Source organism: Rhinolophus sinicus, linkage group LG17, assembly GCF_036562045.2.
Source record: "Rhinolophus sinicus isolate RSC01 linkage group LG17, ASM3656204v1, whole genome shotgun sequence".
In the NCBI taxonomy this organism is placed as follows: domain Eukaryota; kingdom Metazoa; phylum Chordata; class Mammalia; order Chiroptera; family Rhinolophidae; genus Rhinolophus; species Rhinolophus sinicus.
In genome coordinates this window covers 15,026,088-15,314,445 of record NC_133766.1, presented here as the reverse complement: position 1 = coordinate 15,314,445, position 288,358 = coordinate 15,026,088, and the positions used below count along the sequence as shown (strand labels likewise).

General features: G+C 37.2%; 1 protein-coding gene and 1 pseudogene across 5 annotated transcripts; one reads left to right on the top strand and one right to left on the bottom strand.

Moving 5' to 3' along the window:
* Positions 1-97,858: 97,858 nt before the first annotated feature.
* On the top strand, positions 97,859-262,369 carry KCNK2 (potassium two pore domain channel subfamily K member 2). Of its 5 annotated transcripts, XM_019738110.2 has the most exons (8): positions 160,000-160,139; positions 163,082-163,392; positions 181,227-181,344; positions 212,462-212,622; positions 215,069-215,255; positions 226,507-226,646; positions 260,165-260,516; positions 261,028-262,369. In XM_019738110.2, the coding sequence occupies exons 1-7, from the start codon at positions 160,094-160,096 to the stop codon at positions 260,480-260,482; spliced, it is 1,281 nt and encodes a 426-aa protein (XP_019593669.1). In that variant the 5' UTR covers positions 160,000-160,093; the 3' UTR covers positions 260,483-260,516; positions 261,028-262,369. The 5 variants fall into 5 exon arrangements, with proteins under 5 accessions (XP_019593670.1, XP_019593671.1, XP_019593669.1 ...); XM_019738111.2 differs by lacking the exon at positions 160,000-160,139 and adding an exon at positions 97,859-98,820 and having other exon boundaries at positions 260,165-262,369; XM_019738112.2 differs by having other exon boundaries at positions 159,765-160,020; positions 260,165-262,369.
* On the bottom strand, positions 197,715-201,622 carry LOC109450561 (large ribosomal subunit protein uL4; annotated as a pseudogene).
* Positions 262,370-288,358: the final 25,989 nt, after the last annotated feature.

Genomic DNA, 288,358 nt, shown 5'->3' with positions numbered 1-288,358 from the left:
TGTATGTGTGCATTGCAGAAGGGGTCCCCTTTTCTGCTAGAGGCATGAAGGGTATTATTAGATATCGTGGTGATAAAGGATAAATGTATGAGTGATGTTTACAATTGTAGAGTCTGGGTTTGGTCTGAGAAGGAGAAGAATGGTGTTCCCAGACCTGGAAAGGTAATTATTTGGTGGTTGGAAGTTACTCAAGAGATAATTGGCAGGTAAGACATAATAATCTCAGGAGTCCACTAGCAATGACTTTCAGGTGACTGACACATAAAAGATGAAAAATAATGACCAAGGTAAAACAAATGACCACCTTTGGAGAGAAACTATAGGCAGAACGATTCAATGGCCCATCAGATCAAAATATATCAGTTGCTGAGGAAACCAGGAAATCTCAAGCCAGTTTTCAAGTCCTTACAAAAAAAGTAGGGAAAATAAGACAGTATGAAAAACTATAGCCCAAGGTAATTGTCAACAGGTGTCTACAACCGAAGTACTGTAGAACATCAAAGACTAAATGTAGGGAAGTAACATCAAGTAATGCATACCACGTGCCAAGAACATGCTAGCTATTTAAAAAAATATTGTAGAGGAGGATGACATACATCATGTCTGATTGGAGGATCAGAAAAGACTGTCATTAATGTCTTTAAAATAGATGGTTGGTCAGAGATGGTTGGTCAGAGCATCAAATCTGGAGTCAGATGATCTGAATTCTAATTTTGCCATTTAATCATCATGCAATTTTGAGCACATTACTTAAAAAGTTTAAACTTGGGGTTTCTAGTATGTAATATAAGGACAGCAATAGCTGTGTGAACTTACAGAGTGATAGTAAGCACTAAATAAGATGAACTTAAAAATTATTTGTTCTCCTTCCATCTCCATATATTTGATCCTGTTTACCCTTATCTGACACCCCTCCCCCATGGTGGTGAACACACAATGTGATATATAGATGATGTATTACAGAACTGTACACTTGAAACCAAGGTTACTTTACTAGCCATTGTCACGCCAATAAACTTTAATTTAAAAATAAAAATAAAATGACATTTATTCCCCCCAAAACATTATTTGAACATTGTAAAACCTTATACAAATGTAAGTTATTGTTTATAACAAAAGATTACCATTCTATACAAATAAGTTCTCAGTAAGTTTTAGATATTCCGAAAAATGGAAAATTTGAAATTTAACCCTGTTATATCACTGCTGCGGAGTGATAATGATGTGACATATTTCCTTCTAACAGCAGGAGATCCATTGTATATCACTTTATTCTTGGAAAATGAAGTCTAGTTATCAGAATAACCGAATCCATTATTTAGAGTAGGATATTTTCTAAGTAACTTCCTTGAAATACAATTTCTAAAATACTAATTGGTGTTTAACTGCTATTAATATTGGCGAATACGTCAAATTCAACTTCACTTAATATAAATACTAAAAAGATTTTTGGCTCCTCATCAGAAGTAGCAAAGAATCCTTAAGAATCAGGCATTGTTGGGATAATGGGAAACAAGTGTCCATGTCTTCTAATCCTATTTTTTCCTTTTGGCAGTTAGCAGCAGTTGCAGGTACGAGGCAGGTACTCACTAAACATTTTGTGATGGAGGCTCTACATGGGATATATACCTCTATCTATCTCCATCTATATCTCTCTATATCTGTATACCCTTCTTGTATCTTTTCCGGGAAGGTTATAGCCATAGGTGAAAGTTCTCCATTTTCTTCTCTCTTGTTCATTGTAACTAGGTGGTTGAATGGATTCAAGGGCCCTCTTGTGACCTGACCATCTCTTTTTCTTTGGAGACAGCTAATACTTGCTGAACCCTAAGTTAATATGAAGAATAGGGGTGGGAGTAAAAAACAAAATGTCACCCTTAGGTCTCAAGCTTAGGTCTGAGTCTAAAAGCATTTAACTTTTGTCTATAGAGCATTAAACAGTCGATACATTGATATTTTGACTTCTTATCTGTTACTGCTCCTTGGGAATAGGATTGCTAATCTGAAATCCTTTAGGGAGGGGACACAAGTGGCGTGGAATGATGGGGCATTCCAGTATCATTGGTTTTGCTTCCTTTGACAGCTATGATACTAGGCTCATAAATTATTATGACTCATTGTATTCATTCCATAAATGTTTGTTAAATGAATCAATTAACTCATATCCAGCTCATAACCTAATGTTTGTTTCCCTTCTAGAACATCTCTCCCAAATAGAGTGGCCTCTGGTTGAATTTTAATATATCAACCACATTAATAAGACTAAAATTTTAACTCAGAAAATGAAAGTTCTGTACTATATTTATTTTAGGAAAAAAATTTGATCATTGTAGAGACAGATGGTGGAGATCTCACCTTTAAAAAAAAACAACACAAATAGGAGCTTTTAGAAGCCTAGAGCTAAAATCACATAAGAATGGAAATTAAGGAAGGAAAGCGGGATTGGGGATTATTTTAATGCATTTTAGATATTTTCAATTCTACACAATGAGAACTGAACTTGTCAATCATCTTCAGTAGTAAGTATATAATTTTTGTACATGGAGAATCCGATAATCTCTAAGTTAGGAAGGAAAAGACAAAACTTTCAGCTACTGAAAACACAACACACATGGGGAAATGAAAGTAAACATAAGCAAATGAAATGCAAATCACCTGCATCTGAAGATGTGGTTCCCGGGAGGAAAATGTGAGAGTCTGACGCTTGAAAATGGCATCTATTGATATTGAAACAGGTTCTTTATAACTAAAGACAGGACTACAATGAAAATTGAGACATATTAAGAACAGTGCTTTTCAGATTTTGTTTTATCCCACAGTCCCATTTTTCTCCCCCTTTTGGCCTCCCAATTTGAATCCTAAAATTTGGGGACTCCTATAATTCTTATGATCCAATGAATCATTCTACTCAAAGAGATTTCCACTCATTTGGAATGAAGATACTGATGATGCAATGTCTATTGTTGGAGAAATGGGGAGAAAGGAAGAAAATGAGAAGTAACTGTGGAGGAGCCTGGGATAGGGTGTCATGTCTAGAAGAGAGGTGCTTATCAAAAATGGGTGACGACACAACCATGACAACAAGCAGGCACTTGTTTTCAGCCTCATTGCTCTGATCTCTGCTCAAAAGACTTTCCTTATAAGTAGGATGAATGTATAATTTATTGTCAAAATAGAGACACTTTCCTGAGTGAGATGGAGTGCTATTAATAATTCTGCCTGGATAATGGGTCAGTCCAACTTTCCTGGGAAAATGGGAATGAATGGCCACTCTACCCACTCGGTTGCCTGTGGCAGAAGATCCACCTCCCATGATTAACACCTTCATCCTCTCCTGTGAATGGCATTAGAGTTTGATCAGGATTCTCATCCACACAGGCTCCCAAAGAGGTGGGCACCCTGCCTGTGTTTCCTTTGTTCCTCTTAGAGCACACAGTCTAATGTGACTGGAATGTGGGACTGGCCAAGGCTGCTCCCTTTTCAGAGAAACCCAACAATGTAACTTTATTCTGGCTTCTTCTTTGGATCCTGTGGTTCTTCCAATGTTTTCTGTTAGTGTGTAAGCCAGTGAAGTGAGCAGCTTTTCCAGCCTTGGGCTGAGAGCTCTCTCTGTAAATTGTTCTCTTCCTGTTGGTGTGTGTGCTCTGGACTGCACTTTCCTCACCAGAAGTCCAAGAGGCAGTTGTGAGCTTAGGGGTATAAGGACAAAAACCCCTTTTCTCTCTGCCATTGTTTTAGGTCCCTTGGGCTGATGTAAGCCTCAGCAAAAATAATTCTTCCTTTGGGTCAGTATGGTTTATCAGAGTCCTGCACTAAAATTTGAGCTCAACTTTCCAACTGGCAATAAAGTATTCCTTTGCCCAGCTCATACATAAAATAGATAAATGTACACAGTATTTCAATTTTAGCTTTCTTACATTTTCCATTTTAGCCTTCCTGGTGCTCATAGTCTGATCTTCTAGAATATTCTGCCTTTTATCTCCCTAGAATCTTTAGGCAATATCAGAAGTTTTTGGAGTTGTTGAACTGCTCAGCATCACTTTATCAGAACCTGTAATTCTCCAGGTGGAGCTATTCAGAAATATTTCGAAGACAAGGATAATGTTTTTATTTCTTTCCAGGTATTAACTATTTCTGTTCAGCCAGATATCTTTGACTGTGTTTCTTTACTGGTATATTCAACATCATTTCCAGCCACTTGTGGATGATTTTTCTTTCCATTCTGTTTATTCCCTATGGCCTCTCCCCAATACATGGTATTGATTTTGCTCTTTGTTCTTTTTTATTTTATTATATTTTTCCTTTCATAAATGTAAAATACACTTCTATAAGGCATATAAACACATATGTACCTTTTAGAGGATAATAATAAAAATCTAAATAATATTTACTCACTACCCAAGTCAAAATAGAATATCGCAGATACTTTAGAAATTCTATGTATGCCCTTTCCCAATTCTATCCCCATCCTGGGCAATACTTTGACTTTTATATTAATCATGCTCTTGCTTTTCAAAATAATTTCTGTCAATTTTGTATTGTATATCTATAAACAATATATAATTTAATTTTACCTTTGTTTCTCTAAATGGTAATTGTATGAGTTAGTTTTCACTGCAAAACAAACTACTCCAAAACTTATTGGTTTAAAGTAATAATTATTTGCTCATACATTTTTAGGTCAACAATTTGGACTGAGTTCAGTTAAAATGCTTATCTCTGTTCCCAAGGGTGTCAACCAGGCTTATTCATGCATTAGTAGTCAGCTGCTCCGCAGGTGTTGTACAATGGCCATATAACTGGTCATTACATTGGTGGGCTGTCAGGAAGGGTGATGGTGATTACTGAGCCCACAAACATTCTTTATGCAGCAGGATAGCCCAGGTTCACTCATTTGGTGGTGGTTGCATGGTTCCCAAGACCATCAAGAGAGCAAGCCCCAATGTGTAAGTGCTAGTATCATGTTTGCTAATGACTCCTTGGCCAAAGTAAATTACATGCCCAACCCCTCATTCAAATGGTGCAGAAATCAAATTTGTATTTCATGGGAAAAGTGACAAAAATCACACTGGAAAGGGACATGCTTACTGTAATATATGACTATTTTTTGAAATCCACCATTGTTGATCCATCAGTTACAGAGAGAACTGTGTTAAACTCTCCCCTCATGACTAGATTTTTCTATTTCTTTTTATAATTCTAACAAATTTTGCTTTATGGGTTTTAAGGATATATTACTTTATGCATACAAGTTTAGAATTTGAATATTTTCCTGGAAAATTAAAACTTTTATAATTCTGAACAAACAAGTTTTCCCTTCTGTCCTTTATTCTTGGTTGTTTCTCAGACCTTCCTTTTTATATGAATGTCCATCTGCCCGAAGAACTCATAGAATTTTCTTGGTGAAAGTTTACTGAAGGTGAATTTATTTGTTTATTAGTCAGGAAATACTTTATTTAAAGACATTTTTGCTAGGTATAATAGCTTGACAATTATTTTTCTCTCAACACTGAAAATGCCATTGCACTATCTTATGACTTCTGTTGTTGTTGTTTTGTGTTTTTTTTTTTTAGGTTTAGCTGGCAGTACAATTTGTACTTTCTTAAAGGTCTTTTCTTCTTGGCTGCTTTTTATTCTTTTTCATTTGTTTTTGGTATTCTGTAGTTTTAATATAATGTGAGCAGTTATGGTTTTCTTTTTATTTTGCCTGTCTGGAATTTAGTGGATTATTGAATCTGTGAATTGGTAGCTTTCATCATTTTTCAGCAATGATTTTTTTTCAAATAGTTCCTGTGCCCTATTAGTTCTCTCCTTTTTTTCTAAAATTTTAGATGTACATATTATTTACCTCTTCCCATAGTGTCATCCATAATTTAAGTATGTATGTCAAAAAATTCCTAGCAAGTATAAATCAAATCAAATACTAGTTGCTTAATGGTCTATATTTGAAACATCTGTAATCTCTTTGAAGTCATTTGTGTGTCATTTGTTTTAGCATCACCCTCTTCCTTCCTGCTCACCTCTGTTCAGAGTTCTGAGAACCATGTATTTGGAAGTTGGTATATGCTGGCTAAGTTAATAAAATGGATACTCATTTGTTAATTTTTCAAATCAAGCTTCCACATCCTGACACATCAGTACTACTTATTGAGACTAAAGATAATAATGTGTGTGTGTGAATCATTTACCTCTCCAAATATTTTTATTAGAGAAAATCCACTCCATCATGCAGCTAAGGTAGTAGAAGAAGAAGGCAGGGTAGGAGGGAACAATTATGATTTCTCTCTTTATCTCTTCATAGTTCCTCCTCATAGGAGAAGTGACATATGTGTTTAGGAGAAGGGAAAAATTGACTTCTTTATCAACTGCATTAATCAGATGGTAGGGCCAAAGCAGGGTGACTTTGCCAGTTCTTTCTTAGCTCTCTGCCAATCTCTAGGAACTAACTGCATGCAAATATTTCCAGTATTTCTGGTTTTGCAAAATAAGCAAACCGTGTCTTTATTATCTCAGGTGTGGCTTCCTCACCTTTGATTTAATGTTTGAGTCAAGATAGTGTAGATACTGAATTCAAAGTTTTGAGCAGAATAAGCACCTCTACTATAAACTTCAATATAACTGTTTCCAAAGAACCCTAAACAAAGGCTGATAATTTGTTCCATTTATCTCAATTCTGTATTTTTTTCTCTATAGACTAGAAGCCAAGAAAGAAACAGGATGGTAGATTCAGACATTGTGTCTTACCCTGGAATCTTCATAGATTGTTGTTGTAAAAATAAATACTCATGAGTGATAAAGACTAGTGATTACTGTAATTGATTACAATCAGTACAGTGAACTGGAAATTATTAAAATAAATGTTAATGGTAAAATATGTGTCTTTACTATTATGTAAAAATTGGTGATTGAAAGAAAAGTAATGAAATGGGAAGACAATGAATTAGAATGGCTTTGGATATAATATATTTTAATGTTTTTGTTTGTTTTCCAGTTTGCTATTAACTGATTTTACAATTTAGGAAAAAAAACACAAATTAAAAAAAAGTGAGACTTCGAAAAAAGAAATCTCTTACAACACAATTGTAAGACACCTCAATTTTAAAATGGGCAAAAGATTTCAAAAATAAAAAGGATCAAATTTAGTAGAAGTTCTTGCATTCTTTATTTTTTTTTTTTTAAAGATTTTATTGGGGAAGGGGAACAGGACTTCATTGGGGAACAGTGAGTACTTCCAGGACTTTTTTCCAAGTCAAGTTGTTGTCCTTTCAATCTTAGTTGTGGAGGGTGCCGTTCAGCTTCAAGTTGTTTGTCCTTTCGGTTTCAGTCGTGGAGGGTGCAGCTCAGCTCCAGGTCCATTTGCTGTTGCTAGTTGCAGGGGGCACAGCCCACCATCCCTTGTGGGAGTCAAACCGGCAACCTTGTGGTTGAGAAGATGCGCTTCAACCAACTGAGCCATCCAGGAGCTCAGCAGCAGCTCAGGTCAAGGTGCTATGTTCAATCTTAGTTGCAGGGGGTGGAACCCACCATCCTTTGCGGGATTCGAGGCGTTGAACCGGCAACATTGTGTTTGAGAGCCCACTGGCCCACGTGGGAATCGAACCAGCAGCCTTCGGAGTTAGGAGCATGGAGCTCTAACAGCCTGAGCCACTAGGCTGGCCCTGAAGTTCGTGTGTTCTTGAAAGAACTCTGCAAGATTTATTGAAATGAACACCTTAACGTGCCATTCAATTTCTCAATTATTTTTATGAAGAAAGCTCTTACAAATTTTGTAGGTAGAAGAAAAATAATCACTAAACCCAGCAAACAACACTCAAAGGAAAGATTAAATGAATAAAGGAAGAGAGAGTACTCAGATAAAATAGCCTGACAATAAGTCTAGGATGAGAAAATACAAGTAAAAATTCCCCTTTTAAGAAGGATAAACAACAACAACATAGTCTTGAGGTTTTATTACTCTTCAATGAAATGCATAATTCTGATAACACGTATCAAGTACTCCCAAGGCCTGCCAGCCAACACACTCAGATACACACTTATGAAATGCACCTAGAATTTTGAATTAGTTTTCCCAATAAGTTTAAACTCTTTAATTAGTGAAATATGGAAGCTGTGCCTTGCAGAGGTTGAACAGTTTGTCAGAGTTAACATAGTTGAGAGGGAGGAGTCCAGACCCAAGTGCAGACTTCTTTGTTCCTGATCACAAATTCTTTCAATTAGGACATCCCCCCAATGGTCAATTGCTATTTTGTCAACAATTAAGTGGCTACATGATGAAATATGGCCTAAGATTCATATTGGTCAATTATCTGTTATATTAAAAAAAGTGAAGAAAGTGATCAGTATTTGAATGTGAGAAAGTACAGAAATAATTAGTTGTCTAGCTTCCAGAATTTTTTTAAACCATAGATTGAAAAGAGAAAATCCAACATATAGAGACATTATTCTGTAATGTTGAATCCATTTGTTCTTCTTGATCATATTTTAGGTACTTTATCAAACCAGATCTGTCTCTGAATTAAATAAGAAATGGTTTAATTTCTTTGGGAAATTAAGCTATGACTTTTCTGTGTCTAAAACAGTATACTTTGAGATTTCTTTGGCCATTATTCTCAACTGAATTTTTCTTATAACAATATACAATGCTATTAAAGTATGAAAGGAATTTTTTCACAAATGAAAAAATTGACATCATAATACTGTGGCCTTACAATAAAACAAAACCAAACATGCAATTAAAAACTATTATAGAGTGAATACAAATTGCTATTTGGGGGGCAGGCCTGGTGGCTCAGGCGGTTAGAGCTCCATGCTCCTAACTCCGAAGGCTGCTGGTTCGATTCCCACATGGGCCAGTGGGCTCTCAACCACAAGGTTGCCAGTTCAACTACTAGAGTCGTAGGCTCCGCCCCCTGCAACTAAGATTGAACACTGCACCTTGAGCTGAGCTGTCGCTGAGCTCCCAGGTTGCTCAGTTGGTTGGACCGCATCCTCTCAACCACAAGGTTGCCAGTTTGATTCCTCGATTCCTGTAAGGGATGGTGGGCAGCACCCCCTGCAACTAAAATTGAAGCTGAGCTGCCACTGGGCTTCCAGATGGCTCAGTTGGTTGGAGTGCGTCCTCTCAACCACAAGGTTGCTGGTTCGACTCCTGTAAGGGATGGTGGGCTGTGCCCCCTGCAACTAGCAATGGCAACTGCACCTGGAGCTGAGCTGCGCCCTCCACAACTAAGACTGAAAGAACAACAACTTGAAGCTGAACAGCACCCTCCACAACTAAGATTGAAAGGACAACAACTTGACTTGGAAAAACTTCTGGAAGTACACACTGTTTCCCAATAAAGTCCTGTTCCCCTTCCCCAATAAAATCTTTAAAAAAAAAAGTTCTGTTTGTTATGATATGTAATGCTATTTTTCTGCACATAAGTTTTTAAAGAGAACAGTATGTAATCTGATATGCTCTTAAGTCTAACAAAACAAAAACAATGTCATATACCATGAAATAATACTGTATAATATGTACATGCTATTGCCTGATTTTTTTCACCTTTCCAAACTTTCCTTGAACAAAGCTGTTAAAGTTTTTATCTAACAGTAGAAAAGTTGGAGTCATTAAAAACAAAACCAAATAAGATGAAACTTGCTTAAAGTTTTATTGTCTATTTCCCCAAATCATCTTTTTACCCATAGCCCAAAAGTGGTTGTTCCATTTCTCAAGTTTTCATAAGGTATATATTTTCTGTTTCCCTTTAGCCCTTACACACACACACACACAAACACATTGAAATTACCAATGGATTCCACATAGGTAAAATAATTTAACCTTTTTTAATAAAGAAAAAAATTAAGAAGATACAAAAGCAGTTTATGTTTTATATATATTAAGATCCCAAGAGAAATTTAATGGACCCAAAATGAGTTGTAAGCACGAATTGCTTTCTGCACATTCAAGGGATCATCTAGCTCTAGATTACAGCAATAGCTCTCTAGAGTTTTTGGAAATAATTATCTAATTTCAATAGAACAGTAAAACTATAATTTTAAGACTATGGTAACTGAAATGAATAAAGTATAAATTACATTTCTGTGTAGTCATATCAGTGTTGATTAAGAAAACATAGATTTGCTAAACAATTACATAAATTGTGAGTATTCACATTACAAAGAGTGTGACCTCATTTGCAACATGATTAATTACTTCCCTTGTTGCATTTAAATCTTGGCTAACAAGTCATTAACTGCGCTGTGAAAGCACAGGGGAGAAGAAGCAGAAATCCTGAAAGCTATACCTTTCGGAGCTACTGCTAGGCAAAATAATTCAGAAATGGAGCTAAAGTAAGTATGAAGTTATAAGGCAATAAAAATACGTTTTTTGTAATAAAATAGATTTCACACAACATCTTCAGAAATAATAATTTTTTTTCATCTTTTCTATTGAAGTCTATGTTTTAAGGAATCTCTCTCTCTCTCTTTCTCTCTTCTTTTCTCTTTCTCTCTTTTTGTTTTCATGTAGTTATAAAACACTCCTGAGAAAATCCCCTACTTGGGACCTAAAATCCATTTTCCTTCTCTTGAGAAGCCAATGAGTGAACGGTTGGTGACTGTAATGTATTTTTCTTAGAAGAGGAACACAAAGAAGGAAACTAAATAGCATCTGAGAATCCATTGTGGAATGTTCTCTTTGTTTGGACATAATCCTTATTTTCTTTTAATACTTTTATGAAAAATAAGATAAAAGTTGCCCATCAGGGCCCTAAACTAAGGTGCAACACAGTTGCATACCTGAAACAGAATAAAAGGGCCACAATTTCTTCTATGGGGAAAGGATAGTACATCTCTGTTCTGTGCGGTGGTCAGTGGGATCACTTGGGCTTCCTGCACGGCCCAGGTTGCTTCTGAAGCAGTTCCTTTCCGTCTGACCCTGCTATTCAGAGAGCTACCCTATGGATTCTAAAACTGCTCAAATAGTTACAGTGATCATTCTCCTAACAGAGAATGAGAGTGGGACTGCACTTAGTAGGGAATAAATGGCCACGTTTTGCCTCTTGGGGTCCTGAAATTTTTCTCTCACTGTAATTAAAAGACTCGAAGTAGTCTCCTGCTCAGTTTAGGGTGGCACCTTAAATATAGCAAGGCAAGTATACATTGAATTCTTATCTGGTAAATAAGAGCAAGAAGGTAGTATACCACAAAGAAATAAAAATATCTGAAAGTGATTTTATGTGCAGTTGTATTTTACATTTAATTCACAAGGATTTCCCCCCCACCACCCCATTTCTGTAAATGGCATTATAACACAAAAATTCTTGGATAGATATTCAAGGAGACAACTTCTCTAACCAGAATCATAGGCGTAGCCTCCTATGAGACCCTATTTCTTATGTGTAATGGTGATAGAGTAACAGTGAAGGTATGGGATGCACCTTTTCCCCCAAGAAGCTACTCTTTACGTTTTCATCAGTATTATTTTACATTTTCTAGCTTTAAATCTTCCAAATTTCAAAAAGGTAATTTAGTCCTAAGAACAGCTAATGGATGTCTTGGAGTACTTATTGAGAGGAGAAAAAGGAGAGAAGAAATATTCGCTTTGAAAGCTGCTTCATTCCTATGCTTTGTGCTCTTCACAGAGTTCCTTTCTTAGGCAGAAATTGTTATGATGATAAGACTGGACATATGCTGTGAGGTGAAAGCAAAATAAGAAAAATATCTGTATGAGAAAAGTGAAATTACTTTCTGTTTTTCTATAAGGCATCAATAGATGAGTATGCATAACACATAGGCTTATAAAATAAGCTGGCAATGAAAACACTTGCAATAGCAAAATCTGGAAATATGTATTTGTAATTCACTTAGGCATATAAAATATTCCAATATATGTCATGTTAATATCTTTTCTGCTTCTTGCGTGTTAAATGACTTGGTCTATTAACTATTGTCAGTGCAGAGGGACAGATTCTCATCCTCACATCCAGAATCTTTGTATCTTAGAAAAAATTTGTAAAATATATGAAGCGAGATCACTTGATTTGAGCAATCAGTTCTCTTATTTTCCAGACCGAGGATTAATTGTAGGTTCACCATAAAAGGCTGAGAGGCATATTTCCATTCCTGTCCCTCGTGAAGGGTCAGCCAAGGATTTGTATTGTAGGACCTAGGCCAAGGTATCTCCAAGTGCTGAAACCACCTATTTAGAATCTATCCAGGGCCCTTCCTGCAAATTTCTGGGATCCACTCAAAACTGACTGAACAAGATACACGTGTGAAAAGGCACTTCAAGGGATTCTCATGCATAGTGGGCTTTGAGAATCATGTATCAAGGGGCCCCTCTCTTCTTTTTTGTATCACCTTCACTTTCAGCCATGTAACCGTTGTTGGGAAATCAGGCTCAACAAGGGCTGGAGTAAAATTGCCCAGAGGAAAGGAGAATGAGGGGAGAGAGGCTGGTGGTTAGAAAGAAGAAGAGAGGAGAGATTCACTGAGCTGTCTGAGTAGATGGGGAGTAGATTCTGTGAATGACAGAGATTTGCATAGCTCCTCAGGAGGTACCTTGTTTCTGTTCATAGGGCTTATGGACCCTGGAGGACTGATTCCTGTAACTGAGCTGGCAGTCTGTGTAGACAGACTTTGGGAGGGGCACCACTCTAGCTTGTCCTGAGAAGCAATAGCCAACAGATACTTGATAGTGGCATCAAGTAGAGCAGAAAGAAAAGCAATAAATATGGAAACCACCACAGATCAAAGATCAGACTGACCTTCAATTTCCTGACATCACTAAAAACATCAGGGTTTTGCATAATCCAATGGATGAATGTAGGGGGTGTGAAAATGAGAGTGAATATTTAATACTGAAATACACTCTTGAATTAAAAATACTCCAAAGACATGCACGAGAAGACCAATTAGCAACTGTCCATAGATAAGACACCATTGTGGAAATCCCAGACCCAGGAGTGCAGTTGACCATAGAAACCATAAGACCTATGGTTTCCACTGAGGATCAGAGGAGAGGAAAGGGGCAGGGTTTGTAGCAAACTGGGCTCAAATCTTGATGGACTACATTTCTGCTTTCATCAGTACCCAAGCAAAGATCTCAGCCTGTGGGACGGCCATCCCATCCAGATGGGCAGAATTCACCAGTGTTGAACCATCCTGCTTTCCTAAGATGAATCTCACTTGATTATGGTTACAGTGTTTTTCATGATTGTGTAATTTGGTTTGCTAGTGTTTTGTTGAGAATTTTTGCATCTATATTCCTCACGGTTATTGGCCTGTAGTTTTCTTTTCTTGTACTGTCCTCACCTGGCTTTGGTATCAGGGTAATGCTGGCATTATAAAATGAGTTTTAGAATGTTTCTTCCTCTTCAGAATTTTTTGGAAAAGACAAGGTAGTTATGTGAAGTGACAAATGTGTTAACTAAACTTGTGGTGATCATTTCACTATATATGTATATTAGATCATCAGATTGTATACCTTAAACTTACAAAATATTGTATTCAATTATATCTCAATAAAGCTGGAGGAAAAAGAAGAAAAAATACTCTAAACATTTGACAATTCTTGGATTCAAGGTATATGGAGCCAATGAATATCTTTAAACATGTAGAATTTACATATTCACTGAATATTGAAATTACATCTTAGAGGGTAACTGAACATTTTTAGTCTGTTTTCTTATTTCAGTACTATAAATATAAAATATTTAAAATAAAATATTTACTTTGTGAACATTATTGAAAAATTCCTATTGCAGATGCAGAAAGGAAGTCATCTAATTTTATTTATTGAGATCATGTGAGAGATTGCTAACTTTAATATAAATTCAAGGGAAATTCTTTTTTCTTGGAATTTCAATAGTATTTAGTGTCTGGGAAAGCATCAACTTATCTATTAGGTATTTGCTTATCTCTTAAACTATTGATTTAAGTGTTTATATTTTGAGGAGTAAAAAGTACAATCATATAATTATATAATTAAAACATTCTTTAGATTTCATTTTTTCTCTCAGTTCTTGTATATGTATAATGGAATGGAAATTGAGTTATTTTGATTACACGTGGTCTGGAAATTAAGTTCACGAACTTGTTGCAACGATGTTGCTAATTTTTTTTTAAATATATTAGTGGGATTATCCATTATGAATTTGTACCAATTGGACAAACTGTTAACCAACTTTACTATTTGGAAGTGCAGAAAAGGCTGTGTGAAAAAGTTAGATGACCTGAACTTTTCACCAACAATTCATGGCTCTTGCATCACGACAATGCACCAGCTCACATGGCACTGCCTGTGAGGGAGTTTTTAGCCAGTAAACAAATAACTGTATTGAACACCCTCCCTACTCACCTGATCTGGCCCCCAGTGACTTCTTTCTTTACCCGAAGATAAAGGAAATATTGAAAGGAAGATATTTTGATGACATTCAGGACATCAATGGTAATACAATGACAGCTCTGATGGCCATTCCATAAAAAGAGTTCCAAAATTGCTTTGAAGGGTGGACTAGGTGCTGGCATCAGTGCATAGCTTCCCAAGGGGAGTACTTTGGAGGTGACCGTAGTGATAGTCAGCAATGAGGTATGTAGCACTTTTTCTAGGATGAGTTCGTGAACTTAATTGTCTGACCTCATACTAATAAAATCATTAAATCCTGACCCTATATTATCTGGATGGTTGGAAATAATTTTAAAAGGGTTTTTCTTGAACTCTGTGTTAACTGTTTAGGTTCTCTGGTTTGTGTCTGCAATATAGGTTAAGTGTTTTGACCCAGCTTCAGGCCTAATTTTTTTTAAGAGAAAGACTATCTGAATCATGACATTATAGGCTATTCTAAGCTTTTCCTTCTTCCTCTTCTTCTTTTTTTCTTTGAATGTTGTGCAAAACTTCAGTTAAATCCTGGCATATGAACGGAAGCCTTTGGTTTGAAAAAAAAAGTTTCTAACTCATTAGGATGTCATCCTAGAAAAAATAGTACATGATAAGTAAGGCAGGTAGGCTGTCTTGGCGCTGACACTCATTAACTGTGTGACTCTGAAGTAAGTCACTTCACGTCTCTGTCTTAGTTTTTCCATCTATAAAAGGGAGATGACATCTTTCTTATGCCTATTTTGCAGGGGTATCATGAGTGTAAGTTGAGCTTCCTTCTGAGGGTGGAGTGCTTCCTGGGTAAAGGCAACATGGACAGCAGCCATGAAGAGAAGGAAAGTTCATGAATGGATGTAGAACCCATGGGGACTCAATTAGACACCGAGAAGATGAAGAATCAGGATACACTGAAGGTGTAGGTTCAAATTACACAGAACTTGCTGGAGAAAAACACTGCAGGGTTGGCAGCAACAGGAGCTAGGACTGCAGACACACGGGCACTTTCCTTGGCTTTTGCAAAGGTGGTTGTCAGTGTCAGCTGTCAGCTCTAAGGGGGAGCTTTCAGGGATGGAATGACAGGAGGAAACTGAGACGTTGGAGATGGATAATAAGTAGAAAGAGGTGGAAAGTAAGGCACAAGGGAAGGAAACAGATACTTCTGATATTTTTATTTTGTCTTCGGTAAGAGCTGCAAAATGAGAGGGGGAGAAAAGGAAGAGAGGAAAAGAGACTTACATGGCAGAGAAGTATGGAGAGCTTTTCAGGACAAGATGTGACTCAAGAATCCGATGCACATTTCTGAGGTGCAGTGTAGGAAGAGAATATGTAGTAAAGCACTGATTATAGTTCAGTTTGAATGAGCACTTGAAGCATATTTGCTATAATCCAAATGCTGGAGTCAGGAACAAATGCGTTTGCAATCACCAGAGAAGCTAGATCTAATTTCTACATCAATTAAAGAGAGACAGCCCTAGAATCTATAGACCTTAGTTGAAGACTTCATCAGCTGTCACTTAGACTAGTATAACAGTCTATTTTTTTTCTCCCTACTGCTAGTCACTTACAATTTAGATTAGGCATTGCTGTCACAATGATCTTAAAAAACAAAAATAAAACCAAACCCCTGCCCCCAAATCTGATCATTGTTTAAAAGTATTAGTTACCTGTAAAATAAAGTCCAAATTCTTTTTTTTTTTAATTAAAGTTCACTGGGGTGACAATGGTTAGTGAAATTACGTAGGTTTCAGGTGTACAATTCTGTATCACATCATCTATATATCACATTGTGTGTTCACCACCCAGAATCAGTTCTCTTTCTATCACCATATATTTGTTCCCCCTTACCCTCATCTACCATGCCCCTCGTCCCTTACCCTCTGGTAACCACTAAACTATTGTCTGTGTCTATGAGTTTTTGTTTCTCATTTGTTTGTCTTGTTCCTTTGTTGTTTTTAGTTTTATATCTCACATATCAGTGAAATCATATGGTTCTTGTCTTTTCCTGTCTGAAAGTCCAAATCCTTTAATGTGATGTTGTTAATTTTAGTCACGTTCCAGTCTACCTCTCTACTTTTATCTCCCAATCCCATCGATGCAGAGAATTCAGTCTGTTACCAACTTTGTTGCCCCACAGAGGTATGGGAAACTTTGAGAACAAATCTGTCCTGGATGCCGCTTGCAGACCTCGTGTCACCCACCCCCTGGATTTCTGGTCTCCATGCTGCCTGTGGAGACCACTTTCAGTGATCTCCAAATTAGTTTTACTTGGATTGTAGCTGTTATTAGTCTGAAGCTGTGAAAAGTCTGAAATGTTAACAAGTTAACCTGCCATAATTTTCTGTCTCTATCTCTATCTCCATTTGTCTGTGTCCATACTCATTTCCATATCTACATCTATGTATCAATAGCATCTATATCTATAAACATGAGACCTTAGCATTGGGGAGCAGACTTTTCTCATAGACCAGCTTGTATCAGTTCCCCAAGCCCGAATTCTCCTTGAGGTGACACAGTGAATATCACAGTGAGGGAGGGATTCATTGTTGCTGCAGGGGTTTGCATTATAGGGCAGGAATCCCCAAATTATGAAACTTGGGATTTATACAGGTGTTGTTGGCACATCTGCCCATCTTTCCCTCTGGAGGTTTGGAAGGAAGTAGGAAAGGATGGAAAGGGGAGAAAGAGAATGTAAACCAATGCTCTCTGGGGAGAGGAAGGAAAGATTTCTACTTCACCACTCTGTGATCTAAACAAATAGTTCCAAGGAGAGAAATCTCTATATCTTTCCAGATGCCTCTATCTTCAGGGTTGCTCTTCAATTATCCTTTAACACAGGTACCAGTGCTCTTTTCTCAGAAAGTCCTGACTGCAGAAACCTGAATATATTTATGGAGCTTTGTCTCCGAACAGCTTCTCTTTCTTGTACTATTTCATCCCATTACTTCCTTGCATCTTCTCTTATTTCCCTGGGTGAGCGATGAGACAAGTGAGCACAATTGTAATGGAGGTATAGGGATACTAGGAAAAAAGCACAACACACAGAATAATGTATAATTGGTGTTAAATGCGGTCACTTTCAGAATTCACAAACCCTGAAAGAGACGCTTTCTCTGGGCATACGTTTCATATGATCTTCTGCCTACATTGCAGGAACCAAGTGCCTGAGCCTGTTTTATCTCCTCCAAATAAATAAACTGCCCTGCAACAGTTTACTGTGCTCAGAGGGCCTGGCATTAGCACATAGTCAGACAGTGCAGTGGGGCATAGCAGAGATCTGGGTCTCAATTTCAGCTAGATACATGATGAAGCTCATTGCAGAGCAGTGAGGGAGGGAGATGTGATTTCATGAATGGTTCTGGGACAATTTTTCATGTTGAAGAAATTCAAATATATCCTACTCTGCACCATCCGCAAAATTTAAAGTAGGTTAACTAGTTAAGTGTGAAAAGTAAAATACATTCTTACTTTTTTGGTAATTATTTATTAGCACATCTGTCCCAATACCAGATTGTGCTTTCTGTCGCATAGTATGTGCTCATTACATAATGTTTGAAAATACATTTTGAGATTCAGGGGAGATGTCTTTGTGTCTCTAGTGCTCTTTGCAAAAAAAAAAAAAAAAAAAAAAAAAAAAAGTAATATTGTTTAGTACTTCTGTACTGCCTTAATTTTTGAATTTGTGATATTTAAAATACAATTCCATAAGAATTTAAGATGAAAAAGCATCAGAGATATGAAAAAACTTGGAAAAGAAGATACATACAGAAAAATTCAGGCAGATAGTAGCATTATAAAAATCTGTTTTTTTCTAAAATAACTTTAAAAAATTCGAGCAGTTTTGGAATGTTTGATAACATATTAATGTAAGGCATTCTACATTACTTCCCAGTTCTCTTAACTAAATTATTACTAAATACTACAACTTAAGATTTGGCACTTAATAATAGATACTCATTGAATAGATTGAATTAATGAATTTAAAAGAATTTTTGATACCAGAAAATTTAATTCTGATTCATCAGGCCATCTCTTGGTTCTGGGGTCGAAAATGAAGGTGATGGTAGCAAGACTAATGAACATTTGATTGCATTATAAAACAACACCCTAAGACGATGTTAGACTGTGTAGTGCACACTTGTCATTGTTTTGTGTATTCAAACTCTTTCCCACGTTTGGGAATTCCCCGCCCTGGAGACGGATGGAGAAGAGGTGGCAAAGACCTCTTCTCTCTAATACAGCTGTAAGAGCTCCCCACTGGCTTGCTGAGTCTGCCTTGAAGTTAGGGTACAGGCTGGTTACCCAGCCTCTGCCACTCAGCAACCCTTATGTCAGATGATGTCTCAGGAGTCAGCGATGTGACAGGGAAGGGGTGGGCAGCTCTTCCTTTAGTCACAGCAGGGCTAGGTAGTGGCTTCTGTAAGGTTGGGGCCCTGAAGCTTAGAAGTACCTGTGGCTGAGGAAGTGCGTGCATGAAAAAAATGCTTAGTGAGTTGGTGCTGGTGGACATACCCTCTCCTGAGGGGAGCCTCCTCACAACCCATCCAGTTATGGTCTTTTCCTGGGGCCTTCAAAAGATAATCACACCCAAACATTGTCCCAAATCAGTATATTTTCCAAAGCCTGTGTCATTTCCGTTTGAATGAAACCCTGTGTTGAGCATTATATTTCCAGTTCCTTTTCATAGTTCCTTTTCTGCTCTCAGTAAATATCATATTTCTTCAGTTTTTAGAGTCTCTGCTCCCAAATTTCCTCTGAGAAAGTGCTTGAACTTGAGCACACACACACACACACACACACACACAAATAAAACAAAACAACAAGCTAGCATAATGTAAGGGCATAGAGCAATTTCTTTCCTTACAGAAAATAAGAAACACTGATCTCAGCAAGCCGACTGAATCCTCAGACATACCTCTACTAGAAACATCTGTACTCAGAATGGGTGCTGTATTGTTGAACAGAGGTGAGTTTCTCCCCCCCCCCCCCGAAAATGAAGGAACAATTTGCCTCAAAGGTTAATTCAATTCTCCAATTCTCCATCTGTCAGGAGACAAAAGTATGTGCAGTTTTAAAATGGCATTCCCCCACCACCACCACCACCACCAACATTTTCTAAGATATGTATGTCTCTTTTGGCCAGGCTGGCAGCCCAATACCCAACCAGTTGATTTTTAAATGATCTCATTAGGTGAGCCTCGCTGGGGAGCAGATCCATGCCTTTCACTGTGGAAATTGAAAAAAGCCAATTACTCCCTCACTTCCCCTCTGGCAGCCACAGCATGCACACATGATTTCTGCTCCACCATTAAGATACTCCTGCCTGGGAACTTGACCCTGGAGAAGGAACCATGGGGCTGTGAGGTTTTAGCTATGGTTGCAGGAATAGGTGGTCGGGGGCTTACACCCTGCTGTAGGTTTCCTGAGTCCCCTTGGTTCCTGTTTCCATTTCAAATCTGCATCTCTGCTTTGTGAATGCCTCTATTATTGTATTAGTCCCATCTACACAGAAAAGGGCCCGAGGTGCTTTCTATTGTTTACAAGTAAGAATACAGATGGGAGAAAATGATAACCTTTTCGAGTAATGGGATTAAAAATTCCAGCATTGGTAATATTGGACTGTGAGGGGGCCAACAAATGGCACTTCTGTATTCCTTGCCCAAGTTTCTAACCAATATAATTTTACTTATTTATCTTGTTTGTCTTTTCCAACCTTAATGTTAGCTCTACAGCTCCCTGAACACAGGATTTTTTTTTTACTGTTTTGTTCATGGCTCTACCTGTAGCATGTTAGATAGTACCTGGTTTATAACAGACTTTCAATAATTTGTTGAATGGATGAATGAATGTGAAAGGCATATGAAAATAAAAACTTTATTACAGATATAAGATTCTATCAGAGAATTGAGCAAATGTATACACTCTATTGTTCATTTTTAAATGTTTAATTTTATGGTACGTGAATCTCACCTCAATAAAAACAAAAATCCTATCCTTGGCAGAATACACAGAAACACATTAATCTCTTGGGAGCAATCAGCCACCAAAGAAGTCAAAACAAGTAACGGTGTGCTTAGGTTAAAAAGACAGCACCGCCAAGCCATTCATTTACAGGTATTTATTGAGCACCTACTATGTGCCAGGCTCTATCCTAGGTACTTGGGATATATCCATGAAAAAAGGAAGCAAAGTCCCTCCTTTTATGGAATTTGTGTTCCAATGAGGAGATATAATAAGAGACAATTTATATAGAATAGTCAAAGGTGATAAGTGCTATTAAAACAAACCTATAATAAGGTAGCAGAGTCAGGAGTACTGAGGGATTTTTAAAAATTTAAATAGTATGATCAGGGTAAGTCTCATAGAGCAGATGATATTTGAGCAAAGATTTGACAGAAGAGGTGATGGAGTTAGCTATATGGATATCTGGAGAAAGAGTGTTCCAAACAGAAAAAATATGCTTGGCATCTTCTAAGAACAGCAAAGAACCTGGAATAGAGTAAGCAAGGAATTAAACAGTAGGAAGGGTGGTCAGAAAGGTAACGGTGAGATCAAACCCTGTAGTGTCCTACAGACAACTATAGGATTTGGACTTTTACTACCTATTGAATGAGAAGTTGTAGTGTTTTGAGTATAGGAATAGATAATCTGATTTTATGTTTTATAAATATTACTCTGGCTGCTGAATTTCCAACAGACTAAAGAGAGTCAAAGATGAAAACAGGGAGATGACTTTGTTGTCTCTTGTAGTTGTCCTGGTGAGAGATGAGAGTGGGTGGGACCAGGATGGCAGCAGTACAGGTGGGGAAAAGTTGTCAGATTCTGGCTGCATGTTGACGACGGTGCTGACAGGATTTACATGCTGGGTTGGCTATTTGCGAGAGAAAGAGAAAAGTCAATGATGACTCTGAACTGTTGACCTAAAAACTGGAAAGATGGTGTGACTGTGAACTAATATGGAAAGACTATGGATGGAGTTGGTTTGGGAAGGACGGTCAAGGGTAGAATTTTGGACATGTTAGGTGGAAGATGTCCTTTAAAGATTCAATGGGAGACGTTGTACAGATTGTTGGGTATATGAGGAGGGAGCTTGGGAGAGAAATCTGAGCTTAAGGGTATATATTTGAGAGTTCTTAGAATAGAAATCGTATTTAATGTCATGAGACTGGGTGAGTTCATCAAAGGGGCTGAGAATAGACAGAAAAGTGAAGATGATTGAGACATAAAGAGGCACCAGCACAGGAGATGAGAAGGAGCAACCAGCGAGATACGAGGTAAATCGGGGGAGTATGGTGTTCCAGAAGTTCCAAAGGAAATCATGGATATGCAGTGTAATGAATAGCATAGTGACCCAATGTATCAAACATTGCTGTATGTTTGGTTAGGCATGGACCAAGAATTGGCCATGGGATTTGTCAATGTAATTATTATTGGGGATTTTTGTGAGAGCAGTTTCAGTGCAGTGGTGGGAGAAAATTCTACTTAGTTGGGTTTGGGAGAGAATAGTGGGAGAGGGATTGGAGACAAAAGGAATGTAAATTATATTTTGAAAGGATTTTGTTACAAAACAGGGTCGGTAGGGAGCAACTGGAAAAGAAAGTGGGTTCAAGGGGGCATTTGGGTGGCATATCACAGCACCTACGACGTCAGTTTTTACGAAATATTTCTTCTTAGGTAGGAGAATGCTTTTTGATGCTATTATTTTCTCCTAAAGAATAGTATTTGTTAACATTAGGGAGCCAGGCAGATTATATTGAAGGAGATCTTGTTATGGTTGTCTAAGAATAGTGTACAGAGGAAGAAAATAAAATTTAAAAATAATCAAATTACCACCGTATTACAGCCAATTCTTCTAATAGTTTCTGGACATTCAATAATTTGTATTTATTCTCTTATAGAATTTACTATAACATCTGACCCAGTGACCTGAAAGATTTAATTCAGCTACTGAATATGCCTCATTCTCACTAGACAATGGCTTACGCTTGATAATTGCTATGCTAATATTAGGCTGGTTTCCTTGGGACTCTCAGCTTTATTAGTTAAAACAGAGGTGATGTATGGCCCCTCAGGTACACCTATGATTATTATTATCATTAGTCCATAACTATGAAAATAAGAAAGTCATATTCTGGAACCTTTTGAATATATTTACCTGTTGGTGATAAGAAGAAGGTTAAAGACAAGCTGTTAGAACTAAAAATAAATGAAAACAACTGTTTAATTCCAAGTGTGCCACATCTCATACTGGTTTTCTTCCCTCAACCAAATAGGAGAAAATCCAGCGGAGGATTGTGGTCCTGTATCACTTGACTTCTGTACAGCGTTAGCCCTGTGACCCTTCTCTGTCCTTCTGGAGACTTTCCTCCCTTGGCTTTCAAAGCATTAGTTCCTTCCTGATTATTCCATCATGTTACTCCATTTTGGGAACTACGAGGGTTTCTTTTTCTTTCCCTACTACTTATGTGTAGGTGTCTCCCAGTTTTAGTGTCACCTCTCTCCTTCATTCACATCACACTGGTCCAAGGTAGTGCAATCTAGTGTATGGCTTCAAATCTACAGGCCTTCTGGTGGTGTTTAAGTACTTTTGTTCAGAGTTCTGGATCAGTAAATCCAATGGCTACAGGACATCTTTGTAGCATGTTCCACAGAGATCTCAACTCAATTGTTTCTGAACCCAAGGTGCCTGCATCCATAAGACAACTGGAAGCTATTTTCAGTATTTGCAAAAAGCCAGTAGAAATGACTCATTTATTAGGGCAAAGCTGCCCATGCTAATTAAAATGTCAACATTCTTTGCCTTAGCCTGGAATTATAATTATCACACTGTGGAAATATTATAATCCCAGGCTGATTAGAAGCTTTGATGGGCAGTTATGTCTTTGATGAATAAAAGTCAGCAATTGAATTAATTTACTTAATAAATAAAGTTTGGTAGATGGAAATCTTTTAAAACATGGGCCTCAGAGGAAATACAAGGAAAGACGTCCTTGGTGGTAGAAAAACTGTGAAAAGTCGTACTTAAAAATGTGTCGTGTACCTTGAAAACCAGAAAAAGAATGGCATTTGTTGATATGACAGTAATTTGCACATATCAGCCAGCCTTTTGGATTTGGTCCTTCTACATTTGGCTCATTCCTGAGCAGTGACACAAAGCTACACAAGCGAATTTCCCATTCGTCACTTAAATGTTAAATGCCCCAATCCTAACACACACAATAACCTTGTTTTTATCACACTGAGTGACAACTCAAGGGGGACCTGCCCTGTTAACATTTTGCAGTTGATTTACTTGACAGTATGGCCAGAGCTGCAAGAAAATGCAAAAGGAAGAGATTTATCTGCTTGGTTTAACACGTATAGTGCCACCGCTATTAAGATAGACAAAAGCTAAGCATCTCTTGGTCGGTGACCCTACCTTCTGCACCTGGGCCACTAGTAATGGTCACACCAACATTGCGATACATGTGAACACTCACTCATGCGCAGAACAGCACGCTTTTCTCACTCCAATCCCTCACTGCACTCAAACAGAGATTCCAGTGGTACATTTAGAAATGTAGAGAAGAAAGATTTGAAGACCATGAGTGTTTCGGGGCTAACATTGAAAAATCTGCTTCCACTACTACATATGTGACCTGGGCAATTTATCCCTCTCAGGCCTTGCTTTCTTCTTCTACATAGTGAGGATTCTAATGCCTATTTGGTTAGGTTGTTTTAAATCAATGTAGGTAAAGTTTTACATACACAGTTGGACCTTCCGAGGGACTGAATGGATGTGCCCCTGAAATTTTGTATGTTGAAATACTAACCCGCAAAGTAATTCTTCTAGGAGGCGGGGCCTTTGGGAGGGGACTAGGTCATGAGGGTGGATCCCTCACAAATGGAATAAGTGCCCTTAAAAAAGCAGCCAGAGAAGTCTCCCTTGATCCCTTCTGCTACGTGAAGTTATAGCTAGAAAACAGCAGTCGATAAGAAAGCAGGTTCTAAACAGACACTGGATGTGCTGGCTCTTTGATTTTGAACTCCCAGTCTCCAGAACCATGAAAAATAAATTGCTATTGTTTGTGTGCCACCCAGTCGATAGTATTTTATTACAGTAGCTTGAATCGGACTAAGACAGACCTTTTTTTTTTTAAACATTCTGTCATATGAGTCTGCTCTCATCATGCTCAGCTGCCATATAAATGCCCATTACTCCTTTCCTAGCCCCATCCTCTCACTAGACCTTTTTCTCATGCACAATTATCTGTCCGTTTCTCTGGGGACAATGCCTTCTTCTTAGACCACTATTTTAACTACTGTGATAAAGTATAACTTCAAACTGATACGTATCTATTTCCCTGTTCTCTGGTTTAAGCAAAACCTGTCTGTTTCATTATCCTCCCAGTAAGTTCCATTTGCCTCTGTGTAAAATGCAGGTGCAACTTTTATTCGTGACAATGGGAGTTCTTTCTGTGAAATCAATTCAAAGGAACCCCAGCTGGGGGAGAAAACAGTATCAGGCAAAAAATAAAAGCAGAGACATTTGCTCTTAAGGGTGTTCTAGGCCTTTCAATGCTTCTTTGGGCGTTCCTCCACAAAAATAAAGAGCTCACATCTTTTTATATATTTGAGTTCTCATTACGTTACTCAACTTTTGACTATGAATCTTTATTCCAGTGCAATCTTAGTTCAAACTAATACTGCCATTAACCCTTGAAAGGTTATTACATTTAGTTTGGATCCTTATCTGTCTCAAGAAATAGGAAAAATCAAATGCTGAATATATCAGTCATGTCAAATGTGTTATTGACTAGGCCGTTTAGAAATTCTCAAAGCCAGGCCTGGTGGTTAAGTACTTGGTCTTGGGAGTCAGATGTATGCGTTTCAAGCCCATCAGCTAAGTGATTCCAAATAACTAACTTTGTGTGGCTCTGTTTTCTTTTATCACAATAGTGATAGGACCAAATGTGGTAGGAAGGAGAGGTCTCAGTACAGGGTTTGGCACAACGTAAGCAATGGTCTCCAGCAGGCATGCTAAACACTAGACTGTAGCCTCCCTCCCCTCACCCCCCCACCCCAGCCCCCTTCCCACTGAATCCACCTTCAGTGGCTCCCATTGGTCTTGGAATTCCATCCAAACTCCTTACTGTGGCCTGCAAGTCCCTGTGTGATCTGGCCCTGGCCTACCTTTCTACTCTCATCTTTTTCTAGTGCTTCAATGGACGACTTTCTGTTGCTCCAACCGCCACATTCTTTCCTGTCTTAGGAATTTGCCTTTTTCTGTGCTTGGAAAGCCATTATCTCTGCTCTCAACATGATGGGCTCTTTCTTACCTTCAGATATAAGTTAACTATCTCCTATGGGAAGCCTTCCCTGAGTTCTCTGCTAAAGAAGGTTCCCCTGTTCTCCCTCCACCCCATCACCCATGTGACTTCCTCTCATGTCTCCCTGTTTGTTTCCGGCAAAGCATACATTACAATCTGTTATCCATATTAATTGTTTATTATTTTGTTTACTTCCTTCTTGTTTGTCTCGTTTCTAAGGAGGTGATTCATAAAGCCAGGAGTCTTGTCTGCCTCGTTCATTGCTCCATATTCAGCACCAAGAAGTTTCTGAAACATAAAAGGGGCCCAACAAATAATCTTAAATTAATATTCTAGAGTATTCTATATTAAATAAGTTATATCATTAATTACTAAATATTGCATTACAATTTCTTACATTAAAATGTCATCCTATATAATAATGTTATACGATGATCTAAATAATAACAGAAAAGTATTAAAATGCCTTTAAGATGTTGTAACAGTGAACAGTTAGACTTATTTCCAGGGCTGTTAAGGATGAAAGCCAAGAATACAAAAACTTGTCTGGGTAACTATTTGAGTTAAATTTAAGTAATTGCAATTCTCAAAGCCTATGAGGTCAGACAATTAAGTTCTTGAACTCATCCTAGAAAAACTGCTACCTACCTTACTGCTGAATGTCACTATGGTCACCTTCGAAGTACTCCCCTTGGGAAGTTATGCACTGACGCCAGTGCCTAGTCCACCCTTCAAAGCAATTTTGGAACTGTTTTTCTGGAATGGCCATCAGAGCTGTTGTAGTATTACCCTTGATGTCCTGAATATCATCAAAATATCTTCCTTTCAATATTTCCTTTATCTTCGGGTAAAGAAAGAAGTCACTGGGGACCAGATCAGGTGAGTAGGGAGGGTGTTCCAATACAGTTATTTGTTTACTGGCTAAAAACTCCCTCATAGACAGTGTCGTGTGAGCTGGTGCATTGTCATGATGCAGGAGGCATGAATTGTTGGCGAAAAGTTCAGGTCGTCTAACTCTTTCATGCAGCCTTTTCAGCACTTCCAAATAGTAAACTTGGTTAACTGTTTGTCCAGTTGGTACAAATTCGTAATGAATAATCCCTTGATATCAAAAAAAGGTTAGCAACTTTGTTGCAACAAGTTCGCGAACTTAATTGTCAAACCATATATGAGTAAATCTAATAAGATGAGATTCAAAATATTTCTAATAATATCTAGAACCAAGAAATGCCACAATATTTCTAATAACATCCAGAACTAGGTGACGCCAATAATTCAGTATGCACAGATTAGCTAAATATTTGATAGGCTGTTTTCATGCCTATTTTTAGCAAGTGTATTTAAATACAGAGGCAAGTGAATTTCTATGTTGTATTTAAGTTTTAATTATGATACCTAAATATTAGGTTATTTTTTAAGATACGATATAAAGGCAGGAGAAAGACAGATGGCCTTAGATTCAAAAGAGCAGTGATTTACTTCTGGTATTGTCACTCACATGCTGCATGAACAAAGGTAAGTCACTTCATCTCTTGAACCCTGAGTTTTCTCATATATAAAACAAAGTGTCATAGAATTATTACAAGAATTAAGTCAGACAATGGATAGGAATGTTCTTGGCACATAGTAGTTTTCTTCCAATGAGGTGACAGAGGAAAAATAGTGTGTTTGCCTCTTTAATATATACTCCTTATTAATAAGTTTCTTCTTTTATTGTAATATTTTACATGTTGTCTTTTTCCATTTGACCACAGACTATCTCTTGACCAACAAAACAAAAACAAAGCAAAGCTCAAACCTGATTGAAAACAAAAATAATTTAGTAGTTTTTATTACATCAATAACTGTTACCTGTGGAAACTCTATAAAGTCTATTTAACTTAAGAACTGATGTAATTCCACCGGAAACTGATAAATAAAAAGAACTGATATAATTCTTCAACAAACAAACAAACAAACCTATTAATAAATGTTAATGCTATAGAGATTTTCTTTTCTATAACAAAAGAGAATGAAGTAAACTCTGTACATAAGTAGGAACATTCTAGAATTCTCCACCAGGCTTTCATTCACCTCGAGATTTCAGTATTGTTTTAAAAGCCAGATGGTTTGAATGCCCTGGTATTCGCCTACAGATTTTTTTTTCCTTTCAGCTTAACTCAGTGATTCTTGATTTTACTGTGCATAAAATTGCTGTGCAGAATTCTGCATGTGAATCATGTATACTGTGCTTTAGGCAAATTTAAGGGTGCTTTCAAAGGTAGTTTTGATTATATACAAGTACGGTTTTATCTCCTGAGATGTGAGGATTAATTTGCCCAACAGTGATTCCCTGCAAGTTTGCCTCTCAGTAAGAGAATTTGTTTTCCTTGATGCAAATTAGTTTTGGGTAGCACTTAAGATGATCAATCCTCGTCAACTGCAAGTTTGGACACCAGCCTCCATTCCCAGAGCATCATGGAAGGGAGGGACTGGAATTAGCCTCAACAATGAATGCTTAAGATAGAGAGATAGGATGGGAGCCAAGATTCCGTCAACAAGTATTGCTATTGTATCTTGGCCCCTGATCAACCAGGGGAGAGACAATGCTTCCCTAATCATGCAAAGTAAGAGCTCTAGAGCACAAGGGTTGGGGTCCCTCTCTTAAACCATGTAATATATCCCTGCTAGATTGCTATGTACAACCCAGTCAGGTGTGGTATATGTGATGATGGCCTATTTGCACTGGTTTGAGTGATACCTATTGACTTAGGGGCCTCCACTCTTTATAAGACACAAGTCTATTGTATTAACTTCTCATCATCTGTCTACCCCATCCCACTAAAATCATAATAGATGGAATGGTAAGTATGAATGAATTTTACGCATTTATAAATTTTATGTGTTTTTGTATTTCGAAGATGAAAATTTCTCCGATCACTTTCTTTATCTTTTCCAACAGAGTTTGAAAGTTAAGGAAGATTTAAGACTAAAATCCTACACCTCAGTTTGTCAATCTCTAGCAAGCACTCTTCTGCCTATATTGCTTTATTATTGAAATCCAGAACTTTCTATGTCTGTCACGAGATTAGAGTCTATCAGATCAAAGCAACAGAAAAACAACAACAATAATTTTAATTTGAACATCACTTTCCAAGTACTTGTTCCAAGCACTTCAAAATATCATCTTATTTAATTCTCATAAGTACCTTCTGAAGAAGCTATTACTCTTTGTGTTTTGTAAGTAAGTTGATGCCGAGAGAGGCTAAGGGAGTTGTTTGTGGATATGTTGCAAAAAGATGATCAATTTTTGAATCAAACCCAAATAGGTCTGACTCCACATCCCAAGCTCTAAAAAATTATTTTATACCACCTTTCCACTTGTGGAGTGAGAGGGATACCCACACCTGCCACATCACCCCAATCTCTATTTGTATCTGTCTTCAATATTTCATGAGGTATTTCAAACTTCATATAAAGAAGCTTACATTTTATTCTTTTGAGTATTTGAAGCACTGACTATGCAGTTACTGACCAAATGTTTTTTCTTAGAAATGTTGTTTCTTATTAGTTCAGTCATAAAAAAACTCATTATGAGTAATACATTTATTTATAAGTTCATTTACAAAAAAAATTCCTAGTACATTAATTTAACATAATTAATGACTGGGTATCCAGTTTGTACATGCACTGTACTTTTGAAACATCAAACAAAGATGGCAGAGTACATTGATAGAGGCTGGAAGGGATAGATGACCCCCTTTTTTGTTTTTATCTTACTTAAAATATAATTTTATTTTAGTTTTTAGACTGTCCTGACAAATGAGGGAGGTGACAGAAAAATAACAAAAGCTGATATGAAAACTTAAAAAGATGTGGGTAAATAGTTCCAGTAACCTCAGAAAAACTTACTGTGTAACTTTAGTCTGTTAAGATGGCTGATGTATATGTTGATGATTTTGAGCCATTACATTCCATATAAACGTCTCTTAAGAATGGTAAGAGCACTTTAAGTATATTTTAAAATGCTTTAATGACAAGTTAGATTGAATAGTAAATATTTTTATGAACATGAAGGGAAACACTAAGTTACAACAAACCCATCATTCAGAAAGGTACATTTTCCAGAGAAACTCCACTTTTGGGGTAGAGTGTATCAAACCTCATGAACAACTGAGTCTACCATCTAATTCACTTCTTAAGTATTTTGGAGTTGTTTGGTGGATCTAATGTCAGTCTCCTCCCCTCCTCTCCTTAGTTTGACTGTAGCTACGTGTCCCCCCTTTATTCACAGGGGATATGTTCTGAGACCCCCAGTGAATGTGTGAAACCATGAGTAGTACTGAATCCTATATATAGTATGTTTTTACCTATACATACATACCTTTTCACTTAAAGGAAGCAGCTTATGGCTTCTCTTTGGCATATCCAAATTGCCAACATCATTACTCTTTACCTTTGGGGCCATTATTAAGTAAAATGGAGGTTATTTGAACACAAGCAGGGAGACAGTTGATCTGGTCACCTAGATGGTCACTAAGTGACTAACAGTTGGGGAGCATCTATGGTGTGGAGATGCTGGACAAAGGGATGAATCATGTCTGGGTGGGGAAGACCAGGACAGCTTCAGATTTCCTCTCCCTACTCAGAATGGCACACTATTTAAAACTTATGAATTGTTTATTTCTGGAATTTTCCATTTGATATTTTCAGACCATGGTTTGAAATGGTCCAAAACCCTGGAAACTGAAACCACAGATAAGGAGGGACCTCTGTATATTCTTCTCTTTCTTCTCCAGGGTGGGAGTGTCTGGGATTTGCAGTCAGTTCAGGTGAGAATGAGTCCCAAGCAGGATTTTTACCTTCTTTTATCAGAATGTGGTAGCCACATTTTTTTTTTCTGCCATGCAGGTTTTCCTTTTCCTACTGCTTGTGGTCACTGAATTCTTCAGTGGGACTTTCTGCATGTGGTTTGGTCGAGTCTGACCACACTTTCTCACCACAGAGGTGGGCACGTGACCCAGGCCTGATCAGCGCACCCTGTTCAAGTAAGGGGTTCAAGTATTAAAATACGATCTAAGCCAAAAAACCAGAGTCTTCTTCAGGACTTTTTTTTCTAGGATTGTCAGGAAAAAGGCACTCTTTCTCCCTGCTGGAATTGCTAGCTATAAGGCGATGTCTGCCTGGAACTTTCATGGTCATCTTTCATACACATGAAGAGAGCCTATCTGAGACTAAAGCCAACGGAGAGGGAAGCAGAGCTGAGAAATGAAGATGAAGTGTCAGAAATACGATGATAAACTTTAAACCTCTGGACTCAGCCAGACCTGAAGGCAGCACTGTAGACTTTCCAATTGTTTGAGCCAACTAAATTTTATTTTCCTTAAACTAGTCTGAGTTGCATTTCTGGCAATATCACCCCCCCCACCCCCCCCATTCTTATTTCATATACTCCCTAAGTCTTGTTTTTTTAATTCATAAAACGGTGATGATATTCACTACAATACCGAGTAAGATTTAAATTAAAATGATGTATGTCGACTACACAGCACATATTACATCTTCAATACATGAACTCTGAATTCAACAGCAGACAAGCTCTCAGATTTCCTCCACAACGGGACCTCTCACTGCGGTTCCTCTCTCTCTGGCTCCCAGCTGATAGCTCTTGTTCTCGCCTTCTGTCTTCACTTGATGGTGGGGCTGCCTGTTCCCCAGCTGCGTTGGTCAGGGAGTCCTGTCCTGCCCTTGGCCGGCAGATGGTCTGAAGAAGGAAAGGTCTCTGTCCTGCCGCGCACTGGAATTGTGAAAGCTCCCACCTAGAGAAGACAGTAACTCCCCCAAGAGTTCCCAAGAAGAGCGCGTTTAAGGCACAGATGAGCTGACTTTGGTCCTGGTTCAGGAACATCTGCAGGAACAGCTGTGCATGACAAGAATGTGTTTATCTCTTTTGTAAAAGAAAAGTAGTGAAAAGGCAGGGAGTGCAGCACGACAAAATAGAGATTTGTTCCCGTCGCCCAAACTTGGGATGGAAAATAATCGAATAAAAACACAGCTTGTTTTTAAATCAAATAGCTTCAAAGGGAGTGAGTTGAGCGGGTAGAAAGCGAACTGGAGTCTTAAGCCATTAGCCCTTGTGCTTCCCACCTGCTGCTAATATTAGTAGGAAGGACCTGGTAAGGTATATCCGTATCTGATCTTGAAATTTCCTGCTCCAGGAAAACCTAAACTTATTCCTTATTGGAAGATTAACACCCTTGGTGTTTTATGTGGGAGGTGGTATTATTGATGCCCAGAAAAAGTTCCTACAATTTTACTATAATTTCACAAGTTGGGTTTTTCTGTTTTTTGTTTTTTGTCCTTTCTTTCTTTTGGCAAGATTGAAAAGCCTGTATTATGATTGATTTTCTTTTTTTCACAAATGAATTCAATAGTTTGGGCTTCAATCTTACAAATTTATGATCATGGCTTTGCAAAAAATTTTGTTTTTTTTTAAAAAAGTATCTGCCTCATACTTCCCAAAACTGGAAAAATAAAACTTAAGCACTTATGATACTTGGAATAAAGGAGACTAGTTTAAATTTTATGATTGAAACTGACCATAATAGCCATGTATTTTTTTTCTTTCTTGTAGCTAAAGTAACTGAGGGTGTCTTTTTTCTCTTTCCTCAGATGAAGCTTCAAGAAAGTGAAAAAGAGTTAGAACCTGGTAATAAATTAGCTGTGAAGCCATGTTACAAAATTTCTAATCTTCCTTTGTTGGGAGACTTGATACAAAATCAATTCTACAATACTCATCAATGGTAGTAGAAAGGAAAAATTCAAATTTATTTTGAAGCCGGGGAAAAGCCTTGTAAAACATATGGGTTTAGCTTTATAAGAAACAGTTTCTAGACAAACATAGATGAATGATTCAACAGCAGCAGGGCACCCATTTATGTAAATACTGAACTGTGGGACTCGAAAAAACAAATTCAAAGAAAAACATTATTAATCAGCTTGAGTTATTTCCCCCCTCTCAACATTCTAAAAGAACAACTAGATCAACATTAAGGAATGCTTTCAACAAGAACAACAAGCAGAGCATGGGTTAGTGTTGACCTTGACAAAACTTTTCAGTTACCAGTATTGTCCCTTGTCTTATGTGCTCCCATGTATAATGTGCACCCACGTTTTTGGCCCAAACTTTCAGGGAAAAAAATCTTTCATTTTAATTTTTTAATTCAAATTTTTATTTTATTTTTTTTTTTAACATTTAGGCACTTGTTTTTTGTATCATAAAGGAATTTTAGCATTTATCTTTTAACATATTATGGTACAAGAAATTTTATGTAACAAATAATTACGAAACACAAGAACAGATACAGGGTACAAGAAATTTTATGTACCGGTAACAAATTTACAATATTTACACATCATAGAAAGCCAAGAACTCTTGGTTGTTGCAAGTTCGTTGTAAGTTCAACAAAATCGATTATCATATTCCAGGGTATTATTTTGCATACAGATATCGTTATTGATTTCTAGAGTTACACTTTTAACTCATAAGCATAAATAAAAGAATTAAGAACATTTATTTAGATACAGAATTAATATTACCCATATATAACATGCATCCTTATTTTTCCCTCACAAATTTGGGCAAAAACGTTTGCATTATATGCAGCAAAATATGGTATTTAGAGACTTTCTCTTAGTTATTCTTTATTTTGATGCATCATATATGTGAAAATAGTCAACCATCAAAATACAATAATGTCCTAATTGCTTTTCCTTTACAATATTGCTTGTTGAACTTCTGGTGGACCCAGTATATATGCTGCACCCCCTTATTAGGTGAAAGTGGGTACTAAATACTTGTATATACCTGGCTTAGAGAATACTTTCCATACGAACATTCAAAGTACCTTACTGAAAATGTCTTTTGTAGAAAGCCACAATACAGAGTCTTAGCTTGTAATCTTACATTAACTAAACATGCAAACTAAAGTGGAGATTTAAGACGCTCTTCTGAGTAATCTCAGTCTGAAAAACTTTCACCTAAAATAGTCAGGAAATGGACAGAGAATAATTTTTGTTCCTTTATTTATCACTGTAATTTTCTTCACTGAATGCTTAGTGTAGCCAAAATCTGTGCAAATGTAGCTATTCTGAGAATCACAGGACAGACTCCTGGTGGCTGTTAGATAAATGTTGAGCCACCCACATCTTACCAAGCAGTGGGCATGGCCATTGGCTTAGTTGCTTTGTGGTCAATCCTTTCACACTCTTCTTTAGGTACTTTAGCAAATACACAGAGAAGCTCATTGCAGGTTTGGAATGGGGGCAACTTTTAGACATAAAAACAGAACTATCTACATATTCCTAAAAAGTATTATTGACCATGAGGCTAATACATTTTGATTATTGGGTGGCAGATATTAATCTGAATTTGTATTTGAATGTCTTTTTATACATGTCTTCGTTAGAGCTAAATGTTGTTTGTAATTGTTACGCCCAAGATACTCTTAACTTTATTCTTATAAATAAATAGTTGTAAGTACACATAAAAATTCCAATGAACTGTAATAGTGAGGTAAATAATTTCTCAAACATATTTAATTGTTTGAGAAACATTATGAGTTAGGTATAAAGAAAAATATTTCTCATAATGAAAAATAACTCATAATGAAAAATATTTCTCAATAAAAATAGTTACATAAAAATGATTTTTCAATAAGACTATCACTTTTAGGGGCTATATTAAGGGTCTAATAGATAGATAGATCAATCTAATTTCTAGATTAAAGGCTTATATAACTTAATATTACTAAAAACTGATAGTGTGTAGTTTGTGTGTCTGTGTGTGTGTGTTGGTAGACCCAACTTTAGAAAAAATAAGCATTCTAATTGGCTTAGTCTTATATTACTTTAATAATTACCTTTATATTAAACCTATACCACATTTAATAAACACTTACCTGCCATTAAGAATCCTAGTAACAGGCATTTTCAGCTATTTGACAATTCATTACAAATTGAGGTTTTGTAAACTAAGAGTAATCTTTGACCAATGAGATTAGTTATTTATTTTTTAGTTGTATGACAAAAATAATTAGCAACTTTCCACAAAGAGCTAGTTTTTAGAAAGTTTTTCTAGTAGATATGGTTATATGTGTAGTTTAAAATATTATGTAAACATTATAACAGTGAAAAAAAATTTAAATCACTTTATTTACCTGAAATCTCTCTTCAACAAATCAAGCTATTTTCATATTATCTGAACTTTCTGCTAATCCTTTACTTACAACATTTTAAAAGTGCTTACAACATTTTAAATGGTTTTAATTTTATAACATACATTTGTAAGGTATGTGATCTGCTATACGTTATACTTAGAGTACTCATTGTTATCGAGACCATTGGCTGTTATGTTTCAGCTTTGGTTTTTATGAAGTGCTATAGTCTGTGCTTTTGGGATATTACATTCATAACCATGGAAAGTAAATGTGGGTCCTGGAATATTTAAAAATTGAAAAATACTGAAACCATATACCCCTTTTTGTTACTTAACTTTAAACACTACATTTTCTGATCATAAGGAGGAAACGTAGTATGACAAACAGAAAGTTGGATGATAGCAAGAATTCTAATTTCTGTTCTTAGGAAGTTCTGATAGGAATTGAGTTTATCCCAAACATAAAATTGTACTGATGCTACCCTTGTCCTGGCTGCTCTGATGCACAGTGAAGGATTTCATCACATCAGTTATCTGCTTCTTGACTTTCTGTTCCATAGGAAATCAAACAAAGAAGAGAACACTCAACAGAGACATGCTCTCCTCCTAACTTTAGCTATCCATGGAGCCCAAACAATTGTCAGCTCTTTCTTCATCTCTATTAATAACTTTTTTGAATGTAGTGAGCACTGTATCATATATTTCACTTATGTTTTTACCTTAAATTCTCCTAATGAGCCTACAAGTAGTTCCATTCTGCAGATGAAGAAACTAAGATTTCCAGAGGTTGAGAACTTGTGCAAATTCACCGCTTTATGAAACAATGTCATAGACCCAGCATTTGAGCCCCGGCGGTCCGATTCTATAGCAGGTACATGTAACCATTAAAATACCCTCGACCTAAGAATGAAAGGTTTGATAATTTCACAACTGTTGAAAAATATCTCATTGCTGTCATTGTCCAGGGATTTAAATGTCAATATCAAGACCATTAATCTGGTGAGAGCATCCCTGAGCCTGTCTTAGCAGCATCTCATTTCTCTTGTTATTATGGTTTTGTGGGTTTTAAATACAATATACTGTGGAGCCCCCTTGCATAGAGGGCCATAACATGGTCCTTCAGCATTTGCTCAGGGGATTGAGTTCCTCTTTCTTGGGGGCCTTGGTTTTTTTTTGTTTGTTTGTTTTTTTTTTTTGGAGAAAATAGATCCAAATATGGTTCACATTCCTCTACATAGATCATCTAAGGATTTATGAGACAAAAGAGAAGATAGTACAGATAGATGCTGCTTTCTTCATGTTACTGTCAAGCCACTACTGTGGCATACTTAGCCTTTGCTACAAATGATGGAGTTGGCTCAGTATCGTGGAGGTCCCAGAGCCTGCGTTTGATGAGATGTCTAGTACCAGGAGTTTGGAGTGGCAGGGATGGACATGTAGATCATTCCTCTCAGGGAGAATTGATAACAGTCAAATCATTACATGCAGCTACTCCAGAGTCTAGAGCCATTTTTAGCTCAGTCTCTTGTGGAGTCAGTGAAGAAGAACACAATTCATATCTAACCACTGAGAATGCTGGAATGTGATTATAACTATTCCTATGGAGAAGCATATTACAAAAAAGCTTACTCTCCATGGATAAAGTTCTCTTTAACTAAGGACTAGAATTGTCATGGCATGTTAGTATTGCCTTGAGCAAATTATGCTTCAAATTTTGTTGTCTATATTGTGTTCCTTCTTTGTGACATTATTCTGGTAAGTTCATCATTTGTGGCCACAAAACAGGTGCCATCCAATTCTGTTAAGGCTGTTGAACTCTCTGTAGACAACATGGTCAACTGGAAAAGCTATCAAAATTATGAGTCACCTGTCTTTTTCAAAGTGGAAGTCTTTCAAGAAATAACTAGTGAAAACATGTTCAGGATGTGTTCACTAGATAGAAATGGAATAAAGTCAGCTAGAAGTAAGAATACACATTTCTTCAAAATATCTTCATGATAGTCGGCATTGATGTATTGTTAATTTCCACTTTGATTAATCACTCTACTTGGTTCTGTTTACATAACTTTAAAATGTGTAATAATTACTCCAGAACCATCTGCCCCTTTGTGTCTCCAGCACAGAGAATGGCATGCCTTAGCATTTTAAGTTATAATTACTAACTAATGAGAAAACTTTAGAACTAATATAGCTTTTATAGTACAATTTAGGTCCAAATTACACTGTGCATTATTATGGAACATATTTGTCAATAACTTCTTAAGAATGTGAACATAATGGTTAAAAGGAAATCAGATAAAGACATTAACCTCTGGTGGAGAGACTCCATTAGGAAAAAATCTAAGAATTTATTATACAATTGATTAAGACTTATTCAATATTTACAATGAGTTGTCAATATGATTTACTGTCTAAAGGGAGCATGACAGTAGATTACATGATGGGGGGACTAGAAGCCAATAAAAATTAAGATTGTAATAAATATTGTACTTGCTTTTAAATAGCTTATTATTTTAGATTGGTGATTGAAATATCAATTGGTGATTGAAACAGTGATATGCTGTTTTGTATAAAGAGCTGATATCATAAACTGTAGGTGTCACATATGTTTCTTAATAATCTTGCCTTAACTTGTCAAAAATCTCTTCTTCATTATGTTTAATGACTGGTAGCAGGAATGTGTGAAACTACATGGAGGGTAAGATAAATTTTCTCACTAAAGTCTTCAGCTCTAGATGGTTCTTGAACTGGATTAGGTTGAGTAGGAAGCCAGAAAATAGGTAAATAAGTTGTTTAATTTATTAGATATTCTGTCTGAAACAAAGTCTCTCTCTCTCTCTCTCTTTCTCTCTCTCAATTTCCTCCATCACTGTCATTGACTAATCCACATTTTGTTATATGAAAAGAAATCTAGTTATATCTATATGGATTTAACACAGACATGTTTACTGTCAACATTTCATTTCTCTTTATAGTCCTTCTAATTTAGACCTCAAGCTTTGGCTTAACTGCAGGAAGTATTCTTTCATCTACAAGAAAGAAATAATTTTCTTCTCCCATCCATGTCCATATTTGAAAATTAAAATAAATCTATTGTATACTGCAGAAAAAATAGATTAGATTAGAAATTGATGGTATGGGTTTTAGTTTCAAGTCTCCTTGTAAGAGACCTGTAATTAACAGAATGACTATGGGCAAATAATTTAACCACTTTAGGTCTGGGTTTTCCTGTTTGTTAAATTGAGGAAATCAGACCAGGTAACCGGTGGCCCTTTCCCCTGCACTCATGGTTCCTCTCATCTTCTAGTTCTGTGGATAACCCAAGTTTTTTTCTGCCTCAGAGCCTTTGCATTTTTTCTTCCTTCATTTTTCCTTCCATCATTTCTAAGACTGATTCCTTCTCATCCTGTCCAATAAATTCTGTCACCTCTTTAAGAGGCATTCCTGGAACGTCCTATCTAATATAGTTCCATTCCATATTAGTATTTATAGCAGCATTCATTACTCTTTTTTTATTGCATTCATTGCACCTTATCATTATTTTATTGTTTTATTTTTTTGTAGACCGTCTTTCCGAGGCTGACACTCTTAGATGTGACCTAATATCCATTACTACTTTTTCCTTGTTAAGAAACTCTTGATATGCTTCAGAATACCACTGTGTCTAGATAAATACTCACTTCCCTAAGTTCTCTTGCCACTGGGAATGGCGATGTGATGCAGGTCTGGTCAATGAGTCATAAGCTGATGGTTTCTGGGGGAGCTCTTGCTTATCTGATACAAATATCCTCCTGCTTCTAGAACGCCTCTATAATTCCTACATAAAATGTAGATATTATGTTTGGAGATTCAACAGCAATTTTTTAATCACGAGTATGAAAGCCAGGAACTAAGTTTGAGGGGACAGAAAGAGAAAAGAGTGTGGGTGCTTGACAACAGCTCTAGAGCTATCAATCAGCTGTGCCAGGCCTGGATTAACTAACTTGGGATCATTTTTTAAACTTAAACCCCATATGCTTAAGCCATTGATTTCTAGCTTTCTGTTATCTGACTATCTAATGCATTCTTCTTCACAGTAACATTTCCCTCTTGAATGCAACTATAAGAGAACAGCAAACATGTCTGTGTTATAGCCTCAGCATCTTGTGAAAAGCTGGACATAGAGTAAGCTTCTAATTAATATTTATCAACTTAAGTCTAGAACTTGAAGCACAAAAACAACTATAAAAAAAGCCAGGAACCTTGGGGAAGAATATTTTCAGCGTGTATGCCTGAAATAATGTGAATACCTTTAAAATATGTAGATTGTGTAGTGATGGAAAAACCGTTATGACGCCAACATAAATGGGTAAGATATACAGAACACCATTTACTTGAGGTAATAAGATTAGTAAAGCATCTATTGTCTTTATCATAATAGTTTTGTGATCAGTTAGAAAGTAGCTAGTTTGTAATTAAGCATTTGAGCAAGTATTTTGGCATTGGTTTAGGTAGACATTGTAAGCAGGAAATCTGGATAATCCAGAATTCAGTCTTGGTTTTAAACCATCCTCTCAAAATCACTTACATTGCATCAGAAAATATTTCCTACAGTGTTGATTTGCTTTGATGTAAACATATGTATGAAGTTGGAAAATACAGGAAGGGATGGAAGAAAGGAAAGTACCTAAGTAGAATGGCTGAATTGGTAATTCTGTGATGTATGAATGAAACAAATAATTATCCAAATGACTCTCTGTGGGATTCAACTTGGAAAGTAATCAGCTCAACTCTCTATTTCCTTCCTCTGAATAGTCCTTTCCTGTTTTGTGTGAGATCTGGTTGAGCTGAGACTGAGGTTATTATATTTTGTTTTATTATATTGTATTGCATTGTATTGCCCTGTATTGTATTGTATTTTGTCATTTGAACTCTTGTTTTGTCTACACAAGTCAAATTAAATGGCCTTGGTAGAACTGATCAATTCTGTCAATGAAACGATTTAATAAAAATAACTTCCATTTATTTAATGTCTATTAGGTACTCATCTCCTATTGTGGATTATCTCAGTTAATTCTCACAATAGTTTTGGAAGCTGAATGTTATTATTTCACATTCATAGGTAGAGTCAGAGACTCAAAGAGTTAAGCAATGACTTGTGATGAGGGACGCTGGCCGATCTGGTTCCCCAGACCACAGTGTTTGCATCACACATGCAGCTCTTTTTTCTTTAATTTCTCCTTTTGTTACTTAGCTTGCCTTTGCAGATGTGATTTTAGATTTTTATTATAGACAAGAGCGAAGAAGAGTTATTACACATGTATGGCATTTGCAGATCTTAGTATCTCTGATTTAGGAAAGAATTATAATGATGCCACTCAATATTCCACCTACCTCTGGTAAAAGGAAGATTAGAAGATTGGAAAATTTGACAGGACTTTGATGTATTAAATGCTAAATAGTGCTGCACAGGATGAAAATTCTTTGGAAGAAGACTGTGACTATAACTACTTTTGCAGGTGTTTCAGAGCAAAAATCTGTTCACTTAGTGGTTCCACATTTTTGGGAAGGACATAACTAGGAAAATTTTTAGTATTGTTTTTCCAAGGAAGGAACATGAAAATGCCAGAAATATAGAGATTATTATTTTGATCAAGCATTTATGTTACTCATTATGATGGCAAAATGAATTTATACTTTATAGAATCATTTGTCAAAAATCTTGGAAATATGGCACATTGATAATTACAGCAAAAGCAATTACATTTGGTTTCTTGATTAAGAAGAAAGAAAATAAGTATTACCCATTAGTTAACAAAATTGCAAAGAGTCTCAATTCAAATATGCACTTATTTTCTTGATGAATACGAGGTGATTTGACATTTGTAAAAATCCCATTGTGGTTTGGGTAAGGAAGTCCAAACTTTCTCAGGGTCAAGGGGAGATCAATTTAACCTTTGTTGGAAACTCGTCCAATGAGATGCATAAGTAAAAAATTAATGTTTTCAAGAAGGAAAATGTTGATCTACCAGAAAACATGAAACTACTGGGGAGAAAGATCCACATTAGAAATCTGTAACATAGTCTTACAAGATAGCTTTCTTTTTGGCTATAATCCAAATTACAAACCTGTGTTTAACCAGTTGACAACGAAGGTCAGGATCTGAATCATCCAGCAGCTCGATCCAGACCTTTTGTGAGGTCATGCTAGCCTTTGAGACTTCCCTCAGCATCTGAGTTGACACAGAGAAGCATTAAATATCCCAGGACTGTGTGGGGGTGTTTGCTCCAAAATAAGGCTCATTTCTTTTAAAACCATGGATTGTTTTTCGTTAAGCAAGTGAGAGTTCCTTTAGAAAATTTTTGTGTGGGCTGTAGCTCATTTTCACTGCTGTGGGTTTTTTTCCCCCCACCACTTAGGACAATTCATTAGTGATAATCAATTAATCCTTTGAGATGCAGCAATTAATATGCAAATTGTCCACATTAAGAGTCTCAGGAGGAATGAATTAAATTGAACATATACAGACTTTGAGAAATTAAAACCTATAGTATTTTACTATCACAGATTTTCAAAATCCATGGGATTGTTTCTTCTGAACCATGTGATGGTTCATTTTTATCTTCTTGCCTAGAAGTACCAAAACAAATGGCCATGTCGGTCTTAAATGCATTACATCAGAGACTAATAGAAGGATATTAAACACGCTGGTCATATTGATGAAAGACCTGATGAGGCAAATAACAATATACATAAAAAATCTGAACTCAAAACAGAGTAATTACTTCAAAAAGTAAATAATTATCATTGCCATTTCCTTCTCAGAAATGCTTACAGGGACATAAAGGACTAAAAGGTCATTTTGAAAGCACTACCAAACAGGCAACATCTTTACTCATGCATGCAAACTCTGTGGTGCAATTAGTTTCGAATGGCTTTTCCTGATGACTGGATAGTGTTAGGGACATATGACTATTGTCAATAAAACACCTTTAAAATAGTACCCAAATGTCTGAGTGCTTTCTATATAAAATTTACTGTCCTCAGTGCTTAGCAGGTTATGTAAACCACACAGCAGCTTTATGAAATAGAAATCTTACAGGAGAGGCACCAAAGGAAAAAGGGACGGACCTGAGACTCCCCAGAGAGCAGGGCCAGGCTCTGAGCCCAAAGATTTAACACTGGAGACAACGTTTTTCATCACTGTGCCATCTCTGAGAAAGGGGACGGAAAATATCATTGGCCTTTTTCTGAGGTTAAGTATTAAGCTGTTAGAAAATCAGAGAGATAACTACTGCTGTTTAGAAATTGTCATCTTGTTTATATCTTGTTATTATTCAAAATATGCAATCAGAATTAATGCACTGGTGCCTTGTTTTTCCAATGAGTTCAGGAAGCTTTACATGTATAATATCATGTCATTATTTTAGCTAAAATTTTCTCAATAAGAGATTGGAAGAAGCCACATTTCTCCTCATAGTGTAAATGAAACATGTTGAGGTGGCTACATAGATTTCGGTAGTAGATATTGGCAAGAGAATTGAATTAATTATCAAAATTATTTTGGAAAGCACTTATTTTCTACAGAACTACCCAGTACTGGATTCTTTCTTCCTGTGTACCTACAATTATTATTGGTCATTATCATTATCAGCAGTAGCACCACCACCATCATCATCCTTAGCTTTTCCCAGAAGATTTGAGACAACCTCTTGGACTCTATACTTCAGGCAAAGTCAATTTTGACCTAAGGTATTCATTAATATGATTAACAAGTGACGATAAAGCATGTATTCCTTACAAAACACTGCATTAGATGCTTTATTTAATAATAATAATTTTTTATTTGATAATAATAATTTTAAAGTGCTCTAACTTTTAAGAACCTGCAATTTCATTAGGTTAATAAGTCATATACACAATTATAATCCAAAGACTTCTAAGTCTTCATAAAAGTACAGAATTATATAGGAGTTCATAGGTTATTTCCAAGTGGGAATTAAAGATAGGTAGGAAGAAAATCTGAGAGTGATCATTAAGAAGGGGACTTAATTCTTGAATTGAGTTTTGTGAGAAGAATAAGTTGTGTGTGGTCATATTAATCTACTATGTAATAACTTTGCCAAATTTTCCCTTAAGGATGAAATAGTTTTCTGTCAAAAATACTGTGCTAGACAGTCAGTCTATCAGAGCTTGAACCACAGCTCTGCTGCTTGCTCATGGTGTGATCTTGACCAAATGACGATGCTTCTGTTTCCTCACCTATAAAATGGGGATAATGGTACCATTTAGCTCATGGGGTTATTCTGACAATTAAGTGAATTAATATGGACAAAGCAATCACAACCATGCTTGGCACTAGGTAGAAGTTAGCTACCAGGATTATTTCAGTTTTATATCCCACATATGAATGAAAGCATATAGTTCTTGACTTATTTTGTTTAGCATGATAATCTCTAGATCCATCCATGTTGTTGCAAATGGCAGTATGTCATCTTTTCTTATGGCCGAGTAATATTCCATTATATATATATTCCACATCTTAGTAGTTTGGACTTTAAATAACTGTTATGTCTTATGTATCGTAAGACATATGATTTGCAGATCAGATAAAGAAAGATAACGTTTTTGAAGACTCATACATTAAATGTTGAATTCTCCACTTTGCCTTTAGATTAACTCTGATCACTTGGCCCATCCAGTGTTATTAACCCAGGTGAAAGAAAAAGTCCTTCCTTCATTTCCATTCTTGTATTCCAAAAGCTTGTTGATTTAATTTTATAAGGCTGCTCAGATTTTTATGGTAAAAAGCTGCTTGAAAATCTTGTGTAAATGCTTTCAGGTGCATGCTAATTGATTTCCCTCCTTCTATTGAAATTCGCACAACAAGAGAAACAATTGGAGGCAATTTATTAACTACCGTGTTTCCCTGAAAATAAGACCTAGCTGGAGAATCAGCTCTAATGCGTCTTTTGGAGCAAAAATTAATATAAGACACGGTATTTTTTACTATAATATAAGACCGGGTATAATATGATATGATATGATATGATATGATATGATATGACATAACATAACATAATACTGTGTCTTATATTAATTTTTGCTCCAAAAGATGCATTAGAGCTGATTCTCTGGCTAGGTCTTATTTTCGGGGAAACACGGTAATTAGAGATTTTTGGCTTGGGAGATTCTTGGAAAAGAATAGAAGGGGAGAGTAGCATAATGTGAAAGGAGACTAGTGTTTTTCCTGACAATTGACTACTTCCTCTACAAAGCTTGTAGCTCAGAAATACACTGGAAATTAAATAAATGTCTTCTGCATGATGCTCCAGAACAGTAAATACATGTATCTCTTTGTATTTGGTATTTGATGGCTGATACTGCTATGTTATATATTTCAGAACCCTTTGTTTCAAAGGACAGTAACTCACCTCAAAATAGTTTAAGCAAAGAAGGGAATTAATTGGCTCGTTTAACTGGAAATTCTAAGAGTGTTTCTGACTTCAGGCAGGAACTCAAGTAATATTTGGGTTCTATCTTGCTGTATCTCATAATGTTCCTTCCTTATGTAGTCTGGGTACAACTTTGGCTGGTTTTCTCTATGTGGCAGGAAAGATGGCCCCCACAACCCCAAGCTCCAAACATTATGGCTTAAGACCTAAAAACAAAAGGAAGCCCCTCTTCCTAAAACACATATATCACTTCTGACAGAGGCCCCTGATTGGGTTTGCTCATGTCAAAGGTCCTCTTACGTACCATAAAAATCTTCTCAAACTTTAACATATATACATAGCATACATATTAATTGATGAATTTGTTAAAATGCAGGTCCTAATTAAGCCCACTTTTATATTTGTTATATGGATAACTTAACTCCCAAGGCCAGGAATCAATAAAATGTGATTCATATTAAGAAAGAAGAGAAATAATAATCAATGAAATAAATGGAAATCAAGAAATGAAAGAGGTTGTCACTTAAAAAAAAGATACACAAAAAATTAGATAATCAAGATACCTGGGTAATAAATTTAAGGCTTGTGTTGTTTGGAATGAACCAAGAGAAAAACTGGGCATCTCAGATTCCGTAGTTGGTTTTATCCAAATGATAATTATAATAATTTACATTATGGGAGTACACACAATAACATTACATTTTTGTAACAATTCCAAGAGGGAACTTTTTCGTAATCCTCTCCTATCAAATGCATGTAGGTCCCCTCAGGCTCTGAGCAAAGATTCTCATCTTGCTGGACTTAGCTCTGAGCATCAGCAATATGGCAGGTCCTTACCTTGCTCCTGTCTAGTGAGACAAGCCCAGTAACTTCTGCTGGTTTGATACTGTATTAAAATGGCTCTTTACTTTTGTTTCCCCATGTCTGGCTCAGCTTCATCTTTTGACCTTTTTTACTGGCTTTCAATTTCAGGAACTAGATATCTTGGTTCTGGCACTGGCCATAAATCTGGGCCTCTGTCCTGAGCTATTGGGTTTATTCGATAAAGTTTCTATCTCCTGAGTTGGTATCTGACAGTATCTGGAAAATAACTACTTGAGTCAGCTTTGTCTCAGTTGCTTCTTCTGGTTACTTTTATTATTTTTAAAAAATTTTTAAGAGTTTAAATTTGTTAGTCCTGAGGTTGGTTACACTTTTTTGATTCCAGATGCATAATAATATTAATGATGATAATAATGATGATGAAAATAATAATGAAAACTGTTACTGAGTATTTATTGTAATTAAAGCACAATTATAAGTACTTTACATATATTAACGTAGTTAATTTTCCTAATAACCTTAAATGTGTACTATGATTCTCCTCATTTTACAGATGGGAAAATCAAGTCGCAAAGAAAAGAATTAATTTGCCCAAGTTCACAGTGGTAGAAAGTAATAGAGCCAGGACTTGAAGCCAGGTAGTTGGGTTCTAGAGTGTCCTAATATCAAGGAGAAAAATATGATAGATAATATTTTAATATTAATGACAATAATACTAATTATTTATTATGTAGCATACTGCCTTTCCATAATGATGATGATAAACATAATATAGAACTTTCTAGTTTATAAAATAACTGCTTTGTTTGCTGAATAGCAGCTCTCACTTGGAGTATGGATAAAATTGGAAGGTTGGCACGGTAGGCTCAGAATCAAAAGTCACGTGTAGTCTCAAGACCAAGTGACTAACAGGGGTAATTATTAATATTTAGAGGAGACATTGAATACCTTGTGGGAGAAGATTAGAAAAGAGAGTATAAGTTATGTCTCTAAACTGGCAGACCATGCTCAGCAAAAAAAGTCATTGGGTAAATCCACCATTTTTCACAACATTTGTTGCCATTCAAGTAATTTATCAACATTTTTCCTCTCAATCAAAACAATATCATCATGTACCGAAGGATAAGGCTGTGGACCTTTGGAGAGATACCAAGGGCAGAATGCCTTCTTCTGGGGGAGTGGGTTTGGCTGGGGACGGTGAAAGTATCAACTATACATTAGTTGTTTTTATCATTTTCTGTCGTCCATTTCCTTATTTTATATCATTATGACAATTTCAAACGTACAGAAAAGTTTTAAAGAAATTTACAGTTAATACCAAACACCACCTAGAATTTACCATTACCATTTTGCTATACTTGTTTATCACCTATCTATCCTCTATCTATGCATTTTAGTTTTGGTTTATTCCAAAGTAAATTTCAGACATCAGGATACTTTTTCAGAAATACTTAAGCATGAATATCATTAAGTAGAATTTAATAATGGTTTAGTTTTTGTGTGTAAAATTTACATATAATGAAGTGTACCAACATTAAATGTACATTCTCTGAGATTTAACAAGATTTATCCCTATGTAACCTAAATCCCTGTCAAGATATATAATGTCATCACCCCAAAAATTCCCCCTTCAGTCAGTCCTCTCTCCCATCCTACCCCTAGAGGAGCAACTCTTCTGATTTTTTTCTGTTTCAGATGATTTTTGCCTATTCTAGAATTTCATATAAATAGAATCGTACAGAACCAAAAAAACAAAAAAACAAAAACAAAACAATATCATCATGGAGAGAAGTTCTGATGTGTTCAATTTTCTAATTTTTTGCATGTCTGGGGAGTGTCCGTACTCGGTATTAACTAGCATCCAGGGCCACTGTTCTTCTGGATCACTTCTTCATGTAATTCTGTTTAGGCCCTTCCCCAGGACTATTTAATTAGCATTTCCAGAGGTGGTTCCAGGCATTGGGATATTTCAAAAGCTGCCCAAATAATTCTGACGAGCAGCCCTGGTTAAGGCCCACTACAGCAGAATCTTAGAAGCGGAAGGACTTGGCAAAGTAAATGAGCCAAAACTCAGAGAGATGAAGTGACCTGTCACACACAGTCACTGGAAGAGCTGGTGATGGAGCTCACTTCTTTTTTCACTCCTTCTGTCTCCCATTGATGCCATTGGTACTCCCAAGACCCACTCAGAGTAAATATCTCTCACTACTCCTTTCGTCCCCCTTTCCCTGTTAAGTCGCCTGAAAATAGCACAGCTGGCAATGTCCACGTGACCACAAGCAACATGCTCCTCTACTTCACATCAGAAAAGATTCTGGTTCCCGTCTCGAGTGAAGTTCAAGTGTTGCTCATCCTTCTGTGATTGTCCTGTTGCCCCCCTGCCAGTTCTTCCTCTATTCCAGTTTACCTTCTGCAGATGTGATTCCTTCATTTTCGTTAAGTATATTTCACTTTTTCAACATCAATTTAGACCCCAAGGTAGGAGGAAGTCTATCCAGAACTGTTCTTTCCAGTTCTGACAACCACATGGCCTACTCAGAATCTATCGTTTGTACCATGTTGCACACAGTATTTCTCATTATAGATGGATCTTTCCAGTGAGTTTTTTATTTTCTGCCTGAACATAAATTAAAAGGAAAGTGGAGACATGCCTTCTTAGATTTTTTTTTTACTTCCGCATACTAAATATTGATAGAACATATTTGATAAGGAAGATCTGCCATGCGCAAAGAAAGAGAGAACATGTGCCTTTGGGGTATATGATTTCTTTCTACTCTAAAATTATGTTACTCTGGTCTCTGCCTTTACCCAAGGGACATTAAAGCCAAAACCTTCCAAGACTCAGTTGTCCCCAGATCCGAAGGGAGAGGACACCCCTAGTATTTGTTAGTATCAGGTTTATGATGTTATATCCATCAGTTATGTTTACTCTGAGACATAGTAATTATCTATTAATCCTTAGAAGTAGTTTATTGGAACTCCTACATTTAAGCAACAAGTAAAAGACAACTTCCTTCCCTGATGCAATATAGCATTGGAAGAGAGTGAAGATGAGATGGGATTGGATAAAAATCTGATCATTTTACCTAAGATTTCATATTAAGACTTATAAGTTAGCATATGGGTTGCTGAAGATGTCTTTAAAGTAATACTATAAAAAAATTTTAAAAATTGACAAAATAATTGTCAGATTAGAACCCACTGAAACTACCTTTCAAGGATGAAAGCAAAATAAAGATAGTTTCAGTTAAGCAAAAGCTGGCAGAGTTTGCCTCTAGCAGACCCTCTTTAAAGGAAGTACTTTGGGCAAAAGACAAATGTTCCTAAAGATTTGAAATACAAGAAGGAATGGAGAGCAAAGCAATTGGTAAACCAATAGTTCACTTTAAAAGAATGTTGAAAGTATAAAACAATAACAATAATGTTTAATTTCTTGGATTAAAGAAAGGATAATATTGAACTTGGTGACAATGTGAAAATAATTCAAGGATTCTTAGAGCCAATATTTTGTTAAAATAAGTATGCATATTAAGTTGTGGGGATAATGTTAAAAGAAATGGAACATGCATAACTTCTAAGCTACAGAGGAAAGAAAAGGAATATAAAAATCTCATTCAATTGAAAAAAGGTCAAGAAAGGGGGAGAGAAAAAACCAAATAGTTCAAATGTAAGCACAAAATGATATTGTAGAAACAAATCTACATATGTCAGTCATCATTTTAAATATAAATGGACTAATTCTCCATTTAAGAGATAAAAATTGTCAGGCTCTGTATAAAAAAAATAAAACCCATCTATTTGTAAGAGATGCACTTAAACCTAAGAACACAGGAAATTTAAAAGACTAAGAAAAGATTCAAGGCAAGTATTAAGACTTCTTCCATAAAGTATTGCAATTAAAATAGTTTGGTAATGGTACAGGGACAGTCAAATAGGCATGTCACCCAGGCTCTGCCACTCAGTGTCACTCATGCCAGACTTGAACTTTGAAGCTGTGACAGAAGGCAGAAGGGCAGTGGTATTGGTGATGGAAGTGGTTGCAGTAACATCAAGAATAGCTAGTTACTGCTTGGTACTGGCAGCTGTAATTTCATCAGACTGGTTCTGCAGTGTAATCTTGGATGCTTTTCCTAGAAGATTACCTAGAGCTAGGAATTCTGTGAGCTACCCTACGTGCTTAAGCAAACCAACACCCTCCTGCTGTGCTTTTTCACTCAGAGTCAGCTTCTACTACATGCAACTCAGAATCCTGACTGATACAAAATGTGCTCCCTTTAGAGGAAGAAGAGAAAAACCTCTTCAAGGCACTTGACCCAGGATTGTTAACTGGGACCCTGTCATTTTGATCTTTTCTTCAAAATGGGGCCCCAGCCTCTGAATTCTCCCACTTTGCAATGATTTCAACTCCTCCATCTCCAGCAAAGGAGAAAAATCAGGATCTATGTTCAGAAATATATAAAATTTGGAAATAAACAGAGGCAAGAAATACTTGTTTAATCTACGGTGAACTTCCCCTTTCAGAAATTTGTGAAGATAATTTAAAAGGAAGCTTCAGCAAAGGAGGGTTAGTAAATGAGATGGACTACTTTTATATTTTAAAAGTGATATTTAGTTTGGAGATTTTTTTTTTTGGTCTTTCTACCTGATTTTTTTTATAAATTGAGTCCTATTTTGTACCTGAATCCAGGTACAATTATTTTAAAAATAATTATTCATTAATTATTCAAAGGTATTCAACTCTTTGTTTAATACCTGCCTTCCTGGGAGACTAAGTATCAGGAAAGTAATGAAAGTACTTCTCTTATTCACTCCCATATTTCTGGTGCTAGTACATCATAAGTAATTGAAATTCTCAGTTAAATGAAAATAAATGAATGAATGGAATATGGGAAATGCAAAAATTTTTTTTTACTATACTACTGACAACTTTTTCTCAAGTTTTCCTTTTTGCCATCAAATGGCAAAACTGAAGAACTGCTAGTTCCTTTGGCATACAGACATTTGTAGGACTAGTGCTGATCAACACAAAAAATACCTAAAAAATCAGTTCGTAAAATGATAATTTTAGTCTGAGTGATTTTAAATTTCACGCCATAAAAAACTTTTATATCTGACATGATTGATTAGGAGTGAAGAAGTACGTATTTTTTTATTACATATCTCCAAACCAACTAAATGGCTTTTGATTTATAGACAGTTTAAAGGTCTCACTTGAAATTAAATTATTTCCACAATTAAAAAACAAATTGAATGGCCTTAAAATGTCTAGAGATTTTACATCTCCAGTAGGCCCTCTCCCAGGGTTTTCTTTCAGAGAGTCCATTAAATCTTCCATATTTGAACAGCAGATTAATCTCCAGAGCTTTCTTCTAGACATCTATCTGGCAGTATCTGCTCTAATGAACTTGCCTTTCCTTAGGAATCATTCTCTTTCAGTCTTTAAATAAAATTTGCACTTCCTTCCAGGACCTTCTTAATTAAACAATTCATCTGCCTAGACAGTGCTTATTTCTTCTTCTAGATAAATAGTTATTTAGAATTTTTACTCAAAAACACTTCTTGATATTTATGATAAAAGTAAAAATTAAGCCAAATCTGCAGTGGACTTCCATGACTGACACTGTACTTTGCTGCCATTGAAAGGAATGTATACGATAGTGGGGGTGATGGTAAGAGTGAGTATCTCTGTAGAGGGGTTACCGTGTATGTGGTCCCTCTACATCGGGTCTCCTCATTCTGGGTTCCTTCTTCAAGGCTACAATCCACTTTTATCCTCCATACTTCCAGCCCCTGCCTGAATGAATGACCCTCAGCTCTTCTCCTGCAAGCCAGAGGCATTTGGGGCTTTCTCCATTCTTCTTGATTTGTTATTATGGCATTAACGCTATGTATTTGTTTGCTCTGGCTGCTATAACAAAGTACTGGGTGGCTTAATCAACAGAAATTAATTTGCTCACAATTTTGGAGGCTAGAAGTCTGAACTCAAGGTGTCGGCAGTGTTGATTTCTTCTGAGGCCTTTCTCCTTGGCTCAGATATAGCTGTAGTCTCCCTGTTTCTTCATGTAGTCTTTCCTCTGTGCTTGTCTGCGTCCTTATCTCTTCTTATGAGGACACCAGTCATATTGGATTACGGCTCACCTAATGACCTCATTTAACCCAATCACCTCTCTAAAGACCTATCTCCAAATACAGTCACATTCTGAGGTGTTGGGGGTTAGGACTTCAACACGTGACTTTTGGGGTGATAACAACTCAGCCCATAACGTGCTATCTCTTGCTTCATTGGACTTCAACAGCTTATTTGTGAGTTGTATAAAAAAAATCAGAGCATTTGTTGTTTCTCCTTTGTCTTCATCCTGGAACAATCCTAATTTTCCTCGAGGAAACTATTGAGCAGTAAGATTATGTGTAAAGAAAAGCACACGGATTACTATTTTAAGACAGTATTTCACTGCTTCTATGCTTTGCCAGGAACTGTGTGGAGCACTTTCTAAAATTACTGTCATAGGCACTGATGGTGTCAGTTTATGCAAGGGAAGCAGACCTGCAGAGAGTTTGCTGTCAGGTGCCTGCGGTAGCTCAGCTGGTAGCAGTAAGTAGCAACAGGACTGGAAGGCAGGAACGTCTGTCACTAAAACCCAAGCACTAATGGGAAAGATGACTGTTTCAGGTTAAATTCGGTAAAGCTATATATGCTATTAATAATTCACACAGCTTATAGTTCATGGAGGAAGATTATTGAAAGAGTAAAATGGTGGCTTGCTGTGGAATTGGCACAGTAATATTTACTGGAGTCCATGGGAGAGTTGTCTTATTGCTGTAGGGTACACAGTAAAGAATTAATGAACCCCATGTTTCTGTCCTGTGGTTCTAAGGCCTTCAACAGGGCAGGGTGGGAGACAAAGTCTCTCCCCTACACTGACTGGAGCAGAGCTCAGGCCATTCAGATCTCTAAGTTTTACCCCACTCTTGGGAAATGAGGACCAGTCACTTGGCGCCTCAGAGTCACTTCGTGCCACTTGTTTATAGCAGTCTTTGCAAAACAATACCAAGAAATGACAGAGCCAGAACATATTAAGCTCCTGAGGTAGGAAATAATTTCAATGGAAGTAGAATGATTTTTCATATTTAAAGAATATTTTCCTCTGCAGAAAGGAAAATAACCAATCTAATAATTTTGATGATTAGAATCATAATGATAATGAAATCGTGGAAATTATTACCCTGTGCTATGTTCTGGGCAGTGCATAAAATTCTATTAGTGAGCAAAAAAAATGATCATGACAAACCCATCAAAGTGGAATAAATTACAAAATAAATTAAATCTATTTGTCGTTATTCCTGACGTATTTTATTTTCAGGTTTTCTTTATAACAAAATTAAAAAGAAAAGGTTTATTTATAACCGAGTAAGTTAGTTATGTGAACTCCGAGTCATATAAATTACTTTGTCTTCAGGAGTAATGCAGAAAATATCTGTTGCCACTTTATTATTATCTTATTAATAATTAAATTTTAACTGAGAGGTTGGAATGAACCCATTAGTACAGTGATTATTTGCTAGACCAAAGGCTACAGAGAGAGGAATATAAAACGAGAGCACAGAGACTCATGAAGGGTGAAATGGGAAGAAGGTGGGAAAGCTCTGAGCTGGGGCATTCTGAACTGGGAGCTCAAGGTTCCAAGACTATTAAGGGGAGGTTGACGGTTCAGGCTTATGTAACAACAGACGAGGAGAGGGGTGTATAAAAAGAGAATTATGGAGGAATAAGACGTGTTCACCGTCTCCAATAAAGATGAGTTAGAGATGGGTTTAAATGGCAGGTTTTAATTAGTTTACAATTTTTTTTCCAACTTTCAAATTGCAAAATCCCAATAAAGATGAATAAAGAAAGATCATTCATTAATTCATTTAATCAATGATTGTTGAGTATCTCTTATGTATACAGTACTATGTAGGCCCTGGATATGCATCAGTAGATAAGAGAGATAGTTATTAGCTTTGTTTACCTTATAATCTTGTAGAACAGAGGTCTTCAATTCGATGATTACGTTTGAATTCTGAGACCTTACCTGGTAAAATCTAGAAGGGAGCCTGCCCTGTTTTCCAAGGTTTGCGGCTATTTTTTTTTTTTTTCCAAAGATTTTATTGGGGAAGGGGAACAGGGCTTTATTGGGAACAGTGTGTACTTCCAGGACATTTTTTTGTTCTTAGTTGTGGAGGGTGACGTTCAACTTCAAGTTGTTTCAGTCTTAGTTGCACAGGGTGCAGCCCACCATCCCTTGCAGGAGTCAAGGAATCCAACCAGCAACCTTGTGGTTGAAAGCCCACTGGGCCATGTGGGAATCGAACCGGCAGCCTTCGGAGTTAGGAGCATGGAGCTCCAACCGCCTGAGCCACTGGGTTGGCCCTGTTTGCAGCTATTTTTGAAGTGTAGAAGAGGAGAACCATTTTCTGTAATCTTACCAGGGACTGTGGGCAACTTTCCCATTCAGCCTGCTTCAACATTTCAGAAAGTTTTTAAAAAGAGCTCACTTGGGGCACCGAACGTCAGAGTTAGGATAAACACCTTGCTTTCTGTGGTGGTTTGATAGACCATCCATGTCTCATGCACCTGAGGCGCAGCGAGCAGAAAAGCAGGAGCCGAGGGCTGAGAAAGGGGTGAATAGAGAGGAAGAAGTGCCAAAGTCAAGAGAGAAGGAAAGAATCAATGAGAGAGGTTCTGTGCTTAGGCACATGGGCGGTGGGGGGTCAGGGGAGATGCATTTCACAAACAGATGGATATTTGTTCATAGTTTGCCTGTTTGACCCTTGGCAAGATGGTGAAGCGTATTTTTCAGCGGACTGTCCAAATTCTCAATTTGAAGGAGGTGTCTTTTGGCAAGGTGTCCATCTAGTATTTCTCCAATTAGAATACTTGGGAGGCTATGGCACCTTTCTCTGCCTGAGCACTAATGTCCACTGCTGGGCCTTCTTAATATTCACTTGCAAACTGAGTCTAACTAAAGTCCTAAAGGCTCTCTGCCTGGGGAGAATGGATCTGCTCTCACCTTGCTTTTTTCAATTCAACGAGCACCTTCTTTGTCTCTTGTGACCAAACCCCTGATTGTAATGGGGTCTGGTCCAAATACTCATCTAGTACCTCAATTCCTTGGATCCTGGCTTGCTCCTGGGATTCTGTTGATCTCTCCCCCTAGAACCACTCTTCCCATGACTGACCACTATTCCCTCCCACGGGGTCCCCCTGATGCTCTCTGCATCTTGGCTGTGGGTTTGTTGTCTGCTGGAACAGCCCCCTGAGCTCCTTCTCAGTCTCATAGTCTTGTAGACATTCCTGCCTGTATGTCTGTCCTTGCTTAGTAAAGAGGGATTTGGGGAATAACCCTTGACTCATCAGAGCTCTTCCCCCTTTTATTATATGTTCAGTTTGTAAAGATGCTAATTTTGGCTCAGTGGGGTTGTGGAGATATTAAATATGATTAATGATTTCTGTGTGGGCAAACCATAAAGTTGAAAGCTATTTGTATTGTGGTTGAATAATATGTTTGCTAAGTTTACCTCTCAGAACTGTATAAGACCCTGGGAGTGACGAATGCTTGTTGAAAATGTTGAGCATCAATTGGAAGATGACCAAGTATCTTTAATAGTAAGAACCACCTGTTCAAGGCAGGTAGACTGAAAAGATGGGCGCAATTGGGCACCTGATGCTCACCCTGGATTTGGGTCTGATTACTGGACCCAATGGCCAACTTGTGGCTCTTAGAATAATGCATAAATATTTTGAGAAAACCTCTTTCAGATAGAACAGCTCCCTGATCTGCTCCCACTCAGAATTCTGTGAGGAGCAAGTCTTCCCTTTCATGTCTCCGCAGAAACTCTGCTCTGCTGGGAAGTGTTCTGCCACCCTTGGAGGTCTCCAACCTTTCACAGTTATAAGTCTAAGATCTATTTTTTTGCTCTAGGTAATTAGAGGTGGAAGGGAGAAAGCAGTTTCAGCTTTTCCTTCTCTGCTCCCCCAAGTAGCCTTGGGACCAAACTCTTCTTTTTGAAAGAAAAAGGAACTTTAATTAGAGTTTTGAAATGTAAATTGACTCACTTTGCTTACTGAAATACCTCCTTAATTCCTAAGTTTCCTGTCCCAACAGTATACCAAGACCTCCTGATGGCAAATTCCCTACTTGCATTTTGGACTCTAATGTATCAGACTAGTTATATTTTATTCCTTGATTAATTAATGTTAAAAAGAAAAACACTGTTAAGCAATTATGTTTGTTACTGAGAATGAATGGTTCAATATAGTCCCTGAGTTTAAGGAGGGAAACTAACAGATGAAGCGCTAAGTGGCATAAAGTGACACAAAGGTCATGATAAAAAAAAATATGTATAGGATAAAATGGAAGTAAATGGAAGAAGGATCAGATGCCATCGTTGAGAAGACCTTTGGGTGACTTTGAAAGTCCCCTAAATCAACCGCAGTGCCCATTGGGTCCTGGTTCTAGGAAGTCCGGGCCAGACTTGCTTCCTACAACAGAGTCCCTTGGCTTCTTGGATGAATTGCTCTTGTCCACAAAATAGCAAAGAAACATCCCTCCCAAGTGTTTGGTTATCTTCAGCCTAAGGCTTTAATTAATCAGGTTTTTACTGACCTAGCATAATCTCAAGCGAGTCCCAGAAAAATATCATAGGAAGAATGGAAAAGCAAATTTTTGTTGTTGTTGCTGAGAATTCGCAGAAGAATGAAAGCTGTAAATAGGCCGCTTAGAACAGGCGTTGCTGCGTACTTAGGCTTCTTTAGTTTGGGAATGAAGCTGCTTCACTGCTGTTTAAAAGCGGAAACAAAAACCTCACCTGTTACTTACATTGTAAGAAACTAGTGTTCAATATGTTTTTGGGTATTGACATATGGCTTCATTTTTAGCATTTCAGCAGCTGTATCTCTAAAGGTTGTCTGGAGGTATGGACAGTCACGGTGGTTGTATGGCTATAGTTTTTCAAGTATTGATTACCAGTATGATAGGGTACATGATGGTATTGGTTATGGGAAAGAAAATCACATGCCCTGAGATTGGAAAGGAAGTCATATTTTCAAACATCTAATGTATTTGGCCTCACCATTGCCCTTGGGTTTGGCAAAGCTTTTAGAAAGATAAAACTGAGGTTGTCAGGAAGAGACAAATAGTTGTCAGGGACTTAACAATAAAATGTTCTAGGTGACGAATAAACTCATCTTGACAATTTTTCTCAGTGTTTCTCAATAGCTTAGTTTCCCAAAAAGAGACACTGTTGGATGACTTAGAGTAGTTTGGTAGCAAAATTTATTACTGTTATTCAAATATTATCATCCAATTTCACCCTCATGTGAAATATAAGGTATGGGTTGCATTATCTCTGTTTAGTGAATGATAAATTCAAATGCAAATGAAATCAGGTGGCTTGTACAGTCTCAGACAGGTGGCATGGGGCAGAACTGAGACCTGAATAAACCAAATCCACATGGTTTCCATTGTACCACTTTACAGTTGTACAACAAATATCATAAGCACCTTGAAAATGACTGGTTATTTTTAACACTTTTGTTCTTCATTGTACCAAATATCACTCTAGGAGTGGATGGTTTGATGTCCTCAATTTATGGCACTATTCTCTAGGGATGTGTAGGTAACTATACCGAACAAAAGCCAAAATATGAACCTAAAAGAAATCCATCTGACTAACATGGTTTAGGATAAAGTACTCTCAAGAACTGTGAAGGATTACCCACTTGCAAGCCCTGAAGTTAGCCTGCCACAAGGTTCACAGAGGCTGGTGGAAGACACAGATTTCTCATAGCCTGAGAGCGTCAGCATCGTTCTGTGCCATTTCTCCAAGCTTCAGTTTCTGCACGGCGATCCCAAGAGGGCCCGGTAACACCTGTGTCTGCCATGGGTCACATTATAGGAGGAAACCTTGAGCTTAGAAACAACCCAAATATTCTATAGTAAATACATCTGCCTTTCACTCCAGAGGGAGATACTTTATTTCTGTCTCCCCAAACTGTTCACTGTACAAACATCCTTAAAAAATCTCCAGAACTAAGGGCAGGTACGCAGCTTACAAAATGGTAGATAAACAAGAGGTCCATGGAGTATGTATCCAATGCATACTCAACTCCTTTATATGTTAGGAGGGTTCTGCACCCAATTCCAGTATGTGGGGAACAGGGTTTCCCCAAAACATCCAACAAGCAAGTCTTCCACACTGGCTGGGTGTCTTATAATTCAACTCAATTCTGACGTGATCTACCTGGAGGTAGCATCAGATTCCACAGATTAGAGGCTCAGTCCCATAAGACTGGCTTGGTCATTATGAATTCAGGCAGGTTACTACACCTCCCTTGTTTTCTCAATTCAAAAATAGAAATTGTTATATATGTTGTGGACCTTACATTTGTTATTTGTTTTGGAAACACATCTAGGACTCCTCCATTTTAACATTTGGGAATTCTTTACCTTTCGAGTTTCGGTGGGTGGCAAAGATCTCCTTCCTCTATAAAGTTGGAAATGACCTTTCTACTAGGGTGTAGGCATGTGACGAAGGATCTGCCAGTCACATTCACCTGGTCCAGTTTTTGGCTCTGTAGCTACTGTGTTTCCCCCCAAAAAAGAGCTAGCCGGACATTCAGCTCTAATGTGTCTTTTGGAGCAAAACTTAATATAAGACCCAGTATTATATTAATTGTATTATATTATATTATATTATATTATATTATATTATATTATATTATATTATATTATATTATACCTGGTCTTATATTATAGTAAAATAAGACCAGGTCTTATATTAACTTTTGCTCCGAAAGATGCGTTACAGCTGATCGTCCGGCTAGGTCTTATATTCAGAGGACACAGTAGTGACACAATAGAGGTGCTCACTCTCTGTCTCTCTTTCTGTCAACACGGGCAGTAGCCATGATTGTGGGCCTTAGTTCTTGGCACAGAAATGACAATGTGGTCCCCAGTGTCTGATGGTGGCAGCGACCTTTTCCTCATCACATCAATCCTGCGATACAATCTGGGCATTGTTCCTGGAAGCTTAGCCTCGAGCCTGGTCCCCTGGCCCTCCCAGTGATTCTGGGAACTACTTGATGTCTTTAATCTCATCTTCTGCCTACTGAATCAGAGTCAGCTTCTGTTGCCTGAATGTACAAACCTCAAGTTATACAGTACTCAGCAGACATTATGGCCCCAGCTGCTGAAAGTCCAATGGGTTTGACAAGTAAGAGTCAGGTTAATAAGTTCAGGCCAAGGCTGGGTTGAGAGGTTTCCAATAAGCCCGGCGTATGGGGCCGTAAATGCCTATTGCTATGAGCATTGCACACATTTAGCTTCAGAAAAGTGGAAAATGGGGCAATCTTCGATGATTCAGGCAAACATATGTTCTTTCCTCTGACATTGTTGCTTCAGGTGCTTGGTCTGACTTAACGCTCAGAATAACTCTTTCATTTACTTGCTAGGGGAGCGTGGGCCAAGGGTGTTCAGTGAGTCTGAAATGTTTTTCCTCTGAAAAGCAAGGGCAGCCAGTGTGGAGGACACAGCAGTCACTCTATTGAAATGGAAGTGTTTATAAAAGTCCTCAAATTTATAAAACTTTGGCACCAAACTGAGGCATCATAATGCATTTTTTGGTGAATGTGTTTAGGATCTCTGATCATAAGCATTAAAATTTTATGTGCAGTGTTAGCTTTTTAAGTTTGCTTTAAAAGACTTTCTAAATTCCCTAAAACTATAAAGAATAATAAACTATAAAAAAAAAAGTCCTCTACAACTTGGTTTTAGAGAAAAATGAGGGATCATGTGTCTTTTTAGAGCCCTGGGCTTAGAATCATGAGGCTCTGATTCCCCTAACTCGCCCACTCCTCAGCTGTATGATGGACAGCTGGATGAGTAGACCCTCCTTGCCTCAGTTTCCCTATTTGTGAGAGTGGCAATAAGGCTTACTTCACAAGGCTCCTTTGAGACAGAATCCCTGAGATCACGCTTACAAGACCCCCTCCCTGGAGACTGACACAGGAGGACCTCCAAGAGGGTGAATTGATTTTGATTCTAAAATTATTCTGAAAAAATTGAAGATGAGCTATCGACCAAAGATTTTATATGGTGAAAGGGAGAAATGTTAGATTCTTCTACGTTGCAATGAATGTAGATTTTCAGGAAATTGCTCTTTTTGTTGTTGGCATTTTTTTCATAATCTTAATGAACGCAAAACGGTTGTTCCAAAGACTTATTAGGGAGAAGAATCATTTTTATTTTATTTTACTTTCTGTCAGAATGGAAGGAATGGGGCTACACGGAGAGAAGATTCAGATTGTGCTGAATGGAGACTCTCTAGGCCTAAATTTGTTTCTTACGGGTGGGAGAGAGAGCATTGTGGGATGTGTGGGGCAGCCTGGAAGGAGGATCAGTCCTTGATTTATGTCTGTCTTTCCTGCTCCTGAGCAGCAGCACTGCAAACGCGGCGTGTATCAGCCCTCATTTGCCATCTTCTCTCCCACGCACACACAGAAACAATCCGTGGTTTTCCTAGGGCTTGCCAATACTCAGTCTAAACCTGCACACACACAAAGAAGTACGGTTACAAGTTGAAAGCTGACAGAATCTTTAAAAATCCACCTCCTTCGAGTCTGAAGGGTCAAGAGACCTGAGTGTTAACACAGAATGTCTTAGAGAAGGGGATTTGTTTGTGCTTTGATGTGTGGCCAGAGCCACTTGTAGGGTTTATTATTGTGTGATGTGGGCCTGAAACCTTTGCTGGACGAGGGCACTGCTGGAGGTGGGTAGTACTGTCCCCCAATGTCCTGAGATGGCTTTGTCACAGCAGTGCATCAGTCTTCCTTAAGTCATTCCTTTTGCCTGCCACATTTTTGCTCAGGCTGTTCAGTTTTCCTGACCATCTCTTGGTCTTGTCAGACCTGTACTGTTGGAGAATGAGGTTCTTTATCTCCTGCCTGGAATTCTAATTCTAATAAGGGCAAAAGTGGCTAAAGAACATCAAGGGAAATCTTGATCACAGAATCTGGCAACAACCTTCAGGTATGTAGTTGGTACCTTGCGTGGAACTCTTACAAAAGGGGGTTTACCATTTACTGCACCCCAGTTTGACTAGCTGTGGAGGAGATGGAATCTCTGGGGGTCCCTCACCGATGTCAGGTGCCCTCACTAGGGCTTCTGGTTTTCAAGCCCCTACTGGTTTGGTTCAGATACTTCTCTCTGGATGCTCAGTCAGGGCCAAGGCAGCTATTTGAAGAGCTCATTCAAGGAGGACAGATGCTCCCTATTTATGGCCCTTCCTGGACAGTTTGTATGTCCCCCTCTTCAACCAGATTTTCCTGCCTTATCAGCAGGTCTGCTTCCATACAGGATTACAAATTTTGACTGGGCACTTCAAACGTTTTTACAAGCTGATATTGATTCTAATTTATTTGCGAGTAAGTCCTTCCCTGTTTCTTCTCCATGTTATATTTATGCTCCCCTAAAAGAGACAACTTGGAGTAAGGGGAAAACTACAAGCTTTGGAATCTCACAGCCCTGGATCTGATTCCAAGCAATGCGGAGTCAGGCTTCATAAATTTTGCCAAGCCTCACTTTTCTCACCTCAAAAGTGGAGATGATGTTTTCTGCCTCACAGGATTGCTTTGAGGGTTAAAGAAAATCATGGTTGGAAATCACTGGACATGTCAAAGACATTCAGTTTCCTTCTCTTTGTGTTTATAATGATTGTCACAGTTTGTCATCCTTAGGGATGACCCTACCTGCTGTTTTTTGTATGTGTCATGCCAAAGAACATGGTGCCGAATTTATATGTAGAACAACTACAACTCAGCAGCCCTGTCTCGTTAAAAAGCGAATGAAATCTGTGAATGGGCTAGAATTTTTCCATCCCGTGCTTTTGCAGAACAAGGTAAGGGACAGAAATTAGGACATGATTGTCATATCAGCTGCAATGGAAAGGGAATTTCACAGCATATATTGAGGGCTTATGTGGAGAATAATCTCAGTCACATGTACATATTGTACTGGGAATGTTTTACATATTAACACTCAATATGCCTAGACTCTTAATTACAAAATAAATATTACACTTAATATTAGCTGTCATGTTTGAGCGGCTTGAACATTTCTGATGATCAGAAGATTCCAAATTCTTGAACTTCCAGTTGATCAAAGTTTTGTTAAAAAGACATCCAATCAGTGATAGTAACCCCTGCTTCATTTAGCACACAGAGATCAGTTGCCAGAGGTATATCCTGACTCTTTGATAATTAATTTCAAGATCACAATAGGAAACATTCAGAAGCTTCTAATCAGAGATGAATAGCTAATTACAGCCAATATCCCATAAGAAATTTCAGCCTCATTGTACCTCAAACTGTATATCTTTCTGATTTAAATAAGAATGTTAAAGATTTGCTTATAATTTATAGAGGAATTTATTGTTAAAATCTTAGGAACAGAAAGGAAACTGATGACAAAATTCATTGGTTCATTATCATTTCTGATTCAGACGAGAGTTAACTTATTCATAAGTTATAATGACAAGTCTTGTGTTTTCTTAGATGGCAGGATTTCCCGGGGATATGTGTGTGACGCCTTCCAATGGATTGGCAAATTCATTAAATAACCAAAGTTCTGCCTCAAGATTTAGCGTATTTGATAGTAATTAGCCTTTTATATGGAGCTTCACTGGAAAACATCCATTCCTATTATACTATGATTCTTTTGTTAGGTTTGTTCTAAAAGATGATACTTAATGATCTATTCTGCCATTTTTAGCTGTTTGATCTTGGTAAGGGCGATTCACTTATAGCTCATTCTTTTTTTTTTTTAAGATTTTATTGGGGAAGGGGAGCAGAACTTTATTGGGGAACAGTGTGCACTTCCAGGACTTTTTTCCAAGTCAAGTTGTTGTCCTTTCAGTCTTAGTTGTGGAGGGCGCAGCTCAGCTCCAGGTCCAGTTGCCGTTGCTAGTTGCAGGGGGCACAGCCCACCATCCTTTGAGGGAGTTGAACTGGCAACCTTGTGGTTGAGAGCCCACGTATGGCTCATTCTTGATTGTCCATAGCCAAGCACTGTAACTTTAGTAAATAAAATCTATAGGTGACATCAAACCATATTTTGGTTGGCTCTCACTTATGGAGTTTGTGTGTGTGTGTGTGTGTGTGTGTGTGTGTGTGTATTTGTGTGCTTTTTGAAGTGCCTTGTGCTACATCCAGGAACAGAGAAAGCTGGCTGTAATATTTGAAGACCAGAGCTGGCAAAAAGGAATAATAATCTGTTGGCATAGGATTCACTTGCTGACGAGTGATTTCATTTCTTGTTTTTCTACTATTCATGTCTCCCCTCCATCCTTTGTTAGAGATAATAATACCTAGGTATCAGGCCAAGAGAACAAGGAGAAGAAGGAGAAAATGGCAAGGATTGTACGTTCATTGAACAATCAATGTCAAAATGGTAGAGGATTAACCAGCAATTATGCATATCTTGGTTCCCCAAGCCAAATTTTGCCAGGAGATTCTACCAGTCTTTCACATAAAGACACTTCTGCCACTAACCCTCAAATACTCTACAAGCCATTTGGGAACAGGGTGTCTTGGAAATGATTAGAGGCAGAGAACATGACTACACAGATGCCTGAATTAAGGGAAACTGGGAACAATCTCGTGACTTGTCTATAAATTCATATAAAGACAGGAGTCTGGAAGTTGTAGACTCACTGCTCTTGGTATTGAAACGAGCTCTGATGAATTAGTTTCATCAAACGTTTCATACCGCTAGCCCTTTCCAGCTCTGAAACACCAATTCACATCTTATTTTTGTTAGGGTATCATTGCAAATTCAAGTAGGCAGTGAGTAACCAGAAACCAGAAAAAAATTCTTAATGAAGCCAAATCTGAAAAGCTGCCATCTTGAAAGGTAGCAAATTAAATCTGCCTTGAGCAGCAGAAAGCGAAACGTGTTTATGTCAAGTTAACTTTAATTACAGAATCACAATGTCATGATTTTGGAAATGAAGTATCCCTTTCTGTGGGATTTTTAACAATGGGAAATTTTGAGCATCTCAGATAAATTGGAAAGAACTTGAACATGAGTAATGAAAATGATGAAGGAGCTGGAAGAACTGACTTATGGGGAAGATGAAAAGAATTTAACATGGATAGCTTGGCTAAGTGACGGACAGATACTTTGATTAATAACTATGCATTCTTGAAGTGCATAAGCACTAAGAAAAAAATCAGTACATTTTGGGTGTAGAAAACATGAATAATGGAATCAATTAAGCACAGGAAAATAGGCTGAATATAAAATGTAGAATATCTATTTCGGGATTTTTCACATGTGCCTCTTGAGGTACTTTCAATGTTAAATATTTTCTAGTAAAATGAATAAGTTCTCAATATTTTGAATCTCTTTTTTGTTTTTTTTTAACAAAAGAAGCAAAATCTCCCAAGAGTTTTGAAAGGATTCATTTTGTTCATAGGGGCATAATGGTTAGATTTTTTAACCAGTGTTGGGAACCAAGCCAACTGTGATCTTTAGGACAAATTCTCTTAAATCTAGTGTAATTGGTCCTAACGTCCCAGAAGGGGTTCTAGTTTTCCTCTGGGAAGTTTGTCTCCGGCCTCTGAGGAAGGGAGAGGGAAATTGTTGCCAGAGCTTTGGCACCCATTGTTTCAGGACAGCCTCAGTGCAGGCACATAGTCACTTATTATAAGGTGTCTGGTTCCACTCAGAAGTTGGAAAAGTCTGGCGTTGAAAAATATTAGTGGAATGCTTCAGCATGGTTATGTTAGGAGTTTGATTGCTGAGACAGAAGCTCCAAATGCACTAGATGGGGGAAGAGTGAATTCGGGATCCTAGGCAGGCTGGCACAATTGGATATCAGTCAACCAAACGAATCTTGAAATCCTGGGTAGCCATTTACTAACTGTTTAATCTTGGACAAATGCCTAACCTTTCTAAGTCTCAGTTTCCATATCTGTGAAATAGGGCAGCTCCAAGGGTGGTTATGAGTATTGTAGCAAAAATTATATTTATAGAGCTCAGTGTGGTGCCTGATTCATAGTAAGTTTCAGTATGTCTTTGTACATATCTTGTTGTTATTAGCCCTGCCCACTACCCTGACTATATCTTAGGTCACCATGACCACACCTCTGCTTCCGAAGGTGAGCCCCAGTGATGGGCCATACTAGGGGGAGATGGGGGACAGAAGAGATTGCCATCGTTGTATGAGAAAACATGGGGTATTTCACATCTGTATATTTTACAGTAAATCCTCCATGGCTTAAACTGAAATCGGAATAGTCTGACATGTCTAAATTAGAACAGAATAGAAATTCAGTTTCATTGTATTTCATTATAAATGATAATCACTTTGCTTATTTTTCTTCTTTTCCCAAGTCTTACCTTGCTAGTTTGATTTGTATGTTTCTGTTACTAACTTTAAAAATTCCAATTGATATTTTAGGATGATACTGTGACTCTTGGTTTCATTGTAAGCCACCCCAAATCCTTTGTGTAAGAAGTAAGGATATAAACAAATAAACGAAATATATACAGTTGAAATACTTATAAAACAAAATTATGTATCTATGGTTTAGGACTGTGTGCTCATGGCACTAAAGAAGAGAGAACTTCATTCATGTCAATGAAAAAATAACAAATGAAAGATGCTCATTCACCCCGGGGGAAAAGAAGGGGAACTTGGGAAGGAGAGCCCAGAGGGCTTTAGCTACCCTGGGAATGTTTGGAATGGACGGGAGGCAATCACTATTCGGCATCTGTACTATGACACAATTTCCACTCTGAGTGATCTTGGGAAAGTTGACGTAAAGACTGACTACGAAGACGAATACGGTAGATCTAAGGGTGGTGAGAACTCTAAGGCACAGTTGGCTTCAACATGTGTTGCTGGTGTCTTGGTTTTCTGTGCTTAGGCTTGTAACCCTCTGACAGTGCTAATGTTCCTCATTGCTATGAATATTTCCTGTCCTCATTATTTTGTTTTCTGGGAACTCACTGCACATGCAAGTGTTCTATTAACAGCTTTGATATTTAACGTTTTAACACCAAATGCTTTACAAGCCCCATCTAATCCAATCACTAGTTACATTTTTTCATCCTCTCCTCCTAAGATCTTTGTGATTCTTCAGTCCGAATCAGAATAGAATCAAATCCATGGAAAGTCTATGCCCTCCAGGAAGGCTACTCCAACAATGACATCGGAAGCTGGGTTTGCGGGTACAGGACTTGGTTGAAATTTCCTGCCTGGGTTAGTTGTTGTGAGGGCATGACTCTGGGGTAAGAAGGCCTAGAAAAGGAGCAAGTGGAAATTAGAGCCTGAAATTGGAAATAAGGATCTTGGGTGAACCAGATATAGATCAAGAAAAGAGATCAGGAACAGAAGAGGGGGTCTGTTTGCCAGGCCCGGTAGGATCCATGGGCAAGGAATTAAGTTTGGTAAATAAATAAACATTACAAATCTGAGTCAGATGAAGATGTCTGATGAGAAAACTGAGGCTTAGAGAAAATAAGTTACATGTTCATAGTCACATAGATGGTAATTGGCAGAGCTGGCTTCAAATTTAGGTCTGTCTAGTCAGACCTTCTGTCCTTGATCTCTGGTTTATAAACTTATGTACAAATTTCAAAGCTACTTTTACTCATGTGAGCAAATGTAAATTCCTTCATTCCTCTATAACGTAATTTCTATCTCCAGTCCCCATTGTTTCTGATGCAAACATTTTAATTTATTCCTTACCGGGGAAACGCTGTCACGTTTAAATTTGTTGTCTGTCATTTCAGGTTTGAGTTTATTGAACTACACCCTTCTTTTCCCTGGAATTAATATTATGCTCAGAAGGCTATGCAAATGGTGGAGAGATGCTTATTTCATGACTTGGATTTGTCTTTGTGGCCAGCTGCAGTCCATTTATTTGACTCTCTGGCTTGTCTCCACCATCATGGTACCTCTCACATTTTAAGTTTTCTCAGCTGAACTCCTAATGGACAGGCCACTTTGTAATCTCTGCACCAGGGCCCCTGCTGGAATTTCTCTGCAACCCATAAGCACTTTGTCTCTCAGCCAACTACTACCCCCAGTCTGGGGGACCACAACAACCTTTGGGCTGAAGGACTCCTGGGTTATCTCTAGCTCTCTCCCTTTGTACTCTGGGGTGGCCATATCACAGTGGCAAAACCATCTTCTTTCTGAGGACTTCACCCAAACATTGAGGCTCATGTTCTCCCAACTTTAAATCCAACAACTCCAGTTGGAGGGCTCATGTATTTTTGGCTCCCCGTGGAGGATGAGCTTGAAGGAGCCAGGGGTTAGGACACAGCCTCCCCATCTGTGTTGCTAATGGTTAACTCTCAGGGTTTGTATCTAATCTGTCTCTAATAGCTTTTCTTCCCCAGCCCACAGACTTCTCTCTCTAGACTGATGTGAGGGTGGAGAACTGAGTTAGGTTGACGACATCTACTTCCTGATTTTTCAGTCTCAGTCGTGAATCTGAAATGTTTGAGCTAGCTTGTTTAGTTGTTTCTTTTGAAAAGTACCCTGACCGCAAACTGGCCACTGGGCTCCCAGCCTAAGTTGGGGAGGGTCACTTCTGTGGTTGGAACAACACTCCAATTCGTGCTTGAATATCACTTCCAACTTCAGTGAAATAATCACACCTTGTTAGAGGCATCTTTTTGGGAGGCGATTTCAAGGATTCATAATTTTATTTCGCAGAAGTTGCTGATGTTGAAAGGTTGCCTAAATACCCGGGACTTCATAAGTTCAGCACAGGTTACCTAATTTGCTATTCTGCTGTTACTTCAGGAAACTTGACATTTAAGACACACAAAAGGGAATAATTATGTAAGTTATAAAATTAACAAGTACTGTGGAAGTTCATGAAATACCCAGGCCAAGTCTATCTTAGTGAAGGTGTTGGGAATCCAAGGTTAAAAAAATTTAACATTGACAAGGGATGCTCATTACGTGGGCTTGTGAAACTTGCACTATCAATCATCCCTATGTGCACAAGAAAAAGTCACGTTACAATAATTTTTAAGGACTTGCCCAGACTTTTTTGTTCACTTCAAAGGGTTTTATCTTAGATTCTTCCTCCATCTCCACTCCAAGCAGAAACCAAAGTCTATCTCAAAAATATTTGTCCTGGCTTCTCTATCCCCCTTATTACTGCCTTAGTTCAGACCCTTATCATCTCTTGTTTAGAATATTATAACAGCTTCTAGACTTTTCCTGTTTCACTCCGTTCATATTCTGCTTACTCTTAGGTGTTCTTATGAAACACAAACCTAACCTTTACTCCCTCCTTTGGAAGCTGGAATGCCTAACTACTGCTTTCAGAATAAAAATACCAATCCTTGAGCAAGGTGTCCAAGGCACTTGACTGTCTGTGTCCATCCCATGTTAGCATGCATACATGCATTCATTCACTCATTCAATAGATTTTTATTAATGCTTTATGGAATTATACACAAATATAAATGGTACAGTTTCTGCCCAAGTAAGAGTGGGGGTATGAGTGAGGATTAGGTTGAAAGATGAAAAGCAAGGAGAGAAACGATTACATGGGCTGTAATGAGAATATGAAACGATACAGTGGATGTGTTGGCCGAATTCTAGGGAAGTTGAGGAAGGCTCATCTTCCACTACTACTCACTTTCCTTCTCCGCACACATTAATTTAGCTGTTCTATAAGCATGATCTTTCACCTCTGCTGGATTGTGAGTTTCTAGATAAGCATATGCTTCTTTCTCATCTTTGATTTCCCAGAATTGCCTAACACAATACTTGATATATTGTGGCCCCCAGTGACCCATGGTTGCAATAGGACATTGTACTAAATTTGCCTGAAACAAGCTGAGGTTTGGAACTATATTTGTTATTGAGGGCTATTCATTTCAATGACAATTATTTATGAAAAAGAACATATTTCTCCTTAGTATACCCTTAGAGTTTTGCCTTACCCTAGTTATCGTTTTCTTTCTGAACTATAACCATAGGTGAAAGCCATATATAATTTACTCGTTTACATTCAACACTTAGACTCTGTATTTAGCATTTTCAAAAGTGGGGTTCTATGTTTTGTAGAAGGAAAAACTTCTTGATTGTAAAAACATACAAGATAATAGAGCAAACTCCACGACAAAAGCACTGAGTACCTGCATGAAGAAGTCAGATTGGTCATAGAAAACTTCGTGGAGAAGATGAGCTTCTAGACTGAGTTTGAAAAAAGGGACAGGTGAAGATGGATAGAAACAAGGAGAAAGAACATGCTAGAGAATGCAGTCTGTATGAAAAGGTGAGAACTATGTACAGGGCATAACGTATGGGTTGGTTAGATTATAGTGAGGAGAACATTTAGCATTTAAAAAAATACTTGGTGTGCTTGCTTATTTATTTATATGTGAAATATTTTATTTTGTGCTTATAAAGCACTTAGTAGTTTCTTTATTGCCTGGATTGATAGCAGGAGGATTTTAAAAAAGCAAGAAAATGGAATTCCAGATAGAATCCGTTGTACAATATATTAAATTAATTTTAAATGCATAATATTCCTTTTTTGAATCAGAGTCTTAGAACACAATGGTAGAGTAGGTCATTATTAATATCTACCCAACCGCCCTCCCTACTTCTGGAATAGTATTCCCCTTCTTTTTGGAAATGTCTCCAAACTCCACTTGTATCATGTGTTCCTGGCGAAAGTTTTGCATCATAGTAACCCATCTGTCTGCACATGTGGGTGGACAAGTGACCGAAGTTGAGCCAGTCCATTCTAAGGTCTTTTCAAATTTGACTAAGAGAAGAGAGGTAATCCCTTTGGTGATGAGTGAAGCTGTGAGATATAAAGTGAGGAGCAGTAAACGGTCATGCTCTGACCCTCTAAACAAAGCCAGTCTGAAAGAAGGAAGTTGGAACTCAAAAGAGAAGCTGACTTGAGAGATTGGAGAGCATCCTGATAATGCCCTAGGCCCCACCCCGGTCTTCTCTAAGTCTAACTGTTGCCTAGAGCTGTTGGCAGCCTGGTTCCTTGGCCCCTAACTCCCCCCTTTGCCATGTATACAAGGTCTGCCAATTAAGTTCATGAACTTGCCACCATGCACTTACATTGGCAACGTTGTACAAACAGCTCAGTAAGGTTTCATAACCTTGATATCTCAGTGTCTCTCACAGCTGTGTTCGTGTTGACATGTAGTGGTGTCTTGCTGAGTGGCGTTCATTGTTGTTGCGTGTTTTTGTGTGCCACCAAGAGAATGTCTGAGTTTCAATTGGAGTAATGAACAAACATTATATTTCTTGTTAAACTTGACAAGAGTGGAAGTGAAATCATGGACATGCTAGTCCAAGTTTGTGGAGATAATGCCATGAAGAAAATGGCAGAGTACAAATGGAGTAAATGTTTTTCTGAGACAAGAGAATGCATCACTGATGAAGAGAGGTCAGGGCGGCCAGTAATGAGCAGAACTGATGAAAACATTGCAAACGTTCATTAAATTGTGTGTCAAAATCGTCGACTAACTGTAAGAAGCATAGCAGACCAAGTAAATATCGATAGAGAAACAGTTAGGAAAATCTTAACTGAAAATCTTGGCATGAGAAAGGTGTGTGCAAAAATGGTCCTGAAGGAGCCCAGTGATGAACAAAAGCAAAGGAGAGTCAAACTTTGCCAAGACCTTTTCGAGAGGCAAGACAATGTTTTGGGCTGTGTTATCACTGGTCATGAAATGGGGGTGTACCAATACGACCTTGACACAAACTGTCAAAGTGCACAACGGAAGTCAGCCAATTCTTCATGACCAAAAAAGTCATGAAGACTTTTCCGTCAGTCCAAATAAAGAGTCAAAATAATGTTGCTAGCCTTTTTTGGTATCAGGGGGATTATTCATTATGAATTTGTACCAACTGGACAAACAGTTAACCAAGTTTACTATTTGGAAGTGCTGAAAAGGCTGCATGAAAAATGAATAACTGCATTGGAACACCCTCCCTACTCACCTGATCTGGCCCCCAATGACTTCTTTCTTTACCTGAAGATAAAAGAAATATTGAAAGGAAGATATTTTGATGACATTCAGGACACCAGGGGTAATACAATGACAGCTCTGATGGCCATTCCAGAAAAAGAGTTCCAAAATTGCTTTGAAGGTTGGACTAAGCTCTAGCATCAGTGCCTAGCTTCCCAAGGGGAGTACTTGGAAGGTGACCGTAGTGATATTCAGCAATGAGGTATGTAGCACTTTTTCTAGGATGAGTTCATGAACTTAATTGTTGGACTTCATAGTTATGTTTCTATCATTTGCAGCAGAAGTTGATCTGGTGTTTTAATAACTTAAGATCTACAGAATCATAAAAGGAACTTTATGTTATTGTGAGGAGGCTCTCACAAGGGCTAACCAATTTTCACTTTCCACTATCATCAATACTCTGATTCAAAAGAACACCCAACTATTTTTAAGATAGTCTAGATTAGAACACCACTACCTCAACTTCTATGAAAGAAGGGTCATTATGATTCATATTCTCCCATCTGCATCTGAATATCGTGATTCCAGCTCTCTCAGTGTGGCAAAAAGGCATTAAAGTGTAGAAAAGAGAGTCCGTTTCCTGGCAACTCAGAGTCCAATGGACTCTTGTTGCTTTAAGTGCATCTGACATTCTACTGGGGGACACATGGACCCCTGCAATGACAAGATTGTTTTCATATTTTATCTGTTTTCTTTTGGAAAAGACTGAGCTCTCTGCTTTGTGCTGTGATGTCTGGGGGGACTGTGTTGATGTGGATTTTGGCAAGTTTGCTTGACCCTGGATTCCTCAAAGTGTCGTTCTCTGAGGCAACAGAATGTGCACTGAAGACTCTTATAAAAAATACAAAAGAGTGGTTTTTTTTGGGGGGTGTCTTTGATTGATTAAGGTATAATTATTTGTCATAATGAACATACTATTTTGGTGTGGAGGCAAAACATTTAAAAAATTTGGCAATAATAACTGCATGTAAGAAAACTAAGGTGTCTTTTGATGATCTTTTTAAGATTTATATCACCATTATTATCTTGTGTCAAGTGTTTATTTAGTAGGATCTCATGGAGAACATTCTGCCAAGAGGTGAGGATCCCAAGATGAACATAATTTACTTCCCAACTTGTAAGAGATTGCAATCTTGTAGAGCAGTCAGGGCACATACTGGTATAACCAGAGTGTGCTGAGTCAACACAGAAAAGAAAAGAAAAAAAGGTTCACAGTAATAGTAGAAAACAAATACTCAAACCAGCAGTATTTCTCGGGCTCATCTACTATGTTGGGCCTAACATTCCCCCCTGAAATTTCTCCCAACTAGTTTAGGAAGCTCTGAGGGAGTGCTTCCCTTGTGCTAAGCAACAGAGATTTCTTGTCTATTAGGTGGAATCCATGAGTTCTTTATCATGCTTTACTGGGGCAGGTCTCTTGGCCACCCTGAGAGGCTACCATGTTTTCTCTGTGACTTTTGGTTCTTCAGGGATGTCTTGATAGCACTGATCTGTAACGCTGTCCTATCATCTTTCCATGTGTAGGTCAGTCCCCTTTACTCATCAGGCTTCTGTGGTCTTCTCCCTTCTCACATCTCATGGATCTCTACCTCCTGGGTGACTGCCTTGCTCAAAAGAGGAAAACACCTCTGGTGCCCACTTGTTGCTTTGGTCTGTTGCTTGGGCTGGAAAACAGCACTTTGTGTGTTCTGTGCCTTATAGAGGTTTTAATGAAGCAGCACTATGATTTGTTTAGTTTGTAAACTCTAAGACCCAGGTATTTTAGCTAAGTTCTGCTAGAGTTATTGGGTAGGGTGGTGATTGATGGGGTAGGGGACAATGGGAACAGCATACTTCAGGTGGCACTTAAAACTACCCTTCCTACTCTACACTGATCCCAGGGCTGAGATTAATCTTTGCTAACAATAAATCCCTTTCACAAGATGCTTCTTTGCCTTTTAGGCATGTAGATCTCATGCTGTCTCAACTTCAATGTCCCTCTACATACGTATTTATTTGGAAAAACAACTGTATTGAGTGCCTACTATGTGTCAGTTACTCTGCTACGCTTGGGGATATAATGGTTGGTGAAACATTCCTGTTTCTGCCATCATGCATCTTGGCAGGAAGGATTGCAGCTTACAACTGATTGAATATTCAGTGGATACACAGCATATGTTAGCTTCTAACCTTTGGTGCAGAACCGATGGATAACAGAAGGTTGCATTTGTTAAATGCCAGGGAAAGAAGCTGCATAGGATTTCAGAGGAGTGACTGATTCCTGGAAAAGCTGGACAAAGTTCGGTGAAAGGGAGTGTCAGTTGCATTGAGACATGGAGGGCATGGGAGGAGTAAGTAGGTGAATGGAAATGAACAGGAATAGTATTCCAGAAAGAATGCATGTGGCCGGTCTAGGAAGAGAGAGTCAGCACAGATTTGCCTACATGCGTGCCTGGAGGAAGGCTCGGGACAGTATAGTCACCCTGACCTTGATTCAAACCACAGTTTGATCACTTAGTATGGATGTATGTGATCTTAATTAATTAATTAAATTCTCTGAACCTAATCTGTTAAATGAGGATATCAAGACCTACTTCATGGGTTTTCGTATGGATTCTAAGAGCACGAAGTATATACATGTAGGTAAAGCACTAAGAATCGTGTCTGGCAAATCGTAACTGCTCAAAAACTGATAGGTCTGGCCAGTTTGGTGGGAGTAGATAATGTATGTAGAGGGGAGGAAGTACTCATTAACATTGCTGTTTTGGAGTTTACCCACTGCTGCTGAGTGGGTGAAAATGACTGAGGAACACTCTCTGCTTTGTTACCCACGAGGGGAGAGAAAAAAATCAGATGGAAAAATAAAGGAGGGAAATGGACTGTTTTCTTGTACTTCTTCCAATCTCTTATCAGATGTGTTGAGCCCCTGAATTACTCAGCCCAATTCTGTCTGTGCACAGAACCTGTGCTGGGCCAGCTGGGGCTTGGGGATGGACACTTCCATTCTTCCATGGCTCTTTCCTTGCTGGACAAAGCTGATAGAAGACTCATACGAGATGATCTGACCGTGTTACTGTTATGTCAGAATATCAAGTTGGGTTATTTGAATTTAGAAAGCTATTAATAAACAGGGCTCATAGGTTTCTTCTTCCCTTATAAAACACCAGCTTCTAAATACTTTGCTCTAATTTTGTCTTGCCCTTTATCTGTGGCAAAATAAGCTTCACTCACTGATTCAGCTTGCTCTGTCCTACTCTTGGCTTTTAATCTGTTCCTTTTATAATCATTTTAAACTCAAAATCAATTGTAAACTGCAATATAACTGCATATAAACTGCAGCTTCAAAGTGAAGTTGCCATTTTACATTGAAAGGGCAAAACAGATCAACGCTGGTAGTTCTCTTTAATTTAGATTCCACATACACAGGGCTGTAATCAAATCCTTGTTGAAATCTCACCTGCGTTGCTGTTGCAGCCGCAGGTAAAATTAGCAGAATCAGAAATAATATGTCTGGCTCTGCTTAGTTCTCAGTGTCTCTTTGCTAAAAGACTGCAAACTCCTCCCAGGAAATCTGAGAAAAGCAGAGAAGTATCAGTGGGAGTGAGACATTTGATAGTATCAATAAAAACAACTAAAACCAGGAAGAAAGTGAGAGCATTTGGTAAACACAAAGGGATCAAAACAAGAACTAGGAAAAATAATTATTCGGATTAAGTTCACACTGTGCACATAAGACAAATTGCAAAGAATTGTGGGGAGAAGAATGGTACACAAATATTGGGTGGTGATTCGAACAGTTGTCTGGATTGAATCACATGAAGGCTAAAGGATTGATTATAAGGGGAAGAATCAAATGCAATGATAATTTTAGTCCAGTAGGTTTCTTTTATTCTGAATCACCAGCAGATTGAATAGCTTGTGTCATGATTTAATTAAGCAAGGCATCCTTAAATTTGTATTCCCTGTCCTTTTTGTTCCTAATATGGTTTCTTTGCCTTTCTTTTGGTAGTGAACACCTGAGCACCATTGTATTATAGTTAATTGATTCAACATCTCACTGCAGAGTGGCAGTGAGAACCATGAGGGCATGGAGTATCCTGTGTGTGTCACTGAGTGTCCCAAGACTAGCACACATTAGGGGTTCCATGAAAGTTGTGATGTGAATGAGTAAACAAATGCCCCTCCTGCCTGTCCAAACAGGCTTTCAAGCCCATTTCTTTGAGTATTGTTTAGACAGATTTTTTTATTCTTTTACTTCCTTTGAAGCAATGAATTACTCTGACATCGAAGAAATGTTCAAAGGAAAAAACTCCCAAGCCACAGGACTCTGATTCCCAAGAGGGTTTCCTTGCTGCCACAAAGTATTTCATGTGTGTGATGAAAGGACCCAAATCAGTCTGGCACAGTCACGACAGTAACTGACAAGCTGACAAGCAGTACTTAGCCTGATAAATCACAGAGGGCTGGGTGTATTTTTCATACCCTGCCAGTTTTAAGCTTTTCCTGACAGATGTCTGTCAGGTTGCAACAAGAAGAATGAGCCTGGGGGAGGCCAAATGCTTGCACGCGTGGCTGGATGTGAAAATTGGTCTCACTTTCACTACTATGTGATCACTTCTCTGGGCTCGGCACAGGAGATGTTTCCATTATCCCAATTCTGGGGATTTGAGTCCCTTTCAGTTATAGGAACTTGATTGTCCTTACATTCTAGTGCCTGGAGACAGACTGCTAAAACGGGGATAGATTTGAGAATCGGAGAGACACTTTGTAGGTGTATGAAAGTAAGCAAGTATCAATGAATCCGTGATTCTTAATCAATAAGAAGTGAGTACGATATTTGTTTCGTGAAATTGTTGTGAGAATGGAGATAATATACCTGGAGTTTTATGAAATGGGACCTGCTGTAGAGTGAATGTTTTTGTCCCCCCAAATTCCTATGTTGAAACCTAAGTTCCAAGGTGATGACGTTAGGAGGTGGGGCCTTTGGGAGGTGATTAGGCCATAAGGGTGGAGCCCTCATGGATGGTACTAGTGGCCTCATTAGACCTCGGAGAGCTCTCCCTTCCCTTTCTCCACGTGAAGACACAACAAAAAGATGGGCTATCTAGGAACCATGAAGTGGACCCTGCTCAGACACCAAATCTGCTGGTGTCCTGATCTTGGACTTCCAGCCTCTGAAACTCGGAAAACTAAATGTTTGTTTTTAAGCCACCCAGTCTATGGTCGTTTTGCCATTATCTGCCCACAAAAAACAATCTTAACTGGGATAATTTTGTATTCTTTTGTATTCCGCTCCTGTGGGGGTGGGGGCATTTAGCAATGTATAGAGAGATTTTTGGTTGTCACAACTTGGGGGGCAGGTGCTACTGGCATCTAGTGCTTAGAGGCCAGGGATGCTGGTCAGCATCTTACAATACACAGGACAGCACTGCCCCCCCCAACCACACACACACACACACACACACACACACACACACACACACAGCAAAGATTTATTGTGCTCAAAATATCACTAGTGCTGGGGCTGAGAAATGCTGCTGGAGAGTGTAAACGCTCTGAGCAGAAGCTTATGGGTTTAATTTCCAGAAGGCTTGTTGACTCATTCTACTTAAATGACTCTCCCACCCCCACTCGGAAACCCACCAGCTGACCCTTGGTCCCCATTTTAAAAGCATATGGGTTTTAACCTGTTAAAATCAAGATAAACTAATATGTTCTGCAAACAAATACATTTTGCTGACTCAAAGGTCCCCCATATCCTTCAGACCTGAAGCCTGTGTCACCCTCCTATAGTCTCACAAAGTCCTCCAGCATATTTCCCCGTGCCACCTCTCATCCTTGGACACACGCCATGTGCTGTTGTGGAGGGTGCCTGCTCGTGTGTGGGATCTGCTTTCTGGCTCCTGGCTTGCTGTGAGTTTGGTGTCACTGCGTTGGCAGAGTTTGTTCATCACTCTCAGTGTACTGGCTGTTATAGGCTGAATTGGGTCCCTTCCCAACACCCAAAACCATATGGTGAAGTCCTAACCCCCAGTACACAGAATGTGACTGTATTTTGAGCTAAGGTCTTTAAAGAGGTAATTTAGTTAAAATCAGGTCACTAGGATGAGCCCTAACTCAATATGACTGGTGTCCTTATAAGCGGAGATTAGAACACGCACAGACAGAAGACCACCAGCAGCAGAATCTCCTGGGAATTTTGTCACAAATGCAAATTTTCAGGCCCCACCCCAGATCCACTAAATCAGAAACTCTGGGGGTGGGGCACAATGATCTATATTTTTAACAAGCCCTCCAGGGGAATCTGACACCCTCTGTAGCTTGTGACTCTACCCTTAGAGTCTTCCATTTTCTGAAAATTTCCTTTTTTGTTCTCAGCACAGTTACTTCTGCCTACAAGGATGCTGGTATCTGAACCTTGGAATCCGTCCCCAGAGTGACATGTTATCCTTTTATTAAAACACTCTTCATCTGCTTTACTGTGAGGAAATCAACAGTAGGTTCACATATTTGGTGGCAATGGAAAATTCAATTCTCTAATCATCCTTCCATCGAAATGAGAGCACCGTCTCTTCCCTTGGAAATTATTTTTCCCTGATCAGGGTTGTGACATCTTTGTCCCCAGTTGCCATGTTAAATGGCCTTTTGTGTTCTCATCAGGCTGTGAGTCGCTAATCCATGGAGCTGAAGAGGGAAGAAGGAGGGAAAGAGATCTCAGTACTTTTAGATAAATACTAACAATAACTTAAATTTGTAAAGCACTTCTCATGTACAAGGCTCTTTTTTTCCATCCTGAAACTTTAGTTTCCTCATCTGTAGCATGGGGATAACCATGCTTAGTTAATAGGACTTTTAAAACAAGCATATAAGTTTGGTTCCCCACTTTCCAGGTGGGCAGAGAAGTCACATGACACAAGTGGTCAGCCTTGCAAAGAGACAAGTGGGGCATGCTTCTCTCTAACTGACACCATCCTTAAAAACTAAGACAAAACTCATTTGTTCTCACAGTGTAGTGGTTAGTCCTGAACAGGAATGTTCCAGCCATCCAGGTCTCAGCGCATCTACACTAATAGGTGTTTGAGAACCAAATGAAATTTCTTTCCTCTTCTGTCTGCTGATCTGTGGTCTCCCAATAAATAACTAAAAGGTAGAGCCCAGGGGGTTCTGCTATCAATTCTCTTCTGTACATGTGCAGAGGGGAGAAGACAGAATTCTTATTCTGGCTAATTAGGGCTCGAGCTGATAAAACAAAACAAAACAAATGAGTTGTGACAAAAGCAAACCATCAGTGACACGGTACTGTCAGCTGTGGGAGGACTTGGGAAAGCTGGTGAGATTCGGCTGCAAAATACCCTGAAGAAGGTGGCCCTTCCTGTGACTGCTGCATTCCAGCTGCCTGAGGACCACAGTTGGACAACTCCTTCTGTATTTTAATGTTGAACATTGTCTGATGTCAAAACTCTGAGTGATGCTACAAGTCACTGACAAATAATTATCCCAAAGCACCAAAAGACTTTGCAGGAATCAGGAAAACTCGGTTGAAACCATGATGGAGCAGCAGAATGAGAAAGAGTGTGCTTGTGTGTGTGTGTGTGTGTGTGTGTGTGTGTGTGTGTGTGCATGTAGACTAGGTGTTGTGTGTACATATGCGTGTGTATTTAATATTTCTTTTTTGTGCCCTTTAAAATCCCCACAAATGTTTGGGGAGAGAGGATTTTGAATGATGTGTAGGCATGTCAGGTTGTTTTTGAGAAAACATAAATTTCTGCAAGCCATGGAAATTGCGATGGAATTTTCCTAGGTTCTTTTAAGGAGAAATGAGTGCCAAGACTTAGGGTATAATTAGAATTTGTTAAAGTGTATTCTTGGCAACAACCTACTTAATTGGTATTGTATGTCCTCTTCTCCCCCCTCCCTGTCAAGATGAGAGTCAGTCGTTTGCCATCCCTTAGCGTGGGGACAGAGTCTTGTTCTGACCTCTTAAAACTGCCACCTGGCCCTGTTGATTTTGGTTCTGAATGCAGCAGTTATTGTTACCTTTTGCAGTATGATGACATAACGAAAACTCCAAATAATAATATTAGTGTTAACATTTATTATTCACTATATACTGGACATTGTTCTAAGGTAATACCAAATTTAAGTCTTAGAACTGGAGGCAGATTGAACATGTGTACTTGTTTCTCTTCTGTGAATTCATTATAATGAGAGCAGAGAAATACTTTTTCTTAGAAAAGATATAAATCAGAGATTGAACACTTGAAAACTAAGGTCTCGATCTTGCCAGTGGACATATTTTGATTGGCCTGCAGAGTGTTTAGAAAAGTATTATTTTCAAACATTTAAAAACTAGTTATTTTTCATAAAAGTTTCTATATCTGGCCATTTTTGAAAAATCAAAGATTTGTCAACACTTGTATTTCTTTCTCACCAGTCAACAATCATCTGGGGGTAGATAATGATTGCCATTTCAGATGAATAATACGTTTTCAACATTCTGCTACACAAAGTTATTTTGTCTTCCCTGCCCTGGTTATCATTCGATTTTATAATTCCTTATAAAAAAACCTATAACAGCAAAGGGAACAGGAGGGGGCATCAATGAATGTGAAATTTCCACATATTTCTAGATGATTAAAAGTGAATAGAAGGTTTTGATTTGGAAGTCACAGCCTAAAATACTCATAGACTGAATCAGTAGGACCCCCGGAGTCTGGGTTAGTAGGTAATTGGAAGGTGGAAGGGAGACGTAGGGCTGAAAGTGAAGGCTGTTTGACAATCTGTAGTGCAACAGTCAACCTCTCCCCATTACAACATGTAGATGTTTCCACTCAGGTGGGAAAAAAAATTTTCTTTTTCCTTTTCTTGGTATATTTTCCTGTTCTTTTCCCAGCTTTACTGAGGTATTAGTGACAAATAAAATTGTAATACTCGTATATGTAAAGTGATTTGATCTACGTAGACATTGTGAAAGGTTTCTGATGTAGTTATACGTTGTAAAAAGATTCCCACCATCTAGATAATTAACACCTACATCACCTCACATGTTTATTTATTTATGTATTTTGTGGTGAGAACATTTAAGTTTCATTCTTCTAGCGAATTTCAATTATGTAATACAGTGCTATCAACGACAGTTGCCGTGTTTTACATCAGCTCCTCAGAACTTATTCCTATTCTAACTGAAAGTTTGTGTCCTTTTATCCACCTCTCCCTATTTTCCCCACTTCCCCAACCCCTGGCAACCACTTTTCTAGTCTATGTTTCTATAAGTTTGACTTTCTTTCTTTTTTTTTTTCAAAGAGTCCATATATGAGTGAGGCCATGCAGTATTTGTCTTTCTCTGTCTGGCTTGTTTCACGTAGCATAATCCCTTCCCGATTCAACAATGTTGTCAACAAATGGCAGGAGTTTGTTCTTTCTCATGGCTGAAAAGTATTCCATTCCATATATATATATATATATGGTCACATCTTCTTTACCAAGTCATCCATTGATAGACCCTTAGGTTATTTCCATATCTTGGCTATTGTGACTAATGCTGCAGTGAGCATGGGGCTGCAGATATGTCTTCAATATTATGTTTTTATTTCCTTTGGATACATACCCAGAAGTGGGGTTGCTAGGTTACATGGTACTTCTGGTTTTAATTTTTTGAAGACCCTTACTACGGTATTCCATAGCGGCTACACCAGTTTACATTCCCACCAACAATGTACAAGGGTTCCCTCCCTTTTCTCTACATTCTTTCCAGCCCTTGTTATCTCTTATCATTTTAATGATAACCATTCTAACAGGTGTGAGGTCATATCTCACTGTGGTTTTGATTTGCATTTCCCTGATGATTAGTGAGGTTGAGCACCTTTTCATGTACCTTTTGGCTATTTCTATGTCTTCTTTGGAAAAACATCTAGTCAGTTCCTCTGCCCTTTTAATCAAATTGGTTTTTTTTGCTATTGAATTGTAAAAGTTTTTTATATATTTTGGATATTAACCCCTTATTAGAAATCTTATTTGTAAATATTTTCTATCATTCAATATGTTTCCTTTTCCACTTTGCTGTTGGTTTCCTTTGTTGTACAGAAGGCTTTTTGTTTAATGCAGTCTCTTGTTTATTTTTGCTTTTGTGGCCATTGGTGTCAAATCCAAGAAACCATCGTTAAGACCGACATCAAGGAGCTTACCCCTTATGTTGTCTCCTAGGAGATTTATGGTTATAGGTCTTTTTTTTTTCCTTAGGAAAAAGGAAATGAACTATTTTAAGGAGAATTGCAGTACTTACTGCGTGTACTAGTGCTCTGGAGCGAAGCTCTTCTCATTCTCGCAGATGGAGCCAGAACTGGTTCCTTTGCCTAAGAACCAGCTCTGCCATCCTCCTGCCCAGTCACAGAACTTCAAGTTAGCTATCGTGCTGTCCCATTCTTAAATATGAAACAACATCCAAAAATGACCACTCAGGGCCGACCCGGTGGCTCAGGCAGTTGGAGCTCTGTGCTCTTAATGCCGAAGGCTGCCTGTTCGATTCCCACACGGGCCAGTGGGCTCTCAATCACAAGGTTGCTGGTTCAATTCCTTGAGTCCCCCAAGGGATGGTGGGCTGCACCCCCTGCAACTAACAATGGCAACTAGACCTGGAGCTGAGCTGCACCTTCCACAACTAAGATTGAAAGGACAACAACTTGACTTGGAAAAAGGCCTAGAAGTACACACTGTTCCCCAATAACGTCCTGTTCCCCTTCCCCAATAAAATCTTAAAAAAACAAAAATGATCACTCATTTTTAACAAGCTTGTGAGATGAAAAGGAGATACCAAGATATACATATATAAAACCCAGTCTAACAGCAAATAGGTAATTCATGGCACAAGAAAGAAAGTAAAACAAAACAAAACAAGACAAAGCAAAACAAAACAAATATACGTCATTAAATAAATCCAAGAAGAATGAATCCATAAAATAAAAATAGGATGCTATGAAAAAGGAAAATCCCAAGGCAGGAAAGACAACTTAAAAATTCAACATGTGATTTACGCAAAATTCCAAAATCAGAGTTTGTAGATGGATTTTTAAAAATTCACCCAGAAAAGGATAGAGATGTAGAAAATATAGTAAAAAGAAAAAAGATACAAGGTACAGAGTTTCCATATTCAGCTTCAATATCCAATTCCAAGGAACTCCTGAAAACTGGAACAGAGAAAAGCAAAGGGACAACATTATCAAAGGAATAATAGAAGACCATTTCTCAGGGCTCAAGAATTATATGAGTTTTTAAATTGAGAGAAGATACCTAGACACATCAACAAGGATAAGAGAAGTGACAGAAAAGCTCTCAGAAAGAAAAACAAAACATTCATTAAAAAAAAAAGAAAATGTCGTATTTCTCACCAATAACAACAGGCCTCCAGGTTCTGAAGAACGATTTGAAATTTAGGATTTGATTACCTATAAAAATGAGAAATCAGATATGACAAATTAATAATCAAGTGTCCTTTTCCAATATGTGAGAAGGTGCTCAGAAAGTTTACCTGCTAGAAAATTCCCCAGAAAAGGCAAACAGATAAATTAGCCGAAAAAACTCAAAGTAGGAACATGATTTAGTGGCACTAACCCAGGGGTCCAATGAAAATAAAGTATAATCCCATGATAACGAGATTTGATTTAGGACCCTCACCCTAAATACAGGCAGCTTATATTTTTTTCTCTTTAATGTAGGGAAGAGGAGATTAAAAAGTGAGTGCCTCTTGATCTTTAGGGATTTCTTCAGTTCTGTGTTCACTTGATTTTATACCGTGTGAAGTGTACCATCTTAACTCTTCTTCAGTATGTAAAAGTACATACTAATTGTTATTGCTTATGTTTTTGTTTATCATGCAGTAATGTGGTCCTATGTGTCATGCGAGTCCATTTTTTTTTTAACTTTGTCCTTGTGTTATGGTGTGTTTTACTGTGTATCCCAGCTAAAAATATACATGCAATATACCTAGAAAGCAAATTTGTACAAGGAGCCTATTGGTCCCTCCTCCCTGAAGATTTTTCACTTTGCTTCAAAAGCACTAGGCTCTCATGGCCTCTCCTCAGTCTCTTTTGCTGGTTCCTTCTTGTCACTCCATACTCTAAAATGTTGGAGCACACAGGCTCCATCACGAGATGGCTTTTTTATCTGTACTCATCACTCTGTACTCACTCCCTGGGTGATTTCATCTAATCTCATGGCTTTGAATACCACCTTAATACGGATTCATCAAAAGTTAATATTTTCATCCCAGAATACTCCACTTTTCGGTAAATGGCAGCTCCATTCAGCAAGGCTTTAAGATTTACAGTCGTCTTTGACGCTTTCTTCCACACCTCACATCTAATCTTATTGGCTCTACTTTTAAAAGAGCTCCAGGATCTGTTGCTTAACATCTCATCGGCTCTCACCCTCCAACCCACTATGATCTCCTGCTTGAATTATCGCGAAGGCCTCCTCCTCAGGGTCACCTTGTTTCTGCCTTGGCTCCTTGTATCTATTCCCAAGACAATGTGCGGAGGGGTCCTTTTCAAATGCAAGCCAGATCATGTCTCTCCACTCCTTAAAACCTGTCACTGTCTTCTCAGTTCACAGAGAAAAACCTAAGCTATTTTAGTGGCTTAAAGACTTTTCATGATCCTTTGCCCCAACCCAACCTTTCTCATTGCCTCTCTGATCTCATCTACTCCTTAACTCCGCCCCATCCATGCATTTCAGTGGACTCCCTGTTTTTCTTTAAACGTGATAGGTATACTCCAATATTGGAGCCTTTTCATTTCCTGCCTGGAATACTCTGCCCCTGGGGATCTCACTTTCTTACCTCCTCATGTTCTTGCTAAATGTCACCTTCTTCCTTGACAGCCCAGCCTATTTTTCATTGCACCCCGATCCCCATTCCCCGTGTTTGTTTGACCTTCCTAAAAATGATCACCACTCGAATTACTATGTGTTTATTTATTCATTTGTTCATTATCTCTTTGTATTTGAACTGAAATGTAGCTTTCCAAAGGCTAGAGTGTCCTGTTCATTTCTTATCCCCAGTACTACAATGGTGCCTTATACTTCGTAGGTACTCAATAAATATTTGTTGAATAAATAAATGAACACATAAATAGGCCCCAAGGAAAATGTTTTCAAGATGAATGGAATAGGGTCAAAGGTATAGATAATACAAGTAAGGGGCTGAAAAATGCTAGAAAAATGAGTAAGAAGGCATAGATTTCTTCTCTCAACATATGACATATAATTATATTTACTCTATTTGAAATGAATTCTTTTATGTATTTATTTATTTACTTTTATTTTTCAATTATAGTTGACATTCAATATTATTTTATATTAGTTTCAGGAGTACAGTGTAGTGATTAGACATTTATATAATTTATGAAATGATTTCCACTGATTAGCCTGGTACCCACCTGGCACTATACATAGTTATTACAATATTTTGAACATGCTTATAAATAGTGTAATGGAGCATGGAAAATAGAATTGTGTTTAGTGATGAATTTTTATACAGAGGATGCCCCCAAAAATGTATACACACTTTAAGAAAGGAAAAAACTGTATTAAAATTGTCATAATATATACTGGAAACACAAGTCACGTTTGGCTTCTGCAATTACAAGAGGTGCGCAAAATGGCAATTTCAATATAGTTTTTTCCTTTCTTAAAATGTGGATACATTTTTTTGGCCCCCTCTGTATTTATACGTTGTTTTAAAAATCAGTGAAAATTGGAGTTAATATTACATAGACCAGACTTTAGTTGATTTCAAATTTTAAAAGCCTCTTTTAAGCTTTAGGAGTTCAAGAACCTATTTGTGAACACTGCTTTCAGTTTCTTGCACTAATTCTAGGATTGGGTCTCCCAGATTCAGCATCACCTGGAGAGAAATGCAAATTTTCAGACCCCACCCCCACCCCAATCTGCTGAATCACAAAGTCGCGTGATGGGGCTCAGAGCTTTGTATTTTAGCAAATCCTCCAGGTAATTCTGATGCATGCCAAGGTTTGAGAACCATGGCTCTAACCAAAATCTGGCTCTCCTGAGGAAAATGCTTTCCTGCAGCCCTCCAAAGTGGACGCTGTTTATCAATTTGCATTTCTTGGACTACTGGCGTGGGGTGAGCGTGAGGTATTATTTTCCTTATCCCTCCTTGCCTCTCATAGGCCAATTTCTTTTCCCTCCTTTCACAACACACACACACACACACACACACACACACACACACACACACCATCATCATCATCAGACCAGGCTTACTATACATTACACCTTATTTGTTATTATCCCTTGTCTTCTGCCTTATGTACAAACAAGGTAATATTTTCCCCATTTTAAAACACAAAATAAATCTTTTTTTGAACTTTAACCTTCTAGTCATTGCCCCCGGTACTCACCTTCCCTTTACAGCAGAAACCAAAATAATTCTCTAAAAATTCTTCTTTGTTTTTCTTTTGAACTCACTAAATTAGGCTTTTACTGACATTGCTCTGCTAACACTGCTCTTATCAAGGTCACTTCACTTTGCTAAATCCAATGAGCAATGATTAGTCCTGATCTTACTTGACCTTTCAGCAGCATCTGACAGTTTATCACACCTGCCATCTCAAAATTCTTTCTTCACTTGACTTCAAGTCACCACACTCTCTTGATTTTCTCCACCTCAGTTTCCTTTGCTAGTACCCTCTCATATGAGTACCGAATCTTCCCAATTCTATCGATGCCCGTCCCTTCGTGATTTTATCTAGTACCGTGGCTTTAAATATCATTTATATGCTGATGGCCCCCAAATTTCTGTCTCTAGACCTAACTGGGACCCTGAATGCTAGAGTTCAAACCTATATCCCAATGTCTACATCCATTTTGTTGATTTTCGGTATCTTAAAATGAACATGTCCAAAATTCAGCTCCTGTATGTACTCCCTCTGAGACCTACTTCTTTAGTCTTTACTATTTCACCTGATGGTAACCCCATTCTTCCAGTACTTAGGCCAAAAACCATGAGTCCTTGATTTCTCTTCCTCTCTCATGCCACATCCAAGCTAACAGCAAACCTTCTTGGCTCTACTTTCAAATTATCTCCAGATTTTGATGGGCTAACATCCCCTCCACTGTCACCACCATGGTTGAAGCCACCATCACACTTTGCCTAGAGTCAGCTCCTAACTGGTCCCCCTTCTTCTCTTGTTCCTGCCATCTTCAGCGCTGATTTTGCTAAACCTAAGTCAGATCTTATTGCTTCTCTACTCAAATCCTTACAGTGAATTTTCCTCTAACTCAGAACGCAAAATAAAGCTCTTATAATGACTTCAAAGGTCTTGCATGATCAACCTTCCATTACCATTTGGATCTAAATGCCTGCTCTCTCTCTTCTTCCCACAATCCCTCTTTGCAATTTTCTCAAACACTTCAAGGTCTCTGCCCTGCACTAGCTCCTCTCTTTGCCTGGACTGTTTTCCTCCAGATATTTGTATCCCTCCCTCCGTCTCTCACTTCCCCCAAATCATTACTCAAAGGTCACAGTTCCAATGGTCCTTATGTAACATTTTAATTTTCTCTCCGACAATTTCTCTCTCCCTTCCATTATTTTTTTCCCTTCATATTACTTAGCGCTATATAGCATACAGTCTATTTTATTTATCTATGTTTTCCCTTGTCTCTTTTCTACATGAGAAGTAAATGCTCAGAAAGTTGGAATTTGTGTCTGTTGCCCTGCCCTAGCAACCAGAGCAGTGCCTGGCACATGGCAGGCCTGTCATATGTAGTTATTGAAAAATGAATGAATGCAAACTAGAGCTCTTAATTAAAAAAAAGTATTCCTACTCATCCACAGGTCTGAGGGATAATATACAACTTACATTTTTAATGGGGAAGAATCTACCTATTTTTGTGAGAGCTTTGTGCAAGCCTATGCCGCCTACTTGATTGGGGACTGGAACTGGGTCTGTTTTGCTCACAGTTGCCCAGGGACAAGGACCAGGTGAGGCGAGTGAGGCACTTGCTTTGGGCAAAGAAAGTCTAATTGAGGGGTGTGCATGTCAAGTGATCAAGATCAATAATACTTTATCAGTAATCAAGATAAATAATATTTTCATGCAATATTTTAAAAACTCAACATTAATGCAAAGATCTGTGATGAATAGCCTATCAGGGTTTTAAAATAAAGATAGGATTAATATTCCTGACTTCCTTTAGCCTCAGTCTCCAATATGGCTGCCCTTGGTGCTGATTTTATCTTTTGGTACCTGATAACCATTTGCCGAGTGAGTGAATAAATGAAGGTCAGCAAAGGTGTCCTCGAGTAAGACAAAACTACCTCTTGGAGACCTTTCTCTGTGCTCTGGCTTTAATAACTACAGCAACCAACACTTTGTGTTAGGCACGGGCCACAGTGCTTTATATATACTACATAGTAACTTATTTAAGCCTTCCCTAAACCCTATAAATAGTTATTATCATTATCATCCCATTTTACAGATGTGGAAATTGAGGTCCAGAGAGTTGAATGGACTTATGTGAGTTTGTACCCTGCTAAGTGGCAGAGTTAAGCTTGATAGTGGCTGTGTCAGACCTTCTGTGGATAGAAAATCTGACGAATCTGCAAGGCACCAGGAGACATTCCAGGAAAAGGGAGTCTAAGCAAATTCCTTTTACTATTATAGAGCAAGTTCACACAGACACCAAAATAAATCATGAAAACATAGGAAAAAAACAGATGTCACGATCCAAACACTAGGCTGGGGAAACTAATGTGGAATTATTTTACAAAGCATGTCAAACATATGGAACAAGTTACAAAGCAGGGCCATTATAGATTTTTAAAAAAATACCATTGGCTCCAGGACCCAGGGTGTAGTATAAAAGAAAGGAAAATGAAAAAAAGAGAGAAATTATCCTATTCTCTGCAGCAGCAGAGAGAGATTGCTCTGACAGTTTTCGTATCATTATAAACCTTTCGTAAATGGTCTTTTCCAGTGAGAAATTATTTATGGCATCCTTTTGAGTATGCAAGCAATGCACTAAGCTCTCAATGGTGTTATATAGAAAGGATGGGATCACATGTGCTCACTTCGGCAGCCATATAATAGGAAGGATGGCATCACAGGTGGGAATCACTTGCTAGAGATTATTTGCAAGTCTATTCATAGCAAATGCCATTGACCTTAGCCATACTAATTTGGAATTTATGCTATAAGGGCTGTGCTGAGATTTATCGTTGGAAAGAAGATTTGCCATTTAAAATGTGTAAACAAGTTTTCAGGGAATAACATTAACACATTTAATTGAATATAATCTCTATGTTCTTTACAGAAGCACGATCTCCTCTTGCTTTGAGTGGAATGGTGAAGTTTTATTGCATTTCATGAATGTTGGCCATGACATATATAAAAGTCTTTGGGAAATACATTAAGGGTGAACAAATGTGAGAGGGATTTCCTATTTGCAGTCTCTATTTTGTTTTTTAATTGCACAACACTTGGGTAGTGACATAGGTTTGAATTCTAGGCCTCAGACAACAATTTAGGATTTCCCTCTCTCCTCCCCAAACATTGTCTACAGAAGCAGATTCCACATGGACACTGGAGCCCCAGGCTTTCCTTCCTGAATTCCTAAGCTAGCCACCCTGGCTACTCTACCTACTATGTATTTAAACTAGGAAAAAAAGAAAAAGGAAGTAAAAAAAAGAAGTGTATCCATCCTCAGGCTCCAAGGGGAGGTTTATATTCTAATCTGACTCCTTTAAGATACGTTGAAATGAAGTCAGATTTTCTTTCCCCACCTTTCACTTCTATGAAAATTTCTGGGGCTTTTTGAAGTCAGAGGGGACTGATAACTTTCTCAGTTGTTTTTACAAGATCTTGTGAATGATGGTCCATCTGCGCCATTTTTCCCTGTGTGTTCCTCAAAAGTGAAAAGAAAAAAAAGGAAAACAACTCTCATTGGTTTTTGGTGTATGCAAGGAATGACACCTGTGCTAAATCACTAAAGTACCAGTGGACGTAACAGAGGCATTTTAAAGTACTTATTTCAAGAAAGCTGTATAAGACCAAAGTGCCATTTTTTAATGTAAAGTGTAAACTAATTTGCTATCTCTCAACAAGAAAGTAAGAGTCAGAGAATGCTGAGACCAGACTTCTTTGATATTTCTTCAGTCCAGCAAATGGCTGTGAGAGAAAATACTGGATTTATAATCGTGCTTCTGTTAGACAATATCACAACGAATTAGTCTAAAGTTACAAGAGGACTGAGGGAATATACATGGAAAAATTGCTAAAATCACTCTGTTGTGAATTAGCTGTGTGACCTTGGGCAAGACTCTTCACTTTTCTGGGCATTGGGTTTTGTTTCTGTTTTTTTCTGTAATTCATTTCTTCCATACATGTAGGATGAAATTAATAATCATATACTTTTGTGCCAAGCTAGTTACCTGGTGTCAAACAAAACTAGACTTAATTGCTACACTCTTGGAGTTTACAGTCTAGTGGGAAGAAATACACATTAATCAAATATCGTAAGAATAAGAGGAAAAATATAAATTAATAACTTTAAAGAGGAGAGATGCTTTGAGCTATGCCAGCATTTAAAAGGGGGAATTGAACAAATCGACATGGGTATTATATTTTGTTCAAGTGACAGTTCAGGAAAATAAAATGTTTACACTTGATCTTAGCCAAAAGGCCAAGAAGCACTAAAATAAAATGTTTATAATCATGTTTTTTCACTCAAAAGTTGTTTTATTGAGTCTCATAGAAAAAATTCATAACCTTATTTCATGATATGGAAAAACATTTTAGTAGCTTACATGAGAACTTGTAGGTAGAAACCCAATTTTGTTAGGAAAAGCTAAGCTTCTAAGACCTAAGTGTAAATGGATGTCTTGTGTGTGAGAGAGAAAATAAGACACATTTGTGAACAAGCTTGAAGGCATACGATAAAGAGAGGGAGGGTGTGTAGTGGAGTAGGCAAGATGACACACTGAGGTGGTGTGAGATGTGCCCTTTTCGGGATCCCTTAAGCCTTACAGCTCCTCAACTCACACAGGGCTTCAATGGAAATCAATGTGAGGTTGGACTTTGCAACTCTAGGCCGTAGGCCAAGAAACAAAGGAGGTACTTAAAGATGTAAACTATTAGGAATCTGCAGAAAGCAAGGCTGGGGGACTTTGGGCTCTCACAAATGTATACCATTGAATTTAAGGTTAAGCTCAATAAGATTACTGCGGGGCAAGTGGTCCAGCAAACATCGGAGTTATAATACAATTTAAATGATGTGCTATATTAAAGAGAATAGTACCAAAGAGAAAAATTCGACCTGCTTTTTTAGCTAGTAAAATGGTATCTGATATCTCTGATGCCTATACTCGAATCCTCTCAGCCTCACCTGGATGTGGGCTTCAATTCATCTCATGACAATGGCATTTTATCTTATGTGCACATTTCTTTCTACAGCCACTGGTGGACACCTGCTCTCTTATCAAGCATTTGTTTGTACCTGCAAATGAGGTGATTAACGCCTCTGGAGGTATCCTTTATGAATTGTGGGAACAGATGAATAAATTCATCCCCAGTTGATCCTCAGGTAGACAGTTCTAAGATGCATTAATATACGTTTCATGAGTTCTCCTGCAAGGCCAACATCCAGTTACCCATAGAAATGACCTCGAATATTAGCTTTTTCCTCTTCTGGACTCTTTCCATTCCCTCTCTCCTGCTCATTGGGGTTATTCCTCAAATGGATGACTTGCATACAAGCCTTTGACTTGGGATCTGCTTTTTAGGGGAACCCAAAAGATGACAAATGGTAAAATATATACATATTTGAAAACAAGCAATATAGATGCAACTGCCTATGTTTCCACTCCTAAATTTGTTTAGTACTTTAGAAATCACTAAATCATATTACTATTACATTTCATCCTTGAAATCATTCTGAGAATAAGAATTGTTATATCCCCACTATACAGATGGAGAAACTGAGGCTCAAAGGGAAGATGTGAAAAGTAACTTGCCCAAAGCAACATGGAAGTTGCCCACGTGGAGCTAAAATTAGTTATTCCAGTCAATACAACCTTCATGAAATGCCTACTGTGTGTCAGGCCCTGGGCTAGCCATGGGAACATGCTGTTCCTCTTTCCCCTGGGTCCTCTCTCCATGTTGTAGGCTCTCTTCTCCACTTGGGCTGCTCTAGGCCTGATCTAGAAGAGAGGGGCGGGCACATTAGGCTGCCATGGCTCCAGCCTCTGGGAAGACCGGTGGTTAGGATACTCAGCCTGCTTTCTTCTTGGAGTTGTTCTTGCGCCAAGAGGGCTGAGATCCAATTCCTTCATCCTCCATTTCAGGGTGACTTTACCTCAGTCTTTGTTTCATTCTTCACACTTGTGGCTCTCTCAGCTGTATGGTCCAGGATCAACAATTCTAAAAAGACTCCTCTCAAAAAGATTGTCTCGAGCCTTTTGGTAATGATAGCACAGTAGGTAATTACTGTGCTTGCCTCCTCTCCCAATCACATCAAAATTACAACTAAACTATAAAACAACCATCACTGACGATCACCTGAATTCTAGCTGAAAAGAAGTCCTACAACTAAGGACCTACAGAAGAAGCCACATTAAGACTAGTAGGAGGGGCAGAGATGCAGAACAGGCTGGTCGCACCCTGCGTGTGGCAGGTAAGAATCAGTAGGGATATGAAGTGTGTTGGTGTGGGCCTCTTTGAGTTTATCTTGTTTGGGACTCTCTGTGCTTCCTGGGCTTATATGTCTATTTCCTTCACTATGTCAGGAACGTTTTCTGTCATTATTCAAATTCCTTGCTCTCTCTTCTCTTCTGGTACTCCTATGATGAGAATGTTGGTACGCTTAATGTTCTCCCACAGGTCTCTGAAACTATCCTCATTGTTTTGGATTCTTTTTTCTTATTGCTATTCTGATTGGGTGTTTTCTGCTACCTTATCTTCTAAATAATTGAGTTGATCCTCTGCTTCATCTGATCTACCGTTGATTCCCTGTAATGTATTCTTCATTTCAGTTATTGTATTCTTCATTTCTGACTGGTTCTGTTTTATGACTTCTATCTCCATTTTTATGTTTCCTATCTCTTTATTGAAGTTCTCCCTGATATCACTGAACATCCTTATAACCAGCGTTTGGAATTTTGCATCTGGTGTATTGCTTGTCTCCATTTTGTTTATTCTTTTTCTGGAGCATTGTTCTGTTCTTTCATTTGGGACATATGTCTTTGTCTCCCCATTTTGGCTGCCTCCCTGTGTTTGTTTCTATGTATTAGGTAGACCTGAAGATAAAAACAAAATAACTGAAAAGCCTACATTGTTTTGCTAGCTATGCTATGGAAGTATATTACAAATGCCATTAGAAGTTGACCTTGTCATCTACCCGATGTCACATAAAATAACACACATATAAAGAACTGTCAAGTGGACATGTATTTTAAAATATGCCTCTGCTATTAGCAGAGCCACTAAAACAAAGCTTTGGTTTCAGGCCCCACAAGATTTATTAGAAAAAATGTTAAGCTAAAAAATATTTTAAGGTAAAAATCTTCAAGGTATTCATCTCATTTCTATGTTTTTAAGAGTCTGAAACCCTACTTTCCTAAAGGAGTAATATTCTTACTAATCATTTTCCAAAGTTTATGGCTGATATTTTTACAGCCATTTGATATTTTACAAAGTTCATATTTATTACTTTTGGTAAAGCTTTTTTTTTCACCAACAAAGAACAAAACAAAATCATAAAAGAAAACAAAAACTCTGGGGTTATAAATTTTTTGTATTATAATATCTTATTTCATAATGTCACCATATAATGCTTAAGGCTTAAGGATTTTTATGTGGTATAGCATTTTGTATGGAATAGTTAGGGGAAATAAATTATTATACATGTATCATATCTATCTATACATAATTATGTATAACAATATTCATCACTATATAAAATTACATATGTATAAGTGTATATATACAGAGGGTGCCAAAAAATGTATACACATTTTAAGAAGGGAAAACGGTCTGTAATATTAAATATGTACTGATAACAAAAGATGAATACAAGTCACGTTTGATTTCTGCAATTACAAGAGGTGCTCAAAGTGGTTACCATCAGCGTCTTGAGCAACATTGACCAAAGTATCCACTTGTATACATTTTTTGGCACCCCCAGTATATATACGCATGTATATATTATGTATAAATAAAATTATACAAACACTTATACATAAACAGGCGTATCATTCCTGGGTTCCCTTGAAAATTGAGCTGACACAAGGCTTAAGTGCTAATGCTTTATTGGGAAGAGAATTCTGGAGTAACTAGAGTGAGGAAAAAGGGAAGTGTGGCAGAGAACAGTGGGAAGCAAACGCATGATAATGTGTGAACGTGCTGACCACGGCTTCACAAAGAGACAGCCACTCCATCAGCTGTGCACCTGCTTGGCCTTGTGTGGCATTGTTTGGACAGCCAACATGGCAAAATCCTGCATCTCAACAGTGCATTTGGGGAAAGAAGTGAGATGACATTTATTTGCTAGCTCTCTTCCATCTCTGCTTCCTGTTGGTCAAAGTTTGTCTTGTGGACGTTGGCTGCCCCCACACTGAAGAAGTTCTATCACCTGGTCCCTTTGGCAGCTCTGGGGAAGCCAGATCTCACTCCATGAGATGTGTGCTTCTGGAATCTAAGTCTGGAAATGGTGAGAGGAAACAGAGGCTCCAGATAGGTTAGTTGTTTGGCTTCAGATATAAAATCATGCACCAGACCCATGCGTAGGTCTCAGGGTCAACGGCTGAGATGGAGGAAGTTGCTGAGGGTCTGGTTAACAGATGAGGTCAAGAGAATATAGATAAAAACATAAAATGTATATGATGCAGTACAAATATATGCAGCAGAAGTACCAACATCGTATATAACACGTTCTAAAATCTCTGTTAAAGGAGGAAAAAGTGGTATGAATAAGCTTGTATAAAATAGACTATAAAAATATGCTGAGCTTCGGAATGAGTTGTCTGTATTTAGTGAAATATAAGTAAAAGTCTGAAAACAGAATAATGGAGATATATTTAGGAGACCTGGTTTAGGAAAGGAAAGAAAACCATTTTTACCCACCCTCCCCCCTTTTGTCCTTGGGTTGTCCTCCACCTGCAGTAAAACCATGTTTTTCTGGAAATAGACAAGATAGATTTCCAAATTTGGCAAGAATCAGACACTTTGGGAAAGATGTCTTCCCAGAGCAGAAGAAATCGTTAGGTCTTAGGATTTCAAAGGATTTCCCTCCAGGCTGCCTATTGAGTAAATAAGAAGAAATAAGGAGTCAACGACACAAGTAGAGAAGCTGAATCAATAAACTTGAAATCCAGCAAACTGCAGTGTGGATCATAGTCTGTCAGACAAACAAGCTGAGAATTACAAATGCTTAATTGTAAATATATTTTCTAGATGCTGTAGGAAGAGATCTATGTAGAAAAGCACATTCTAGAAACCAACAATGTGAGGGACCAAAATAAAATTGTTAGACCAATGTACATATAAACAATAAGTTATGTCATAAAATGTCAAGGGTAAGTTGATTTTAAATATCAGGGGCAACTAACTTTGGGGTGGAATTCTGGAACTACCCATCAGACCTCCATATAGAGAATGGAAAAATGCCAACTCTTAAAACTCACAAGATTTGGGGAGATAAAAATATTTTTAAGAGCCCTTTAACTGTGTGTTAACTGTAGTCTAGAATGGTCTAATCATTTATGTGTTAACTATATTTTAGCAGCAAATCATTTGTTCTAATTTGTTAATGGAAGCCCTAAATACATGAATTTGGAGAGCCTGTTTAAGATAGAAAGAGCCCCATGGAAATGAAACCTCTACATCTGGAGTTGAAGACTAGTGGCCTGTGGGGTAACTTATGCCTAGCGATGTTTCTCAAGGTGTTTTAAAAATCAGGAAATATCACACAACATTTTAATATCTGGCCATATTAGGTTGTCAGTCTTTCAAGGCAACTGTTGACTGGAGACAAGTAATAAGTGCACCCTTGATACTGGGGCCCTCTTGTTACCTCATTCTCACCGCTTAATTATATTTGTCATTTCTGTTTCAATCATTCTTGTCTCTTGTAGGGAACTGCATTTGTAAGTGTGCTCCTCGTCAAACAATCACCTTCACAAAATTTGCTCCAGAGAGATCTGCCAAGTGTTCATCTTTAAGTTGTTATTAGTACTTGCTCACTTTGATTTCACCATGTTTGGTGGTGCAATTTGGCTCTTATTGTGTGTTCCTTATTGCTGCCTATGGCCGTACTTTCAACTCTGTCTCTGACACAGGTACCATTTGGGAGACTTAATTGTGCTTTCTTGGGATACTTCCCACCTACTCCAACTTGGGTTTTGTCTTTCTTCTTCTGCTTTAGTACTGAAAGTTGACTCTCGTCTCACAGGTTGAGGTACCTACCTGAGATTGTCGTGGGTCTGTCCAAGGGACTGCCTATGACAGGCTTCTTACCTTCAATGTGCCTGTGGCAGATAGAATGTATGAATGACCCAAAGTTTCCATGCTTCTCTGTATCCATATCCTTTGATACTGGAAGCCCTCCTACACTGATGCCGGGCTTGCCTTGTATCTTGTTTTGGCCAAAATGACCTTAACTACTTGACATAAGCATAGGCTTTAAAGTGTACTCGAACATTTCCACTTCCTCTCTTGTTTCTGAGCGCCTTGAAAATGTACTCCAGGTGGCCTGAGATCACACCCAGCCTAGCCTGTTGTGGGGATCTGAAAGACACGTGTAGGTGAGGATACAAAGATAAGAGCTCAGTGGTCCCAGCTAAGCTAGCCTACACCAGCCTGCAGGCAGCTGACCCCAAGACATGTCAGCGATCCCTACCAAGATCAGCAGTCACCTCCCCAACATGCAACGGATGCATTAATGAGCCCAGAATTGTTATTTTAACCTATAAATAGTCACCAATAATAGATTCTTATGGTTTTAAGCCACTGAGTTTTGGAGTAGGTTTGTTACATAACAATGTAAGAGAGATTTTGGTTAAATTTATGATCTAGTCTCCTCATCAGAAGCCCATAGGAGAAGTGAACCTATAAAAAGAGTTTGGGTAGTTATACACTTAACAGCAAGCCAAGAAAATATTACATTTTGAAGTTGCTCAGAAGCAAAAGAATAGAAAATAATTGAAGGGTTGCTTTGGGGAAGGTTGTTTTTATTTGGGAGAATGTAAACATGCTTCATCTAAAAATTGAACATATTCTGGGGACATTCAAACCCAATGTTTGTTTTACAATGGCATTCCAAGCCTATTTCCACATAGGTAGGGAGATCTTGGGCTGGCATACAGAAAGTATTTCCCAACAAACCATTGCGTTCATTGTTACTTTGAGGTCTCTATGCAGAAATGGGAGTGGAAATAAGTGCATTGGGGACCTCAGAAGGTTTGGCAGTGCATTTTAGATGCTTATCTGAGCCACACAAGTTAGGAATCTGGGATGGAAATCTCCTAAGAATAACCATTCTCACGAAATTTCCAATCCCTCTTGTTTCTGGCAGAATTTAAAATTCTGTGGAAATGGCTCATGTCGCAAGAACTTCTGTGTGGTGTTGGCCAGCACCAGGAAGAAGACCGGCCCAGGAAAGAAAAACCAAACCAATGTGGCTGCATGTTTTCACGCCTTTCAAAAGATTTGGGTTTGGCTAAAACTAAGAAAGAGCACTTGGGTGTTTATTTTGTGCCAGCTCCTTCAAATACCATTCACCTGACTCATGAATCTTTAAACATTAGGAGGAAACAAACGAGTGAATAAAATTTCAATATTCCTGATGTTCAAACGTACTTTGAACAAGACTCCTTGCTGGGGGAAAGAGCATGATACAGAATACCATTGGAGAAAGACGTACTCACACAATTTTTGCCTGAGGTTGGAGTGGCGATACGATTTATTAGTCAGTTAATTCATTACGTGCCAGGAATATAGGAAATACAAGACTTAGTTTCTACCTTTAGATAGTTACATGGTTGAGTAATATGGACAGAACTGGCCAAATTATCTTGCCCTTTCCAAAATTTTAACTACAATTTTAAAATCCATTAATGCATATTATTTGTGTTTCTGAGAATAATTTTGCCATTTCACTCATCTCACTCTTGCATAGGCTGATTCCACTGTTTGGGATATCCCACCACCTATTGTTTGCTGGGAGAATTCCAATTTCTATCCCCAATCCAGCTCAGATATCAACTTTAATCTTGTCAAACATAATTAACTTTACTTCATCTTTGTTCCTTCTTTACTTTGTACATATTTATATTATTGCATTCAACGTACACAATTGTGTTTTTAGCATGGTGCCTGGGGCATAGTAGGTGTTCGATAAATGGAAATGGATTGCAGGACACACCACTATAAAAACTTGCTTTTCTGAAACACATGAGCACTCAATCAACATTAGCCTCACCCTTATCTCTCAACCCCATTCTAATGACCCATTTGTCATTCCCAGCATGACTTTCCTCTCAGCAGCTTCCACACACCTCCATTTCCCTGGTCACCCCGTCAGCCTTTTCAAATGCAAATACAAAAGGTCAGCAAACACTCCTGGGTTCATTCTTTTTTATCAACTGCTCTAATTCTATGGTGCTGATTTTAAGGGATCTTATCTTCTGGACTCTGGCATCATTCATAGCACTGAATTACTTGACAGCAAGTAATACGGTAATACTCGGATTGGAAATACAGAAACTCTTTCCCAAGAAGTTAAAACAGGATAGGGATAATCTGGTTTAGTTTATCTTTTAAGTTGTCAGTGGCTGGGTACTTCATCAGGTGACAGCATGAGAAGGTACTAGTGAAGCAAAGGTCAGGGACTCACATCTCTGTCTGGTCCAATTAGTTGTGCGTGTTTTTTTTTTTTTTTTTTGCTTTTTTTACATGTTCTCCTTCCATTTCCCTCGATCTCAGCCAAGTATCCTACGAAGTAGTGTAATTGTGCAAAGGGATGTCCAGAGAATAGAGCACAGGGAGGGTTCAATGAAAACCCACTTTCATTCCTTGGAAGACAACTGACCGTTTATGTGCTATCGCTGTGTAGGTGTACCTGTGGGTTTCTGCCCGGGAGGGTCATTTTAATATATGCACAAATATAAATGTCTGTCTATCTAGTCTCTCTCTCTCTCTCTCTCTCTCTCTCTCTCTCTCTCTCTCTCTCTCATATGATTTGAAAAGCATGCATTGTTTTAGTCAGATGGAAGGATTATGTTACTTGAATACTGGTATTTAATGTACATTATCACATTTACTATCATATCAAAACCAGATGCTTAAAATTTGGGCTAGAAATTCTATAACACGGATTATGTTACCTCAGGGTCACCCTACCACCTAATGCTCACTGCTCAGCTGTATTTTGTTATGGCTTTAATAGAGCAATAATGTGTTTCCATAAGTCTTAGTCTGGTATTAGATGACATGTGGGTTAATTTTGGTGAGTTGAGCAGACCGGTAGGGGGTTATACAAACCAGAGCAATTTGCTTTCCCAACAATAAGAAAATATGCAAAGAATTGTTGCTAATAGTCAGGGCCCCTCTCTCGCTCTCACCCTCTCTTCTTCTTACCTCCTCTCTTCTCTCTGTCACTCTCTTTCATCTTTGTCTCTCTTATTTAAAATTTGTTGTCATTTTTCCATCTCTAAATAACTCTCAAACTTCATCCAGAAACAGAAGCTATTTCTAATTGCTAACTCTCTTATCTCAGCAAAACCTAGTTGAAACCTGCCTCTGTTTTGCCTTTCTTACACTGCTTCTGTACTTACAAAATTAAAACAAGCAAGCTCAGAAAACTGATAGCGTTCTCGATTTAAGAAGTTATAATCAATGCAATTTAGATAAGCTTAAAAAAAAATAATAAAAGCCTATGTGGAACGAAGCCAACGATTCATCTGTTTGCATTAATAGGTTCCAGCAATGGTACTACAGGCACGGAAAGCCTGTTCGCCACTGCACTTAGCAAGCACATGAGCTTAAAAATAAACTTTGACAATGTAGATCTCTTTGTCCTTTCAGGAATGGAAAACATTATGTACTTCAAAGCCCGGATACTAAGCCCGATTTTAAAATATAGTTGGGATATTGTTACTGTGGCAATTGGGGGGAATCTTCAGGCTGCAAAGAGTACATGTACGCTTCGTGTGTAATCGTACTTGACCCACAAGCTAGTGAGAATAAACGACGCTGGCAATTTTGATCTACTCACTCATAGGGAAGAAACTTCTGTCTTTTAAGTTCTCTGGAACAACTGGGATTATAGTTCCTCATTTCAGTCAGGGAATGTCTTCCTGAACCAAACTGCAAAAACAGAGTATTTGGGTAGCATATTTCACTAGCACACAGCCACGTTTGTTCATTTTTGAGTGTTTTGGGACAGGAAATCGATCTACAGGGTAACATTCACACTAAAAAGGAAACAGTATGGGACGATGGCTTGTTAGTACAAGTGACTCTGTTTTGGAAATTACAGACAAGAAACCTTGGAGGAAGAACGGCATTAAAGATCAAAAGCATGGTGACTCCTGATGACAACATCCCCAAATGATGAACCCACGAGCAAAAAGGAACTTCTACTGTAAGTATCTTAGCCATAATGAAGTATCTGATTTGTTCCAAATTTACAGAGTATGCAGGGTAGATTTCCAAGCAAGTACTTGCTATAGGGAGTTTTCGTTATAGATAAGTCTGTAATTAAACTCATTGGGCAAGGTTCCAAGAGAGGGTTAGTTACCGGAATTTTTTCCATGACCTTGCAACCCTGAAATAAATTGCATGTAAATGTTGGCATACATTATACAACAGGCATGTTATATCAGGTTTTAATTGTGGGATGTGTTACTTCTGGCAATGGAAAATTGATCTACATAAGTATCTATAAATTCCATTACATTTGGATTTTGGTCATTTAAAGTATGTTTACTTTGGTTTCATGTTATGGTTAATCCTGTAATCATTTTTTTTTCATATATGTAATCCTGTAATCATTTTTTTTTCATTACACATAAATTTGTAATTTACTTAGAGAGGATATTAGCTATTTCCTCAGTGAACCTTGTTTGTACAGTAGGGAAGAGATGGCTTAGAATCTTGGAAATGGGGAAGAAAAGGAATGATAGTTTAAACTCAAACTTGGGAACTGAGATCTTTTTTATTTTTTCATTTCCATATTTATTTGGTAAATAGCTTTGTTTGAAAATTGTTCAGATGTCTCTATATCAGATTTCTCGGACCATGGGAATATTGTTGTGGTCTTGGAATGTGAATCAAGCTTGTTAACAGCATAACCCTATGTGAATATTAAGTATAGCGAAGTCCATCTGTAATGCCTGGCATGGAATACACACTTAATAGATAGTTTTTGAGTGTTGAATACGTGCTGGTGTTGGGTAATAGGACAAATATCCTGACTGTACAGTAATCATTTCATATCAGGATTTTGCTTTGTGAACTCACCCATGAATATGATGGAATTCTGTTTAAGAAAAAACTACATAATAACGGGGTTACATTGTATTGCTGTTTTCAATAAGTAATTTAAAAAAATCAAATTCTAATTAGTCTCTATTCTTGGTTGTTTTTCTTTTGAACTACAAAAGAGTTTATTCAACTTATTGCTTATTGAAGATATATCATAAAGTCTTTGGAGCAATTCAGCATATGAAATATTGGCTTACTTCCAATTAGCATGTAATTTCCAGGGGCTAGTTTGTGGCACTGTATTTGGGATTAGCAATTTTGGAGCCCCCTCTGCTGAGGGTTGATGGGTAAGATGAGACACTGGCCAAGCTCTCAAATGGGGGAGCTCATTGTTTTAGGTGAAAACAAACTAAGGAACAAGTGTACAAAGAGACTTTGGAATCAAACCAAGTATTTCTGGAGTGACAGGAGACAAGCAGAAAATATGGAGAAAGACGTTAAGCGGGAAAGAGCTGTAGAGGTAAAGTAAATTCATTAGAGATCCCATCTCCATCTCCTACAGCCTCGGATAACGCTGTTCTAATACTCTAATTTCTTTCCTTTTTTTTTTTTAGATCACTTGCTATAGATACTTGTTAAACTGAACACATGTACTTCTGATACTACAAGTAGGAAACAAGAATGCTGTACAAGTGTTTTATTGAATCTTATTAGAAGGCTGGTGGGATCTTTTGGGTAGGAACTGACAGAAGCTGCAACAATTATCAAGAAAAAATACTTTTGGATAATTGTATGTAACATTTGGATATGCTTAAATGATCTCAGTAAGAGTTCAGTTCTGTCTCTTATTTAGTGGTGTATTTTATAGGGGATTTATTTAGGTAGATCTAATTATAATAAGGTATTTTACAGGAATCACTTGCAAATTCTTTTCAGAATTAGAAGGTTAGGTGATATTGTCTGCGTGAACAGTTTTTCAGGCTAAAATCAGCTGGATTTATTATGTAGAATTCTGGGAACTCCATCAAGAAATGATGCAACATTTGAGAAGTCCTAAGGCTTTCTCTTAAGAAAAGACAAGACATTTGATTATAATATGAAAGCCAAGTAAGTAACAGATGATATGTAGCATGATTAAGATTTTGAGGGTTATCTTCAAAAGGAAAATGTAGGCTTAGATACTCCCACCGCAACAGGATCAGGATGCAGTTACTGATGACAAATGATAACATCAATTTTTATGACACATTATACATTTGTTTTAGTTAGTTGTTTGGCATCAGAAATCTGTCAGAACTGGCCAAAGATTTGCTGTAACAGAGGAATGAGCTTCTTATCACTAGTAAATGAGGAGGCTCATCACGGAGGGAAAAGCAAGTATTTTGAGTAAGATAAATGTGTGTTGGAATTCTAGATCTCCCACTGATAAACTGTGTGACCTTGAGCAAATTACCTAAACTCTAAATGTCTGGTTCCCCATATGTAATGTAAAACAGGGCTAATAATTCTTCCCTCTTAAAGATACAATGAGACTTACAGTAAGTGTGCAACAAGATGACTGAACTGCATTACCTCCTAACTTTGTGGTTCTAGTAATTCTAGCTGTTTAAAATAACCTCAATTCCTCGATTATGTTAAATGCTATCCAAAGATACAACTCAGTAGACATATCTACTCTTCACCTAGTGGGATCCTAATATAGGAAAATTGTAAAGCAAAGCTACTACAAGAGCAGTAAAAGAATGAGTAAGGCAATCAAAATGTGTGAATTGGAACTAATGAAGTTTTTGGTTTTTTTTTAAAGATGTTTTAGATGTGTTAGGTGATGATGTCAATTTGGTTCTACAGCCCTTAATGATTAAGACAGTGGAAACACTGATTGGCTATCAGTAATTAATTTCCCCTTTCATCCTGTGTTTAATCATCTTAGGAAACCCACTGTAATCAGCCAAGTCATTCACAGCAGAAATGGCTTTTGGAGAATTTAAGGACTGAGAATGTTCATCTTCAAAATATTTCCTATGACATCTTTCTGTGGTGCCTGCAAAAGCCAGTTTTATGTGGGTGGTGTATTTTGATGATTTAATTTATTGTGTCCATTTGTTACAACTACAAAGCACTTCGCAGAACCATCATTCTTAAACTACTGCTTCAACTGGCTAAAGCATTGTTTACACATCACAGATAGGAAATAATCTAGCTGCTGGATTTACTGTATGGAAAGTTACTATGTATTTGGGAGAATATCAGCAGTGGCTACTAAAGAAAATATTATCTTGTGTGTATCTATTGCCATTTTCTTTTCAAAACATTTCATATACATTATTTAATTTTTGCTCCTGCTTTAAGTAGAGAGGAATGATACCCTTACTTCGTTTGATGCATTATATGAATAACAAACCCAGAGATTAAGCAGAATTTTCTAAGGGGTAAGTTGAATATGAAGTACTGAGACTTTGCGTATAATTTGTCTAATGGTTTTATGACCATTTCTGATTTTTATCCAGAAAAACGATTCATCTGCTTCCCTCATGCTTTAATAGGAGACTTAAATTCTGACTTTGTATTTATTGTGTCATCCACAGAGTCCCAACCAATCAGGCACAAAAAAAGACATAGTGCAATTAGGTTCAACCTCAGTCAGATGTGCAGAAAAACCCAAGTATCTGGAATTCTCTGTCTTCTCTGCTGTCAGTATATCCCAGACACGTCAAGAAAGTAAAGGTGTTCATAGTCACTTATTTACATTTTTGTTCTACAAAGGAGTCAAGGCCACAGTTGCCCGCTTGGCAACCTTCCTTGGCTGAAACAACATGGAACTGAACAATTGTATTTTATATTATTTTATTTATATATTTTATGTCGGGGGTGCCAAAAAAATGTATACAAGTGGACACTTTGGTCAATGTTGCTCAAGCAGTAGTTCGCCGTAATCAAAAGCGTCTGGATGCTGATGGTAACCACTTTGAGCACCTCTTGTAATTGCAGAAGTCAAGCGGGACTTGTATTCGTCTTTTGTTATCGGTATATATTGAGTATGACAATTTGAATACAGTTTTCCTTTCTTAAATTGTGTATACATTTTTTTGGCATCTTCTGTATATATACATGATATATTATGCATTTATACTATGTTATGCTATATTGTATTATATGTAATATAACATAATATTATATTATATTAAATATTATATTATACTATCTTATATGATATTAGTATGACAAATTAACAAAGTGACACCATCAGGTAAAACTCTGCTCCATAGCTTTTTAAAGGCTGATAAACTAGGTCTCATTGGCATACATTTTGAGACTCGGGACATGTTTATATCTGTTGACGTCATTCTAGTATCAGAAGTGTCTCTTGGTATGACTGAAGATTTTAGCCATTGGTAACCACGTTTTACAGGAGTCAGAGAAAAACAGACAACAGCGTCCAAATATCTCACACAAGTTATACACTAGCTGACTCTGAAATAAAATATGTTGATATTTTCATATCAGTAGCTTTATCTGTGCAATATATTTTTAGTTCAGTTCCTAATTCTCTTTTCATTTAAAAGCTTAAGATTGCCACGTGTTCTGTACAATACTCTTGGTTGGTGGCATTTCATAAAATAGAGGAATAGAGAGCTTAGATGAATTTTGATTTGAATAGATTAATATTTAGAGCATTGCTCAGGCTGTATTAGCCTTGTTATTCCTTCCTCTTGTGAGAGAAACAGCCTCTAAGGTTAGACTAAGTGCAGCCAAGCTAACAGAGGTGTGATTACAGGTCATTAAATGGTAGGATGCCAAAGTGTTTTGTTTCCATCATACTGTTTTTGTTCTTTGGAAACCGGAAGTAAGAGTCAAGGTGAACTGAACAGTCACATGGAAAAGCAACCAGTAACTATTCACATCTTGAGATTTTAGAGTTCTGAGTAATGTGATCCTCAAAAAGTTTTTTTTTCTTTCATGTTTTTAAGATTTCTTTTATTTTTGAAAAAGCTATATGATTCCCACTCCTTCAGGGTGAGATAGTCTGCTCACAGGACACAGATTTTTGTTTTGTATATATATTTTAAATTATATATACATATTATGCATATATATATATATATATATATATATATATATATATAACTTCATATATACAGAAGGTGCCAAAAAATGTATACACATTTTTTTTTTAATTTATTGGGGTGACAATTGTTAGTAAAGTATACACATTTTAAGAAAGGAAAAAACTATTATGATTGTAATACTCAATATATACCTATAACAAAAGATGCATACAAGTCACATTTGACTTACGCAATTACAAAAGGTGCTCAAAGTGGTTGCCATCAGCATCCAGACACTTCTGATTATGGTGAACTACTGCTTGCGCAACGTTAACCAAAGTGTCCACTTGCATACATTTTTTTGGCACCCCTGGTATATATATGCAGTAAAATTCACTAATTTTTGTGCACTTAGTTCTGTGACTTTTGACAATGTGTAGAATCTTGCAACCATCACCGCTATCAACATACAGAGCAGCTCCTTCAGCCTCCAAATAATCACTCGTGCTTCCCCTTTGTAGTCAAAACCTCTCCCATTCCTAACCTCTGGGACCTCTTATCTCTTTTCTGTCTCTATAGTTTTGTCTTTTCCAAAATATCGTATAAGTAAAATCATACAGTTTGCAACATTTTAAATCTGGTTTCTTTCATGTAACAGAATGCCTTTGTGATCCATCCATATCTATCAGTAGTTTGTTTCTTTTTTGTTGCGGGGCAGTGTTTTATTGTACCAGAGTTTGTTGATTTAGTCACCAAAGAAGAACAGTCGGGCTGTTCTTCCAGTTTGGGGTAGTTATGAACAATGCTGCTCTAAACATAATATACTCTAAACACAAATTTTTTTGTGTGGATGTAAGTTTTCATTTTTCCAGGGTAAATGGATACCTACCAGTGGGATTGCAGATCATATGATAAATATGCATTTAACTTTATAAGAAACTGCCATATTATTTTCCAGTGTGATTTTACCATTTTGCATTCCTGCCAGCAATGCATGAGAGCTCTAGTTACTCTGCCTCCTTGTCAGCACTTGGTATTGTCAGTTTAAAAAAAAATTTCTGAGCCATTCTAATAAGTGTGTAATGACATCTCATTGTGATTTTAAATGGTGAGTATCTTTTCATGTGTGAATCTGCAATCTGAATATATTATTTGGTGAAATATCTGTTCAAATCATTGTCCATTTTTTTAAAAACTGGATATTTGTTTTCTAACTGGTTTTGAAAGTTCTTTCTAAATTATGGGTATGAGGTCTTGGTTGGATTTGTGATTTGAAGGTATTTTACTGTGACTTGCTTTTCATATTCTTAACTATCTTTTATAGAGAAACACGTTTTAGTTATTATGAGGTACAATTGATCTATTTTTTTTCTCATATGGATCAAGTTCTTAGTGTTGTATCTAAAAATTATTTTCTTAACACAAACTCATGAGCATTTTCTCTGGTATGTTTTTTTTTTCCCCCAGAATATTTATAATTTTATGTTTTGCATTTAGGTCCATGATTTACTTTGAAATGTTTTTCACAAAGTATGAGGTGTGTGTTGAAGTATATATTTTTTGCATATGAATGCCCAATTATTTCAGCACCATTTGTAGAAAAGACTGTCTTTTATCCATAGAATTGCCTTTGTACTTGTATTAAAAATCTGTTGACTATATTTTTAAGGTCTGTTTCTGAACTCTATATTTTATCTCATTAATTTAGGTGTGTGTGCTTTCACAAATACCATATTGTCTTCATTAGTATAGCTCTACAGTAAGTCACGAAATCAGGTAGTGTGAATCTTCTAAATTAGTTCTTTCTCAAGGTTGTTTTTTACATTCTCTCCCTTTTCATATAAATTTTTGAATCAACTTGACAGTATCTACAAAAATCCTGCTGGGATTTTTATTGGCATAAGTGTTAAATCTATAGAGCAATTTGAGGAGAGGTGACATCTTAATGATACTTGAGCCGTTCAATCCACTTATATAACTGTTGTTTGATGTTTTTCAACATCAAAGTAGTTTTCATCATACAGACTGAACATTCTTTTGTTAGATTCATACCTAGGTATTTCATTCTTTTGGAGCCATTGTCAATGATATGTTTAAAAAATTTCTGTCTCCAATTTTCATTGGTAATTTATAGATATATGTGAGATTGCTTCATATGTTGTCATGTATCTTGCAAATGTTTTTGTAAATTATTTAGGTTTTCTATGTAAATCATGTAGTCTATAAATAGATACAGTTTTATATCTTTCTTTTTAACATATGCACCTTTTATTTTTACTTTTACTTACCTTATTGTACTTGTTAGGGCTTTTAGTACTATGTTGAATAAGAGTGTTGAGAGCAATTATTTTTGATGTTCCTGATTTTAGGAGACAAGATTTAAATTTCAACATTAAGTATTATGTTAGCTATAGAGATTTTTTTTGTAGATATACTTTATCAGGTTAAGGAAATTTCCATCGATGGGTGAATTTTAATGTTTTCAAATTCTTTTACTGCATCTATTGATATAATTATGTGGTTCTTCTCCTATTGTATATTAATACAGTGGATCATATTTATTGACCAGTAACTATTCTAAATGTTGAACCAGCCTTGTATTTCAAAGATTAATCCCACTTTAATGTGAGGGATTCTTTTTTTTTCTTTTTCAGATATGTGCATGAAAGGTATTGGCTGTAATTTCCTTTACTTGTACTGAATTTCTATTGCTTTGGTGTCAGAATAATGCTGGCCTCATAAAATGTCAAAAATTCTCCTTTCTGACTCTCAGAATGTACAGATGTTAATAACGTGTTATTTTAACAGAGAGAAATTAGTGAGGCAGCTTTGCCATAATGTTGTTTCATCTAGAGGGTGGTAATGTCGAGAATGTATAATAAACAAAAGCACGTGGAACACATACTTCATAAAATTCAGTGAGTTAGTCTCAGAAAATTATTTAATGTGATAATCTATATATGATGTAAATTACAAAATCATATCTAGCCAGGATCACCTTTCATTCCCATCTTTCTGTCATGAGGTTATGTTTGTACAAGGAATCCATCTGGTGATTTTCTCATAAACTGATGAGAGTATGTTTAGTGTTTCCATATCCACCCTGAACAGAATAATAGGTATGTTTCACACACAGATGAATTTTCCAGAGTTAGTGGAAACCCAGATTTGTCTCCCTGTGTTCTTAATGATATACAATTGTAGGTTGTTTGAATAATATTGTGATGCCAAATATAAGAGTATCAGTTAAGGAAGAGAGTTCTAAACTTTGAAATTAGAGCAAGTTAGACTAGTATGGTAGATGTCAATCTTTTTACTTCAGGCACAATGTGAGAAGTCAGTATAGCATAAGATAGTGATTATGAAAGTGAATTCTGTAGTTAGATTATCTGGTTTGAACTTGACAGCGTGATGACCTTGGGTAAGTTACTAAACCTCTCACTGGTCATTTTAAACATAACTAGTTTAAAGTTCCTTTCCAATTTCTCTCTTATCTCTGGTTTCCCAGGTGTAAAGTCTCTGTTTTGTTGGGGTCTAAATCTCTGTATATTGGACTCACTAATGTTACATTCTCAAATTATTCACTTTGCCAGGATTAATTTCCTGCAGAAGTCCTTTGTGTGAACTGAGCTGTGGCTTACAGAATTCACTGGTCTTGAACCACTTTCCCCATCAGCTTTTTAGCTTGAGATTTCTGAGCCATATAAAATTCAGGCTTATACACAAACCATACAGTTTCTGGTCTCTGTGGCAGGTAATTCTGCATCCATTCATGAGCAAGTGTGGGTAGTTTATTTCTGGATGAGCCCATGGTTAGTAGATGGGAATTTTCTCCTCTCTCTTAAAAATTCCATTGACGGGTTTGTGCTCACAGCATCATTTTGCCCTTGGATCTTTGATTCTTTTTCAGCATCATGGGTTCTCTTTTAATTTATAGCACTTGGAGTTTTACCTTTGTTGGTTTGGAGGTGAATACAATGAAACAAAGATATTTAATGCTCTTTGGGAGTAACAAAAATTAGGTCATATCCAAAGGGCAAAAACTGTAAAATATCAAAGGCAAATAGAATATCTTAAAAGCAGCCAGAGGAAAAAGACAGATTACCTACAAAGGAATGATAATTAGATTGATGGATAATTTCTATGTAAATAAACTTGAGAACTCAGTGAAATGGATATCACATTTCTAAAACTACACAAAGCACAAAATCTAAATATTAAAACTGCCATCAAAGAATAGAAACTATTCAACTTTCGTTCTGTAGCTAGATGCCACCAAAACCTTAAGGAAGATAAACTATTCCAATAAAATTTAAAATCTTCCACTTAATAATCCAATGAAATGAGATTACATGGATACCATAGCCAACCACAGAAATTAAAAGCAAAAGCAAAAATCCTACAGGAAAATCTTACTTTCAAATACAGACTTAAGAATCCTAAATAAACCAACAAAGAGAATATAGCAAAGAAGGAGAGTAAGTAGATTATTACAGTAGTGCAAGGATTGTTCAGTATTAGGCAAGCTATTTCATATCATTTCCCATATCGACATATCAAAAGAAAAAAAATATAGTTTTATCAATAAGTTGAAAAGGTATTTGATAACAATTACATCCATTGGTAATTTACAAAACATAAACTTTAATTAAGAGATGAATACTTCCTGAGTATTTAAAAATGCATCTTGAAACAAATACCAACCTCACACCTAATGGGAAGCACCAGAAGCATTAGCATGAATTTAAGAACAAGACAAAGGGGTCACAGTCATCACTATAATATGACATTGATCTGCATGTACTAGTGAATTCAGTATTGGTCTGGTTGTACTAGACAATGTAACTAGCCAAAGAAAGAAAGTAAAGACATCAAAATAGGAAGCAAGAAGTAAAAAATTGTTCTTATTTGAGTATGATAGTACTAGGTACAGAGAAACTTTCAGAAAATAAATAACACATTAAAAACCCCACCAAAGTAACTGGATACAAAATTAATATACAATAATTGGTGGCCTTCAAATTATATTATGTAATCCTAATTATAAGATATAATGGAAGAAAAATCCCCTTTTAATAGAAACAAAAGGGATAAAAATCTTTAGAAAAAATGTGTAACAATATAGGTATGTGTAAAATCCATATAATGAAATATGTACAAAATAACCAAGGGACATAAAAGAACAGTTGAACAAATGGAAAAGCAAATCATTTTCTTGAATGAATATCAGGTCTTTCTAAGTCAATTTATAAACTCAACAGCCTCAATAAAAATTGTAACAAGGTTTTTAAAACTGGAAATACTGATTTTAAAGTTCTTAAAGGATAGCAAATAAGCACAAAAAATAACCAGGGTAATTTTTATCTTAATATGAAAGACAGACATATTAAAAATATTAGAAACCTATAATAATTAAAACAAAAAAGGACAAATGTCTAAATAGACAAATAAGTAGTACAAACCATAAGGTTCAGAAATAGATCTAAATATATGTGAGAATCTAGTATATGCTAAAAGTGTCATTCAAATCAGTAAGAAAGAAAGGAGAATTAAATAAATGTATTGTGTTGACTGATCAGCCACTTCAAAACAAAGAAAGGAAGTATATTTCTTACACCGTTCTTTCCACCACATCAATTAAATTGTTAATTACTAAAAATTTAAAACAAAACAATAAAACCCATGTTGGGAAGTTTTTCTAAGCATGAATTAAAAGCTACAAACCAAAACAAAGGATTGATAAATTTGATTACCTGAAAAAAGAAAATCAACAAGATAATGAACACCATAAAATGTCAAAAGATATTTTCAAATTACATCATGGACAAAGAGATTTTACATATACGTATATCTGTATATATACGAAGCCTGACAATTAAGTTTGTGAACCTGTTGCGACGATGTTGCTAACCCTTTTTTTTATATCAGAGGGATTATTCATTATGAATTTGTACCAACTGGACAAATAGTTCATCAAGTTTACTATTTGGAAGTGCTGGAAAGGCTGTGTGAAAGTTAGACGATCTGAACTTTTCGCCCACAATTCATGGCTCTTGCATCACGACAATGCACCAGCTCACACAGCACTGTCTGTGAGGGAGGTTTTAGCCAGTAAACAAATAACTGTATTGGTGCACCCTCCCTGATCACCTGATCTGGCTCCCAATGACTTCTTTCTTTACCTGAAGATAAAGGAAATATTGAAAGGAGGACATTTTGATGACATTCAGGACATCAAGGGTAATATGATAGCAACTCTGATGCCCATTCCAGAAAAAGAGTTCCAAAATTGCTTTGAAGGGTGGATTAGGCTCTGGCATCGGTGCATAGCTTCCCATGGGGAGTACTTCAAAGGTGACCATAGTGACTTTCAGCAATGAGGTATGTAGCAGTTTTTCTATGATGAGTTCGCTAACTTAATTGTCCGACCTCGTGTATGTAACTTGAAAGCCTACAAAAAACCAACATAAACGTGCCTAACAACCAAGTAGAAAAAAGTCAAACACACACACACACACACACACACACACACACACACAGTCCTTTTGATTGGCACTTAAGAGAGTAATTTCAGGTGGAGTGTTGGCAACAGAAGGCTGGTTGAGGTGTTGAGAAAAGTGGAGTGGTTGTAAGGAAATTGAGGTGGTGAAAGAAAGGAAAATGAAAGAATAAAAGTTATGTTAATGTTTAAGATGTTTGAAGGGAGAGAAGAAAGAGAGAGAGAGAGAGAGAGAGAGAGAGAGAGACCACTGCAAGAGAAATGGAGCTGGCTAGGTCTGGTAAGCACTTATGGAAAGCCATTCTCTTTGAACATGAAAAAAGCAGTCCAAGGAAGACCTATTGCTCTCTGGAGGGACTTTTTAATCTTCTATGTCCTAACAATCTGATGAAATGAGCCCATTTATCCTTATTCCACTATTCTCATTAACTGAATGTAGCATAGTTTTCTCTGATAGAAACTAGACACCATATAATTTTTATATTTATAATAAAAAATTGGGAGATCCCTTTATGTCTAGTAGAATGCCATCATGCTGCTTTGACAGTCTTCTGAACAAATAAAATTTCTTACTTTTATAGTTTGTTTTTCTGAAGAAAAGTATAGACCTTCCAAAAAAAAAAAAAAGGGTTGCAATGAGAGACTTTCTGTTTCTTACTTAGCTCATACAAGGAAAAAAAGAGAGAGAGAGAGAAAAAAAAAACCAAAACAATTTCTATGGAAAAAGGAGCTATTTCTCCCCTTGAGCAATACCCATGAGCAGGGCTAATCCTCAGCTGAGAGGCCCAGTATGACAGTGTCAGTTGCTAACAGTTAGTGCCCATTAGTTGCTGCCTCTATTTTGATTGGACAGTGCTGATGCGCCAATGTTTGTTAAGTATAAAAAACTCACTCCACTCATGAATATTAAAATGACATTTTTAATTGTCATTTGGAGCACATTTCAATTAAGTCACCTTCCTTATGTTTGGAATTAGAGGTTGAGGATAGGCGACATTCAGACATAGCACGTTATGATCCTCTGTGGGGGCAGGGAAGGAAGATTGTTCTAGAGATTTATTTTAGAGGTGTTATAGGTCGTCTTTTCTTGCACTCTCTTTTTTTTCCAGTACGCTGGTTATTCTCAATGGAGAACACTCCAACTCATTTGTCTTTTATGCTTTGGTTCCTTTCTTTGACACAGTATCATTGTTTTGTTTTTTTAAAGGAGACTACAATTTCTTATGATCTTCTAATTAGAAAAAAAAAAAAAAAGCCAGGAGGATTTTGTTCAATATGTTATCACAAATCTATTCTTCATAGTTTATAGTATTAACTGTCTTTTTCTTCCTTGTTGAATAAGTGTGCATTTTCTATCATTTCTGCTAATCCTTCAGAAAGAAGTGTGGTATTTTGGATATTTTCAACGAGGACAGTCTTTATGGGTAGTTTTATGCTGTGAACACCATTAATAATGTTTGGGGTCAAATGTACTGAATAAGTGTAGAAAGCTTTGAAGTATTATTAATAATCAAAGATAAAATCTGACTACAAAGACATTTAGACCTCTTTCTTGAATGGCTTGTAAATTAGTTAAAACTTAGTGACAACACTTATTTTCTTGCAGCCCTCATCTGCCATCTCAGAAGTCAACTTCAAAAGAGAGATTCCAAAAATATTTTCAGCATCAATACCTTTAGGTCTCGATGGTTTTCCTATGTGATTGCTGCAGGATGATACTCATTTGGATGTGTGAATGCCAGAAAGTTTGCTTGCTTTATACTTTATTCTTTGTTCCCACCACATACACTCAAACAAATAATTGGTATTAAAGAATCTCCAGTTAAAATGTCACATGTAGGATTTCACCTCTTAATTTAATTTTATAAGTCTCCTGGTCTGCCTATCTCTAATCTCCTAGAATAATCAAACATGTTTCGATAGTGATGAGAAGATTTGACTTAATCATTTCAAAAATTTGAAGTGATCCAATTTTTTTTTAAAATCACAGAATGTATATTTTCATTGATAGATGATAGTTGAATATTGGCTATTAAGAACATATTTTTTAATTTTATAGTAATTGTTGTCTATCTTTGGACAGTGGAAAAATTATGCTTCAGGTAGTCATAAGAAGTGCGTGGGATTCTCAGCCTATAAACCTGAATGTTTAAGAAATATCGTTTGTTTTTCCTATAAAGTGAACTGAGCTTTTATTTCAAGTTCCTTATTTTGTATGATAGAACTTTAATCATGATCAATTTGACATTTCTTCCATTGTTTCCAGGGCTTTTCAGTCAATTTAGAGTTTTCCCAAATCCCAGGTTGGTGTCTAGGTTCTGGGGCTTTCTGAGGTCCATGTCCTTGGCAGGGATATTTTGATATTTGCCTTGGTAGTTTTTGCTGTGTCATCTCTGGTCACTGAGTCCTCATAGGTTGCGGCTTATTTGTCCTAAACATCAGGCCTCTTCAAGTCTGATGCCCCTCTCAGGAGATACAAGAAATCCGTGTCTGTTCCCTTGTGCCATTTTGGGTCCACCAGGGGTTCTTGGATGCTGTCTCAGTCCCCTTTTGGCTGGACACCTTATGCAGTTACTCAAATGCTCCCATGCTGAGCAGGGCATAGTACATTTTTCAAGAAATGTGCTGCCTTACTGAGGTTTTCTGAAACACGTTTCCGGGTCACAAGCTCGTCTGGAATCTGCAAACCTACCTGGGGCTGTGCATCCTCCCGCTGTGAGATTTGGCCTTGGGATGGGGGAGGGTACATGGCCCCTTCACAAGGATTCAAGAGCATCTAATCTCTCTTTCTTTTTCTGATTTTTCTCTCCTTTTCCAGCCTAGATGATCTTTATGTTCTCTGAAATAGAAAAGAGAAACCTGTGGATTTCATCCATTGCTATTCCCTCACCCCACTCCCAACTTTAATGTTTATATGAGGACTTCGGCTTTTGAAACTCAAAAGTCCATGATTTAATTCTTTGTTCTTCTTCTTTCCTTCCTGGAGGCCGTAAGTCTGGAAGTGGCTTTATCAATGGGGATAGAGTCACATGAGTAGAAAAGAATTACTAGGAACGAAGAGAAAGAACTCAGTTATTCAATATGCAAGGATGAACAGGATGGTTGTTTACACATGGCTTTCCACAGCCTACAGATTTTGAACGGAAGGAAGTGACCCTAAAATGTGAATCTTCCATTTTAATGGCGCTATCGTCACTGTGAAACAGCTGTGCAAATCCCTTTTGAATTACCAATCTCGCATTATATGAACTTTCTCTAAGGTTTCGTTAGTTTTTTTGTTGTATTTTTTTTTTTTCTGTATTGTTACATTAGGAAAAAAATTATTCTTGGAAATCCACGGGCTCTTTAGGCTCTGGGCCAACCCTCTATCATAAAGACATCTTTCTGTGTACTGCTATTTGACAAAGAGAATTCCTGCTATATTATCCAGCTGTGCATAACTGAACATGTCAGTTCAGTGACCCTTTAATGAACATCTTTTACTATCTGCCCCTGGCCATAAGGATGTCACTTCAATATGATTTTATAGTTTGAATTCAGTTACAGTGAAGCGTATTGAGAATGGAAAGACATGACATTGTTTTACTTGAAATGCTCCCCAGTAATTATAGTCAATAATTGAGTGCCCTAGTCAGAGATCCTGGCCATGACATAAACAGATTTGGCATCTAAGGATATATAGTACAGCTAAAGTCCATCAACCAGCAAATATTTTTGAATAAGCACCAAATTCCTAGATTTTTTTTGATATCTATTTTTCACTAATGTAAGTGGTGCAAAACAATTCTAAATTAAAAAAAAATAATAATAATTTTTACTTCGTAAGGCACCCTGTTCTCCAGGTGAGAAAATCTGGATGAGAGAAGTTGCTCCAAGTTAGGTGGGTTGGTTGTAGTGATTATGCTTGGTGCCAGGTCACTGACCATAAATGTTATATTAGGCTCTGTTTTCTTTGTTTTGTTTTCTCTCCCATCCTCTATATCCAATCTTGCTTCCTTTGACGTTCATTTGTGTGCTTAGGACACAGAAGAGAAGGGTTACTGCATACCAGCTCTAGGGAGTTTTCTAGTCTGTGCCAGGAAAATCCCCCTGGGGGTAGAAGTAAAATTGCTGCCCAGAAGCAGGCAGAAGAAATGAAAAGTGGCACCTTTGTGGATGGAGGCATTTATTTGGCTTCTGGCAAAGGAGTGGTGGTATGAGCTTCCCGAGGCAGGTATAGGGATCTGACAGGGAGAGTGCTTCTGCCAGGCAGAGCCATGCCCTGACACCCCGTGGACTCATTCTTTGGACCACAGGTGACAAGCAACCCGGAGTAAAGCAGTCTCAGGACGGGGCCAGGATTTGGTCGAGGACTACCAAGCTGGAGCCAAGGCTAGGGCCATGTCAAGTGTCTACGCAGCTTTCATGTCAGCTTTTTGCAGTGTTAGTTCACAATTTTAAGAGGCCCAGTGTTGGCAGTTGCCGAGTGAACCTGAACAGAGGACAATATACTCCCAATCCTGGTTGTCAAGGCTATGCAATCTTCAGGTTTATTAACACTGCTTTCATGCAAAAACGCTTGTGCTAGCCCAAGATGCTGAAGCAATATATGTTTTGAAGATGACTTAACAGTTTTCTGCCTCAAGGTTTTTCTTATGGTATTCTTCTCTCTTCTCAAAATCTTATCTATGCATTAAATACCACCTTCTTCATAAAGCTTTTCATGCCTGAAATTCCCACTGAACAAATGTTACTTAAATATGAAAGAGCCCTAAATGAGGGGAAAAAAAAAAACCCTCAGTGATTCATTAATTTTTTTTTCTTTTTTACTATTTAAGAAACTGTCTTGCTGCTTTTAAGGTATGTTTCAGTGATATATAAAAGCAAGGCTAATTATACCATCATTGTCTTTATATCCATTATAAACTAGACTTCCACGTCTCCTTGCTCGAACAAATATGCATATCCATAGGAGGTTTTTGTTTTTTTTACTGAAATAAAATTATATGATACACATTATGTTGAAAGTGTGTGTTTAGCTTAATGGTATATCCTCAATATAAATTGATTAGGAGACAGTATGTCTAATGGTTTATTTAGAGTCAAGGCTTCAGGTTCATGCTGCCGGCGTTCAAATGCAAGCCCTGGAGCTAAACCATCCTGTAACTCGAGGAAGTGTATTTAACCTCTTAGTTTTCTCATCTGTTAAATGAGGATAATAATAGATTGAACCGCATGGGCTTATTGTGAACGTTATATAAGTTAGTACATAAAGTGCTTAGAAAAGCACACTCAATGCGTATAATTGTACATACATTGCCTTAATGGGTCAGAAAATATGTATATACATACAAACTTATACATTTATGGAAATAAGATGATTATAATGCTTTCATTTCAGTTTAATATTTACTTTTTGTTTCTTCTTTTGTTCCCTACTCTCTCCTTCCTCCTGTACTTGCCTCTCCTACTCCAACCACTTGAATATAAATATAAGCAAATATAAGCCTCCCTTAACTTGTATAGTTTTATATGTATTCTTCTGTGATGTCTCTGATGATTATCAAGCCAGATCTCACATATATACATACACATGTAATACACACATGTGTATACACACACACACGTGTGTATATTTTTGTCATTGATTGCTCTACAAAAGTGAAACTATATTACACACATTTTTTTGGAAGGGGGCATCTTGCTTTTTTCACTAATTGCTTTTGAAAATCCCTCCAGGTTAGCAGATATGAACAATAATATTGTGGTCTATAGAATACCTAAATTTTCTGAATTATCTGAATAATATTGTGTTCTATGGATTAGTTAATGTATCTCTTTGTGTACATATTTTTGCCACTACAAAGAGTGATGCAATAAACATCTGGGCTCACATATCTATACTTACTGATGGTTATTTTTCTATGGGATATATACCCAGGAGAGAGATTGCTAGGTCGAAAGGTTTATGTATTTTTAATTTTAATAAATGTTGCCAGATTGCTTTCTAAAGGAGCTGTATCCATTTACATTTTCACCAGCAATGTAGAAAATACTTTTTCCACATATCCCCACTGACAGTATTATCACTATTTAAAATTATTGCCAGTCTGATAGGTTTAAGATGGTTTATTGCTAAGAGTTTCCATTTCCCTATTAGTGAATTAAATAATTACGTATTTGTTGGTTGTTTGGATCTACTCATCTGTGAATTGCCTATTTATATCTGTTGCTCATTTTTCTTTCCTGTTTCTTGTCAATTTTTAAAGCTCTCTTCATATAATTATAGCTTTTAAACCCTTATCTGTCATTTGTATTACCAACATGTTTTCTAAATCTGTCATTTGTTTATTGTCTTTATAGTATCTTCTGTCACATAGCAGTTCTTATTAGTTTCTGTCTAGGTCTTCCCCAGAAGTTGTAATAAAACATTAAAATTATATATATGACATATATATTCCTGTTTGTTTATTTATTTATTTATTTATTACAGTTGACATGCAATATTATATTAGTTTTGGGTGTAAAACACAGTGATTTGACATTTATATACTTTATTAAGTGAGCACCCCAATATGTCTAATACATATCTGACAGCATATTTAGTTATTACAATATTATTAGCTATATTCCCTCTGCTGTAATTTATACATCCTCATTGGTATTTTATAACTGGCAATTTATACTTAATCCCTTTCACTTTTAAAATTATATTTAACACTTTAATCTAGTTGGATATTTTGTATATGACATGAAATAGGATTATTACCTTAATGTTTTTCAGGATAAATACCTCATTTGGGGAGAAATTGTTTTAAATAGATTTTTTTCTCCCCCAAATTGAATTAGTCCCCTGGTCAAATATTAATAAGATTAATAAGATTCATAGCTCTCATATGTTCTATGTCTTTCTTATTCAATTCAATTTATATTATTATTTTAAAGGGAATATTTTCTCCTTTTCCTTTTTCTAAGGGTATATATTACTAGAGAAGAGAATATCTGATGATTTTTGTCTGCTTACCTAGTATCCAGCCATTCCATAAATTCTCTTATCGATGCTCATAATTTTTCTCTTTTTAAGTCTCTAGGATTTTTAAGTACACAATCATTTCATCAGCAAAATAGAGACAGTTATATCTCTTCATTTGCAATATTTATACCAAATATTTAATTTTCTTATCTCATTGTTTTTACTAGACTTTCCAAACTAATATTGAATACATATGGTGATACCGAGATCTCTGCTTAATTCCTGAGTTTTATTGGATTCTTTCTATTATTTTGACAATGAAAATACTTTAGACTTTTGGTGTTAGTAAATACTTTAATGGTTACTTTTTCCTATCATAACTAAAGATTTTTATTGAGATTGGCTGTTAATATTATCAAATGTCGTTTCAACATCTATTAATGAGGTCATTAATGAGGTTTTCCTTCAATTTGCTAAATTGTGATGATAGATTTTCTAATTGGAAACCCTTTTTGCACACCTAGAATAAACCCTACTTAATCAGATTTGGGATTTTGTTGACATGTAGCTAGATTCTAGTTGTTAAAATTTCATTTAGAATATATGCATTCACTTCCCTAAGTGAGATTGATATATTTCAATCAAGATTTGATATTTGATTTATGCTAGCTTTATATAAAATTGAGAAGCTTTCCATATTTTCTGTGGTCTGGAATAGTATATATTATACTCTTTAAAGGTCTGAAATAATTGGATGGAGTTAACTTGCCTTCCATTCACTTGTATAGAAATTGGTCAATAAAAGTTTCTTTCTTCTTTGGTTAATGTTAATAACTTTTATATGTCATTAAAAATGACCCCTTTTCACTGGTTTTTCAAATTAATTGTCATAGATTTGAATGTAATATGTCCTTATAATTCTTTCAATTCCTTCTGCATTTGTGGTTTTCCATTTACTTAAGTTGTCTTTAATTCCTGTCAACAATATTTTGTAATATTTAGTGTTCAGACCTTAAGAATATTTCATTAAATTTATCCTTTAGTATTTATGTTGTTACTGTATATGGTATTGTTTGCTTAATTACATTTTCCAGTTGTTTGTGTTTGTTGCTAATGTATAAGAATTCAATTAATTTTGTGTATTGACTTTATATTTTGCAACCTTAATAAATTATCTTATTTGTTGTAATATTTACTTTGTAAATGCTGTAAGATTTACTAAGTGGATAATCATGTCATATGTAAATAGAGATTTTACTTCTTTCTTCCCATTCCTTACGCATTCTTTTTTTTTTGCCTCGCTGTATGTATAGAACTCCAGTTCAATATTCAACAGAAGTGGTGAGAATGGATATCATTACCTTCTTCCTGAGCTTAGCAGGTCAAAACATGTGATATTTCATCATTAAATACACTAATAGCTCTAGGGTTTTGGGTTTTGCAGCCAACTTTTATCAGGTTGAGAAAGTTACCTTTTATTCCCAAGTTGCTGAGAGCTTTTTCTTTTTATTATGAATGGGTACCAAGTTTTGTTAGATGAGTTTTCTACATTTACTGCAATGATCGTATTATTTTTATTTTATTACTTTAATGTGAATCATGCTGATTGAATTTCAAATGTTAAGCCATATCATATCCCTAAGATAAACTCCAGTTTCTTGTGAGGGCTGGCATTTTACACATTGACTTATTAGCTTTGTTAAGGATTTCTGGGTCTAAATTTTTGAGGGGTATTTGTTCGTAGGTTGTTTTTTTGTTGTTGTTTGTTTTAATGTCCATGTTAAGTTTTGATATGAGTTATATTGACACTGTAAAATGTATTATAAAGTGTTCCCTTCTCCACTCTATTTGAAAAGAGTTGTGTAAGGTTGTATTACTTCTTCTTTAAATGTTTGATAGAATTCACCAATGAAGTTAACCAAGCATAGACTTTTCTTTGTGGGAAGTTTTTAAATTATGAATTCAGTTACTTAACAGTTAACATTTAACATTTAGATATTAATATTATGTTAGTCTGTTTTTTCTAAGTCAGTTTTGATAACTTGTATCATTCAGGGTATTTGTCAATTTCATCTAAGTTATCGAGTTTACTGGCATCACCGGTTAAAAAATATGCTCTTACTATTTTTTAAGATTTGTAGAATCTGTATTTATCTCTTTCATTTCTGATGTTGGTCATTTGTGTTTTCTCTCCCTTTGTCTTGAGAGATACCAAAGGTGGTGGAAGGGAGCTGTGTGTTCAGTGCTATAGCAACTGGTAAATTACTGATCCTCTTCCAAGACCTGAGAGGGAAGCTTGTAGCTGCCCATTTTCTTTGTGTTCTCACTTCAGAGGTGGAGAGAATTGAATCCACTTGTTTATCTCTTTTTCAAATCTTAGAAATGAGAAAGACTCTGCATCTCACCAAGGATATCATAGATACACCCCCCTCTTCCAGCGGTCTAAGGCTATCTGAAGGCAAGCCTAGTCCAGGATCTGCTTCATTCCATTCCTGGCCCTAGGGCTCATCAATGTTGTCCTCTGAGCTACAGTCAGGCCCCAAGTGGAGCAGATTCACAACTCATTTATTCATATCCTCCCAGCATATTTTGCTTGCTGGTACCAACAGTTGCTGCTCTCTCAGGAGACAGTGGTTGCCTAAGAGCTGAAAGTAAATGGAGTTGGTACATGTCAACCCCTACGATTTCAGGGCCCAAACTTTATTTCTTAAATCTGTGAACATTGTCTAGAAAACTCTATCTATAGATTCACATTCTAGTAGTGTGATAAGCTTCAGAATCACTTCCTATTTTGTTTTTTATCTCTGTATATCTTATTTTGTCCCCAAAGAACTTGCAAAGGGACATAGAAACTGAATTGATTGATTGTACTCCCAAAATAGGGAGCTCTTTTCCTTTGTCCTCAGTAAATTTGAAAGAAATATTTATTTACAATATCTAATCTAAAGGCATCATTATCTGACATTTTCTCTCAATTTGGCCCTTCTTTAACATCACCAAAAATACTAAAAAATGTTTAATTCCAAGCACTTCTGCTGTTTGCAGCCACTTTGTTTCTGTTTCTCTTCTCTCTCTCTTCTAAGGTCATTTACATGAAAATGGTACCTTAAGATGGCTTATCAATACATTAAGATTATTTGCACCTGCAGCAGAGAATACTCACATCTTTTATTGTTGCCATGGCAACAATTATGCTATCAAAGAAGAGAATTAAGATTTCAGCTAGGGTAGAAATTAGGTTGAACAGATAATGTAGAAGAAATGAAAAGCTGTCTATTCTTTGTTCCTGAAGGAAAACAAGATATAAATTAAGGAGTAATTAGTCATTTGTTTTAAGACTATCTGTAAGAATGAAAAATCAAATGTAGTCATTTGTGTGAGTTTTGCCTAAACACTAAAGCTAAAGAGTGTCATACTGTGTCTTTAATCTTTGTAAATTGCATTGGGCCACACACAAAAAATTACTCGAACCTGAACATACTCCTGTCTTACTAACAAGCTAAACCATAACTTAGACTGCGATTCTTCTAGCAATGTGGAGACAATTTCATCTGTTCATAAAACTTGTCACTTAAAAACAAAATTAATCTTGAAAGATAAAGGCTAGCTTGGTCAGCCATTTGTCACAGAAGTCACTGAATTATATAGTCATTGTCTTGGAGTCTCCACTTGGGACACTTTTTTCCAGTTTTCCAATAAAACCCATCCATGGTTGTTATGTTTCCATTATCTTACAAACTAGAAATAAATAATTGTCAAATAAGTATTGTATACTAGAGAGAACTAACTTGAAGGTAAGCTATTTTGTAAATTCATAGAGGAACTCAATTTAAATGGAAAAGTAAATTGCAAAATTTAACCTGGAGTTAAGGCATAGTAGGGAAAACTTATGACTTCAAGGTACTTTAAAAATTATTGTCCGAAACCAAATGCAACTCGATTTCATGGACTATTTTGGAATTTTTCTCTTTAAGTTCTCTTTCTACAAGTAGTTTTCTTCTTTTAGGCTCTGGATACTTTAGTACTTGGATCATTGTCATCACATACAATTTGCTTTCTAATAATTTTTTATTTATCCTCTGGAGAGCTCATGTACTCTGAGCCTTCTGAGATTAGGGTGTTTTGGACAGACGAGGAATAAATGAAGGTTTTTTTCTATCATTGTTTATTGCCTCCCAGGAAAATTGATTTTCTGGAGCATGTTGCAATTAACTAGACCTGAGCAATCTGGCTGTCCTCTTTGCAGGACATCATGGAGGGTCATTCTTTGAATAAGCACAGTGTAATAGAAGGATCCCTGAGTTGAGTGTTTAATATGTTCCAGTTCCTGTGCTGAGTACTTTACATTGTATTACAGTAATGTAGTGGTCACAGGTTTTTGAACCAAATTATCTAGGGTTGAATCTGAACTCCTCATTTCTTGTTATGGGATGTTGGACAAGTTAATTAACCTACCTCTCTGCCTTTTGCTCTTATCTGATAGGAAAATAGCACTCTGTCCATCTCAAAGGCTTGTTGCAAGGCACATAATCAGTGCCCTGTAATATTTGCAATTAGCTTTATTTCTGAAAATAAACCTATAAAGAAAGTACTATTATTCCATCCATCTCACAGAAGACAAAGCACATGGTTTGGTTACATAGCTTGTCCAAGGTCACATGCCTAGTTCAATGGGAGGATTAGCATCTGAACTGAGGCCTGTTAGACTTTCAAGACATTATTCTTTATGATTATACCAGATGCAGCTCTGCTTCTAAGCAGAATGTGACACGGGGAAAGATAGTTAACCCTTCAGAGCCTCCATTTACACAACTCTATGACTCATGGGGATCCTGGGCTTAATATAAACAAAAGACTGACCCACTTGATGGAAATCTCTGCTTATAAAGTGGGAAGCCACTGTCACCAGAAGTGAACTGGCATGATGCAGTAGGAAGTTTTGGGGGCCTTAGCTATAGTGTGGCTACTTGCCAGCTGTGAGTTCTTGGGCAAACCAGTTTTCTCCTATCTAATAAGGATTCAACCAGCTACCAATTTTCAGGGCCTGGCAGCACTATACCAGAGAAGAATAATATTTACCAGACATGTTAATCCCCAAAGGCAGTTGGAGAATTAAATAAAACATTTGACACGAAATGGCTGATTGCACAGCATCTGTGCTACCCTGCAGACAAGAAAGGAAATGTCTTCTGTGTGGACTGCTCAGCCATCCATCCTGACTCAGAGCCAGCCGGGCAAAACAGGTCTGAACAAGGCTGAGACCTCTGACCCCTGGCTTGTCTTCCTTTTAAACTTTTACATTCTTATGTTTCACTCCTCCCCTCTTCATCTATCATCTCATTTCTATCTGGACTAAGAAAAGCCATGAGATGTTCACCGTCGGTGGTCAATGTTTGAGAAGCCAAATACTCAGAGGATTATGCCTTATTCCATTTTTCTAGTTTGCCGTATTTTTGGAGCTTAAGTAAGTGGCTCTGCTACTTCTTAGAGACTTACTCTAAGTCATTTTCCTCAGTAAGACCCAGTTTTCTTATCTGTAAACCGAGGGTAATAAAAACCACATCCAAAATTTAAATATGGTAGTAGAATTAAATATGATAGTACATGGAAAGTGTTTCACAGACTGCCTGGCTCCGACTGTGTGCTAACTGGTAGTTAGCTGTGAGAAGAGCTCACAGGACATGAAATGAGATGAAACTCAAGTGTATACATTTTGTTTCTTGTGAGTAACTCTGATCCAAGGTGATAGGACAGGTCAACTTTTTTTTGCCTTACCTAAAATTGGATTTGGAAATTTTCTGTGGTTCATGTTGTTTCTATCTACCATTAATATGTATGGATATTTAAGAAAATCACATGTAGTCACATTTTGATATCATTATTTTGCTAAAAATGTTGGATTTTAAACTCAGATATTTGTCCTCAAAACCATGTGCTGAATTCTTTCATTTATATGTGCCCAGGGAGATGCAGAGACTAGACATCATTCCCACCATTGATGATTTTCAGATGAATCTAGGAGTTTCCAAGTCTACTCTGAGTTATTTAACTTAATCAGGAAGGGGCACAGCTTGTTCAACATGGTTTTCTCTAGAGTATCATGTTTGGGCTTTTCAGAAGCATACTAAGAAAATGGTCCTTTTTATGTAGGAGTTCACAGTTTCATCAACAATATTTATGAAGAAAATCATAAAGAGGACATAAGGACGAAGGTACAAGTACTGAAGAAATAATTTAATTGCATTTATGGGCATGGTTTATCCAAAGAGGGTGTTTTATTGGAAGTGTTGGTTCAGGGAAACAATGGGTAGGGAAGGAAACTTGAGAAGATTCCTGTAGAAGCTAGAGTTTTATAAGATGGGTCCGTGATGGAGTCAAAAGGGCCTAATAATTTGTGAACACAAAGAAGAGAACATTCTTGTCCAAAATATAACCTTGGGAAAGGGCATCAGCCAAAGTAGAATGGATGGACCAAGGGAGTATTGAGCTAATTTGTCGAAGAATGATAAAAGGAGTGTAGAAAGTACCAACACATTGTCTTTACATTCAATTTTAAAATTTCTGTCAGTGGCCACATTGCTTGACAATTACCCAAGAAGCTAAACTTAGAGTCACCTTTTACTTCTCCTTCTCTTTTATCAAATCCTCTAGGGTTGATTTGACTCTATTCTGTCATGAACTCATGACTAGTCTTGCCATTTCCCATGTGGACTCACTTCCAGAAAACATTTCCTAAAACAAATACCTATGTTTTACCTCATTTGCTTCCTCTAAATTCACAATTGTTCCCACTTAACCAATAGACAAAATACAAACTAATCTTTCCATTCTAGGCTTTCTCCTTGAATCGCCTCCTATTTCTTACTACGTAATAAATGTTTGCTAAACATCCAGTAAGTATCACATATATATCATTCTCCTTGGTACCCATGTTCAGGTGGTAAACCAGTGTGAGTGCTCATGGGCTATCAGAATCAGTATTTGAATCACTCCTTAAAACATATGTGACTTCACACCCATTAAGGTGGCTATTATAAACAAACACACAAACAAGAAAATAAGTATTGGGGAGGATGTAGAGAAATTGGATTTCTTGTGTACTGTTGCTGAGAATGTAAAATGTTGCAGTCGCTGTGAGAAACAGCACAGCAATTCCTCCAAAAATTAAACATAGAATTACCACGTGATCCAGCATTTCCACTTCTGGGTATATATCCCAAAAATTAAAAGCAGAGACTTGAACAGATATTTGTACACCCATGTTCAGAGCAGCATTAGTCACAATAGCCAAAAAGAAAGCAACCCAAGTATCACAAAATATGGTATATAACACACACACACACTCACTCACTCACACACACACTGGAATATTATTCAGCCTTAAAAAGGAAGGGCATTCTAACACTTGCTACAACATGAATAAACCTTGAAAACATTATGCTAAGTAAAATAACCAGTCACTAAAGGACAAATATTATCTGATTATAGTTATATGAGGTATATAGAGCTAGTCAAATTCATAGAGACATAACGCGACATAGTGGTTTCCAGATGCTGGGCAGAGAAGAATGGGGGGGTTAAAGCAGGCACAGAGCTTCAGCTGAGAAGATGAAAAAGTTCTGGAGATAAATGGTGGTGATGCTGGTTGCACAATAATGTGAATATACTTCATGCCTTAAAAATGATTAAAATGGTAAATGTTATGTTATATATATTTTATCACATTAACAATAAAATAAAAAATATTGGGTATTAAAAAGCAAGTTAGATACTCCCTAATTACCTAATACCACCTATTGTCAAACCCATACAGTAAAAAGTAGTATCCTGAAAGAGTAGGACTACAAAAGGACACAATTTGATGGCAAAATATGAAAATTGAGCCATAATTGGGGATTCTGATTGGCCATACTGGTGTTCTATCACTAGATGCTGGGAGTTAGCCTGTGTGCCTGTGTGTGTGTGTGTGTGTGTGTGTGTGTGTGTGTGTGTGTGTGTATGTTGATGGTGAGTTGGAAAGAATTTATTAACAGATGAACATTGTTAAAGAAAAATTTGGGATTAGCCAAACTATGACGCAGTAACTACTACCAATAAAATAAACCTTTGTGGTCCTTATAAAACTCAATACAGGCCTGGGGAGTAATTTGTCAGTCTTTGTACCATTAATTATGTCTCTGTATAAGCTGCTGGAGGGATCTAATCACTTCTGAATGGTACAATTTTCCTTTGCAAACAAATTCAAAGAGAATTGTAATCTTGTTTATTGTTGTTCATCAAAAGATGACCTTGTGAGGAATACACGAGATAAGAATTTTTAAGGATTATGCATATTTTGGGTTTTTATTAAATGCATATAAAATAACTCAAAATGTACATATAACCTTTGCTTAATTTGATAGACAGCACCTGAAATCCTGTCCTTGAATTGTCCTCTGAAAGTCCTGTTCGTCAATCTTTAAGTAGTTTGGCCTTGAATAATTTTTTTGTTTGTTAAGAAATGCCCTTGAGTTGTTATCCAAGGTGGTCTATATGCTCCCAGTACATTTTCCTGGGCTGTCACCTATAAATAAACTTTCCATTCTGTTTTCTGAGTTTTGCCATGCTAACAAACGCATGAGTGCTGATGTGTGTTCTGTGAATACATGCCTTGATGCTATAATGGTACAGTCAAATTGTAGTAATTGCCTATTGAAGAACTCACCACTGGCAAAACACAAACATCCATTATATCATAAAAACAGCCCCAGAATATAAAAAGTAGAATTCTATAGCTTTCTATGTGATGGATTACACATAGTAATAGTTGAAGTAATCATGGAAAATTCTCATATAGCAAGAATTGGTTAAAATACAGGAGTGATTCACAAATATTTAGATCTTAAGCTATACTCAGACTTGTAAATTCTAGGTCATAGCCAAGAAAGTAGAGCCTAATGGAATTGTTCCCTGGAGTGAATAGAAATCTCTGTTAACTAATGGATTTGGAAAATATGGTTTGAGAAATATAACAGTAATACATTTTATAGAAATGGCCCTTGGCATAAAAAAGGAGATACTCGTATCTAAGAAAAATCCTTAAAGGAATATATATATATATATATATTCCTTTAATTCCTTTGACTATATATATATATAGTCAGTTTAATATTTTCCAGGTGTTGTGGATATGGTTGGGAACTATGTTTGACTAAGTCAAATTTGATCTTAGTGTATAAAAATATGGCACTTAGGGAGACTGCATTTTCTAATATAAAATGCTCATTCTGATGCTTGTGCTTTCAACTTTGAAAGATCACAGACAAGTAACTACATATAGCAAGCATAGTTAGAAGAAAGCTGTCCTTAGAATAAACAGATACAGATTTTGTTGAATTAGTACCATATTCATAGGCTCAGGTCAGTTTTCTCAGTCTTTTAAAACCTGTGCTCTTTCACATAAACAAAATATCATGTCCTTTTATATTATACAAAAATTTAAAATATGTAAATAACATGACAAAAATTAAGGTGACAGTAAATTTTACATCAAAAGATATATTTCTTGACTTTACCATGTGATATAAATTTAAGCCTTGACTTAGCTTGCTTGTCACAAGCTTTTCTATAGAAGTATTGAGGTTTGAGCAGAGTGTAGATCAATTTCAGTGTTAAGCTTATAGCAAAAGAGAAACTAATATCTAACTCTACAGTGGTTTTCTAGCAATTATATAAGATGATCAAATCAAACTTGATTTTAAAACTTCATAGATAGAGCCTGGAAAAGATGGAAAACGATTAAGAATATGGTTCCTTATAAGATTCAAAATGGGACATTTCAGCATCATGACAGGAAAATATTCTTTGGGTTCAATTTACAGAAAAATTACATACAATTTAATATTCTCTTTGAAAAGAATTTTTATAGAATATGGACAGATAGATTCACATAAATTCCTATAATAATCATTGGTTTGGACAATATTAATGAAAATAATACGTTATTGAACACTTACCATGTGGCCATTCTACTGATCACTTCGAATACATTTTAAAAGATACAGAATAGTTACTTCTTTGGATTTTTCAACTATTTCTGAAAACAACTGAATGAAGTAGTTCCGATTATTATCTTCATTTTTGGAGTTGAGGTCTGACAAGGTATAGGAACTGAGACTTAGAAAGATTAAGTAACTTGACCAAGATCACACAACTAGCAGATGATAGAATGTAGATTCGAACATTGATTCTAAGACCTTGCCTGATCTTGCTCATAACTTCACAATCTACATGGTCAACACTAATAAGCAATTATATGGTGTTGGCTCCCTCTGTTCATGCATTAAAACTTCAAATCGCTCTGTAAATTTTGTCAAACTCTTCTGAAAATTATGTTTCACATTTTGGAGTCATCAAACTTTCCGCATTGCTTTAATAATGCAGAAACTCTAGCTTTTATGTCACAGATCTGATCAAGCATCTTTCCCTCTCACAATCTCTACACAAAGTTAACTATCTCAGAATAGGTATATTCTTTATATCGACAGAAGAATTTTGGGAACGGGGTCAGATCTGTATTAAGGAAGGCAAATACGCTGGCGTTTCGCATTTTATACACCAATGCTGGCAGAAGAAAATGCAGAGAATTCCCCACAACACTAAATTTTCGTCATTGAATATCATCAACAATATTGATCACAAATCCAGAATTTCAGTGAACATTCCAATAATATTTGTTTCCAATTCAGTTTATTCACTTTAAATAATTTGTACAAACCTTCCAAGATACTGTTGTGCTTTCATAGTGATGTCCCTGGCTTGAGAAAATTGTTAATAGTACATACGCTCTGATACCAGGAATGAACAAATAGCTGAGCGCAATGATCGTTCAATAGTTACATCACTACTTGTTGCAAAAAGGGGTGATGGCTTTTTCTTTTGTAAATTGTGACTTTGGTGTCAACTCTAAACCATCAATTTAGCACTTCACCCAGACTTGAAGAAGACATACTCTGAAGTCTTTTGTGCTTCCTCTCCAAGTAAAGTGTGAGTGGCATGCACACGATAGCCTCCATGACACTCTCCAGTGGCATGAGGGTTGTTATGTGTTTTACGTGCTTAGAGATTAAAAGGGAAGTTTCATATAACATTTCCATAGCCTTTATGGTTTCCTGAATATTTTGGTAACACTGGCTGATCTGATGTGCTGCAGAATACTTTGCAACAAAACAAACAATAACAATAAATAAAACCACAAATCCCTTGCATTCTTGGTTTTTAAAAAGACTTGCATGATTTTGTATTCCAATTTTATTCCAGTGAAATGGGCCACTCTTGTTTTAGACAGATAATACCCAGAATCAATTGTATTCCCTTTTTTTGCTAGTGCTATGACTTACTGAGCACTCAGCCAAGGGAATATGGGAGACTGAAACCCCCACTTAATGGTTTACCCAACCCCATGTGTTGGTCAAGCTGTGTCGGTCTGAAAGAATTCCTCCAAGCCTGGAGATACATCCCAGTTTTGTGTGTGTGTGTGTCAATAGTGTGTATCTTTTTATTGCTGAGTCGTATTCCATGGCATAATGTACCTCAGTTTACCCATTCACCCATTCAGAGCACCTGGATTGTTTCCCCTATTATGAATAAAACTGCTATGGTATCGATTTTATATTAGGTATGGATTTTTGTATGCATATAAACTTTCATTTCTCTGTTGCTGAAGAGCACATTTGCTGGGTCATATGATAATTATATGTTTTGTTTCGTAAGAAACTGCCAAACTGTTTTCTGGAGTCGTGGCACCATTTTACATTCCCATCAGAAATACATGAGTGATTTAGTTTCAGTGCATCTTGGCCAGCATTTGATGTTGTCTCCAACTTTTCTTTGAGTTGTTTTGATAGGTATACAGTGATACCTCATTCTGTTACTGTGTTTTTAATTTGCGTTTTCCTAATGGCTAAAAAGGTTAATCATATTTGCTTATTTGCCATCGGTATATCCTCTTCTGTGAAATGTCTCTTCATGTCTTTTGCCCATTTTAGAATTGGAGTTTTTTAAAAAGAAAACTTGTTTTTAGAGATGCAAGTGTTAGGAAAACATGTTGAGAAGGTAGCAGAATCATGTGGGGTCTTGCAGGTAATGGGAAAGGCTTTTGCTTTAATTCTGGGTGAAATTGAAAAACAGACTTTGAATTGCTCTGAATACATTTAATGCTATCAAAATCATACATGTTTTAAAATGAAGAATGTGTTCACCTTCAAACAGAAATCACAGGCTTATTTGTGACATTTAGTTATTTATTCATCCCACAAATATTTAATAAGGACTTACTGTGTTCCTGGTGAGTGCTCCAGGCCATGGGAGATAATAGTAAGTAAAATGGACAAAGTGCCTCATGTTATGGAGCTGACATTACAGAAGGTGAGGCAAGTAAAAAATGAAAAATAACAACTTCAAATAGAGATGATGGATGTAAACGACAATGAAAATTAATGCAGGGTAAGGGTATGTAGTATTTGAGAGAGAGGGGTTATTTACATAGGATAGTTGGGGAAAAACTTGCTGAGAAATGATATTTGAACACACCTTGAATACGACAAAAGAGTCAGTATTCCAAGGAGAATATGTGTAAATGTCCTGATGTGGGAAAACCTGGCATATTTGAAAAATGGTATGGAAGCCAGTGACACCAGAGAACCGTGAATAAGGGACACGGCCAGGGGGTGATATCGTGAGCAGCTCCTTGGAAGGTTTGGAAAGGTATTAAGGAGAGAAGTGACATAATCTGATTAAGGTTGTTGTGACTAGGGAAGTGCTACTATTAGGTTGGTGCAAAAGTAATTGTGGTTTAAAAGGTTAAAAATAATTGTAAAACCGCAATAACTTCTGCACCCACCTAATAGCGTGCAGCGGCTAAGGACATTGCTAAACATCCTACGGGATGGCCCCTCTCTCTTCCCCAACAAGAATTCTCCAGCCCCAAATGTCAATGGTGCCAAAGCTGAGAAACCCTGCATTAGATGTTGTGGGAGAGGAATCAATGATAGTTCCTAGATTTGGGGCATCGGCAACGAATGGGTTCGTTAGCTACTAATTTTGTGATGAGAAGAAAGAGAGGAGGAAAGTTTTGCATCATGACTATGACATAGAATTAAGTTGCATGCTGTCGATGAGAATAGTTGGAGGTATTTCTCTGCGGTTTTGCTGTGGTGCTGGATTCCTCTCTCTCTTTTCTGTAAATGGTAGTTAGGTTAGAGTCAGCAGGGAAGATTCAGGAGAGAAGCAACAGGTTACTTGCTTCACCCAAATTCAGAAGGATGCGAGCTTCTCATGGTTTCACTTGCAGAGTGTTTTGGTGTTTAGATTTCTGGGTTCAGCCCTTTAATGATGAGTTTGGGCTCCCATCTAGAAAATGAGAGAACAAATTCGTGGAGAGATATGAAAAACTAAGCTCTTCTCAGGCAGGAGGATGCTACCTGTCTTCTGGAAATTCTCCTTGGATAATAGTGACAATGACATATCTTTCCTAGGTATTCTGGGTGATAGGTAGGGAGGTATCAGAAATCAATCAGCGGACAAATGTTTGAGGCCTGAGTGCGTACAAGGACCTGAGGTTAGACATTGGAAAATTTGTTGAGTGAGCAGTGAATAAATGAATGAACAAACAATGAAAAAAAATGAATGAAAAATGAACAAAACATAGGTGGAGAGAGAGAAAATGGACAAAACAAATTATAATAGTTTGTGGAAGATGTTAAATATGTTTTTTTAAATAGAAAACTCACCTGAAAAAATGATGTTTCTATGCTTGAACTCAAATGACAATTGTAATTTGGAAATTCTAGAAAATAGAAAATGAAAAAATAAATGAATACTTTCTCTCTTCTCTGTTGTAAGTTTCTAGCTTAGTGCAGCTCTGGCTTTTGGCTTTGATGTCATGTATCGTGATGTTTCAAAGGTGTCTTTACTCAGTAAATCAAAATGGCCCTCTACCTTAAGTAAATGATAGCATAAACACCATAAAGGCTGTACTTTTTGAGCTGCAACTATATTTTCTGAGCTTTGCTCTTTCCGTTAGCATTCATTCCATGATTAAATAAAATCTATGGTTGCTGAGATTTCCCTTAATTCGGAATTGTCAACGTCATATTCCTTGGTAGAGAGGAATTGGATAGTTCGGAGAGTGTAAAAGTGAGTTTTGAGTCTTTTTCCTCCAAGTCGAAAAGGCTTATACACAGCTCTTTTTAAATGTTAGCTCCGACTGCTGAAGCCCCCAGGCCAATTTGAAAAACTTCTGAGAGGTCTCAAAGGCTGCTTTGTTTCCAGCACTATCCCTCCTCCAGGAACACATACTTCATCACGAGTATAAAAGGTGCTATATTCTGTTCAGTGGAACTTAGCTTCCCCAGGCATGTACCAAATGCATGTTGGAAAGGGTTCATTCTCCCATGGGCTGCATTGCACACCCACCTGTGTTTTGAGATTAGCCAGGGACAGTAGGCACCAACTGGGACTTATTGTGCACAAGGAAAAGTGCAAGTTCTGTGTCAAGGTTGCTAGTGTATCTTTCTGTAAATAGAAAGTGATATGCAAAGTGATAATGCAAAACACAAAAATATGTGGAGAGAACGAAACTATTACCTGATTGGGGACATTTTTCGAGTTCTAAGTGAGGGCTTTGGGGTCTTTTTCCACACAAACTAATCAAGGCTTGTTCAGAAAGATTATTGCCAGTGCACATGCATTTGAAACAATTTTTCTTTTTTTCTGGTGTGTTCTTTTCACTAGGTTTGCTTTTACTTGTTTTTAATAAATACTGTGAATGTTCATGAAACCGTATGTTTAAATCACTAATTTGAATGTTGAGCACACAATTCAAGGGTTAGATCACTAATTTGAATAATAAACAAAGAATTAAAATTCCATGGTAATTGAATTGGGTGAACTGCTTATTTAAGCATATTACACAAATATCATAATTTATCATTAAATCTAAAATGTGTCATAATTCTGAAAGTTTGATTTTGAATGATTAGTTTCAGATTATGTTAAGAAATGTCTGTGACACTTCATCTTTTATTCGTGAGTAAACAGCAGAGCAAGACTTAAAATTTATCAGTGCCTGTGTGTCTTCACACTACCACCTTCAGACAAGTGTTTTGTATTTCCCCATCACTGTCTGTGATTAGAAATCCTCACTGCATGCTCAGAATGTCTTCTCATTTCGGAGAGAATAAGACATATAGCAGTTCCTGAAACCAAGAAAAAGGACTAGCAAATGAATGTTGCACTGCTCACTGGTTTTAAACAAGATACAATAAGGCATTCCCACAGAACTGCTTCCATAGTTACAGGTATATTCTCAGGAGCTTGACTGGTGTAGAAGAAGAAAGGGACATTCTCTTCCAGTACTGTTTGAAGGGCTCTGATTTATTATGAGGAACTAAAATATCCTCCCAGAATGTCCTTTGCAGTCTTTCCTATCTTCTTCTGGATCTTGCTTTTCCCTACTCAAATAAAGAGAGACAAAATTTCTAGCCTTTTTTTCTCTTTGAATTCTCCTCCCATTCGTTTCAGTTCAAACCCTTTTCCTTCTGGTGGGATTTCTGTATCTGGTAGGAATCGTCAAAGGGCCTACAGTGGGAACTCTTGTCACTTGCCATTGATTTTCTGATCTACCTTAGAAATGGTGACAACCAATTCGCATGGAAATCTAAACTCACTGATCGTACATTGCACCATCCTTGAAGGATTCCTGTTTGGTGGCATAGTTGGTTGGTGCAAATTTCTCTTTTATATACAATGGCTTATGGGTCCAATTCCTAAAGCATATATTTAAAGCCTAAGGCCACCTCAAAAATAAATTACTCTGTGTTTAATTTCTTAAAATGTATCATATTACCTGAAGGAATGGCTTATAAAAATACTAAAAATCATGGAAAACCAAGAGCATAAGGAAATCTAACAACTGTATTTCTTTCTAGTATTCATCAAAAGGACTGACTAAAGATGAAGTTCTGACATAATGACTTTCTGAAAGTTTGTTTAGAAAGACACAGTGCGTATCTTTAGAAAGACGTATAAAACACTTCAAAAAAAGCAGTATTCATACTATGTTTGCAAGGCAGGTGTGCCTTAAAACCTCACTCAGACTGTGAAGATAACAGAACCAACTTCAACTCCTGGAAACATTTTCACTATCCCAAAGACTCATCAGCAGAATAGGAATGGTATTAGCTATTATCTGAAATATTTGTTCTAGAGCTAAGTGTAAACGGCTTATCACTTGTCTAGCTCAGGGTGATTAATATATATGTTTATTACTTACATATATCACCCCTTTTTAGATTGATACACGGCTCATTTCCTTACCTGCCCTGAGCCATTCTCCAGCTACTTTCATTATGCAGTTGAATTACCCAATAGTCAAATTAAGCCTGTGCTTGGGGCAACAGCAAATCTGAGGTACACACAGTTTTTTGGAATGAGGTTGAGCTTTGTATACTGAAGCATAGAATAATTTTTTGAACAGTCTTGTTCCTACTTTTTGGCTTAGTGTTATTTTCATTTTCAATTATACGTGGGTGATATGGAGAGAGGAAAAATGATCTTTTAAGAGCTTATCACCCCAGTTGAGCATTTAACCAAGTTCCCCCAAGTGCAGAGGGACTGGATTGGAGGTCAGGGCAAAGGAAATAATCTCCACAAATAGCACAGCTTTGGGTGTGACAGCCCAGGCAGGACCCAGATACAATAAAAAATAAATAAATAAAATGACAAAAACAAAAACAAGTTTCTGCTTTGATTTGTATTTATACATTAGGAGCAATGATTTTGTGGAGTAGAAGCTACATTGACCTGCTTTTAAGTCTTGGTTCTGCCACGGAAGTTCTTTCAGCTCTAATAGTCTATAACTTCTATTTTCTATTTGTAATAATACAAAATTTTAGGTTTCAATAGCGAGGTAGGAGAGAGGGACCAGGCAAGGCAGTCTGACTAAAGTAGCAGGAGGAAGAGACAGACGAAAGGGAGAGAGAGACAGTCTAGGAGAAGGTTAGGGGATGACAACAGGAGAGAGAGGGAGAGAGAGAGAGAGAGAGAGAGAGAGGAGAGGAGGAGGAGGAGGAGGAGGAGGAGGAGGAGGAGGAGGAGGAGGAGGAGGAGGAGGAGGAGGAGGAGGAGGAGGAGGAGGAGGAGGAGGAGGAGGAGGAAGGGAAGGGTCGATGAGTGTGAATGAAGGAGAGAGGATCCAGAGAACAGGAGAGAACAGGCTGAGGACACAGTCTTCAGAATCAGACAAACCTGTTTTCCCACTTGGCTCGCCCACTTCTCAGCCTGGTAACCTTGGGCAAGCAACTTCATCTTGACAAGCCCAAGGGTACCTTTCAAGGGGTCTAATGATATCTCCCCCAGGGAGGTTGCAAGAAGTAATTCAGACCATAAATATGTGCTAGTGGCAATGATGATGGTGATAAAAGCAAAATTAAGAAATTTCAAAAGTGAAGAAACAGAGAAGAACCCTGGGGAATGAGAGAGGAGAGCATAAGGAATAAAAAGGGGAAAAGTGAACATGGAAGAGATTTACTTTCTTCAAATGCCAAGCAGACCTAATTGAAATTTTGCCCCCAACCCTCTTTAAGGCATGCCATCTCTTTCTCTTCCCTGTGGCCACGCCCCTCCATCAGATAAATACTTTTTATTTACCTGTTCCCTGGCTGGCAGAGGTACTCACTACTCACTTTTGTGATATTTGCCCCCTACTTTGTTCCCCTCTAGGAGAGACAGAATTGCACCGCATACTTGTACCTTTTAGTACCAGGAGCTGAAACTTAATTGAAAACAGAATCTGGGACCATTAATTATGCAGACTGGGAATGCATATAGGCTCATTTGAACTCTATATATCTTTTCAGAAAATGCCCACAGCAAAGAACTTATTCTTGATTCCTCTTTCCCTCACCCATCAATAAGTCCTGTTAATTTTATCTCCAAAATGTGCTAAAATCCACTTTCTTTACACTGTGATCTCACCAGCCCAAGCCACCATTCAATAACCAAGATTTCTATAATAACCTTTGCTTCTCCTTTTGCCTCCTTCAATCTTTCTCCAAAGATAAAATCATTCCCCCCTCCATTAAAACCATCCAATGACTACCCTTTGCCTTACTATCAAACCCAAACCTTTTTTTCCTTGTTTACAAAGCCATGCAGAATCACACCCATTGACCTTTCTGATTTCATTCTACTTTTCTCTTTGCCGTTTACCCTCAAGCCACACTAAAGATATATTTCTCTCTGTTTCTTGAAGTTGCCAACTTTTGTTTCCCCCCCTTAGGGTCTTTTGAATGGCTACCTTTTTCTTGCTTATCTTTATGTGCCAGATTCCTTCTTGTCATTCTGATTGTAGCTTCAAAGTCATTCTCTGAGCAGCTTTAGAAGCTTTAGATTGCCACTCCCTCTAAAAGCCCTCGGATCACGTTATTCTGTTTTATTTCTTCATACAGGCACATTTTCACTTTTGTTTTTCTGGTGTATGTATGTGGGTGTATATATGTATGTATAGACATACTTGTATGTTTCCTGTCCCCAGAATTTCAGCTACAAGAGAGCAGAGGCCTTGCTTGTCTAGTTCACAAAATCTTCCCAATGCCAAGAGTGCGCTCAGTATATCATAGGAACTCAAAAAGCAATCTGTTGAATATTCAGTCTCTGAATACAGAGTCCTTGCCAGTACTTAAAATTCTTTATAGGTAACCAGTATTTCATTCAAGCCATTAATTCAGAAAGACTTCCCATAGCTGTCCTAATTTAATAAGCTAATAATGAGTAAAATGTGCTGTCAGTAGTGACAAAAATAACAAAACACTATTTAGAAAAAAAATTACATATATATGTATGCATATGTGTGTGTGTGTGTGTATGTGTGTGTGTGTGTATATATATATATTTACTTTCAATGTGCAGCTCAGATATTATGACTTTTGAAACAGAATCTTGCCGCAAATCAGTAATGTTACAAGGCAGAGACTGTTGAAAGAGAAATAATTTTTTACATATCATGCCATGTGGCAGATAGGGATTTGAGGAAGATCAGAGTAGTTTTAGACAAGATTATCAATCTGTATTTTCTCTACATACCTGAGTGTAGTGCGAGTTACTTTCATAACCCAGTCCACGAGTTGAACTGATGCTCATTCCTCATTCTGCTGCCTTGGGTGTTCACTGAATACAAATTGCCTCCTCCGGGAAACATGACACTGACAATATTAGCATAGAGTCTGATCTCTTAATTTTATCACTATTGGCGTGGATATCAAAATATGAATGAATAGATTTTGGAAAGCATTTAGCTATTTAAGCTAAATATTCAGTTTAAGAATATATGATTATACAACTGGAAGATATTCAGAGGGTGCCAAAAAAATGTGTACACATTTTAAGAAAGGAAAACTGTATTAAAATAGTAATACTCAATATATACTGATAACAAAAGATGAACACAAGTCACGTTTGATTCCTGCAATTACAAGAGCTGCTCAGAGTGGTTGCCATCAGTGTCCAGTCACTTCTGATTATTGCGAACTACTGCTTGAGCAACATTGACCAGAGTGTACACTCGTATACATTTTTTGGCACCCCTGGTATATATATATATACACACACACACACACATATATATAATATGTAATATATGTATATATTATATATATTACAGAAGACATGGGTATGAGAAAAAGTTGGGTTATATAACCATATATTAATAGAAATAGATCTAATACAAAATTCTTAGCATGATGCATTTTCTTTCTTTACCTACTTTTTTCAATTGATATAGTGGCTAATTTGTATATCATGCTATTTACTGTGCTCAATTTCTAAGCACTTTAAATATTCATTTAATCATACTGAGATCATTTCCCCATGTCATTAAAATATCTTCAAAAACAATTTTTAAGGTGTATGTAATATTCAACAATACATGTCTTATGATTTATTTGACCACAGATCTAATGATGGACAATATACTTATTAGAACTTTTTTTCTATTTGAAATATTCTCTTTATACATAAAACTTTGTGTATATTACCCCATCAGCCAAAATATGGTGACTTGTTAACCAGCTTATATGAGACTTAAAGTTTAGTATTAATATATTCATGTTACCATCTATTATCATCTTCAAACAAGATGGCTTTTGTTTCTTCCCAAAATGTTCTGAAGCATCTGCTTTAAGCCTTCACATAAAAGAAATTAGATTTGACAGACTTTAAATTTTGTTTTCCTTTTCCAATTTTCAATTTTAATTTTAATTAATTTATTTTTTTAAGTTAAAGTTTATTGGGGTGACAATTGTTAGTAAAGTTACACAGGTTTCAGGTGGACTTTAAATTTTGAAAGTTGTTAGAAATGTGAGGCTCTCCAGTACTTATATAGTTTATTTTTCAAATTGTTTCAACGTTCTTGTTAAAAGTGCTTTTATGTTTTTGTTTTTTTGACTGAGAAATATATCACACGTTACTATGTTTAAAAGTTAAAAAAAAAAGTCTCCAAAGAATGAGTTTTTTTAGTGTTTTGTTGGTATGGGATTTTTGTGATTCAAAAATTATTCATGAAGCTTTAAAAAATTCTGATAGACTGTCAAATATGCAAATAATCGTATGGATTAAAAATTAATCAATTCACTAGCTCTAACTCTTGGGGCCTTCTGTAAAAATATTTTAAGATTTAATTTGGATAACTAAATGGGTTTTAAAAAGAAGTGAATTTAAAAAAAAAAAAATCCCAAAAGTACTATTTTTCTTTAGTAAAAAATGGTTGTTCTTTTCATTAGTTTTAACTATTGAAGTTAAACCTGAGACACTAGTTTAGTCTGCTTCCTTGAAAACAGATTATTTAGGAAATAATCGAGGGGTAGGTGGGACAAAAAAGGAATTATTAGTATTTGTTTTAGTTTTAGAAGGAAATAGTCTTGAAGTGTTAGAAGATTTAATTAAACACTGACTTTAACTCTAAAAATTACTAATAAATTATAAGACAGTTTGAAGTAATTTTACAATATAATAATAGATGCTAACAATTTTCAACATAATAGTATGCTTTTAATTGAAGCATTCTTTCTGTTCTAGCCAATACATGGCTTTCATTAAATACTACACAGGTCTCTGACAGAGTTAATTATCTAAGCCTGTTCAAAAGACCAGAAATTACTCTCAGGGAATCAAAACATTATGCTGGAAACCAAAGACACAGAGAAGAGTGTGGACTTTAATTTAAACAGAAGAAATGAGTTCTAGGCAATAAACAAAGAGAGTTGCTATTAATTTGAATAGCTACAATTTTTTTTTTTAAGTACCAGTTTAAATTAATTTAAGCTCCTTGAGATATAAACATGACATGTGATCAGCTCATGAATGAAACTCGTTGAACCACGTGAATGATACCTTAGACATTCTGCAACTTCGGATATTTACATATCGTTGGAACATACTGGGAAAATGAATATGGTATCAAATTTCAAAAAGGGCAATTCTAAGGAGAAAGGTAAGACAAACAGAATCTATAAGAGCCCTAAGCCAGAAATAGGTAATAAAATTGTTAAGCCAGTATTCATGATAATTAGATGTGGGATGGGCTAAAGTTTAATTTAGCACTATTAAGTAATAGTTGGTTAGGCAATTGTGCAAATAAGACCACAGAAGTCTTCTTTAAACCAAAGGCCTTCTTTTAAAATCTTTGGGTATTTTTGCAGCAAAGTTTGCCAACTCCAAACTCATTTATTCACTCTTCATACATTTATTACCACATTTTCTATGTGTTGGGCATTGGTCAGAAATTTTGGGATATAGGAAGTGAAATATATAGACCCTGATTTCAAAAGAGGATGAACACACCAGAAAACCAACAAATATAATACAGTCAGATAAGAATTTTAAAAGGTGCGCCAACAAATTGGGCAACCTATAAAAAAATGGATAAATTCCTAGAAACATACAACCCATCAAGACTGAATCAAAAAGAAAGTATGAACAGACTAATTAATAGTAGGAAGATTGTATTAGTAATCAAAAACCTGTCAAGAAACAAAAGGATGAACTTGGTAGTAGAAGGAAATGTCCAGCAAGCTTCCTGTGTGAGAGAGAAGGTGACACTAAAAGAAGAAAAGAGAGAAGGTAACACTAAATCTTGGAAGGAGTTCTGAGAGATGAGTGGAAATTAGCCAGATAGATTTGGGTCAGGGAGCAACATCACACGCAAATAGATTGAAGCATTGGAGACCTTGGCGTGTTTGGAAAAACACAGCAATAATAAGGCTGGGAACTAGGGTCATAACACGTGGCAACAAGGTAGAACATGCAACTAAAGAAACATGCAATTGAAAAGACTTCTAGTTCTTGACAGTAGCTTGAATTTTGTCCTGAAGGCTATGGGAAGCCACTGGAATGTTTTCAGCAGGATTATATTCTGACGACAGCAGGGAGAAAAGATTAGAAAGAGATATGGCAGAGGCCAGGGCACCAACTTGGAGACTACTACAGTAATTCAGGTGAAAAATGATGATGTAACATGCTCATCTTGCTTAACCAGTCTCTATCCACATGTCCATGCATGCTGGCATTTTGGATTTTCTATTCAATATGCCATGAGCATTTGAAAGTTACCTTTCCTATCTCTTCAGCGAGTAACCATGCAAATAATAATAACTAATATCTACTGAGCTCTCACCATATACCAGACACAATTTTAAACCCTTTACATGTCACAAATTATGTAATTCTCATAACAGCCCTGTGAGGCAAATACTATTATTGTCTCCATTTTAGAGAAAAAGAGAATGAAACAAAGTGGTCACAAAGCAGTTAAGTGACAGAAACTTAATTCAGTCTTTTTTTGACCCATTTGCCATACTCTCTCTTTGCTCTCATTACTATCTTCAGTAAAATAATTCTTTGGGTAATTTCTCTCTTGTGTCCCATTTACTCTCCCCAACTTCATTTTCATTTTGTTTTGGCTTAATGAGCTTTCAGTCACCCACACCCAATAGTGTTTTAGTTTTCACCCTTAAACTTGACCCTGGCAGCACCCTGGGTTGATCCATCAACTGGAGTCACTTGCCTCCAGCTAAAAGTGGGATGGAAAAGAAAGGGTGACTTTTAAAACTATGAGTGAGAATTTGTGGGGTTTGTTGTCTGAATGCATATACTGGGTTAGGGAGAGAACCCAGCACAAGTACAAGGATGTTATACGACAATTAAGTCAATAGTCAATGTTAACATTATTATGATTAAAAATATGATTCACTGTGACCCATATAGAGAAATGGAACTATATTTCCTTTCTAGTGCTACTTGCTTTTTTCCCTGGAATTAATAATTGCTTTTCTTTTATTTGCTTAGTTTCCTATGTATCTCTTGCTATGTCGTTCCTCAATTCTCTGACAGAATTATAAATCTTTTCTCAGAGCATCACCCATGAGGAAATCTGTCAAGTTCATTTTTTATTTTATTTCTCTGGCCTTTCTTACTTTGCATCAGACCATTTTGCACTCTAACCCTGTTTGATGTCTGAAGTCCTGCAGCTTTACCAGCTTTCTATGAATTGTTTTTGCCTCACTTCTATATCATGTACTCCATGTCTTCTAATTTCTTGTTCTATTTCTTAGCTTTCTTGGAGCATGTTATCCCACTGCTGCTGAGAAAAAGTTCATGGAAACTGGGTAGAGTCCATATTATGCACACATATTAATGATGGATTCTGATGTTGGTCTTTTGACTCGATGGGAAGTGCCATACCATGCCATGCTGGTTTTAAATGTTTTGAATGTCACCTCAACATAAGAGATAAATATTTTGAGAATTTGCATGTGTAAAAATATTCTGTACTGGCATATGATCAGTTTGGCTAGGAATCGAAATCTCATTTGGACATTATTTTCAGTCAGAAATTTGAAGTTATTGCTAAATTGTCTTCAAATTCTGGCATTAAGACTTTTAAGTCCAACACTATTCTGAATCCTGATTTGTTGTATGTGACCTATTTTTCTCTTTTGAAGTTTTGTGGGTCTTCTTTTTCATCTCCACTCTTCTGGCAGTTACTAGCTTTTTCATGTATTGAACTGTACACTCTGTGAGCTGTTTTAGTTTGGTGAATTTTGGTCTTCAGTTCTGGAAAGTTTTCTTGTATTGTTTCTTTGAAAAATTTCTGTTAAAATTGTATATGTTCTCTTTTTCTGGAACTAGTATTATTTTAACACTAGAACTCCTGAACTAATCATCTATCTTACGTTTTCTTTCCTATTTTCTATTCTTTGTGTATTTTTGTTATACTTTCTTGGGAATACACTCAAAAGTATCTGCTTAAACTTCTCTGCAATTTCTTATTGGTTAACAAAATTTTGATTTTCAAGAGTTCCTTTTTTCTCTGAATGTCCTTTTATTATAATCTCCTTTTCTTCTTTTGTAGAAATCTTCTTTCTTCGATTATTAATTTATTTTGTTAAATTTTCACTTAAAAAGAAAGATTTATTTCTTTTTTCCAACTTTATTGAAGTATAAATGACAAATAAAACTTGTATGTGTTTGAGGTATACAACATGATGATTTTAGATGTGTATGTGTTGTGACATGATTACCACTATCAAGCCCATTAACACATCAATCACCTCACCTAGGTACTTCTCTTAGCTCTCAGAATAATATTTATGGTTTCTCTGAAAATTTCTTTTGGTCTCTGGATTGTCCCTGTTTGTCTGAGATTTTTGGTTTATTATTGTTTCGATCATTTTTGTGTTAAAGGATTTCCTCTTATGTTTGATGATCCCTGGTGGTCCATTTATATTTACGAGAACTAATAGCAATGTGTGTGCATGGTGGGGAGAGCCTGTGGAGTGGTTTCTGAGTGGCAGCCTCACTATAGGGATAAGCTATACAGATTTTTCTTCTTTGTGCTGTCAGCGTCTCCACAGAGGAATGTCCTAATCCTCGCTTTAGGGAGGTGACTTAAGCTGGCTGTCAGCATTCTGGGAGCCAAGTAAGGGAATGGAGTATTTCTTTAAACTAACTTAAAAATAGACAGGCTCTTCTTTAATTTGAGGTGTATTTCCTTCAATTTATTGGGATTAGTGAAACTTCTCTTGATGAAAAATTTGGGCTAATCTTATCTACTATGATTGTCACCATGTGCTTTAAAATTTGAAAGACTCTAAAATTCATCCTTGCAGATGATTAAATTACTTTATCAACTTGCCATAATGATGAAAATTTTTATCCTTAAACTCTGTGACAAAAGCTTTAATGCACCTATGTTCCCTGAAAGAAGAACCCATCATGAATTAATGTACCATATTAGCTGGTCATCTCTTACTCGAGATCCACTGGAAGAATGTCATGCAGACCAGGTCACTTTTGATTGGGAGGGGAATGGAGGAAACATGTTGCATGATACACTAGCCTTCATCTTCCTGCTGGAGTTATCATATCTGAGAGTGCATTGGAATCCTGGGGGATAGGATGCCAAATGGAAATGGAGAAAGAACACAAAGAAACAGAGCCACTAGAAAAATTCTCCCTTCACAATATTTTCAAAGGAAAACCAAAATTAGCAGCTGGTGAGATCTGTAAAGGTGAGAGCTTAAAAGTGACCAGAGTGGCAAGAAGCCCATGGAATGTATCCAGGAAGGTCTTAGGAAGAAATCTGCTTGAGTAGAGTTCTGAGGTATGAAAAATAATGTGCAGTGGCGGTGACATGACTGAGAGAAAAAAATCATTGTTAGCCATTCATCCATCCATTCATCCATCCATCCATCAAGTGATTAATATTTCGTGTTGTAATCTAAGGAAGCTGTGAAGTTCCACATGTGTTCGTGCAAAGAGAATTATAGAAATGAGATTCTACACGAGCTGTTCAAGACAAAATACCACCTTTACCTGAAATATCTGAAATATCCTGATAAGTGAAATACAAGTGTGTCAATTTTGCATTTTAAAAGAGCTTTTGTGCTATGGATAATTCCCTCAGGGGTGTGTGTGTGTGTGTGTGTGTGTGTGTGTGTGTGTATGTGTATTTAATATAGATGCAAGCAAAGAAAATAAATAACTGGATTTCACACAGTTCAGAATTCAGAAACTGCCCAAGTCCTAGACCCGGGTTGTTTGGCTGCATCTCCTTGGAGATGAGGCTGCAGGATCCAATGTCTAGAGCACTGTGTGCTTCCCTGAGTGATTCCAACAGGCTTGGACTTGCTCACTATTGTCTAGGGAGCGCACTGCTCAGACACCAAGCTGCTCTATAAAAGGATGCAGGTTACTGGGAAAGCCAGAGCTTGCTACAGGTACAGCTGGAAACTGGATTAGGGAAGAAGAGAACGAAGATACTATTGAGTCTGGTCTTCCAGGAGCCAGGCAACCTCAAGACCAAGCTTCAGCTTCATTGAGGGCAGGGTTGTTTAATATTCAAGTGTCCAGGCTGAAGTCCATCTCTGGTAATAGTATTACTTATACTTAAATTTCTTTGCAATTGCAAATAGAAAAGGTCTAACTTCCTCTTCCTGCTATGCCTCTGTCCTCCCCATGTATCATTTTTCTTTTTTGTGTTGGTAGGTTGTGTAGTGGTGTAGTCATGTAGCTGTATTTTATCAAACAGATTGGGTTATTATTTGATTGGGGGGAACTTTGGAAATGAGAGGTGATAAGGCATTATAAATTTGCAGGTATTGCAATATACTACTTATTTAACATAGTTTCAAATTGGGGAAATAGACACTATATTATCGAGGCTATGCTTTCTTACCCATAGAGATTTAGCTAAATACTGTATTTTTAAAAATTTTGTATAAGCATAACTTTGAAAATGGAAAAAGTGGCTTAGAGTTACTCTTAATTTGAAGAATCCCTGAGATAAATCCTCTTACTAAGCCAGGGCCTGCCCTGTATTTCACCTGTTTACAAAGTGTGGATTTTGTGCCTGGGTAGCTTTAAGTACACATAACTGTGAACCAGAAGTTGCAGAGAAACATATATGTTCTTTAAAATTTTCCAAAAGACATTTTATTGGTCCTTAGCCTTAGCCAGATTTTCAGAAAAAAATAGAATAAGGAAAAGCAAGAAATGGACTTAAGCATTAAACTCATGAATTGAGATATAGGAACTATATTTATTGGAGCCTTTAGGACCTCAAAACCAAACTTCTTTCCTTAGTAGCAGTCATCTGGCTATCGACTAGAGGTGAATCATGACTTCTTAGTTTTTCAATTTCACATTAAATGGAAATTTAGATACCCAGGAGCCAAGTGATGAAAGGGACTTTGTCTAGGCAAATGCTTTTAGGAAATTTTACACGTAATAAACTAGCAAGTGTCTTCATCTATGTCACTGCTTTGTCTTTTTTTTTTTTTCAGGACTTTATTGAGGAACAGTGTGTACTTCCAGGACTTTTTTCCAAGTCAAGTTGTTGTCCTTTTGATCTTAGTTGTGGAGGGTGCTGTTCAGCTTCAAGTTGTTGTCCTTTCAGTCTTAGTTGTGGAGGGGACAGCTCAGCTCCAAGTCCAGTTGCCATTGCTAGTTGCAGGGTGTGCAGCCCACCATCCCTTGAAGGACAGATGTCTCTTCTGAAATTTCAGAGGAGAAATTCCCACCTTCTTTCCTTGCCAATGTTCTAACCTGAGTGAATTTGTTGACTGCTGGTTTGTTTTTGGCGTGGATCTTTGGGCCATTGCACACAGTTCATGCCTCGACTGTCATTTCTAAACCTTGATTCTGAAATCAGGATTTTTTTGCCTTGATCCAGTAGTCAGAAGAGAGGGCTGGCCAAGGTAATCTGACAGGGTAAAAAGGCATGACAGAGACTCTGTTCCTTTCTATTTACCTCATATTCACAGGACCTTCTTTCATTTTTATAACTTAAGGCCAACTATTACATTTTAGATAAATATTTTTTACACTAAATTTGATCAGGACAATGAATCATTCTGAAAAAGCTCTGTGTATCTCAACATGGATAAATCTCAACAACAATTGTTTTTTAAGCTAAGCTATGATGATTGGTAAGTTAGGTTTTAATTGCATTTTCAACTGAGGATATTTTCAATTTACAATGGATTTATTGGGATGTAACCCCATTATAAGTAGAGGAGCGTGTGTATTTCCTTTAGGGGAAACTCTACCTGGAACGTAAGGTGTGAGCTTTATAAGTCAGGTGAGGCAAACATAATAGCTAGTAGTACATTTAGTAAAGTTGGAGTTAAATCTTAAATGATACCATATGTAGGATATTAATAGTTCAGCTTAAATACATATTGGGGGAAGGAATTTATCTAGAATCTAGAATGTAATCTAGATTAGAATTTCTCTAATTTTTCAAGGGCATGATCCTATTAAGGATATACCCAATTTACATTTATAAACAGAACACTAAATATTGGCCACATAATTTTTTAATTAAAAAAAAAAACACAGTTGAAAAGACTTCATATAATATGATACCATTTGTGTAACTTTTAAAATGCTTTATATTTTTATGGCTACATACATACATTGGAAAGATATATTTACATTCATAAGAAGGAGGAACATCATCTCAAGAGAGTGGTTATTTGGGGGGAAGGGGAAAGAAAAAAGGAACAAGGTGGGCTGGGTGAATTAGGACTGTGGTTGTAATCTGTTTTTCCTCAGAAGTGGAAAAACATCTATCGAAGTAAATATGACAAAATGTTAGTACTTTTACATTTTTCTGTTTTCTGCTCTTTGGGAATATGCAACAATTAAAACATTTAAAAATTTCTATAAATTTAAAAATGCCTCTGAGGTTGCTGAAATACTTGAGTTCATTTCAACAAAGAACTTCTACTGTTGAGTTCATTAAGAATCTACTATGTATTAGGTGATGGGGACACAAATACGAGGGTGACATGGTCCTATCCTAAGGAACTCCAACAAGAGGGAAAGAGAACAAATATCCACAATAAAATGTGGTAGTCACAATCATGTTACACACAGTGGTTTCTAAATAGAACGATTGACTCCATGGATGAAGTTGTCTTTACTAGACAAATGTTGAGGAAATCTACACCAGATTAATGACCAAAAACTCATCATGAATTGAATTAAAAAACAATTTATTTTCACATGTCCTATCTCAAACAAATTGTTAAAGTATTCTCAAAGAGAAGGCCTCACCATATAACTGGCCAATGCTCCCATGTAATTTATTTAAATACATATTTATTATGTACCTTGGCAGATGTTTCCTTTGTGGTCCCTTCCAAGTCTGTTTTTATGATTCATATTTTTTTTTCATGGAAATGTTGTCATCCCAGATAGATAATCAAATCTTTACTGAAAGTGCTGTCTGGTTTTCATATTTTTATCACCCGATCTCTGGAGTTTTCAGTATAGTTCTATTTAAACGATAACGATGGTTCCATTTTTATTGAATATTTACTGTGTGTTATGGGATCCTAGTAAAGGGGTACTTAATCTCAAATTCAGTATTTGGGGCCAAGGGCAGCAGGGAAGACATCTAGACTGCTCAGAATGTGCATGCATAGTATATGAGGACTGTAATGCCATAGATGAAAATGATGCAAATTACATCTGTCATTTCAGGCAAAAGAAATAATACAATTAATGAGAAGGTTGGTAAGACATTTTGGAATCTGAACAGTACACTGTTGGTTCCCTTTCTTGAGAAAATATTAATGGACAACACTAAAGTTATTTTCCACCCAACTTTTATCCAAAGAAAAACTACCACAAAATGTAGCCCTCCACTGTTGGGGTAGACATAAAAACAAAACAAAACAAAACAAAAGGCAGTTTATTCTACTCATAGCTGTACTTAGTCAGCAATGCTGCAAACAGATTTTCATCAATAATTGTAAAAATAGTACCGTAAATATTTGACATCTCAGTTTTAATTAAAGTGAGCAGAATGTGATATTAGGGTGATGGCAATAAGAGAGATCTTTGATGAATTGGCAGAGGGAACGCATATAATATCTGAGTCACAGCAGTAAATACACATCACATCTGGTGGCTCAACGAACTTCGTTTGGGGGCCTTTATTGTGTTTATCTGTTATTTGCATACATTGGTCCCCTTAGCCTAACTACTTGGGGTTACAAAAGTTTTCCTTTAGCTAGAAATCTGTTTCTGGAAAAGAGAAGTTTTATGTTTGTCCAGAAAACAATATTGATAACAATGGAAAGAGGGGGCGGGGGAGTGGGGAATCAAGCAAACCCAGAAGCATTTAAAAGAATCGTGGTTGCTAAGGAGATAGGCAGTACAGTCAACACAATTTAAGGGACAGTTTTGGATAGCAGTAGTCCAGAATGTTGGGGCCACAGCCAGAGGGAGACCTAAACATGTGCAGGTAGAAAAAGTGGCAACATCCCACCTTTACTGGTGAGAAGTGACATCTGGGTCTATTTCTGGGCACCTACTGAGGCCTTGTAAACCTACCTACTACTGCCTTCGGTTTTCACCTCACCGGATTCCACTTATCCATCCTTTGTTGGCTGCATTCTGGTAAAGACTTCCCATACTTCAGGGACTGTGGAAAAGGCTCCCTACCTTAGAAAGAAGCTGCCTGAATTGCTGTTCTTTTCTTTCTAAAACGGAAAGGCTGGAATTTGACTCCTTGTTTTGCAGCCTCAATGACCTGATTCCTTCCTGAATCCCAATTGCTCCTTTGGGTCCCGAAAACCAGCTTCCATATTTGCTGGGCCAAAGCCCTACAAGATAATAGGCCTCTTTCTGTTTGTTTCACTTCTTGTGTCAGACCTGATTTCTCTCCCTTTCTTCATGATTCAGTGCTATCAGTGGGATAATAGTATTAATAGTGACTAATGTTTGTTGAATTCTTCCTACGTTCCAGGCACTATTATAAACAGATTTCAGGTATTAACTCTTTGAGGTCTTATTAACAAGTTGAAGTTAATATACTTTTCATCCCCATTTCACAGATGAGGAAACAAGGCACAGCTAGTAAGTGTCTGGGCCTGGACTTGAATCTAGGCAGCTTGCGATCTTCCCCATGGACTATGCTGATTTTCATGAGAATCTGTGTGATAATTGAATGATTTGGGATAATGAAGGGCCTGGAAGACTTACAATGTACCAAAACTACCTTGATGTGAATTAAATGTTTTTTGATGATAAATGTCACTGTTACCATGAAATCTTTTTTCATAAAGGTCATAGGATCTGGTGATTTTGTGTTTTGTGATAGTGGTGGTCCTTTATTCCCACTAATTAAAAAAATACACTAGAGTACCTACTATGTGTTCTAAGAAATAAAAAAGAATTCAGATGGAATACCTGCCCTTAGAGAACTTTTGATCTAGTAGAAGAAACTGGACGTATGGGAAACTACACACAAGTGGAAAAGGTGCTACGAATGTGTATCAGAACATACAGCAATTGTGATCAAATTTATCTTTATGTAAAGAACAGAGAAGGTTTCACAGAGGATTGCTGTCAGGATATATGATAAGGCAACTATCTGATCAAATTACATTAATTGTCTAATTATGTTATTTTCTAAAGTGTGAAGAAGCAGATTTCACAGGAACTGAGGGCCAAGATTAATTTTTCTTATCGTATCTTGCTCTTATTCAAATTACAGTTTCGGGGATTATGTAGTATTGAAGATTCTATGCTGGTTCCAATTGTTTTCCCAACGGGTGCTTTGGCAATTCATAGATATATTTGCATAACTGGCTGTGTTAGTCCTGGTATGATGTTGACAAGTCATTGACTGTCAAGATCTGAGAGAAGCTTGTAGAGATTGTGACAAACCTGAATTAACAACTTGCCTTCCGTTACTGTCTAATCATGTACATTAGTTATCTCACCGAGGGGGTGTGTGGTGATGATAGCTAAGGAGGTCTGTATTTTCAATGGCTGCTTAGACAAGGTTGAAAATGCCGTTGGTAATATGTAGTCTTAACACACCTCAGATGTGATTTCAGGCTGAAAACTGACCCAATACGAGAGCATTCCATGGTAACTGACCTGCACCTGTTGGGCTCCAGTAGCAAGCTATTGCAGGATTAGAGGCAGATCCGCCTCTGAAGTATCTAGTGGTGTGGCTGTGTGGGAGAAGTCAGCAGAGACCTAGCCAAAGGCTGGGGAAAAGTATAGTCAAGGCAACTCGGTCATAAGCGAGCATCAGCCTCTTAGAGGTCAGGAAGTGACAGTATTCAAGATTCATTCTTGCAAAGGGGGAAGATGAACTGGAGAATCCACAGGACGTACAAGTTAATTCATCAACTTTGCAGTGCACTGCATGCTTTGGGCACAGAATTTTGGGTGGGTGAGGGGTTGCTTCTTCGGGAAGGAAGCACAGGAAGTATCTGGCACTCAAGGAAAGGGGAGCAGATGCAGTAAATGAGAGGCTCCATCCATAGGTGATCTGGCAGGAAGGTAAGTATTCATGAGACAGGGCAACAGGGTTAGGGATGGGGTGAAGTGAGGGACGCTAGCTCATGCAAGTTCAGGTTTGCTTCCTGTCCTGATGTCAAATTTTGAACTTTTTCTCATTGTGGATTTTTTGCATTGATATCAATTTTTAAAACTGTGTGTTAAAATATTTATCTTGATTATTGTGTTTTTGACACTCCCTTACATCTTGCGCCCTCCAAAGGGAATGAATGTTTCACCCTCCTTGCCCTAGTGCTGGGGATGCAGGGTTGTAATTGAAGCGAGATGTTCCCACACTTATAAACTCAGTAAACAGAATCATTGCATTTTATTGTAGATGTCACCGCACAGAGTTTCTGATAGTTCCTTAACCCAGAGGCTGCAATTATGGTGCATTGGAACCATGTTCAGCCTGCAGACAAGTGTTATTGTCACCATCATTGTTTATTTTAGAAAATTCAGTTGCCCTCGTTTTGAAATGGAAAGATGTCTTCTAAAACAACCTGGATATCTGACTTCTCATGAAAAATTGGATCTGTGTTCTTTCATGGCAGTAATCAACTAAAGCTGAACAGAGTATCTCCTCAAGTTCACTGGGCGCATTGCATATGTGTGTGTTACTGCCTGGTGCTATAGGCATTGAGATTTTGAGCCTGGATTAAATGCAGGATGCTTTCAATAATACCTCTTAAAGATGGACTTTCATTCATTTAATAAATACTGGGTTTTGTGCCTACTATGTGTCAGATGTGGCTGAGGAACAAGATGCCATGGTATCTTCCCTCTTGGAACTCGTTTTAATCTCTTAGGCAACATTATGGGTTTTATTATGTCCCCAACCCCAAAAGGTAGGCTGAAGTCCTAAACCCAGTACCTCTTATGTTACCTTATTGGGTCTCCACAGAGGTAACCATGTTAAACTGAGGTCATTAGGATGGGCCCTAAGCCAATATGACTGGAGTCTTTAAGAGGAGGAGATTGGGACTCAGACAGTGTGAAGACACACAGGCAGAAGATGGCCATCGGACTGGAGTGATGTATCCACAAGCCAAGGAATGCCAAGGAATGCCAAGGATTGCTGGCAAATGCCAGAAGATAGAAGCCACAGGAAGGATTCTCCCCTAGAGCTGTCAGAGACAGCGGGGTCCTGCTGACACCTTGATTTCTGACTTCTAGCCTCCTGAACTGGGACTATAAATTTCTGGTGTTTTCAGCCATACAAGTGTTTGGTATTTTGTTATAGCAGCCCTAGGAAACTAAGACAGGCAGTTACCAAGTAACGATTTGAACAAGTCCTTTATAACAGTTGTGATCAGGATAATGAAGGGAGAGTATGGAGTGTGTTGAGAGTGGCAGGCTGGTCTTGTTAGGAAGTTAGGAGGTTATGGGGTCTGTTCTGAGGAAGGTCTGTTTTAGCTGAGGTCTGAAAGATGAGTAGAAGTGACTTTCTAGTAGTGAAGGAAACAAGCACAATTTAGACTGGAAAGACTGAAGGCTCCTAGGAAAGAACGGGTAGGGCATATTCTAGAAACAGGAAACCAGCTGGTAGCTGAACCACAGAGAGGAAATTGGGGAGCCTGGTGAGGTGGGCTCTATATACTAGAGTGTATTAACTTCCTAGCTATATTACTTTGGGGAAGTTACTTAATTTCTCTGAGGATAATAACAGTATTTACCTCATATGGTTATTACAAGGATTAAATGAGATAGTAAATGAAACAGTCTTAAAAGAATGGCTGGTGCCTATGACTCGATCGATGTTACCTATTGTTATGATTCCTGTTTTTCTTTCTTGTTGTTACCATTAGTATTGACAGGGCAAGGATATTCAGGGCCCTTAGCATGTTGGTCTCTATCCTGATGGCAATGCGAAGATAATGTATGCTTTTAATCAAGGCTTCAACTTAACCAGATTTTATTTAAAAATTTTTTAATTTATTTATATTAGTTTCAGGTGTACAAAGCAATGTACTAGTTAGACATTTAAACCCCTCATAAAGTGGTAACTCACCCCCCAAGCTACTACTCCTCTGCCATCTTATATAGCTTTTACAATCAGATTTTATTTTTAAAAGATCCATCTGGCTGCAGTGTGGAGAATAGATTGGACGTCAGTGGAGATGAGGCCACTGGCGAAAGTTCCTGGGGACAGGTATTGGTAGTGACAGTCCTGCCTTGATCACTTTGCAGAATTTGGACAGATCATACAACCATCTTAACAAAATTTGAAATTCCACAAAATTCTGCCTTCTTCTATGTTTTAGGATTTTCTTTTAGAACAAATGCACCCTGAGTGATATATGAAGTTTTATATAAATTATTCCCTAAACTAGCAGTTGGCCTTGGGCAAGACTTGTAGGTGCTCATTTAATTATAGACATACACACACAAAAGTATAAGGGAAAGCTAGATTCTCTATATATGATAAACTGAAGATTTTTGGTTATAGGACACATCAAAAAATATCTTTAGGAGATTCTAAATGAGGCAGGTATTTTTTTTAATTGCCTTTATGGCTTGTGGCCTCATTTTAGAAGAGAAATTGATTTAGTCTTCACAAACCACATGCACTACTATCAGAATTTGTGTTCTCAAGTGAAGGCAAAATGCAGGACTGGCAAGTGTTCACAAATGTAAGTATTAAATGAAGTACTAGATGTGCTGAAAATTCACTAGGTAATAACAGCCATCAAGAAAAATTGAAAATGCTCTGATTTTCTAGATGTATGGTTGATTTGAATACGAAACATCACATTTGATTTAATTAGTTTGCCTAATATTGGTAGACTTAAAAAATTATCAAATGAATTCATTGTCAGTGGAGGATTTACCTGTGATGCCAGAGGTGGAAAGGTGGAAAATGTTAAAGTCTAGATACATACAAGTAAAATGTTCATTTCCTAGTGACAGTTTATGATACTCAGTTTTGAAAAGGCAAACGAAATCTGGAGCAGAATTTCCTTCGTAAACTAAGTAAGTTCTAATGTTTTCTGAATTTATTATGACAATACCATTTTATAAGGAGTTCTTTACAATGCCCTATTCATTATCCTATTCCCTGGTGAACAAAATTGTATGTGAATATTAGCTTACTTTAAAAAAATAAGTGTGTACACTGATTAAAGCACCCACGTTTATATCTGAAAGACGGGGTTTTGACGTACATGAATTTTCAAAACTAAAAAGAAATCACACAGGGCCAAGAAATAACATTTAAAAAGAGACTCTCGTTTACGTTTAACAAATCTTATCTTTCTTCATATTTTTCTGTATATGCATTTATTTGAAAGTTAGCAATATATATGTATATATATATATATATATATATATATATATACACACACAAAGCCATTTAAAAAGATATTGCTAAGTGTTATATATTTTAGAGTGACTACTTTTATTTTTTACAAAGTGAACTGCTTGATTTTGATGCATTTTATGAAGTTTTTATGGCAAAGTGGCATTTTTACGTTTTTGAAAATGAAGTACTGTAATCAGGAACCTCAGCAACTCAGCGAAGTTTTACTGAATAGACATAGACATAGTTTTTCTACCATCATTCTTTCTTTATTTTAACTCCATCATTACAAAAATTTGGTGTATCTTTGTTACTACGATATATCCCCAAGAGCTAGAAAAGTACCTTACTGGTACACAGAAGGTGCCTAATAAATACTAGTTGAATGAGTGACGAAATATATTTCTTGTACCATAAATGACTTAACACATGTAGGTAGTAATGTTAGTGGAGAGAACTTTTGAACTGCACACCTCTGAGATTGGGATTGAATGGTGATGTGTGCCAGTGCCTGCCATGATTTGCCAACCTAGTTGGCAGAGAATCTGAGTTGCCCACTAGCCCAATTTCTCACCAGTGCAGAACCGGCCTCTGTAACTTTGAGCTCTCAGAACAGAGGGAACCCAGATCCTGTTTTTCATTCAAGATTTTTCATTCGGGATTCTCAAAGTATGTTCCTGCATCAGCATTCACCTGGAAACTTGTTGTTCATGCCAGTCCTCAGGCCCCACCCCAGACGTGATGCATCAGAAACTCTGGGGGTGGGCTCAGCAATCTGTTATACAAACCTTCAGGTGATTTTACGCACTCTCAAGTTTGAGACCCACTGCTCTCTAGACTATGCATGTATGGGTACTGCTAACATCTACCTCTTGTCTCCCTTTTCTATTTTTACAATGAGGTCCACCTTCCTTTCTGATTGACACATTTTAATTTTAGAGACATGAGTACTTCAAAATTAATGAATTTTGTCCTTCGAAGAATTACCTTTTTAAAGTAATTTGCATAGCTTGGTTCTAACTGACCCTTTATAAACTTGCTTGGAATTTAACTCTTGGAAGTTGTATTATTGTCGATTGCAACATAACAAATTACCCCAAAACTTAGCAGCTGAAACAAGAACCATTTATGATCTTGGTTTGTGAGTTTCAAGAATCCCAGAGGAGCTAACTTGGGTAGTCCTTGCTCAGGGTCTTTCAAGGGATTACACTCAATGTGTTGTGGAAGCTTACAATCATCGCATGTCTCAGATCTGCTTCCACTCTCTCTTACACACATGGCTGTGGAAGACCTCAGGAGATTCACTCCCAGGCTTACTTATTTGAGCCTCTCCTCAGGTCTGCCTGATGACATGGCAGCTGGCTTCCAGCAGAGGGAGAGGGAATGAGAGAGACCAAACAAGAGGGAAGCCACGGTCTTCTTATAACTGTATCATGGAGGGGGACCTCCCATCACTCGAGCTGTATTCTGTTCATTGGCAGCTCACATTCAAAGGGAGGGAGTAACACAAGGGCATTAATACTGGGAGGCAAGACTCATTGTGGGTCTCTAAGATAGAGACCTCCATATAGTTAAATTATTTCTCACTTTCTCCAATTCTTTGTATTGCAATGTTCAATTAAGACTCTTAATTTCTGGTGTCAGAAATCTCAACACAAACTAATTTATCCAGAAAAGGCAATGTGTGCAGCTTACGGTGTAGTTTCATATAAGGAATTGATTAAAGGTTGTTACCTGGACCTGGTCGTTTTGGTTCTGTTTGCTCTGTATTGGCTCCATTCTCAGGTAGTTTGTCCTCTGTTATTGGCATAAAAGCCTCCAAGGCTTTGGGGCTCAAGGTCAGTGGCGTAGCATGAAAGTCTTGTTTCCCAGAAACTTTGACGTAAATTCCATTGACTCAGTGGTTCACAAGCCCATGCCTGAACCAACTGAGAGACTGAGGAATCATGACTGTGTTGGCTAAGACCCAGGACACACTGCGCCCGCAATCAGGGATGAGTCCTGCAAGCTGTGACAGGGGGAGGTCAGTGCCCTCAGAGGGACCACAACAGGCAAGCATTTCACTGAAGTGACTGTCTATACTGTCGTCTCCCCACCCCCCAAGTTTGCAGCCAACTAGAACCTCTTGGAAAATGTCCACCCTCTCCCTCACCATTCACTCCCCAACCTGGTGGATCACAGGGCCCTATTGTTCTACTGCCACCTCTCATCCCCTCTCTTCCAAGTCACCATGACTCTCTCACCTGGGCTAAAGCCATGATGTCTAAATTCACTGTCTATATGCTTACATTTTTGTTTACCTTTTGTCTGTCCTCCACATAGAAACCAGAGTGATTTTTTTAAAATGCCATCTAATGAGGTTAGTCCTCTGCTTAAAATTCATCAGCGTCCGTCCCGTTATTAATTAAAATCAACGTGCTGCAATGACCTGGTTTTTGCCTGCCTCTCTAGCTTGATCACTGTTCACCACCAATCCTCACTCACTGAGCTCCCCAAATTCTCTAAGCTTCTTCCTGCCACAGGCTTTCCACATGTTTTCCCTCTGAAGAAGCCCTTTTTTTACATTCTGCCTCTCTGTCTCCATCCTTGCTTATCTTCAGGGTCACTTTTTTAGCCAGGCCTTCCCTGACCCTCCAACATTATATACCTTCATAGTACTTTGTCCCTTCTCTTTATTGCACTTATCTGAGTTTTCATTTTGTTTATCTAGCACCATTTCTGCTCTAGACCATAAGCTTAATGAATGCATCAATCTTGCTCTATCTACAGAGCTCCTGTTTGCTACCTAGTAGACATTCAAGAAATATTTCATGAATGTGATTCATTCTCCCTCATCTTAGACTTGATCGATTGTGTTTTTCAAAAGGTAAAATAAATGGCAAGATCATCATAGAGTTGGAATTTGTTGGTGGTCTTGCTTGGCCCCTGGTTCATGATGTTAGATGAAGCACAGGAGAGAATTTTATTATAAAATTCTTTGGAGGACCTACAATGTTAAACATATATATGCTGGTTCACTTTAATTCTTAGAACAATTTCTTGTGAGTTCAATGTATTATCTCTGTTGCGTAGATGAGGAAACTGATGGTCAGAGAGATAAAGGGACTCCCTCAAACTCACATTTACTGTGAGGTAATCCCCACTGCAGTAAGCACAGGTTCAAAAATGGTAGAGTTAGGACACCACAGAAGTCACTTTGATTCCAACATTCCAGGTCTGATTGGATTATGGGGAACACAGTGGCATGCTCATTTGTTTTTTAACTATGGCATTTTAAGTAAGCCAAAGTCAAAGGCAAAATAAACCTAAAAGTGAAGTCTTGTAGGTTTTGGTGTTGCTAGTTTGAGCAGAACAACAGCTATGAAAGCACGAGGAGGGCAGTATAGAATTTTGGGGAGCTAAAGCTTTTTATTTCAGGTTTTCCTATCCATTAAAATAAAGATCAGGGGTGTCTAGTAGTCCCGCAGCATGGAAGAAATTGCATCTACGTATTCTTTGTTATGCTTTGTTAGGATTTATATGTATTGAGTTATGTGGGCATAAAATTAAACAGGATAAACCATCCCATTTCCTTGTTTCTCCAGTTGCAATGATACACAACCTAGCGTACTTCCTTTTTTGACTCTTACTTCAAAGCCCGTGAGTAAGTATGTGTTTGGCACAAGAAGACTCTTAAAGGGGTAAGGTACTTCTTGAGGGGCCTGTGAAGGGGCTGCAGTGGAAAGCAGGGCTAGATCAGTGTGGGGACTGGTTTCTTGGTTCTTTCAAATTGCTTGTGAGGCTCAGGTTGGCTTGGTGGAGTGATTCCTGCTAATGTTACAGTTTACATTTGTTTTTAAAACCTTGTTTTAATGTCTCCATAAAGCAAATCCACCCACCCTCTCCCCTCAACACACTATATATGTGCACTTAATGTGAGAATAATGCAAAAGGGAACATGGAAGACAGCTACTTCACATCAATTGATAAAGAAAAGGAGGGAAAATGACATTTCAGCATTTGGGACTGGCGATGAGTACTACATCCCATGAGTCCTCTTAAAGGGAAGCACTATTGTGGGGACAGAGCCAGGAGACCCCGCATGACACCCTGCACAACAACCATACAAGTGTCTGACAACCATACAAGTGTCTTTAAACCGTGAGTTAATCCCCACTGCAGTTAAGCATCAGCCAGTTTGACAGAGGATCAGTGCTTGGCAAGGTATTTGCCAAAGGAAACAACTACAACAAAAATCACCGACTCGTTAAACAAAAGGGGGAAAATAAAACAAACAGACAAATGAAAAACCCAGAACACTCAAAGTGTTTTATTTAGGATCATTTCATCTGGAGAACAAAACCCTGTGACAGGGCAGAAAATGATTCTGAGGGTGGTGAATTCATCTCATTTCCTATAGACGTAGGATACCCTGGAAGGAGACCAGGTGGCGGATGTCAGCAATCACACTTTCATTTAGATGTTAATCACACACCTATTTAGTACCAGTCACTGGTTATTGTGGGTAATATGGGGAATAGCATGGCTAATGACCTCCCTGAGCTTACAGTCTAAAGAAGCACAATACAACGTGACAAGTGCAAAGTTCAACGTTACTAGTACAAAGTCAATGATAGAAGCATAAGTTGCTATCGGAAGCAAATAGCCAGGATTCAGGAGACATTTCCAGACAACTGGGAATCGGAAGAATAACATCTGTGGTGGTTAGTTCTGTGTGTCGATTTGGCTAGGCTCTAGTACGCAGTTATTAAATAAAATACTTATCTAGGTATTGCTGTAAAGGCACTTAACATCTACAATCAGTTGACTTTAAGGAAAGATTAGGTGATGTGGGTAGGCCTCACATAATCAGTTGAAGGTCTTCTGAGCAAACCTGCGGTTTCCCAGTAAAGAAGAAATTCAAGACTGAAGTATCAACTCTTGATTGAGTTTCCAGTCTGCCAGAGCTTCCCTAGGACTTGCCAGCCCCCACAATCCCATGAGCCAATTCCTTCAAATTAATCTTTTACACACACACACACACACACACACACACACACACACACACACTGTTGGTCTGTTTCTCTGGAGAACTCTACTGATACAGTGTCTTAGTCACCTAAAGTTGGACATAGGATTGGGGAAGGTGTGTGAGGGAAAGTGACAGTATCCAGGAAGGCCTGGAATTGAAAGAGAAGCAATCAGGAAGCACATTATATGTGACCTGGAGAGTTTGAAAGGGTTTTAAGTTTGAGAGTGAGAGGAACTGATTCACCTTTTTAGAAAGGACATCCGATTATATTATTATTGAGAGCAGAAGTCAGGAAAAACATATTCAATTCCAGCAGGAAGGAATTCCTAATAAGGAGGACGGTTTTAATAGGAGAAAGAGGTGCTGCTGAATCTATTCCAGAATTTTTTTTTAAATTGGTGTTTTTAATCATTAGTGGCCACAGTCTTGCAAAAGGGTTACAACGTTCTTTTTCCAATCAAGTCTTTCTGCTCTACCTTACATCTCCCTCACGGCTATAGCTGTCACTAAGAGGTTCTTGTAACTGGGGAAAGAATCCCATCTGGCCAAGCTGCCTTTCTGGAAGATAAACTCTCTAATACAGCGGTAGAGCTGGGAGGGTGGAGGTCAGCTGGGGATTCCCGCTGCGAAACTGGAAAGGAAGAGAGAGTTTACAAACGATCAGAGAAGTTCCGCTACAGCGTGTGTGGGGTGAGAGGACTCGCCTATTACAGCGGCAGCTTGCATTCTGTGCGCTTTCTATCCCTCCTCTGAGGGTTCGGTTCCTCTGCCCCCATCCCCATGAGTTCAGCTGCCCTCGCTCGGCGGTTTACGAGTCTGGGCGGGGTCTGGTACTTGCCAAGCCGGGATCTTGATGGGGAGGTGTGCCGGGGGAGCCCAGTCAGACAAGGTCCCAGGGCTTCCACCCCGCTGCTCTACCAAGAACATTCGCTACCTCTGTCCCCAGTAAAGGGGTCTTGCCCTGAGAGCCTAATCGATCTTTCTTCCATTCCCTCTGCATCCCGCGATGTCTTCACCCTGGCTCTTGGTGCGTTCCCCATCTTTTTGGTCCGGAACATTCATTCTGATCAGAGGTCTCTGCCAAGTTCAAGCACACTTGGGGATGGGGTGGGGGTTGTTAGTGACTCGATAACTCTTCCCCAGGCGTAGATTTGAAGAAGCCAGCACACTCATTACCGGCCCCACTCCAGGGGTCTCAGGGCGCCAAAGGGGGCACTTCTCCGTACAACCCTGGCGTGGGGGGGGGGTGCTAAAGGGAAGGGAGGATGCCTATGTGTAGGGGTCGGAGGACCCGCGCCCCAGGACTCGGCTCCATACCCCGCACGGGAAAGAGATGGGCTGGAGCCCAGTGTGCCAGAGTGACAGTGGGGATCTGGGGAAGGGGCTGGAATAGTGGAAGGGGCAGAGAGGAGGAGAGGCAGCAGGTGAGCCCAAGGGCTGTGCCCCCAAGCGGGCAGGCGCGTCGAGGGAGATTTTGGAAGGGAGCATCGGCAGGGGCGACACAGGCAAGGATTGGGATGGCAGAGGGTGTTGAGAGGCGAGCCCAAGGGGGGGGGGATGGGGGGGAGGGAGTCTAGGGGGACGGAGTTCCGAAAGGAGGGAAAGGAGCCGGCAAGGGGAGAGTGGAGCGAGCCTGGAAGAGAGAGCCGTGGAGGGCGGCCGAGCCCGTGCCAGACCCAGCGCGGGGCACGGAGGGCTTGGCCGGGGGAGACACACAAAGACATGCGAAGAGGGGCTGAGCGAGGCTCGCGCACAAAGACGCCCGGGCGCACTGCCGCTGGGGCTGCACCGACCGCCCCCGCGCCGCGCCGCGCCACGGCCGGGCCAGCGCCGAGCCCGGGGCGGAGCGCGCGGCAGCTGCGGCGGCGGCGGCGGCGGCGGCGGCGGGCGGGCGCGGGACCGGGCTCTCCCGGTGACCCGGGCCCGGCCGCAGGCGCGCGCGGGGGCGGCGGCGCCCGAGCCCAACTTGGCCTCGGCCTCGCCCTCTGCCCAGCCCGCCGGTGTCCCCTCCTTCCCGCGATTTCATTTCTTCTCACGCTCTCCCCCCCACCCCCTCCCGCGTCCAGCCCCGCTCTCCCCACCTTGTAAAACAAAGCCGGGGAAAATGCCTGCCCGTGCAGCTCGGAGCGCGCAGCCTGTCTCTGAATAAGAAGTGAGTACAATGGCGTGTTTGTAAAAGGTTCAAGTCCGTCTTTTTCAAAAACATTGTGAATGCTGCATGCCTCATGCTTCCCAGCGCCTCGCGGGAGAGACCCGGCTATAGAGCAGGAGGTGAGACCCCGGGTACCCCCCTCCACCTCGCGCCCCGCGCTTTCCCGCCCCTGCCTGTCCCGGGAGGGCGGCAAGTGCCCCGCTGGCAGCACTGGGAGGTTTTCCACCTTCGTTTCCCGTCCAAGGTGTTGGGTCATAATCTGGGGTTGGAAGCAAACCTATCCACGGATCCTCTCCTCGCTGCCTCTCCCTCCCCCCTCCCGCTGGTGCCTGGGGGTTTTGCATATGCCTTGGGTACGGATTTGAGACACCTTGGGGGAGTTTCCGAAGGAGGAGCAGGGTCAACCCTTGGGTGTAGCCGACAGGCAGGACGCATGGTGACCCTGGTCACACTTGTTGCCCTTTGCGTGGTGGGACAGGCAGTGGTGCTGAAAAAAGCTTGCTTCTCCTGGTATTGAGTCGTCCATGGAACCCAGGAGCGAAGAAGACAGACCTGGGTGAGGATGGGAGACCAGGATTAAAAGGAGACTGTGATGCGCTGGGGGCAGAGGAGGGAGGGAGTGATGGTGCAGAGTGTGTGGAAGGGGCGAATCTTTGGTTCCTTGTCCTAAGGACCTTCTCTTCCTGATCATACATCAAACGACTGGAGATGGAAACCTAGATGGTTCCCCATATTAGACCGAGAGGAAAGGCTGTTGTTTTGATTTTGGTATTTCACCAGTTTCTGCCCATTCGGCCTGCCAAATGTGCATTATAAATATTTCTGCTAATTAAAAAAAATCAATAGCTTAAAACAATTAAACTCCATTAGGAAATATATTAGCTTAATACACACACACACACACACACACACACACACACACACTATTATTTTTTTTATCCCCTTTCTCCAAAAGCGTGTAATGATAATGCCTTAGTTTGGTATGGGCTTTAGGATTGGGTTTTGGGAGCATCGAGGTAAACAATCTTGGTGTTTTCTAGTTCTAGCGAGTTGAAACCATGGATGTGAAAAATCAGAAATATGAGAACACAGAGAACTGGAGAGTACAGGCTTGGGAAGCTTCCTTCAGCGAGATCATTTAGAGCTTCTGTGTGATTTTCTGTCATTTTTATTCCCCCAAATGGCTTAATTTTAGATTATGATCTTTATTTTTTGCTCAGACTCACTGAGCAGCTTGAAGGTGGGGTGGCTAAACAGGAGATGACAGTGATTTTTCCTATTATCAGCATTTCTATTTTAAAAAGTTTTTTTTAATTAAAACACTAAACAGTGCTAATTTTGAGTTACGTTTATAAATATTGGATGTTGACGGTGTCTACTAGTGTGGGGCTTTATTCGGAGCAGGTGAGTGTATCAGAAGGGAAACTTGTACAGACCTGTATATAGCAGGTTGAACCATAGGAAATTGCTGTAATGTATGTATGTGGAATTTCCTCGTGGAGCCATGGGTACAGTTATCTCATCAGAGCTCTGACTTCATCTCTTTAAAGTCAGAATCATTTAGCGCTTTGCTGGTTGAGGAGCCCTGTGTTATCTGCCATCATTTTACAACACGACTTAGGTCTGGCGCTTCACATAGCTTTGCTTGCAAAGCTTTTTGATGGGCAACTGAAGATTTATTTTATGAACTCAAACTGTTGTAGTCCTACATCTTAATTCTCAATGGTAGTCAAGAGGGCAGGATATGTAGCCATGCGAAAATTGACAGGCTTTATTCCCTTCTTATCCTTAAGTAATTTGAGGTTCTTGTAAGGTATTTGGGTGTAATTCCATAGGGATTTCTTGTATGCTTACCTAAATGTCTTTTAGATTAGGTTATCATTTACTAGTGTATTACATACACTAGTTTTACTTACAATAATTGTGGACGTTAAATCTATTATTCTGGTTGAGTTAATGGCCTTTTCAAATCTCCTATTTTTCGGCCATTCTCTTACCCCTTTGGTTCAATGTTGCCTTTCCAATCAAATATATTGTAGTAGATGGCTTATTTTCCCCCTAGCAAGCGGAAGTATAGTATGTCTTGTGTATTTTCTAAAAAGGAATCCATTAATGATATTTTCGAATAGCTGAGATGAATAATAAATGGATTTAGAGTCACCTCAGAGTATATGGGAATTTGTTAGAGAACACATAAATCCACTCTAATGGAGCAATTATCTTTGTACAGAACAGTAGGGTCCAAAGTATGAGACAAGGTTTTAATTTTTGTGTATGCGATAACATTCACTGTTGAAACGGCAGGAACTTGTCATGTGTTGGCTGCACCTAGGATTGTGCCACAATGGGTAGCAATGCTTTTGTTTTTATAAACATGTCAGAGATTGAATAACAAAATGTAGAGAATGCTTAATCATAAGCCCACTTTAGAGGAGAAAAAAAAAATGATTGGGCTATTGAGTAGTTTATTTACTACTGTGTTTTACCAGAAAATTTCTAATGTTTTTGAGCAACAATGTTTGGGTCACAAATTTACTCATAATACAGTTCCTTTATTATAATGAATGCTTAAATAAAACTAGAGAATGTTATTAACATTGACTGCTTGTGTTATAGAGTGTTAAGTACTTGAGAAGAGAAATAAACCCATGAACCGTCTTCATGAGTACTCAAATATCTGGTTTAGTGTCATCAACTCTTAGGAGTTCAGTAAGTCTTCGCTGTTTAGCATGGTAGACAGATATAAATTTTGAATTTAATTAGGAAGAACGCAGGCATTCCTTATTATTATTATTTTTTTAACTTTTTTTGTCCACCTCCTGTTTTTTTCCTCCCATCTGGATCCCCAATGGCAGCAGAGAGCTAAGACCCAGCCCCCTTTCCTTGAACCCATATATATGGTCCTGGATGCAATCTAGCGGGAGCACTTCTGGTTTAGTTTCCAGACTCTCCACCGGGAGAACCAGCAGAGTTCAGTCAACCTTTGCTGACCCCTTAAAGGAGTCCGACCATTACCCCTTTAATCTCCTCCAACCTAATCCTTATTCTCTCTTGTCATCAGTGGCGGCACCTGACTTGCTGGATCCAAAATCTGCGGCTCAGAACTCCAAACCAAGGCTCTCGTTTTCCACAAAACCCACTGTGCTTGCTTCTCGGGTGGAGAGTGACACAGCCATTAATGTTATGAAATGGAAGACGGTCTCCACGATTTTCCTGGTGGTCGTCCTCTATCTGATCATTGGAGCCACCGTGTTCAAAGCATTGGAGCAGCCTCACGAGATTTCACAGAGGACCACCATCGTGATCCAGAAGCAAACATTCATTTCCGAACACTCCTGTGTCAATTCGACTGAGCTGGACGAACTCATCCAGGTAATGGCACACAGGAGTTGTTACTCCGTCCGGGGAAACAAAGAGTCAGAGTTTGAGGAGACAACTCATATCACAATGCTGACCTGATGTGCCTATAGGGGCCCTCGTCGACTTTTCTCCTTAGCGTCGACTTCTTTTCCTCAGTTTGTCTCCTTTCTGCACGTCTTACCTCTTTCCTTATTTCTGCCATCTTTTCTTCTCCTTTTCGTTTCTTCTCCCTCCCACTGTTCCTTCTCATCCTCTTCTGTTCCATATTTCTGTCCTGGTGTTTCCCTGCTTGCTTTCCTTTTGTCCATGGACACGGCTTATCTTGCTGGAGGCCCTCCTGATTAGATGCCCATTGCCTACCAAGAGAGTTTGCGTGGCAAATGGGAGGAAAACATAAGGCAGACAAAGTGTATTAATTGTGGCAGTGACAATCATAAGATAGAAAAGATGAGTTTGCGCTGTGACCCTCTTGAGATGGGCATCCCCCGTGGTTAACAGGCTGTCATTCACGTCTTTAATTTAGTCAAAGTATAACCCTGATAACTGCCTTGTTTAGGTGCCATGGGAAAGTAATTAGTCAGTGCTTCTCTAAACCCCAACTAAAAGCAATTTACTACTGCACAGACAAATGGAGTTTTCAAATAAAAACTAATTTAGTTTTAATTTACTCTATAATAGCAGGATAGTATCTTTATGGAAAAACATTTTGTTTTAAAACTTAATCCCAAAATGATTTCAAAGTTTCAGTTAGGCTCCGTGGAGATGGCTATATTTTTGTTGGAGATTTCTTTTGCATAAAACATAAGTCAAACCAAGAATCTTGGTCAAGAAGAAAGCCCTCGAATTTTTCTTTCAAAGAGCGATCTGACTGGTTGTTGAAAATATTTTAGTTGAAGACGTATTCCTTTTCCTATAGAACCGATTTTTCTTTCCTCATGTAAGTCAAATTGGACTGAAAATTATCCGTGAGTCATCATCTGAGCATGTTCTTCTTCTTAAATTTGGTTTTACATCATTTTAATGATTTGGAATAGCAGATCGAGGGAAGAAATTATTACCGGTTTTAATCTAGTTTCTTGTTCTAAGACCATTCCTCTTTGATTTCCTCTTGCCGTGGATTCCCAAAGGTTACCTCTGTCCTTCATACCCCTCTCTATTTATAGAATACACATCCAAGTGGTTATTCTAGTTTTTTTGGAAACTGTCAAAGCTATTAGGTTGGTGCAAAAATAATTGCGATTTTTGCAATTATTTTTAACCTTTTATACTGCGATTACTTTTGCACCAACCTAATAATATTCTCTGACCCTCATTTAGCTCCTACCACATTCAGACACTTCTGCATCTCACCTATTTGACTTAAATTTTGAAAAAGCTCCTCACATCCTTATATACTGAATTCTCTGCTATTGTTAGATGATAGGGGCGTTTTCCCAATTGACGCTAAACCTGACAATATCACTGTCCCACCCGCCCCACTGCCAGTTCCTACATGAGATCACTTGCACGTCACTCTCTTTGTGCCTCCTAATCCTAAGAGGTACCAAAAATCTTTGAAGAATCTCCTTAGGTTTTAGAAGAAGAGTTCTAGGTTGTCTTGGAGGTAGCGTGGAGTAGAGATAAAAGCCTAACCTTTGGGGTCAAATAGATGTAGTTTACACTCCTATTGAGTACTTTAACGAAAGTGTCATCTTGAATAAGTAATTTTCCTCTCCACACTTTCAGTGATCTCTCTGCAATGAGGCAGGAATACCTGTGAACGAGGGTTGCTGTGAAGAGTAAAGACATAATCCAAGTAAAGCATTTAGTCCTTAAAACGTGTTAGTTTTGTTTTCTGTTGTCTTCCCACCTCTACCCCATCACTTTATTTGATTGAAGCATCTGATTCATCTGAAGTGAGGCAGTTGATATTGGGCAAGAAACCAAACCAACTAAAACCCTGAAATTTCAGGACAATGATGGAGTTAATTTGAAAATAGTCCCACTGTTCAGTATTGCCCAGATTTATTCAGAATTGTGAAAATAACTTGAAGGTCATGGCAGGTGGGGACAACATGGAGGTGGAAACTGATCATTTTTGCTACATTGTTTTTGGAATAGCCTCACACAGAGCTCAATATATGACCTAATTTTTTTCTGCCCCACACAGGCAATCCACTTTAGCTTTATTAATAGTCACTGCTGATTGAGTATTTTTACTTCTTAAAAATCTTTTTTTTTTTTTTTTTTGCTTATTCAGTGTTTTTCAATGCAGAAGTTGCTTATTGTTTATTGTCATTTCACTCACCTTTATAACCTGATGGCTTTAATAAACTATTTTTTCCTCTTTGACTATAATTTTTTCTGATAAAAGAAATCTTTATGATGGCGTGGCTTCAAGGACCAAGATCAATGTTTAAATAGGGAGGTAGGCAAATCAGCCAGTGATCATATATTAAAATGACATTTCATTCATATGATTCTCATAAATTTCAAAGTGTTTTTCCGCATTTATTTTCCCATTTAATCATCCCTTAAAACCTCATGAGTAGAAGTAGATATCATATCTTTGTTTCTAGAGATTTATTTTGTTCCTTAGATTGAGCCATGCTTCCTTGTTTCTTTGTGTGCCTTGTAACTTTGTGTTGTGATCCATCCATTTTAAAAAACAACCACGTTTCTCAATCTTTGCAGACTATGTACAGGGAAAGACTTTCACCAATCAGCCCAGCTTGAAAAGCCTCTCAGACCTTTTTCTGTAGATTTGATTCCTCTGGATTTGTGACTTCCCAATTAGATGGATTTGCCAGTTTCTTTTTTCAGGCGCTTGTAATCTCTTGCTACCTCTGGTGTCTGTCTGCAGTACTGCACGTTTTGTGTATCTGCTAGAAGCCACTCAGGTCTCTCTTATTCTCAGTGGTCTCCAGGTTTCTAGAGTATACTGCATCCCCGTCAGCACTCTGAGTTGGGCAAGACAGACACCATTCCTCTGGGTAGTCCTCCAAAAAACCAGAATGTTGGATGCATACTCCACACTTCTTTTTCCCCCTGAGAGAGAGGTCACCAAATTCTGTCAGCCTCTGTCTGCTGTACCATGGGGCCTCTGGTGCAGAGGCAAACTGCCCCGCTCACTTTTGTTCTCAGTATTTCCCAGGCATCTAGAGTGTGCTGGGTCCCATCAGTGCTCTGAGACAGGCAAGACAGAAAGTAGTCCCTTGGGCAGCACCCCAAAAACTCAGAACATTAGATGCACGTTCCAACTCTTTCCCTTCCCAGGGAGAAGCCTGGGGCTGGGAGTTTTCTTCCAGTCATGCTGTGCTGAACGATGGGAAGGACTACAGTGATCTGAAAGATAATACAGGCATACCTCGGAGATAGTGCTGGCTGGGTTCCAGGCCACCACAATAAAGCGAATATTATAGTAAAGCAAGTCACACAAGTTTTTTGGTTTCCCAGTGCATATAAAAGTAATGTTTACACTATACTATAGTCTATTAAATGTGCAATAGCATTATGTCTCAAAAAATGTACATATTTTAATTAGAAAATACTTGATTGCTAAAAAAAAAAAGCTAAATATCCTCTGAACCTTCAGTGAGTTGTCATCTTTTTGCTGGTGAAAGGTTTTTGAATGTTTTTAATCAGTGTTGATGGCTGCTGACTGATCAGGGTGATGGTTGCTGACGGTTGGCGTCGCTGTGGCAATTTCTTAAAATAAGACAATGAAGTTGTCTTTTTTTCCATATTGATTGACTCTTCCTTTCATGAAAGCTTTCTCTATAGCTTGCGGTGCTGTTTGATAGCATTTTAGCCACAGTTGGACTTCTTTCAAAGTTGGAGTCAATCCTCTCAAATGCTGCTGATGCTGCTTTTTCAACTAAGTTTATGTAATATTCCAAATTCTTTGTTATCATTTTAACAATCTTCACAGTATCTTCACCAGGAGTAGGTTCTATCTCAAGAAACCACTTTATTTGCTCATCCATAAGAAGCAACTCCTAATCCATTCAAATTTTATCATGAGATTGCAGCAATTCAGTCACATCTTCAGGTTCCATTTCTAATTCTAGTTCTCTTGCTATTTCCACCACTTCTGCAGTTACTTCCTCCACTGAAGTCTTGAACCCTTCAAAGTCATCTATGAGGGTTGGAATCACCTTCTTCCGAATTCCTGTTAATGTTGATATTGTGACCTCTGCTCATGAACCGTGAATGTTTTTAATGACATCTACAACAGCGAATCCTTTTTGAAACATTTTGAATTTACTTTGCCCAGATCCATCACAGGAATCACTATCCATAGCTGCAATAGCGTTATGACATGTATTTCTTTCTCTCTTTTTAAAAATTAGTTTCAGGTATACAAAACAATGTAATATTTGAACATTTAAACCCCTCATAAAGTGATAACACACCTCTGACATCGTATATAACTGTTACAATTCCATTGATTCAATTCCCTATGCTTTATTCCATATCCCGTGAATATATATGTATATATTTGATTACATTTGACATTTAATGTTATTTAGCTTCAGCTTCAGGTGTACAGTGTGGTGGTCAGGCATCTACACAGTCCGTGAAATGGTCTCCCTAATAAGACAAGTGCCCATCAGACACCCAGCAAAATTTTTACATTATTGATTATATTCCCCGAACTGTCTTTCATTTCTTAAATAATAAGACTTGAATGTAAAAATTATTCCTTGATCCATGGGCTGCAGAATGGATGCTGTCTTAGCAGACATGAAAACAACATTAATCTCATTGTACATCTTCATCAGAGCTCTTGGGTGACCAGGTGCATTCTCAATGAGCAACGATATTTTGAAAGAAATCTTTTTTTCTGAACAGTAGATTGCAGCAGTGACTTAAAATATTCAGTAAACCATGTTGTAAACAGATGTGCTGTCATCTAGGCTTTTTTTATTCCACGTATAGAGCACAGGCAGAGGGTTTTCAGATGGTAAATGAGCATTGGCTTCAACTTAAAGTCACCAGCTGCATTAGCCTCTAACAAGAGAGTCAGCCTGTCCTTTGAGGCTTTGAAGCCAGGCATTGACTTCTCTCTAGCAATGAAAGTTCTAGATGACATCTTCTTCCAATAGAAGGCTGAAAGTCTGATGTTTAGTGCAGCTATCCTCATAAATTATCTTAGCTGAATCTTCTGGGTAACTGGCTGCTGCTTCTACATCAGCATTTGCTGCTTCACTTTGTACTTTCATGTTATGGAGACAGCTTCTTTCATAACTCTCCTGACCCAAACTCTGCCAGCTTCAAACGTTTCTTCTGCAGCTTGCTTACCTCTGTCAGGCTTCACAGAATTTAGAAGAGTTAGGGCCTTTCGCTTGATTAGGCTTTGGCTTACGGGAATGCTGTCACTGGTATGATCTTTTATACAGAGCACTGAAACTCTTCATATCAGCAATACGGCTGTTTTGCTTTCTTAATCATTTGTGTATTCACTGGGGTAGCACTTTCAATTTCCTTCAAGAATTTTTCCTTTGTATTCACAACTTGGCAGACTGTTTGACACGAAGAGCCTCGCTTTTGGCCTGTCTTGGCTGTTGACATGCCTTCTCAGTGAGCTTAATCATTTCTAGCTTTTGACTTAAAGTGAGAGATGCGTGAGTCTTTCTTTCACTTGAACACTTTGAGGCCATTGTGGGTTATTAATTGGACTAATTGCAATGTTGTTGTGTCTCAGGGAACAGGGAGGCCAGAGGAGAGGGGGAGAAAGGAGCACTACTGGCCGCTAGAGCAATCAGAACACACACAACATTTATCCATTGTTTTCTGGATGTGGTTCACAGTGCCCCAAAACAATTACAATAGTACCGTCCAAGATCACTGAACACAGATCGCCATCACCATAACAAATACAGTAATAATGAAAAAGTTTGAAATATTGTGAGGAATACCAATATGTGACACAGAGACACTAAATGAGCATGTTGAAAAAACGGCACCAAAAGACCTGCTTGACACAGGGTTGCCACAAACCTTCAATTTAAAAAAAATAAAATGCAGTATCTGTGAAGTGCAATAAAATAAAGTGCAATAAAGCAAGGCATGTCTGTAAATGGTCCGCTATGGATATACATGTGAATAACTGGGGGAAGGCATTCCAGGTAGAGGGGAGAGTGAGTGCAAAGGCCCGGAAGCAGGCATGTTCTTGGCAGAGAAGCCACATAGTTAGAAGGAATGAATGAAAGGTAAATTTATATGAAAAAAGACTAGAGAAGTAACGGGCTTAGATGCTGTAGGGCCTTGTAAATTAGTGTAAGGGATCTTGGATTTTCCTTGGAGTAGCTTATAGGACCATTGAAGGACTTTGCGTGGAGAAGGGGCATGATCTCACTTACAACTTAAAGGGATCTCTGTGATTATCCTGTGAGGAGTAGTGTACAGGTGGACAAAGTTGGGATCCACTGCAAGAACCCAGGGGGAGATGGTGGTGGTTTGGATGAGGACAGAAGTAGTGAATGTGATGAACTGTGATCAACTTGGGATATTTCAAAGGGAAAGCTAACAGTTTTGATGTGAGGTTTGAGAGAAAGAAGTCAATGATGATTCATAGGTTTTGGACCTGAAGAACTGGTAAAATTTCCAGTTAATGAGATAGGAAAAAAGTAAGATGGAGCAGGTCTCAGGGAGGAGCTCAGGAGTTCGATTTGGGATATGGTTGGTTTGAATTGCCTTTCAGACACCCAAGCACAGGAGTGGTCCAGGGTGAAGAATACATCTAGGAGTAATCAGTATATAGGTGATATTTAAAGCCTTGAGTCTAAATGAAATCACCCAAGAGTATGGATGGATGGAGAGGAACAGAACCAGGGGCTCAAAAGTGAGGGGCATGAGCCAGCAGTCAGGGAGATTGGAGGAAAACTAGAGAGCATGGTGTTCTATGAGGCAAGTGAAGACATGTTATAAGTGGGAGCGATTATCTATGTCAAATGTTACTGCAAAATCTTACTCTCTTTACTATGATCTGTACTATGCAGTTGGTAGTCTATTCTATATATTCATGATAGTGGTTTTATGTATACTTAGAAATCAGAAAGCACAAAACATGACACAAATAATTCTTGAGCAGTTAGCATTACTCTAAACACATAGGCCGTAAGTGATACAATCATAAAAGAGAAGGTCTGATGACCATTTGGGATGCATTATACACCTGTGGATAAAATAGACAGGATGTTCGTTCAACCAGCTTCAAACTTATGAATGGATTCTTTTAAAAAAAATTCACTTAGAAATGTATTTAATGCTTGAAACCTTTAATGTATTTTCCCATAGAAATATTATAAATGATAACTATGTCCAAAGCTAGGCAACCAAAGCTATAATACAACTATACACCAAGACCTGACGCTGAAACAATAAAAAAATTTTTAAATTATTTTTATTGTTTTTACTTATTGTCTTCATTTTGTTTTTATTATTTTTACTTATTGTGAACTAGTGATCCATTTAACCTCTCTATGCCTCAGCATTTGTGAAATATAAATGATATGCATCTGGTTTCTGTTACGTGATACCATATTGATAATGGTCACAGGGTTATTTTTATGAGCTGGTGAAACACCTCAGGTCTTACACTTCTGGTTCCAAATAGTTATTTAAAGAGAGGTAGCTATCTAGAGGACACCCAGTACATGCACAGTCAGTGATTAAAAAGAAAAAGTGAGTGAGATTCAAATGTATTCAGTCATCTCCTGATGCTAATACTCTTCCTTCTCCATCCTTCCTCTGGACCCTCAAGAGACTCCATATTGCTTTACTGTGACTTCTCATTCTTCTCTCTCCCTGCCCAGTTTAAACATATTCTGCGTGTTCCATCAGCATAAACACATTTCTTCGTTTGAGGGGACCTGAGGAAAGGAGCGGTGAAGATCACTAAGGACGTTTGGCCCAACCTGTTGCTTCTCCGGGCTTTAGACCTATCTCGATTAAAGTCTGCCCTGGCAATAGTGTCTTTGTATTCTGGGCCTCTGAGCAGAAAAGACCCTCAGGTCTCATGCTTCTCATGTAGATTTGGGGGCATCTTCCCTTTCAAAGGTTGCTGTGCTCTGAAATGCTCTTGGGACTGGTATCCTTGTGTGAATGAAGATGAACAATACAGCATATGTGAGTGACTAATGTAGAAAACATGAGGAAAGATGCCAGGCTCGTTTTCAGGGCTGATGGTTGTGGTGTGACACTCTGAAGTCAGCCCGAGAGGTGCCTGAGGGAAGGGTTTAATTACATTTTTGTGCAATAACTACTGGACAGTTGTCAAAGAGTAGCTCTGTCATTCCAGTTGGCTTGAAAAAGTCTTAAGAAATTCTGTCAGGTTCCTGTTTCTCAACGAAATGGATTTCAACCAATTTAGTATTTACTATAACTGGTGAGTGTATGGGTGTGTAATTGAGAAAGACGGGGGAAACTTGGAGAAAAGCTAAGACAGGAGGAGTGTGAATCACTACATTTCGGGAAGTTATTCACATACTATTTTTGCTGTCTTGATTTAGTGACATTGAACCAAGAAATATAAACATATTACACAGTTTGTAAGACTTCCTTTTCTCTGTGTAATGTTAGTAAGTCATTAGTAAATTTACTCTACAGTGTAGTAAGAAATTTTACCTGGAACCAGAAAGCACAGAAATTTATTGTAGGCTTATTTAATGGCAATGCGTCAATGCAGAGGAAGTGAGAAGCACATACATTTTATAGGGCCTGAGACAGAGAAACTGTCTATCAGAATATTTTTGGAATATTATAGTCTTGTGACATTTGGCCCTATTGATGACTAATTTGGGTTGTGGGAAGGTTGATGTATTCAAATACAAATTGGGTTAACTGGCCACTTTGTTGGTAGTGTGTGCATACAGAACCTGAGATTTTCAATCTTTGTTATGATCTGTTACATATTCAGGAAGAACGGGAAAAAAGTCATTTTTAGGACAGGAAAAAAAATCATTTGTTTTTAAAACCTATAAAATCTATTTAAACTTGTATCTGTTATGGAAGTATAGGCCTCAGTGTAGTGGGAAATCAAATGAGTAGAGATCAGTGACATTCTATTAAGAAAGTCAACAGAATCTCCAAATTTGGGAATTCTATGGATGCATGTAATTGACATAGTAAAACTCCCTTTGTTCCATTTTAGGCTATTTGTTTCCTCATCAGTTTAGAACTTCAGGCATTAAAAACAGTGCATGAATAAATGCTGGTTAATGTGGTAGGCTTTAGGCAAAATGGTATAAAAATTTTATCTTCGATGCTCTGTCTCCTTGATCTCAGTCTTCTGCCTACACAAATCCTATTTTAAGGACACCTTCTTTTCAAAGAACTTCCTAGAGAGAGTGACTGTACATTGTATTAAGTTCCTATTTTATTCTTCTAGAACTGTCTCTTCTTTGTTATCTAAGCAACCTTTATCTTTTTCCCTTGTGTCTGCCCTTTTGTTTCTTTCTGATTCTACCTCCTCTCACCATATTTTTCTTGTATTCATCTTTTCCCCTGACTTATGCTGAAGTGGAAGGGGTCCAGAAAGATAGACGGAGATTAATATTCTGACAGAATATTAATGCACCATACAATAATATGGAATCTAGGAAAACTCATGAAAACGTGTACAGCTGGGGAAATGCAGAATGCAGTGTGGGGCCTTCACATGCATTGGTCTGGCTCCTTCGGTGTTGCAGGGGCTCATGGGTCTTCACTACGTTTTATCCTTTCTGCACCAGTGTCATTTCATGCAGGGCTCAAAGAATAACAGAATTTCAGTGTTTCAAGTTCAGTCCTTGTCTGATACATAAATCATCTCTGTAACAACTTCGATGCTCACTGCACTTGGATGCTGTTATACAAGTCCATTCAATGATCAAGAAATGGTTATGTAAATTATGTTACATGTATCTATTTAGACAGATATTGATGACTGTGAAGTGAGATATTGATGACTTCGAAATGCCTTGTTATATGAAACATGCTTGTCCTATGAAAATAGTTGAAAGCAGATTTAATGATTATAACTATTAACAAAACAAAAAATGGAGTATACGTATGTTGCAGAAAACTATTTGATGGACTGTGAGTGATTTTTTTCATTCTTATTTTTCCAAATGTCCAATAATAAAATTTATATATCAGACAAGGACTGAACTTTTGTGATTAAAAAAAATCTTCCAAAGTGTTTATAACCAGGGGAGACAGCCCTAATGCCCAGCAGGACACTTGCTTCCGACCCTGTTGATGACATCCCCTCCAACCAGCTCTCAGTGGTTCCCTACTTTGGATTTTAAGCTTTTGTTTCTACTAATAGGAAATAAATTTACACTTTCAAAAGAACAAGAAAAGAGCTGTACACTTCATTAGCCTGTATAAAAATAGCTTTGACATGCAATGGGATAACTTCTAAATAGAAGGAAAGACACGAGCAGGTAATGGAGATACTGTATATACTTTTTGAGGTGCTTTCGAAGGTCTGGTGTGAATAAACTGCTAAAAAGGAAATGCTACCCTTTTTAAGGTATAAGAATTATTATTATTATTATTTTTAAGGATTCTTCTTTGTAAGATTTTCTAATTAATGTGTGGTTCAACTGAGGTCATACATTCCTTGGAAACACATTCAAGGACTCTGAAAGCCTTTTTAAGAAACCATGAAATAGTTTTTTGATTCAAATTGTTTCCAACAAAAACAATAGATTAAAAACATGATAGCATATTGCTTTGCTCACTTAAAAGATATACTCTGGGAAAACCTTGAAAACTTGCTTCTTTACCAGACTCTAAAGATAGAATGATTTAATCACCTGTGTTCTGTATAAAATATGCAAATGTACTACTCCATCTTTTTTTCTCTACATGAAAGCAGAAATATATTTTTTTTAAAGAAAAAGATTATTGATGTTAGATTTAGAAAATCTAACCTTTGCCAATACTTACAACAGTCCATTTAACTGTTAACAGTCCATTTAACGGTCCAATTATATGCAATATAATTGTGGGATTTCTCTTTTTTGGATTTATGTAGATGTCTCTGTTTTTCTTGACCAAAAGGAAAAAAAAATCAAAACCAAAAAAACAAGTGCCATCTTTATATAGCTATAGAATTACTGAAAAGCTAAGTTACATGTAATGCGTCTCAAGTTCATTTATCAAATTGGAGGCTCAAATGTATATTAGTATGGGATATTTGATATTTGTATATTCACCATTTGAAATGGTGAATATACAAATTTATTTCTGCAAAATGTAATCATATTAAATATTAGATAATATCCCTTGATTTATCAGATATACGCAAAATTGGACACAACTTGAATATTCAATAAGAATTCAACAATTAGTCCATGTTTTCTCAGAATAGCATTCTCAGATGTATAGGGTTTTTCTTAAACTAACAAGTATATATACTTCACAGTAGAACTATACAATTATAATAGATTGATTTGTTATTCACAGGCTCCTGCTTATGGGAATTAGCTTTAATGCTGCAGTAATATCACACGGCAATGAAATTTAGAATGTTTAACACACTAGTCATGAAAACATAAGTACATTCTTTTGCATGCTAATATAAAGTTGTCCTTTTGTAGGCTAAAAAGTGCTTGGATATTGGCAATTTTATATGGTTCAACCTAGTATTATCATTAGCTGAGAGCTGTACTGGAAGATTCTGGTGGAATTACATGCCAATATGGTGTGGCTTTCAAGAAGTTGTTCGCTCCCTTGCTGGATTGTCCATGGTCCCAAGTGGTACTCTCACAGAAATATTACCTCGTGCAAAGAAGCTAATGGCACTGCTTTAGTTTCCAGGATACCATGAAAGGACAAAAAGATGAAGACTATGAGTTTGGTTTCTGGGGATTTTCCCCAGTGGTACAAAGGTTATGCCGTGGGATGCCTTTGTATGTAAGGTTACAATAAAGCCTTAGAATGCTGCTTCTCGGCTAAACCTAATTTGATATGTGTAATGGTCCAAGAAGCAGACCGTGTGATGAAGACTACCTGTCACTGACATTAGAGGAGAAGCTTCTGGTGCAAATGATGTCTATAAATAACATTTCAGACTGATAGAGCCAATAAAGAGAGAAAAAAACCCGACACACTGAGAAATGGATAAGAAAATGTGACACCTGATTGGTTAAAATATGCCAATCAAGGTTGCTTAGGCTCCCCCAGTGCTGTGTGTGAATTCTTAGCCTTAAGAGTAAAGGCCATTTTGAGATACCCTGTGGTTTTATTGGCAGGACCTTTCAAAGCAGTTCTCATCATCTGGCATTAGGTAATCATGGTGTTGACACATAGACAGAACATTAAGGATGATGCTTAAGGATCCCTCCGCCTTTGGCAACAGTACTCGTACATTGCTGCATGTTATTGGTCGATGAAGATCGTTTTTGTGGTGTAACAGTAAAGAATAATGTTACCTACCATTGTATCTTCTCACAAAGCCTTTAGCAGTGAGGGCCCCATTTATTATTTTGCTTGTCTCGTTATGAATTCTTTAAGTCTTCCACAATGATCTTGCTTACCTGGTTGAAGAGGTCAGATGCAGCGTTCTGAATATGTGATTTGATTCCTTCCCTAAAACTACCCTCCTCTCAGGGTAAAATTAGTTTCCCCAAGGAAATAATGGCAAAAAAAGAAAAAAGAAAGATATATAATCGTGCCTTACAGAAATTTGGCAAGAGAATACTTTTGTTACTTATGTTACTCTTCTAGAAACTGTGTAATTATACAGATTTCAGGATAATTATAACTGGATTTGGCCATTATACCAATTTATTGGAAATGCTGTCCCTTTTCAAAGGAGGAATAAAGATCAATCAAATATCTAGTTAAAAACAGTGGTCATCGAACCAGTTGCATATACATCATTGTTATAACCCAATTAGGTGTTAACACCTTGTACCAGCAGTTTCGAATTTTTATATCACTGAAAATTTTCAAATTATTGTGACTCTACTTTTAGGATTATAGGTATGATAACATAATTTAATGAAATCCTGATTGTGAAATTAACAGAGGAGGAATTTGTGGAAGGCAGTCAGAACATTCTGTATTGTTTTGGTAAACGTGAGCATCTGAGCATCTGAGGAAAGGAAGAACAAGTGAAATCAGAACTTCTGGTGTCACTTACATTTTAAGATCCACAATATAACCTACTCTGAAAACTGTATTGTTCAGGCCTTCCCTGGGGTTGCTTTCCCTTCAATGAAAAAAATGGCTAGTCAAATACTTTACATGAACAAAAAAGTTGTTCCTGGGAATTGGACTCTCAGGGGCGTTTTTATGACTGTCAGTGATTGCCTTGAGTTCCAAGGCTGTGCTAATTTCATATGACTACAAATAAGTATCTTATCAGTGTTTGGTGTTCAGGCTGATTATAGTTTCAAAATGCCAGATGAACTGCCAGACAAACTTCTTACAATTCAAGAATGCGCAAATACACAGTAGAACGTGGTGAACTTTGATTTGTAAAGCCATCATTGTCATGGAAACTAAGATTTTTCATAATTTTATGAGTAATTACCTCTATCATCTCTGAGTATGAGCCTTTTCGAGCTCTATTTCTTAAGTTCAAGCTCATAGTCTTGACTAGAACCATGTATTTAATTTCGTTTCCTTAGTGCACACTGTACGATTGCCTATAAACCGAAGAGGAAAAATGAATGTGAATCCAATCAAGCTTATCTCATACTATTTCTATTGTAGAGTTTAAGTTTGCAAGCCCTTCCTTAGTCAATACTTCAGATAATCATGTTACAATTAAATGCATAGGACGCACATTCCCTTTACCTTAACCTAAACAATTCAACTTATTCATAAGTTGTCAGCATGACTGACTGTCTACAAAAGTTGTCTTTAATGGAAAAGTGAATTTTTATTATTGATGAAGTGTTTGTTACTTTAATTGCATAATATGACCCTTACAGAAACAGTTCTCATGAAGGCATCTGTTAATGGCCCTGATGGCCCAAATTAATGTTGAAATTACAGACTTTTAGATCTCTGTCAGTGCATTTGCCAAGGGCATTCAGTTTCCTGTGGATGTTGACCAAGAGCCCTTGTACAAAAATATAGAAAACATTTACAAGAATATTCCAAAAAAAAAGGACCTCATGGTAGACTCATTCTCATAATGATTTGACATGTTCCCAGTTCCATCTCAAGCCTCTGTTGCAATAATTACAGCTCTGTGATAACTATTTACAACCCACACATTGCCAGACATTACTGTTTCTAAGTCCACATTTGCTTCTTTTGCATTTAAATAATTTGTGGACCTTTTCCAAGTGTCTGGGTAATGTTGCATCTCATCATTGACAAGCAAAAGAATGGACTAAAATGAGTGTGCTGGCCATGAAAGATATATTAAGTCAATTGTTGGAGGAATTAACTTGCTTCTAGTCAATAAAATAATTAATTTTAGTTACTGGCGTGGAGTCTAAAGATGTGCCTTATCTTTTCTCCTCTGTGTCACCCATATTTTTATTTTTACTTCTCTTGCTTCCCCATTGCTTAACACCATAAAGAATTGATACATATTTTTGAATAAATGAATGTGTTGAAGAAATGTCTGTAATATACAAAAATATTCTTTGGAAGCAATTGTAATGTGTCTAAATCTCAATACTCCCATTCCTTGATTTTTACTGGAAGCATTAGTTTTTCCTGGGAGTTACAAAGCTAGCGATCACCGAGCCTGTGCTTACAATGTGTGTGTGCACATCCCATGTATGTTTATTCCTATTGTAAGATATTTCCAAAGACCATTTTTAGATTTTTAAGTTTTATTTATCTGTCTTTTTTATTTTCTTTCTCTCATAATCCATTTTCTCGCCAACAGTCAGTATGTTTAATGATAAAACACTGAAGCCATTGAGGATTTTATGTGACAGAAAACACAGAAGTCTGCTCTTATTGTTTTTATTTAACATTGCTTTGGAAATACTGGCTAGTGTAATGAGAGATGAAAAATAATCAAACGTAGCCATTGAAAGATGCAGAGATAAAATGTCATTATTTATAAACTATAAGCTTGCTTGTTTTGGGTTTCCAGGTAGAAAACAAAATCAAACAAAATAAAAGAAATAATATGAACTAAGTATAGAGAAGTGGCTGTTAAAATATGGTCCCAAGACCCTCTCAGAGGTTTGATGAGGTCAAAGCTATTTTCTTAGTAAAACTAAGATGTTTTTGCCTTTCTCACTCTCATTGTCCTGTGAGTGTACAGTGGTGTTTTCTAGAGGCTATGTGATGTGCTATCCCAGTAGATTGCAGAAACATATATTAGAATCTGACTGTTTTCTATTAAGCCAGACATTTAAGAGATTTATAAAATTGTAAAACAGTGTCTCTCTTCTCACTATTTAAATATATGTCTGTCTTGGAAAACATAATTCTTTTTCATAATATTAGATAACTTATGTTAATACATAATGGGCTTATTGTTATTTTTACATGAATTAATCAAAACATTTTGAAAAACAGAAATTCAAATATATAAATTTAATAGTTATAACTCACATATACAAAAGCTCCTTGATATTTTCAATAATTTTTGAGATTGTAAAGTTGTTTTGAAATAAAATATTTGAGAATAAGGGCTGCAGCGAATGGGCAATATATATTTGTGTATATAGTAGCAATAGCAGTTATAATTTAAAGTTGAAAATAAATATCTAAGAATAACCTTACAGACCTATCTGAACTATATAAAAATACTCTGTTTTAGGATATTAAACGGGACTCAATAAATGGAGATTCATACTATGTCCTTTGATGGGAAGTTTTACTATTACAGTAGTGTTTATTCTTATTAATTAATTTATAGATTTCATATATATCCAGAAATGGAAATATGTTAAACCCGTGGAAATAAAAATTTTGATAAATTTAACTAAATGATTCTAAAGTTTATGAAAGAATAATAGGTTAGTAACTTCAAAAAAAAAACATTTTTAAAAGATACCTAATCAGGGAAACCTGCCTTATATGATATTAAAGTTGCAATAGAGAGTCAGATAATGAGAATCAGTTATCTCAAAACTAAGTTCATTATGTGCTCTGCATATGTGTGCATATATGTATATTTGTGTGCATTTACTATATGATAAAAAACATTAGTATTCAGCTTAATTCACAATAAAGGATATGTAAATGTAAACAATTTTATCAATTCAGTAAAGATAAAATATTAATACTAGAGGCAATAGTATTGCTATGCATTCATAAATTGTTGGGAGGCAATTGTAAATTATAGTAACCTTCTTGGGTAACTATTTGCTCCTATATATCAATCAAGCACTTTAAAATATTCATAATCTTTAATGTGGCAAATTTATTTCTCTCAGTCTCTCCTGAGGAAATATTCAGAAATGAAAAATATTTATGCACAAATTTGTTCAGTGCCCCACTTTTTAAAAAATAAGACATTTTAGAATAGCATATATGTCTACATATTGGGCAGTGATTAAGTAAATATGGTAATGACAGGAAAAAACTGTATACAGAGAATGCTAAGTAAGAATAGAGAATGCATTTAATATTATAAATTTCATAAAAGTAACTATGTAAAAAGTATAACAAAATGCCAGGGGTAGATATCTTAATACATTTATAGTGATTATCTCTGGATTCTGGAATTGCAAATGATTTTATTATCCTCTTTATGCTTTTCTATGTTTTCCTTTTTTTTTTTTTTAAATAATGAACATATATCACTGTTAAAGTAAATAAAAGCATTACAATTCAATTAACTTTACACACAACTGTTGAAGTTTTCATGTGTAGATTAGCACAGATCAGATGCATGAGGTTTTATACTGCATTTCAGCCCTGGATTGCCTGCTCTTTTCCTATCTGACAGTAACTTCCTTGGGTGGTGCCTCCATTTTCACAGAGTAGTTTTTGGCCACTCACCAGTCAACTATATAACCTTAAACAAGTAACTTTACCTCTCGTGGTCTTTAATTTCCTTGCCTATCACATGAAGTTCCTTCCAATTTTAAAATCTGGACATTAAGTGATGAAGAGTTCTAAAACTATATTTCCAGCAGAAACATCTTTTGCTACAATCTGTATGTCCTTTTTTCACTGCACATTTTCACCTAACATATTCTCTTCTATGTTTTGTGCTTCTGGACCGCCCCCTGCCCTCTCCAACATCTGATGACTGAAGAAGGGATTTTAATGTCGTCTCTCTCTCAGTCCTACTCAAGGCAGCAGCTAGACCCTACTCTCTCTCTGTGAATATTGTTGACTGTCATCTACGGGTCTTTAGAGGCACTCATGGTCATAGAATTTGTAAACATCTGTAAAGAGTCTAAGAATATAGACATAAATGGACTGATTTAAGTTTGGTAGTGAATTGCTGTTGCCTTTTCCTTCTCATCTTAGCCTGCTTTGCTGGGTCTTATTGATATGTACTTTCCACCGTATGCGCCGCCCAGCTTGGCTGCACGTTTAACATTAGAAATGATTAGCACTTTGGAAATACCTCTGTTTTTGGTGAAGCTATTATATATCATTGAAGTTGTCGTTTGCCATCTGATATTTTAACTCTGTGGTGTTTACTAAAAAAAAAATTGCTATATTTAGTTGTTAATTACTAAGTATATGAATGGATAATGATATGAATGCATATTGATATACTAAGATCAGCAGATCCCTTCACTTGCTATCAAATATAATTTAACTTGTTACATTTTTTAGTATAAAGTTTTAATCTATATTGTATACTTTAAATGAAAAAGCAGTTGATTCTCTAATTAGTCATCTGGGGTGGAATATATGCTATTTGACGTCTTCGTGTGATTTATGTGTACTGATAATTTTTTTTTTTTTTTTTTTTTAACTTGCAGCAAATAGTGGCAGCAATAAATGCAGGGATTATACCGTTAGGAAACACCTCCAATCAAATCAGTCACTGGGACTTGGGAAGTTCCTTCTTCTTTGCTGGCACTGTTATTACAACCATAGGTAGGAGACAACTTATTTTCTTTTTAAATTTTGGTATAGCTTGTGAGCTAAAATTCGTTTGTTTGATTTTTGTTTTTTTAAACCGTTGGTCAAAATGGTCTACTTAAGGTAGAAAACTAGATTTTAGTGAATTGATTTGGAAAAGAGGGTTTAAAGGTTGGAACAAAGGAACAATGGAAATGAGTTAGTTATTGTTTCAGAATACTGAGTTAAATTTAAAATACATACGAAACTCGAGAACAGTGCAGTTGAGTCATTTGACTAATGGATAGGGACATCGAGAAATGGCTTGAAATGTTGATTTTGGGGTGGGGGGCAAAGAATTTAAAAATTTCCTGCATCTTTGATTCTTTGGCATAAAAAGAAAGGATTTGAGTACAATATTGATTTTTTTCCATGGCTTGGTATCACCGTTTTCAATTTGTAAATTGTAACTCTACATTTCAACAGAGTGTTTCTGTTCTTATATGTGTGTCTATTATAATTAGCTCAGGGATTTTCTTTTTATACATTATTTTGTTTCCAGCACAAATGTATACAAAATAAACACTGAAATAGGAGTACCACAAAAAGAAATAAAGTTTAAACCCTTGCTGCTTTGCCTTTTCATCATGTTTATTATAATATTAAAACAAGAGTCACATGGTGGAATGCTGTCTCTTTTTCAGGCTTGACCATCCACATATTCAGGACCATTTAGGCAGCAGAATGGATACATGCAGATGATTTCTTTTCTGTTAGTCATTAGTGCCCATTCTTGTAAATACAGACCCCACAGTGACAGCTATGCTGTGGGGACTGAGAAGGGTCACAACTGTCTTGCTTCATGGAAGGATGTGGGTTTGCAGCATCATTTTAAAGATAGGGAAGGAAATTGACTCATCACAGTTACAAAGGAATTTTAAGTGGAAGAAAATATCTGTGCAAACGGAAGTTCTTCCCTTCCACCTATGCTTGTGATGAGATTTCCTCTCAGGGGTTGATCTCTGATTTTGGGGTGTGAATTAAGATTTTTAAAGTTTTATTCTTTGATGTCACTGACAAATTATGAAGTGTATAAGGTTTTTCAAATCAGTACTTGATATCAAAGTCCTAAATAAGAGAACATGGACAATTTATGGAGTACCTCTGGCTTAAAATTTTCCTTTGGGAAGAATTTGTAGTGTCCTGTCATTAAGTGAATCCACTGTAATGCCTCCGTATGCTAGATCACTTGCCAGTGAAATAAATACCTTAGCATGTTGATTTTTGCCTTTGTTAAGAGGTCAAGTCACTATGTTTACTCTTTCATTTCCATTAGCTAGGTCAAAAGTTGTGTGGCTGTGAAAATCTGGAAGAATGGCAACCTTAATTTCTAACCATAATAATAGGCTAACGCTAAAGCTTAGACGTCTTGGTCATTTCTACTATGGAAATGACTGTTTATTGTGTAAACTACTTAGAGTCTGGGAGGAAAAACAGCTAACAGACTGAGTGAAAATGGTTTGTTTCTGCCCAAGGAAAACTCAAAAGGCCAAGTTATAACTCATCATGACTGCCACTAAATGATTCCACAAGAGACTTGGTCATTATGCAGACTTACTGTTGCACCGTGTGTTTATAAACTGTCTCATTTTTTGCATCCCAAATTCAGTAAGTTTTGCAGACATATACTTCAACACATGAAAAAAATAAACCATTATTACCAGCTTCACCCCAAATTACAGCCATTAAGTACAGTAGCTGATTATTTAGGTTGTTTAGGTAGCTGCCTGACAGCCCAGATCTTCTACTGTTCTATCTCAGGCTTTAGTCTTAGGTGGATCAAGTCATTCTAGGTCATCCAAATTTATTCCTTTGTCTTTCACGCCTACGTCAAGGCCACCTCCTCAGACCTTGGACTAGATTATGGTTTCGGGCAGGGTAAACTTTTTGGCCTCTTTCATAAGTGTGCATTTGACATCCAAATCATTACTCAATAAAATTCAAAGTAGAATATTATTAATACTACTAATGATAATCATTGTGTGAACTTTGAAGTGGTGCTCAGCAATCACAGAAATTGTAACCTCTAGCACTAGCTGCATTGTATTAATCATGTAAAAATAGAACTTGAGACACTTCTGGAGAATAAATTGCGGTGGCTGTTATAAGGTGCCTGGGACAGGCATTGCTTTATGGAGCTGCATTGGCTGCAGTTGTCCAGGAGTTTTCTATTGAATGTTATCAATTTGCCCAAGAAGCCAAAGGACCCCTTACTATTCATTGGAAATATGCCCAAGGGAAGTTCAATTATACAAAATGGAATATTAAAATTTAAGGCCTAATTTTAGAGAATCTCTTCATATGTCTATACACTCTTTCCAAAATCATAACCTTGCAAACCCTTCACAAATTCCATCCCCTAGTTGCACAGACTAAAATCCATTCTGGACTATTCCCTTTCTCTCCTACCTCTCATTCAGTCCATCAGTCAATTCTGTTGACTCTGCCTTTAAAGGAGATTCATAATTTACTCACCATTCAAACTCCCACCATGTTGGTCCAAGCCAGTATCATCTCAATGTCAGCGCCCTTGCAGAAAGAAACCTTCTGCTCAGAACTCTTCTGTGGTTTCCAACACAATCAGAGCGAAAACCATACTCCATTGCCTCTGTTACCTAGTAAGATGCAAGTTCTATGAGGTTAAGAGATTTTTATGTGTTTGCATCTTTCTGTATTCCCAATGCCTGACACAGAGTGGGTGCTTACTCTCTGTTTTTGGAATTAAAAACAAAGATGCATTCTGAATGGTATGAACTGTGGCTTATTGGAAATTACATAACACTCAATGGATGCCTATTATACTAAATTCTTAGCTCTTTCAACAGATTTCATGACTAACGTTTTTGTTTGTTCATTTATTGTTCCAACAAATAATAAAACACCATCACTCTGCTTCTATAAAAATAAACGATAAATTACTGGAGCCTAAGTTGCATACAGACCAGTCAGGGGGCCAATGGGCCAATGGTCATTCAGTATAGAGTGTGACAAGTACATTTAAGAGCATTTAATGGGACTGAATAGGAGTGACACTTCAGATCAGTACTGAGATTGGTGGGTGGGTAAGGGAGGGGCAAGGAATACCTCCCTTTCTGTAGTAAGTGTTGTCTTAGTTGAGAGTGGAAAGAGGATTAGGAGTTTCCCAGGTAAGTAAAGGTGCAGCTCCAATTTTTGAAGCATCTGGAGTTCATGTGGGAAAGATCAGGGGTCAGAGATAGTATGTTCTGTTTGATGTTGCAAGTTGCCTAGAACTGTTGATTGTAGTTGAAGGGATGCACCCTCAGGACCATGTAAATTAGTTAGTCAGTGTTGGATCAGTGGTACTTCTGCCACTCCTGGGTGTGTAAGGAACATGGTCCCTACTTGCAATCCAATTTGTGAGATAAAATTTACACACATGAAATTACTGAAGAATCACAGAGATAAGTCTTGTATAATCAAATGTTATATGGAACAATGCTATAAAACTTGAGGAAAGGGAAAGGACGTGTGGGCTGGAACTGGGAGGAAAGGCTTACTTTGAGAAATTGAATGTAAACTAGGCTTTGGAGAAAATGTTTTGGTTTCAATCAATGGAGGGGAAAAAGTCTCCAAGTCTGTGAAATGGTTAAGGAAAACTACAAAGACAGGAATGAACTTGATTTATTTTGAGGATAGAAAAGTGTTTTTTTCTTAATTTACTTACTTTTGTTTAAAAGTAAATTGTTTAAAGGAGTAGTGGAAAATATTATTGACTGATTCAGATGCAAAAAATTACAATTGAATACAATTTGATTTTTGTGAATTTTGGACCAACTACAAGACAGAACATGGATTTTTTTTTTTTTTTTTTGAAAATGAAGTGACAGGTTAAAAGTGACATTAGAAGATGCATCTGTCAGGCAGAGGGAATGGGGAGGCTAATAGCTGAGAGGGCAATTAGGAGGCCATTTCGGTGACCCAAGGAAGGGGAATGAGAGCATTGACTGGGATGATTAGAGTTGCTGTTGAGCATAAGACAAAATGCTGAAATAATTAAATGCAAGAATCAACAGGCCTGGGTGATTAATACAATAAGAGAGAGGAGTCAAAATGTTGAGTATTGAAATGTATATTTAAGCAGCACATTTGCAATTCATAGAGAGTGCTAGTCGATCCTGGGAAGAGAAAGAAGTAAAAAAAAAAAAAAAAAGGCCAAGATTTTGTATGTTGTGTTATATTAGGAAGCATCATTTTAGCAGTTTCCTTCTATTCTTCAATTTTTATTTCTTTATTCTTTACTTCAGACAGACTAGAAATACAGGTGGCAGCTCACATTGGGTTGAGGCGCTCACACGGGTTGAAGAACCAACCGTCAGTCAGCACATTAACAAAAAAAACAAGGCCATTATCGATGGCAGTAAATGCTCCACAGGAAGTTCATGTGCAGTGATAGAGAGTAGATAGTGGAGTAGGAAGTAGGAGGTCTTCTAAGGGAGACTGATTGAAGACCTCTGTGCAGGTGACATTTCAACTGACACTGAATGATGAAAAGAGAGCAGTTAGGTAAAGGAGAATGCAAAGACAAGTTCAGGCAGAGGGCAGAGCAATGGCAAAGATCCCGAGAGGGACAGAGTTTGGCATATTCGAGGAATAAGATGGGTCCACGTGGCAGAGCCTGGAGGAAGAAGCAAGATTAGCAAGATTAACAAGAGCCAGAGCGTGTAAGACCCAGAAGTTCAGGGTAACGCTCTAAATTCAGTGGGAAACTACTGAAAGATTTAAGCAGAAAGAGGCGTGATGTAACTCAGGCGGCCATTAGGAGGAAAAAAGGGAGAAAGCAGGAGGACCAGTGAGAAGGTCATTCCATTCATTCACACACACGAGAGAGGACTTGCACTAAGGAGGTAGCAGTGAGGGGGTGAAAAGTGGACAGGTGTGTGATTCAGAAAAGAAAGTTTACTGATGGAGATATACTTATCTCTGAGAATAGTGCCATAGGGCGATTAGTGTTTTAAATTTTATGTCATTTTAAAGCTAAGAAGAAATCACTTATACTCTAGGAAAGACTTGACAAAACAATGTAATGGACAACTGTATTCTATTGGAAGGTTAATTGAAAGAGTAGAATAAAATGTAAGGTGATTTTATTATCTGAAGGCATTAAGTATAATAAAATTTTCCCCAGCAGGAAGTAAATTGGAATGCCAGGGCTGAGATTTGCCTAAGCTTATCACTCAGGCATCATCATCTCTGAGTGTCAGATGCAAATAACAAGGGCACCACGATGGTCTACAGCCGCTTTAAGATCCCAAAGCATCATGTTAAGTCTCACGGAAAGCGTTTCCTTAGGTAGCAGTTCTCATAGTTACAAAGGACCCTTGTTTTCTATCATTTGAGTATAGAGATGGAATTTCTATGTTTAGTTTTTCTGTATTTTGAACCAACTGCTGGGACTCTTTATTTGCTTTTACATAGATTGAATTGCTAAGGCTTTTATGAGGATGGTCACTGATTTACTGCAAACCCGTATTTCATCTGTTTAGCATAATGATTAATTGATTAAAAAACAAACAAACAAAACCCACCAGGACCAAGTTTAATTTTAACAAACGGTTCCAGATTTTTATCTTGTTTTAAAAGAGGTCAATTTTGGAAAGGACAAAGGTATACTGAAAGCTGTAAAGCCTTCTGCGTGTCTTCAGCAGGGAGGCTAGGACCTTTCTTTTGCATGTGGTAGAAAACTATAACTTAAAGAGAGAGGGAAATTTGTAAGAGTATTTTTTGTTCAATGTTGTGATCTCATGGAGCCACTAGCTGAACTTGGAAATGAATAGGCTTGAAGCAGTGGTGTAGAATTTGATGGTCAGCATTTTCCCAGGGGGTGAAGTCATTGCAGCTTCGGTGGTTGGGTGTTATCTCGTTAATTTAGTCACACCCATAATTCTGTGCCATTTCACTCGTCTCTTGGCTGTTCTCAGAGGACTGCATATTGGATTTTGGAAACCCATTTGAAGGAAAGTTAAGTTTCTTTCAGGCAGCTTAAAAGGTCATGAATCTTGTAAGGTGACTTCCAGTTCTGACTCTACATAATCTCCTTGAATTTTCCTTTATGCCAGTATGTTAAAGTGCATGCTTATTTTTCCCAAAATATGTAATTTTTGTGTTGTGCCATTGAAATACAGAAGTTGCAATTAAGAAATTATTTTGGGTCTTTTCCCATCCACTTCAATTAATGACAATAAAACCTATCTCAGGATATTAACCTGTGATCTTGCCATTCAAAATCTTCACGAAGGTTTATTTATTTCCTAATGTAAAATGCATTTCTCAGACAAAATGTCTGATGGATGGTAGTTAAGTTTGCAGAGTGAAAGTTTATATTTGATAGGCAATAATGCTGAATTATTTCATAAATAGTGTGGTAGACTCCCAAGCAACAATGAAATAGATTAGTCATCTTCTCATTACGTATGTATGTGACATCAGTCACAAAGAGTTCAGAGCACCTAATAATCAGAATCTTGTACTAGTTGGAAGGGGTTTGGGGAGCATTGGAGATAAAATCTTCCCAGGAGTGAAAAAGCATTGTGTGTGTGTGTGTGTGTGTGTGTGTGTGTGTGTGTGTGTGTTTGTGTGTAATAGGAGAACACAGAGCAAGATAATGTAGATCTAACAGAAACTAGAACTCCCAGTGAGAGCAGGAGAGCTGGACATTGGGTATCAGCATAGTCGTCATTCATATCTTGGGTGTGTTCAAGTCAAGAATTGTGTGTATTCTGAAATAAAATACACTTTAATATATTTCTGCGTACTTTTGAAAAGTTTGCAGTAACATATTTTTAATCATCTTGAAAACGTTCACTGTCCAAAGTTGTGTTCAAGAAATTATCAAAAACCTGGAAGGAAAGAAGTGTCATTAATTCATGCCCAAAATAAATACAGAATCTATTTTTTTCTTGTCTTTTTGCCCTTCCTAACCCCTGAAATACAGCACTGTTTGTCATAGATTATAGATTTTATAGAGTACCTGACTGACCACCAGATATGCAGGAATGGCCCTGAGTCTGATTCAAACTAGGTGAGATGATTATCAGAAAAATACTTTTTGTAACTGTCTCAAGCATCTCATTTGATAAGGAAGGAATGTGATAACATTTGTGCGGGCCTGTCTATTTTCAGCTAGTGATTGTGCTACATATTTGTTTTCTTCCCAATCCTATTTTCTTTTGAATTCTTTTTTTTTTTAGACGTGTGCAGTCTTACTCTTGGAAAATTGGCATTGATATTTATGTGGTACTGTATCTATGACATGACATTTACAAAAGAGGTACCTGTACCAAATGAAGGTCATGTGGAAGCATTGTGGTTTGTGTGTGCATAAAGTACAACGCAGATATGACTAATTCTAAATGGAAAGGAATTCCATGCAGCCAACTCTTGGGTCTGACATACTGTTGGGGGAAATAGTGATAATATGAACAATTGAAAGTCACAGGTCATCAAAAAATGCACATTATGACTAATCTTAAACTTCTTCCCCTTCCGACTTTATTTTTAAAAGAAAAATAACAAACATGTGGGCCGGTTTAGTCGATGTGTTATACCTCGCCTTTCTAAGCTTAGGTTTTCTTTATTGAAAATGCTGACAAAGTGCAATTACCAAAGGCCAGCAGCAAGAGAAGAAAAAAGGAGTATGAAATAACTCGTAATCTGCCTAAGTAGTTTCTGTTCAAAGAATGCATGTTTTAATGGGCTATTTCGGTGGTATCTATAGATCACTTAACAGAAACTATGTTGTAACTTTATTTCATGCATAAAAAATAGATGTAGACATGACCTCCTAATAAATTATACTAGAACTAAATAATGTGCGATACGTATTCATGCAGACACTTAGCCTCGTTTTACTTCTTACATTGTACAGCTTAGGATAAAAATACTTCTCCCTATTTTTTTTTTTTAAAGGAGTAATACAGTTGAAGGAATGTCAGATTTCATTTCAGAACATTTAAGTTTAGATTTTTGTCTTTGCTACGAGCGAGGGTTGTATTCTTGAGCAACGTTTAAACAGTTCTTCTGTTATCCTTAATTTTCTTATTTTTCAAATGGGGCTAATGTTTCTCAAGATCAGAGTTTTTGTGAAGGTTAAATAAGATTATGTATGTGAAAAGAGTTTGTGCACTGAATGACAGCATGCTAATTTAGAGTAAGCTAGTTTTAATATTAGGATAATTTTTATTATTTTATTATTAAAATATAAGCCAATATTATCTTTTGCGCATTTATTTATATTACTAATGTTAGTAAAGAAAGAAAATGCATTCTTCCTTAAAGCTGTCATCCATGCGTTTTAATTCTATAGTGCATGTAATGTTTGCCTTCACATAATTTTATTACGGTTTGCTCAAATCAGTTAATCTCACAATGTGAAGTGTCAGATTTGACTATATTCTTCAACTTGTTAATTTGTATTGATTTTAATGAAATGAGTTGATTGGCGATTTTAATGCTCTGTAGGTAATCCAAAATGTGATAATCAAAATATATAACATAATCTTGAGGTGTTACTATTAGCTTACCAAGCATAATAAAAATTAATATTTGTATAAATCTGTTTTCCATGTGAATAAAAATGATGCCTCTATATTAGCTAGGACATGCTAAGTTAGTTTCTGTAATAAACAATCCCCACATTTTGGTGGCTGGACAAGATAGAAGTTTATTGCTTGTTCACCCTGCGTGTCCAGTGTAGACCCTCGGGAAGGCCCTGCCCATTGTTCTAGCTCAGAGACTTCTGACAGGGCTCCCTCTCTCCTGTCCTTCCCTTCACTGTGGGAGGAGAGCCTGGGAATGTCACACTGGCTAATCAAGCTTCATATAAGTGCACACATTATTTTCACTCACATGACATTGGCCAAACCAACTTCAAAAGCACAGGTTGGGAAATGTAATCCTACTGTGTCCTCAGAAGAGCCAAGATATTTTGGTGACCGCCCTAATAACGGCCAGAAGCAAATATACTAATTGAATACCTTCCTTTAAGGGTATATTATTTTCAAACTAACGAAATCATTGAAGAAAACATTTTTTAATTTGCTTTTCCAAATTGTGTCTCCTTAACTCCATCACCGTGACAGGATGTTTTACTTTTCACATGTAATATGGTCTCCTCTTGTGTTATTGAAGGAGACTGTGTTCTAGAACTACCTCCCGAGAGAGTGGTTTCATCAGTGAAACTATCTCCAAATAAAAATAAAAGTGAATTTGTAAAATTATAATCTTAGCTTTTTTTCAGAGATTTTTGATGTTATTGGTGATATTATTTAGGGATTGCATTAGCGTTTAAAATGTTTTAGTAATGATCACTTAATAAGGTCTAAATCATGATTATGAAAACATTCAAGCCATTTAGGGAAATAAATTAAAAAATGAGTTTAGTTTTGATGTAGAGGCAAAACTATGGCCCATGGGCAAAACTCCAGCCTGCCACCTGTTACGTATGTAATTATTAGAACACAGCCACGCCCTTTTATTTCAGTGGTTTTGGCTGTCTTCATGCTATAATGGCAGAGTTGAATAGTTATCGCAGAGGCCACATGGCCTGCAGAGCTGAAAATATTCACTTTCTGGTCCTTTACAAGAAAAGTTTTTCAACTATGAACTAAAGGAAAGAGTAAAGCAAGGAAAAAGAATATAATTTGTAAATAGAAGTCCTGGATTAGAGTCTTGATTCTAATGTTTATTCCTTGTGTGATTTTGACTACATCATTGAACTAGCGTTCTGAGTTGTTGCTTCCATGTGAATAGTCTAAATAACTTCCTAATGGGCGAATAATAAAAAACATGCTTGTAACTTCACAAGATTTTATGAAAACTCAAAGGATAACATATTTAATAATGCTTAATTGACTACTATGTGCATAACATTGATCATTTAAAAAATATGCTGTATTTTTTCATTTCTCTTTATTGTTCAATAAAGGTTGAAATAAGCTTTGTGACTTAATTTCCGTAACCCACTGGATGGTATGTGGATAAACTTCAAGGGATTATCCTCATGTTTTCTGAAAAGAAGGGTCAACAGTGTGTATCAGATTCTCAAAGGGGTCCATAATCCTCAAAGGGGTCTAGAACAATTGGCTTGAATAATTCTAATATTCAGAGTGATGAAAAATGTAATTTTTGTGGTGCTTCAAAAATTGAAATCGAAATATAATAACAATATGTTCATATAGATGCTAGCAGACTAAATAATTGCTTAGAGAACTGAGGATAGAGCTCATGTGAAACCATGTTTCTAAAAAAAAAAAAATCCTATTGCTGAACTCCTAGCAATATTATAGTGTCAAGTATTTTCAGTTCTCTCAAACTCCTGCAGATTCAGAATTGTTTTCTATAAATATGATGAGAAACATGCTATATTTTCAAACACTAAGGTGCTTGCCATCCATGACATGCGAGGCTTAAAAAATTCAGACTTTGGGAAAAATTTAAGTGCCAGAAAAAGGAATCAATATATTCTTTTGGGGATAAATTAGGGGTGGAAATTGTGGCTTTTTAATAAAGGAGGTTGTTATGATAATGACACTCTTAATATGGATAATGAGAGGAAGAAAAAATTAGCATAGACCTGATTGTAAATCACATTTAATAAATTCTTTGTCTTTCTACAATGGTTCCTGGTTAGATTATATAAATGTTTCCTGAAAGTCTGAAGATGTGCAGTACTAATTACCTTTCAAAATTCATGGAAACTCTAGGAAAGATACATAATCAAGGCAACGCTAGATAGATGCTTTGCCTATGTCAATATAGAAAATAAATCATATTCTTTCATATGGCAACATTGGGCATGCCAAAAGAAGGAATTAATGATATGCTTACTTAAAATCAAGTGCTGTATACTTTTACATAAAAATTGAATGAGTACATGTACATAATTAAATAAACAAATGAGAAACAAATAAGCAGTATAAAAAATATGCAGTGACAGATAAGTCTCCTGCAGCTTGGGACTCTGTAACTTGCTATCTCCACATAATAATGTATCTTGAAATTTTTTTCATACCATTTCCTGTAGGTTTACTTCATTGTTTCAGCAGCTGCATAGGTTTCCTATGTAAGAACATGTCATATCTTTACCCCGTCGATGATCAGTAGTTGTTTGTCACTACAAACAGTGCTGCCTTGGATATTTAAATGTTACATAACATACATAATAAATAAACATATATCAATATTTATTTTCCTTTATCCAGTACCATTTTTTAACAGTCCTTTTCACTATGCTTGTTTTTATAAAAATAATGATTGCAACTCTATTTTATTTATGAAATTGCATAGATTGACCTTTTTTCATGTATGGTAATATGTGATTAACATAAAAATAGAAAATGCAGAAATATATAAAAAAGGAAAATAACTAGATATGACCATGTTTCCTTATAGTAATTTTCGTATGTATCTCTAAAAAAGAGATATTTAACATGCTAATACCTGTGATCTTTATGGATGTTATAAATTTGAGCTTGTTGGCATAATAATGTCATTGAATTCTTCTTAGTCTTTCAAATTAAAAAATAACAAGCAAACAATGACTCAGACCTCTGAAATGAACTTCAAAGACACAACGTCATTACTTAATATACTAGTCATTTGTGACAGCTACTAGTTATACCATGCTGTGTTGTAAAGGAAAAAAAAAAGTTTTGTTCACTTATTCTCTAGGCAAGATGATCTAGTCATCTAAATTGCTGAATCATCCAATGTAAGATCCAAAACGTGACACTCAAACTGAGAAAAAGAAAACAGCATGCCATATAAATACCTTGGCATTATGAGGATTTGTCTCACAGTTAGCTTATAACATCCTTAGACAATTTTTTCCATGAAGGCACATAAGTGGAATAAGTATTTGCATATGGCTTTCTTTTGCTTGCACAGGTGAAAGATGATTTAATTTGGCCAGGCATAAAAAATTCTTGGATCACAACTTTTTTCCCATCAAAACTGTAGATATTTCTCTATTGTCTTTTGTCATTTGCTGTTAGGTAAGAAGGGTTTGATATGGGCCTGATTTTTCTTCTTTTATTGGTAACCTATTCTTCTTAATCGCCTTTTTTAAAATTAGAGATTTTCTTTTAATCTTTCACTGGTTTCATTTATTTTATTATTGTTATTATTTTTAGAAAAACTTTAGTTAATTATAGTTTTGATTACTTTAGTCTAGTGATTTTGTTTTTCCACTTTAAGGGCCACTGACAATTTTTATGTTGCTTCTCTTTTCTCAGTTTTCTTTATGTATCACTTGCCTCTTAAATTTCTTTCTACCTGTATTTTTTTTTTCTGTAATTCTGGAAACTTTTGTATTCTGTAAGCTGCAGCATTGATTAATTTTTCTGCTATTTCAATTCTGCTCCTTAGTTATCTTGAATGCAGATATTAATTTTGCAATTGCACATTTAGCTTCCTTTCAATATTATATTATCATACCCATCTCTTTTTCATTACTTAATTTTGCCTTTAGATCCCAGTGAATTCATTTCTGTGTGTGTGGTTTTAGGCTCTAAATTATAGAGATGATGTTTTATTCTCTCCTGGGTGGTTTCCAAACATATTTTGGGTCCTGTAGTATATAATTTTTAGAGACACGCTTTCCCTGATCATGCATTCATTTACTTGGCCAATATTTATTGACTGTTGAGTAGTTTCTAGATGGTTAGAGTGCATCAAATAAACAGACAAAAATTTAGTGAGAGACTTAATTGAAAAGTAAATTATATAGCATGTTATGTGTTAATTCTAATTCTATACCTTTAGGGAAAAACAGACCAGGAAGATAGGCTGGCAGTGGGACTTAGGAGTCTAAAAGATGATATTTCTTTTCCAGTTTTCTATATTACTCTTTTCACTGTGGATTTGTATTTCTAATCTGTGCTCATAGAGTGGGGGTGGGGGCCACAAAAGTTCTTTCTACTTAATTCGATGTGGACAGGCTTAGTGGTAGTGGGATAACATAAGTATAGTTAGCTACCAATGAGTACATTTCAGCCCACTTCCTTCTGTTCAGTACAAAATCCTCCCACAGTCTCTATCTATAGGCTCTAAATTGTTATGGAAACAAGGAAATAGTATTTTCCTAGCTATTGTTCTGAGCTATCTTTAGGAGTAGTCTATTGACTTCTTGCTAAAGTCCAGTGTTCCAGGATTACATTTTCTAATAGACTAAATTTAGGGTAAAGGACTATAGCTAACTATACTTAATCTGAGGTAAGCTTGATAGCTGTGAAGAAACGACAGACAGAGGAAAAATGTATTAAGTCTACCTTGAGAGCAAGATCACGTCGTCTCATAATTACTGTTTGTGTGGGTGTGTGTTTGTGCTTCACTTCAAGGTCAAATGAGAGTGTGTAAGACATTAAGAAGTAAGGATGCAATATAATGTGGAACAGTGGTTTTTATACTCCCTCCCTGTTCCCCACACCCCTGGAATCCTTTCTTTAAGTTAAACCTTATCAATTTCAAACATCTGTAAAGCAGACACATGGATCATTTGTGTTCCTGTGTGTGTGTCTGTCTTTGGTAGGGAAGAGGTGGTGGGTTGCATTCAACGGTGAGAAGCCTGTTTACACAGTAGGTCAGGACCGTGAAGTCAGACAGATCAACATTTAAACACTGGCTATACCACTTTCATTTTGCCCTTATGTGTTTTACTTAGCACATCTGAGCCTTGATATAAATAAATTATAAAACACCTTTCCAGAATGTTCTTTTGGGAATTAACTGAGAAAAATATACCCAAATATACCCAAAGTACATAGGATACCATAAGCTCTTGCTTATAGTAGATTCTCAGTCAATAAGTTACTTCTATACACCTTTCCAGTTCAAGTGTTCCCAGTTGGGGGTGGTAGGGGTCGGGTGGGTGGGCCTTTACACACCATCTTTTCCCAGTCCTAAGGCTTAAAGCACACATTCTACTATGTGTGCAGAATTGTGGTAAATCAATTCTAGACAGCAAAGGAAATTCCCCACATAAAGCAACAATCTCCATTAGGTAGGGCAGAACCAATAAAAAACTTAATAGTATATGATCATTAAGTCACCAATACTTGCTGGGTAGATTATTTGTGCTTTTTGATGGTTCTTTGCTTGACAGAAATATATAAGAGGTGCAAATTGGTGAGATTGAAATGTCTATGAAATTCAAGAGACATTGAAAAGTCAGGAAAATTATGGCATAAGACTGAAAGATTTGTCTTTTGTATGGTCTCTTGTGTAATATAATAATAGCAAACAAATATAGCACTTAGTATGTTCCTGGTACGTTTTAAGTACTTTGTGAATATCAAAAAGTTTCATCCATACAACAACCCCATAATGTAGTTGCTGTTACTACTCCCATTTTTGGATAAGTAAACAGAGGTATTAGGGGATTAAATAATATCCCTAAGTCATGTGGTGAGTACATGGCATTAGTAGGGTTTTAAACCCACAGATTCTGGTACTCTTAACCTCTGATCTTAATTGCACCATGTGTTGAGAAAAGTATGGTACATGTTTTTACCATAAAGTTTGAGTGAACTGATGATATCTATTCATCTCTCCCCCCAATGGTTAGGGACTTAGTGATTCCTAATCTAGAACTCCGCCTTTCTGAGTGAAGGGGCTATGCCATTGTTACCCTTGGAAAATTTACAAGTATAATAATGTGCAGAAAATCAACTTGAAAGGCACCAGACTCTGGTGTGTCCTCCAATGCTCTTTTTCCTTGTAAATACTGAATGAAGCAAAGTATGTCTGCCCCTACCCTGTGTGAGAAAATTTTGTATGATTTTGAGGCTACATGGCCTTACTCCTGTGATATGGAGGGTATAGTTTTTAAACATGTAAAAGTACATTTTTAATTTTCTTCTACAGTGTATCTTTTACAAAATAAGGTACATGAATAAATTAGTTTGAAGGTATTTAATTTGTCAAAATCAAAGAATTCTTGGGAATCTAATCTCCTACTAGAGATGAATGTTAAAGATGCTAATGGACATGGAATTTAAATTGAATTTAATTGATGGTCCTTAATGGTTTTGGTGACACAACTTCAGCTGTCATCACGTAAGTTCAATGTCTGGATAATTATGCATATTTCAGGTAGGCTGGCTGTCACACTTTCTCTCTTCTGTCTGACACTGATGGTAGTTGATGAGTTTTGAATTGCTGCCCCAAGGTAATAGCCACGCAAGCATAGTTCCTTTCACGCTAATTTCAAGTGAAATTGTGTTAAATATAGACACTCAACAATGGAAAACTTTGCATTTTATCTCCTCAACCTATGCGCCCTAATTGCCACCAATGCTTCAATTTTCTTGGCCTCAGTTTTCCATATGTGTGTAATGATTGGCTTAGAATTCTATTGGCCATTACACCTCTGACATTTTATGATTTTATTTAAAAAATCTAGACGCCCTTTCCCCCTCAATTCGTGGTCCTGTGTATTGTGAATATAGAAAAATCATAGGTCATCTCAGACAAGCTACTGTCTAGTCCTCCTGAGATGTCAAAGGAGCTCCTGCAAAATAACAGGCTTTGCTGTGACAGTTATTATGTTTACCACTGGCCAACGAAGGGTGAAATATTCTGATAGCAGCCAATGCCTGTTTGGCTGTGACAATGAGAGGTGAATTGCAGTAACTTAGAGCACTTCCATTGTGGATTATATGATTGGAATCAAGTAATAGTTGTTTTTGTTCCATTGCTTGCTCTGAAAAGTGAAGAGCACGGAAAAAGAAGGTTGGCTCAACTCCGTACGTTAAACGTGTTTCAGGGGAGAAAGTAGCAGCCGCAGCAGCATCACCGTCATTACCAGCAGTATGATTATCAACAGTGGATTCTTATTTAGAGCATCAGTGGCAGTACCTGGGCCATGCGTACGGCCAGGAAAGCGACGTGAGCTGGCGGATACTCATTGACTACTTAGCATGTGCCAAGCACCATGCTAATTCCTTTATGTGTTTTATTTCATATAACCCTCATTACTGTTTTACAAAGGGGGAAACTGAAGTACAGAGGTTTTTCTCTTTTTTTTTTTCTTTTCTTTTCTTTTTTTTTTTTGTTAGTAACTTTCTCAGTGACAGAGCAGGGAAAGCCAGAATTCAAACCCAGATGCTTAGGCTCTAGCGCCTACAGTCTTAACCACTATGTTGTATTGCCCTCAGTGTACTTGAAAATAAATTTGGATGAGTCTGTTTGCAATTGAGGAAAATTATTGTAAATCGAAAATAACATGGCTTTCTTTTTTCCCCCCCTTTTTGTTTTTTGCCTCTTTGTTCAGGCTTTTATTCAAAATTAGCTGGCCAAAGTGATTTGACCTTTACGGAATAAATTTAAGTTTATGCCACAGGCTTTTTTTCTTCTGTGGTGGGTTTCTTTTCTGCAGGCTTCTTCTTAGCTGCTGGTTTCTTGGTCGCTGCAGCCTTTTGTCCCACCAAAGGCTTTTTGTGCTTCGTAAAGCCAACAGCCTTCTTTCCTGGCTTCCCTACCCTGGCTTCTTGCTTGGAACCCCCTTCTCATCTGATTTGGCTTCTAGCGCTGCTGCTGCTTTGTCCCCCGGAGCTGGTGGTTCTTGGGCTGGCGAAGAATGATGTTCCGGCGCATGGTCTTTGCATGTGGGTTTAGCTTTAACATGATTTTCAGGTTTTTCAGTGAATTCTTCTTCAGGACTCTGCGATGAATCTTCTTGCGCGGTGCTCAGAGGGCTCTTTGGATCTCTGGGCTTTTCAAGATTGTGCTAAGGTCTGTATTGAGCATCTTGTGCATGGGAAGGTTGTAGTTACTCTGGAGGGAGGCAGCGTTACGCCAAGTGCCACACAGATTATCTAACTTGTGGAAAGCACTTTCAGTCCAAAAGCAGAAATGGCCGCCGTGCCCACAGGAGCAAGTTTCAAAGTGTTCAGTTTGTTTACATTAAGCAGAGTTTCCAAAGGCTCTGATGATGCCGTTGTCCTCATTATAGATGATGCAAGGTCCCTTGTGCTGGATGCGATGACGGTTTCTCATTTTGCCCTTGCCAGTTCTCATTCACTGAGAGGCATAGACCTTGTTGATATCATTCCAAGCCTTAAGCTTCTTAAGAAGCAAAACAGCCTCCTTGGCCTTCCTGTAGCCTTCACCTTTATCTTCAACCATCAAGGGAAGTTCAGGAACTTCTTCAATACAATCTTTATACACAACCAGCATTGGTAAGGCCGAGGCAGCCAAGGCAGAGCAGATGGTGTATCGCTTCTGTGTTGTGTTCACTCTGTGGTGCCAATGGTGCCAAGTTTTGGTTGGTGCAAACATGCAGCCCCCACAACACATGTTGCCAACGGCACCCTGGCCAGAATGATGAGTCCCACCACCTCGAAATCTGGGAATTCGAACCACAGCTCTGCCAGGACCCACGACCCAGCACTGGTTTGATGAACTGCTAATCCACTGACAACATGCAGCTGTCTATTGTTTTTGTATAAGTTGGTGTGAACAAACTTCACACTATCTGGTCGAATGGGAGTCTTGAACACAGCAGGCAAAGTGACATTTTTGCCAGATGTCTCCCCTTTTTAGAAGACACGAGCACACGCCATGGTGGGGAGAGGAGACCGCCACGCTCTGCCCAACCCCGTGGCTCCCACAGGAAAAGAACATGGCGTTCTTGACAATTCAGATTAATATTTACCAAGATCCAGCTTTCTAAAATGAAAAACAAAATAGTAACATTTTTGCATTTATTATATCTATTACTTTTATGGCAGTTTGATGGTAGATGAATTGTATAGTTTTATCATTTTACTGCTTATAGTGTTAAAGAAAAATGTTCAATGGCATGTTAAAGAACAGTAGGGCAGATTTTATTCAGGACTATCATGATAGGTGAAGGTAGCACTGCAGTTGAGCTTTGTCATGGCAGAGAAAGACTGGGCTTAACACTGAAAACAACAAGGCCAGCGGGAATTTATAGCCAAGGAGCAGGGAGGGCATCAGTGGACAGAAAATGACTAAGAGGAAACATTAAAAGTGGGAGGGGGCGATTTTGGCTAAAATGATTCATGATTTTTGCTTAAGACTCACCAGGGTGATCAGATGTCATCTGGGATATGGTGGAGGATGAAAAATCTGATCAGATATTGAGGATGGGGGATTCTGGCGAAACTGACTTAACAGGAGTCTTGTTGGAACTAGACTTTATAAGGAAGGCCATAGGAGCACAAGACTTCATCAAAAAGAAAGCTCAGAAGAGCCTGACCAAAGTTGGGTCAAGGAAAAGAATCTCTGCCAATAGATGGTGGAGTTTTATTTATTGCTATTATGGTTTCTTATTTGATGTCAAATATGGTCAGGGATATAGCATCAAATTATACTGGAGTTTCTATAGGAAAATTCTTTTCACAGTAACCTTTAAAGTGTGATTTCCAGGAGTTGCATTATCATCGAAGTTCAGATTCCTCACTTATAATCTTGCAATACGTGGGCAAAGCTTAAGTTCTACATATTTCTTTCTAAGAAATAGTTCCTCATTTTCTTAATGTTGGATCATTTTTCTCCCCTCTTGGGGTAAGAGGAGAATCAGATAATAAGAGGCAGTTAAATAGCACATGAATTCACAGCTATTTATAGAAATATTTAATTATGCCTTGAACAGATGTTTATTAGCTTGAGCTTCAGACTTAATAGTTGGTCAACATTTAGTGGTCACGTTTTATTTAAATTGCACCTCTTTAAGCGGTTAGAATAAAATCTAGAACAGTTAGATGCCCTCACTGTGAGTGACATATGGGGACTGAGAAGGACTTTGACATGAGCTGTTTCACTTCTCTCATACAGTTTACTGTAGGTTGTTCTGACCAGTGGAACGGTGGGTGACACTCTAGTACTATTTAAATGTGCTCCTTACTCCTGCTCCCTTCCAATGATCTCTCTCCCTTTTCCCACCCCTTTACCAAGCACATAGGTGAAAAAGGGATAGGATGCAAACCCAATGTATTAAAGAAAAAGCTGGGAAAGTTAGGAAACAATATGCAGATAGATTGCTGTTGTTCTTTGGCAAAATTCCTTTGCAAAGGAATTTCCCCTCCACATTTAGCTGCAGTTGTAGGTTATATAAATGTATCGTTAGCAAAAAATGTTTGGTAGAAGCTCATTCAACCACCAACTTAAGAAATGTGTAACTTCTTAATGAATTGCCAATTACAACTGTGATATAGGATTTTGTTATGAAAGTTGCAACTAAGGATAGCAAGGGAACTTTCTTGTGAAATACTGTTTCAACTGCAGGCACATGGCTTCTGGGCCAAGAGGGTTGTCAAAACAACCCTTTCTTTGATTTAGTTACTTTAATTGACACATTTGTTTCAATGCACCTAGCTATGCTTTCTCAATCTGACTAGGTAAAAGAGCAGATACTGGCAGAATGGCATGGCTAGTTATGGATCCATACTCTGTATTTATATAATGAAGAAAAATTCTAAGTTTGAGGAACAGCATCTATAACCTTGATCCCAAATACTTGCTCGAAGCAATTGATTTAATAATTTAAATCTCAACACTAACATTTAGTGTATTTAACCTTGAACACAATACTTAACTTCAAAACAATCTGTTTCCACTTTCAGAATGGGAATAATTCGTTGTACTTAAATCTCACAGGGTTGTGAAGGTTAAATTCAGTATGCATATGAAGGGGTTGGCACTATATCCGGCATGTAGTGAGAGAGAGTAAGTGTTCAATAAATAACGGTGTTGGCATTGTTTTTATGATTGGTAATGAAAAGTATTGTATTAGTAGTGATGAAAATATAGCAATGTAGTAGTAATACTATAGTCCGTCAAGAAGAGGTATTCTGATCAAGGTCATCCGACACACAAAGTTGGCAGAAGCAGATTTCCCTTGAGGATAACAAGGTTTAAGCTTCAGAACTCCTCCGTTGCTTGGGTTGGCTTCCTAATTTTGTATGTTAGAACAGGGGTGTCAAAACTGCGGCCCATGATCCATTGTTAATTGGCCCGCAGCAAATTCCAAAAATATATTTAGTTTACTTAAATAAACCAGGTGAGGCAATATGTACTTCACCTCGAGTGAGTGGCTCGGCTGTTTGTGTATTTTACTGCATATGGCCCTTGGTGAAAAACGTTGAAAAAAGTTTGGATACCCCTGTTCTAGAAGGAGCAAACAATATTTAAAAAAGCATAAGGAATCAGAAAAGTCCAGCTTACTTTTTTCAGTGAGTAACGTTGACTGTGGTGTTGCTAGAAGGTATACCATTGCGTAATGGGGAGTATTGGGAAATAAAGAGTTGTGATTTGTCTGTAATGATCTTGGAACATGTAAGGGTTTTAAAGCTACTGAATATCAAAACGAAGGCTGTGCTTTTATGAGATGGGTTTGGGTGAGAAAAGAGCACCATCCAGCTATTTTGGTGTTTTGAAGAGAGGGCAATAGAACAAGAATTGAAGGGTTGTGGTGGTGAGGAGGTCACCATCTCCTACAAAGCTGTACATAGTATACGGCTTTTGACTTTGGGCATGAGGGAGACGTCAGAACTCTGGCCCTATGGTGGTTGAAACCTAGCAAGATGGTGGTGGTGAGACCATGAGTGTTAGGTCAGGGTATTGTCCAGATGACAGAGTTCAGGGGCCTTCTCAGCCCTTCTGATGTGTGGGGATGTGGGGGCTGGGGAAAGGGCAGGCTTCTATGAGAAAAAGGCTCCGTGAAGGACATCTTTATAAGACAATCCATGAGGTATTAAAGACAAAGATGACTAAGAGAGACTGGCAAGACAAAGTGAGTTGCCAGTGGAGTTATCTGCTAGTCAGTCATTCACTAAGAACAAAACCCTGAATTACTGTAGAGAGAGAGAGAGATGAAACAAGCTAATCTGGATATTTTTTAAAGGAAAAGTACTGCTCAGAAGTCAACAAATAAAAACTACAACTACAACTTATGTGCAGAAGAGATTTCGAAGGACAACGAATCAGTCAAAGGACATCTTCATGTAGCCTCTTTCCATAACCCCACTGTGGGGACAGAGCCCCAGAAAGCAGTTTCCAGGCTCTCGGCCTCACATAGACAGGTGCTGGCTCAGGTAGTAAATGGCCATCAACTGTGATTGGATGGCCATCAGCTGTGGCTAGCTGGCCATCAGCTGTAACCAGTGAGCCATTGGCCATTAATATAACTGCTGTGGCTATGCTAGCAGGGAAAATGGGGGCTAGCAAGAAGATGGTGGCTGAGCTAGCAAGCGGTGGAGTGTGCATTGCAGATCGCAGAGAAGCGGATTGCTGGCAAGTGAGATTGTTTGCCAGAGACAAGTGGATGGAGGGTTGCGGATCATGTGGCTCCTGCCTCCTGTGTCTCCAACCCAGCTGCCAGTGAGACTATAGTGGTATGACTCCCCTATCTATGGCTCTGTGGGTGTTCCTTTTTGGCCTCACCATGTCCTGCGTTCTTATGTGGGGAGCGGGACCAGAGACCCCGCATGACACCCACTATTTCAGTGACAGCCACAGTGCACTGGCTGTTTGAGATATTTTAAGTCCAAGTTCTGAAACTTTATCAGGTACTCTTGAAAACCACCATACTTTGGATGAGGAACTACCAAGCTTCTTTGTCCCTACTTTCCTATGCTTTTGCTGGCTTGATAGTGGTTACCATTTATTCTTGAACACATTTTTGGCTAATACTTTATATTTCTAGCATTTTAGCCAAACAATACTTCACCTGCTTCTTGAACCTCCTCATTCTCCTCTCCATCTTGTTACTATTATATTATCCATTGTTTACTTAGGTGTTGTGTATGTTTGTGTAGTTGTTTTGCAAGTTAACAGTTGATTGAACTTTCTGACATTCTCTCCCCCCGCCCTGTTTCTGTGCCCACTTCTATTTCTCCTACGCTGTGTTTTCCTTCTGAGCTCTCTTTCCTTCTTTCTGAAGTGTATAATTTCTCAAGCACACCTGGATAGTTATTTTAGTGAGGGTTTCCTGAGTAGTAAGTTTTCTTGGACTTTGTACATCTGAAAATTGCTAAAACAGGACTCCCTCTTTTCTGATAGTTTAGCTAAATATAAAATTTCAGGACAATGGCTGTGTTTCATCAGCACTTTGAAGATATTACTACATTATTTTCCAGTGACAATTATTGCTTATGTGTTGTTCCCTTTTAAGTAATCTTTCCTGTCTTTCTGTCTGATAGCTTTTTAGATTTTATCTTTATTTCTTTGTCCTCTGATTTGTTTGTGACGTGTTTAGGTCTGAATTTATATTTATCGCATTCAACACTAAGAGTACACTTTCAATAGGAATGCATAGGTCTTTAATTCCTGAACATTCTCAGCTAATAATATGTTAAATAATTTCCCTGCTGGTAATTTTCTTCTTCTGGAACTCATGATTGTTGAGGTCTCTCAGTCTTCCATGTGTCTGTCTCTTAAGCACTCTTTTATGTTTTTATTTCTCTTTTCCTTTCTGCATTGGGTTCTATGTGAATTATTTAGCATCACCTTCAAGTTCACCAATTCGTTCTTCACCTACGAGTAGCTCAGCCAATTTCATGTTTCATTTCTTTAAAAAAATTGGTTGTTTCATTTCCAAGATTTTTTATTCGTTCATCTTCTTAACTACCTGTTCCTATTTTTTATACCTTTTTGTTGCATAATTTAAATAAAATTATTATTATTATTTTTTAAATCTCTGGATCTTCTGATACACCTCCTTCAAAATTTAATTCAGACTATGCCATGAAATTACTCTCACTTGGAGTAAATTCCTACTTTAGGTGCTGATTATGTTTATGTTTCTTAGCATTTGATTTATTTATGGAACTTCTGTTTAGAGGCTCAGGTTGAGTAGGATGGTTTATATTTCACTCCCTTTTTTATTCTCCTCTTACTCCTCTTCACTCTTCATTTATCCTTGGGTCCTTGCTGACTTTCCTGATATAGTACATTAACCTTTTTGTCCCAGTTTAGAATTATTTCAAGGCTCTTCTTGCATCTGTCCTACTGTGAGTACTTAAATGCTGCATACTGAGAGCCGTTCTGGCCTCTAAGTAGATTCAGCATTTGAATAGACCTAGATTAGTCACTTCCCAGGAGGCTAGCTATTTCAGAAATCAAAGTAAACATGGGACCAAAATTATGCTAACCCAATGTTTTAATGGGAATGTTTTTCATGTGCATGTTGCCTTAGTTTTTGGTGTGGCAAATCTTTGTCTATTTGTGTATTTACCTTCATTAATGTTCAAAGAAACATTGGTAGATATCATATTTAATTGAATTTATTAATACGAATAATTTGGAATTTTTTGAAGCAGTGTTTTTCTTCATCTTTGTGTTTTCAATATCTAGCACAGTTATTGGCATAGTATGTATTGAGTGATTTTCACTAAATGGAATTAAATCATACTTATTGCTGTGGTGACATTTGATCCCTTCTTTTCTATATATAGCTTAATACTTTTTGATATAGAATTGATCAGAGTAAAATAGTGGTATGCATTTTTTAAATCTAAATTTCCTCTCCGTGAGATTGGGGTGATAAGAGTTCTACCTACTATATTTTTGGTCAGAATTACTTAGTTTCTTCTTCTTTTTTTAAAAAATGTGTTAATTCTAGAAGGGTCTATGTAAATGCAATTTCAATTTATTGTTGCTTTAGTTATTGCTGTTGTCAATGAATGTAATCATAAACTCCTACCTCCACATTGAAAGCTGGCTAAGAGATTCAAGATTTCCATAAACTACCTATTAGTCAAATAGAACTCTTAAATCCAAAGTGGATATGCTGCAGCCAACAAGTCTCAACAGTTTAACTGTTACTTTATGTAAGTCTCACACAGAGGGTACTATTATCCAAAAGAATCGCTTATTACAAGTATAGCCTATTTTTCTATGGATGTGAACTTTTTTGTGAAATTTGGCATTTGACAGGCTTTCCATAAGTATCCCAAGGACACATGACCAATAATGTATTTGGGGTTTATCAATTTATCATTATGGATATTTTAAGTTTTCCAGTAATAGATATACTCTTAAGTAACAATCTAAGGTTTCAGTAACTGGTGAAGGACTAAATTAGGAGAACATTGTCTCAAATCACAAGTGCAAACATGATAGATTCAGGCCAACTTCAGTCCTGAAAATGAAATGAAAATTTTGCTCTTTGATCAAGTGGAACGCTGGAGGAACCAGTAACAGAGACATTTGGTCCTTCTTCACTGCCTCTCAGCAAAAGCACTTGGCCTTTACTTAGGGTTTTCACTCCTTTTTGAACATACAGCATCATTGTGTTTTTGTGTAGTCATGTTTATCCTTCATTTTCTTTATGGTTCTGCCCTAGGAGTTAGGCTTAGAGAATTGTTCTCCTGTCTTTTCTTTGTAGTATTTTATGATCATATTTAAATATATGAACATATATATTTGATGATTTAATCCATCTGAAAATATTTAATGTAGAATGTGAGGTAATGACCTGATTTATTTCCAAGTAGCTACTGTGTTTCCCCAAAAATAAGATCTAGCTGGACAATTAGATCTAATGCATCTTTTGGAGCAAAAAAAAAAATTAATATAAGACCTGGTCTTATTTTACTATAAGACCGGGTATAATATAATATAATATAATATAATATAATACCGGATATAATATAATACCAGATATAATATAATAATATAATATAATATAATATAATATAATATAATATAATATAATATAATATAATATAATATAATATCAGGTCTTATATAATAATAATATGATACCATATAATACAATACAATACCAGGTCTTATATTAATTTTTGTTCCAAAAGATGTATTAGAGGTGGTTGTCCGGCCAGGTCTTATTTTCGGGGAAACATGGTACTTACCCAATTACTACTTACAAAATAATCAACTCCTTCTAAATTGTTTTCAAATATAATATTTATCAAATATTAAATTCATTTACATGCCAGGGGCTTTTTCTATGTTTTCTATTGTTTCATTTATAAATTTACCACAAAGTTTCAATTAAAACTGCAGATAACATCTTTTTAATTTGGAAGTAAACTTTACATTAGTCTTTTTGAATATTTATTGACTATTATTATTCATTTTATTTCAGATGAATTTTAGAATCATTTCATTAAGTTGTAAATTTAAAAACTAGGTTATTTTTATTGCAAAGATAATAAATCTATTAACTAATGGAAGAGAAATTTTAATTTTTTATGAGTTCCTACACCGAAACATTGTATTGTTCTGTGTATTTTTCTTTATCTTTACCCTGTTTCTAAAGTACTATGAGGTTTTTAGGTTTATATGCCAGTTAACCAGTCAAGAAATATGTATTGATTGACAATTGTGCACTAATTAATAAGCTTTCGGTGTTATAGTTGATATATATGTGTATATATATATATATATATATATATATATATATACATATATGTATATATATATAGTTGATATATATGTAGTTGCTATAGATATATATCTATATATCTATATATCTATATAACAAATTAGTATATGTACTCATGTTGCTCATAGTCAAGTGGGGGAAGATAGACATTAAATGGATTGTTAATCTCAAATGTTAAAAGATGAACTGAGGCATGTTTAAAATGTTAAGAGTTTATTTGAACAAAAGTGGATTTGAAGCGGGTGGCACCACACTGAAAATGGATAGAAGGGCTCCACTGAGAGGAGCCAGAGAAAGACTTTTATAGAGAAGAAGTGGAAACAAAACAAGGAAATTATTTGATTGGCTATAGCTCAAGGGGCTGTTCTATTTAGGAAAGCCTAGTTAGCTATTTGTGATTGAATGTCCTTAGGTTTTGGTTTCTTAACCTTGGAGCCCTTACAAAATTAGGTTTGGGTTCACTTAAATAGGCTCCTGAGGTATTAGAACAACCTTAGTCTAATGGCCTCCTTGTTTAATTGACTTAACACAAATAATTACAAGGTGTCCATTGCTTGAAGGAGGGTATTATTTATCTGTAGTGTTGATAGATTCTGTCAGAAAAAAGACCTCTCCACTTGGGACTATTTCTATGGGTGGCATATCTGGGCCTCCTGTTAGATGATCCACTTACAATGGACCAACTGTCCATGGAAGGCTATTTTCTGAAAATGATGTGAAAAGGAAATGATTACTGTTCTGTATGATGTACTCATATAAATGTCAAGGGTTGGCTTACAGACATTGACTCGGCTTCCATCCAAATCTCTGGCACAAACTACTTACAATCTTTTAAATTTGATTCTATTTTATTCTGTGGTGTATTGGCAAATATTAGATGGCCACAGGGGGGAGAAAGCCCTAAATCGTAGTGCTTGCCAATTTCTGGGGTGCAAAATATTCCTACTGCAGCTGATTTCATGCTACCAATGTGAAGTCAACTGACTTGCAAAATTGCTGAAAATTTAACAATTGACCTCTCCAGCCAGCTCCCATATACCATTGAACCTCTTCCCTGGGACCCCCAGGTCTCATCCTCTGGTCTCTGCCCCACTCCACACCCTCCAAGGCCATGGCCCATCCATCATTCCTTCATCTTCTCTATTCCCGCAAGCTCTGTGGAAATTGGATTGACTCCCACGCCTTTCACTTTCTTTTTATGCATATGAGTACGTTATGCCATAAACCGACAGATGCTTTCCCTAGGGGAAGCATTCTGAGTGTGAACAACATTAATTTAGGAGTTAAAAGAATGCCAAACTTAATACAATTTCTTTTCCTTTTTCTTCTTGCTGTAACATTCTGTGACACCTTGAGGCAATGAAGATGCTGTTGACTGACCAGAGAAAAGGTCAGGAAGTGCAGACAGTCACAAAGATTAACATTTTAAAAGCTTAGTATACTGTATTGCTTAGAGCCAATGGATACCTTTCATCTGAACCCATTAATAGTAGCAAGACATTTAACCATGTGTATTCATTGGTTAGGACACACGGTTAAATCTGTGGAGGGAAGTCTACTCTTATTTTTCACAGGAAAGAGGGGAGAGAAAACATGGGGAACCATCCCCTGAATGGCCACTTGCTCCTCTCACCCAAGGAAATGTTTGGGGTGCTGTGGGCACACCCTTTATATCTGAAAACTGCTGGTCACTCTTCATATGTGTGCACTGGGGACTGGTGACTGGGTTCCAGATGCCACCCCTGAAGCACAGATTCCACCATACAGCTCAGCATAATGGTGACAAGAGACATGTTTGGAAGGTGAAGCAGGAAACACTCAGAGAAGAACCATATCAGGATGCCTCATTCCCACTCCCTTTATCTCCCTTCTGAGAACTTTGTTATGGAGATAATAAAAAGGCGGCACAAAACTGCCACATGGGGCTGGTCTCTGTTTTTTGACCAATACAAGGTAGATTTCCTTCCATCTAGAATTCTCTTTGAATTTTGGGGCCATTTCATTGGTGATGTAAACAAGCTTCTTGACGAAATCCTCTGTCAGCATTTCTAAAGATGCCCCAGTGGCCTCCAGGCCTCATCAGAGTCAGCGATGGACTCTGAAGCTCTTGTTTCTTACACCCTTTTGACTTACACCCTTTGACTTGAGCCCTCTGACAGCGAGGCTTTTATTTTTTAAACAGTAGCACCGATTTATGGCTATGCTACCTCCAGAATTAAAAACAAAAAACAAAACAACTTGTATCTTTTATTTTTGATCCCTGTTCCTTCCTGGAGGTAGGTTATGTCTCGTGGAAAAAACTGAATGTATTTGGCCTCCTACTTACGTAAAAAAGAGAAAATGGGGTGGAATGAGATAGATAACTCAGATGTCTGCCCTATCTCAGCCTACACAGTTATTCATCTGGAGAGGCAATAAAGAACAGTGTTGGATCTTAGCAGGACTCTTTGGAATAATCAGAGAACCCACGTGAAAACAGGCCACCCTGCTGGGTTGACAAGGCCTTCTTGTTCTTGGTGTTCTGCTAATTGATGTTAGAATCGAGTTCCGTTCTTGGATAGTGTACGGAAATGGTGTACTGTCCCAAATAGGTCAGAGTAAACATTCCCTGACTTTTTAAGCTTTCGGATGGCCTTTTTTCCTTCTTAAGAGTATGTTGATACAAAGTTGCTGTACCTGTTTCACACTTGGCTGATGGGTCCTTTGCACATATTGCTGTGCTATAGAGCATTCCAAGCCCTTAGCAGCTAAGAGCAGATGGGAGGTAAATGAGTTAAATGTGGGGACCCCTTACATCAGAGCCCATGGTCCTGTCCGTTTAACCTAGGTCTTGAGTGCCAACCATGGAAGGCTTTTCATCCCAACTGAAGGGCTCTCAGCCCCTCCTCATTCTCATGTAGGAATTTCTGGGTCTTTTATGACCCATGGAGGTTTCTGAAGACATGTCCGAACAAGATAGTGGGTGGACAGAACCTCATTTAGCACTTCTCTGATTCCTTCTTCCCCACCCTGGGATCTGCTAGTAATTCTGGGCTTTTTCTTCTATAAAATAGCAAAGCACATTAATATATATTTTTTTAAATAAAAGGTATTCTCGTTTATATGAAATACACTTTCAAGGTGTTTTAGGTAATAATAATCTCATTACTATCCTATTACTTCATCTCCCTTCATGTTTTCTTTTCTAGAACTGTTTACGTATTTGTTTATTTCCAGATACTGGAACTAAGCAGGGAAAGTTTGTGAAATGGGATATTTACAAACTCTTAAAGTGTTTCCTCCTAAATAACTTACTACTTTCAAAGGACAAAATAGTAAGTTTTCAGTGGAGAAATTTAGTGAACACACGTTTAACCAAGGACTCAAAAGCAACATCACCACGTCGGATGAACCATCATGTGCCTCTGGATGTGATGCCCTGAGAAGGACCCAGTATCACTGATGTGATATTCCTGACAAAAATGTATCACTTGAATCTATTTGGGAGGGAGTACCAGACACATTTAAATAACATTAACTGGCTTGTATTGTTTAAACAATGTCAGAGTCATGAAAAATAGAGGAAGGTAATTAAAGGAGTCTAAAGAAGTATTATAGTTAAATGCAATGTATAATCTTGGACTGGGTCCTAAAACAGGAAAAAAAAAATGTTACAAAGGACCTTAATAGAACCATGTCAGAATTTGCGTATAGACTGTAGCTTAGAGGATGGTACTGCTCAGTCCAAAATGTCAAGCACTGCAGGTTATTATCTGGCCTCTGCCTGCTTCTTATGGCCACTTACTCCATTTTGGCAGCAGTTACCTGAGCTTGAGGTCATCTTCTATGGCTTGTGCCTATTACTTTATTTCTTTGTCTTGAGCACCAGGATAGGTCTGTTTCCTTTCCATGCTTTAATCATTCCAATAGTTGAAAGCAATCTGCCTCTTTCCACTAGTCTTCTTTTCTTCAGCATAATCATTCTCACTCAATCCTTTCAACTGTTACAGTGAGAAGTGGCCTTCCTCTCTGCATGCTCTTTTGCCCTTGCTCCTAAAGAATGGCACCCCCATTTGACAGAACATTTCAGAACATAGTGGAGAGTATTGTGTAACTGTGACCCATTAATCTGGCTCTTAAATAGTTTGCATACTGATAAGGCTAAATACATTGATCAGCTAATCTTTGCTTCTACCAATACTTTTACAATAGTAATTATAATAACCATTATTAGTATAATAGAATTTCCTAAGCATCTTTCATGTAATACCTTACATAGTTCTTACAACTTCATGAAGCAGATGATAATAACAATATACCCTTTTACCAGATGAGGAAGTCATTTGCCCAAGGTCACATATCTAGTGAGTGATGGATCCAGGAATACCTATAATACATTGCCAAACTTCTACAGGGTGTTATCTTGATTTCTCTCTCAATCAGTTTATTTTAGACTTCAAAGTAAAATGCTCTAAAAAAACCATGATGTTTGCATATCTTACTATACACCTGTGGACTTTTTATTAGATGATCAGTGTTTAACATCTTAGAAGACATTGTGAAATTCACAGATCTAATTCCCGGTCTGATACAAACATGAATTACCTTACAAGATGTTTGATATAAGTGTACATTTACCTCACATCATCAAGAAGTTGCATTGAGATGACAGAAAATATATAAAACTAATGGGAAAAAAATTCCATAGTATGCTTGAAGGCAGGGAATGTGTTGTGAGGGAACCAAAACGGGAATGCATTTTGGGGATGGTATGAAGCCCTTTGATATATATACCCTTTTAGTAACCTACAAATAGAACATCCATATTATTTGCAAACAACAGTGAAACAAATACAAAAATTGGCTCTTGTAAAGCCACAAAGAAATCTCAAAAGATTCCAGAAAGTGAAAGTCACATAGGCCATACTCTTTGACTATAAAGTCAGAAAGTAACAACAAAAAGCCAACCCTAAAATATCTATCCACATTCTTGAGTAAAAGAGGAAATGAAAATGGAAATTCCAGATTAGTTTAATATGAAGGACAATGAGAGAATTACATATCAAAAGAGGGTACTCTATGTAATTGTAGGAAACATGCATTCTTTACCTCAAACCTGTACGTAGAATACAGATGTTGCTGAAAAAGGGGGCGAGGGGATAAAGTTGTACTGATTTAATCATAGCAAGTAGACATCCTTACACAAAATTGGAAAGCCTTCAAAAACCTCAGAACTTAAAAAAAAAGTTTAATAATTTTAAATTTTCAGTGGATACTTGAATAAAAACAAGATTTAAAAGTTGCTATTAAACTTTAATCTTTAAATAATTTAAAGATATTTGAATTGTCCTAAATTGAGGCAATACACTCTTCTAAGTAAATGGCAACAAAAGCCTTATAGTCAAGAAGAGTATCAAGAGAGATAGAAGTAAAATTAATTAAAATATTTGCTGTATTGTGTTGTTACCCACTCAGTTTTCATCACCTAGTTGAATTGGAACATTAGATATACTTTGTAGATTATTGAAATATTTGTCTATAAGAATATTGCATATTAAAACATTAAAAGTTTATATAATATAAAGAGATTCTTAGCTAGTTGAAATCTATGATTGATAATTTATATGTATTTGGGGATTTCTGAATTTCTTGAGGTCATATGTTTGAAACTATCATTTATAAACAACTGATTGATTAATTGATTGACTGATTTATTTTATTTAGGGTTTGGAAACATCTCACCACGCACAGAAGGGGGGAAAATATTCTGTATCATCTATGCCTTACTGGGAATTCCTCTCTTTGGTTTTTTGTTGGCTGGAGTTGGAGATCAACTAGGGACCATATTTGGAAAAGGAATTGCAAAAGTGGAAGATACGTTTATTGTAAGTATGATGGCCTTTTAACTACATATGTTTATTGTTTAATTTTTTAAACTATTGCAATTTTTCTATTATCTCAGTATAGTTAGACATCCATCCAGTTATTGGGTTTTCCATAACAATTTATAGGTGCCTCTATTAACATGTAACTCACTCTATAGTTATTTTTATATTATCTGAATGAATAAATGAGTGCATGTGAAACCCCCAAACATATTCAGGAAAAAAAAGTAGAAATCTGACAGCCCTAGGTTCAAATTCCAGGTATGTTTCCTAGCTATATTCTCTTAAGCTAGTCATTTTACCTTTAAGTCTCCATTTTGTCATATATGTCATGTGAATAATGGTACTGATGATGAAGCATTACTCTGAGAGTTAGAGATAATGTGCGTGAAAGGTTAACAAAGCTAGTAAATGACTGACAGTATGTTGTTATTTAAAAATCGCTGTGCTACCCTTGTTCATTGCTGATGGCAATGTAAATTTATATAGCCCTTTTCTGAAGACTATAGTAATATATAGAAAACACAATAAAGGTGATCAGACAACTTAATTCAGTAATGTCATTGATAGAAATTTATCTACGAGATATAACACAGTAGAACCAAAAATAATACACATGAAAATGTTCATGACTATATTATATTCAATAGAAAAAAAATAAAATGAAAATGCTTCTATTAGAATTTTAAGTGAAAAATAGTAATAATATCAGCATGATTACAAGCTTCTATCCTATTCTTGAAGAAAATTATGGCAAAAATGTGTTAAACGGTGGGATTATAAATAATTTGTTACTACTGTCACTACTATTGCAAATATATTTTACTTATTATTTAATAATGTTTTATATTTTCACAAAAATTTCAACCAGGTATTTTATGAAATAAAATTACTGTTTTTCGGTTTAAATTATAGCTCCAGTTTTTACCATTAGTTATGTTTCATATTTAAGCTAAAGTTCACTCTCAAATATTTTTACTATTATTCTAAAATAGAAGTTTTATCCTTTTTTTTTTTGGTACTATACTTTTCTTCTATTGATATTAAAATTATGTTGTATTTATAGTAATTGAGCAGGCAGATTAGTGGCATGAACTTGATAATGTTGAATGGTTCACTCATTCATTAAGCAAAGTTTTGGGTGCCTACTGGATGCTGGGTAGTGTTTTTCATGCTACGTCTACATCAGCACATAAAACAAATTACATACCCTGGTAGTGAATACATGCCAGTGTCATAATTCAGCGTTTGGTCCTAAACACTGTCCTGAGAATTTTACATGAATTCATTTCTTCACATCTGTGATAAGTAAGGATGGTGGACTAGAGGAACTTTTATTTTCACTTTCCATTCTAAGGCTTCATAGATATTTAGAAAATTTTTAAGCTCTAAAATCCAGTGATTCTTCTGTGGTGAGGATGGGACCCATAATTTTCACAGTAGATAAGACAGATTCGGTTTGAGATGAAAAATAGGTGGTGATTAATCTCAAATGGAGATCTGGAGATAAAGTGTTGTATGTAAAAACTTCACTTAATGTGTCATATGCGGAGATTCCTGATAGGAGGAGAAGGAGGTGAAAGAATATGGCTGGCAACCGTAGCTTAGGGGTGTTGAAGACTTATTCTTGCCTACAGTTCTTTTTGTTTGTTTGTTTCCAATATATATTTATTGTTTGAGTCAAGATTTTATTTTTGTTATTATTTTTGTAATTAAAATGTAATGGGGTAACAATGGTTAGTAAAATTGCATAGGTTTCAAGTATACAATTCTGTATTACATCATCTGTATATCACATTGTCTGTTTACCATCATGTATTTGCCTACATTTCATCTTTGATATGTTTAGTTTTATAGTTTAAGGCCATAGAACAGAGAAAATTTATCTGGTTCACAGGAGAATCAACTGTGGACTTTGAGTCTGTTCATATTACACTTTAATCAATTGAATAATCATTGGAAAATGTAATAGGCGTGAGAGGAAAATGACTTCATGGAATTAACAATTTTGTCAATTGTCAGTGGTAAATATTTTAATCATGGTTCAGTTTTCTCCATTTTTATGTATTCCTAGATTATGTTTAGCCTGCAATCAGTTGTATGCCTGTAGAATAGAAATATTTCAAAAGTAGTTCAGGTCAGCAAAGAATGATTGAAATCATATTTTCCGGGTAAAGATAGTTTACTTTTGAAGTTTTTTTTTTGCCTGTTGTAAAACTATGTAACAGTCAAGTGGTATAATTATTAGCATTGATTGTTTTGAGTTATTTATGTTATACCCAATTTTTTTAAGTAAAGACAAGTGAAAATTAATTGTAAAAGGGACTAAAGTAACATTCTCACTGCTAATTTGCTAACAGTATATACAGGCTAGGTTGGTGCATGTCAATGATCAATTACTCTCAGTCAATTTCTCTCTCACTATCTTTTTTTCTCTCTTTCTTAGAAGTGGAATGTGAGTCAGACCAAGATTCGCATCATCTCAACAATCATATTTATACTGTTTGGCTGTGTGCTCTTCGTTGCTCTGCCTGCAATCATATTCAAGCACATAGAGGGCTGGAGTGCTCTGGACGCCATTTATTTCGTGGTTATCACTTTAACAACCATTGGATTTGGTGACTACGTGGCAGGTATGTTTTTTTCTGGCACCAACACTGCCCTCCTAGTACTCGTGTCCCTTCCTACACTTTTCACCTGGGTTTGCAGCACAACCCAGTGACCGTATTAGTTTCCTACGGTTGCCATAACAAAGTACCACAATGGGAGGCTTTAAACAAAACAAATTCATTCTCTCACAGAAGTTCAAATTCAAGGTGTCAGCAGGAGCATCACTGCTGTGAGGCTCCAGGAGAATCCTTCCTTGCGTCCTTCCAGCTTCTGGTGAGAGCCATCTGTCTTTGATTGCAGCTGCATCACTCCCATCTCTGCTGCCATCATCACATGACGTTCCCCTGTTTCCCTGTCGCTGTGTCCAAATTTTCCTCTTCTTATAAGGACACCAGTCATGTTGGATTAAAAACCCACTCTACTCCAGTATGTGTTCATCTTAACTAACAATACCTGTAAGGACTTATTCCCAAATAAGGCCACTTTCAGTACTGGGGGTTAGGACTTCAACATAAATGTTTGGAAGACACAATTTAATCTGTAACAGTGACAAAGTCAGAAAAAAAAGTCATTTTGTGACCGTGGTGGTAAGCAGAAGGGTGCCATTAAACTTTTACTTTTTTATTTTATGAAATAAATTTAAATTTCTGGTTATTGAGAATTTTATTCTCACCCTAATTTCAGAAACAAATATCTACCTCTTATTTATTAATTTTTAGCAGTGCAAGAATTTGAGATTTTGAGATCTTTGCTCTCTTTTTCTTAGAACTTTTTCTGTCTTGGTTTTAAAAACATCTGCAAACTTCAGTAGATGTTCTTAGCTTCTTAAAATATTTTTTTCTAAAATATTTACCTTCTTTAATTTACATCTGTAAATCCTCAGGATAATATTTTTGACCTTAGCTAAAGTGTTCACATTTTTAAATTAATTTTTTAAATTTTACTTTTCTAGATATGTTATTTTAATTGCTGTTTGCTTTATTATTGTAGCTCTTAGGTCTTACATTCCTATCATTTCAACTCTTCTTTCTTAGTTATATTATTCAATTATTATTGTTCTAACTCCAATTTTAAATGAACTATAATAATAGTGATAAAAGTAAGGTAACAGTGCTCTATCATGTATCATTTTGGCCAGCTCCTGAAAATCTAAACCATTTAAAAAAATTTAGTTTGAAGTATTAGAAAAACATGCTGAACATTATAGTAAGAATGTGCCGTTAAATTTTCCAGAATTAAAGTCACCAGGATAATTTAGTTTTAGGAGAATGTTCTGATTTCTGGCTGTTTACTGTTCTTTCTTGATCCAAATTTCTTATTTAAATATTTTTAGAAAAGAAAATATGTTCTATAGTTCTATAAAATCTTAGAGAAGCCTGATAGTTTCTATGTTTAAATTGATGGATTAATTATAGTTTAAACTGGCAAAACCTTCCTTTCTGAGGATTGTGTAATATCATGAAGATGGGGAAGTTTTCATGAGTGAAACTTTGCTTTTGGTTAGAAATACTGTGTATACATCTGTATACTGGATGGAGGCCCCGAGGGTGGGGAGTGGGGGGAAGGGGGAGTGAATGGGCTTATCACTCTGCTGGATGGAGATCTTTTAGTCTTCTAATTAGCAAAATGTGGAGAAAAGACTCAGGCATTTGTAGTTTCATATAAGAGCTTCTGTTCTAAATACGCTTATTTTTTTACCTCTTATCAAAGATGTTTAATTGGCTTAAGTAGAAGTGGAAAGTGCATTCATCCAGGAGAAAATGAGACACAGTGATGATAAAATTTATGCTTGTGGTATATTAATCTTAGGTTCTTGTACCACTTTATAAATATAATTAACAAGGTCTCATAATAACTGTGGAATATACAGGTGTTAGGTGATGTGTCTTCTATTTTCAAGCCAACAGCCGTGTATTGCATGTACTTTTAAATTTAATTTTTAATTTTTTATGGTAATGCCTAGTTTTTATTTATTTATTTACTTTTCAGCTTTATTGAGATATAATTGACAAACAAAATTGTGAGATATTAAAAGTATATATTGTGGTGATTTGATACACATGTACATTGTGAAAGGATTCCCACAATCTAGTTAATTAACACATCTATCACCTGACATATTTATTCTTTTTTCTTTTTAATGAGAATATTTACTCTCTTGGCAAATTCCAGTGATCTAATACAGTGCACTTATTTTCAACAGTTGGCAGGCTGTGTCAGTCCAGTGTGTGGCCCTCATGGTCTGCGAGACTAAGAAAAACAAAAATTATAAATAAAAAAAAACGTGGGTGGAATCCTAAAATAATGTTGTATATTTGTGACCACAGTATAAACTGGCTTAGAAAAAAAGGAAAAAAAAGAACAAATATTTTTACTTTATGGTTTTGTGGAAGATGAAAAAAATTTCTTTGAACTTACCTTAAGAGATCAACTTGCTGAAGCTGGCTAGATCATGTGGGCTATTAGTAGCCACTCTCAAATGCCTGAGGAGAGAAGTTCAATGAAAATACGTTGTGTGTATCAGTGTGGACCCTGAATTCATGGTCACGGCACAGAATTGTATAGGAACAGGGTAATAAAAGGATATTTGCGAGGTATTTAGACTAATACACATCTTTATTAGTACTAGGATGTTTATTGCAACCCTCTTTAAATTCATTATTTTCGTTTTACAGAGTAAACAGTGAAAAATAATGGTCGAAATACACTTTGCTAAGTAGCAAAGTCTTTGATAGGATTAAAGTGACAAACGCTGAGAAAGATAGAGAAGAGGCAATTCGCCATTAGTTTTGTTGATTCATCTCTACAACCCTGTTCCTAGTTCTGTAATTGTTACACGCTAGGTCCTTGTGCTGTGGGAGCAGTTTTTGAATGAGACGGATGAGGGGGCTGGTGGGGCAAAGGTGGTGTAGGAAATGTATGCCCTTCGCTAAAGTCTTTGCAAACACAGAAAATGTGTGTGTGTGTGTGTGTGTGTGTGTGTGTGTGTGTTAAAGTATCCTGGAAAAGAATGTCACATAGTTCAATAGAAAAATAGTCTTTGCTTCTGGGTACTTTGTGACTATAAAGTAAAATTACCCATTGAGTTTAGGCGAGTACCCCATCCAGGAAATATCAGTTGCTGACTTTTTAGAACCTTCTACCATGCTATTAGATGTCACTACAGATAGTGACATCTCACCTAATTTTGATATTTTTTGCCGGGGAAAGCAAGAGGCATTGTTCTAACTTGAACCTTCTCCTCTATCGGGCCATAACTCTCAAAAGAAAATGATAATGTACGTCCTATAAAGCATACTCACTGCCTGATGCCCTGCCCAGGCCTGCAAACCCTTTCTGATTAGGATTGGAGTTCAGTTACACTGTTGTGTTGAACTTCTTTGAAAACAAAGTTTGAAGAACACAGTCTTCAAACTGTGGTGTTATTAAAAGCAAAGGAGTAAATTTTGGAAAGTGACGTATAAATGTTTAGGATGCAGGTTGTAACCTTCGTGTAATTATTAGGAGCATCTCAAGAGCAACAAGCTATGATGTGGCATTTTTCGATGAGAACTCTGAAACAGTTCATCCCCATGGAATGAGCAAGAAAGTCTGTACAGGTAGACTTTCTACCATGGGAAGAGAACAGGACAACTCCTATTTCCATGTATTCTTAAACTTCAGTCCTTAATTTTTATTTTCCACACGTCATAATGTCCATGGTATAATATATTAGAGTACAATAGATTTCTAATTCATAAATAAATATATATTTAAATTTGCACATGTAAAAACTTTTCACTGTTGGCCATATTGAGTCAAAAGCATTGAGACCACTAGTCAAGACAAAAAGACATTGTGTCCGGTTTTCTCCAGGTATGTGACTGAACAGAGGAATTCAACTTTTAGTCCTTTTTCTGCAGGAAGAGCTCTCCCAGCAAACTTTAATTTTATATTATATTTATGCAAAAGATGTGTTTTAGTGGCTGGTTGCCTACCTTAGTGATTGGTATCTGCTCTTTCTTGATGGCCCTTTTTGTTCTCTCACCAGTGTTCAGTGTTCTAGAGCTAAAATAAAAAGCCCTGGGGGCCATAGGGCCACTCCAACTTTCATTTTATACATGAACAAATAGCTCCTATTGCTTAAAGTGGTGCTGGCAGAATAACCCTTTCTAAAATATGAGAGAGAAAGTATATTACTTAGCAAAGTGTCATGTACTTGATTTTAGCAGTGTCTATAATCACTTATAGTCAAATTTGTAGCGATAAGTTAAATGGCAAAATTATATTTGAGAATTAACTGTTGATTGCCTGTGTTCTGTTTCTTAACTTCAGTCATTTTAGTTTTTATTTGATGAGAAGTCTGGGGTTAATAAGTTGCTAAATCACGCTTGCCTTATAGACTGAGAGCAGGATCAGCCCTTCTTCATTAAACTAGAAAAGTAGTATTAATTATATGGAAATGTTTGGAAGATTGAATTCTACTTATTCAGGCTTGCTTTTACAACTTATCTTCTAAGTCCGTGATTAAGACAACAACAAAAAAATAGTTAGCAAATCTTTAAAATTGGAGACAAGCCAAATTAATTACCTAATTTAACACAATTTAAAATTATTTTTCAAAGCTAGTGTCTTCTTTAATAGCTACTGTTAGGGTCAGAGTGGCTTATGCAAGCCAAGGAACACAATTCCACTAATTGTTTGAAGCTGCCCAAAGAAGTCCTTAGAAATACTCCTTTTTGTAAACCGGGTTAGTTTATAAGAGATAACACGAAGGAGTGAAAGCCAGATGCAAATTGATAGTTTCACAAGGCACTGAGCTCTCATTACCTAGTTTTCTAGTAAAAACCAAAAATTTAGGTAGTCTAAGAAATCCTCATGATGATGTTATGAAAACACATTTTCCATCTGAGCATAAATTTACTTAGCCATCCAAATACGTATTCTTGGATTTTTGATCAGTGAAATTTAGTATATTTAGTTGAACAATGTAATTTTCTTCATGTCACTTGTAGTTATTAAAAGCTTATTGGGTAAATCAGGCTTTATGCTTAGTGCCTTATGTTTCTCTATGTACAAAATACAATTTGAGATTCCCAGGTAAGATTCTTCTTCTGGTGTATTTACACTTGTTGAACTTTTACAAATGTTCACAGCCATTCATCATCATGATTTTGACTTGGAAACATATATTTGTATATCTCATATTAAGAATTAAATTTTCTTGGAATTATATTTTCAAAGTCATTATTGGACATGCAGTTGTTAGTAACTATACTATTGCTTTCCCTTATAACTGAAAACATGACTCATCGAGTGGAGTGCTCAGAGTTTGCTTAATTAATGGAAAGGGATTTTATCATGAAAACATATAAATCTCTGTTGAAAAACCATGGCAAGGATTGTTTTTTTTCGTTTGTTTAAAACAGCTTGTTCTAGTAGAGACCCCGTAGAAAACGGTTCCTGATGTTACCTAAAAGCTATGCAACTATGTCAGAAGACAGTTACTAAAATTGCTATGATTGAGCTGATCACTGAGTAAAAATCGCTCAGGAATTCAACAGATAACAGGGAAAGTACCTTATGAGGAGTGAGGTCCACTGAAGGGCAAGCAGGACTCCACCATCACAATGGCTCAGAAAAATTACTTTGATTGGAAAGAGAGGGTTTATGTGACTGCTAGGGAGATGTGTTATATTAATCATTCATTCGTTCATTCAGATATTTACTGAGCACATATTGTATATTTGGTACTGTGCCTAGCACTTAGTGATGATTGCCTATTTCTGTGGGACGGAGTGGTTTAAATCCAGGAATAACAATTAAATTTAATGGTGTACATTCTTCTCTTCCTGGTAGTTATTCTGTTTGATAATACAGGAAAATTCTACAAGGAGTCTGGTAAACCCCTGATTTAGCCAGTGATTCTCAGAGAACTCATAAGAGCATTGATAGCTATTTTTATGATTAATTAAATGGGATTTGACCCAAACGGTTCAGAAGTCCTAGAGACTGGATAAGCCCAAAGTTATTTAACTTCTTGGATTCAGAATGGACATATAGAAGCATTGTAGAAACATATGGAGAAAAAAATAAGCGAAGGAAAACATTCAGTGATTGATACTTATGGCTGAGGGAGGCAGGCAGTAAATTGTACTAAGTTTAATGAAAAAGACTCTAAATTGCTCTATATTGAGATTTAAAGGTAATCTTATGTACTGTGGATTTCCATCCTCATAAAGGATGACTGAGTGAGACAATGTGTTGATTCTTCTTTTGTTGTTATCATGAGATGTTCTAGTGGAAGTTTCCCTAATTTTAGAACAAGTACCTAGCAGGAAATGGACAACCTCTTGAATGCTGAAATTGAAAATCCCAAAATATAGGTTCAAATGCTAGAGAGGTTTAGTTACCGTTTTGTTTTGTTTGTTTGTTTGGGTTCTTTTTTTTTTTCTTTTTTTTTTTTTTTGCCTTGTGCTCTTCTGACTCAGTAGCACATGAGAAGTTTGGCGTAGCAGGTGAGCTATTGTTTAATAATAAAGTCATATTTCCATTTGTAAACAAAGAAAACAGAATTTACAACCTTACTGAAAGAGCCTTTTAGTTCTTGAAGCACAGAGAAAACACTTCATTCAGTTAAATTGCTTTACTATAAAAAAAGAAAAATATACTAAAGCAGAAAGTAAGTTGTTTTCTCCCTTCATATGAAGACAGGGTGACTTTGATTAATAAAAATGGAGTCAAACAAACTAAAAAAAATTGACATCAATATTTGAATATCTAAACTAAATTACTTATAGACCGATGCAAGAAATGATCCTCATTTTCTTTAGAACAAAGTTATGTCTCTATCTATATTTTATAATACATGTATCGTTTTAGAAATCCAGGCAAGGGGCATAGACTTGATAACCTTAGTCCAGGCTGGCTAGATGATTTCCAGGTTAGATCTCCTTATTTTATTTTTTCTTTATATGGAGTCTGTGATTCAGGAGCATCACAGGGAAAGAAAATCAAATTTAAGGGGAGAGGGCATTGTACACTCAAGTTCTTTAGAGCAGAATGGGGCAAACTGCTGGGAACTATTGGGCAGAAGCAAGGTAAAGAGGCTTCTGATAAAATAGTACTTATCTTTAGACCCACCTGGTTTCTAGGTAAGACTCTTGAAGAGAAGAGGCACACCTTGTGTGATTTAGTGTTTCCAGCCCTAGCTAGGTGTCTACCATGCAGGGTGGGCAAAAAAGGCTGGTGGTTAAATGAGGGGAAGGACAGTAACTGAGATCATAGGTGACGTGGATAACCAGATCAAAGAGAAACGCTGGTGATGCAGAGCCAGGCAGGCCTGGCTTTCCTTCTAGCTCTGCTGCCTCCTTCCCTAAGAGAACTGACATGTGTTATTTTACCGACTGAGACTATGACTTCTCTATTGCAAAGTGGGGACACTTAACTGTCGGGATTTCCAAGAGCCTGTAAACTGCCTTTCACTCTTGAATTCTGAACAGGCCACGAGAGTGATGGCAATTGAATTATCAGTTCCATTACTGATAAAGGCTGCTGGAGATACAGCTTAAATCTATGACAAATGGTCTTACTAATAGCCCTGTCCTAAGTCAGTGGAAATGTGAGGGTTGGGAATGCAACTTCCCTCCGATGTTTAGGAAACCCATCTGTGGAGAGAATGCGTTTCGAGCAGCAGGGCCAACCTGAACCTTCCCCAGGCTACATTTTTTTTTGTACCTGTAGTTTAATCTGCCAGGTTCGATTTGGCTCTGGCCGATTTCCTTATTTAAGCATCAGGGAGAAGAAGTCCAGAGAAAAATGGCATCCTTTAAAAGAGGCTGTCACATATCATATGAGAGTCAGGAAGAGACTTATTTTAACTACTTGGAAAAGTTTATAAGATTCCTGAAACCTTTGTACTTCCACCCTTCTTTGCTATTTTTATTGCCATCTGTCTGCTCTCCTAGAATGATGAGCCAAAAAGTTCTTAAAATGGAAAGGATTTGTGTGCATATTTTTGGTGGCAACAAAGAAACAGCCACAAGGTGACTATTCCTGCCAAGTGGGTGACGAACCCAAGAGGCGAGAGTGGTTTGTAGCATCCTGCAGGCCATATCTCAGGAGTCTGTGGAAAGAAACAAACAAAAAAAATGGTGGCATGGCTGATTGGATGTGGGGTTAAAGAGTGAATCCAGGACAGAGAAATTACCCGAGGTTCTTAACCAGCAAGAGACCCATGGACAGGTTTCCTGAATGTAGCCAGATTAAAATTAATGCTTATAACAGCCAAGAAAATTTTTGAATGTTTCCTAATTTGAAAGCAAAACCGACACTCTTTTTAGCAAGTTGTCTAAACATTACAGATAATTTAATTTGGATAAGATTCTTGGATCAAGTGAATTGAATGATGTGGAAATTAATTCATAAATCTTAGATATCAGAAAGTGAATATGATTTGTGAGTTGTTTAAAAATTCTCTCATATACATTAGTTTTTCCTAGATCTTTTGATTGTTGGTATTTCATCTTAAGAGTATCAATTAAGAATGGGAAAGCATTGCCCACCATCCACCACCCCCACAACCACGGCTTAGAATCCACTAAAACCTGTGGGGTAAACATCTTACCCAAATATAAACCTTTTAGTGATTAAGCTAATTTACTCTTTTTAAACTGTGACATCCTGTTTATAAGAAAGAAGACTTATAAAAAGTCATCTTGAGCATAAACTAACTTCTAAAATCAACATCTTAGTGAATATAAGTGTTAAGTGAGTCACAACTATTTGGATGAAGATTTTCTGGTTTTGAAAGAGAAAGTACTTGGAAAAAAATGTCATTTTGGTTTTATTGAAATGGAAACATTTGAAAAACAGAATTCACTAGTGAGCCTCTCATGTAACAAGTTTCCACACACATTTCTTAAGTCACTTCTGTGAATTTGTAGAGCTACATCCCCCATGGGCCAAGTCTTAACCGTAATGAGATGCATTTAGCCTCCATAATCCTTCCCAGCAATGACATTTTTAAAAACACTGCACGAGGTAAAATTTTTCACAATATTTTGAAGGTGATATTATTTACTTTGAAAACTGTATTCTTAACATTATTTGTCCCTAACGAAAGCTGAAGTTGTGTCTATTAACATTATTTGCCTGATAGAAAAATGGTCTCTTTGTACTTTTATCCTTTGATGCTTGAAAATGTCATTGCAGGCAACTGGAAGTATCATTTATACAGAGTAATGTTATAATCAAAATTTCGTATTTGATTTTTAATGCATACTTGCTATTTATCAGCAGTTCTTACTATTGTGTGGGTGAATTTTTGAGAGTTGAGTAATTCCATGACCCCTGTGCTGTTGACCCTAAAACCCTTCTCTCCTATTCTTCCCTGTTAAGCATTAGATCTGTGCTTAAGGATCCTACTGGGTGTCTCCAACTGTTTGTAGCTCAAGCATTTCAAACCTTTCATGTCCCTTTTTTTTTTTTTTTGGTCATATTTTAAAATCATCAATACAATGGATTGATAACAAATGCCAGAGACAATAACTTGGTGGGTCTAATTTGAACCAATAATAATTTGCAGGTGAGACTGTCATTCATTATTCTCAGACTTTCAGAGGAATTCCCATTTTTGTCATAAATTTAAATCCCTAGTCCTTTAGAAAAAAATTGGCAAAGGAACCCTTTTACTTTACTCTAATTGTTACTTCTTCAGCCATTTGGTACAGTAACCGCACCTATGAGAATTTGAATACATTCAACACATCCCTACTTCAGCACATACTAATGGGTCACTTATTAAATCCCTATTCCTTTCTCTGTGTTTCCTGTTGCTAACACCATCTCCCAAGTGAAGGTCTCTGGTCATCTTAGAACCTTCCTTTCACTCATCACACCATTAATCCCTGTTGATTCTCCCTCTAAAATGCTTCTTCTTTCCATTCCAGCCCTGACTCAGGCACAATAATTTCTTAGCTTGTTCAGAACAAAAATTTATCTTGGGGCTTCCCTGTCAATCCTTCCTTTCCTGCCACTAGATCTTTCTGCACGTGTAGTCAAACATGAATCGAGGATTTATCTGTCCATGAAATTGTACCTACCTCCCGGCGTTAGAAACAAGTCCTCACAACCTGACACAACTTACTTTTTCTTGTCTTCTACCCATCTACTCCTTGGCGCCCATCCATATGTAGCCTTAGCCACTACTTGAAAGTCCTTTGACTATGCCCTGTATTTTCACACTGAACTTTTCTCTGTGTTAGTCCTCATTATTTAAGACTCATTTTCTCTCTTCTCACCTTCCCCTTCCAGAAGTAAAAAATCATTTCTTCTGTGTCCTCTCCTAGCACTATTTTATTCTCTTTCACTCTCAGTGGATATACTGCATTATGGTTACTTGTCTGTATGAGGCTTTCACAGGCTAAATTATGCATTTCTCAAGAGAGACTTGTTTCTCTTTCTTGTGGGAAAAAAAAAGTAGCTGTTCAATGTTTGGGATTTAATAAGTGACCCATTATTATGTGCTGAAGTAGGGATGTGTTGAATGTATTCAAATTCTCATAGGTGCGGTTACTGTACCAAATGGCTGAAGAAGTAACAATAGAGTAAAGTAAAAGAGTTCCTTTGCCAATTTTTTTCTTAAGGACTAGGGATTTAAATTTATGACAAAAATGGGAATTCCTCTGGAAGTCTGAGATTAATGAATGACAGTCTCACCTGCAAATTATTATTGGTTCAAAGTAGACCCACCAAGTTATTGTCTCTGGCATTTGTTATCAATCCATTGTATTGATGATTTTAAAATATGAACCACTCTCTGTCCAGGCTGGCACTGAATTGATTGGTTAACATGAATTGATTGGCAATAACATAAATATATTAAGTTAAATGCATACCAAAAAAAGTGCTATCTTTGTCTTCTACTTGTTACAACAGAGGTGGAAAGAGAAACTAGTACACATGAAACAGTTAAGCACTAGACTTAATTATAAGACATGTTGTAATAAGTAAGAAAGAAACATGAAACAAGAAAACACCATCATGACCTGGAGAGGTAATGAAATGCCTCATTAAGAAAAATGTATTCAACTGGTTCTTGCAAAATAGATGAGGATTACATGAGGGAAAACCAGGAATTCCGTATGAAAAAAAATAACATGGATCAATGAACAAGAAGATTGCTCTGTTTTACAAGCCAAAATTCAGTTGATAATTTCAGCAAATATCTATATTAACTTTTATGAATTTGAAGTCATTTCTATTGTTTTGTTTGTATGTTTGTTTCCCTCACAGGTGGATCTGACATTGAATATCTAGACTTCTACAAGCCCGTCGTGTGGTTTTGGATCCTTGTTGGACTCGCTTACTTTGCTGCTGTCCTGAGCATGATTGGAGACTGGCTCCGAGTGATATCAAAAAAGACGAAGGAAGAGGTGAGAGCTAAGAAGTTTGCAAAAACACTTCCATTTAACTAATTCAGTAAAGGTTTCTAAAAAAAATTATTTTTTCCTTTTACATATATACTTTCAAATATTTAAGTGTTGCTCAAATTTTTTAATATTTATGTTTGGTGTGAATTTGCGGTGTGAGGCTATCATGAATTATGATTCATTCACTTAACAAACACTAAATACTTCCACGTGCCAGATGCTATCTACGTGCTGAGGGTAATTTGGAATGAAAAGAGATGTAATTAAGAATGTTTCCTTCATTATTTCTTTCTTTCCTTTCGTTTCATTTCTCTTTTTCCTCAAAGGAACAAAGTGAATTTTATGCCAGAACAGAAAATACAATAGAAAATATTGTGTCAAGATATCAGTGACATGAAAAAGTGAATATATTATGTAATATTGAATTTTTCTTACCGTAGTCAATTATTTCCTTTTTTGTTATGTCTGCATAAATGTGTGCAAGTGTACATATATGCACACACTCCAAAGCTGTATACATTATCATCAATGTCCTTATATAGTTTTCAGTTGCTCAAAAGTATCCTTGGACCTATTTTGAACAACTTTATATATAGAAATAAACATTAGAATTTTGACCCATGACGTTTTAGAAAATTTGAAATTTAAATCTTGATTGTGAAATTTTATAGTTTGGGAATTAAATTTTGATTTCTAGAAGTACTATTAGTTTGAGTGTGGCGGAGTAGCATTTTGTTATGAATTCTGTGTTTTTTGCTTCTGAGTCTTAGCCAACCTTACTAATTTTTTCAGAAAGTGACAAATCTATAAAACCTGCACCTATAGTACCCATTGTCTTCCTTTAATTATTCCTTCCATTTCGTTATCTGGTGTTCATAGACCAAGAGATACCAGTATCAAAATCTTTGATTGATATAACAGGCAGTGTTTTTTAAACATACCCAAAAGAAATAGAATAAGATGGGAAATTATAAAATTAATTTCTCTCTACAAATATTTTATTTGAAATTCAAGTCATACCATTTTGTATTAATACCCCAGGTGCCTATGGTAATTAGAAAGAGTGTAAGTTATCCAGCATTTCCCTTCATGGATACCATATTTCTCAGTTGCGAATTCATGTATTCAGTCTGTATGCGTTAATCTATATCTTAACTGCACTGTAAAAACCAAAATCTTTTTATTATACACAAATCAGCAAGACAATATGCTTGACATTCTAATTTAAATCATGTGAAAAGTTCTGCTTCGACCAGGGCCCCAACTGATTTGCCTCAAGCTTAGGATCATTGTGTGTGTGTGTGTGTGTGTGTGTGAGAGAGAGAGAGAGAGAGAGAGAGAGAGAGAGAGAGAGGAGGGAGGGAGAAAGGGATGGAGAGAGGGGGTGATCGAGGAACAATGTGGTTATTTTCACTTCAATGTACATTTAAGGATCTTGAGATGCTAAGGGAATAAAAAGATATTTTTGTAAATAGGAAATGTTTTGGATGACATAGCTAAAAAGAAAACTTCTCCAACATCTAGCCTCAAACTGCCTTTCTTTCAAATGAATTTTTAAAAGCACACACAGGCATTTTAAAAAAAATAACATAGAATTGACCAGAACATATTTCTTAAAGTTAGATAGTTAAGAAAAGAATTGTTTCGTGAAATATAAATATATACATATGCACATACACATATACTATGAACATTCTATATAATATATACATACATGCGTATGAATCACAGTTAAAAAGTGTGAGAGCCACTAAGACACATATAGAACAAGGGGAAAATTTATGACATTGGTATATTTGATTAAATACTAAAGAATATTTGATTAAAGTTTAAAAAGCTGTATTATTAAAAACAAGTGCTTTTTGGGAGAGGACTAGCTGGTACAAAGCATTAGCACACTTTTCCAGAGTAATGAGATAATTATCTGTATTAGTCTGCTCAGGCTGCCATAACAAAACACCACAGACTGGGGGGCTTAAATAACAGACACTTATTTTATTTTTATTAAAAAATATTTTTAAAATTTATATTTCTTTTTTCAATTACAGTTGATATTCAATATTATTTTATATTAGTTTTAAGGGCACAGCATCATGGTTACATGTTTATATAATTTACAAAGTGATCCCCCAATTAATCTAGTACCCACCTGGCACTATATATAGCTATTATCATATTATTGACTGTATTTTCTACGCTGTACTTTACATCCCTGTGACTACTTTGTAACTACAACTTTGTACTTCTTAATCCCTTCCCCTTTTTCACCAAACCTTCCAACCCTTCGCCCATCTGGCAACCATCAGTTTATTCTCTGTATCTATGAGTTTGTTTCTGTTTTGTTTGTTTGTTTCTTTTGTTCCTTACATTCCACATAGAAGTGAAATCGTATGGTATTTGTCTTTCTCTGATTGACTTATTTCAGTTAACATAATATTCTCTAGATCCATCCATGTCATCGCAAATGGTAAGATTTTATTTATTTTTATAGCCAAGTAATACTCCATTGTATATATATACCACATCTTCTTTATCCAATTATCTATTGATGGGCACTTAGGTTGCTTCCATATCTTGGCTATTTAGCACCTCAGTGAACATAGGGATGCGTATATCTTTCTGAATTAGTGTTTTGGATTTCTTTGGATAAATACCCAGAAGTAGAATTGCTGGGTCATAAGGTAGTTCTGTTTTTAATTTTTTTGAGGAACCTCCAGACTGTTTTCCATAGTGCTGCACAAATTTGCAATCCCACCAACATGAGGGTTCCCTTTTCTTCACATCCTCGCCAAGACTTGTTGTTTGTTGATTTATTAATGATAGCCATTCTGACAGATGAAAAGTGATAGCTCATTGTGGTTTTAATTTGCATTTCTCTGATGATTAGTGACATTGAATATCTTTTTATACATTGTCTGTTGGCCATATGTCCTTTAGGAAAAATGTCTATTCAGGTCCTCTGCCTACTTCTTAATTGGATTGTTTATTTTTTTGGTGTTAAGTTGCATGAGTTATTTATAAATTTTGGATATTAACTCCTTATTGGATGTGTCAATGGCAAATGTCTTCTCCCATTCAATAGGCTGTCTTTATATTTTGTTGATTTCCTTTGCTGTGCAAAAACTTTTTAGTTTGATGTAGTCCCATTTGTTTATTTTTCTTTTGTTTCCCTTGTCTGAGGAGGTGTATCAGAAAAAAATACTACTAAGATCAATGTCAGAGAGTTTACTGCCCATGTTTTTTTCTAAGAGCTTTATGACTTCAGGTCTTACATTTAAGTCTTTCATCCATTTCGAGTTTGTTCTTGTATATGGTTTAAGAAGGTGGTCCAGTTTCATTTCTTTTTTTGCATGTATCTGTCCAGTTTTTTCAACACCATTTATTGAGTAGACTGTCTTTATCTCATTGTATATTCTTGCCTCCTTTTTCATAAATCAACTGACTATGTAGTGTTGGGTTTATTTCTGGGCTATCTATTCTTCCATTGATCTGTATTTCTATTTTTTTATGCCAGTTTTGATTACTATGGCCTTCTAGTATAATTTGATATCAGGTAGTGTGATACCTCCTACTTTGTTCTACTTTCTCAAGATTGCCGTGGCTATTTGGGGTCTTTTGTGGTTCCATGTAAATTTTAAGATATGTTCTAGTTCTGTGAAAAATGCCATTGGTATTTTGATAGAGATTGCACTGAATCTGGAGATTGCTTTGGATAGTATGGACATTTTAACAATTGTTAATTCTTCCTATCCATGAACATGATATATGTTGCCATTTGTTTGTATTTTCTTCAGTTTATTTCTTCAATGTCTTCTAATTTTCTGAGTACAGATCTTTTACCTCCTCGGTTCAATTTATTGTAGATATTTCATTTTTTGGTGCAATTGTAAATAAGATTGTTTTCTTAATTTCTTTCTGATAATTTTTTATTGGTTTATAAAAATGCAACTGATTCTGAATATTAATTTTGTATTCTGCTCCTTTACTGAATTTGTTTATCAGTTCTAACAGTTTTTTGGTGGAATCTTTAGAGTTCTCTATATACAGTATCATGTCATCTGCAAATAATGACAGTTTTATTTATTCCTTTCCAATTTGGATGCCTTTTATAAAATTTTATTTTTTCACAAATCAGGGGGCTGGAGGTGCCAGCAGGTTGGTTTATGGTGAGGTCTCTCTCTACAGCTTGCAGATGGTGCCTTCTTGCTGTCCCCACATGGCTTTTTCTCTGTGCACATTCATGGAGAGAGAGCAAGCTCTGGTGGCTTTTCTCTTCTTATGAGGACACCAGTGCTTCTGGATTAGGACTCCACCCTTATGACATTGTTACCTCCTTTAAAGCCCTGTGTCCAAATATAGTCACATTAGTGCTTCAACATATGAGTTTTGTAGGGTACAATTCAGGCCATAACACCATTCTTTCAAATACATTTAAACATCTACATTAATTGATTTATTGAATATGAAAAACAAGTTCATGTGCCTACCTACGAGTATGAGTGATCTTCAGGATTCTCAACCGTAATTATGAGATGTATCATTGTAGTAAACTATTTTTTGTTTTCTTTTGGCTTCTAAGCTTTGTGAGTAACATGTCCTTTCTGGTGACTGCATCTGTAGAAAGCTCATGTGAGTAAAGGCCTAGAGCAAGTTTCTGTGATGCCTCTGGAGCTGCAGCTGCTCCAGACAGTTGGGTCAGTTGCAATGGAACTGTCAAATGGACTTGAGCAGATGTGTGTGTTGTTTTCTCATTTATAACACAGTCTAGGAAAATGACAACAGTGGGTCACACATTCAACAGAGAATGTGAAGAAAGAAAAGGAAAGTCAATTGATAATTTAGCTATAGATTATCATGGTCAGAGTCTTTATAAATGAAATACTACTAGAATCTCTACAGTAATGGAGAAAAGATTATTAGATAATTTTAGTTTTGAAATAACTCACTAAAGGGCATAATTTAATAAAAACCCACTAAATGCACTTTAGTTGTCATCTTTACAAAGATGGACCATACCCAGTGACTGTTCACTATGCATTCCTTACCTGCTGTACCTAAGGCATTCCAGGTGTTCCAAAGTTTTAAAAATTTCCTGAGTTCAGAAGCAACAAGGTTGTTTCTCATTTTTAATTTTGATAAATAAAAATGGTAAATATTTTAGATAACTTAGAATCTTCTCTATTAAAAAAATGTAACTATACAGAATATAAAAGTACAAAATAATATATAGCATCAAATTTCCCAATGATAATACTAAAACACATGCTTTCCTTGAATGAAAAGATTTTGGCTAATGATAAACTCCAGTCTTACATGATTTTCTAAAAAACAAATCTCCTTAAACCATGTTGGTTAAGTATAAACATATAGCTATAATGATGTATAACCTTATTTCTGTTTTTTTTTGTGTGTGTGTGTGTGTGTTAAAGTATATTTTGTTTCCAATGAAGACTAATTTTAATGAAAATATGTTTATAAGTAAGGAAAAATAGCGTTTGATGAACATGCTGAAACAAAACATGTTGGTACAGTTAATCTACCTGAAATATTTGAAGAGGAAATTGTTAGTTAGAACAACACACTGCATTGTTTCAGAAGCGTCACATAAATTACAGTTGATCTTCGTTCCTCAAGGATGATAATAATGACCTTAAGAATTTTTCCATGGAGGCAAACACGTTCCTGTAAAAGTGAGTGTTGCATTATGTTTTTAAGCTCAAATGAAGGCAAGGCACATGTCCAACAGTAAGAATTGGTACGGCTAATAATCCTTTTCCATGAAGCCATGTACCCTCTTCTGAAGAAATGATGTTTCCATTTAGGAAATAAACATTTTTGACGTATTCTGGATAATACAATAATACTGATACCTCAGGCAGATGTGATCAAAATGTGTGTCCACAAAATTCAGAAGGTAAGTTCCTAAGCAAGCAGGGCATTTTACCTCCTTATTATGCACAGACGTAGTTCAGTTTGCCACTGTTTACATTCCTTGAATGTGAAAGACCGGTATTTCTATAAAGTTCTTGTATTGGTGTCCACATACCACAGTGTCTGGAATGTTCCTGTCCATACGTGACACAAACACCACCACAGCCCCTACCACAGCAGTCCAGTGTTGTCAGGCCAAGGGGCACTACAGCCAGCCACAGTGAGTGGACAGCCAGGCATCACTTCTTTACCCATATCATTTCCTTAGTCTCTAGAGGTGGTCAAGCAAATGAATCGCTCACTTTAGGAACTTGGCCTTATATTAAGAACTCCTTTTGATTGGAAAGCTCTAGTGCCAAGAAGCCTTGAAAGACTGCCTCTGGAACTTTTATTTGGCTCCAGTGTTATGAAGGAACCTGAGAATATGGAGGGACATAATTTTCTTCTGCTGGTTATCTGGTGAGAGCGTTTAGTCTTCTCCTAACTTCACTCAGTGGGGGGTGATGCCTCCCTCCCGTGACAGAGCTGGGATTTGGAGGCGCTTTTTCTTGTCCAGAGATGGGCAGTTAAAGAGCAGTTGTGGCCTGGGCCCTGCAATGGTGCACTTTATCATTATTTCTTATGGGAGAAGTGCTTTTAATATGAAAGGCTTTAGATGCCATTTGAAATAAGTTAGACTTCATTCTGAAAAGTTTAGGGAGCCATTGAAGAATTTTAAGTAAGGGGAATGAATAATCTTTTCAACAGTGAAGAAGATGAGTTAGAAACAAAACTGGATGCAGGAAATCAATTGGGAGAGATTACTGCAGGGTTATTGCATAGAATAAGGGTCTATGGTAGCAGTGGGATAGAGATAAAAGTAGGGATTTCAAAATTATTTGGGGATAGAAGGAATAGGATTTGGTAATCCATTAACTGTAGGCAGTAAATAATTGCTAATAAGAAAACTGACTCACAGGGAGGTAAAGTGAGATTCATCTTCTGGTCTCTACTTGATGACATTTATGATTCTAGTTTTGGAGGGAACATGAAACACAGGGAAATAAGAGATTCTGAGTAGATGGGAGGAATAAGAATGTTATTTTGGTCATGCTGTGATTGATGGATGTGTTGGACATCCAGATGGCTAATTCACATGTAGATGATTGGATATGCAAGCCTGGAATGTAGGAAGGTTGGGAGCTAGAGGGGTAGTTTGGGGGTTCATCACGACATACATGACAATGGAAGTTGTGAGTCTAGAAGAATTCACCTATTGAAGACTTATTTGTTATTTGAAGATTTATTTCTTAGGAGATTAAGGTACAATTCATTCCTAAGTCATTCATTTGTTTATTCATTAAAAAGATATTTGCTAACTGCTGTATGATGAGCACTATATTATGTTCTGGGAGTAACGTCACCTGTGGTAGTTGGAGCGTGATCTCTGTATCAGAAGGACTACACAGGTGGTGCATTTCCTTATTGATCTTCATAATGTTTGCTTTTACTTTTCTTCTAGACACGGAAAAAGGAGTTTTGAATAAGAAGGCACTTAGTCTTTGATTAGTTCTTAAAATATCCTGCTTTTAACTTTTCCATTTCCTTCCCTCCCTTTTTCCCTCCCTCCCTCCCTCCCTTTCTTTAATCTTCAGACAGCACATCAGGCTTTAGAGTTATTGCTTTGATTTGTAACATATTTGAGAGAGGGGACATTACTATTTAGTTCACATTTTTTCTTGGTATTTTTTTTTGGGGGGGCATATTTTCTTGTTGAGACACTAAAATAATTATAAATGAAGTTAGATTATGGGCACAATATACAATGGTCATAAGATTTCTCAAGCTTATGTTTGAATGCATAGAACTCTTTTTTGGCCACAAGGTAAGAAGAAAGTAAAAGACAGGCAAGCAGTATCACTATGGGCTATTAAAAATAAGGCATATGTAAAGGGCCCTTCTTTTCTATCCAGTGAGGATGGAGGCGTCCCTCACTATGCTATGGGGGACAGATCAGAGCAATCAGATGTTGAGATTCATCTTCTGGTCTCTCTTTGGTTCTGCTTAGGCATGCCAAGGAGGAAGTTCCTTTTCTTTCCAGTCCCAGACTCGGCTCAGCAAGTTATGACTTATTTAGTAAATGGGGAGTTAGAAAGTAGAATAAACATAAAAGGAAAAATAACAATGTAAGACTTAAATTATGCTTGGAGACAAGAGTAACTCTCACACACTAGTGCATGTCCAATTTCTAAGTGAATTTTATGAACTGTCCTTTCTGTCAATCCAAGACCTCAAATGATGTCTCTGGTCTCAGTATTATGTTGCCTACTATGAGGCTTTGTGGGTCTAATGTTAGGAAGTTCTTTACAAGTCAAAATATATGTCAAAAAATAAAATAGGAGTTGAGAGTGGTGAAAATAGAAATTCTTGTCTTCTAGAATATACTTTATGTGTTTTTTAAATATTCAATGAGATCATGATAAAGTACTCAGCTGTCAAATAATAATTGCTAATAAGGAAACTGACACCCAGGGAGGTGAGGTGATTTGCTTAAGCTTTATAGCTAGTAAGTGGCAGAATCTGTAATCACTCCAGATGGCTTGACTCCTTGCCCCAGACTTGCTAGCATTTTTGTTATGCTGCCTTCCAAGTGCTCAAATAGTTGTATGTTGCTATCGTTGTTCTTCTCTTCTTTATATTTTGTACGTAGGTAATATCAACACATTAAAAATAAGTACATGAATCTGACCCATCTGTTACTACGTAGCTACAGAGAAGAGCTTTATGCATTTAGTTTGGTCACTAATTGTGTTCCCATGTAGATCAGTGAACCTTGAAACCTAAAGTCATAGCATTCTTTGAAATGAATAGAAATGATTTACACGATTTCTAAAAAGTGCTTGAGCTTTGGAGCCCACAGAACTGAGATTTAATTCCATCGGAACTATTTACTAGCTCTGTGAACTTCACCAAAATACCTACTCTTTCTGAGTCTCCATTTTCTTATAAAATGAAATGTAACCTCCTTTAGGAGGCTGCTGTGAAGATGCAGTGAGTAGAGGGTGGGATGTAGCTAAATGTTTACTAAATGCTTGTTCCTTTTCCTCATGAGTTTTGGAAAACAAATAGTTTCAAGTATTGTCCCAAATCTAAATAATCCTGTAAAATTCTGATACTATCATAGCTGTATCATCATATATTGTTCTATGTAGAGCATAAAATGCTGTGAGTGCTTACATGTCTGAACAGCTCATCTAGTTGAAATAATAAGTAAACACAAACAAAAAGATAAATGCAAAAACAGTAAAGGTATGTTATTGATAGAATTTAATCACAAACACGAGAGTCCAGGATAGCCTAGGAAAAAAGTGGCTACAGGAATTTTAAATATATTCTATGGACTTGAAAACTAGTTTCTGCATTAAATGTTTCTTAAATCTCCTCATATTACTGGTATCTTAAGTATGTTCTTGAATTAGAGCCACAGATTTTTCTGGTGTCTTGATGTGTGGACTGAGGTAGAATCAATTTGTATTTTCCTTTTATTGAACCAAGAGAGAATATCTCAATTGTTACTTTAAAAAATAAACACATGCAGGAATATCCCCCCCCCCTTTTTTTTCTTTTTCAGATTTTAGGTTGAACCCTCACTATTTATAAATTGTATATTCTGCTTCAAGTGTTTTGCAGAATGTCATGTGGTAATGGAAATTCAAAGTAATTTTTTCTATTCATTTGTTCCTAATAGGAAAGTAAGTTAATAGTTTTTGCCTCAAAGCACTTTATAAGTAATTTCATTTTCTTTAGCTAGAGAGCACATTATAGGGATTTAATGCATCAAGACAGAATACTATCTATCTCTTTTGACTGTTTGGAGACTGTCATCTATTCTGAGAATTTGTGTTAGGAAAAATGGCCACCGCGAACTTTGCTTTCAAATTAGTTTCTGGACTTTCTTCGTCAAACCAAAGCATTGAGCTTGCCTATATTCAGAGCTAAAAATCAATCACATTGTACAAGAGAATAAAACCTCTGTTTGCTAAGAACACAAGCAAATGTGTTTTCCAAGGTGGATCAATAAAATGAATTTGTGGTGAGTTCCTCCTCATAGCTGACCCTGTCTCAAAGAATAGTAGTTTGTGGTTGGTTGAAGCTGAGAGTAGGAGGGAAACGCTGAAATTTAATCAGGAATTATTCAATCATCTTTTACAACAAAGTACAGTGATTTGCTCAGTGTTCAGTGGGTTGAGGAATTTAGTTCTTCTTGCTGCAAACTTGATTTAAACCAAAAGAATGGCTTCCAATCAATTCTATGTGTGTATGTGCACGCGTGTACACACTTGCACACAGAGACACACAGAGGTAGATCAAATCTCCTGTTTACTGAACAAAGAAGAACCCCTGTTCTTCTTCTGGGAAAAGTGTTAGCCAGCAGCACTACTCATGAAACATTTCCAGTTCTCCCCTTCTAGACCCTTGGAAGCATTGCACTTCCTCTTTTCCTGGTGGTCCGTGAGCCACATGAATAGCTCTGGCCAATCAGTTGTGGGCAGAGCTGATGTGAGAGAATGAGAAGAAGACTGAATTGTGCCTGGGAGCCCCTCAAGAGCTTACTGGCCTCTGGCACAGTGACCATAGGAGACCCTGGTGCTGTGTCAGCCTGGGTCCCTGACATTTCGTGGGCATTTAGCACAAGTGAGAAATTAACTTTTGCTTTAAACCGTTAAGATTGAGGGGCTGTTGGTTTTAGATTATAACCTGTCCTATACTCACTTACCCAAAAAACACCATAACCATTGTTGCGCTAATTCAAGGAAAAAGTTGAAATAATGATAATAATAATAATAACAACAACAACAATAATAATATGATTGTAATAGTAATTTTGGAGATTTAAACTTTGTGTCATGCTCATATTTAGTGAATTTAGTACCAGTTTCCAAATCTCTGATGGACTTAGATATAGTATATGCATTTATATTTTTGAGATAATATATTATCTGCACTTCTCTTATTTAAGATCTGCTAGTGGTTTTATTTAAATAGAAGCATCAAGATAAGAGTTGAAGTAAAATAGAGTGACCTAATTTTTAAGGAAACTAGATGGGCTTTAAATTGTATGGAGATCAGATATCTCTGTTCCTGTAAAAAGACAGTCTCGGCTCTCATTCAGGATTACATACTCATTCAGGATTGGGTCCACTGATATTGAATCTGTTTTATATGTAAGTGTTCCAGAAGAAAGAACCTTCTGCTGTTAAGTTTCATAAAACCAATGCACAATACCAAAGTAATCACAGATATAAAAGAGCAGGATATCCATATATATTATTTTGAAATTTATGAGGTTGAACCATATGAAATTGTTGATATTCAACTATTTTGGGCCTCAAGAATCATAATTTCTATGGTTCGATCTAATATTCTAAGGAACTATATTTACAAACCAGTTTCTACAAATATTATAATTTTCATATTGTAATCTATGCATTAGATTATGACCTATACATTAGGCAAAAATCACATTTGGCTAGACATTTCTGGTATTTTTTTGTTTTAGTCATTACTGGGTTAAAAACTTTCCAACATTCTATTTTGATTATGTATAGTCTGATGATCTCATCTTAACTCAAAGACAGGGCAATTTGTTGTACTTGCATGTTCCAGAAATCTATCACTGTTACACTTGTCACTCTAGACTGGCTAGAATTTCCCTCTTCACTTGGCCATGTCATAACTGATTCTCCTGAGGCGGAAGCTCTCTCTGGGGCCACTTCACTCTGATCATGAATATAGATTCCCTAGTTTACTCCCCATAACACAGCTAATGTGAGGCTAATAGAACTTTATGGAAGGCTTGAGGATGATTTAAGGGAATCACAGAGCAGAAAAGGAAAACTTTATGCTGGGTAATCAGACAGTATTGCTCCTAGAGTCCATTGGTCATCTTCTTAAAAGGTCCCCTCTGGCCATCTCGCTCTTCAACCCTTGGCTTGGTGGCATATTGCAAAGGTCAGCTTATCACTCGAAATGAGTTCTTTCTGCTGCGTGTTCCCTCTCCTGAGTGCAGGGACCAAACCAGCAGAAGACCAAGTTGTCACAATAATAATACAATATACGAGGTCGAATAATTAAGTTCATGAACTCATCCTAGAACAAGTGCTACATACTTCATTGCTGAATATCACTACAATCACCTTCAAAGTACTTCCCTTGGGAAGCTATACATCGATGCCAGTGCCTAGTTCACCCTTCAAAGCCATTTTGGAACTTCTTTTCTGGAATGGCCATCAGAGCTGTCCTTGTATTACCCTTGATGTCTTGAATGTCATAAAAATGTCTTCCTTTCAATATTTCCTGTATCTCCAGGTAAAGAAAGAAGTCATTGGGGGCCAGATCAGGTGAGTAGGGAGGGTGTTCCAATACAGTTACTTGTTTACTGGCTAAAACCTCCCTCACAGACAGTGCCCTGTGAGCTGGTGCATTGTCGTGATGCAAGAGCCATGAATTGTTGGCGAAAAGTTCAGATCGTCTAAATTTTCACGCAGCCTTTTCAGCACTTCCAAATAGTAAACTTGGTTAACTATTTGTCCAGTTGGTACAAATTCATAATGAATAATCCCTCTAATGTCAAAAAAAAAAAAGATTAGCAACATTGTTGCAACAGGTTTGCAACTTAATTGTCAGACCCAGTATATATTCTGTGTGTGTGTGTGTGTGTGTGTGTGTGTGTGTGTGTGTGTATACACAATACTAGGGGTGGCAAAAAAATGTATGCACATGACTTGTATTCATCTTTTGTTATAGGTATATATTGAGTATTACAATTATAATGCAGTTTTTTCCTTCCTTAAAATGTGTATACATTTTTTTGGGGCACCCTCTGTATATGCAAATATACTCTTCCCAAAATAGAGATAGCCATTTAAATTATTAAGCATAATACTGAGTGTTTTAGTCTGAAGCTACTCAATATGGATTGCTCCCTCAGGTAAGGTTGTTCCTAAGAACACTGGATGGATACTTGACTTTTGTATCTGTAATTAAACAAACAGACAAACAACCAAACGTGCTCATCAAAGTAGTCACCTTTATGATGAAAGGGGTTTGACCACAAGGATAAACTGTAGTTCCAGAATATGAGGCTGCTTCTGACCCCGGATATGTCTGTTTTGTCCAACTTTAGGAGTAAAACAAAACAAAACAAAGCAAAAATCTTCTCACGTCTTATAGCTCTTTGTCCTTGCTACGCAGTTATTCATAACCACTCTGGTTTTACTATTTTTATAACCTCTCTCTATCAACAAGCACTTTGTTATCGTTTGAGCAAGATGTTTGTATGAAATGCCGCCCTACAGCTAGGTAGAAAAATCAATTATATTGGGAAATCTTACTGTACAAAGGAATTTATTTCCAAAATTGGAAACTATGTATATAAATATGATGATAGTTTCATGGAATTTCTCACAAATGCCAAGGTTTGCAATGTGTTGATGGCCCCTTCCGTTTCTTGGTGCCTATTAGTGATAAGCTATTTCTTCTAGTGAGGTTATTTTTATGCCATCTAGTGTTTGTATATATGTACATACCATCTTTATACATAAGTATATGAACATATATATATGTGTATACATATGTATTCATTTTTACTTCTATTTGTGTCATTTCCACACACTTGAAGAGCTCGTTGGACAGATTTAGCCTAAATATAAGTTAGGTTTAAGGACTACTATTTTATGTTCAATATGCATTTCTGAACGAGCAGTAAAAGCTGCAAGGAAGGACATACATACATAAGCAGGGAAGGATGAAAATTGCATCCTATCATGTGGCTTTACATGGATTGCCACGAGCACACTTTGCCATAAATATGAACTGACCAAAAGGCAGTAGGTATAGTCTGAGCACAGGAGAAATAAGGATTTCACTGAGTAATGTTTCTGATACACAAGCTGGAGGCTATAATGCCACCCACAAAAGATGCATATATAGCACAGGTGGCTTCATTCCACCATTGATTTGTTTGCCCGTCAAACATGTTTTGATTGCCATGGTGTGTCCGGCATTTTACTAGGTATTGGGAATAGATGTATAAAAACAGTCACTGCATTTGCCCTTGAGGAACAATTTATAGGAAGCAGGGTATATAAGCATGTATTAATGATAACTGCAGGGTAGTTACCAAGGAAATGCTACAAAGAAGATACTTTTTGTGCCATGGTATGCAAAACTGGGATTACTAAATCTAACTGGGTGAACTGGGGAAAACTGCATAAACAAGAGACATCCCTGACCTCTCTCTCTCTTTCCTATTTTACATTTAATCCCGTATAGCCTTGATCTGAAACAATCTCCGGTCTTATCGCGTTAATCTGGAAATGTATCCAGAATCCAACCACTACTCACCTACCCATCATCCCTTCCTGTGCCACCATTAGCTCCCACCTGGCTTACTCAAAAGCATCCTAACTGGGCTCCTGCTTTCCTCTTTGCTCTGTGTAAAGTCGGTTCTCCTTCAAGGTGCCAGAATAATCCTTTGAAACAAGTCCTATAATATGTCTCTGGTTAGCAGCTTCCTTACATCTCCCTGTTGTTCTCAGAGTAAAAGTTAAAGTCTTTAGAATAGCGTAAAGGATTCAGTATGTTCTATCCCCAACTGCCTTAACCTCTTCTCTTGTTATTCTTTTGCTCACTCCTCCCCAGCCTGCCTTCTCCTTGGTTTTCCTTCCCACACGAGGCTCCCTTCTGATCCAGTGCCTTCCAACTGACTATTCCCTCCATCAGGGTTGCTCTTTTCCTGGAGAGCTACCTCGCTTACTTCCTCATATCTTCATCTTTTTTTTTTTTAACATCTTTAATTTTTTAATAGGTTTTAATATTTTTAAATATTAGTTTCAAACGTATAACATAACGATTTGATATTTGTGTATATTGTGAAATGATTACTATAATAAGTCTAGTTAACATCTGTCACCATACATAGTTCTGTAGCTACAATTTTTTTTTTTTTGAATTTTTAAGATCGACTCTCTTAGAAACTTTGAAATATGCGATATGGTATTATTAACTATAGTCACCATGCTGTACATTACACCCCAGGACTTACTTATTTTATAACTGCAAGTTTGTACCTTTTCACTGCCTTCATCCACCTATTTTGCGACCCCCTCACCCCCTGCCTCTGGCAACCATCAGTCTGTTCTCTGTATCTATGAGCTTTTTTTTTTTTCTCTTAAGATTACACACATAAGTGAGATCATACAGTATTTGTCTTTCTTGATCTGACTATTTCCTTTAGGATAATACCTTCAAGGTCCATCCATGTTGTGTGATGCTTCTGCTTGGCTGGAATAAAAGTGTTCCTGGCTTTGAGATGTTATGTTTCTTAAAGCCTATCAAAAATGAAAATGTTTTATATCCAGGAAAGACAGAGGTGTTCTTATCCTACATTTGACCAGTGGGAAAGCCACATACTTCAAGCAGTTCTTTTCATGCAGTGGGTATACGATGCTATTATTATTGGTTTTTTAAAGCAGAACTGATGAAAAATGACCAAGTTAGAGCACTCTTCTTATTTTAAATAAGCAGATTCAACCTTACAAAAAAGTTCCCCCGATTTTATAAGCATTATAAGCTATGGAATTATTAGAAATAGTTATTGTTATATAGCAATATACTAGAGCTGGATCTCATAAAACAGTACTTCCTTAAATAAACAGAGGGAGTGTTAGAAATATAATTTAAAGTTGCCTCTAGAACCCTGACCTTAGCAGACTAACCAAAAATTTCTCCTGATTAAAAGTATAGGTTCTATAAGTTTTATAAGAAAGCACATGACTCAAAAGTATTGTTTCAAAAGTTCTTGGGAAATGTCAAAGTTCTAAAATTTAATACGCATATTTGATAAATACTGCATGTTTAACCCATTTCCCCTAATAGCTATTTGTGGGTCATTGCATGCATCCCTAATTTAACACTGTCAGCTGAACCAGAAACAACTTTAGATGTATATGTGTCTATGTAATTGCCTTTTTAACGTGTTTACTATTACAAACACGTTCCATTTGTCCACATTTGGCATCTATGAGTACCATGATGTTCTCGTATTTACTAAAGCTCTCAGGTAGCTGGGTCTTTTGTCCCACAAAGCAATCATATGAGTGCTCTGTCCCCTATTGCACTGTCTAGCAGTTTGAAGAGATTTTTAAACTGGAGAAGAATGAATTGGTTAATTGGTTCTTTTTTCTCTTTCCCTGGAATTTTCCATCTTCCACTATTCAAAATGTACAAGCAACCAACTTTTACATCAGTAGGGAAAGAAGATAAAGAGGCGAGTGAAAAGGGAACTTGGGAACAGGTAAAGCCTTTGAGAGCTCGTGAGCCCAGACGATGTTAAAATCAGACCCTAGCAAAAGTTCCCTGTCACTCTCTCCTTCTCTGAGCACTGCTTTAATGTGAGCGGCAAGGCAGCTGGGTTTGCAGTCAATATCAAATCAAAAATAATAAGTAAGACTGACAAGATACCCAGAGAGGCATTTGGATTTGTCATTGCTTCTCCCCTGCTGTTTCTCTCCTTCCTGAATAGTCCTTGCCCCTTTAGTACTCGACATAATACAGGCTTCATAAAATAACCAGCCCAAGGTATAATAGGAACCTGTTATAACACAGCTGTCTGTTCAATGGATACAGAAAAAAATAGGTCAAATCATGTTCTCTAAAGCGTCAAGTGATATTATAAGTGCTACATATGAAAGTCAGCCTGCCTGAGATTAGCTGTGAAAGGAGAAGAGGTTCCATTTCCTTGTCTCTCTTGGTGGAGTTCTTTCCTATTTATGTAATGTGAATAGGTGCTCTGGGCAGCTGCGATGGCCGCAGGCAAGGGGTGGAGCTGTGTGTGCCCATCATAGTTCTTTTCCAGATATTGTTCAGAAGCATTTGTTGAAGGGACATTAAAATGTAGTTATTTGATCTTCCTCTCACAATAGACACTTCCTATGTTTGATCCTTATGCGCAGAAGCATTGTTTTTCCCTAAATTCTAAGTCCATAAGCCACCGGTGGACATAGCTAGGGAGACATGTTCACAGCATTTCTGATCCCATAGGTATGACACCCAGGGTAAGCCCCTACCCTCTTCCAGGTAGAGAAGCTGGCCTGCCTTGCTGTCACAGTCTCAATATTCCCATTGCTCCTTCTTTTTAAAAATAATTTTTATTAAATTTATTGGGGTGACATTGGTTAGTAAAATTCTATAGGTTTCAAGTGTACAGTTCTATGATTTCACTCATGTGTGGGATTATAAAACTGAAAGCAACAAACAAACAAGCCCCTTCTTTTATTTTTGGTCTTTTCTTCCTGTTTCATTATAGTTTGGCCAAGTGAACTGAAATACAGTGGCATGCTTGTAAGAAAGATCAAATTCCACCCAATGAAGAGCGTTTCTGTAGCACTACTCTGGAATGCTTTACTGGGTTAGGGAAAGGCAGCCGTGAACTTGCTTCATGTGCAGTGACTGTTTTGTATTATTAGACCCTCTGTGCTACTTTTCCTTGTTGAAATCGAATGGGGGAACTTTTCTGGTTTTGCATTATTTTCAAAAAAATGCATAACCACTTTTACTTTTTGATTTATGAATGTTTTTCTTGTTTTCACACATTCAGAAAAGATTGAAAGCATGATTCTTTGTGGTGCAGTTTAAAGATGGCAATGAAAGGGTATTCTGTGCACCAGGCTGTCCAACAGAAATATAATGCTAAACCCAAATGTAAGCCACACAGGTAATTTTCACGTTTCTGATGGCCTCCGTAAAAAAAGTGAAAGAAACAGATGAAATTAATTTTAATAATATATTTTATTTAGCTCATCATATCCAAACTACTGTCATTTTGAAAAATATAAAATTTATGAGTGAGATATTTTACGTTCTTTTTTTGTAATACAGCTTCAATATCTGGTATGTAACTTATAATGTCAGCTCATTGCAAATCAGACTGGCCACGTTTGAAGTCTCCAGTAGCCAGAATGAGAGTGGCCACCAAAAGGAACGGCACAGCTATAGACTAAGATCAGAAAACAGATCCTAGCCTACATGGTAGAATATGGACTAAGAAACTCTGGCAGCAACCCCTTTTTAAACAAAGCTGCTGCTTCTGTGCGAATGCTTCAGATTGTGTTTTTCCTCCCAGAGATTTTATTGTCCTTAACTGATATCACCTTAAAGAGTTAGAAAGGAGAAGAGTACATGGCCAATTGCCCGGGCAGTGAAGTAAATGTGTGAATTCCCGGTACTTATGCTTTCCCCTATCTGAAGCTGCTCTTGGAGAATATCTCTGCTTTATATTGCTGTGGCACCTTCCTGCATTTCATCTAATGTGTCAAAGTGAATAGCTACACGTGGATCATCAATTATTTCAGAGGATTACTGGAAATCGCGACCACCCACACCCATGCAATTCTACCTGGGAGAGTTTACTCTGGAAGAGAAACTTCTGGAAGCAATTTCCCCTTTGACAAAGAAGTTGGAAATGTAATTTTCTTGGATCTGTTTAAACCATATCAAGTATTTTTAAATGGGTAGAACATGTATTCAGAGCTAAATAAATACATTAACCTCCAAAAATGACAGCAACAAAGAACAAGAAAATGCAGACTTATTCTTTTATCACTAATTTATTACCCACGTCTCATCTTCCTCTTCACTGTCTTAAACTCTCCAGCTGCTCTTCTGTAACTTACAGTGACACTGATTCTGGTAACACACCTGATCAGAGACTGCTTTAGCCCTAGAAGCCTAAATCACTTTTTCTTTTGACTTTCATAGAAAAAAAGAATACATAAGTGGTGCTGCTTGGAATAGAATTTCCAATGTGCTTACATTTCATGAATGCAAACTGGATTTAATGGTTTTAAATTTAAAAGCAATCACCTTTAGTTTACTTACCGAACTGGATTTTTTTTAAGCATTGATATATGTGATTTAAATATTTTGATAGATTTAGGGTAAATAGTTTAAAGAAAAAGCAGTTAACTTTATCCACTAGTTACTCTTTTCCCTGTGAAATTCATACATTTTTTTTTGTGTAGGTACTTTGAGATTTTTATGGTTGTCCTTTTCATTGTTAAACTCTCAGTTTCTTATTTATTTATTTACAGCAGCACAGACTTATGGATTTCTGCTGTAAATTATGGCTTATAATCTGTTACAATCATCATTTACTTTGATCTTCAAGTTGTCCGAGTCTTGGCCACTGGGAGAACCGGTCAAGCTGTCTTTTGGCATATCCCATAATTTGGGGGGCAAGTCTTTACTTTCTAGCACAATAAGAGCTTCCAGCCTCAACTTAAAATTTCTCTGTCCTAGTCCTGCAGTCATTCATTTCTCTAAGGAGCCGTGGTTTCTATTTGTGGATAGTGATATTTAAAAACAAAGATTTAGGTGCTCGTTGCTAATGGAGCTGTCACTGCTCCCAGGTACTCCGAGTAGACAGAACTAAGGAATATACTTTATATTCATGTATATACATATTTCCATCTATATTTACTTCATACCTATCTATATCCCTTGAAAACTATGAGTTCATACTAATAGCTGTAATCCCAATGCAGCATAAGAGTTCCTTCTAGTTTTATGTATTTTTAATTCCTTTCTCTTACAGTGAAATACTTGATTTCTGTTATTCCCATTATATTGTTTGATCAATCTCCGGGTATGTAGCCAGGCTTGAATTAACACCGTCATCACCCCCACTCTGCAGGGGTGCCCTCCCCATCATGCTCGGTCTCCAGTGTTGTCTGCTGGGCTTCCCTTGTGTGGGTTGCCCTCCTCACCGCTCTCAGGCTTTGACACCCCACACTGGACTGCCACCCCTTGTGTGGGACTCCTCGTAGGCTGGCCTAGCTCTGGGCCTCCCCAACCCCACACACTGACGTCTCCCTAGTTCTGCTTTGGGGCTGACGTGTTTAGGAAGGAAAGTGCAAGAGGAAAGGAAACAACACCATTTTTTGGTGGACAAGTTTTGTATTCCTATAGTGAACATAAAGTGGCCTTTAGTTATAGGTAAACTATTATTAAATCTAGGTTTCCTGAATAAGTTTTGGAACATCACTAAATGTTTGGAGTTGATTAAATATATAACGAATATATTTTGTGGAGAATGCTTTTAAGGTGTCACCCCACCCCTTCAGTCAGTTATTGCTTTTCACTTGGTATTTTTCTTACAGTTATATACCTTTAAGTACTTACACAACAATCAGATGATTACCCCCCCACCATCCCAATCATAAAATTTCCACATTGTGCGGACAAATATCTAGTTTCTATAATTCAATCACATAAGAGTGTGTGGAATTTCATAAAAAGTACATAACTTATTTTATTTTGTTTATGAATTTTAATATCCCCATCTTTACAATACAATAGGCTGTTGTATAAGTTGAATGATCTCCATAAAATAGATTGTTAAGGTAACCCTGATAGCAGGCCCGTGGGGAGAATTTCAAGGATGTTCATTGACACAATGACAATGTGTCACAATGACAAACATTAAGAAGTTGAGTTAACTCTACAAGTGAATGTTTGATTTTGCAGCCCCACCTTATCATTACAGTAATTAACATGATATATAATATTTTCAAATTTTTAGAAATTATTTAAAATCATGGTATTAATATAAGTATTATTGTTTTTCTTGACATCGTTTTTATTAAAACTATTGTACTTCATCTTTTTTTATTTTTATTAAAACACAGGTAACATACAATATTATATTAGTTTCTGGTGTACACCAGTTATGCAAGATTTATAGACCTAAAGAAGTGATCACCATGATAAGTGATAACCATCTGACACCATACTATGCTATCACAATATTATTGACTATATTCCCTATGCTGTACATTACATCCCCATGATTTAACTTGTTTTATACCTGGAAATTTGAACCTCTTATTCCCCTTCACCTTTCCCCTCTTTTTAATTTTTCAATTACAGTTTACATTCAATATTATTTTATATTAATTTCAGGTGTACAGCATAGTAGTGCATTTATATAATTTAAGAAGTGACCCTCCGACTAGTCTTGTACCAACCTGGCAATATACATAATTATTACAATATCATTGACTATATTCCCTATGCTTTACTTTACATCCCCATGACTGCCTTGTAGCAACCAATTTGTACTTCTTAATCCCTTCCCCTTGTTCACCCACCACCCCAACCCCCCTCCCATCTGGCAACCATCAAAATGTTCTCTATCTCTGAATTTGTTTCTGCTTTGTTTACTCATCCATTTTGTTCTTTAGAGTCCCCATATAAGCAAAATCTTTATACAATTATATTAATATGCATAATATTAAGAAGCGGAGAAACTGCTAATTTAAAACAACAGTTTAGATTAAGGAGACCTTATGAATATTACATATACTTTCCTGAAAACCAAAGAAAAACATCATGTACTGTACTGTTCTGTCAAGAGAATGTGGCACTTAGTAATTCTTTTAGTGTTTTTTTTTTTAACCTGATCGGTAAAAAGAATAATTTGAATTGTTCTTTTTAACAGTGCAGTTCAACAGTGCAATGAAATGTCAATACTTAAGAAAATGAATTAATGACAATTAATTATAGTCTGGGCAACTTCTAAAATTGGAATGCAAAGTAGGCTTCAAATTATTTTTACAGATTTCACCAGAGGAATGTTTTTAACTCATTACCTGCTTGTAACACGTATTATAACTTTCCTCAAGTCATTAAGGTATATAAGCATCTGAACACTGGGAGAAGTAAATTAAAATCCCACAGTCAAAAGGGACCAAGCATTGGTTAAAGATTAGAAAATCCTCTTTAGTTTTATTCCTGATAAACAAAATTACTTAGTGGCCATTAATTCCTAAATGCTCAGCTTTCTTCAGATTCTTTTAAAGATGTCTTTTAGGGAAAAGGCTCTCGATCCATGTTATTCTGCCCACAGCAAACACAATGATTAGATCTGCAAATAAATAGAATATTTTTAAAAGAGTTGAAGCTCTTCCAAGTATTATCCAGTCCAGTAGCCCCTCTTATCCAAGGAAATATGTTCCAAGACCCCCACTGGATTCCTGAAACCATGGATAGTACCGAACTCTCACTATTATGATTTTTCTCCCTATGCATACACACCTATGATAAAGTTTAAGCTACTCTTGCACTTTGGGGCCATTATTAAGTAAGAAGGGTGACTTGAACACAAGCAATGCAATACCAGGATGGTCGACCTGATAACCAAGATGGCTACTAAGTGACTAACGAGCAGGGAGCATTCACAGAGTGGATACGTGGAACTAAGGGACTTTTCATATCTTGGGAGGTATGGCTTGAGATTTCATCATGCTACTGCGAACAGAGCCCAATTTAATACTTATGAATTGTTTCTTTCTGGAATTTTCTATTTAGTATTTTCGGACCATGGTTGACTGTGTAACTGAAACCACGAAATCGCAACTGCAGATAAGGGGGATTACTTGACTTGATTGTTGGTAGTTGGAAAAATCTTACCATAGAGTTTCAGATGGAATTCCTTATCCAGTTATGACTCTGTGAACAGGTCCGGCTTACCCATATCAAGTGATTATTATTCATAGTTAATTGAGGATTACATGAGAAGAAAATTAAAGCCGATTAGAATAGAAAGTATAAATAAGGCAGGGTGAGATTATAGGGGGAAAATGACTAGCAAAGATTATAGGACTTCAAATGGCTTTGAACATGAAGTGGGAATGGGAAAGGAGTGATTCAAGGGAAATGAGTGGTGAAAGGTACTTTGAGAGAGATTTGAGTTGCTGTCTTGTCACGGAGAACTGGAAGAGTCGCTATTGCCAAATATCCAAATCATACTATAAATTTCCACTGTGAAGCAGCTGCCTGCAAATAACTGGAGGAAAAAATGTTGCTGAGATATTCATCTTTGGAAATGGACAATTTAGAATAGTAGCAAATTTTGCTTCTTACTCATCTATTAATGATCAAAACCCAAAATTTAAGTTAGAATTATTCTAAATTTGATAGATTTCACAGGTTCATCTGGATAAACTAGGCAGCAGATTTCAAATGAAATAATGGTCAACATCTTGGTGAGTGATGAATTTTATAGAAAACAAGACTCATGAGACAGCATGATTTGAAAAATCATAGAGCCTCTTGTATTCAGTGGTACCTCGATTTTTGAACATAATCCATTCTGGAAGACTGTTCGAAAACTGAGGTACCACTGTATTAACTAATATTTAACAGTGTTATTTAAGGTAACCCCAGCTGGTAGGGAGACAGTGAATTTGGCCATTTGGAGCAGACACTTGTAGATAACACGCACCTTGGAATTCACTCTCGTATCAAAAGTCAGGGCAAGATTATGCCTTCCTGTTACAGAAGCCTGACTCAGAAACAGATGAGAGGGAAAAAGCAGGTATAAAGAAGTACTGCTCCTTACAAATCTGCTTTACTCTCTTGGCAAAACATGTAGCTGGCATTTTGCTGAATTGTTTGGAGGAAAATAATCTTAGAAATGCAATTGATAAAGACCAAGCATTTAAAAGACCTGCAATTCAATTTTCTTTTTTCCAACTAAGAACACTGAAAATTCTCTTTAGATGACATTACACTTTCTGTTACTAAGAAATGACGACGCCAATGAAGATTGACCTGCGGTAGAGACTAGGAGACTCTCAGAAATGAAATCATTAACAAGTATGAAAATCAGGACAGGGAATTATCCTTCATCACACCTGGGTGTAAAGTATAATGAATTATATTTGAGTAAATTAGAGTTATGATTCAGAAATATTGACTCAGACGTTCTCAATCATTTTTTAAGAGTTTATTTAAAACATTTTAAAATTGAAGTATAATTGACATACAATATTACATTAGTTTCAGGGGTACAACATAATGATTTGATATTTGTGTATATTGCAAAGTGATCACCACAATAAGTCTAGTTGATATCCATCACCATATACATCACCACATACAGTTACAGATTTTTTTTTGGTGTGTGATGAGAACTTTTAAGGTCTGGGTGTAAAGTATAATGAATTATATTTGAGTAAATTAGAGTTATGCTTAGCAACTTTCAAATATACAATACACTATTATGAACTATAGTTGCCATGCTATACATACATTACATCCCCATGCCTTGTTGTTTTATAACTGGAATTTGGTGCCTTTTGACTCCCTTCTCCCATTTTACCCACTCCTCAGCTTCCACTTACGGAAACCATCAGTTTGTTCTCTTTGTCTATAAGCTTGTTGGTTTTTTTCTTTTTTTTTAAGATTTCACGTATAAGTGAGATCATTTGGCATTTGTCTTTCTCCTTTTGATTTACTTAACATAATGCCCTCAATTTTCATCCATGTTGTTGCCAATGACAAGATTTCATTCTTTTTTATAGTTGAATAATATTCCATTGTATATATTTACTTTATCCATTTATCCGCCTGTGAACACTTACGTTGTTTCCATGTCTTGGCTAATAAAGCTGCAGTAAACCATGGGACTGCATATATCTTTTTGAGCTAGTGTTTTTGTTTTCTTCAGATAAATACTGAGAAGTAGAATTGCTGTGTCATGTAGTAGTTCTATTTTTAATTTTTTTGAGGGACCTCTATACTGTTTTCCATAAAGCCTGCATCAATTTACATTTCTACCAACAGTGCACAAGGGTTCCCTTTTCTCCACATCCTCGCCAACACTTGTCATTTTGATAATAACCATTCTAACAGGTGTGACATATCTCCTTGTGGTTTTGATTTGCATTTCTCTGATGATTAGTCATGTTGAGCACATTTTCATGTACCTGTTGGCCATCTGTTGGCCGTCTTCACTGGAAAAATGCCTATTCAGATTCTCTGCCTGTTTTTTAATAAGTTGTTTTTTTCTATTGAGTTGTATGAGTTCTTTATATATTTTGGATATTAACCCCTTATCAGATATATGATTTGAAAATATTTTCTCCCATTCCTCTAATTGTCTTTTCATTTTGTTGATTCTCAATTTTTTTTAATTGTCTAGGTAGCATTAAACATTAAAGACTCCTTCAAGATTTTTTTTTTTTTGCTTTGATATCTGGATAAGAAAGACACTCAATGGCAATGGTAGTCTACAACTGGTATGTGTGTTGAGCAAATAAATTGCATTCCATAGAAAATTCTGCCCTCACAAGGTTGATTCAAGGCTGGGTATGCTACAGGTAATATTATATCATCAGTAAGAGGAGATTTGAAAGGAAAAAAAATACTCAAAAATGTCTGTAACTCAAGAAAACAATAAGCCCAGGACCTGGTACATAATAGCTATTTAGTAAGTGATTGTTAGAATCCACAGTTTCCATTTTTATATACTTTTAATATCCTAGCCTATGTGCATTCATTATTTCATAGAGTTATAATCAGAATAAAGATATAATTTTATTTTTTTATCACTTTACTTATCACAATCATAATAGTAGAAGATAGTTTCTATAGCTGATTGACTTCTCATAAACACAGATTTCTTAAATGACCTTTGTTAATCTCAATATTAGGCTATTAAAATAAGATTCAGAGATTACTTACTTTTTCCTTTGGTGGAAATCCTTGCCCAGAATACATGTCTATGTATTATTGGCTTTATCAAAGGATATGAACATTTTAGTGATTAGTACAATTGGTTTATAAATGCTTTCTCTTCAGGCTGTACCAGCACACAGTGATATAGAACTTATGCAAATATCGCCTTCATAGGAGAGGCCCTGAGAGTGTTTGTATAGGAAGACGGCCATGTCGGTCAATGGTTACTAGTCAGTCAGAAAGTATGCAGGAATCTAGTTTATTCAGATTACCATGTTGAGGATTTTTATGAGGAGAAAAAATAGGATGCACAGTCTCTGTCCATAAGCTTACCATCTAGTTGGGAAGACTAAACTCATTGTATTCAATTACTCTACTCAAATCACTGTTCAAGTTGCTGAAATGTGGAGTGGGTGGGAAGGAAGGGTGAACTTGATAAGAAATAGGGCAGGGAGCTTTACCCTCGAGAAATCTGCCATGTAGTTGGTTGATTGGAGTCAGTGGAGTGATAAATACTTTTTATGGGTACAAACGAGCTTCCTGTAAGGTTCATAAATGGCAAGTTTCTAGAATAGTGAACTTAAAGTCTTTCTTTAGCTCTCCTATCAACCTTAGTGATTTAGGAAAGTTGCGCTAAAAGAACAAGAATATGGGAAGTACTTGTTTGGAAATGATGTTGCTACCATTTAAGGGCCTTCTTGGTATTATTTGAGACACCTTGAGGCCCTGACGACTATGGGGTGTGGAACCACAATTGGGCAGGCAAATATTGGGCCTCTGTAATCATGAGACTTTGCTACCTTGAAAAGCTATTATATGCTTAATAAGTGCTCAGAGTTACTCGCAAAGATGTTACTGCTTCTTCTAGATAAAAGTGTTAATCCGTCTTTAACTTTAAAGGTTGTATTCTATAAATGGTGAAGCCCACGTTCAGGAGAGCCTAGTCATGCAAAGTGGTGAGAGTGATGAAAAAGTTTAGGAGACGGGTAAGGAGAGGGAAAAGAAAAGGAAATTAGGTTGAAAAGGTCTGTACAATGGGTGTGACCTTCTTCACTTTGAGGACAAGACGTAAGTAGCAACATAGACTCCTTCGAATGGTGAAGAGGCTCTGCAAAGACCAAAAAGTTTGGGGAAACATATTAATACCTCAAACCTTTACTATGAAGCAATCCGGCTGCATCACTCTCCTGAGAAGAACAGAATATCCCATCAGAGTTTGTTAGGAAGTGGACTCATTTTACTGGAGCGTGTAACCAAAACATGAGTGATTTGTCTGCTGTTCATTTATTCATTCATTCACTCATTCATTCTTGAATTACCATTATGTACACTTTTCTAGATTCTAGAAATACTGACTAGGATATGGTAGACATATTATTCTCTCTACTGCCACGAAGCTGGCAAAGCAATTAAACTAATAGTTGTAATAAATTGTGCCAGGGAAGTACCGACTACTGTAGCTCCAAATAGCCAATGATCCTGATGTGTGTAGGGGCTCAGGGAATGGCTCCTCAAGGGTGACTAGTTTAGGATGAGTAGGAAATATACTAGAGAAGGACTGAGAAACAGTGTTCTGAGAATAAGTAATGAATGAGTGAAGGCAGAAGAAAGATTGGCACGTTTGAGGAAATAAATGTGCAGAATGGCCTCCAAGAGGAGATTTTGAGAGGGATGGTTGTTAGAATTGAGGCTGAAACAGTAGGTAGATCCTAGAACATATGAGCCACTTTAGAGTTTGGACTTTATCCTAAGTGAAATGGGAATCGATTGAATGGTTTTATGCAAGGATAAGTACTTGATCAATTAGTGCTTATTGAGGAGCCTGCTGGCTGCTGTGTGGAGAATGCATTTATGGGAGATGGACTTAAGTCAGAAAGACTAGCTAGGAGGCTGCTGAAATAATATAGATGAGAGGCATCCAAGTTTGAATCCTGGCTCCACCACATAACGCATTGTGTGTCTGAAGTTTTTCTCTAGCATCACTTTTTGCTCCCATGAAATGAGGGACATAATAAAATTCTTCCCACGGAGTTGTTATAACAATTAAATAAGTTAACATTTTTTAAACAGCAATACCCAGCACGTGGTAGGCACTATATATACATACGAAATTTTACACAATCTGTGACATAGACCTGTGTTAAGAATAAGAGTCCTTTTTATTATGAGTAAATGTTTATTGAGTTATACATTGAATCCATTGTTCTATTTTACAATATTATTCCAATTATAACAACAAATATAAGGTAAACACAAACATTCTCTTGCCATGGCCTTCTTTTGATGAAATGCATCACCCAATGTATCTGGCCTGGATGGTTGCTTGGCTGTATTTTTATATATGCCTTCAACATGCTCAAAACACCTCATAACTTAAAGATCTGCATAACTTAGGGGTTAGCACTCTGTTGTGTTTCTGGTGAGACACGCAAAGAAACCCCAGGCCATGCTACCACAGGAGTCTTAGAACCTGTGGAATTATATTCCTAGAGTTATATTCCAGGGGTAACTGGAATCCTGGAAATATATATTATATTTATTTTACATATAAAAATGGGAATTTTTATATATATATCCCATTTAAAAATTCTATATCACTTATTCTGTATCTGGTACTCCCCTTTAAGCTCTTAAAGTACCCATGGCAAGCCATATTATCATCACCAGCTTGCTCATCATAATTAGTAATTGTGTCGTCCTTTACATTTTAAGAACATACACATACATCACTTGTTTCTCCTATGAAATAGATTATTATTATCCTGATTTTATAGGAAAAGAATCTGAAGTTCAAAAAATTGCTTACCCATGAGTGAGTGAATTGCTTACCCAGAATGTGACTGATAGAGCTGGGACTGGAGGCTGTCATCCCATCTATTCAGCCCAATTACCCTTCTAGCCCCATTTTTTGACTTTTTCAGCTGCAGCCTTTATGACCTCCAGAGATTACCTTCCCACCCTTGGGAATGCTAGAGAAATTGGAAAAAAAAACATGTCCTCAAAAGTGGATAAGAATCCCAGCCTCTGCCAAGATTGAGTGCAATTAAAAATAAGATATTGATGTACCCAGACAAGTCTGAGCTTTCCTTGCATTTAGCCTTTTCCTAATTTGCAGGAATCACTAATTTGTAGAAGCACTTGGCTCTACAGAAAACTTTGTGAATGTCATTCGTGCAACCTGAGAGATCCTGGTGACTTTGGGAAACTTGCTTCTCTAGAAAATTCAAGTCTACGGAACGTTTTTATTCTTTGTCCAAGTTATCGTGACCACTTAAACTTCAAATTGCAATTATTAAAATATTTAAAGAATTTTCTATGCAGGTGCATAGAAATCAGATTTTGTTGTTGTTGTTGTTGTGAAAACACAGAGATTACCTAAGTGTCCACAAAGAGGAACTATTGGGGCCACTGCAAAGCCAGAGTCTGAAAACAATGATTGGATGGAAATTTCAGTGTTCTCAAAATCTAAAAATATTGACATGGTTGCTTATCAATGGTAGGTAGCATCATCCTGTGAAATGCTAGGCAGCTGACATAAACCGTAAAACAGAATAATGTGTACTAACAGGGAAAAATGACTAAAATTGGTTATGGGGGGAAAAGCCATTAGCAAAACAATATTTTTAATATAAGACCATTTTTGCAAAAATATTAACGATAATCAAAATGGAGGAGGGAGAAAGTAAAGTTAGTATACAGAGAAGAAAAACAATTGGCAGCCTGTGTGCTACACTGTTGCTAATTGTTATTGAGGTGTGAGATTACAGAGAACATGCGTTTTTTCAGTAATATGTTTATTCATTAAACGGGTATTTTATTAGAAGTCTGCTGCATACCAGGTATATTCCAGGTGCTGAGGATACACATAGAACTTACATTCTAGTTAGAGGAGATAGAAAATTAGCAAGTAAATATGTTGACACTTGAATTTTGAATAAGGAAAATCTATTACTCCTGGTGTTAAGACATTTTTAAGATAAAAAATAGGAGACCATTACCAAAGGAAAAGGGAGGCAGATCCTTTGAAGGTTAGTAGTCTTTCTGCTGATGGAAGTAAAAAACTGGTAACCAAAATAAAACAAATGGAATAGACCTAATTTTAAGTCCATCGTTTCTAAGAGTGCCCCAAAACTTGAGCCATGATTTCATGGCTAACACAGATGAATGTCCTCTAGGCAAGTGATTATTTTTGGTTAACTACTTGTATATGGGAGGAAACTGAATATAGTAGCTGATTTTTATACTTGTCACAGACACTTATTTACACAAAAATGTAGGTTCTTTCCTGTTTCCTTTATTATATTAACCTTACTACTAGGAGAAACTACTCATAGAGTATATAAGTATGTGTTCTTTTTACATTTAGAAACTTCTAAATTCTTAACTAGAACAGGTTAATTCCTTTTTTATACAGTCATGGAAGTTTTATAAAAGTTCAGCTGGAGTTTTTTATTTTTCATTAATAATTACTGTTTTATTATAAACTGCAAATTTCACATTATTCAGGATTATCTGCTTGTAGTGTAAATTAGGAGAATTTAATAACATGTTCAAAAATAACTATTTTGTTTAAGACTGTATTAATCAGGTTTTCTTTTTGTACTTGAGCATAATCTTTAAGAGTGCTGCAATTTTAGGTCATTAAGATTCAATTGAAACTGGTAGTGAAACAATTGAGTCTCGTAACTTTTTATATTAGAAGTACTGTTTCAAAACTTTATAGGGTTCATATATTAATTCAAAGCAATTCAACAAGTTTCTACTCAGGGCCTTCTCTGTACCAAATACTAGATGTTGTAGATACACCAATGAATATAGTATAGATTCTGAACTCAGAAAGTCAATCTAAACAGAAAGACAGCGAGGTAAACAGAAAAATAATACAAATTATTGGGAGTGGGGACCATGTTATTTATCAGTGTGTATGGAGTGATTCAGGGTTTCCCACCACAGAGAGTCCCCCAAAAGCAAAATTAAACATTCAGTAATCTTTTCTATATCCAAGTATAGTGGGGCAGGGTCCTTTGCAGGAGCAGTGAGAACCTTCAGGCTACATTGCTGTAAATTTAGCACCTCTTTCCTGTAAGTTTCCTCTAAGTTGCCTCAGTGATTAAGGAATGCTTGATCTTGCCAATTATGTGTGCCACAGAGTTCTCCTTTTTCCAGCTTGGCTTTTTTCAGAACCAGATAGCAAGCAATTATTTCTTGTTAGGACAATACAAGTGGGGTAAAAAGCCCTTCTTAAATAGTAGATCACTAAGTATGTGTGTATACGTGATTATGAATGGATGAGGAAGAGTTGATCTGCCATGTGCAACCTTCCAAGCATATTCGAACAATTTTCATTTTGTTTTCTGTGGACACACACACACACACACACACACACACACACCTATGACTATCCATGTATCTGTACACATCATATTGGAATATATGTATGTACATATATATATACATATATATGTCAGATCTTCAATATAAATATTTAGAAGCTGACTTAGTTTGACCGGGCTGCTGTAACAAAATACTACAGCCTAGGTAGCTTATAAACAGCAAAGATTTAGTTCACACAATTCTGAAGGTCAGAATTCCAGGACCATAGATAACACGAGCACCATCCTTCCTGGTTGATATCCAAAGCCTTCTTCTTCTGTCATCACATGGTGGAAGGGGCTCGGGAACTCTCTTATAAAGCGCTAATTCCATTCATGAGGGTTTTACCCTCACAAATCAATCATGTCCCAGAGGCCACACCTCATCCTAATCCTCTTTGGGGTTAGGATTTCAACATATGAATTTGGCGGTGGAGTGTGGGGTGGGGGACTTTCAGACCAGAGCAAAACTGATCAGTTCTATTTCCCATATCAACGTTTAAAACAGAAAACAATAGAGGTTCAAAAGCAACCCCCACCATAAAAAAAAAGCACAAAACAAACAAACAAATAAACAAAACCCCCAGAGCTGTAGTTATTTGCTTGCCATTAAGAGCCCATGTCACATAGAAATTGAGGTCACTGGGGTTCCCCAAGCTGAAAGCAGAAGTGCTAGCAATAGAGGGACATGGGAGAATTGTACCATAGGAGGTAATTCTAGGAGATGGTCTAGATTATTAAATTCTAGTTGGTTAAGGAAAGGATCATAAAGTTTCCCAGGGGATTAGTCATTGTTCTAGTTAGGTCACAAGAGCGCAGGCATAATTTTATTGATTGATTGATTGATTGATTGATTGATTGGATTGAAGATTTAATATCTTCTTTTTAGTTTTTTTAGTTTTCAATTATACTTGATATTCAGTATTATTTTATATTAATTTCAGGTGTACAGAAGTACAGTGGTTAGACATTGATATAATTTATGAAGTGATCACCCCAATAAATTGATTATCTACCTGGCACCATACATAGTTAATCCAATATTATTGCTGTATACCCTATGCTGTACTTTACATCCCCATGACTATTTTGTAACTACCAATTTGTACTTCCTAATTCCTTCCCCTTTTCCACCCAGCCCCCCAGCCCCCTTCCCATCTGGCAACCATCAGTTTGTTCTCTGTATCTAGGAGTCTGTTTCTGTTTTGTTTGTTCATTTACTTTGTTCCTTATTCCACATATAAGTGAGATCATATGGTATTTCTCTTCCTCCAACTTATTTCACTTACCATAATACCCTTTAAGTCCATTCATGTTATTGTAGATGGTAAGATTTCATTCTTTTTTATGGCCACATGACAATCCATTGTAGATATGGACCACATTTTCTTGTCCAATTATCTGTTTTTTTCTTTTATTAGTTTCATGTGTACAAAACACTTAATAGTTAGACATTTATCATACCCCTCACAAAGTGATAACCCCCTCCCCCAATCTACTACCCCTCTGGCATCACACACAGCCGTTACATTTCCAGTCTCTATTCCATATGCTGTACTCCACTTCTTGTGAATATATACATATATATATATATATATATATATATATATATATATATATATATTTATATAATAGTTGACATTCATTATTATTGAGCTTCACTGTGCAGCACAGTGATCAGGCCTCTACAGCATCCCTGAAGTGGTCTCCCTAATAAGACAGTGTCCATCGGATACCCTACAAAATCTTTCCAACATAATTTTAAAGAGGTCAGAGAAAACATGCGCGTGCTAAGGCCTTGGCCAGATTGTTTCCTTTAACCTTCAGAAGAGAAGTACACAATGATCACTTCATAGGCTCTAACAGGTGGTGAAGTACTTGCGCCCTGCCACCCTGTTAGGTGTGTGCCGTGAAGGTGCTTGTTCTACAGCGGAGGAAACGGCAGCTCAGGTTGAGTGACTCCACTCATCCCACAGGCATTTGCTGAGAAACGATTCCAGGGACTTACTCGTTCTCCAAAATGGGCCTCAGCGTGGACTTGCCAGTTCTCATTTGCGTTCCCTGAAGGCAAAAACAAGATATTGTATTGCTTAGTTAGTAAGTAGATGTTTTCTAAATGAGCAATATCAGGTTGGGTATAAAGTTCTTGCGCACACTGTTTCTGGTCTCTCAACCTGAGTTTACATGCTATGCAAACAGCTTTGGTGCTATCAGAAGAAGCCAGGTCCCCTAGGTTCACCTTCCAGGCTTTTTCTCTGTTTTGCTGCTTCTACTTCCTTTTCTATATCCAAATACTTATTGAAATTGCAAGTGAAAAAAAAACCTCACAAACTTTTAAAAAGTTAGAGATTTTCTTTTTTAAACAGCATCAGAGGTTTCAACGACAGGATTCATGTACAAAAAACAAGCACATCTAATACCTTCAATATAATTTGATTTATAGCGTTTACATTCATGCATTCCTGTTTAGAGCCATATCTATGTAAAAGGGAATTTTGCTCTGTCTTATGGCATCAATTCTCAGACCACCAGTATTTCAAAAGGCTATGCTCCTCTTTTCAACCCCTCTGCCCAAGTACAACGATCAGAAAATTATCACACAAAATGTTAACTGTCATGTTGCTGTCTCTTTGTCTTTTTGCTGCGTGCATGCTCCAGGTGGGAGAATTCAGAGCCCATGCTGCTGAGTGGACAGCCAACGTCACGGCCGAGTTCAAGGAAACCAGGAGGCGGCTGAGTGTGGAGATTTACGACAAGTTTCAGCGCGCCACCTCCATTAAGCGGAAGCTCTCCGCAGAACTGGCTGGGAACCACAACCAGGAACTGACTCCTTGTAGGAGGACCCTGTCCGTGAACCACCTAGCGAGCGAGAGGGATGTCTTGCCTCCCTTACTGAAAACTGAAAGTATCTATTTGAATGGATTGACGCCACACTGTGCCGGCGAGGAAATTGCTGTTATAGAGAACATTAAATAGCCCTCTCTTTGCAGAGCCTTAGGCATAGCCATAGGTGAGGACTTCTGTATGCTCTTTAGGACTGTTGCTGGTAGCATTTTTTAAATTGTGCATGAGCTCTAAAGGGGGGACAAATAGATACACCCATCATGGCCATCTACCATCAAGAGAATTTGGAATTCTGAGCCAGCACTATCTTTTTGATGATGCTTGTTGAACAGTCCACTTTCTTTGTTGAGTGGAGCAACACAAGCAAGGTCTGATGCCTTTTTGTGCCCAGACTGTTTTTCTCCCTTTTTTTCCTAATGTGCCATACGGCTTCGGAATGAATTCGAATTGTTTCTGGTAATAATGTTGCTTCAAGGGATCAGTCCTTAACTTTTCAGGGTCTACCTAACTGAGCCTAGATATGGACCACTTATGGATGACAACATTTCTTTTTGTAAATGGCAAGAAATTCATATGCAGCCTTTTACCTAAGAAATTTCCTGTCAGTGCCTTATCTCATGAAGAAACAGAACCTCTCTAGCTAATATGTGGTTTGTCCTTCCCCGCCCCACCCATAGGCTCACCTGCAGTCCTCTACCCCACGACTCCCATTTGAATACCATACCTTTCTGGAAACAGTGTGTAAAATGACTGACGTGATGATGCCCGAAGAAGGACCAGATGCCAAATTAGACGGACATTGAAGCAACACTCAGACGCCCTAGCGTTAAAGGCACTGCAGAGAAATGAGGTGCAGAGATGGCCCCTCTGAGTATTTATTTGACTCAGGTACCAATGGTACATATATCCAGTGTAATAATTACCAGGCCGGTAAAATTGGCTGCTGTCAGTCCATTTTCTTCTCCTGGCAGTATTTAGAATTTATCCTTTATGAATGACTACAAATTTTTCAAAGGTGGAAGAAAAAAATTTATATATATATATATCCTGAGAAGAAAACTGTTCGATGGATATTATTGGAGGTGATTTAAGACAACTGGTGTGAATTACATTCTGATGAAAAGAAGATAGCAAAACAATGTGTTATGAGCACTTGCTAATAAACACTATACTGCCAGCACTGATTTGCTTTTTGGTGTATGAAAAGCTTAAATGATTTTCTTTCCTTGGGTGACTTTTGCCAGGTGAGGGGAGGTAATCCAGCAGGCAGGGCTGGCACAGGCCTAGCCTTCTAGAGGATGTACCTCTAGAGTTGTGACTGAGTGTGAGAGTAGAAGTTGAAACTGGCACCACTGTGACTTTGCACATGGAAAAATGCAGATTGCAGGCATAATTCATCTCTGACATTAGAGAAAAAGCTGTTATAGCACAATTTAAATGTTGAGAGTTTTTTTGTTTTTTAATTAGAAAAAGCTATAATCCTTTTTAGTTTAATTTTATGGCCTGTAACTCTTTGGATGTTTCCAAAATTCAGAAGAAATTCAGTAAAGGCACCTAATAGATTGCTACTCTTTCTTTTATTTTCATACTTAGATCTGCTGTACATTGTATATATAATTTTTTAAAATGCAGAAAGAAAATGATTTCCCTAAATATACTTGCAAAACATTTCTTTTACTGTTGGGGTGGTGGTGGTGGTGGGGGTATGTGAATAGATGCCATTCCAGTTGTTAGGGTCTTAAAAGTAAACCCAGGATCTTAAAAAAAAAAAAAAAAAATCTTAATAGATGCTTATTTTCCAAAATCTAAATTTAAGCTAAAAATGTAAATATCCAGTTAACTTGTTAAAGGTACTTTTATAAACTTAAAAAATTCTCACTGAAATTTTAGAAAGTCAGGCTCTTTTAGAAAGAAAGCTACACCCACTTCCTCAATACCTGTTCTGAAAGTTCATATGGTGGATTGCACCATGTATAAACTGTGAATTGTATTGACAAATAAAGTTTGTAATTAAAGTCAGCATTTTCTGAGTCTCCTGCTTGCTACTGACTATTTAGATCTGATTCTGACTAAGTAGACCCTCAGGATGTCACTTTTCACTCTGAGTGTTTTGTGGCTCCTTTGTTCACGATATTCAAGAAATAGTTTTGATGCAGGATACCTATTCTTATTAAATACAAGAATGTTCTCTCCTGTTAAGTGTGCAGAATGTTCTCCTTTGGTGGCTGTTCATCAAACGTAAATAACCTAAAATTTCATTTTTGAAATATATTTTAAATAGAATATAAGTTCAAGATTGTTTCTATTACATTGTGATGTATCCGTATCTTATTTTATCATTGTTAGACCTTGTCTCCACACTGAAGTAATCTCAATGCCGAACACAGGCACGTGTGTTTTGTAAGAAGAAAACAAACAAACAAACAAACAGCCTGTTAGTGTTGAAGCCTAAAGAAGGTAGTTACAAACTAATCTTCTAGACCTCACACCCCAAATATTTGGACTAGATAACTTGTTGGTATCTTACATAAATTTATTGATTCTTTCCCAAGTATCTTGATGCTCAATAAATATCTTAAAACTGTTCCCCAATATTATCCGTAGGATTGGGGAAAATCTACAAAAGCATGCATATTATGTCAATTTTGTTTTCTCCTGTTTTATTTTGTTTATTTCTTGTAGAGAACATTGATCATGATTTTTGACATAGTCTAGAGTTTTCTAAGTGAATTTATTTTTTCACTGGACCAGTTTAAGAGTAAGTAGTTTTGCCCGAAAGGATATTTGGAAAACATTAAGTACTAGAACCAGCAAAGATCAGGAATTATCTGATCTGAAATCTTAGACATGGATTCTAGACAAGGCTCTTTAACCACCTTACAGCTATTAAACATAAAAGTGATTATTTTGGAGTTCTTTCAGTTTCTTACATAAATCTATATACTTTGCTATGTAGTTCATATCACATGCCCTATTTTTCAATAATATTACATCCTTGCAATACAAGAAAAAGTGAAACTTCTAAAGCCAAGAAGGAATTGAATAATTTGTATCTCGGCCTTCAAAAGAAATAACAGAGCAATGTATAAAGCTTTCTTTCTCAAATTCTAAGGAACAGGTGACATACAAGAAAGACCAATTCCCACCTCACTTTATTATATAAAATCTATAGAATTCTTTTATTTTAAGGCTAGATGTTCAGAGTCAGGGAAATTTTAGGTGGAATACCAAAAAAACAAAAACAAAAACAAAAACAACCCAAAAAACAAATTTAGACATGCTTAAGACTTGAGATAGCTATTTATGCCTAAGAACTGGAGGCATAGATCAACTGTTATTTTTGTTTTCCTTTTTTAAAAGATGTTTACTGTTCTGGTAAAATCATAACTTATTTGTGGTTTGCATTCCTTTATTAAAGTGTGAGTATACATTTGCTTTTGTGTAAAGTAAAAGATGTCTCTATTTGAATACTCATAACTCCATTAAAATTAATACATGATTTTGGACCTAAGCTTGAGTTTACTTAAATGTCCTTTTATAGTGAAACTTACTGGCCTTGCACTTGTTCATGTGTTGGTTCCAAGATGATATGGAGTCACATGGTCACTTTTGAGAGGAACTTTTGGGAGCAACTTATTGCGGTCATATTAATAAGGGGAAAGCTCCTAAGCTCCACATGCTTCCTTCTTCCCACGCCTTCTCAAATGTTTATACACCTTTTGTTTCATACATGACACTTCCCCACCCAGATCTCAATGACCCGTTCCTAAAAGAGAGGGATTAGTTCCAATAACCAGGAGTTTTGTTTCTGCTCTTTTAACTAAACACTGTTTGTTCACTAAGCCCTAGTTTTTACTATTTCTATTGTTCATAAAACAATTTATCATTTTCCTAGTATTAGCATTATAAAATATGTTCACTGTGTTATGCTTGTCTCAGTTTACAACCGTTTTGTTTTGCTTTGTTTTCTTAGTTTTTATCTGTCATTCTTTTCTAAAGTATTTCTGTACATTCACCAAAATCTCAATGCCCTCATCTTTACGCTGTTTCTTTTGTACTCTTAGACTTGGATTCCCTCTAAGCTCCATATCCATCTAGCTAACTCCCATTAGATATCTTCACTTCACAAAGGAACCTCAACATATCCAAGACCCTCATAATATTTCCCCAGCCCTGGCCCTTCTTTGGTGTCACCTATTTCAATGAATGACACCGCTATCAATTGGGTTGAACAAGTCATTCTTTATTCTTCTGTCCTTCAACTCCATACCCACCTATCACCAAGCCCTATTGACTTTCATCCTGAATATGTCTTGAATTTGTACACAGTCATTACCTTAATCCAAGCTACTACCATATCTCCCTTTCTACTAACTGTTTTTATATTCCTTTTGTATTATTTTCTGTGGTCTTTTAACATAACAAATCTGATTGTGTTACCCTCCAGTTTATATCCACTTTATATCTTTCTTTTTTTTTTAGGAGTAAGACCACAATCCTTCAAATTACCTTCATTTGGTTTAACTCATGCCATCCTTTCCTGACTCATCTCGTATCACTCTCTAATGCTCTGTATTCCAGTCCCACTGGATTTCTCTCTTTTATCTTGCTGATGTTGTACCCTTTGCCTGGAATACTTACTCTCCTTTTGCTCCTCACCCTTTTTTTACTAACGGACTCCTACTCATCCTTCAAAACCCAGCTCAAGTATCACTTTCTCTGATAAGCCTTCCCTGATATCAATTCAGTTACCTTTGTAATGTACTCTATAAAACCCTTTCCCTTTCCCTTAGGTTATGATTAGATATCACCATTCTTATTTGGTTATTATTTGTCTTTCCCACTAAAACACAATTCATTTGTTTTAGCCTACTATGTTATTTCCAAACACTAGCAAAGTATATATAGTAGATGCTCCAAAAATACACGACGAACAAATTAATGAAGTTAAAGTTGGAATTTAACTGTTGTAACCATCTGAAGGATCCTTATGTATAAGTATCTCAAATGTTCTCAGTTGCACAAACATTTATCTGTCCTCTTCGACTGGCTTAGTAGTAAATGGGATACATACAGCAATCGTTTCTTCTATTAGCTGACAAGCTGGTAATAGTTACTTACTGTGTATAAAAAAGTCAAAGCTAATTCTTTATCTAGACAGACTTACAATTTATTTGTCATTATTATAGACTATTACTCCTTATAAGCAAGAGTTCCATTATTTTGATTTCCAAATTTTGGCTCACAATAGATACTAGTAAAGATTTTCAATTATAATCTGTCTTGAAAATTGGTTTAGAAATTAATTGCAAAACATATTTGCTAATACTAGTGAATGGATGCCTTTTATGAGTAGAAAGCTAAATGCACATTTATTATCCTTGCCAAACAAAATTCAGCTTTTTCATGCTTAAATTTATAAGCAGTCTGGGAAGAAATCCATTATTAGGCACATTTTGAACTGTATCCAACCAAGAATGTTAGTCACTTACATGGTATAATTTTGAAATTAACTCATAGAATAAACATTGGTTTTCATTCAGTTATTTCCTGACTTTGCAGATGCACCCCTTTTTATACTATCTAATTAGTAGAGAATGATATGTAGACAATTTTTATCATAGTACCTACTTTGTTTTAAAAACATTTTAGATTTTTAAATATTATTGCATTAGACTGTTAGTATGTTCTGGATTTTTACTAAGAATTTTAAATGAGCATCAGAAAGTGGCAATGTCTGGTCCAGATTCAAATTTTATCATGCCCAAGTATTTCAGAGTCGAAAAGACAATAGCGTCAAGATACTGTCAAGACATCCAACTAACCCATCCTGTTTCTCAGTCAGGTGCAGCAATTCAAGAGTTTACACATGCACTGAGAAAGTTTAATATTGCCAAGGTCTAAACATATACCAGGAGCTCAGCCAAGTGTATGAATCTCTTCCATGATTACATTGTGCAAAATATTACCCTGATCATGGCTTACCAAGTCGACATTTTTCAAGAGCCATTTTTCTAGTGTCAATCACGAGAAATACTAAGCCAAATAAATGTCTGCTCTCTAGGAGATGGCAGGCATGGGTAAGACATTGCTATGTAGCATGGATGGAGGGAATCGTCTCAATGCCTCAGAGCCCTAAACAAAAGGCTCTTGCCTTTTTATGGACCTGAAAGGCTGAGGTAGAAGGAAAGGGAGAGGAACCATCAGTGCAAAGGCTGAGGTAGAAAGAAACGGAGGGGAGCCATCAGTGCTGAGGGTGGAAAAAAGTGCCTCACCTGACGCCCCAAAAAGGAGGCTTCCAAATGGAGGCACCCTGTGCCTGAGTCCTTGCCTGCATCTGCCTCCAGAAAATTGCCTTGACTGTGGGAAGGACAGCTTCCCCCAAGACACCAACTCCCCCCATGAAATTGCCTATGGTTGATCACACATAGGATTTTGGCCTGGAGTCATTTCAAACTGTAAAATAGGGAGTAATGTGAATAGATCTGTGCTTTCGGAATGATAACTCTGAAAAAAGTGTGGAATAGCTGCTGAGGGAAAGAGATGAGATGTGTGGCAGGGAGTCAGAGGAAGGCTGAGGGGGGTCCCCGAGAGAATCCCGAGAGAGGGATTCAGGTCTAAACAATATCAGGGCACTGAGGGGATGCCGGTGCTTTTAGCTTGAATTAGGCACCTGGGCTACGGTGAGGGGGGTGGGGGTGGGGGGAAGGGAGAAGGTTTGGGAGGGAGACTAATGTTTTGAATTTAAGGCACCGGTGAGGTCACCAAAGTGAAAACCTTCAATGGGTGGTTAAATACTCAAGTGAGCTTACGGATTGCACGTAGAGAAATGAACATGAGAATCATTGGCATTAGAAGTCTGCACATTTAATATGAAATGAAATCTCCACAGTCAATATGTTAATATTCTAAACGTGAACTCAGTTTTCAATGATATAGTAGGTGAGGTGTGTTTCATTGCAAGTCAAAAAATGCTCTCACATGAATGAAATAAGAAGGTTTTAGAACATTTTCAACCTAAACGTTGATCAAGCCTTACTTTGAGTCTCGTACTGTGGTAAGTACTATGCACATTTTCTTTGTGGTAAACACTTTTCATCAGCAGAGCGTATAAGTGTTTGTCCTTTTTTTAGCCCTGCGTGCGCTACTTCATTTGGATCTATTAATTTTATCATATGTTCCCCAATCAGCTTCTCTTCTTGGAAAGGAGAAATATTACTAAGTCATTTGTTAAAACAGAAACAACACAAATGAAAACGCACATAATTCTGGTGGGCTCTGTGGTGCCTGAGCTGGATCCCCAGTGGACTGAGCCAGTGACTCCATCCCCAGGGGCTCTGAGTGTTGGGTGCTAACGGTTCACAGCTGCCCACTTTTCTGGAGAGCGACCTACTACAAGTCAGAAGCCACCTCCCTGGGAGGTCACCCAGCTCCAGCCCCACCCAAATGTGGGCAACCCACAGCCTATAATTGACTTGGGGATAACGAAAGGCAGACATCTTTCCTTAAGGTGGCATTAACTCTGTGCTACAGCTTAAACTCCAGAGCTCTCTGTGGGATCAGGCTGAGGCCAGACTCCAGCTGAGATCACATCTTTGCTTAGTCCCTCATCCACTCTCTTGTGTTACCCTCACTCCCTTTCTCCCGAGTGCCCAGCTCCAAATATCACATGCACCCGAATCCCTGACTCACGCTCTATTTTGAAAACAACTGTAGAAGTTATACAATGGAATAGAAGGTCAGGTCCAAGGTGGGGAGACACAAAACATTTTTAGAAAATATACCGAGGTGATGACTGAGCCACTTACATGGTTCTTAGTTTCTAGGCAATCAAAGTGAAAAGTGAAACATTTATCAGTTCAGACCCAAAATGTGTTCAAACCAAGGGAATGAAATGAATGAAGGGGAGCTAGGTAAGTTGCCTGCAGTTCCTTCTGAATGGACTTGACTCCATTCAAATGCTAAACAGTTCCCATGATTAGATTAAGTAGAATTCAAGCCATTTTTGACACTGTGGTCTGAAATTCTTACATTGTCAATCCGTGGGTAACCATTATAATCAAGAGAAGTGGTCAGTTAGGAAGCAGTTCATCTGCTATGCTTGCCACAAGCCTGAATTAGCAAGGTCTGCATTTCGGAGGCCAGCGGCCTAAGAATAAGCTTTTCTCAAAACCCTTTTACTGAAAGCCATGTAAATCCTGTTTGAGCTTTCCCCCCGCAAAGTTCACTAAAGAAGTCTGCTGCAGTGGTGCAGTCTCCCTTGAAAAGATCTTATTCTCATCTGAATCCAAGTAGCAATTTCCTACAGTAAGATGTGGCTTTTTGAGTTTCCGTGGAGGAATTCAAAATACATTTCCTATTAATTTGTGACTGCCCTCCTCATGGCAAGGCTGAATTATAAAGGCTTAACATTTGCAGTTTGAAAATTTCTTACATCAGCTATGGAACATGAGCAACATTACAATGGTGCACTCTTAATTTTCATGAATTATTTTGGCAATGGCTCTCAGCAGAAAAATATCTATTTAATCAGAGCTGGATAATTTTCTGCCAACTAAGTGTAGCAAATCCTTCTGCACACTGCAGGCAATGCACCAAAGATTTGGAATGCTTTTGACTTCAGTGCTCTACTTAGCCTAGTGAACCTGGGCTTTTCCAAATTTCTCTAAATTGATTGCTCTGAAATTGTTACTCAACTAGGTGGATCTGACCTCTTGTTAATGTGACTATGAAGAATCAAAGCTCTATATCTGTCTTTCCAAAAAATATTTAGTGCAACACTACCCTTCAGGATTCTTAGGGAATAAAAGAATGTTTTGTGGTTGTGGGGACAGAGCCAGGAGTGCAGTTTCCAGGCTCTCGCCCTCACGTGGAAAGGTGCTTAATCGGGTAGTAAATGGCCGTCAACTGTGATTGGATGGCCATCAGCTGTGGCTAGTTGCCTGTCAGCTGTAACCAGTGAGCCATTGGCCACTAATATAACTACCTTGGCTACATTAGCAGCAAATGGGGGCTAGCAAGGGCAGATTGTGGATTGTAGTCTTGCAGAGAGGCAGATGCCACCAGCGAGACTATAGTGGTATGACTCCCCTATCTATGGCTCCATGGTTCCTTTTTGGCCTCACCACATCCTGCGTTCTTACGTGGGGAGCGGGACCAGCATGACAGTGATAAAAGAAAACATAGGATACACCTGCTAGTATATCGACTTTCCTTAAAGATCCACAACTAACCCAGTAAACTAACAGCTTTGAGAAGTCCTACAGTGAAGGAGCTGTATTAGTTAATTATCCCCAAACTTAGCAACCTAAAACAGACATTTGTTATCTCACGCAATTTCTAAAGATCAGGAGTCTGGGAGTGACTGACCTGGGTGGTCTGGCTCAGGGTCTCTCCTGAGGTTGTGGTCAAGCTGTTGGCCAGGGCTGCAATCATATGAAGGCTTGACAGGGGCAGGAAGATCTATTTCAAAGATGGCTCCCTCTCATGGCTGTTGGCAGGAGGGTTCAGTTCTTCACCACATACACCTCTTCACAGAACTTCTGAGTGTCCTCATAACATGGCAGCTGGCTCCCCACAGAATGACTGATCTGAGAAAGAGCAAGCAGGATGCCACAGTGATTTTTATGATCTGGTTTCTGAAGTCACACACTGTAACTTCCACTTTTATTCTATTTGTAAGAAGTGAATGACTAAGTCTAACTAACACTCAATGGGAGGGGAATTAGGCTCTGCACTTTGAAAGGAGCATCAAAGATTTCATGGACTTATTTTGAACCACTACAGGTGGTTTAATCCATCATTTTCTTTACTTGACCATAGAAGCTTCAATCATACCTATTACCCTAGTTAATAATGGAACATAGTGGGTTTTGTGCAGTGTGGCCTGTGGGGTCTCTGGTCCCACTCCCCACATAAGAATGCAGGACGTGGCTAGGCCAAAAAGGAACACCCACGGAGCCATAGGTAGGGGAGTCAGAGTCATACCACTATAGTCTCACTGGAGGCTGGATTCACACGACGTGCGACCTGCTGTCAGTTTTCTGTCAACCAACCGACTCAACTCGGCTCACCAACCAGTGCAGCTGTGGCAGTTATATCAGTGGCCAATTGGCTAACCGGCTACAGCTGACGGCCAACTAGCCACAGCCAACGGCCATCTACTACCCGAGTGAGCACCTTTCCACATGAGGCCGAGAGCCTGGAAACTGCTCTCCGGGACTCTGTCCCCACAGTGGGGAAAATGCTGTGTTATACTCTTTTTATTTTCCCTCAAGGAAATGTAGAAAATGAAAAGTATGTAGATTATATATATAAATCGGTAATTTGACAAAGTATCATCTTTCATTTCTTCTTTTCTAATTTTGCAAATATATCTTTAGAGAAAAGTTAATTAACTAGTATTCCTGAAAAAGAAGTTATCCAAATATTTCGATCACGGCATGGCCAAGGGACAACTATCCCAAGGGAATGGACAATTGTTGAGAATTTATAAGTATATGAATCTTCAAAATGGAAGAAGATCTGTTAGACACCAACATTCTTGATTAAACCATCTGAACCTCATTCCATATTTAAGAAAATCATTTTTGGTTTCAGGTACAAGTTCAAGCTTTTTGACAATGTGAGCTAATAAAATAATTTTGGGACAGATCATTACTTCTCAGATGATTCATAATCCACTGTGTATACTTAAAAATGTAAATCTCAATAAAGAAAAAGAAAACTGATTATTAGAGGTAAAGGTTATATTGGCTCTCTACAAGTAAAATGCATTCCCCCAGCTCTTTACTCAAGGTTGCCTTTGTTACATACGTATACTTTATCATCCGAAAATTATTTTCATATGAATAATTTGTCTAATAAGACCTACAGTTCCTTTTTGTCCAGTGAAAAACAAGTGGTGTGTCAATTGTCCTATGAGAGTTGGAAGAGATTGATATGCACTGTAAGGATAAACTCTGACAAATCTATTGTAGATCCAGATTTTATATGTCACACATTTCTCCACCTTTCAGATGAATATGTGACCATGGCTCCTAGCAGAGAAAAAAGATCAAGAATGATAAGCTTAATTTTTATTTGGGTGACTTTGCTCCCCTGTGCAAAGCATAGTGGTGGTGACCATATAAATGCCAAGGAGTTGCCCTCTGTTTCAGGGGCACAGTCTACGTAGAGTTCTTGGCCCAACATCATAAGATGTTTGCTTGAAATAATTAAGAAATGATGTGAGAGAATGTGGATAGCTCACTAAAAACCACAAATCAAAATAATTAATTTTATGTATTACTTTCACTTTATTTCAAAGAGTCTATAAATTCATCATCCCATATTTTAATATAGCTAATGTACCACATTATACCATAGATTTAAACAGATTGCTCCAAGCTCTCACAACTTACCGTCCCAGAATTCCAGAGCCTCATATTAATGCCATTCTCATTTATTTGGAAACAGATAAAACTGGCGTTTTTCTGGATGTTACACATTAAGAGCTATGGCAAATATTTGAAAGAATCATATCTAGTCTAGTATCATTTTTGAAATAATACATATCAGTTTTTAGCTGGAATTTTATGAAAATATACACAAAAAGAATACAAGATATAAAATGGTATATACCATCAGAGTTATAAAGACACTGCTAGATTTGGAAGAGATAAGATCTCATTCATCTTGATATCATACAAAATATCCTGGGGCCTAGAGAGCGAAGAATTACATCAAGAGTTTATTCAGGTGATTGGTGGGTGAAGGCACTAACGGGGATGCAGATGTGCAGCTTTGATTGGATGGGGAAAGTCTCAATCCTATTGGTTAAAATACAAGTCAAGGAACTCCTTTGTAAGGGTGGGCTCAGCCGGCCAGAACACAGTGCAGGCAGGTAGTTCAGTGCAAGAGGCAGGCAGCTTAAGGCACTTCTCCCTGAAGCTCAGTATACGTGAGAAACCCCTATTTGGAAATGGCTGCTAGGCTCTGTTTGTTTGTTTGTTTGTTTGTTTGTTTGTTTTCTGAACCCAGTTAACCACCAGGAACCCTTCTTGGTAGGTATCTTTTTGCTCGGGGTCAACACTTATGAAGTATAAACGGGAAGGGAACAGGAGTGTTCAAAGAGCATCTACTGACTGCAGTGCAAGTCTGATATTTGTGAAAGGAACAGATTGGGCAGGGAGAGCCTCATATCACAACACAGGTTTTTAAAAGTTCTGGCCAGATTGATGGGGAATCCCCAGCCAAAGTTTGCCATTTAAAAAAATTCTACCTCAGGCAGAAATGACCTTGTCCTAGAACCCCTGCTTACATTCAGTGATTGCTGAGAATAGCTGGGTAGAGCTGTGGCCTGGCCTGAATGCAACCCCAGATGCTTCTGTTAGAGGCAATTAGCGAGACTCCCTGTGGCAGTTTCTATGGAAGGGGCATCCGATCAGGGCACTTTCGTGGCCATAGCCCATTTTCCCATAAATATTTGGAGAGTACTTCCTCCATGGTTTCTGTAGGCTTCTCTTCCTGAGAGGAAACCTAGAAGAAGGAGGACAGTAAGAAGACCTACAGCCCTCATTCCTGCAATTGATCTTGGGGCCGCAATTACTACTCTTTTTTTTTTTTTAATCCAGTCTTCACATTAAATTTCCCTCACACTCAGCGGGTCCTGGTGGCTTACCTGACGGTGTGACCCAAACCTTTATTCCTGAAGGCTCTGAATCCTTCGTAATTATATCCATCTCAGGTTGAGTTGTTGCTCATGTCCATGTAGAGTCACAATTGGATAAGTGAGTACCAAGAGACATAAAAGTGGATTGCACATTCCTCTATGCTTCCATTGTATAAAACCTGTCCTATATTTTCCTGCTGATTGGGGTCAATTCGTGCTTCAAGATGGTGCTTCTTCTCACTGCTAAACCCAGGACACAGGGAGTTTGAAGTGCCTGGCAGCAGCCCAAGCTTATCTTTCAAGGGGACCCTTGTACACCTTGCAAGGCCATGCCTTCTATGGGGACCAGAACATGTAACCCTGCAGAACTCAGATACAGGAAGCAGAAAATTTCCCATTGAGAATCATGGAAATTGGGACCACATCTTATATCCCTTCATTCTCTGACTCATGTATCCTTCCGAGTGAGGACACAGTAACAGAGATTTTGATTTAATGGATATACTGCATCCTGAAGGATAGCACCTCATCCTTGAAAACTATTGCTGGTGCTTCAGTTGGGTTTTCAATATTTTTTCACTACTTATTGTGGAGGAGAGATTGTTCCATGATATGATGCGGTCAGACCCTTGAGCTAAATCGAGATACATCCAGGCAAGAACAGAGATGGTTTCCTGTAAACACCCTAGAGACTGTCTGATCGACTCCTCCCTAATGCCCCAGGCATGCTGGTTCCTGGAACAGGCCATAGCCCAGCCCTGGGCAAGCATGTAAGGCATTTTCCCTCACCTGGAGTGAGTCATGTCCCAGTGCTTCCATCCTTCCTTCCCTGTTCTATATAATTCTTTAGTGCCTGCCGTGCAACATGGAGGTTATCCACATTGTCTTGCTGACACCCAAGATGTATAATACCTCATATGTGAGTTCCTTTAATAAACTCTGTTAATTGCCAGACTAGAGTGGCCAGCATCTTCCTTTGCCCTCTGCCTACAGAAGTAGATTTTCAGTCTTGGGGCTTTCCCTGGGTCATAACATTTATGAAGCCAGCTATTTCTGAACGGTGTGCTATGTTATACAAATGGACCTCATGGTCGTGGTCTTGGCTGCCCTCTTTCCCCTCCTTCACTGTGAAGTAGATCCTTTGGTCAGATGCTATGTTATATAGTATCCCATGCCTGTGGATCAGGCATTCCATAGCCCCTGGATAGTGGTACTTGATGAGGTTTTTGTGAGCAGGAAAGGCAAATCTATTTCTGTAGTAGGTACCTGTCCTTGAGGATAAATGGTTGGCCCTTCCAGAATGGAACAGGCTCAATGCAGTCAACCTCCCACCAAGTGGCCAGTTGGTATTCTTTGTGAATAGTGCCATGTTAGGGGGTCAGTGTTGATCTCTGTTGCTGGAAGATCAGACATTCAACAGCAGTAGCCAGAGTGTCTATTAAAAGTGAAAGGCCCTGGACCAACGCTGCCATTAGAAGAATCCACATTGGGTAGGAATAGTCTGGTCCTAATATCCCTACCATCTTCAGCCGTGCTGGGAGCAGCCATACAGAAACATACGAGGTCTGACAATTAAGTTTGCAAACTCATCCTAGAAAAAGCGCTCCATACCTCATTGCTGAATATCACTACGGTCACCTTCGTAGTACTCTCCTTGGGAAGCTATGTACTGATGCCAACGCCTAATCCACCCTTCAAAGCAATTTTGGAACTCTTTTTCTGGAATGGCCATCAGAGCTGTCCTTGTATTACCCTCGATGTCCTGAATGTCATCAAAATGTCTTTCTTTCAATATTTTCTTTATCTTCAGATAAAGAAAGAAGTCATTGGGGGCCAAATCAGGTGAGTAGGGAGGGTGTTCCAATACAGTTATTTGTCTACTGGCTAAAAACTCCCTCACAGACAGTGCCGTGTGAGCTGGTGCATTGTTGTGATGCAAGAGCCATGAATTGTTGGCGAAAAGTTCAGGTTGTCTAATTTTTTCACGCAGCCTTTTCAGCACTTCCAAATAGTACACTTGGTTAACTGTCCAGTTGGTACACATTCATAAGTGAATAATCTCTCTGACATCAAAAAAAAAAAGTTAGCTACATTGTTGCAACAAGTTCAAGAACTTGATTGTCAGAACAATAAAGATATCAGATGGTTCCTTGCTTATTGGTTTTGTCCAGGTCACCACTGACTGGCTGAATGGAATGTAGTTAATATGGCCACTCGTGCTTTCATTTTTAGAGAAACAGAACTCACCCATTTTTATTTGGCCTTAGACCTGATCCAATATAGACTCGTGTCTTGCCATCTATAACCAAAAGCATATTTGTGATAAAGGGAATAATTTGGTATTGCTAAAGGGAAAAAGTGAGTGAGGAAATTTTAAAGATAAGTTATGGCTTAATCATGGATACCCTGAGGCTGTGGTTCTTTGACTTTCCTTCTGTTTACAAATTGCCATGGAATATTAATTATGGTTTCAGTGACAAAGAAGCATTGTACCACAGGCAAGAAATCATAACTGCACCTCACCATGGAAATAAAAGTAGAAATAATGTCTTTTATTTTCAAAAGAATATTAAATATGAAAAAATGCATAGTTTCATTACTTAATCTTTTTTTTTTAAGTGTAACTGGGTGAAAAAAATCTGTATGATTATTTGTGGAGCTTTGCTTCTGCTGCCAAGAATTATTTCTACAGGTAAACATGTTCTATTCAATCTCATTGCCCAGTTGCAAGAAAGGAATTGTTTACCTTTCAGATCCGAAGAGACTAGATTATTAGATGAGAAAAAACCAAACAAGTCAGGACTGACCCAGAGGCAGGGAAGGTTCTGGAATAGCCTAGGGGTGATGCCGACCATAAACCAAATATACCAGGAATCTTCCATTACTTTTTAAACGAATCTGTATGTCTAACGACTCTGAAACTAAATTAGATGCAATCTTCTCAAATAAGTTGGTATAAGTACAGCATATCCAATTACATCTATTCAGAAGCCATATTTCTTTCTTTGATCAATTAAAGTCAGTAAGGGGAGACTTTAATTAGTGCCAGCCCTCTGAGAATGAAGAATGAAGGTTGATATAGCCTGGAATATTAGTGGTTTCAGGAGTCCCATTTGCTCCAAAATGTATTTCCAACTGGTCTCCTAAAGGAACCGTCTCTTGAAAACAATGTTACAAATAAATGTATTTTCAAATGAGATCTTTATAAATATTACCCTAGTGTTTACACATTCTTCTCACTTCTGGGATAGGGTCCCGAGGAAATAATTTTAAGGAGGGAAAAAATCTACATACAAAGATGTTTTAGACGTGTTGATTATGTAACCAGATTCCCCAGTCATCATTAGATTACAGGAGCTAATGCGGTCACATCATCAGTAAAACTCGAAATTCTTGGGGTCTTTTCCTCACCTCTGGCAAACACTCTTCCCCCAGGTATTTCTAGGAGTCCCCAGTGCTGTCTACCATGTGCCCACAAACACGTCTCCCAGTGAGTGTCATCCTTGCTTTGTATTTCTCACTAGGCACTGCCATCTCCCATTAGGCCGGTGTTCATACCACCGCTCTTATGAAACACTCCAATTCTGATACAGTGTGACAGTTCCATGGCTTCAGCTGCGCCACTGTTGGTGGGAAAATGGAGACTATCCCCAACCGATTTGGCTTCATGACCTTCATAACCTCAATAGAAATTGAATTTTTAAAAATTAGGTTAGTTTTTACTTACAGCCCTTTGCTTCCCATGCATAGAAATGAGTCCATGTGGCTGGATTGGGTATGGATTTTGAGTGGCAGCCACCACGAACCGAAAATCAGTATTCCTGTCTGATCCTGGAGTGTCGTTGCTGTGCTAAAATCATACTTGCTCTGCGTGACTCTTCCAGGCCCCCGTCCAGACAGGCTTCTGTGGGGCACAGAACGTTAGTTAGCAAGATGTCACTAGGCGAGGCTCAAAGTTGAATCATTGCTACATTTCTATTATCCAAACAAGAGAAACAAAGTGCATTCTTAGGGCATAAGAAGAAAAGTTCAGTCAAATATGATGTGGAGATTATCAATATTAAAATATTGCAAATATATGGGAAAAATATAGAAGTGTATAGACTCTAATGTTAAATATAAAAAATCATTATTTAGCAATCACATATGATATACCCAGAATTTAGCCATATTTTTGTAAATTATATGATATTATATTAATGATATGATATGATGTGATATTTAAGAAAAATTATAGACTTCCCGAAAACTATTGTGTGGAGCAGAAACAAACATATAGTAACCCGCTGACACTTGAAAAGTTCACTGAAGAATCCAGTATGATCCCCAGGGAAAGGAAGAGCAGAAATTCTGTCAGAATTCTGCCAGAAAAGTGATTCCAATCCAGAGAATGAGGACTGGCCAAGGTGGGAGAGCACCTGGGGTGTGGCCATGGGGCAGAAGGAATCTTGACTTAAGGGGAAAAACAACAGGAGAGACGATCTGATCATGGAAAGAAGACGCAAGGGTAAATTATTTCCCTTTTGATTTTGCTTTGGGCTGACTTGGACTTCAATATTTGTTTCCTCCTAAGGTGTCACAATGAAATGAAGCCAGGGGCCTTATTCAGAAACGAAAGCAAACTTTTAAAATTACTTTGTGTGCTTGCTCTGACTTATTTAAACGCTCAGAGCTTCTCAATGCTTTAACTCTTCCCCCTTCAAATACCTGTATGCTCATTATAGCTGCACAGCATATGGCAAGTATGCAATTATATTTAATAAATGACATTAGAGCAACCACAAAGGTCTGGCTTAAGTCACACTCTCCAATAAATGTTCAGATAAGAGTATGAGGCAAATCCCTAATACGTAGTTATCTGATTAACTGAGATAACTCATCTTCGCTCATGGAGTTCCAGAGTTACACGACATTCTTAAATCTTTTGAAATTTTGGGAGAATCCTAAGGCTGGTCCAAGGCTGTAAACAGAAAAGTTGGCAAGCTGAAAATAAATATAGTGATTAAGTATTTGTGACTCCATCTTAAAGTGAAAGGAGAGATGTCGATCAGTTTGCTCTAGAGTCCACCTGAAGAGCTGAGTATACTTTGTAATGACATGTCAAACCTTGTCCAAAGAATAGAGTCAAGGTCGATTGGGTTTCCTGTGGCTAAGCCATTGATCACTGGGAATAGGAGATGTTTGTATTTGAGGTGTACACGGAGGAAAAGAAAAAGATCTTAGACTGTATTGGTCTACTGATTGGTCCTGTGATGGCCTGAGATAAAAATATCTTCTAATCTTCTCACAAAACACAGAATGTTCTTGACCGGGGAGTTCATATATGATTTATATAATATGTATTTTCTTAGGGTGTTGCATTATAGTTCATTGAAGAGAGATACTTTGTTTTTGTTTTACTTTGTTACCCGTAATACACAGTGGCTTAAGCTTTTTACACATGGAATGTATGTTGGTTGGCTGGGAGGGAGAGAGGCAAGCAGGGTGAGGAAGTCGAGGGGGGAGGTAGAACTGAGGTCACTGACTTCTTAAAAATGCTCTGGCAGGAGAAGGTTGTCACACAACCTTCAAGTCTCCCAGTGAGCGTCATTTTTGTTATGTTTGAGAGGCTTTGGAGACGATCCACATGAGGGCAGGTTGTCCTCAATTGCCTGTTGGGTTGAATATTTTCTCAAAGAGTCCAGTTTACAACTGAGCATCAGATTCCACAGGTCAGGTTCCTTGAGCCGTAGCCTGTGTGTCTGCAGACTGTCTTGCTTCTCCTCACTCAGGATTATGTTCTCATCATTCTAAGAGCTACCATCATGATAGTCACAACAATTAAATGCCTAACATGCGCTAGGAAAACCACACACCAAAGTCTTATCTGCCAGGTTCTACAGCAGCTGGTTTTCCCACGATGCTGACCTGCCTCCCAGAAAGCCCTGCTGGGGCTCCCATGACGAGCCACCGCCTTAGTATGTGCCAGCAATACTTTTCCTAAGAAAACACCTCAGGGGACCCATCCATGGGGAAATAGCCAGCTCCTTCCTGAGCCCAAATTCCTGCTCTCGTAGCAGACTGCAGATCTGACGTTGGAGACTCTTCCAGACATGTAAGGACCACTCAAAACAGACTGTGTAGTGAAACTTTCCTGCTACTTCCTTAATCCTGCCCTAGGTAAAGAAGGAGCCCAATTTTCAGCCCCAGCCTTAAATGCCAAGACCACCCTTTCCTTTTTCCTCACGTCCATCTCCTCACCTGATATCAACATGCACGCTATCACAGTAGCCACATGTGGTTATGAGCAGAATGTGTGATTGGGGACCCACAAAATGTGATCTCCTTCCTCCTGCAAACTTGCAGTCACTCTTCACCCAAACTCTCCCCACAGAAACACACTCTGGCAATAGGTATGGGGAATCAAAAGATGGAATCTCATCTAGATTTCAAATATGTTAGAGACCAGAATGGGTAGACCCTTGAGTTTCTGGAAAAATATGACTGAGCTCTTTCCTCAAATGGAAAGCCAACTGAAATGACACGTAAATTATATAGCAGTTTCTTCTTTGCTACATTGCTGTCCAAGCTCTTTATTTCATGCAAGTAAAGGCATATCCATAGTGACTCAGCAAACCCTATACAGCTTTTGACTAATGAACATTTTTGAACAGCAAAGAGTTAGAAGAGGCTTCTGACTTAGGAAGTATTTTGACTGCATGAGAAATTCTAATGCAACAGCACACCAGCACAATTTTAGGACGCAGAATGGAAGCAAGAACACGTTCTGGCTCTCGACACACAATAAGTCTGTTCCCAGGCCTTTTAATTGGCCAGAGGTGATCTATTATCTTATGTGGATCAAGTCAAAAGGGAATCAAGGTAATCATTTCCTGAACCAGAATAGGTATGTTCTGACTGAAATACTGCCCTTTAAAATATGTTCATTAAGTTGAATTGGATTAAATTAAGGACCTTTTGGAAAAGCACTGTTTCTTTCAATTTAGGAAATTTGTCTAATGATAATCTTGGTTGAAAATCATCCCATTGGATACTGGCATAAAGAAAGGGTGCTTAGATTGAACTTGAGAATTATTCATGGTGGAATGGAAAGTGTCCTAGTCTTGGTTCTAGTGCTAATCCTGTCACTCACTACTCACCACACAGTACTGTGATGATGTTACTGACCCTTCAGGGTCGGGGACCCAAACCAAGGTCCTTCTGCCCAGTGCCCTTCACACCAACAGAACGAGACTGGGTCCTGAAAGGCAGAGCAGAAATATTATTCTTTGGTCAAGAAATTGAGAAGGGTGAGCTCCTCTGCCTGAGAGGAGTCTCTGTATTTATAGGCAGTGGTGTGGAATAATTAAATTCTTCTAGGCATGTGTATTCATTCTTCTGTTGCACTCAGCTGTTTTGTGCATGGTCCTCTTTGCACACGATGCCCTAATGCCATCTTGGTTTTTGCACTCGGCACCTTGGTCTTCGTGCTGGGGAGTCCTGTTTAGTTCCTATAAACAAGTATAGCTTGTGACATAGTTTAGGTATTGGATGATAGCCTGGTGACAATGACAATCAAGGTTAGCCTCAGTTTCCCCAAAGGGCAAATACAGGGCTACAACTGAATAATCCCTTTAAGATAAAAATTTCTGATACTATCGTGGTTTACGATCAAGGAGACTTCTCGTGTAATCTCTTGAGCCATTAAAATCTATCTATTATGATGAGAAATAGAAATGGAAATGGAAAAGGATTACGGGCAGACCAATTCAGCCATTCAGAAATGAAAAGTAGCACAGACTCATATCACCAGTGGAGGGAAGAAATGGGTGCTCCGTTTATCCTGACACAAGAGAACTCAGTTACTTTCATTTTCAATCTCATTTCAGACTAGCAAAATCCATTCAGGGCTGTGAGAGAAAAATCCAGATCACTCTGGTCATTAATATTTGGAACAAAAGGTGTCATGACATTTGTTCTGTTGTGAGTGGCATTGTCAACATGTTCGGCCTGTCTTAGGTGTCATTTTCCTGTAGAAGCTCTTTCGAAAGCATGCTGGCACGCTACCAAGGGGAATATTTGTTGCTCTCATTTCCTATACAGTAGCTATTTATCTGTCTCCAAGGCAATTCCAACTACACCATCTCAGAATCAGATTAGAAATTTAGAGTCAAGAGACACTGCAGTTCCTCCTGGACCCAAGTGACCAACTGGCTATCAGGGCCTAAATGTAAGCCAGAACAAAACAGATGAGAGATTTTAGCATCTACTGAAGAGAGGTAGAATGACTAGTTAGCTATTAATTATTAAAACATCATTTTCCTCCACAGTATACATATTACAGCTATATGTTTCATCTCTGCAGTGAGGCATTTGCTTGGCTGACAGTAACTACTGTCTGAAAGTAGCTTGAATTCTGAGACCCGGCCTTCCCAGCATAGACCAGCATCAGCAATTACACCGAAGGGGGTTAACGACTACATAGAAAATGCATTTTGATTGTCATTTTCCCAGTGTTTTAATTTTTATTCCAAACTTAAATTATATTCCAAAAATATTGAAGAAGCCCACAGTAAAAGACATATGTATAGAAAAATAAGATTATAACCAAGGCTCAAATTCACACAGAGTTTTCATACTTACGTTGTAGACATGTACAGTCTTATTCCTTTGACCAATTGTAATAATTTGTGAATCGCTGCCTGGAGAGATTGGGACGTGCTTGATTTGTTTGCTTCCCTCTGTACCCAGAAGGAGACGGTAAGTTTTATCGGGCACTTACTATGTTTTAGGCACCGTCAGGGACTTTATAAATATTAACACGTAATCATGCCAAGAATCCAAGAAAGTGGATTTTATTATTCTCCTTTTATATGTAAGGAAACTATGTCTCTTAGTTGTAATATTTTACTTCAGATAATATACGTGATAAAAGAAAGAACTAAGATTCTATCCCAGGTGTCCTTGGACTATAGAAGGTGTGCGCCTTTCACTGCTGCCTGTGTTACAAATAAAACAGGGAATTTGAATGTTGGTTGACATAAGAATCAACTTTACGCAGGCTAACTACTCATAGGCTAATAGAATTGTACATCTCAGTTTTTATTCCTCAGTAATTGTGTACATATAGTTTATAGATTTATCTGAAATTTATACTTTGAAGTATCACCATCTGGAAGAAGGGATGGTGAATAAAGCATTAATGAGGATTTTTGTTTTTCTGAGATCCAGTTCTTCCCTGGTTCTATGAAGATGCCAACTTTCCAGTTTCCGGTAATTGATCCTGCCATAGGTGGTCCTCAGTTTCTCCTTATTTATACTGATATAATTTACTTCAAACTCACCCGTCTAATCAGCCTTGGGCCAATCTATTTTTGCATATCCAAACACTGTGACTAACTCAGAGGTGAAGCATATTTTATGAATCAACCTACATGTGACTTTTTGGGAGACAGACCTGCAGATCCTCCCAGGTGCTCCTGGGGTTGCTGTGTGCCACCATTGGCAACTGCGTGGGACTCACTGGGGAATGCTCATCAACTTCCATGCCTGTAATGGGAGGCCACCATCATTTTGTTCCTGGGATTGTACTTAGCGACCACCATTGGTGGCAACAGTAGCAATCCTAAGTGAAGTGCAAGTTTGCGGACAAGCTATGGGCAGTGTGCTTGGGGGAGGTGATGTATGCAGAAGATAGGAGCTGTCTTTCTAATGAATCTTGCTGCTCTTTACAAATAAGGCATTCAGTTAAGGAAGAATATACGGCAAATGTTTTATTAGAGAAGGAATTCAGAATAAATAGTGATCAACGTGGAGTCCCTGCGTAGAAGAGTACTTTCTAAGAAACTGAAAGACTTTGTCAAGGGGGGTCCGCTCATGGTAGGGAGACCACAGATTGAGTTCAGCAGACACTGTTAGAAATTTAATGTCATTTTGGCTACTGCTGTTTTCTTAATATATCACTTCAAAGAGAAAGTAATTTGATTACATATGTATCAGCTGTTTGAACATGTAAGTATACCTTGATCTAAGACCATTCAAAGTTACACATTAGAAACTCCGAAGGAATTATTAAACTCTGATACTAGCATTACATTATATTATCCGTTTAATGTATTTTCAAAGAATCACTCATTTTCGGCATTTTGGAGGATCTCAGTAGTCTTAAATTTAGCAGGTGCACAGACACCCAGATTTCCAGACAAACTCTCTTTCCAAATTATGTTGAGCTTGAGGTCTGAGTCTGGAAAGTGAGTTAGCTACTGTCCCCATGTTTCCTCTCTAACTCGTTTTACATTTATTCTCTCTGAAGATGTCTGGATCTTTAAGGGTTATCACTCACTTGTGGGTATTTTCTGCTCTGCCAGGTGTCCCGCAATCAGGTCGGAGAGTCTACTCACAGAAACTGCCTGATGTTAGGGGATTTTTAACAACTCTGTTTACGAGGTTTTTTTTCCTGCTAAGTTCTGTAGAGGTGTACATGTTTGAAAATACTACTTTAAGTCAATGTACAAAAGAAAACTTCCAGAACTGCTTCAGATAGTGTCAAGAACGACAGAATCAATGTGTTTGAAGCAAGGGGCAGTATTTTGAGGGGGATTAATGGCAATGTGTCTTTTAGTGTAATAATTTTTTAAAATTTAAACCTTGATTGTATTTGTTGATCACACCTCGTATAAACAAAATTTGAATTATTAGATTTCTTCTAGTTTATTCCAAAGGTAACACCTGAAACTCTGAATAACTAGTTACAGTGAACTCTAAGCTAGGTTCTGTTTGGTCTCACAGGTTACTTTGGTAATACTCTTCATTCAGAAAATGTCAGCACCACTGAGAATACAGTATAATAAGTACATTTTCTCAATACATAGAAATATTCTGGAAATTTCTTTAATGTAATGAACCATTAAACAAATAAAAAGGCTTACAAATCTTATAAGACTTTCCTTTGCTGCTGTGTGAAAAAGTCAGCTGTAAGACATCTGAGACGCTTATAATTGTTTTAATGCAGACTTGCAGTAGCTATCCATTACTTTTTTTTCTGTTCTGCACCTTTTCCACCCTTCATCTCAAGATAGCACCCAAACTTTCTTTGGAGAAATATGCCCCTATTCTATGTAATTGTACTGGTGCCTCTAGTCAGATATCCCATCCTGCTGGCTACAGACTCAGCCATGTCACACAGTACTGGCCATGTAACTGGCTTCCTGTTACGTGTCTCTACAAAATTCCTTTATGCCAGAACAAACCCATAGTCCATTTCTGTCTATTTTGATGTGGAATTATGAACCTTCTACTCAGTCATAAGCTCTTCTGTGGTCATGCAGCCACCATAAAAACAGAGATTTTTATGGCTTTAAAGACTCAAATATTCTTAATGCTGAACATTGAAACACTCTACTGAAGCTCCAGCATTTTTCTAACCTCATGGTTTTATTACCATTATATCACTTTTCAGTCTTTTACTTCCTGCTGTGCTGTCTTCCTCCCTCATGTGTCAGTTTTTGATAACAAGTATCCTCTATCAGAGAATCCAGAGTTTGATCCACACCATGCTCTAGCTTAGCTGCACAGATCAAGGAGGTCCGTTTTCAGTTGCTAGAATAGGGAAAAATGTCAAAATTACTTAATTGAAACATGTTTACCACAAACCTTCTTTTCCCCTCCAGGGAGGATTAAATCCTTAACAGACTGATAAATCTGTTGAACCTGGATGAAAAACAAACCACAAAATTTACATCAGACTTTTGAGAGTTGATGAACTTACTGAACTCACACAACACTAAACAAGTTAAATTCTCTGTACACCATTAGCAGGGCATGTAAGCCCTGACTTGCAATAATTCAGCCTTTATAATGTGCCTCCAGCATTCAGAGGACCATCCCATTTCATGCGGAGTCGATTCCCACTTCCTTGCTTCCTGGCGCCAAAAGTACAAGAGACAGAGAATAACAGTGGAAATTCCTACTTGGCTCAGTTCTGGGGTCATTATCATGTGTGGGATACTACTAGACTCGGGGTCCAATTTCCACATAGCAGCTTCAAAATATTACTATTATAAAGCTGTGCTGTTTGTTTAGTCTCAGCTAAGTGTTGCATTCAGCATATATATTCAGATGTCCAAAATAAACTGTAAAGCAATTAAAATCTTTACTACAGCCTTGGGTAAAAGAGCAGAGAAGGATTTCACGTCAGGACGTGTAGCAAAACTACATACATCCACCTACTTACTCAAAGCTCTTTTTTTTCACAATATAACACTTACTACCACCCTTCACCCCTCCAGCCCCCCAAATTATTTTTCTCTTACAACTATCCTAATTTCTCCTGATCTGGTTCTTCCTCTCTCTGCTTCTCTTATCTTATTTTCTTATTCTATTTTCTCTTTTCAGTGGTTCCCTGCCCTACCTAATGGAACTGAATGCAGACTTTCCAAGGTTTTATATTAGTAGAGGTCCAGGCAAGAAACAAAAATAAACAAAGAACATTTAATATAAATTGTAATGTAGGAATAAAGTTGAAAACTAAGAAAATGAAAGGGTAAAAACAGAACTCACAACATCAGCGCTAGCAACCACAAGAAGTCACTACCACCCCAGCACTGACATAGAAAAGGGATGGCGGAATTATTAAAACTTAGACACCGAAAGAAGAAGCTCCATGTAGCTGAAACTCTGACCTCTGAGGGGGAGGTGCTGAGGGGCAGGTGCTGAATTTTTTGAGGGAAGCAATGAGTCAGCTGGTTCTGCAGGTCTTGAAAAACTGTAAACTGAATTCAGCTACTTCTCTTGGAAAGAATTCGTACTCTCGGATAAAGAAGTTTTGTTGGGGCTACTCTCGCATGAATGACAAGCAGACAAATACCCCACAGGAAGCCGATGGGAAAGAGCAAGTCTCTTCCACCCCTTTATCCAATTTTATAATCTACCTCTGGCGCCCTCTACTGGCAGAGCCTAACATAGAGCTAGGTGACAAAGGAGAAATGTAGTTCACCGAGCCCACGCTCAGCATCGCAAAGCAGGTTACACAAGTGTGTATTTGGAGTTGAGGGGCGGTAATGCCATAATTGGCACAGCCCACCGCTTTGGCTACTTAGTATCCACGTGATCTTCTACACACATTTTCACTTTCATACAACAAAATATGCTGTTTCTGCCTAAGACGATGCAACTATCCTTCTTACAATTGAAGACATCACCCTCTCCCCAAAATGAAAACCACAAAGTCTAATAATCAGTGTATCCATTTTGGGGCTCTGTATATTACTGCTTGAATTCAGTCACAGTCCCATCCAAATATTCTGTTTCTTAAAGACTAAATAGTAGAGTTAACCGCCAACAAAACTTGTGTAAAAAGATGGAGAGAAGAAAACAATCTACACAAACACATAAACATGATTGATACAGATATACAGATAAACACACACAAAGCAAAGAAGAAAATATTCATGTGTTACTATCCTTAATTTTGTAACTAATCAGAAGGCTATATATATATATATATATATATATATATATATCCATATATATCCATATATATATATATATATATATATATATATATATATATATATATCCAATACCCATTACATATTTCCATTGTTACAGCCCAGCTAATCAAGGTTTTTCCCTGGTTAGGGGACACAAATTCATTTCTGAAGGCTCTGACTCCTTAGTGAGTTTGTGTTTTGTTGTTGCTGTAGTAGTTTTCCACTAACTTTTATGATTGGATATGTTAGTACTAAGAAGTGTCCCCAAAATTTTTTCAAGCCTAAGACACAGTCTTTCCTGCCTCTTTTACATAGAAGCAACCTAATTTCATCATAGAAATTGGAATCAATCAGCCCAGCCAACAGAGTAAACCCCATTTTTGTCTGTTCATTTAGTGGCACAAGGAGCCGAAAATGGTGAGACGAGTCCACTTTCCAATTCAGTGGAACCATTTTTGTTCCTCTGGTGGAAGGATATCTTGCTTGGGAACCAAATTTCCAAATCAGCAGTGCTCAAAGGTGTAGGAATAAGAATCAAAAATTTTGTGAGTGGTTTATTAGGTATTATATAATAACGAAAAGCGTCACTCCAACTTCCACTCCTTGGTTCCCAGATCTGTGTGTTCTGGCTATGGGAGAAATGATGCCATAAAGTGCCTCTGATACAAATCATATACTGTATCCTGTAAGGTAGAAACTCATCACTTTCAGTGTCTTCCAACTAGTGCCATTGTTAAGTCTTCAGTATATTAATCCAGTGCTTCATGGTGATGGGGGAATGTTGCAAAATCAATTAACCCAATGGATATGAGTTCACCACTACCTTCTTTGGCTGTGAAATAACTCTTTTTTGTAGAAATGTTGTATGGAAAGGGGGGGATATCCAAAATTTATAAAGAAATCATATAAGATAACACCAACAAAATCCCACAAAAAACAAAAATCAAAAACAAAACAAACAATCCAATTAAAACGTGGGCAGAAGCTATGAATAGACATTTCTCCAAAGAGGACATACAGATGACCCATGTGCATATGAAAAGATGCTCACTCAATGCCACAAATCATCAGAGAAATGCAAATTTAAACCACAATGAGATTTCACCTCACACCTGTCAAAATGGCTATCATCAATAAATCAATCAACAAGTGTTGGTGAGGATGTGGTGTAAAGGGAACCATCATGCACTACTGGTGGGATTGCAAATTGGTGCAGCCACTATGGAAAACAATATGGAGGTTTCTCAAAGAACTAAACATAGAACTACCTTATGACCCAACAATTCCATTCCTGGGTATTTATCCAAAGAAATGCAAAACACTAATTCGAAAACATGTGCACCCCTATATTCATTGCAACATTATTTATAATAGGCAAGATATAGAAGCAGCCTAAGTGCTCATCACTAGATGATTGGATAAAACAGATGTGGTTCATTTGTATAATGGAATATTACTCTGCCATAAAAAAGAATGAAATCTTATTATTTGCAACAATATGGATGGACCTAGAGAGTACTATACTAAGTAAAATAAGTCAATCAGAGAAAGATAAATATATTATGATTTCACTTATATATGGAATCTAAAGATAAAAAAAAGAACAAATAAAACAGAAACAGACTCATAAACACTGAGAACAAACTGATATTTGCCAGATGGGAGGGGGTTTGGGAGGATGGGTGAAAAAGGTGAAGGGATTAAGAAGCACAATTTGGCAGTTACAAAATAGTCATGGAGATATGAAGAACACCATTGGAAATATAGTAAATGTCTAACTACTATTCTGTACACCTGAAACTAATATAATATTGAATGTCAACTGTAACTGAAAATAAATAAGTAAATAAATTTTTTTGTTTTAAAAAAGAAGAAATGGTGTGTGGA

Coding starts and splice junctions, on each gene's coding strand:
- KCNK2 (XM_019738110.2), top strand. CDS start 160,094: ATGCTTCCCAGCGCCTCGCGGGAGAGACCCGGCTATAGAGCAGGAG. Junction 160,140..163,081: donor ACCCGGCTATAGAGCAGGAG/GTGAGACCCCGG, acceptor TCTTGTCATCAG/TGGCGGCACCTGACTTGCTG. Junction 226,647..260,164: donor CAAAAAAGACGAAGGAAGAG/GTGAGAGCTAAG, acceptor TGCATGCTCCAG/GTGGGAGAATTCAGAGCCCA.